At 43.2% G+C, this 254,138-nt stretch overlaps 5 protein-coding genes across 13 annotated transcripts; 1 reads left to right on the plus strand and 4 right to left on the minus strand.

Annotated features, from left to right (window-relative positions):
• Positions 1-5,642: 5,642 nt before the first annotated feature.
• Positions 5,643-45,587, minus strand: arhgef18b (rho/rac guanine nucleotide exchange factor (GEF) 18b). 3 transcript variants are annotated; one of them, XM_076726319.1, is made up of 31 exons: positions 45,477-45,587; positions 41,650-41,804; positions 40,813-41,432; positions 40,214-40,394; positions 38,788-38,914; positions 38,625-38,679; positions 37,442-37,516; positions 37,001-37,109; positions 36,502-36,673; positions 28,685-28,752; positions 27,975-28,020; positions 26,497-26,701; positions 25,736-25,842; positions 24,125-24,265; positions 23,320-23,570; positions 23,017-23,142; positions 22,780-22,897; positions 22,429-22,683; positions 22,253-22,329; positions 21,910-22,088; positions 21,669-21,742; positions 21,199-21,384; positions 20,903-21,043; positions 20,465-20,580; positions 19,696-19,764; positions 19,477-19,524; positions 19,011-19,274; positions 18,499-18,648; positions 10,935-11,286; positions 10,323-10,466; positions 5,643-9,812 (listed from the first exon to the last, which is right to left on the minus strand). In XM_076726319.1, exons 1-31 carry the CDS (start codon positions 45,550-45,552, stop codon positions 9,484-9,486), a joined length of 5,016 nt encoding a protein of 1,671 aa, XP_076582434.1. In that variant the 5' UTR covers positions 45,553-45,587; the 3' UTR covers positions 5,643-9,483. The 3 variants fall into 3 exon arrangements, with proteins under 3 accessions (XP_076582434.1, XP_076582433.1, XP_076582435.1); XM_076726318.1 differs by having other exon boundaries at positions 20,897-21,043; XM_076726320.1 differs by lacking the exons at positions 38,625-38,679; positions 38,788-38,914; positions 40,214-40,394; ... (1 more) ...; positions 41,650-41,804; positions 45,477-45,587 and adding an exon at positions 37,973-38,083 and having other exon boundaries at positions 20,897-21,043.
• A 10,148-nt stretch (positions 45,588-55,735) lies between these two features.
• On the minus strand, positions 55,736-132,658 carry insrb (insulin receptor b). Its single transcript, XM_076725935.1, has 23 exons — positions 131,255-132,658; positions 108,078-108,626; positions 73,231-73,439; positions 72,976-73,109; positions 66,822-66,961; positions 66,447-66,591; positions 66,142-66,356; positions 65,507-65,633; positions 64,644-64,894; positions 64,213-64,380; positions 63,924-64,122; positions 62,447-62,585; positions 61,741-61,894; positions 61,111-61,259; positions 59,853-60,009; positions 59,599-59,695; positions 59,305-59,372; positions 58,967-59,196; positions 57,742-57,852; positions 57,437-57,599; positions 57,190-57,319; positions 56,963-57,097; positions 55,736-56,426 (listed from the first exon to the last, which is right to left on the minus strand). The coding sequence occupies exons 1-23, from the start codon at positions 131,346-131,348 to the stop codon at positions 56,072-56,074; spliced, it is 4,119 nt and encodes a 1,372-aa protein (XP_076582050.1). The 5' UTR covers positions 131,349-132,658; the 3' UTR covers positions 55,736-56,071.
• A 17,717-nt stretch (positions 132,659-150,375) lies between these two features.
• On the minus strand, positions 150,376-155,399 carry use1 (unconventional SNARE in the ER 1 homolog (S. cerevisiae)). Its single transcript, XM_076727123.1, has 8 exons — positions 155,275-155,399; positions 154,547-154,596; positions 154,219-154,297; positions 153,813-153,965; positions 153,628-153,643; positions 153,122-153,152; positions 152,691-152,853; positions 150,376-152,056 (listed from the first exon to the last, which is right to left on the minus strand). Exons 1-8 carry the CDS (start codon positions 155,371-155,373, stop codon positions 151,874-151,876), a joined length of 774 nt encoding a protein of 257 aa, XP_076583238.1. The 5' UTR covers positions 155,374-155,399; the 3' UTR covers positions 150,376-151,873.
• A 1,255-nt stretch (positions 155,400-156,654) lies between these two features.
• Positions 156,655-213,194, minus strand: LOC143318042 (myosin IXB). 7 transcript variants are annotated; one of them, XM_076725943.1, is made up of 44 exons: positions 212,751-213,194; positions 193,936-194,156; positions 193,588-193,807; positions 192,624-193,133; positions 181,983-182,077; positions 179,020-179,082; positions 176,821-176,920; positions 176,381-176,481; positions 176,023-176,152; positions 175,844-175,933; positions 175,379-175,495; positions 175,102-175,236; positions 174,607-174,728; positions 174,318-174,459; positions 173,983-174,178; positions 173,424-173,499; positions 172,760-172,852; positions 171,083-171,196; positions 170,235-170,274; positions 169,940-170,062; positions 169,741-169,821; positions 169,491-169,601; positions 169,224-169,349; positions 168,941-169,090; positions 168,638-168,798; positions 167,368-168,516; positions 167,167-167,242; positions 166,911-167,029; positions 166,036-166,154; positions 165,336-165,529; positions 165,136-165,243; positions 163,516-163,686; positions 163,380-163,421; positions 163,153-163,264; positions 162,933-163,006; positions 162,121-162,313; positions 161,889-162,017; positions 161,570-161,675; positions 161,077-161,208; positions 160,789-160,912; positions 160,484-160,534; positions 159,607-159,722; positions 159,368-159,507; positions 156,655-158,868 (listed from the first exon to the last, which is right to left on the minus strand). In XM_076725943.1, exons 2-44 carry the CDS (start codon positions 194,091-194,093, stop codon positions 158,318-158,320), a joined length of 6,960 nt encoding a protein of 2,319 aa, XP_076582058.1. In that variant the 5' UTR covers positions 194,094-194,156; positions 212,751-213,194; the 3' UTR covers positions 156,655-158,317. The 7 variants fall into 7 exon arrangements, with proteins under 7 accessions (XP_076582058.1, XP_076582057.1, XP_076582052.1 ...); XM_076725942.1 differs by lacking the exon at positions 172,760-172,852 and adding an exon at positions 159,195-159,246 and having other exon boundaries at positions 156,656-158,868; XM_076725937.1 differs by lacking the exon at positions 172,760-172,852 and having other exon boundaries at positions 156,656-158,868.
• A 4,531-nt stretch (positions 213,195-217,725) lies between these two features.
• s1pr4 (sphingosine-1-phosphate receptor 4) lies at positions 217,726-220,504 on the plus strand. Its single transcript, XM_076726438.1, has 2 exons — positions 217,726-217,754; positions 218,656-220,504. The coding sequence occupies exon 2, from the start codon at positions 218,811-218,813 to the stop codon at positions 220,053-220,055; it is 1,245 nt and encodes a 414-aa protein (XP_076582553.1). The 5' UTR covers positions 217,726-217,754; positions 218,656-218,810; the 3' UTR covers positions 220,056-220,504.
• Positions 220,505-254,138: the final 33,634 nt, after the last annotated feature.

Raw genomic sequence — 254,138 nt, forward strand, 5'->3', positions numbered from 1 at the left:
AGGCTTTCGACTGTGAATAGAGCTGAGAGGTGAATCCGAGGCGGTCTGCATTCAGGGTTATCTGACAAGAGAGAAGCGTTTAAGTATGGTTTTGAATGCTTTTACATTCTTGTATTTCTTACTGCAGTAAAGCATCTGAATGGTAATTTCCCCACTGGCAACAAAATTACATTTAAAAGGAAAATATAACGATCCGTTGATCCATTTTTGGTCTAAGATATTTGAAAAGAAGGATGTGCATGCTGTGGTAAACTTCCCGTCTGGGTGGGCTAAGTTTCCCAAATGGACAATTAGAGAGACTCAGGTTGTGAGTTGTGGGCTGTGCTGGAGCCACAGATCCAGTCCAGGTCCTGCAGGGGATGGTGGTAACCTGACGGATAGTTTATCAAACATTGGACAGTGTGGAGATATTCAGATTTAAATGGGCTATGGGGGAGTTTTGTGTCTCTGAGTTGTGAGCTTTTTACATTTGTGTTGGGTTTTTGTCTCTGGTAATTCATATCGACATGTCTGTGTTTAATGGTTTTGCCTTTGAGTGCTTAAATAAAGCTGTTTTTCACTTCAAATTCTTTCTCTCTGCACACTGGCACACAAATCCACCCAGCTTTGTCTGATTCTGGTGTTTGGTGTTGCAGCAGTTAGTGGCCTTTTGGTCTTTTGGCAGCGTCTTCCCGTCTCCACTCCCCCTCCTTCCCCCATCAACAGCGGCCAGACAGCCATCCAACCCTGCCAGCTCTGGTGGGAGGCTGGCGACTGCTCTGTTCCAGCTCCTAAATCAGAGCGGCTGTGTTTAGATCCCCCCTGTAGCGCTGCACTTGTGATGAGCTCTGCTGCGCTCCACTCTCTCCAAGATGAAAGAGGGAAGTGCTGGAGAAGCTGTGTGCAGTTATTCTCACCCCCGTTTGTCCATTTAGAGTTAGTATCTTTGTGATTCTGCGGCCTGTCTGTCAGACTTCTCCGGAAAACATTCTTCTCTTTCTCCTTCATCAGCTAATATTACATTCAAGAAAAAGGGGACAAAGGGCGTTGTTGTGGTTCTGAGAGCAGAAGCACTCAAGGAAAATATGAAAGAGCACACAGAGACATAGAACACAAAGCCAAGCTATTTAGACAGAGAAAGCAACTTTCCTCTGCTTTGGTGATGTTGAAAGGGTCATACTGGAGTGAAGTGCACCACCTCGGGCTACATTCTTCGAAAGGGACAACAAATCCTCACAGAGTTCCTCAAGATAATACACGGAGGTTTAAGTGCACCATCAATAAAAGTGCATCTGCTTCACCTGATAAAGTGAGACCCTACAGCTCCCTTTTCTTCACTTTAGATTCACCTCACATCGCTATCTGGAGTTAAGGGCTTCCTGCAGGCGTTTTGTTCCTCTACTCCAGATATACATACATCTGAGTGACGATTTCTTTCCACTTCTTATTCCCATTTTCTTAAAAGCGTTGCACATATTCCCCAATGTTTGGCACAGACTTTCAGAAACAACTCTGATGATGGTAAGAAAGTTTTGCACAAAGCTCCTTTCGGGTCTTTCCAGGGGGAAACGCGGCTCCTTAAACTGCCCACATCTTCACATTCTGACATGGAGAGGATTTTCCACGTAAGCTGCCAGGAGGCTATTTGTCTTGGCACCAACGGCGTTTGACTTTAGGTATAAAAAATGTGTGTGAGTGTGCGTTTGTGTGTGCATGAGGGAAGTTCTTTCTACTTCTTTGAAAATGCCACAGAGACCTCCCACACTGCATCAGCCTCGAACAATACTGCATCCTGAAATACAGATGGAAAGTGCTTAAAGCTGTGGACAGCCCATGCACTGATTTAACAACACTAATTATTGTACAAATGGAGAATTACCGTACAAAGTGGTGAAAGTGGGCATTGTTGACGATCAAACAACTGCTACACAGGCTTTATATAAAAGGAATTTCCTGCAGTCATTAGCAGGAAATGATCACCATCAACCACCACCACCAACAGTTAGAATTAAACAGGTGTTCAGCAGCTTTGTTAAGAAACACCTCGGCAAATATACTTAGATTGATGCCACACTCATTTCTGTAAGGTAAATATGAAGTTACAGGCAGCAGGGAGTTAGCTTAGCTTAGCATAAAGACTGGAAACAGGGGGGAACAGCTAGCCTGGCACCCTGAACACTGCATCCCTTCAGAAAAAGGCTGATCCAGTCTAATCCCTGCAATTTCTTGGTTTTCCACTGTGTTTTTGTACAAGTAAACAAACAAGATAAAACAGCCATTTGTATGCTTCAAAGTGCTGGTGGGCAGATTTTTTTTTATTTTGTTTACCTTCAGACAGAGCCAGGCTAGTTGTTTCCACATTTCCAGTCTTAATGCTAAGCTAAGCTAACGGGCCTTACAAAGGCAGAGATGGAAGCTGTTTTCAGATTGGCCAGCAAACTGCACAACAGATAAAGAGATTGTAACATCTCCGTTTGATGACTTTTTATGAGCTAATTAGCATATCAATATAACAATATTGCATGAACTTTCCGAATGTTGGGGTCAAAAGCTGGGATGGCAGTTACTGATACTCTGCTAAGACAGTCAGTAGCAGGAGTTTCAATTAATTTCAATTAAGTTTAATTTTGACTTTGATGCTAGCTTTGGCGACTTAACCAGCTAGCTTTCACTTGATAAAGGGCCATAGATAAATAGTGTACACTTGTAGCTGAGCTGTCAAACTCGAGGTCTCTCTTTGACAAAGTGCAGCTACTGTGGATCAGCAAATTTTAAATGCTGTTATCAGGGAAATTAAACATTTCTGTAGCTTAATACTTTCTTGTATGGTAAAACAGACATCAAAAATCAGATTCCAGTCTTAACTCAGTTATGATCAAACATCCATTTACTGTGTTTTTTGCTTTGTAGCTACTCCAGCTTCAGATACCACAGTGATATCTGCCTTCTCATCTAACTCTTGAGAGGAAACAAATAAACATATTTCCCCAAACTCTTCCTCCGATCTTTGACAAAACATTGTTAAGTGATCAAGCAACAATTGTCTCCATGAAACTCAAAAGGACATGAATATAAGGTGTTTTCTCTTTTCTACAACAGGCTGATCTACCACAACGCCGGCATTCATCGCTTCCTGATGCCGTGTAATCAGCACACAGACACATGGGAATAAAACTGGAACGGCAGTCACCCGGCCACAGCTGACTGCAAAATGCAAATACTGCAAGCACAAAGGGCGAGTCAGCACAGAGCACACTTCCTTTATAATCCATCTCCCCCTTTCAATTCACCTGAGGCGTCTCCTCTGGCAGAACAATGGCCCTCCACCTGATCTGATTTCTACCTGGCATAACCTTTCAGCGAGGAGGTCTTTTCACCGTTGCCCCGACACAGGGACTTCCATTGTTGATACAAGATGGAAGATCAGTTGAGCAGGTTGGAGGAACAATGATTCTCATTCAGGCAAAGGAAAACTGGGAAGCAGAAGGCATGAAATCAGTCCAAGTTTACATATCACACTTTACAACCCATGAGAAATGGCTAGTGTCTGCCGAGACATACTGTAAATATGTAACTACAGACAGTTGTTGCAGGCCACAAAACACTTACTGTCCTGCTCTTTATCTATCATTGATAACAGCTACAACCTGAATATTTCAAAACACCTTATCTTGGACAAACTTCTCTTTTCAAGAAAATACAGCCTGCCAAGGAGGTTATGTAAGCAGAGTTTGAAGCAGCCTTGGCTGAGAGGCATGTTTTCCTGCCGGCTATCTTCCTGTAATCACCTTGGGTGTTAGCAAAGAGGACAGATAGAGTCAGCTTTGTGTCTTTTCAACAAGAGGATCTTTGTGTCAGCCAGGGGCGATGAAACAACACTCAGATAAGCAGCGTGAAGCACATTCCTTCATAACATCACTTGCAAAAACAGCAAGAACTTGAAGGAGGATGTAATCTGATTTAAAAGCATTGCAGATGTAGGTTACAGTGATTCCCAGGCTGGGGGTCAGGACCCCCACAAGGGGTTGAAAGATAAATGAGAGGGGTTGCAAATGACTGATGGCAAAGCAGAAAAAACCTACCTATTCATCTGTTCCAGATATTTGTCCAGTTTCGGTCTATGGCATCGTCAGTCAGTCAGTCCACCATTACAGTCCACCCTGAAATATCTCAACAACAACTGATGGATTGACATTAAATTGTTGAGAAGATGAAATCCCACTTACTTCTGTGATCCTCTGGTTTTTCTTCAAGTGAAGGTCTGCGGTTTTGAGTAAAATGTCAACTGTTGGATGGATTGTCATGAAATGTGGTTCACACATTCACATCCCTCTGAGGATGAACTGTAATAACACTGTGATCCTCTGACTTTTCAGCAGCTTAAACTTTCAATTTGTCCAATTCTTTGGTTCATGGCAAAAGCTAATTACATCCCAATCAGCCTCTACTGCACTTTGAGCGCTAATCTGCAAATGTTTGCATGCAAACACACTAAACTGAGATGGTGAAGATAGAAAACACTATTATATCTCATTATGCCTGCTTAACGTTGCCATTGTGAGCATGTTTAGCATTAAGCTAAGAGCACTGCAGTTCCAAAGCGTCACAGAGCAACAAGCTAGCTGTGGATTCTTAGTCTTGTGTCTTCTCTTACAGAGGTAAAACTATCACAACCAGACCTCTTACAATGACTCAAATGAGACAAAGGAAAGAAAACCTCATTTTCACCTGACCCGCTCACAGCCAAAAGGCAACTGCTTCATTTTGAAGGTTCACATAAAAACCAACCGCTGACACAGAGTCTATCAAACTAAGATTTGTGTCTTTGCTTTATGAGCCTCCAGGGAGGTTTGTCTGTCTCAGCGGAGCATCTATTTGTTTAACTTTGCGGTGAGAAGCGCCTCCGACACAGAATAACAACAGCCAAGACTGCTGACTTCCTGCAAACTGTGCTGCATAAAACGCCTCCGAACTGTGAGGCGGTTGAGTTGAAGAGCATGGGAGACACTGGATGAGAGGGGAAGAGACAGGGAGACGTGAAATGGGCAGAGCAGTGGAAGGAACGAGACAGAGACAAAGAGGGAGTAAAATGCAGCCTCCCTCCACGGGGGAAGCAGCCTGGAAAAATAATTGTCGAGAGGAGACAGAGGAAAGCCACTAATGACAGCAGACAATAAAAACTGGCCACTACTGTAGCGTCTTCCCAGCCAGAATGACAATAACGCAGGAACCAACAGCCCGGCTCTCAGCAAGGTCTGCAGAGGGATTGAACAGCGGCAACCACAGCACCTGAAAATAGAGCTTTGTCTGGGAATAGACTGTTATTAGGTCGTCTAAACACAGGGTCAATAACACCGGTACTGCACCTCCTAGACACTGAAGAATGGCGACGGTGCTGGCTAATTGGGTGGTCAGGATTATTTTGACAAGCAGTGAATAGAAATCTAAATAATGAGGCAGAATTATACGTTATACATGCATGTGGTAGTTGTTGAGGGGGCAAAAAAAAGAGAACAAATCCTCGTAAATACAAATTTACTCCAACAGGAAACATTCATTGCACGCTTGACTTTTGCCTAAACAGCAACGATCCAACTCCGCAGCAAACCAAACAATTAGTGTTTCTCGGCTGTCTGGAGAGAAATTAAACAGAGAGATAAAACTCATTTTAAGACTTTTATTACTGAACTCTCTCTAAGGCAGCAGTTTGTGTCCACAGGTCCTTCTAATGTCTCGCAGTGAATAAAATAAAATGGTACAAAAATCAGTTTTGCTGTGTGCTACAAATGTCATTAGACAGCTCTTGGTAAATAAAAGTTCACAGACAATAACATTAAGCATTATAAACATTCATTTTCCCCTTCAAGTATGCTACTATCCAAAGTGACTAGTGTAAGATTGGCCGAGGAAATAAAACACGATTCTTTACACATGACAGGTCCAAAGTGTGTGAGTGTGTGTGTGTGTGTGTGTGTGTGTGTGTGTGTGTGTTTATTTAAAAAAAAACAAAACAAAACAAAACACGTTGGTTAGAAATGTTTCGGCTGCGTTTTTGGTGGCGAGCGTACACACACACACACACACACACACACAGACACACAAAGACACACACAGAGTGATGTGACTGACTGGCTTCCACGTTTTACACAGAGCAAAAAGTTTAAGCGTTTCAGCAAAAGAACATTTAAGACTCGAGTTTAATCCAAACGGTGGCACCGACAGGCAGCATCCACCTCCATCTCTCCCTCAGAATTGTAGGAGACACTCGGAAAAACAGGACAATGGAAAGAGTGAAGCATCAAAGGTCGTTCTGGTCCTTTGACAAAAACAATCCCAACTCAAGCTCCACCATCCCCGACGCTTTCCACCGCATTACATAGTCTTCATCAGCAGAGAGAGTTCGTCATGACGTGCACGATCAGTAGCTGCCATGATGTCACCAATCGCACTTTCAGGACTTTTGGACTCATCAAGTTAAGCGTTGTCTTAACTATGCTGATGAAGACTGTGTGGCATGGTTGAAAGCTCTGGGGGGAAAAAGGCTTGTAAGTGAACCTTGAGTTTGAAAAAGTCTGGAAAAACATGTAAGTTTTCACCTACTTAAGAGTGTGTTCACGTGCACATTAATAATCCATTCTTATTGTTTAAGAGATGACGTCCATAAATCTGATTTGTCTGTCTGAACTAAGAGATTCAGACCTGAAGCAGGATATGAGCTGGACTACAATGTGCTGTGAACACACTTCTTGGGGACACTCCCTGGAGGATGTTTTCACAAGTAATGACACTTTGTGGACGACCACACAACCAGCACAGTGTCACTTCTCCTTCATAAGGCAGGAACCCCGTCAGCCCAGTGTGTCTTTGGTTTAACCAACCCAAACGAGCAGATGATTTAGTTTTCACGACTGCTACATAATCTTGGTGAAACAGCACTCAGGAATCGCAGGAGAGGGACGACAGACAGCGCACCTCGACTTCAACGCTACGACGTCAACGCACAGCGGGAGATTAAATATGCACACCTTCATTTTCAGCTCATTTAAACAACAGCGATGGATGATTGTGCTTTAACTGCCGCGAGACTACCCAAGCAAGGCGTACCGTATCGTACATACACACCCATGTGTGTATTTTAAGTGTATATACACATATGCACAAATAGTCTTTTGGCCGACTTTTGCATCTTGATTCATGTCTCCGTTCCTAATACAAGAATGCATGGGGCAGCCGGTGCAGAACATGTCACATTCAGTATGTACAACAATATACATAATATACATAAGAACACTCAGAAAACCTGCTCAAACTCCAGCTAGTGATCGACAGCTTCAGAGACAAGCTTATTTGGAGAAAGACAAAAAGCTCTTCTGACATTTTTCCCTCCGGAGACACTGAACACATTAACGTGTCAACGACTTCATGCTTTAAAAGGTTCTCGCGTATATACAGAGAAAGGAAACGTGACAGACGTGTCCATATTTCTTCTGTGAAGAAAAACAAGAGCTGACTGCTGTTTTGCTGCAGGACCACTGTCCCCATCACAGTACCGCTTTTCAGTCAGGCAGAATTAAAGACGCAGCTAATGAAACGTCATCAGCGATCAATAAGACCCATCGTCAATGAGGCCTCAATTGAAACTGACATCTTCATATATATCTCAAAGATATACCAGCTAAAATGAACCCATCCTGAAAAATGTACAGTCAAGTCAGCAAAATGAGGTGCAGAGACACAAGCTTTCTCAAAGACATGATCTGTCAGTCAAAGGGACTTTTCATTACCTGGCTTGAGAGGAAAATTTGGGCTGAAGTGTTGGACTGAAGCCAAGTCATTCTGTGAGACAGAAAGGTTTTAGCACTGCCCTCCTTGATGCACATTCATCTGTACAACCTTAACTGTTAAAGTTTGGGAGAAGCACAGAGAGACTTTTATTCTGCTGGATCAACAAGTGCAAAACCATAAAGTTCTATTTTCTGAGTGTGGATTGAAATATTTTCAGTGCATATCAACCCTGCTTACAGCTCTCATGCTGTGAGTCTTACTTTTCTTGTCAGCCTGTTACTTCTGATTTTCTCTTCCCTGCTGAAGCAGAGAAGGGTTCACTCAGCACACTGTGTACAGCACACTGTAGTAACATGTTTGTCACAGATGTGTCTCTTAAAGGGACAGAGTGAGACAAACTCAGCGAGGCCTTTCTGACGGCTACAGCGTGCCCATGCCGACCAGTGTTCAGCTCGTTTCCTGCATATCTATGTGGTCGACAGCGGCTCGGCTAAAAGTTTGCCTTTAAAGTCTGTAAGCTGAAGGCTGATTCAATTTAAATACATGTGGAAGTTCACATATTTCTTGGTTGCACATTTCTGGTTGACAGATGTGAACTTTTATCAATCAGCTAACCTACATGCTGTTAGAGCTCACAAATACAACTGTATGCCTGTGTGACATGGTGTTTAGAAGTATTATTAATGCAAGGATGAGGAGCACACAGTAAACGCCTGCTGAGAAATGCAAGAAAAACCGTACAGACACAATAAAGGCATTGCTGAGCTTGCCTCACTTTGCATGAGTTGGATAAAACAGTAGAATTTGCTACAAGCTGAACTCTCCCTTGACTGAAATGAAGCATTATTACACAACAGCCTGGGGGGAAAAAAAAACATGTTTGTTTCTAACCTGCTGACCAAAGTCAGTTTTCACAACCAGTGGCAGACCTAGAAATGTACTCCACGAGTTCAGCCTTCAAGAAGAACCTTCACAATTTTGACAACTGTACAACCAAAGAAAACACATTTAGTCCATAAAAGTTCACTCGTTAGTCTGGAATGGAGTATTTACACTGTGCAAATGAAACACCAAGCAGAGAGTGTTCATGTATTAAGAGCTGGATCATTTCCGAGTTCCTTGAATCTTTTCTTGTGGGTCCAGGTCCAGTAGAAGCAGGCGGTTAAGTCACTGCACCTTTCCCTTTTAACCAGCCTGATCAGAGTCTCCTGAAAATCACCAATTTGTTCATTCACATTGTTGCTTTCAGTCAAATCCCCTTCAGCTCTCACGGCTAATGTCTTTGGATTGGTATACCTCAGTTTAAACCTTTTCATTTACATTACAAGGAGCCTTCGTTTTGCCAGAGGTTTCCTCTTTATATGTGTCGTACACTTGAGTTAAGAAATGAAACAAAAAATTAAATAAAAAGAAACGGCGGCAGCTTAAAATCAAAGCTGGGGTAGCAGTGTTAAAATAGAACTGGCATCTTTCTTGAATAACATTTTTCTTTCTGCTGTAGTGCTGACAAAGGCTTCGCTCTCTGCTACGGACTGCTGCACCTTTGTACAGACACTTAAACTACATTTTTCAAACCTCAATAACACCGCGCCTGCTCACACTGAACATACCATCAACATCACATTATCGCGCGTACGAGGCTCCTTGGAATGGGACACACTGCTGATCTGGGACCAGCAACCGTCACATGAATCTTCAGCAGTCGATCTAAACTTGAGCTTAGAAGAAGATGACGTCCTCCTTGTTCAGGTCCTCTGTGTTGATCTTGTAGGGGGGCAGCATGCTGTGGCCGTGGCTCAGGCCGTGAACATTGACCTGGACGTGGGCCTGGGCGTTCGGACTGAGGCCCTGCGGCTGCAGATGGGCCTGGAGCTGGAGGGAGCCTGCGCTCTGCGAGTGGGGAGGGATGGCGGGAGGCTGCATGGAGGGCTGAGGATGGGACTGTGGAGGGGGCATGGGGGGTTTCTGAACACTTGGAGGGTGGGAGGTGCTGATTGAGGAGGTGGACTGGTTGTCTGGTCCAGCATTGTCTGGAGGACTGGGTTGATCTGTTAGAGGCACAAAAGAAAAGACATTAGAGAAGAAGGGATTACTCCAAAAATAGCACAAAAACTGCCGGCAGATTAGTCATTAGTATGTGTTTAATACAGCTGGGCTTATTCAGCCTAACTGCAATCCATCATATGAAATCCTGCCAGTGTTTTCTTTTGGCAGGCAGTAATTGTGAGGGCACGGGATTAAAGTGTTAAGATGTCTGTGTCAGCACTGCAACCTGCCATTAATCACAGTGAAGCATGTGAAACTGATAGGTGTTTACACAGGGTGCGGCTGGGCATGAAGGTAAGCCTTAGAGAGGCGCGTGATCGGGTGGGGTCCGGTGGGCAGGTGGAGAATGTGTGTCTCTCACGTGTGTGTCTGTGAGAACCAAGTTTAATAATGCAGCAGGCAAAGAAAGATGAGAAGAGATTGTGTTTGTCCTCACGGTGCAGAGGAGGAAGTGTGTGTGTGTGTGTGTGTGCGCTCTTCAACCGTTTGTGTGTGCATATAGAAAAGGGTACCGGTGTGGTGATGCAGGGGGTGAGGCTGAGGAGGGGCTGACAGCGGGAGCTGCTGGTGGGGGCTGATGGAGCGCTTGGCCTTGAGGGCGTTGTCATCTCGGGCGGACAGCTTCAGCGGCAGCATCTGCTTCATATCCACTGAGGCTGAGGGGGGGAGGAGGAGGGAGGAGGAGACCAGGGGAGGGAGAGGAAGCAAAGAAAACAAGAGACAAACAGAGACAGAAGGTGATTTAATTGTGGAATTAGATTTCACTGGTAAACTGGAGCAGCCTCGCCTCTTTCAGGCCACTGTTTCATATATTGGGGGGGGCGGGGGTGACCCAATTTAGACAGCTAATGTGATCCTAATGAGCTACTTAAATCAGCTGATCAGGTCAAACTCATGTCAGGCACAGATGGCTGTGAGTAAGAACAATCCATTTTACAACAGCAAATACTGCGCTGCTTCACATCACCTGCGAGAGCAAGAGAGAGGAGAAAACCTCAATGCAACAGGCAGAGACTCTACGAAAGAGTCACCGATGCAGCAATGAGGAGTCGACGAACGCCAAACATTTAATGGCTCCAGCTTCTCAAATGTGAGAATCCTCTGATTGTAAACTAAACCCTCACCGGTGCTGTCAGTGCGATGCGAGGCTTTGCCGATCTTGCCTCCTTTCCCTTTGCCGCTGCTGAAGGCGGCCAACTTGGTGGGAATCTGCTGCTGCACCCCCACCGTTTTGTGCAGCTGGTTGGTGGTGCTGAAGAGGTGAAGGGGCACCTCCGTCTTCAGCGGCAGGGTGGAGGAGCTCGTCTCTCGCCGCAACATCACTTCAGGGCGCTCTGCATAGTCGGCCGGTGCGACGGACAGGCTGCCGCGCACCAGGGGCTTCTGGGGCAGGGGCAGGTCGGAGGCACTGGTGGAGGTGGCGAGGCCAGAGGACATGAGGAGCTCCCCGTTCAGACTGCCGGACAGAGGTGCCACCTGCACGAGGAGAAGGCCGCACGTTATTTGCTGGGAGGCGACTGAAGTCTTCTTCAATTGTTGCAAGCATCAACATACAAGACATGAAAATCAGTATTCAAGTTCACAAAGGACGACTTCCCAACTCTGCACTGTAATTATCCATATTTGTGGTCGGATTCAGTTTGGAATCTGGGCTGTGGAACTTGTCATGTTTGCATGCTGTGTGTGTGTGTGTGTGTGTGTGTGTGTGTGTAAGCAGCCTACACTGTGAGTTATGTTTGAGTCTTTTTAGCGTCTTTTTGAAGAGAAAAAAAGAACCCAACGACTTAAAACAGCTTCTTAAGAGTACAGAAAACACACACGCACGCACAGATACAAACTATAAATCATCTGTGTGCCTCCGTGCCGCTACAGACACACAATCTGTGCAGGAGCAGGGTATTTATGGGCTGAAGAGGGAATCAGAAACACATGCAACTCTTTCTGCTGAGCACACAGTTTGGCAAGTTTGGTAACAAGCTTTTGATGTGTTCCAAGAGGCTCAAGGACAATGCGCGCACACACACACACACACACACACACACACAAAATGAGAAACATAAAACCCTTAATAGTCCCTGTGCACATAAAGGCGTGTCTAACAAAACAGGCAGGGCTGTTAGACAAGCAGAGGAAGAAGAAAATGGCTCTCATGACATCAGTGGATAAAAGACACTGACTGCATTGTCCACTTAATTACTAGACTGAAGGAAAAATGATCTACAGATCGAGTCAACATTATCATCCAATCGGCATTCAGTGAGACCAACCAGGAGGATTTCTGCAACAATGGAGCGGTGTAGTGTTTGTGTGCGTTAGTAATCCCACATGTGTTGCATTACATGGACTATAAAAAGCATTTCACAAAGCTTTTCGCTGCGCTGTAGTAAGACACACAGGCCAAGCTTCAGCCCTTCTGCAACACTGTGAGCCGACGTGTTGATGATTTTCATCACGCATTAAATGAAACAGTCAAAATGTAAAATAGAGCCAGTCATAAAGCTGTAGTTCAGAATCATTGTTTAAACATAAAGTTAACTTAAGAGTATTAACTACTTTTCCTTGGAGTGATTAGATCATTTTATATGGAGAGGTTTCACAACACTTCAAAAAGATGCTTGTTTCTTTGGATATGCAGCCTTGTGACAATAAAAGCACCCACAAACAAAAGGCATGAGGATGAATACTAACACACGTTCATTAATTCACTATAAGGAGGAAATAGATGTGGCTGTCACATTACAAGTAACTAAAGTAAAAGGTTTCCAATAAACAAGTAGTGGTTACTAATGGGACATGATGGCACTGACTGGTAAAACAACATTTAATCAATTAGTATTGATTGGTTAAACAACCTATGTAAGCAAGGCAACATGGTGCAACTGACCTACGTCCGATAGGCCAATACACTATCATACAGGATCACAGACAGATATCAGTCTAATGTCAGTTTTAACTGCAGCGTCTTTAACTTAAAGTCAGGCATCAGTGTGTAACTCTTCTGTTCGGTATGCAGTCAACATGCTGCATGATTGATGATGATGCAGAATACTTCCCGTGGAGATGAGGAACACATGATGACTGTGTTTTACAAGGCATGAAGGGCAAACTCATCTGACTATGACTGTGTGTGTGTGTGTGTGTGGAGACCGTAGCTTCCTCCAGTTGTAACAGCAGAGCATGACGGCGGGACCTGAGGCAGAAAGGGGCCCTGCAGTGGGGAGAGTCTCCACATCCCCCTTTTTCCTCTCCCTCCATCCTTTCTCCTCTTCCAGCGCTCACTCATTTTGGCACACAGATGTTCCATTGTTCCCACAACAAGGTGATTGGCCTTAAGCGGCATAAAGAGCAGGTTTCCAGGGCAGTAAAGCGTGCGGAAGGTACAGAGGCCTGGCTGACAGCACATAAACAATTAGCACTGGCTGCCATCCAGAGGCTTCTGTTAATGACAGGCTTGGACTAGCTAATTATACAGCCAGGTTCCTCTCATCCTGAAAACTGCCTGGATACTCCCATGTCATACATATCTCCACTAACGCTGCACACTGCCATGTATACAATGGACACCAGTAGATGCTGGTTGTTCATTCGTGCCTGCTCTAGATGATGTGTGGAACAATAAACATGTGAGAAATAATGCTTTGAGTTTCTAAACCTGTCTAATCCTGTCTAATCCAAAAATCAAACTGTCTCTAAGTAATCACGCAGAGTAAATACAGTTTTTTATTAAGGTTGGTGATGAGGAATGTCTCAGCTATTTATACCATGGCTCAGTGTCAAGTCTCCTGGGGCTCAGTATCACCTTAGAGCTGAAACGATCACTTGGTTCACAGAAAATTATTCAGCAAGTATTTGAATAATCTCTTAAGTCATTTATCAACCAAAACCTTCAAACATTCTCTGATTTCAGCATTAGCTGCATGTATCAGCTTCTGTTTCCTTGTCTGACATTATGGGTCACATACAACAGCACATCTGATGACATCAATGCTGGAAATTCTGGTCACTTCATATCAATCAATAATGAAAGTAATTGCAGCTTTGTATCATATTGTCCAAATCTCAGGCTGGAAACAAATAAGATGCACAGACAAGGGCAACTTAGCCTACATGTAACTACTTGTTTCTCTCACAGAGCAAACAATGAACTCCAACTATGAGCAATTTGACAATATTTTAGCTGAAAGAGGAGACAGAGCAGCACTGGACACAGTGTGCGGCAAACAGGTGGAATAGCTACAGTAGCAGATGGCGTAGAAAGAAAATATCTGCCCTCGAGCCTGGCGTTCTGTCTCAGCTCCGCAGAGCAACTGCTACTGGCTGACTGTAGAGGACGCGAGTCACAGGCATCTAGGTGTGTGTGTGTGCGTGCCCATGTATTACTCATGTTGTGGGGACATAAATCTGTAAATCTGACATAAACCATTAAATTCTAGGGTGAAGACTTGGGGTAAGGTTAGAGTTAGGCAAGTGGTGCTTATGATTATGGTTAGGTTAGGGTAAGTCTCCAAGAAATGAATGGAAGTCTACGAAATGTGCCCAAAAATGATGAAAACCGAGTGTGTGTGTGTGTGTGTGGCGAGGGTGTTAATGGGTAAAGAGTTACTCCTTGAGCTTTTTTCAGACCGCAGGAACACACTCAGACAACAGCATCGTAAATCAGCCTGGAGGACTGAGGCCGAAGAGGGGAAGAGATAACTCAGAGCAGACGACACAGATGCAGGTCACTGTTCTAACACAGACCTTTTAATGTTCCCCTTGAGTTTTGCCAATCGTCCTATGTTTAAGAAGTGTTCCCTGTCATGTAGTTACTCACACCAGGTAGCTTTCAGTTTTACAGTTTTCTGCTCTGGAGCAGGGGCAGCTGTTAACTGAGTGCTCTGCCTGAAGGCATCTCAAAGAAGTTATTGAAGGAAGAGTAATGTCTATTCATTGATTGCATTTCCACCTTAAGACTACCCGAGCAGGGCGGGGATTGAACCTTTGACCCTGCAGCCATAAGGCGAGTTTCTGCCCTTTACGTTTTCCACTGACTCTTGCTGTTTTGTGCAAGTCATTTCTCTTCTTGACTGTTCACTGTCAATCAAATCCCCCAAAGCTCCGGCTCTAACCTTGATTATGAACATGTTTTATGACTTGACATTCACGGGACTATTGAGCAATCACACCCGAGGCTCTGGCCAGGGGCAGAGCCAATAAAAAACGCTGGGCCCAGTGCGTTCCTCATCCAGGGACCAACTGTGATCAGATAACACATGAAAGAGAAGCTCCTGTAAAGTCAGGACATGCCGTAACTAGCACCGTTCAAGCTCAAACGCTCACATATGTTCCGAAACACACACACAAACACACAAGGAGGCATGTCTTTTTTTTTTTAATGAGGTCTAATCATAGCTCTACGGGTTTGCTGATGAGTCTTAATGTTGGGTGGTGGTGATTAAATGTCTGTTGATATCAGGCTGGCTTGGAGCCTGGAACAGATCCTGAGGTCAGAGCTGATGAAAAGACTGTTTGATGTGTTTGACGCAGACGGGGAACAAACCACTTCCAAATCTCCCATAACCACAGCCAAGAAAGTCCCATTGCCCGGCCAACTGTATGGAACTGCAACCCATACATCTGCATGTGTACAAAACACACAAACACATTAATTAGGCAGTCTAAAACAAATATTGTGGCCACGATTTAATGGGGTGCTGAGAGCTGATAGGGTCTACATCAGCTTTTCCTTCAGGTCTTATCTTGCAGTCCAACAAAGTAACCAACAAACTAACTGTGCAGTAATTCACCATCACTGTTTCAGTGAAGGCCTCTGTAATTACCAGGGCCCCCGCATTACTCATCACAACACATTAGGGCAATTCAGCCAGAGGCTCCTTTGCTTCACAAGAACAGAAGTTGTTTTCCAGGAGTCCCAGTCAAAGGCCTGCCTTCTGCAGCCAGTAATGAGATGATAAGTCATGTCAGCTGGTTGTGCTTGTGTACGACTTGAGGTAAGACTCCAGTTAGATGAAGACTGAGGCATGTCATGGAAAGGACTGGCTACCATGGGATCTTTGGATGGTAGATAAAAAGCCAGATGTCTGAGGATGTTATGAGAAAAGCTGCAGTAGATAAATAAGAATTAAAAAAAAGCTCTGTAGCTTTTTCTATGGGGGGGGGGGGGGGGGGGGGCAAGTCAGGACTTGAATGGAATTGTAAAATGTCATCCGTCAGTTACTCAGCTTGGTATGAAGGATGAAGAGACACTGGCCAATTACAGATAACTGTCAGGCGTCAACCAGATAGGAATGTCAGACAGCAGAGGGGGACTGATGACATCACTGGACACGGCCTCAATCAGAGAGACGCATCTCTGTGGACGCATGTGTGTCCGTGCAGCGCTGGCAGACAGCTCATCAGGTGATCAGTCCAACCTTTTGGAAAACAGCAATCCGGTTTGTGCACATACTGACAAACTTTCTTAAGCAGGAAGAAAAAGACACTGACTCATCTGGCTCTAGTTTTTCTTACACACGGAGCGTTAGTCAGAGCAAACAGCCCATCATTACGTGTGTTTTACATCCTCCTCGAGGTAGAATCACATGTGTGACTCAGGTAGTGGAGCTGACATTAAGGTTCAAGCTCGTCTCCCTGAGAAAAACCCAAACAGTGCTTGTTTTAAAATGTATTCAACAATTTAATCACAAATTTATTTCAAAAACTGCAAGATTAGTTACCAACAAACAGAAAAATCATAAGGAATATTCTAAAAATGATTTGACAACCCATCTGAGGGTACTGTTCACTCTGAAGATGAACACTGTGTGTTCTGGGGTCCGATGATGATTGAGATGGGCGATTTAATCACAATATTTCTGGGTAGTTTTGCTATATATTTATGACAATATAATAAAATCTAGAAATACTCATTCTTGTTTGTTGCCATAAACAAAGTCTGTTTGGTTGTCTCATTTCTAGCTTCTCTTTCTAACCAACTTGTGTTAATGTAGTGAAATGAGTTTGTTGTATTGTTTATACTGGACCTTCATGTTATTTTTCATCAATATAATGAAGTATTTTGTTTTGCCAGGTCTGTAATTTGCTGGATTAACCAAAAAACTGAAACTCCTGTCAGGTTTTACACAAGAACAACCTCTTCATTGATTTTCCAGATAATGATCTGTATCATGATATATCCCTCTTTTAGTATGGACAACACAAGTGCTACATGTCAGTCTGTATCCTCTCAGTTTGATGGGAAGATGAGGTCTGTTTCGAGATTGAACTTCCAATGCTACATTCACCCGTAGCTCTCCTCAGCTTGTCACAGTGAATGCTACTCAACAAAACTGAGACGCTGATTCAGACCTTTGAAAACACTAAAGGCTGATATTAAGTAGTTTTCCTGCAGCTCCTTGACAGATCTGTTAGCACCGGGCGTGAAATTTCAGTCTCAGTGTATCTTTCTCAAAGCTCCTCTCCCATGAAACTCACAAACAATGGCCCGCATTGTACTACAAGGAGAGAAAGAGGGATACAAGTGTGGAAACACAGGGAGGAGAGAGGAGAAAGACTGCTCCCTGCGTAGGTGGATTCCTCCGTTGAGTGATTAGAGATTCAGGCGTATGTGTTTATCATTATGCCCATCTATGACACAGGCTGTGGGAGCTGAAACCAAGTCCCTTCAGCGCGACTCTGCTGGATCTCAGTTACTGCTAATGTGTGCTGAAGTTATAGACGAATTAAGAATGATGAAGGGGAAAAAAAAAAGAGCCATGGTTGGGAAAGTCTTGGAGATTTGGAAAACAGTGAAAAGGGAAGACAGAGAGACGGAAAGTCCCTTCTTACTTTCTGTCCTCTGACTAATGACACAGCACCATTTTCTCCTAATTTCATACACAACTTTAAAAGGTGCAGTAACTCTTTTATGACCTTCAATTTACCATTTCATATTTTTCAAATGCTATTTTCTTTTCCTATTGAAGTCACCTTTAAATTATAATAACTGAAAATCTTTTGACCATCAATAATAAAACCTTGAAGTTCTGACTGTAGTGTACTATATGTAGTGAAGTGTATACGTATGCAATTAACGAGATGATTGTAAAATGTTGCACATCTGTTAGCTTCATAGACTGAGGCTCGGTGACAGGGGCTCTGGCTGTTGCCATCTCGGCAGCGCCTGACTCCACCAAGCTCCTGGCTAATCCAAAAATGGACAAAAAGGTGGAGCGTGGGTGGAACTGAGGCAAGCCGAACGAAGCCTGGTTGTTGAAACCTGGTGGCTAGCGGCCACTCAAAGCCTCCATGCCCATAATTATGCATAAGTCTTAATAAAATTCAAACAACTGAGCTGTATAAAAATTCACCCCCCATACAGTTGTCATGAAAGGGGAAAGTAGCTGTAGAGACCAAAACCTGTTTTTTTGTACCAGGCTGTAGACATGTTTATTTCTGCTGTGAAGTTGGCCGCTTTAATATGGGGGTCTATGGGGATTTACTCTCTCTTGGAGCCACCCTCAAGTGGCCATTCGAGGAACTGCAGTTTTTGGCACTTTTTGTTGCGTTTGCTTCATCTTTTCAGCTCCAGACTTTGCTGCTTAGTTAGCATAAGCTTCATTTTTCATTTTTGTGTCTGGCTGTGAGGGTCTGATCTGATAATGTGCTGACCTTATGTACCCGCCCTCAACACCACCACAGGTTCCCCACCTCAATAGTCTTCCTCTTGATCTTCTTCTGGTGTTCCAGGCGTTCCTTTTCTTTCTCCACAGTTCTGGTGGACTCTCTCAGCCTCTCCAGGTCCTCCTGGTACTTCTTCCTCTGACTCTCCAGCTCCTTCTTCTCTTCTGCCAGATGCTCCTGCACCAAAATGAGCAATGTTGCAAAATTTGTGTGGAATATTGATATTTCTAAAATACAGCCCTAAAACCTTTTTTTGTTTTATTGCTAGTGCGCACTGAACTGAGACATCAACTTGAACGGAAGTCCAAAAAGTTTCTAATGCAATTTGAGAAGCCATTTGTATTAAAGTCATACAAACCAGAACGAAACAGGAACAGTTTACTTGTTTTCATTACAAAGGGGAAAATCACTACTGGAACAATGGACCCATAAATATAAATGCAAAGCAGAGCAGGAAGTTCATGAAATTCAGCCTTTCACACATATCTTTTGCTATTAAAATCTGTTGCGCAGCCCTCAGGTTGGACAGAACACTTCACCTCCAGCCGTCTGCACTCCTCCTCCCTTTGTCGGAGCCTGGCCTCAGTGGCCTCCACCTGCTGCCGGTGCCTCTCCCTCTCCCTCTCCCAGCGCTGCTGCTCCTGCCGGTGCTGAGACTGCAGCTTGTGGAAGCTGGCCAGCTCCTCTCTCTGCAGGGCCAGAGTCCGCTGTTTCTCCTGCTCCAGGAGCACGTTCCCTCTGTGGCGGCCGGGCAGGGAGGCCCGCTGCAGCTCAATGTGACTGTCCCACTGTGATATGATGGCCTGAAGACAGAGACAGGAGAAAAATAACATAAGACAATTCAGGAACATATTTCAATATTGTACTAAGACAATGTTTATTCACTCTCACAGTCAGCAGAAAGAACATGAGTGAGTTAAACTGCAAATACAGACATCAAATAAATGACGCAACTAATCTGCAAACACACAATATACCACCTGTTTTAATCAGTGACAGAATTACCTGCAGACTGTAGAGCCTCTGGGAGAGCATTAGCACGCTGTCAAAGAACTAGAATGGAGACACGGGCAAGGTTATCATAATCAAATAAACACAAGCATCACCAAAACAACATTTCATTGGATTAGCAAGCCTCTCGTGGTTGCATCTTTTCAGTTCAGCAGGCATGGCTCTGAATATCAACTGCAGCAGCGTTGTGTTGCACAAGGTGACAGAGTTTACCTCAGCCTCAGGGAAGGAGTTGGACCAGATGCGGTTCCATCTGGCAGGAGAGCAGCAGCTCTCATCAACCTGAACAACAACAGTCAGACACACAGCGAGTCCTGAAATAACGTCTCAAACACACTGCGAGTACTGTTCAGCACTGCTTTACAATATAGGTGCTGGGAAAACATTTAGAACATCTGAAATGTACTAAAGCAATATGTAATGTCAAGCATTCATGTGTCCAAAAAGCTGACACCAGGCACGTGTCTTAATTTCTCTCCGTCCAACACCCTGAAATCCAAAAGCCATTCCTCTGACCTGCTGTCATTAGCCAGTGTTGGAAAAGGTAAAACTATTATTCTGCATGGAAAATAATGTTAAAACTCTAGTTTCTACAATCTTGATATGAGGATTGAGCAGCACAAGATATGAAATATTGATCAAATATTTGTCAGTAATTTAACATGGAGTACTTCCCTTTGAGCAACACAGGAACAGCATATTGTGTAAAGTCTGTATGAACCTCCTCATAGTACTTTAACTCAGATATCCTCAGTGCAAGTCATTAAATTTTCACTTACTGAAAGGTAAACCAATGAGTTTGTGTTATCAAGGCTTGTACCTACTTATAAGAAATGAAGTGACCTATGAGAGCAGGGTTACAGTAAACAACAGCAAACTTTCCAGATGATTGGTCTCGTTATTACTCTTTAAAAGGCAATAACATGTGACTCATCCCAAGATATACTGCGTGTGCGCGTGTGTGTGTGTGCTGAGCCCCTACCGTCTGCTCCAGGGTGTGGCTGCCGCAGAGGTCTTTGAGCTGAGGGTCAGAGCTGGCTCTCTGGCTTCTGTCTCTGTTTCTGGACTCACAAGAAAAGTTCTTCTTCACACTGCCATCTGGTACAGACACATCGACACCGAGGCGCACAGACGCAGGGACAAACACACACAAATAATTAAATACATACATAGAAGTACTGACAATCACAAACACTATACAGAAACAACACACACACATATACATTCACCCACAGCTGTCTTGAAATGCTTTTGTTTTAGTCAGTCAGAAAAACCATACACATAAACCAATCCAAGGAATCTTTTATTTATAATTATAATTCATACTTCATTAATGGATTAAAGGCCACTGAAATACAACTGAAAATCCATTAGATGGTAGGCCTCCTCAGGGCATAGATTGTGCTGGACTCACTCTTACTGAGGATAGTGGGGCTGCTGTCATAGCCACCAAAGGTATCCGCTCGCTTGGGCAGAACCCCTGAGCCGCCCCCTTCCTCCAGCCGCGAGGTTGGAGCCTCCTCCATCACCCTAGACTGCAGCAGGTTCTGGAGGTTCTCCACTGAAGTGAAAGAGAGAGCAAGTTAAGGTTGGAAGTTTGGACTGAGAGAGAGAGGTGCAACAAATACTACTACCTACTGATGTACTATAGAGCTGCAGTGAACATATAGTGTGTGAAATTCACACACATACACATATCATGCAGCATTGTCCTACCCTCGGTGATGGCTCCTTTGAGCAGGGCCTCCCCCTGCTGGAGGTCTGAGGCGTCTCCCCGGAGCAGAAGTCTGGTACGTGAAGCTGTGTCCTCTGTACCTGCCACAGACTCTGTCATGTCTGCAAACAGCTGCAGCTTCTCTGTGAGAGCCTGGGCGATCACTGCATCCTTCTGGCTCAGCCGTTCTGCAACGGAAAACAAGGCATAGACTTAATTTCTTAGACAACAGATAGGGATGCAGGTTTTGTCTCATGTTCACTTCTTGTGCATCTTTACAGGAACCCTTATCTTTTACCACACTGAAATATCATGATGTGGTTTTAACACTCTATGTCCTAAAACAGCTGATTTGATTTACTCAAATGATATTCACAGAAAAGGGAAGTAAATAACTAACAATTTAATATGATACATGAGCACCCCCTTGTGGCCAACTACATCTGTCGCTGCTGACTTGATCCGCACTTACCTTGAAATTCTTTGAACCTGAAAGCTCGCGCCTCTTCCTCCTCGCTGAACAGTCTCTCCTCTGTGTGAGGACAGCTAAGAGGCGACAGGACAGAAGCCAGTGAGAGAGGGAGACAGAAGAAGCAAACTGAGAAAGAGGTTTATAAACTTTTTAGAAATTTTTATTTCAAAACTCAAATAAATGAAATGTAAATAAAAGCACAGTATGTTTGTGTATTTCCTCTCGGTGTTCATGCAGCTACCTCTCAACAGCTTGTCGTATCTGTGCCATCCAGCTGTTCCGCTCCTCCTTAGAGGTGGTGTGAATCTCATACATCTCTGGCTCATTGGAGGAGGCACAGATAAGAAACATGGCTTTCTCCTCATGGGCCACTTCCCTGACAATCAGCTTCTGAAGGGAGATCACTGACGGCTTGTTATCCTGAGTGGTTAACAAGAAGAGAGAGGGAAGAGACACCAGGGCATGCTTTCTGATTACTTGTACTTAAAGTGGTAAACTTTGATGAATGACATTTACAGAGCTGTCACATAAAGTTTTCATTAGATAGTGTCATACTGACAGAAGAACTGCGTTTAGTCACTTACCACTGTGGCAAAAACATATCTCTGATCCTTCTCTTGTAGCAAGAGCAACACATCTGACAGGAGCACTGCAAGAATATCTGGAAGGACAAATAATCATGGATGGAGAAGTCAGACTTCAGCAAGCTGGAAAGAAGTTAGATGGGAAGAGAGAAGACACACATCATGCCACATCATACCTTTGAGCCTGCCAGAAGCAGCTTTCCAGTTGACCGTGCCCTCATGCAGCAGTCGTCTCCTTCCCTGTGCAAGGTCCTCCCGGCGAAACACTCGGCCATCTTTGATTTTTCCCAGTGCCTTTGGCTCCATCTTGTTGTGTATTTCTCGGAGTCGAGAGTTCTTCTCATAGAGATTAACCAGTGCGTCGACCTGAACGATGGTGTCTTTAATCAGACCAAGCGACCGAGTCAGATCCTCGTGCTCCTCTGTACCCGCTGGAGACAGAAGAACATTTCATACTTTATAGATGTTGCAAAACAAAGGTGATGGTGATTGTAATTTCTTTAGCAGTTTCACGTGAAGCGCTGGACCTTCAGTGTTCTGCAGAATGCGCTCCACTAGAACTGGGTACTTGGTGATGCGCTGTGTCACCAGCAGAATACACTCGGTCACTCCTAACCTCCGCACAATGGACAGGTTGTTGATTTTCTGAAGAAAGAGAGACATTAGTTCACTTTATATTTATCCGACTGCACGTGGATTCACATGCTGTACTATAAAGGCACTGTGCATTAAATCTGGTGACAAAGACTGCTAACACATCTTACCCGTATGATGTTCTGGAACTTCTTGTTGTTGTGCCACTGTTCTTTGTAGTAGCTGACAGCCTCAGTGTGGTGACTGCAGAAATCTCCATAGCTATCCTTCATCCTCTCACCTATTTCACCTGAGAACTGGAGAACGATAAAAACTGTCATCAGCAGTCTGTGTTGGTGTGCCTGTCCACACTGCACCATGGCACATATACTATGCTGTGTACATGAATTTGTGCACCATATTGTGCATCTGTAACTCCATTATGTATTCAAGAAATCAATGCCGGGCGTGAATGCATGTCCCTGTACGCCTACCTGTGTGATCAAAATGTCTGCCACTCTGCTGATGGTGTAGTTCCTGTCGTTGGGCGAGACGAGGCTTTCTCTCTGCCGCTCTTTGAGACGAGACAGGAAATGTGTGTGAAGTTCGAGGAGGTTTTCCAAACGGGGGAACAGACAGTCCAGCCTGCCTGAGTCCATCTGGAGGTTCTCCTTCAGCTCCCGGACGTACACGCGCAGCATTATCTTCAGCGTTCGCACATGGTGCATCTCAGTCTGCATCAACTCTGAAAAATGACGTGGAGTCAGATGTTTATGCTTTGCCATAATAAGCATGTACATGTATAATCTCAATGTTATGGACTGGTTCACAACGGGTGCTTCCTGGCTAAAGTGGTTTCTTAAAATAGCCGTGAAATTTAATGAGAACTTTGCTGAGTTTACATATCTCAGTCTGTTTACAGATCTTCAGGAGTACTACAGCATATGTGGAAAAAGTTGTGTATAGCCTTTTGTCTCTCAAGAGGGAGCTGAGGAGTTAGAAAGAAGGGAGCTTACTCTGCTCGAGGCTAAATTAGCCAATGCTAGTACAACAGGCTCAAACTTCCAACAGAACTAGATTTTTGAGAGTATTCATGGCCGATTCTGATTTTCTGAATTCTGCCAATTGTGATTTTGGTCAGTTCTTTTGAAGAACTACAATTGACAGCATGCACAAATATTATATATCTGGTCATTGGTCATGGTCCATCATGCTGAAAGCTACCAGTCAGTCCGTGGGGTGGATGGGTCCTTGACTAGACAGGTACAGGTGTGACCTGAGACCTGAAACCACACTTACCATATATCACATCCTGTCTCTTCACCGTTTCTTTAGAGTGCTTCTTAACATGCTGCTGGTCAACTGCCAAACTCCATGACTCTGCCTCCAGGTCCAGCGCATCAGATTCCAGATCAGCCCGTACTGCTGCATAGTGAGCATCTGAGGAGACAAGCAGAGGCCTCAAAAACTATGACACATTACAGTTTTATAATACAGAACAAAAAAAACATTTCAAGTTGACTCCTGATATGACAGGAAATTCATAAACATGGCAGCACATGTTTAGGTCAGTTTCTTCACAGGAAAGCCAGACGCAATGGTCAGCAGAGCAGTAACTGTGGGAGAAAACTGTCTGGCTTGTGCAGCTAAAGGTCATCTCATCATGACTAAGAAAACACTCAAACTCTTTCAAAATGATTGATGACGCAAAATGAGAACGTCTTCTTCCCTCTATAGGACTAACGGTAACTCAAGTCCTCAGATGACTTTAGCAGATTCATTCATGATGAACAACGAATGTCAAGTGATGATTCCCCTCATAAAGGTCACCGATTACTTATTGTGAACTTCAAGAATAGTTCATCGCTGACTTAACGTCTCGTCTTTTTGTGCTTTGGTGGGGCGGAAAATGATATATGCAGATAGTGACAAGGCAATATGAACTAATCAATCTTGACTCAACAACACAATTTGTCCATACTTTAATTGTTAAGTGCATAAATAAAGGAGATGAAGCTCAGAGTAGGCCTACAGGGCATGAGGAAAATCTGCGACGTATGTGTGCACGTATCTCAGGCTCCATCTGACAGGTCAAATGTTTGCATGCTGAGTGTGAACGGCACTTATATTCAATGTTATTTTTCTTATTCACTGCGTTTCAGGCAGTCTTTGGCAGTGTATATATCACACTGTGATGACAATGAAATATGATTTGAGCACATCTAAACCTGGGGTGCAACAAAATAGTGTGCTTTAGAGGGTGACACCCATCAATGTTGACCTACATCTGAAGAGGTGCTTGTCCGCAGCTGACCCTACACACTATATTTGTATTACATTAGTATTTATAAATAGGTTACACTTCTAATTGTAGGGGACTTCCTTAAGAGGGAGATTTTGTAACAATGCCATCAGCTTAGTGCCTAAAATGTTAAAAGTACGCACAAGATAGTAAACCAATGTTGTGTCCAGTTAGTTTTTCTGCACTTCCTTCAGCGATACAGTGTAAAGCCCCGGAGAGGGAAATCAAGCTGCTACTGACTGGCAAAGTGTGTGTCTGACAAAACAATTAACACTAAAACAGGTCAGCTGGGAGAAAAAGATGGTGCAGTAGCTCTTTGTATGTGGCAACCTAGTACCCAGTTAGCCTGTCACTGTCTCCCACACACTACAGCTTAATGAGAAAGGGTGAGGTCACCCCTGACTCCACATAACACTCTGCACACTCCCTCCTCCCTGGATTTGAAACTCCCTGAAGACAAACGATCACTCTGTACTCAAATACATAGATCTTAGAGCACTGGACAGGCTTAGAAAAGGTAGTTGCATTAGAAAAACAGCATCGCCACAATAACAATTTCAACCAAGAGTGGAGCGAAGTTCAATCCCCGGCTCGGTCAGTCACCTCACCTTCAACGATGATGGACTCGGTGGTGGAGGGAGCGAGGGAAATGGCGTCTTCGTTGCAGCGTTTGGAGCGGAGAGCATCTGTCTCATCCATCTCCCCAGGGAGGGATCTGAGGGACGACAACCACAAGTCCAAGGTGGCATACATGCTAACACTGAATCAGCTTATTCCCACTAGCTGCTGGCAGTCTAAACAAACTTGGCAGCCAACATGTGCCAACATTTACGGGTCCACAGTAACAACGACATAAAATGAGACAAAAGAGAGACTCAGGCAACTACATGTTTCTTTCCTACTTACTGTTGCCCATCTATGACTCACTGTCTTCTGCTCATGTCTTTGTCTCTCTCTCCCTCAACTACTTCTTTCCCATCTCCCGACACGCTTTTCGTTGCGATGCAGCGGTAGTCCACTTCTGAGAACCGTCTAGACTCACTTTCAAATGGCTGTTATATTAGAAAAGACAGCTTGCCTTGATATGTCAACTATAAATACACACCTTAGGATGGCATAGAGAAAATAGTACCTCTGCAGCAAAGAATCTAAAAATATCCAGCATTAACATACAGCAGATCCTGTAAACATCCACAGAATTATAGATTTGAGAGACAGATAGCTCATTTTTGTGGTGGTGTTTGAACTTCTCATCCCTGAATCTCGTCCTTCAGGAGCAATCTTTTTAAAAAGAAATGACTCACAAAGAAAAAGAAAAACTCCTCTGACAGGACTGAAAAAGTTTAACTTGCACAGCAGAGATACTCACCCTGAGCTGCTGTTGTGACAGAGGCTGTGGCCAAGGCTGGAGGCGGGGGCAGCGGTGGAGCTGGGGGTATGGGCGGCAGTTGGCTGAGTGCTAGGACCCCACGGACTAATGGTCATGCCTGGGGTGCTGAGAAAACCTGCGTGGCCATCCAGGGCCTGTGATGAGGCTGGGCCCAAATCCCGCTCTCTGTCCCGGTCTTTTAGTGCTGGGGACGAAAGACGAGAGGTGAGTGAACTGAGGAAATGTGAGGGTACAGAGGAGGAACGTGAAGAGAAAGGAGGTGAGGAGTGAGAGACAGAAGAAGATGACCACTGAGGAGGGGGAGAAGAAGAGGAGGATGGGGACGGAGAGGCAGGCGGGTGCTTGTTTGACTGCTGTCGAAATCGACAGCAGTAATTTTTCATCCAAGATCGAGGCAGGGATCGGAAGAATTGGCAGGTGATCAGGTCACGGTGCATCATCAATCTAACACCAACGCGTCCGGACAGACCCCGCGTCGAGGCAGAGGATGATGCTGAAGACGAGGAGGAGGATGCTTTAGCAATCCTTGAGCAACCTCTGGGGGCCCTTCGGGTAGTGCCTTTAGTCACAGCTAGCTCCATTGTAAAAGTCTACAATTTGTAGGAGCAGAATAATAATCTAAACTCCACAGCAAGGTTCAAAAGTCTTTGTTGTGGTATCAGTAGATGTTATTGAAAAAGTAAATGAGTGACGTTCCTTCAATGGTGTAAAGAAACAGGCAGAGGAGAGCACAAAGCCTGGCTTTATACACGGCCAGATTCTTCACGTCTGATCTCTTCGAGTAACTTCTGGAAAGACACACACCCTTAAATAGTTCTCGCACTTTCTGATTGCTCGCTGTTATCCTGACCCCCTTCGCAGGCTGCTGATTGGCCAGAGCAGGACGTGAGGAGGAATCAGGTGTGGCTGACAGGACTCCAGCTGTTCAGAGGAGAATAACAAGTGCTACAGGAGATTAATTTAAGCTGCTGCTGTTGCAGCCATTCGTGTCTCCTGTGGGTTCAATCACCGGCAGCAGGAGCTGCTGAATGTTACAATTAGCACTGACTGAAATTTCCCGGGACGGACCACATGATAATACTGAATGAAAGCACATTCATTCCCAGGCTGTTCAATTTAACAAGACAACTGACTTTCAATGTTCCTTAGAAAAAAAATTGTCAAAGCCTGTTGGAGGCCAATCTCCCTGTTTGCGCAGACACACACATACACCACAATGACCACCAACACACACACACACAACCCACACACACACAGACAATAACAGAAAGACAGATGATTCCACATATATCAGAGGGCTTCATCTTTTTAATCCCCTGAAAACCACCAGAGAGGCAACCATCTTTTTAATTTGACACAGTGGGACTAAACCATGACTAACCCCCCCCCCCCCCCCCGCTTCGATTGACACTGTGTTCCATAGGATTCACATCGGTACATCTGTGCATTCAGCTTACCAAGGTAAGGCGATCCTGATGAGCCGGTCCTCGGTAGAGAATCTCTCTGTGAGGAGAAAACAAATAAAGACAGCATTCTTCAAGGCCTTTCTCTCAAGTTTTTATCACCTAACTGACAGACTACAAGAAAATTGCACACACTCTTGCTGCACTATATCACAGGACCAGCCTGCTCACACAGTTTGCTTAACATATGATTCCCTGTTAAGGTGCTGCAGTAGCTGCATGTTGAGCCTTTGTTGCAGCATAGAGGATTCCCTTATGGTTAATATGCACCTCCTCAAAAATGTAACTACAGAGCATGAAGCATGGCTATGTAGAGAAGGCAATAACTGTGGTTGCAGGAGCATGAAGTGTCAATAGTGAAAACTGACACAACCACATCCCATTTCTTTCTATGTACAATTCATTAACAGCAGGGAATGAGACATGCATTTAACATCACAGTGGCGACACTAAATGCACAGTAAAATAAGAGTTGCCAATACAAAGAGGCATTAATGCATCTTAAGCCACTGGTACTTCCTTTGTTCTTACTTTCTTTAATTTGTTGTTTTCCCTCTGTGCTACTGATCCCGTGTCAGACCACGTACACGTGGACAGACCTCGTCCTCATATCCAAACAACAGAACGCAGTGAAAGTTTAGGTACTAGGGTGACTTCGCTGTAGCCTTAGTCCTTGTTTTTCTATGCTCCAGTGTAGTGTTTACCTTATTCTTGCTGCTGGTGCACTCGCCCAGCAGAGACTTGCAGCTCTTGTGAACGTTCACAGCACAATCTGAAAAACAGCAGGAAGGGAACACAGAGTCAGTGTTGCATTAGATACGGAGTACACAGCATACAGAGACAACAGTGGCGGCTTTGGACTGAATGTGGATGGGATCTATGATACAGTAAACCAAGTTTGAAATTTCAAAACCAATCCAAGAGCCGCTCGAGGCGGTGTTCAAAGCAAAAGGATGGGAGTTTTTTTTCAGCTGCTGCCATCAGCAATCACAATGTAAGGTGTTTGTTTTCAGACAAGTTTTCTCATCAAGTGAAAGACTGGTGCAGCAGTATCCCAGAGTTTGTTTACACGTATGAGTCGTGCTGTCGGCAGGTCAGGAGCTCCCTGTTTCTCAGTAATAAGTTTCTCTTTTTGTCTGCTTTTCTCCCTGTACGGAAAACAAAGCTACCGCTCAGGTTTAGATGTAACGACTGACTGCATCTCCACTGATTAGCACAGATACAAATCAAGAGTTGTTTTGGAAAAACATACTGCAGGCATTAATTTCTCCCCTCCACGTTCTACTCAATTACTGGAAAACAACAGCAAAAGAAAACAATTTAATCTTTCAGCCTAGCTTCATACTGTATGCGGCAAGCAACAGAAGCCTTTCCTGGGAGACTCAGCCGGCCAAACAAATGAAGTTATCACTATGCAAAGCCTGATCCCAACCAAGGAGCGCATGGCCGTCAATGCAAAACATATACACGTACACAAGTTCGGAAATGCATTTACACACTGAAATGAAAACAGAGAGTAGAAGCTAATCTGCCTGATTTAACAAAGCTATCGGTGAAAAGCAGACTTCAGCTGACTGCACCAAGTGGGTCACTCAATACTGGAAAATACCATGGTGAGGAAAAAAGGAACAAAAAGTCCGACATCAGAATCAGACCGTTGTTGCTTTGTATGTTAAAGTGCTCTGTTTTACGATAACAAGGATTGTAATGATATTTTCTACAACCTGTGCTTTGTCATGTAATATTTTCTTGACCAGTAATTTCTGTTTATAGCCAACAACAAACACTGCCCATTTACATTTACCATGGTACACAGGGGATGAGGCTGTATGGTGATTGTCTGAACTTGGTTGCATAGCTTGTTGACAAAGGTGGCCCTCCTGTGAACAACACAGTTAAAACATAACCCCCACCAGCAACTTCCACTAACTGCTGTACAGCCTAATGTAAAGGCCTCTATTGCTTATTCCCCTTCTGTGTGCTGCCTGCTACAATGGAAACAATGAGAAAAACCCTTCTTCCTGTGCAGTAAAGGCCTGAAACAGAGAGAGATAAAAATTTGTGTGAGGGTGAAGTGAGAAGGAATATATGTGCATATGCTGTGTGAGTTGTTTATCTTAGAGAGTGTAATCTAGTCCATCTTCTATTTTGCCCTGTCACACTTTAGACACAGCCTTAACCATTTTAACTCTATTATTTCATTTCATTTCATTCATAAGCTCTGACCTACCCCTTCTGTCTCCCTCTCTCTGGTAATAAATGAACAATTGCTGGCTGAGCAGAAGGAAAAGAAAACAGAAACTGGCTTCTGAATAATCTTCACCAGCAGTGCTGCTGTGTCCCTCTTTGAGTCGGATCCAGCAGTACTGAACTGCTACACTTCATTCTGGACCAGCGCGAGCCCACTGAATGCCCGTAAAGACACAGAGCAGTGCACAGTTCGCACAAACGCACAAAAGATCGAACACAAACAACTTTCAGAAATGATTGCTGCATATCGGATCACATCAGATCTCTGTAGAATGTGATTTTATTTACCTTCAGATGAGATAATGGGCACCGAGGTCAGTAAGCCAACAAACTCATCAGCAGTGAAGCAGCCAGACCCAAAGAAAATTTTCCACCTCGCTTCAACTAATATGTAAATTCCAGTCTTTCCCTGCCAGCCTTGCTCTTCCAGACAAAAGACAAAAAGCACAACAAGACTTGAACATCTAATGAAGTCTATCACACCTGTAGTACATCTTCAACAACATCCCAAACCTACTGACTGGGCAAGGCTGGGAAAAGTGTTGTGAAAAACAGGAAAAGATAAGAGGATCTGGTAAGGACACGGAATAAAAAGGCACATCACTGCAACATCACTTCAAGTCATCACTGAGAAACTCTAAAGTAAGCTATTTCATAGTAGAAGTGATTGTACTCAAACCGCATTCAAAAGATTTTTTGCTTAATGAAAGTCAAAAATTACCCAAAGATAAGCAAGAACACTGTGTTTTCTGTCTGCTGGTATCACAAAGCTTATCAGCAATGACTCGCTGCAGCTACAGTGCAGACCACCATGACGTTTGGCAGAAGCACAGTGTGGTGAAAATATACCAGCACTGCACCAGAAAATAAGTCACAACAGACAGATCAGAGTATACACAGCTTCGACATGAGCACAGTATACACTGTCATAGTGATTTATATTATCAGGTGGACATATAAGGTGAGTGTCGACCAGCACTGCTGCTCCTCAGTAATGTGATGAGTTCCAGTCGCTCGGTCATGTCAGCAGCACAGCGGTTTGCAGCAGATCCACGGGAAACTCATCCCCCATCAAAACTACCACCACACCCAGAATCTGCTGACTGGTAACTACAAGAAGCACACTTGTGGTGTGCAGTGCACAGTTCAGTGAGTCACTCAATGAACTAGAAATGCAAACGAAGCCTGGGTCACCCTTGCAATCAGCAGAGTGAGAGAAGAACAGGGTTTTCTTTGGCTTGGTCTGGTTGACGAAAAAGAAGCTAACCAACAAAGCAACACATAGGAGAAAATGAAATACCAAGACAAACTGAAAATCACCCGCACTACTACGCTTATTCTTAAGAATGTGTTGCCTTGTCTTATCTTATGGGACGAGACTGGAGTCAGCAGAGCTCCTGATAACGAAGGGTGGGTTCTTCCAAGGAAACATTAACTCAACAGGACACTCAAAAGTTGTTTCACCATATTCTGGCTGTGCAAACACTGTCAAATTCAAGACAGTGTGAGTGGAATTGTAGTTTTCAATTTGGTGCATGTTAAAACAGAAGAAACAGGAGGTCATTCTTTAAAGGTCTGCAAAAGCACCAATACTGCCTAAGCTTAAATTAAAGGTTTCAAATCACATGGGTTAGTCTTAACGTTCAGTGTTTTATATGGGCCACAGCATCTAATATAAGGTAAAGCAGTGGTCCACTTTTCACATATGCCAGCATTGTTCAGTTTAAGTGTATCAGTGTTAAACAGCATACTAATGTTGATGGTGCACCATCTGCAGTGGAAGTAACTTGGGGGAGTATTCATTATGTAAGTAAGCCAGATATATTTGCTGTGGTTTCCTTTCACTGTTCTTGGTAAGGAAAAAACCCATCAAACCATGTAGAGCACCCACTGTCACCCTACACAGTTCTTTGAAAAACCCTGCAACCACAAATAGTTGTGCAAACCAACTTCAAGGAAAAGAGGTCTTAACAGCTGTTGCGAGGGTATTACTTTCTTACACAGCAGCCAAAAACTGACATCACCTGCTTTCCTGTGCATGTGTGTGTGTGTGTGTGTGTAAGATAATTCCCTGGGACGATAGTGACAAAAACATCAACACTTGGGGCAAACTCTGAAGCAGCCAGCCATCCCATGACATCATCTGGTGAAACAGGAGGAACTGGGGCTCGGGGGCTGTTTGCTCAGTGAAGCGAAACATCTCCACCGGTCACATTTCTCGCCCAAAAAGGAGGGTCGTGATCACATTCAAAGACCAAACGCACAGACACTAAGAGGCGATGAGGCTCAGGGAAAGCCAAGGCAGAAGTAGATCTACAGAAATGCACAAGTGAAAGTCACACATAGTGTAATATCAATTATCTCACTCATTATGTCTCATGAATGTCCATCACCTGACAAATTAGGTCAATAGATGCCATGAAAAGCAGGCGATAAGAGCATTTAAGCGGTGAAAATGTACTGAGAGGAGACGAGGAGGCAGTCAGACCTTAAATCTCTTAAAAGGCAGACACCCAGAGAGCCAGGCACGCTGGAAGGCGAATCAGTGATGCGTGGAGAAGTGGTGTGCTAACGGGGTGAGATGGGTGAGACCCAGAGTCAGTAGAGTGGGCTGTTATGCACCGGCGGACCTGCCAAGCACAATTAGCACCATGTGACCCAGCCAGAGCGAAAGCTCGGTCAGAACAGAGGCAGAGGAGTAAGAAAAGCAAGGATGTGACACTCAGGAATAACATCATTTAACACATCGACGGTTATGGCGTTTTATAATACCGAGCCCGTTAGCTGCTTTAGTCGCTGGGCCAACTATACGGGGAGGGAGCACAAGATGAAATACAAGAGACAGTCATATCGTAATGGCAACTGGAGCTTCGACTTTACACGACAGATCCCTATAAATCTATAAATGTGAATACTGCTGCATGTACTAACATCCCTTCATATTTAGGGCAACATCTGAGCAGGCTGGTAAATTTACGTCCGACTTCGGGTAAACAGCAGAAGTTATCTTGGACGCTAACGCTAGCTAACAATCACCTGTTGAGCTTCAAAGTCTACAGCCAGCAGCAAAGAAAAAAAGGCACATAAAGTAAAACTGAAGGGAAGTTGTGCAACACAGAGACACAAAGACAAACAGTGCTGATGTAGCTGCTTGCTTGTTAAACCAAACTATCACTTTAAGCTAATTAGAGCTAACTGCTTACCCAACTAACCTTGTTTTTCAAATAGAAGCGGTTGCAGGCAGGCTAACGCGCTAGCGTTAAGTGGCTAACGGCGAGCTATACGTTGAGAGTAACTGGGATTTAATTTGGGCCACTTTGTGATAAATTGAATATCAAATAAACTTTAGACGGGGCCTCCCCTCGTTAACACACTGACTCAAACCAAACATAACACCGAGCCTTCAGGAGGAAAATGCAAGAACTGGTTGGTTGGCTATGATTAGCATTAGCTGCTTAGCTAGCGGTCAGGATGCCCGAAAAGTCCATTGAGCGAAACAACGGGAGTTATCCACCTGATCCCGCTTGAGACCATCGCTACAGCAGCTGCCTCTTACCGTTCCAACAAGACCCGGGTTAATCTCAATCAGCTGCATCCAGAAGTAAATGTGCTCTGCCAGTAAGCTAGATAAATCAGTTCGGCCATTGAGAACAATAGCCACAAGTATCCCACATTGTTGGTTTTGTCCAGTTTTGTGTCCTACTCTCACTGGGAACAATCTCTGGCACACAAGCGACGCATTCCACAGGCTGATTCTCGGCTGAATCCCCACAGGGCTCGGCTCAAATTAAAGGGCCACTCACTTGTTTTCTCACGGCTGCGTGTGTGTAACAGCACAAGTGTCAAAATGTAGGAATCATGACTCTATCACTCTCAGCAGCCACGTTTGGTGAATGGCGGATCGTCGAGGAAAGAAAGCGAGAGAGAGATAGATAGATGTGTTATTGGTTTGTGTGTATGAAGCAGCGCAGTCTGAATCACGCTGGGTGTGTGGTGCCCTGCGCCTTGTGATATATGCCAGAACAACTTTGTTTAATAAGCACACTATTAAAAACAGTCATACATTATATCCCCTCCTGTCAGACTGCAAAGCTCTGTACATATTATGGCCTTTGTCTCCCTCAGAACAGAAGGAGCAAGGAAACGTAAGAGGTTACAGCCATGAAATAATGGGGCGGAAGAGGATGACTAACTGCTCCTCTCCTTGCAAATGGTCCAGTTCAAAGAAAATGAAATAGTACTACTATTGAGGACAGATCTCTTCCCCTGCTCTTTGGTTGAAACTTAATTTGGTGATGTGAAATTGTCCAACAGATCACATGGTTTAGAAGAAGACAGCCTCTGATTTACCAGAATGTCCACAGATGTACGGACATTAGACTGGCTGTGTCATGAGGAAATACCCTGTGCACTCACACTTTGAGTTTATATAATAAAGGTAAAACACCCATTTTGTGAGCAAGCAGTGATGGAATATAATGAAGTACATTCACACTACTCAGGTTTCATTGTGATGTACTTTTCTGAAGTATTCCCATTTTATGCTACTGCTATATGCTTATGCTCACCTCATTTTGGAGGCAGCTATTGTGCTTTTTACTGCACTTGTCTACCAGCAGCAGTTTCTAGTTACTTTGCAGATAAAATCTCACAAATAAAACATATGATCCATTTGTAGAATATGATGCATTGTTATAGCGTAAACTATCTAATCTGACAGTATATGAAGCCATTCATTTGCTCTACATCTACAACTTTAAAAGGCTGCCAAATGTTAATGCATCTGTTATCACATTCAGCTTATATATATGATCTGATCTGATATGATATGATACATTTCACACCCAAAATAATGCATTTCTGCTTACTGAGTAGATTAACTTTTAATATTTTAAATATATTTTGCTGCTTTTTCATAAGTAAGATTTTAAAGTCACTTAAAGTTTTTTTGCCACATGCTTTATCATTTTTTTACTTGGTGCAGCAAGACAGCTATGGAGAAACTTAAGTGACATCCCGGCTAATACTGGATCTAAAAAGGCGCTGTTAAAGGGAATGGTAAAGGATGCTAAAATCCACACAAAAATCTTTCCATTTCATTTTTACATCACTGTATTTGCAAATCTCTAAAATCAAACTGCGCTTCACTACAGCCTCAGCGGCTGTGGTAAGAATTATATTACACATCAATCAATCTTGGTCAGGTTTTACCCCACCCATCTGATCAGCTTACTGCTGAAACTGACACCACTGATACTGAAAGTGGCTTTCATTTTCAAATATTTCTTATAAGAAAAAGGTATTCCTGTTCACCAGTTTGTCATCCAGTCTGATTTCTTGGATCAGTTTTTCCACTGAACTCTACTCATAAATAGTTTTACATGTTTTTCATTTGAGTATTGCAGGCTTATCAGCTGAGGAGGGGCAGAAAAAGAGAGCTGTGGGGTGTTGAAATGTCCCATACAGGTCTACTGTACGGCTGCGGTTGCCTCCAGGCAAAGTAGGGCCTCTAGTTTCTCATAGTAAGAACTCGTCCAACACACAAAAGACAGGAAACGTGAAGAATATGTCAAGGCAGAGGAACAGAGTGAAGGCGTGCTGTAGATTCACATAAACAATCGTCAGAGACTGATGCTAATAGATCTGATAACACATCTAAACAAGTGAGATGAGTTGTGCAAAACTAGGGCTCACAGTAAAGGTGCAGTGTGAAAAAAACGCAGCGCTCTGTGTGATTTTGTACGAAATGCATCAGAAGTTTGAATGCTGTGTGAGGAGGAACTGAAAGAAAGCACCATTTTGTTTTCGGTAAGGTGCGAAAGAAAAGCTGCTGGTGAAATGATCACTTTCCTCACTATGACATAGCTGTGAAGACAAAGTGAAAACCAGATTCTTACTACTGTAATCTGCCACATTACGACGACGTCAACAAGTGTATTAAAATAGCATAAAGTCAGAAATAGTCACAACTAAAAAGAGTATTTGAGGATTTTCTTGATAATTCAGAAATGTTTTCGGATTTATTACAGTTTCTGGTTGGGTGTGTGCGCTGGTGTGTGTGGGTGTGTGTGTGTGTGTGTGTGTGGGGGGGGGGGGGGGGGGGTGTTTGTTTGCCTGTGAGTTTGAGTTCTCCAGCAAGTGGGTGAGTGAGCATGCATGCAATAGCATGGGCATAAATAGATGTGTGTTTGTGTGTGAGTGGAGCACCTGTGCATGTGTGTGTCAGGCGGAGAACAAGCGTGGGTGTGTGTATGCCTGTGGCTGTACTCACTCATGCACTGCAGGCCATGCTTTTTCTGCAGGGTCTTGCTACACAGTGAGCAGGTGGCACAGCTGGAGAAAGAACCTGGCACCAGATAATGCCTGCTGCTGCCGCCGCTGCACACTTTCTCTCTGGCTTCCTTCCCCTTCTCTTTCTGCTGCTCTTTTTCTCGGTTCTTACCCTGCAGAGGAGCAAAAACAGCGAACACAGAGGGAGGTTTTTATGTGCAAATTTGAGTGTTCTCCTTCACTGTGGCACATGGTTGGGTGTGGCATCACATAACCATGTCAGAGGCAGGATATGAAACATGGTTTGTGCAGCTAGATTATTGACTGGTGTGCAGCAACATGCACATCTGTCAACCGTTTACACCTCAAGATTTGGTCTTAATACATTTTTTTTTAACTCTAATTAGGTCCTATATACCATTGCAGCTCAGGCAAAATGATAAATGACACTATGAGTTCAAAGTGGCATCATGCACCATGTGTCTCTGGCATGAATTTACCCTGTCTTTACTGAAGGAGCCAGTCATCCTGTTCCTCAGAGTGCTCAGAGTCCTCTTCACCTTGGTGCCTTTCTCCACCTTCTCTGTACGATCCTCCTCATCCTCATTTCTGGTCGAAGAAGCAGAGAGTGCAATACACAGCAAAAGAATAAAGGAAATTAAATATCCTCAGTCAAACTGTTTATCATCTTGAAACTCTTTCTATATCGTTTTAAAGTTTAAGTCAAGAATGGGCAGCGTTGGCAGGTGGTAGTCATATGACGGATCACGATTGGTAGGCTCGATCAAGATTGTCAGTGTGGAAATCAACACACATGAAAGTCATGGTGAAAAGGGTGATTGTGCTGAATAGCTACACTTTCATTGATGAGACATTTCATTGGATTGCTAGCGTTTCTGCAGCTTTAGTGATAAGGGAACAGCAATCAGGACAGTACTTACTCATTAGAGAGGAACTCATACCAAGTGACATTTCCTGACTCTTTGGTGTCCGATCGGTTGTTCCTCTGCTTCGCTCTGTGGAGGAACAATGATATGATTTCAATAAGCAGACAGACAGTTTCAGTGAAAATATTATTAACCACAAATAACCATAAGAGACTTTTATCACAGCACACGTGAATATTGTTGAGGCAAATCTGACAGTATATGATGGATTAGCCAGCAGTGCACTTTTAACAGATGTCAGAGTCAGGTGGGTTCAATGTCAACTAATGATTTTGGGACAAAAAAAAAAAAACCCCTGTTGTGGTCCATATCCCCTTTCTAGGGATAATGGTATTATATCTCAGTGCACAAACAGGCACATGCAAACACACGTGCATGCACATACATGTTCACACACACACACACACAGTCATAAAGTGCAGTGCTTCCCCCTGGTCACAATCTGGCTCTGCAGCTGTTCTGAAGACTGGGGTGGTGTTTGAGCAGTGGTAGGAGCAAGCAGACCTCCCTCTCCTGTTTACTTACCCATGGTACAGCTTAAGCTCCTGCAGAACTTTCTGTATCATCAGCCTAAGACAAACAAGACACTGAGGCTGAGTAGGAGAGGAGAGGAGAGGAGAGGAGAGGAGAGGAGAGGAGAGGAGAGGAGAGGGCGAGACTGCTGGGAGCTGGGTGTCAAACTGCGATTTAGAGGCGAATCCTCCCTTGTCTGCTGCATCCACACAATCACCAGAGCACACATATACTTTACACGCACACACACACACAGACTAATGGGCCATCTAAGGAGAGATAGGACTGTGGGAGGAGGAGGTTGTAGACATATGACATGGAGCAGAAATGTCAGGAGGGAATAGGGAAAGGCCCCCTGTTATGTGGGAGTTAGGCAGCCGTACCAGACTATAACAATTTACAACCACAGAACAGTATGTGAACTATTGTACTGAGCCATTCAAAAGCCGCAGGTACAATTTACGGGACACAAGTGATCAACAGTTGCCTCCTGTGAATCAAGCCAGCATCCTGTTTTTTTTCCTTAAAGTATCATTAATCCTGAGCTGCCAGTCAGACTGAAGAAGCTTCTGTAAAGGAAACAGATATTCCACTGCATGAAGTCATGAAGGGGTGTGTAACCTAACTCAGGCTGCAGACGTGACTGATGATGGTGTTGACTTACATATGGCTCTGTCCTTCAGTAGAATGTAGGTTTTCTTCAGGGTCAAACTCCTCTGCTGCAGAAGAGAAAGACGAAACGGTTAAATATGATGAAAGCAGCTTCCTGCTGAGCGCAGAACACACAAACTAACATGTCCTTCACATGTACGAACGCTCAGTCCCACCTCCTGCTGCCTGTGCGGCCTGTTTGGACGTCTGTACAACACGAGAAATGTGTGCAGCACGGGAACTGTCATCTGTGGCGAGGATGTCTGAGCGGGAGTACAGATGCCTGCCAGGCGCACTGCTGGCCTGAAAGCGTTGAAGAATAAACACACATGTACATCACGTGCACATCTCCACCCGAACATACAACTGAAATACTGATGAAAACTTACAGTGGACTTTGTTGTTGCGTTTGTCTGTTAGCTTTTTGTTGTTTGTTTGTTTCATTTGTCACACTTCTGCAAATGATGCACATTTAAAGACTCTGTTCTGTTATTTACCGTCAAATATCAAATTTGTGGCCAGGTACAATATGTAAGAATCGTAGACTGTAAAAGACATGGATGTAATCTCTGTGACATCATCCACAGGTGTCTGAAGAGCCCATGTGAAGCTCAGTGACAGTGACTCAACAATGGACAACCAAGTGAGGTGTGGGTGGAGCTGGGACAGGCCGAGTGGAGTCTGGCTGTGAAACCTCGTGGCTAGTTGTCACAAGGCGGCCATGCTTATAATTATGCCTAACTATGAGAGTTAAAATAAGTTCAATGAGCAGATTATTCAAATAATCACCTTCATTTATGTTGCTTGCTTGAGCAAATTTCCCCATACAGTTCCTCGTCATGGTCGAAGAAGCTAGCTACAGAGACCAAAACCATTTTTTGCACCAGGCTGTAAACATGTTTATCATGTTTACTTACTACACTAAAAAAGCTAAGGCCGCTTGTAAAACAGGAAACTTGCACACGTGTCCAAAACTACAGGGTACTATACGATCAGACGATCACCTCTTGAGGTATAGAGTGGTATTATCAGACAGGATAGCATGGCGCTAGCTAGTTAGCATGCTAACTTCAGTAGATGTATCTGCAACAAAATATATAGATGTCTTTGACATAACATCAGAACTGTTCCTTCTTCAAATTCTGGTGATAATGTTAGGTTATTTTTGAACATAAACTAAAATTCTGACCATATCTTACACATTGTACCTTTAAAGGATAAATCTGCTGATATTCTTATTGTAAACAAACCCCATGAAACCTCAAACAACAGCGATAATCTGAAAAATCGTAATTCATAAACCTCTGTGCTTAAGAGCTCCACTGTTGTCTGAAACCACATCCATTAAAATCAAATCAATGAGCCACACTGTTGTTTATTTCGAGTACCAAATGTGTATTAATCCACAGCTGAAAATAGTCCCCAACAGATGCACTCTGTCCTCCTGTTTGACTGACATTTGCTAAAAGCTACAATTCCCAGCTGTTTTAGAAAATAAGTGAGTCTCTTTTTTAAAAAAAATGAAAGTAAGGCCGTGGAGCTGAGTGTCACAGACAGGATAAGGAAGTCTCTTTGTTGAGGAACTGACTGTTGCTTTATTACCATGCTAGTGACCCTGGCTCTTGGACAGGGGACTCTCAGCATGGGACCATCTGTCTCGTCTCCAGGACATGCTGTGCAGCTGTGGGTCTGCTGCTGGGTGGACTGGAAGAGACTTTTCGGTCCCTCCTCCTCATCCTCCCTCTCTCCATCGCTGTCCATGGCCATGGTATCCAGACTCAGTCTGGCAGCACAGCACAGCAACAAACAAACACATACAGCCGGGGAGTGAACCAGGCAGTGAGATATATCTGTTAGGTAAACAAAACGTTTGAGCGAGGCGGTCTTTGACCTGTGTTTATTTTTGCATTGTTTTTAGGTTAGTTTTGCATGAAGTATTTTGGTGCACTGTACGTGTTCTCACCCCAAAGCAGCCTCGACTGCATTATTTAGAAACTGCAAAACCAACGAAACCACCGGAAACTCGGCTCAGTTAAACAACACATTTTCAGTTTGAGAGTGATGCTGAAGCAAAAAGTTAGATTTAACTAATCAGGTAGAAACAAAACTTTTGCTCTGGCTAATCAGAGTGCAGTTTGGGTGTAATTATTTTCATCCCTATGAGACTGCTCTCTTCAATTCTTTCCATCCATCCATCTTACCTCCTCCCCAGGTTAATGGGGGACACAGGGACACCCCAGCTGTGCCTCCGAGACGTTGACATGGATCTGACCAGAATAGGAAAGCTATCCAGGTCTGGCTCGCCGTCTAAATCCATAATGGGTTGCTCTTTTACTTCCTCTGGTTCTGTTACTCCTTTTGCTGTTTCCATTGTTCCCAATAGTCCATTTAGATTAATTGTCAAGCTAAGCCCAACTGCAGGGCCTGAGGAGTCACCACTGTCAATGATACAACCTGGCAATAGTTTTGGAGTAAGCTGAGTGACCACAAAGCTGTGATGAGGTTCCACTGCAGGATCTGTATCGAAGGGGGGAGGTGGTGCATTGACCTGAGGGGAGTGTGTGGTCAGAGAAGTCTGTGCAGGCTGGTTGATGGCAGGATTGTCTGCGTTTGGGCACACCTGCAGGCCAATAGTTGGGGTTTTGCTCTCTGGGACTGTGGTTACTGGAGATGCAGTAGACTGTGAAACCGGTATCCCTCCCTCCAGGTCTTTAAAGTACTCGGAGTCTCTGAGAGAAGAGCTGAGGCGCAGCAGATCCTCCACACTGTTGCTCACCTCTGCACAGGGGCAGTCGTAGTCGCTGACTACTGAACATGTATCCTGCAGCTCAGCAAGGGAGGCGAGGAAGCAGACAGCAGCAGAGAGAAAGAGAGAGGATAGAAAAGAGGAGACAACATCAGGTGCAATCCAAAATTCAAGTAACTCAAAACAAAGAGGCTATATCCATGGTACTGACTTAGTGAGGACTTTTTTGAGGTTAATGCTATAAACAAAATTCAAATAAAAATGATCCAAATCAAAAAATATAGAGCTTTACCTGGTCTTCATTGGTGCTACCAAAGAAGACGTCCTCAGCGACCGAGGCAGGGGACAGTGAGGAGGAGGATCCTGTCCCACTGGGAGCACGAGGCTGGACACTGAGCTGGGCACTGGGAGGTCCACAGGGCTGGCTACATGCCTTGCTGTCTGAAGCTGAAAGATAATGGATAAACATCAGAAACATTTCCTGAAAATGCAGTCACTTGACAAGAACCATAAGGAGAAGAAGACAAAGAAAGGTTGATTTCAACAGCTACACAACACCTATATAATCGATTTAAGCGATTTTGTAAGCGAGTTACAGCCCCTCCTGCAGCCCCTCACTCAAAGCTCCTTTACATTTCCACCGCATAAACAGATTCCTCGATTCACATGATGCTACAAACCACTGTCACCACTGCAAAATGCTGGGTGAGCCAACATTAGCCTGTGTGTCTGGAGATTATTCCCTCACTGAGCTCTCAGCAGCCTGACAAGCTGCAAATATGGAGTTTGGTAACGCATATTTGGGGTAAAAAGTGTGTAATTGTAACATTTCTTACATTTGACATGAATTAAAAACAAATGTGTCTGCATCTCGTGGTGTCTGAAAAGTCTGTCGAGGCGTCTGAGTGTGTCATGTTCACTGTTAGGGTTTCAACCACACCATGCCCATCTGAGGAGGGGAGAGCCGCAGCTACAACAGGTTACATAAGCCTCATTTCATAAGGGACGCCTCCTGTGAACCCGAGCCTTAGCCTAAGCCAGCCTGGCTCCACGCGGGCTGACTCAATTCTCCTTGAATAGATTTGCCCTGTTTCCGTTCCCCTGTGAAGGTGAATTTAGTGATTTAACATGAGCAGCGTAAACAGGCACTCTGCACTAATGCTGTCGTATCATATGTTATATGTTATATACGGGCAGCATGGTGAAACATAAGCTTTAAACACAACTTGGATACATCAGGAAGCTCAATATTCACTCCTCTTTCAGCTCCCGTTTGGTCACCACCAGCTCCTGAGGGAAATGTTTAGCTCTTTAGCAGCTGAATGCTCCACAGTGTGCACCAGCTAGTTGCTACCTCTGTCTGTGGGCTGTTTGGTGCAGGCCGGTGGTGTACAGTGCAAATATTACTTAGAGCAGCTTTAAAAGCAGAAAAAGAAATTACATAATTGGATTATGGACACATCGTGTTCATCGCTCGTGTTGCTGCTACTACTTTTAAACCAATGACAGCACGCTCACCACTGTGATGGTCATCGCTGACATCTCGAAGGCAGCATTGTTATCTAAATTGCTAATTCATTGAACATAGATCAAAACTCATATCTGTGACACCTGACATCACAGAACAGCTTCAAAAGATCCTGGTCCCAGAGCGTTCACTCCACTTCATGGCTTTTTCTTGCAGATAATTCTTATATGTGTTTTAATCAGAGCGTCTGTGTCTGAAGACTGTTCTGTGTGGCTCAATCTTCCTGTTGTGATCTTATTGTATATACAGTGTGGAGGAGACCTCAGGTAGTGCTGTATGGTGAGATGAAATGCAGACGGGCCACACTTCGAGTCCTGCACCATGTCCTGCTGTAAACCAGCAGCATCCATTCCCCTCTTCAGTGCGACAGCCAGAGATGCTCTCACATAAACACAAAGACAGACACACTGTAGATCTATTTTCTATATTACTAAATCACTGTCCGAGGCTGAGGGGATGGCAGTGTCCCCGCTGGAGGGAGAATTTGTTTGCGTCCAAATCCCACTCATGTAGAGTGTAAACTCAGTCACTGCAGCGGCCGCTTGATGCTGTCTTGTAGTGCCGCTGTAGCCTTTTATGGTTGGTCTCTCATATCTGCTAATACATCACACGGGGATGAAGCATCAGCGTGTGTGCCAGTGTGCGCTCAGGTGTGTGTGTGTGTGTGTGTGTGTGTGTGTGTCTCCATAATCATTTTGGCACCATCGTAGTCAGCTGTTTTCCCCACCGTTTGGCTCCACAGCAGAAATTGTTGTTTGACTGTTATTAATTCATACATCACCAAATTACACTAACACCATGCCTAAAACTCTTTGAACTATTAATATTTACTTAATATAATGCTGTATTTTTTTTATTTTCTCCACAGTGTCATTTCTCCTCTGTCTGCTCGGTACATGTTGCACACTGCACGCCTCTCCATCTTAGAGGAGGAATCCCTCTTTTGTTGTTCCTGCTGAGGTTGCTCACATTTTATTTCCCTGTTAAATCATTTTCTGGACTCTTTCCTCCCAAATCGAGGGTCTGAGGGCAGCAGGTGTCATACGTTGCACCAACTGAAGAGTCTGCTGGGACACAGTTCTGATTTTGGGGCTATGTAAATAAAACTGACTTGACTCGGCTTGACAAATGCTCTGTAATAAATGATTATAGCAAAACATTAAACTGAATTTATGTAACTCTAAATCTACGTCTGTGAGGATTGTTCTTGTGACAAAACTGTAAATAAATGCTCTAGTGGTGCACGATTTCATTATCTAAATGTAGTAAATGAAACTTAAATGACACTTCTGTGTGGCACCCTCTTTGTGGTTAGTGTTATGATAGACTTTATAAAAAAGGAAGACATTTAAGCCAATGTGACAAGAAGGAAACGAGGGCGACACGTTTTCGCCACAAAGCTTACTGACAATCACAAGAGGAACTCATGATACGGTCAGTTGATTATTTCCAATGTTCAAGAGGAGTTATTACAATGCACACAGAAGAGGTGTTTTCAACCGTGACTCAGACAGCAAACACCTTTCTAAGTGTCATCTGATGACACACACGCTGAGCTTATATGTTTCACAACTTGAAAAACCACAGATGACAAGACAAATGTCACACTTGTAACTCATCTTACATAAATATATTATTGACTACTTTGCTACTGGGACAGTGTTTGGATTAAGGTCACAGTGACCATTCAGTAGCTGGATGATTCCCAGACTGGCGTACAAGTGTGTGTGTGTCATCTGAGTGAGTGTGTGTGTGTGTGTGTGTGTGTGTGTGTGTGTAGGACAGATGTGTGCAGGTGGAAACAGAACACAGAGTCTTTCAGATCTGAGGTCGAAGCACACATCAAAACAACTGCCATCTCACAGATCCTCTTTGATCAGAAATTCGTCAGGCTGCTGTTTCAAAGCGCTGAGCTACAACAGACACTACGGCTGAAGCAAAATGGAAGCATCCTTTGCGGCTTTTTTATGTCTAAAAAGACGTCATACCCCTCTGAAGATAACAGCATGTCAGCAGAGAGCACGGAATAATTCAAGTTGTGTGTGTTATCGAGACAGATATATGAGTTGCTGAGTCTGGGGAGTGTATAAGGGTCCACTTGTCAGCTTTTGTCTCAGTTAACTCTGGTTTTCTTCATGGATTTAATTAGAAAAGTGAAATCACACCCATGCTACAGCAAACATCATCTAAAAAAACCCTCCTTGAGGCTGTTAACTCTGTAGGTTGCAGTGGCAGCACTATAGCCAGCACCGTCACACAATACGATCATCTTACAGTGAATAATCAGAGGTTTCTTTTCAAGTATACATGCATGGTGACATTTGTGCATCCACACACCTGAAACAATGAACCAGGGTTAGAAATGACTCACAGAACTTTGCACCAGACTCAACTGATGAACTGCAACGGTCACACACCACAAACCCCAAATCAGGTCAAAGTGGTAGACAACAGCCAACACATCCTGCTAAGGTCACATCCAGTCCACGACCTCTACTGGATGACAGCCCCTTAATCTCTTTTTCCAGTTTCACCCACGCTATTGTCACCCCGCACAAGTACAGTGAAATATAATCTAACTCCCACTGTACCTCTCTTGAAGGACCATCTCTTCATCCAGAGTTTGGAGAAGGAGGGCCAGGAGTGGTTAAGAGGAGAGTCCGCCATACCAGCAGCGCAGCGGGGAGGCCAGCTGGAACTGGAGCTCGCTCACACTGGAGCTCCTCTGGCACCCAGCGAGAGGAAGAGGGGGGAGAGAAAGAAAGAGAAGGCGGGGGGGAGAGGAGGGACGGAGGGAGAGAGAGAGAGAGAGAGAGAAAGAGAGAGAGAGAGAGAGAGAGAGAGAGAGAGAGAGAGAGAGTCTGAGGCAAGGATCGAGGAGCTGCTGGTTGGGGATTACCTCCTCAAAGACTCCGGTGGAGGGAGAAAGAGGTGACAGCTGGAAGAGAAGGTGGGACGAGAGAGGGAGGCGTGAAAGAGGAGGTGTTTTGCTTCTCCTAGTTTCTGTTAAAAAGTTAAGGCAGAAGAAAATCTTTACTGTTGACACTTGACTGGCAGAGGTGGAAAGTGTACATTTACCCAAGTACTTCACTTAAGTACAATTTTGAGAGACTTTACTGAAGTATGTAAGTTTTGTGTTACTTTATAATTCTACTCAACCACATTTCTGAGGGACATAATGTACGTTTACTCCATATTTATCTGACAGCTGTCGTGACTTCTTACTTTTCACATTAAGAATTTACATTAAACATGTGATAAGGTCAGAAAATACAATAGAAAACTCAGCAGGATCTACTCAGGGCTTCTTGTCACATGTTTCAGATGTCTATGAGTTTAAGCTGTTCCACCAAAAGGACACTTCCCCTTTAAACATCTCAGATCGTTTCATTTGAATAACACTTCAAAGTTAGATTATCCATTATTTCACCAAAAAGCCAAAATTTGACATAAAAATGAAAAGAAATTTGTGCAGCATCCGATTTTTTTTTCTTTCCTACCCCATTAATCATTTCACAACTCCCCAGGTTTATTTCGTGTTAATCTCAATTTTGAGTACTCCTTCCACCGCTGCTAATTGGATGGCAAGCTTAGTAAAAGAAGGTAAGGTGTATTTTAATTTTCAAACATCTTAAACACTCAGGATCGAGTCAAACACTTAAAAAAAACAACTTGTTTAACTATTCCAGACTGGTTTAAAGATGTGAAGGAAATGGGGCAGAAACAGAAAAAGAGAAGGAAGAACACGCAATGAAAGTATATGGCAATGATACATGGAGTTTTTTTTTTTTTTTCTGATTCTGAGTCACAGGGGCCACCACATCCTCTGTGAAGAAGCAAAGCAAGCAAAGTCTTCTAAAATGCAAACAGAAAGTGTGCAGGGGAACGATCACGGCACAGGAGAGAGTGTGTCCCTTAACCGCTGCAGCTTCAACACACAGAGCCCCACAGTTGTTGCAACCATTGTGCTTCTTAATTTGCACAAGTGTAACTACGGATGACTGTCAAGTTCAGCTCAGTGCACATCAAGTGGAAAAGTCTCATTACTTTCCCACAGACAGAGGGGGCAGAGCACCGGCTCAGAGGAGGCAAGCAGAAATGTCTCAAAGCCGAATCCTACTGCAGAAAAATACCTCACATTTCAAACAATGACGCGAGTAATGAATGGGGCCCGAGTGTGCAGATCGCTGTTTCAAACTCCAAACTCAGAGAAGCAACTTAAACTCTACTTACATTAGCTGAGAGGGAGCGAGATGTAAATCCTATCTGTTCACCAAAGTGAGGCGGAGAGGGGACAGAAGATGGTTTAAAGTCCCTCGGGTTCGACTGTGATCTGTGTGAACGTCGGGCTCGTCCTCACACTGACTGCACAGAGTCAGCCACAGGATCTCAACCTGCTTCCTCTTTTGTCTCATACTGTGCAGCTGAGAGCGACGTGCAGCAGAAGGGCCCACACACACGGTTTCACACACTGCAGCTGCTTTGAAACAAGCTGTGGCGGCTCACACGCCCGAGAAAATAAATATAACTGATAATACATACATACATAAAAATAGAGAGACAGATCTCTCTGTGTATACGGATTGTTAAAAAAAAAAAAAAAAAAAGAGTAACTGGCCCGTCCCCATCCAAAGTGCACTCCCAGCTGCAGAGTACCAAGGGAACAGGCGATACTGGGAGGATGTCTGGCCAGAACTCAACCCAGAACAAGAACCAGGCTTGAGGAGCTGGATGGCACCAGGCCCTGCTGACTAAAGATGGTCACAGCTCTGCATGGTGACACAGATGAACCAGCTGCTGACCTCTGGGTCTCACCCTGTCTGGCTGACACAGAGGAAAACATTGGGAACAACAGCAGAGGGTTACAGCATCAACTACTGGTTGAAAGAGTTGCCCAAAACTCCTCAGACCTACCCGATCACAGCAGGGATTGATTACAAGAAAGCCTGCAATTCAATACCCCACATGTTTACTGGAGCTTGTATTATTATTAGACGCATTAACATGGAAGCACAGTATAATATTGTGCTTGTGGTATATACGATATAACCAGTAGCTGCAGCTGTGCCTCAAAACCTCAAAACTGTACTCAGGTAAAGTACTTGATGATCTACTTTATTTTCCTCCACAGGTGACAAAAACTCTTGACTCAAATTCCACTAATCAGCACTTATTCAGAGCTTTCAGCTGCATCTCAGTCTTCATCAAACCCAACCGGCCTCGGCCCATCATTAAGGAGTACGAGAAGACACATATTCTCCAATAATTTTATTCATAATTTTAATATAAACAGTTAATTGTTGAATAATTTACACACAGCAAGATTTTTATTTTCATATCATTGCAACATTTTCTGTACATGTCACTACTTGGCTCTCCTTTGAAACATAGAAAAAATAAATTGTCAAGCGTTCATTTAGTCATGGCACATTTTTGATCCTGTACAATATGCATGTATTTCTGTGTGTGTATGTGTGTGTGTATGTGTATGTGTATGTGTCTGTGTTCAACATGTTGATATTTATGTGATACATAAAGATAATGGCACATTTGGATCCAGTGTGAGGGATGAAGCGATCTCCGTGGGTTGCGGTTTTGGGGTTTGAACTGTACATACACACATATACACCTGCTGTCTGCATATGCACCGATGTCTCAACATAATGTATACACAACATATCCCAAAAATTAATACATCAGCATATTCATCGGCAATATATGACATTAATAAAAGAGGTATCCTGCAAGACTACACACAGCATTCGGGGGACCACCTATGTGCACTGAGGAGAGAGACTTGAAGTACGCAGAGAGGAGGAGGAAGAGGAGCAGCGATCAGAGACAAAGAAAGCTGTGGTAAAGACTTCAACCGAGGACGACACAGACACAACTCCATTAATTTAAACAATGTACAGCACAGGGAACAGACAGAGATAAATAGAAGGTATTGGTGTGTAAACTGGAGCAGACCACTGGACCGACAGACGACAGTCAGATCTGTCGTCTCACAAACAGGGTCACCACACCTGCAACACCCCCACTGTCTATCTGAAACAATGGCGTATCTCTCCCTAATCAATAACACAAATATGAACAGTTCATCGTCACACTACTGACAGACAGTACTTAATGCTTTTACGGCTGAAGGTGTTTCACCTTTATGCTGAGCCTCCTTTAAAGGAATAGTTTGACATTTGGGGAAACACGCTGAGGATAAAGCTGGAGGTTGAGGCTACAGCTGGTTAGCTCTGAAGTAATTCACATGTTGTTTCTTATTTGTTTAAGTTGAACAAAGTTTTTTTTTTTAAGCCGGACCACTTCTAGGCCAGAACCCGTTGCCAGGCAAACACTGGGAACACCAGGAAGTTACTGCTCTTAGTCAAGAACTGATCGTACAAATAACCCCCGTTAAATGGAAAACTGTCATTTTTACACAGCAGTTTGCACAAAGATTAAAATATTGGTGAGATTTGGAGGTGCTGGTGGGCAGACTCTGTTCCTGCTGGACGGTCAGGCTAGCCATTTCTATAATTTCTGCTAATCTGAAGACAACCGGATGCAGTCTCACGTTGCCATCGTCTCATCTAGCTCTCTGCAACGAAGGGAACAAGCGTATTTCCCAAAGTGTCAAACAGCTCCGATCACACCTCCAGCGTTACAGTCTAAACTTAAAGATGTCTGGTTGTTAGAACCATCAGTAAAGTTTTCGTTTTGTTTTAGCTTATTCAGGATTTTATCACTCGTGTTTCCCCTTCTTCAAAAGGATGTGCAGTGGTCTTTTCCAGTTTTTCACATTAAAAAAAAAAAAAAAAAACACATTTGCAAAATAAACACACGTCTCTTGTCGGAAACAATTTCATACAACAACATCTGTGACAGGTGACACGTTCGTGACAAAAGAAAGGCTTTACGGGTGACATGCGGCAGTGACTGGGCGGGGTGGCTGAGATGCATGACGTGTTGTCGGCCAACATTCGGAACATGCATCAGATTAAGAGCGGGGTTCGGTGTGAAACGGTTCAGGCCACGTGCTGTTCATGTCTTGTTACACAGGGTTAAGCCCTCAGACTGGAGTTGTGCTGCTCCTGTTAAATACATTGACAGACTCGACTCTGCTCTTTTCTGTGTAGTGGGTTGTGTCATGAAAAGCAAAAAAAAAAAAAAAAAAATCTATCTTTTTAAATTTAGAAAAAAGTTATATACACATTGATAACAATGTTGAATTCATAATGTACAAGAGTAGTAAAAGTTTACAGTCAGAAAAAGTAATTGTATTTGCCCTCCATACTTTGGCTAAAAAAAATAGAAATCAACATCTCTAAAATGTAATACTTTTTTCTTTCTTTAAAACAAAACAATAATACATACAATGCTTTGTTCTCACCCTGCGCTGTGTTACGAGCATGCTCTGTCCAACTGCTTTTTAGGTCATCAGAGTTCAACAAAACAAACCTAAACTTCCCTAAAGTCAAGTGCTTTCATTTTCAGGGGCTAAGGGGGATCTCCTGCTATTTACAGTTAAGAGCTTATCAATCAGTTCATTTCTTGTAAATCACGGAACCACCTGTAATGCGATCACTCGTTGCTAATCGTGGGTTTTTGCGTGTGCTTTGGGGCGTCGCTGTCAAAACAGACGGATGAGAGGCAAAAATCAGTAAGCATCAAATTATCAAGCTATCTGCTGGTATAGATAAATCATTTTCCATGCACAAAGCAAGCCAGAGCTTAGCAGAGCAGAGACACAAGTTCAACTTTTCTTTTCTTCTCAGGTAAAAATCATATCATCCAAATTACAGTTTTTTTTCCCACCAAGCAGTCAGAATGAAACTAAAGAACACAGAATGCACACAAACATAGTTCCTGTGTTTTCATGTCACGTTTGGAGGTGGAAAATCCTCTTTAGTGATTGGTGGAGACGGGCCAGTCAGTGGCAGGTCTGCTCTGAGGGGGTGTGGACTGGGTGGGAGGGGTCAGGTGGGCCGTTAGTCTGAGCAAGGCACTATGGGTCGGGGGGCCCTGTTTGCTTTGCCACCCCTGACCTGCAGCGCTCCCATCCAACCGCTAGAGGGCAGTCCAGACCACGCCACGTCACGTCAGAGGGGGAGAGGAGGATTCCTGATTATCTTCAAAGGGGCAGATTTTTTTGAAAAAGGGTGTTTGGGTTTTTGTTGCTGAAAACGTGTCCTTGGGCTTATCGCCTCCATTTTGCTTTTTGCAAGGATGCTGAGAACTTGCGCTTCAGTCAGAGTAGATAAAAGGTAGGTAGGTCGCTCTTCTTCCTCCTCATCCTCTTTATCCTCCAACCACAAAGCATCAGGCCGCCTCCCTGAGACGAAAAGTTACAATCTAGATTTCATGTCTGTTAATAGTTATTATGGCACACAGGATTGTCCCAGTCCAGCTATTTTTTTCCTTTGCAGAGGAAAGGGGGGGGGGGTCCTCCTCTTTAAAACTTTTTAACCAGCCCAGACGTCAGTGTCCTGATCAGCCAAAACAGACCCAATCAATGGCATTGACAGAAAATAAATGTTATCTCTTGATATTCACAGTAGAAAAAATACACATGCAAAACAAAAACCAGAACAGAGAAACAGACAAACAAACGGACGACGACGACGACGACGACTGGAGGAGACACGAAGAGACAGACTGACAGACTGAAGAAGAGGAGTAGGGCTTCCTGCCAGGCGGAAGGTTTAGCCTAGATGTGATTTAAAACAGCGTGAGGGTCCAGGGCTGAGCTCGGTTAGCCTTGGCTGGAGATGATCACAGATATGCACAGAGTTTTATTTTTGACTCACGCTAGCGTCACATCCCTCGAAACCAGCAGAGCCGCTACTACATACAGTCCAGAGGATTGGTGAATATGGAAAAGGGGACTACACACAATAAAGCTACGCTGCTTCTTCGGCACCTGGGGGAAGCCTCCTGTGACTCCATTTAAAAAACTGTAGTAACAATGAAGAAAATACTGTCCAGAAAGCTGATCTGCTGCCTGATGCTGGGGGGTGAAAAAGCAGTGAGACAGTACTTGAAAAAGCTAAACCAACGATGGGAAATGAGCTCAGACAAACGGAAACAGAACAGAAAGGGGCCAAAATCTGACAGGCTGTGCTCCAAACAATATTGGTTGATGGCAGCTTCCCCCAGGGACAGAAGAAGAAGAGAAAAGAAGAGAGGCAGAGGGGCTTAACACACCACAGGGGAAAGGAATTCATCAGCAGTGTTGGTAATGTATGATAAAGAGATAATATTTGAAATGATGGGATACTGAGTGACTGACAGGGGATGATTTAGGCTCTTTAGACTGATTCCTCCATATGCACTGAGGTAGACTCTGGCCAAACACAAAGACGACGACAATTACTTACTGACTAACTAACTAACTAACTAACTAACTAACTAACTAACTAACTAACTAGCACTCCTGCTGCTCACCACCAGCTACTCCACCTGTACAATAACAAACTAGGCTTTTACACCGCTCCGCTCTCAAACACCTTAGAAATGCTCGACTAAAAAGCTAACTGTGTTCTTCTCATACAATGACAATGATCATAATAAAATAAATATCTGGTATTTCAAAGATATGGGCACCATCTTAATTAAAAATTGCATATGCGTGTGAACACCACCACAAGATAAGCAACCTAAGTCCTGGTGGAGAGAAGAGCGATGTCCCACTTCCAGATTACACACTAACTCTGACTGGATGTTTACTGTGTTTATACTGGAAAATGAAGTACACTCAAAGTACAAATATGTACTAACTGCCAAAGCAGTATTCTATTAAGATATGACTGTTGTATTAGTATATAGTGTGGAACTGCGACACAGCTGACGTCCACCATTTTTCTGTCACGTACGCAAAACTGACGGGCATCAGATTTTTTTTTTTAATATATCTTTTTTTTCTGCTTTTATTTTCCAAACTATGTCACAGATTATTTACAACGTACAAAAGCCCAAGATTGTAACTCCTCCGAATAATTAGCTATCATCTACATCATAACCTCAGGCGCTTCTGAGACTCTGGCCAATCCACAGTGTCACCGCTAAAGCACGAGGTGAACATTAGTGTTCAAACCTTAACGCTGGCAACGAGCTGAAATGGAAAAAAAAACCAACACAAACAAAACAAAACATAAAAAAAAAAAAAAAAAACCTGCCCCGAGGAATTCTACTTCTTCTCTTCCAGCGAAGACCAAACCCTACAAACACAAATGTAGATGCAGCTTCGATTTCGGTGCCTCTCCCGCCTCGTGAGAAAGACCAGAGAGAGAGCACAGAGGCCTGTGAGCGTGTGTGTGTGTGTGTGTGTGTGTGTGTGTGTGTGTGTGTGTGTGTGTGTGTGTGTGTGTTACTAGCCAATATAACTAGCCTGGACGTGGCTCTGGGTTTGAGAAGGCACTGGTAAAATATGGAGGCAGCTTCTCTGCTTTCTCTGACTCTGATTCTGTGGGTTCTCATCGTTGACAGAAAGCTGCCAACACTTTGGCTATACTATAAGTGCTGAATGCTGCTCGGCTAGATTGGCAACCACACTGGTCTGTGTGTCCAGAACAAAAAAAAACAAAAAACTGCTCCACTGCTGACTGTCACTTCCCATGTCATCGACTGCTGTGGTTAGAGAGTGCGAGAAGAGTGTGAAACTCTGATGGCCTTGAGGCTCTGAGTGAAGGTCTTAGCGAATGTTAGGAGAACTAACTTTTCAGTAGCTTCGTACGGGAACAGTCGACAGGAATGTTTTTGATTCCCGGCAGGAGGGACAAACTTCAGATGTTCGATTATTAAGAAGGGGAAAACAAGAAAGTCTTTCATGTGTGTGTGTTTTCTGGATCTGATGGGGTGTGGTGATGGTATCAGCATTGCCAGCAGGCAGGCAAAACGGGGGTGGGGGGGTATGAGGGAACGAGCAGTTCCAACTAAATCCTGGAATGTCAGACCTGAGTGAAATAGCTGCTGCACACTGTGTCCTGACTGCCTAACTGCATGTGATAGCAGAGAGAATAATAGGATTAACAATCACTCACACACTGCCTCTCTCTCGCTCGCTCTCTCTCTCTCTCTCTCTCTCTCTCTCTCTCAGACACACTGAAAGATAGAGAGGCTGCCTCTCTCTCCACTACCTGCTGTGGACTCTGAATACAGTTGGAACTTTCCATATTTCTCTCCAGCCCTCCACCACAAAACGTGGAAATTTCCAACAGCCTGATTTTGAGCAGTGAGTTCAGCAGCCAATGGGAAGCCTCAGGAAGGCTGAGGAGGGAGAGCGTGCAGGAGGTGCGTGCGGTGCGGAGCAGACCTAACAGTACGAGAGGGGAGCGTAATGTGGGATTTTAATAAAACCTTCCATCAAGCACTGAGGGTCCTGAACTGTGCCAGATCTCAGGTCAGATGAGAAGGGAATGCTACACTGATTTAAGCTATGAGGGCTTTCACAGCTTAAGACAAAAAGATTTCTTTTCAAAAACTGCCTCATCGCCTGCTTTGCCTGTGTTAAGCTGAGAGCTGGTGTTAATTTCCCCCGCCCTGCCTGCCTCATCCAAGCAGCACCAACACCAGTGAAAAGCCATCGCTAACATAAGGAAGTACAATCACCAGGCACCAGGACAAGCTCCCGACATTCTCTAAGCTCACCGATAGCAAACGACGACTCGGACAACCAGCACCAATCACGTGAACGACACAATAAACCTGTGCTCACAAGCACATGAAGACCTCAGCTCCAGCGTGATCTGACCAGAGAGAGACAGCAGACACAGAGACAAACACACATCAGGTGCACTTCCACCGAGAAAGACCTCATTCCCCTTTTATAAAGCTTTTTTTTTTTTGGTTACTCTTTTTTTTTTTGTTTTTTTTTTCCCCTGTTGCAGTAAAAGTGCCTCCAAATATTGACAGCTCTCAGTGGGAACGAGGTTCATAAAACAAACAGACAAAAAAGATGCAGTGAGTTGACAATATTTCGGGGCTTTCTCCCTTCCCATCCAGACGGAGAAGAGCACTCAAAGGGGGGACTGGAGGCCTAAGACACAGAGAGCACTGATGGTAGATTAGTGTGATTTCTGGGGCTATAAAAATAAGAAAATTAAAAATCCAGAAAGAAAAAACCTGGCAAAACAAAATGCTAGCAAAGCTTCTGATGAAAAATATTACAAATATGAACTATTTACAAAAACATCAATATGCCATATATTATATATAAAATATTGGTACATAAATACCAATATTCCATATATACTATATATATTATATATTTCTCTCTATATATTTCTATACCCACTAAAATATATCAAAGCAGCAGCTATTGGTCAGTCTGAGGAACTCTTTTGTCCAATTCTTAACTGTTTAAATATCCTTCAGCCATATAGTGAGGACACAGAAATAAAACTGAGAAAGAAGAGAAAATAACAATAAGAGCAAATAAATTAAAACTATTCACCAAACACCCGATGAATTTGTGTGTAGTTTGGAATTCTGCAGAACCAAAAAAAAAAAAACAAACAGAAAAAAAACAAACAAAACAAAAAGAAAAACATTCCTCTAGGAATAGATGTTTGTTCTAGGATCAAGTCTTTGCAAGTCATCCCACCGTTCCAAACTGATTAAGTCATTGTTCAAAAGGAAATTAGTGTAAGCGCTGATAGACACTTCTCTTTGTTTATAGGCCACATACAAAAAGGCCACTATCTGAGTAACAAGATTTCACTTGGAGAAAAAACAAAGCACAGAAATGTGGAAATGCAGATTGGTGGGGAGAAGAGGAGGGACGAGTCCCGAGGAGGTTGAGCATAAGCAGCCTTCTTGGTTGTCTAAGGTTTGTTGTGTTCACAGTTTTTTTTTTTTTCTCTGTTTCCATCGCATGGAGTCCTGGAAACGTGGCGATAGTGAAAAACAATAGATAGGTAATATGGTAATAGAAAGTCCGATGTGTGTGTGGAGGAAGTTAAAAAAAGTGTTACACCATGTTTGCATCCCTTGCTTGCCTGTGTTTGGCAGCCATGAGGAAGAAAATAAAAAGTCCTGAGATCTGTGGGGTGTTTTTCTGAAGGGCTTCTCCGAGAATAAGAAAATCATTACAAAACGATGAAGGATACAGAAAAAAAATGGACTGGAAGAGAGAGAAGGATGGGAAGGGGAGAGGGGGACAGGTTAAACAAGTTCTTTAAGGAAACAGGAAATGTTAGGAAGGGCTGGATCTGGGCAACGATAAGATTCGTCCGTTTTTCTTGCCACCGTTCATGTGTGTGTAGGGGACATGCTCCTCATAGTTCCCCCTGAGGGCCACAGAGGGCCCGCTGTCCCTGCCTAAGCTCTCCTCTCTCTGCGAGTACGACGACGGGTCCAGGGGGATGCTCTCCATGTTGTCCAGGTCCAGGTCAAACTCCTCTGTCTCCGGGACTTTGTTCTCCTCGCTGTAGAAGAAGGAGACCTCCTGGAAAGACGGGTGCAGGTCCTCCCGCAGCATCTCGATGATCTCGTGGAACATCGGCCGCATCTTGGGGTTGTACTGCCAGCACATCTGCATTAGGCTGTGCCTGGGAAACGAGATGAAGACAAAAAGTTTTAGCCTTCAAATACAGACTATAAACTGCCTATGCTATATTTCACTCATCTCATTCGATTAAGCACTCAGCCCCTGGTATTCCTCCAACTATTAATTATTGCAAAATGAGACCACAACTATGTTGAAATGACCACAAGCACGTGATATGATTTGTAGAGAAGTTAGGGGGGTAGCAAGCTTCCAGATTGAATACTTGACACTTTAATATAGATTTCAGTAATCTGATGCAAGAGGTTTATAATGTTTATCATGTAAAATGTCAATCAGTGGAAGAAGCTAGCTTAAAAAGTTCATAGAGATCAACTTTCCTCCAGTATCAATGTGCCTGAATGCTTAACAGATCATTTTTTCCATAATATGAGCAATCAGGAATCTAATGGCATCCCAGACAAAAATAAATAAATGAAAGTCATCGACAGGAAACCTTCAATCTGAGATATTAAGTCACATTATCAACAAGATCAAGGCAGCAAAGGTGCTCCAAGTTACTTTTGAATATTCACTCACATTCTCTCGGGGCAGTTGTCTGGCCGGTCCAGGTATCCTCCATCCATGACAAACTTAAGAACCTGTTCATTGGATAAACCCTGGTAAGGCTGCTCTGCTAGCGTACTGATCTCCCACAGCACGACGCCAAATGACCTGCAGACACGCAAACAAACATGTCATCAAATGCACCAGGAATGCGATCAGGATCGCAAAGACTGCCCCACAGCTGTCGAGGTGCGACTCACCAGCAGTCAGAGTGGGCAGTGAAGACTCCGTCCTTCAGAGACTCTGGAGCCATCCACCTGACAGGAAGCAGGCCTTTCCCTCCTTTACGGTAGTAGTCGGTCTCGTAAATGTCTCGAGTCATACCAAAGTCTGCATGAAAGATAAAGACACTCTGTGAGGACAGATTCAATTCAGTCATATCACAGAGCTGACTGAGACGAACTGTAATGGAAATATGAACAAAGAAAGCAAAACAAGCTTCAATACCTCCAATCTTGACGGTGAAGTCCTCTGCCACCATGCAGTTCCTGGCTGCCAGGTCTCTGTGGACAAACTTCTTGGCGTTGAGGTAGGCCATGCCGTCTGCAATTTCTGCAGCCATCTGGATCATCTCCTTCAGCGTAGGCGGGGGACGGCCTGATGGGTTGTTCTACAAAAACACACACGCACAAAAAGACAGTTATAAGGTCAGTGAGCGATGTGTGGAAATATCAGAACTGAGCCTCCTTTAGTAGGTGTGATTAGCTCCACTCGGATAGTTGTTTTTTGTTTAATGTGGAGACGACACATACCTCAGAGTCCGGTCTGAGACTACGCAGGTAGCTCTTCAGGTCACCATGGGTCATCAGCTCCATCACTACCAGAGTGGGCTGACCTTTGGACACCACACCTAACAGACGTACCTACACAGAAGAAAAAAAAAACAATGCTGACCCTCACTAGAAACACAAGCAAACACTTGTTGGGAGGTAAAGATATGAAAGATTCTTGAAATTTCTAATTATGACTCAATTAAAGCTGAAATGTGTGAATTTTATATATAAACAAATGTCCATTAAATTCAAGCCTTGGCCAACTGAGTTCACACACTGCTATGGAGCCTATAAATCTCTCTGTATACTGGAGTTTTTAAACCTGGAGTCTGTGGCGACAGTCCCACACTGCATTCAACATTAGCCAGTAATGATTGGTTTGCCAGAGCAGAAGGCGAGCAACGACTAAGTAGTTTACAGCAACTACGAGCATGGCAGAGCCTGTGGTGTCGTAAGCTCTTCAGCATTGTTTGTGTCATTACTCTCACTGCCAGAGGGGGGAGACAAAAGTTCCACAGTGCAGGTTTAAGGTTTATACTAAACTCTAATGGTTTTGGTCACATAAATATGGGGGAGTACCTACAAAAAGAACTACAATTCCCACACTGTTCATCACCAAATATGCATGTTAACATCCTACAATTATTGAGGTGAACTGTGCAAATACTGCTCTATACATGGTGTATAATGCTGTACATCTTATTCTTAAGTTAACTACAGTAATCTTGTATTCAAAAGTATATATGATTTCAGTATTTCCTTCAGTGTGGGTAAGGTTTCCTCAGTTCTTTCACCTTTAAGAGGAGCATTCTTGCTGTTAGCCTGGCAGACAAGATGGCACATTTCTAAACTCTTCATCTGTGGGTAAATAATAAAATTTTCCTCACATGTCGACATGGGTTTTACGGCTGACAGCACAACATATGGCGATTTAATTGATGCTTAGTAGGCTGTTTAACAAAACGGTAATGGTAAGCACAATTGCTTACTAAGCGTGATTTGTTTTTGGAGTCAAACTGTGTGTCAATATGGCAGCGTAAACACAACAAGCGAGTCATGATTCTCTGAGTCATACATGTTCCTGCTGGTTTCAACAAAACGATGCAAAGCTGTGATGTACTGCAATTCACAAGTGTATGGAAAGCTGCTCCAGTAATGAAGCTGTGAGAGGAAACAGTTTGAAAACCGCCCTGCAGTGCCGTACCACATGGTGACAGCTGAAAGCCTTCATGACGGAGGCTTCATTGAGGAACTCGATCCTCTCGCGCAGGCTGGCCGATTCATTGACCGTCTTGACGGCTACGCGTGTGTCCGGGTCTCCTTTGACGATGTCCTTGGCGATTCCCTCGTACACCATGCCGAAGGAGCCCTGACCCAGCTCTCTGAGCACCGTGATCTTCTCCCGGGGCACCTCCCACTCGTCAGGAACATACACTACACAAGACAGACAGCACTTTGATGAAATCAAACAGCAACAAGTCATCACAGCATAATGTGTGTTACTTTCTGAGCTTAGCAGTTTTATTACGATGCCCTTCTTACCATCATTGGCACTGAGGTACTCTGGGTTTGAGGAGGCAATAAGAGGTCCCGTCGGGCCTTCTGTTTGCCTGTAACACAACCACAGAAAGCATCTGAGACACTGAAAGCTGTGATAAGATGTCATCTTTCTACAGTATGTCCAGACCTTCTTGCAGAAGTTGCCTTGTTTCTTTGTCCTGTCACATACTCCTGATTGCTACTGAACTCAAAGTATGAACACCCTCTAACTCAAATCCCACGACAGGTTTCTCAGCAAAACAATCACCATTCACACATGTCAGTCAAAGGTCTTACCTCTTCTTGAAGATCACAAAGACTCCGCCTCCCACGAAGAGCAGCAGGATGAAGCAGATGACTGGACCAATCACAATCCAGATTAAACCTGGATCAGCTGTAATAAACACAGAAGTCATTGGTCAGATCACTTGAGTATGACAGACACATCTGTATTAAAGAATAATAATGTGTAAAACAATGTGCATGTTAATGATGCATGACTGTCACACATGCGGGTTCAGTTAAGTCAGACACAGAGGCTCCGGCCTTACGGTTGGGCATGAAGAAGTAGGTGGTTTCTGTAAAGGAGCCATTTCCAGCCAAGGAGGTGGCGCGGACCCTCACGCTGTAGTTTCCAGGTTGCAAAAGCGAAAGCTTTGTGCCACCTGACTTGAGGTAGGCCGGCCGTGACACACAAGCTGTGTGAACCTGGGAAAAAAAAAAAAAAAAAAAACTCAACATGGGAGATCAAGCAAGCGTTATTAATGGTTACAAACTATTTTCTACCAAAGAGAAGTGTTTCACAATAATACTGTCCCTTAAAGTTGGAAGTTATTATAGTGCCTGAACAACTGCACTGTTTTTTTACTTCTCTAATAGTGAACACAATTTTGAGTTGAAACATTTTAGGTGGCAGATATCAAAGAAGAAAACACGCAAAACTGTGTTAAAATATTCACAACTTTTAGCCTGCACGACAATTAACAGTCAGTCAGTCAGAGGTCTGCATAAAAAAACAAGTGTTTGCCATATGCCACCACTGTGCAATAGACCAAACAATTAATGTGACCCCGTGACATACTCTAAACATCATATTAAATAAATTCAGATCAGTGTGTTTCAGCTGCAGGGTGTGTTGGTGAGCAGTGTGTTTTCAGTGCAGTGCAGTGCACTGGAGATGTCGTCTGAGATGCCAGTCCATCCCTGCCACTGCATTCTAGTCTTCCTTCCTGCCTCTGTCACTATGGTTACAGAGCTGCTACTGGCTCCTTGGGTCAGGCAGTGCAGCGATGAATAGCAATGAGAGATGAATTCACACATTTACAGCAAGCAAACAATAACACACAGGCTTACACACTCACACCGCCACAGAGGGACAAGCACTTACGCGCACAAACACACAGAAATACCAATATGCAAACACACGCAGCAGAAAACTTCAACACACACAGAGTGGCAGCATTGGGAGTTTGTAAACAAATATTTCCTTTGTTTGTCTCTCTGTATAAGGAACGGCGAGAATTTGAATGTATACAGCGAACCTTTTCTTTCCCACCTGCCTCCACTCCCCACAGTCGACCCAGATCACTCCTTGTTCTCTCTGCATTTCTTCTTGCCATGTTTCCTTGTGCACCTATCCTGCCCCTCAAGCCCTGAGTTTCTCCTTCCTCCAGAGTGTATTAAGATCATTTCCCTCACTCACCTCTGTGTCCTTCAGTTTATGGGAAAAAAAAGACTCACAATTCCTCCTTCCTCTGACTTTTTCCTGTGTCCTTACTTTCTGAAAGGTCAGAAATGGCTCATACTGACCTCTGTGTCTCCGACCTTCCTGTAGAAGACCTCATACAAGATGATGAGTCCATTTGGGGATCGAGGGGCGTTCCATCTAATCATAACGTAGGGAGGCTCGGCTGTGACTATCTCATGGGTCACAGGGCCTGGGATGTCGTCTGCTTTCTCTGTAGGTACCAGACATAGAGAAAAACATTGAACACACATGCAGCAAGAAGCACTGCATTTCAACATTGTTCTTAGTTGGCCACTAGCTGGGTCTCTATCTAAATGGATGGTAAATTTAGAGAAAATTGGCAAAGGGAAATGTGAATGATTGCTTGTTTCCATCCACTACTGCTACGTTGTTATTAGGAGTTGGTTCATCGAGATAAGTAGTGGGTGACACTAATTCTCTTGTTGGAAAAACATTATACCATTGCAGAAGAAGGAGGCGCAGGAAGAGGGCGCAATTAAAAGAGTACAAGTCAAAACTCAAGTGGTGAAAACAAACAAACTGTACAAAATACAAATCAAAACTGAGCATTAGTACCTTCAAAAGCAGGATTTATTACAACTGTTGTGTTACACTGCATTCATCTTAGCTACTAGCTAGGTGTGCCTTGTAACATGGTAACTGGGGGTGTGTTTTTTTTTGTTTGTTCTTACCCTCTGGCATAGTTCGAGCACTGACGTAAGTAGCCATGCTGCAGCGTTTGAGGTCTGTCGGGTGGTTGCATGCCATGATCTCTATTTTGTAACTGGTAAAATGGTGCAGATTGGAGATGACTGTTGACTCCTTTGAGAACACCTTCAGTTCCACCTGAGCAGACGAGACGAGAGATCTCATTACTCCAACAAGCATCAGTGATTCAGGGTAACATTGAAATCATCTCATACAAAAAAAAATATTTCTAACAATTTATCTTTTTAGTTTTTTCTTTTTTTTATCTAAGACCAATTTTCGCCAAACCACAGCCATGTGGAAAAAAAATATAACTAAACAAACAAGCACAGCATGAGCAATGTCTTGAGAACAGCATGTTCCTTTGCCACTTTGAGGCTGAACTGAACAGGAATATATATATATAAAAAATATGTCATGTACTTTAAATGATACAGTATGCTTATTTGTGGCTAACATATTTAACTGCAAACTGATAAACCAGTGTTAAAAGAAATTTGCAGATGTGGGAATATGTTATTCTACAGAGGACAGGTAAGCTGGATCAGTGTGCATTTTCTTATTTCATGTGTCTTTATACTAACTGGAGATCTAGGATGGTGAACAGCAAACGATCAACACATAGTGAATGGGAATGATACACTAAAAAAAATGATCTGTATGATAAACAGCATATAAAAGGTTTGAGACCTTGGATCCCTCCTCGTCCTCGTCTTCGTCTTCAGGGGTGGCTGTGGTGGAGCCGAATGGCAGACTTGGGGCTGTGGTGAGGTGGAGAGAGGTTTGGGTGGCGTTTGCTACTCCCACTGAGCGTCTCCGGCGAGATGGTCTGAAGAAACAGAGCAATGGGTGAAGTATTTAGCAGAAGTTAGGTCAAATGTCACTGAAAACCTGGAGGAAGAAGACAGCACTCACTCCTCTGACATGAATGACTCTCACGTAAGCCCGTAAAAAATGATCAAAACTTAAGTCTGATGCAATCCATGAGAATCAGACTGCCAGATGACAGAAGGAACAGTAGTGTGGAGATGGCCAGTGAGGACCTTTGCCCACACTAACCTTTACAGTGTGTGGCAAGTCTCACTGCATGACATTTATCCACAAATACCACCTACTGCCCTGCTGGAAGAGCTACCAGCCCTCACCACTGGATGGTGCCAATGAGAGAGTCCACTTGACTCTCAGGTTAGAAGTGTAAACCCACTACAAAGACTTCACTGAACTTAAACCAAGACACAAGGGATGTGCAGTGCACCTCTGTGTGAGGACAGATAGAATCACTGTCTATGAATTAGAAAACTATTCCTTCATTCCAAAACGACCACCATTGAGTGTCCTTGAGTGACTTTATCCCGAGCTGCTGCAGCGAAGCCTCTCTCTGCTACAGGAAGTGTAAGACTCAGTTAATGTTGAACCAACACCAGGAACCTGAGGTTAAGGAAGGAGAAAAATACAAGGCTTCCTGCGGCCCTTTGCGTGATGGAAAAAGGGAGCATGAGGAGTTCTTGGTGCACTTCGGTGTGTGGAGCTGACCTTGGCCAACAGCATGGGTTCAAAATGCAGCTGAGGTGTGTGTGTGTTTGTGTGTGTCCAAATGGCAGTCTGCATGACTGCACCCCTGACTGGCATGAATGATAATGGGCACAGTAATCACTCCCCTAGGGAAGCTGAGGGAGAGACTGTGGGTGTTTGTGTGTGTCAGGGGAGAGGGTAGGGGCACCGGGGCCCAGACAATCAGCACCTCCCACCCTAAGCCCCCCACATTAGTGCCCCGAACAAAAACAAGGGTCTACATAAATGACACACATACACACACACACGCGGATGAACGAGACAGAGTTGGCACGAAGCCGTTCTGAGACCGACATCATGGTGGCTTGGACAAAGAAGGAGTGATAAAGGGGCTCCAGTGTTGCTGCTGCACTGCCACAAACAGCAGCTAACGAAGCAAGAAGCTCCTCTCAGTGCTACGCTTGGTGTAACACTAAATGAACTGGCATCTTAAAGTGCCCAAGCTTTTATCACAAGCATAAAATTCAAGAAAGGTTGAGACCAAACCGACTCTACTGTAGCCACTGTGACAAGAGAGAAGTATAGTAAGTAAGTAAGTATCAGCATTCTGGTGTCCAGATGTGATGGTCATTTAATCACGATCTGGGACGTGTACCTGCTCGCAAAGACTTCATTGTGGAGGTAGTTCTCGAAGGTCTTGCGGTACTCTATCTCCTCCTGCTCCTTCTTCAGCTCGCTGTCTGTCTTTGGGCAGGCGCAGCACCTTCCCCCTGACGTGGGCTCATCCGTGTGGTTCCACTTCTGCTCATCCTCACTGTCCAGGTGGGTCGGGGTACGAGACGGCAGCTTCATTCCTGTGCCGGAGAAATAGGTGTGAGGGCAGCTGATTTGTTTGTAAACGGTCGTGTGGGCAGACTCGAATGTTGCAATCTGAGGATACTAACCTTGCAGGCAGTAATCAAACTTGTAGAGGTCGCTGTCCTCGGGCTGCTTACGACAGATGACCCGGTAGTGGGTGATGTTACCATTAGGACTGGTGGGAGGCTTCCACTTCAGGATAATCTGAGAGGAGGAGTTGGAGGAGGAGATGGGGTCCAGAGGCACAGAGGGCTCTGAGGGTGATGGAGGAAGACAGGGAGACAATTGTCAGGACTGCATTGGTATTGTATGACCTTGGCAGCTTAAATGACTTTAACAGCCAGAAAGACTAAATTGAAAAATTACTGTTTGTTTACATGAAAACTCCACAGGCTACCTTTAAGGCGAGAGAGTCAAAAGTCCAGTCTCCATGAAATTTCCCACATCCAAAACCAACAAAGTCTCTAAAAACATATTTTCCTAATGTGTGTGGGCTTTTTCAAGTAGTGTAACTCACTGGAGGCACTGGTGCGGACGTAGATGATCTCGCTCTTGGCTCCATGAACCTGGTGCTCGTCAGATGCAGACAGTTGAGTTTTGATCATAATGGCGTACTGGGTCCAGGGTTTCAACGGTCGGATCAGGTGGCCCGGGTTCTCTGCCTTCTTGCTTTCCGTGGAACGGGATGGAGGTTCAACATCAGCAATCACCCAGCTGTTAGAGCCACATGCGTCCTGTCCATCAAACTCCGTCACATTTTTATATGGCCTGGAGCAGGTGGAAAGAAAGAAACAGATCAACAGATGCAATTGAAGTGGCTAGTGGCATGAGATTATGATATATAAAATATACTAGGACACCAAAGAAATTAAGTGCTTTTAAGAGTATATGCAGAATTTTGAGGGTGAGAGCCGATGAAGTGATTTAACTACTGGAGTAATGTGTTGGTTTTTGTGTGGGGACTCTGCCTGTTGCGTTCTGGAGCTTTCTGGAGCCTTCCTACTGTTTGTTTTGGTAATGCAGCAAAGAGAGCATTAAAGTAATCGACCCTGGTTGAGATGAATGCATGAACCAGCCTGTCAGAGTCAACTTGAAATATAAACCCTCTAACTTTTGACATGTTTTCCAAAGGATTAAAAGACGTCCTGGTTAAGTTACTGACATGACTTTCAAAGCTGAGTATGAAATAGCTAAACATAACGGAGGACAGCTGCGTGTCATCTGCAATGATGATAAGATATGCACCAATTGTGTACCACTGAGAAACGTAAGATGTCCTATCACTGAAGTAAGATTTTTATCATTTTATTTTGTTATAAACTCTTGTATGTTTTGTGCCATGGTATGAAAAAAAACACATGATTTTTGTCAGGTACTTACGCCTCTTTGTAGAGAACCATAAATCCCAGCAGGTCTCTAAAGTCTAAGGGCCAGAAGGGCTCCCACTTTAACATGATCATATTTGATGTGGTCTTGATCACGGTGAATTTCAGCAGCTTGGTCTCACCTATGGGATAAAGCAGAAAATGCTCAGCACATGCCTTTGGGTAAAGAGCAAATGGACAGCAGAACATCAAACCCCATATTGAAAAAAAACACACACCACACAGAGCACATCACATAGAATAAGGATGTCCTGAGGAGTTTTGTTCCTCCTTGATCTGATATGAGTCCTTTATTAGTGCCTGCGTAATGTGGACTCTTGGAAGATTAGCCAACAAGCTAAAAGTGCATTTTTAGTGTGCTCCAGTGTTACCATATAGAATAGAGCACGATTATACATTCAGCAAATATAGAATGTGATGCATGTTCTCTCATGCCCCAAAAGCTAAAAAGAAGAAATCATAAGGTTGACAAAAACAACAACAACAAACAAAGTAAGAGGACAATCTTTTTCTATTAGATTGAAAAAAATACTAATTACGGTAATTACTGGACTGCTAGCACAAAAAATCTTGAGCAGATGTAGAACAATGTAGAGCATTTTAAATCCAACGTAATTGTGATTCTCTTACAGGAGGCTTGGTCCCCGTTGGTGCGTACAGCGATGTCATTTTTTTGGTTGCGCTCCTTGGTTCCCGTTACCTCCTCCATCTTTCTGATTTCAGACATGCAAAGTTTGGAGTTGTAGTGGAAGAATGTACGACCACGCAGGATGGTCAGGTTGTGCTTGGACCAATCCCACAGCTCACGCAGGTTCTGGTTGTCCAGCGCATAGAAGGCGTGGACACTGAGAGGTAGAGGAAGACGGATAAAGACATGAAATACAATGCAGGATGCACCGTTTATCTAAATTCATATACTTGGAGAGAGGACTTACTCTCCCTCAAGATGCTCCCCCCTAATGATGCGTAGTTTACGGAGGAAGGAGAGGGACACCAGGGCGTAAGCTCTGCGAACTGTCAGGTAGCCTGTGATCTCCTCAATCTGGCCCAAACTGGCCTCCAACTCAGCTGCAATGTTATCTGCAAGAAAAGAGACATTTGGTTATACTGATAGCCACTAGGTGATGGCAGAAAACAGCCATATGGTTTGAATGTACAAGAGGAGAGACAGAGTGTTTGGTGAGAAGTCCTGGTAAAGAGAGAAACAGACTGAGAAACCTGAGCAATGGAGGGAGAAGGAGGCAGACATAGTGCGAGAACCAGAGCCTCTACAGGAGGCCCAGCAGGAGGTGAGGTGTAATAGTACTCACTCCCTCCTCGAATCTTGATGATCAGGTTGCCATGGAGAACAGTGCAGCCTCTCAAAGCCTGGGCTGAAGTTACAGAGTCAATCGTCTTATTTCCCACACACAGTTTTGGACACAGGCCTGCACATGGCGAACAGGTCAGCCTACACAGAGAGGGACAAGCACACAGATTAGGACCATGAACACAACATAAACATCTCAACGGATGAGGTGCTGGGGTGTGTGCCTTGCAAAAACCACAATTTGTGCGTCCATGTGTCATTTAATGCTGTCATTACTGGCTGATATGCTGAGCAGAAAACCTTATTGATGCAGATCAATACAGACGAGCAAAGACATTATGTGTGTTTAATCAAAATGGGATTATTGTGCTTAGTATGTGGCTTTAGTATATGCCTTATGTGGAGGCAAACAACAAACTCTTTTTTTGTTTTGGCAAACAGGAGAAGAAAAAATGCCATGAATGTCTCTGTGTGCAGATATCAGAAGTGGAATGAAGCAGGATTGAATGGTATGAGGCAGGAATGCTCAGTGACATACTGGCGTGGCGTGGGTTGGGACCGGGGATGACATGGCATTTTCAAACAACAAGGCTGAATCTGTTCAGTGGAATTCAACTGATATACATTTCTTCTAGCCTCCAGACTCGATGCTGATTTTTATATGCAGGCACCATATTTGAGCTTGCGCTCATTCTTGTTTTTTGCCTCTTGCTTTGTTCTGTTATCTACCTTCTTTACAAAGCAAATGTAATAAAAATTCTTATCAAAAGCACACCCTTTGTTTAACTTAACTAAATATCTAATCAATATTTTCTAATAACCAAAGTAGTAGCAGGATGTATGAAATTTATGCTAAAACAAGTAAATTTAGAGTGGCAAAACTGCTTAAACATCAACAATAGTGAATGTAGACTTTCTCAAACTGATCAGCTCAAATGAGAGACAGTCAAACCAACAATGAATGAATGAGCTGATGTAATCAGAGGTAATTTTGTATTATTCTGTCAATTAATCTGATACTTCCTATAATGAATCCATAGGCTTTTAGGAGTGGAATTAGATTAGGCAATCTCTCATCCACATCTGAGCCTCCGTCATTTTTATTAGCACTGGGGGATAGAGGAGAGAGCCGTCTTATCCTTTGCTTCAATTACTTCTGTCACACGTACAGCACACACACACACACACACACACACACACACACACGCACCAATGCATGCACAGAACATAATCACAGACAACAAAAACAACACGACTGAAACACCAGCTGCAGTTGCCAATAGACATTCCTCTGTTTCTCCTTCTCCGTCAGCTCTACGAGAGGCGTCCTCTCCCTGCAAACATGTGCTCAGGCACGTAATCACATATACACACGTACACTGAGCAGCGAGGCCTTGATAGTGCTGCCTTTCAGGAAATTCATTCACAAAAGGCAGGCCTTGTGTAGCGAGCGACCGGGTACATGGCACACAGAGAAAGGGGACCCGACGCTTCATTCACAAATGAGGACCTTTTTTTTTTGAAGCACTCTCAAAAGAACATAATCCCACTCTTTAATTCCACTTCCAGTCTTGACATCGCTAACCACAAAGGTAAAGGTTTAGTTTTCTCCTTTTTTTCTTTTTGATTGGTCAGCTACCTCACCCTCAACTTACTGTTCCTAACACCATTGACATAGAGCTTGGGGTGGCCGTGCAAAAAAGTTCAAAAATGTTTAGTTTTCTTGAAAAAAATTTTAAAAATCCACAGATCAGAGGAGGCCAGAGGATGACACCAGCTCACTAGGATGGATTTTGAAGCGGTCCAATCACGGTGTCAAAACTTAAAGTAGAGGAGACAATGACATCAAACAGCAGCCTTAACAGGCACCTTTTTAAAGCAGCCCCTGTGCCCGGGGAACAGCTAACAAAGGATGCTGTTGTTCACTGCAGGGACCATGCAAGCTCTGCATGAACTGCCATTTGTAAGCTCAGCCTGATTTAATTCTATGTTTATGCAACTCTTATTATAATCCCCCTCTCCAGGAAGCGCACACACACACACACACACACACACACACACACACACACACACACACACACACACACACACACACACACACAGACACACACAGACACAGACACACAGTCTTACCCAAATCATGCCCCTTCTTTCCCCCCAGGCAGCCAGGCCGTGCTATAGACGCCATTCACCATAGTGACATGAAACACTGAGTCCCAGGGGTGCTGTTTTGTCCATGTCTGGCTTTTCCTACTCACCCTGAGAGAGCCAAATGACCCATTACACACCTGGCTTCTCCTAGTTTCCATCTTATCAAGCTCTTAATAATTTACATCAATCAGAGGCCAAATCATTGTTTCCCCTCTACGACTTGTGAGTGAGTGGAAACACACTGTAATGATCTCTGCAAAATAACAGTGAGAAGAACAGCTCAAGGATATTTTGTGTGTCTCTCGCTCTTTCTCCCACATGGAAAATCGTATATTCATCTCCTCAAAAGTAATGCTCTAGTTGCAGTGTAGAAAGAGAGAATGTTTTGGGTCGTTGTACTGAAAAACACAGACACACAGGCAGACAGGCTGGGTCCAATGGCAGCTCTTAAAGGGACAGTGTTTATCTGTCCGGCTGAACTCTGTGACTCCGGCTCCAGGGTCTGCTAGATCCATCGAGAAGAGAGGCCGCAGCTGATGCTCGGGTTTGGTTCCGGGCCCAGGCCTGGCGGAACCAAACCAAGTGCACTCACACACAAACACACACTGCTGTACTACTGTGCTGTTACAGCATCCAGGAAAGATGAGCAAACTCTTTTCAGTGAATGTTAGTGATGGCTAAACGTCAAGAGAGTACAGCTACCTGTCTGTAGACACAGAAGAAGACACAGAGAAAACATGCTGACATTGATTTTTGTAAATATCTGCTTATCCTGAATTTGATGCAGAAACATGTTTTGAACAAGTTGGGACAGGAGCAATTAAAGACTGAGAAAGTTGTTGAATGCTCCAAAAACACCTGTTTGGAACTTTCCACAGGTAAACAGGTTGCATACTGGGCTGTATTCTGTTTTTATTTACATTTCACACAGCAGCCCAATCTTTCTGGAATTGGGGATGTATGTGCAAAAACATGTTTCATCATGAAGTGTTTCTGTGTCAGGATTAGGAGACAGTTTTGATCTTATTGTGTGTCTCTTTTGTTGTTGTGCACGCACTAATTACCTTACATACTAAATACTGAGACTAACATTATAGATGCAATGATTTGCATAATACTATTCAAGGACGCCACAGGGAGGTAGAATTTTACTAACCAACAGTTTATTGGCATCGCAGTAAAACCATGATGCAAACTTTTGGATCTTCTTTTCCCCTACTCTGGAACATCCATAGTTCTTGTCAGTCCTAAATGGTGTGTGTGTGTGTGTGTGTGTGTACGCAAATGCACAATGTGTGTCGTCTGTCTGACTGTCTGGGCGTGTGTGCGTGTCTGTCTGGGTGTAGCTTCTGCCAGGCTAAGCCACTGTGATGACGCTTGTTCTTGCTAGAACCAAACCATGGAAGCAAAACAAACGCACAGAGGCCCTGATGTTGCAACAGAATCCCAATGAAAAAGCCTTTTTCACATAATGTGTGCGCACATACACCTATATGCAAGCGCACACATAAACACTCGGACACACATGCGAAGGTTGCCATTCTGCCGTATGCCTCAGGGTGCATGACTGAGACTTAAAGCAATGTTCTTTTCTGTCTAAGCACCTGATAATCCCTGCAGGCTGGCAGCATGCAAGGGAAAGTCAATCTCTCTCTTAAACACACACATACACATGCACACACACACACACACACACACACACACAAGATGCATTGGGAGAAAGTCATGTAGGGTTGAAATGTCCTTACCATTTCTACTGTGTATGCTGAAGCTCTGTTTACCTAATAAACATATCTATATATACATAAACACGTCTTTCTATCTGGACATAGTGGACATTTCTCCCAGCCTGCACCTGGAAAAAGTAACCCGACCAAACACTTTACTGGGAACGGGCTAATGTAGTCACAAACACGTTCTGCACACACAAGCACTCAAATGCATGTACGGACACACACATACACATATATACATGCACACGCAAGTACGCAGGTATACCAGAAACACACAAACACCATTAATCATCCAGCCACCTGTGGCTTCAAGCGATGCAGACATCTCCAGCACACAATCTGCCTAACAAACTCAGAGAAATACACCTCTCTGTGTTTCCTTTTCACTCACCGTCCATCTTTCTTCCTTCTCTGCACCCCATTTATGTTTTTATGTCTTTACACCAACAAAAGCGGTCTCAGTTAAAACCTTCTGTCATAGCTTAAATACACAAGACGACTACTTCTTGGTATGTGACTTGGCATTTGATAGTGTTTTTAAATGAACTGGTGGCTCCCTCTGCCTAGCCACAAACAGACAACAGGAGCATTACATCCATCGCGTTTCTACTGGAAAATGTTTTATCCTCATTGCCTCAACCCATGTATGTGTTTTGAAAGCATGCAAACAGCAATGGTTTCAAAACACATACTTGGCCTCAAAACAAATAAGTGTCCTCCTCATTTAGCAACAGCTACTGATGCTAAACAAGGAAGCCGGTGATGTTCTTCTGACCCCGTTCATTACAAGTAAGAATGCTGAATGAGGTCGTGCCCTTGCTTGTCGCACATGCAGACAAAGCTGTGTGCTGAACAGGACCAGGTGACGTCCACACAGTCCTCTGGTTGTTTTTACATTCTAGGCACCCACTGACACTTTTATCGGGGGCAAATTGCAATAAGATAACAGGTTCAGTATGCTTGAGGACAAATGTCTTTTGCAGGGATTTGGACCTTTGATCTTTCACCTGTGTGACGTACTAATCTTAAATACCAAGCTATACAGCTACAGCAGAGGGCCTACATGTCCAAAGCATTCTTCATGCAGCCATAAATGTCAGTGTCCCGGTCAGTGCACATGTTTGTTACCCTAACTGGGTTTAAAGACACTGAATCTTCACTATCAATCAACAATTCTAATTTGCAATTATTTCACACGAGATAATCTCATGTGAACCAATCAACCAGACTAAGCAAACAGGTCCCAGACAGATTGTAAACTTGAACCAACTGAATAATCCTTTCAATTGGAAAATAAGTGGACATAAAGGGTGCATAAAGATGCAGGCACATTATTTCACTCCAGTGCACCTTTGTACACCGTTTCCAAAATAACCAACCCTTTAGCATCATAAGAAACGTTGCTCCATGCTGATAAAAAGTGATTTTTGTTTGCAACACCAACTCCATCTTAAGTAACATTTATGCAGTTAATCTCCACGTGAAAATGTTGAAACTGCTGTGGACGATTATTTGTTCCTTTATGTCAGTTTGGTGAGGCTTTGACTCGATGCAGCTGTGTAATCACTGGGAACAGAATGTGACGGAGGCTGTGAAAACACCAGGGACTCATTTACGGCAAATGAGATTAGAGGACTTATTTGCATATGAAATTATGTAGTCTCATGTCTGTATGGCAACTTTGTATTTGATGCTACTGAGTAAGTTAGCATACCAATATTAAGTGTCAGAGTTATCAACATTTGTTTGCCTACAGCTAAAGCTGAAATGAGAGTACTACTTGAGTTATATATATGTCTTAAGAGACGATTCTCTCGCTCTCCGATGCCGTCATCTAGATCTGTTCTAAGTTTTGCATACTTACATATTTACTTTTCTGAAAACTTGACAGTCAAGATTAACAGAAAGTATAACCAACCTTATATCAACATATATCCCTGCTTACATTTGACAACGAGGCAAACAAAGAAGCAGGTGATGTTTTGCCTTTAACAGTGTCTTTACATCATTTGTCCCGAGTAGTCCAGCTGCTTCTCCACAGACGAGAGACTTTCCATAGTGGAGAAAAGACTCTTGCCTTTTTGTTTGATCAACTTCCAAACATCATCATCTGTTGTGTGGAAATGTTATTGAGTGTGTTGAGTGACCACAATCCACCTGGACCGCTGCAGTCACAGAGGGATGTGATCATGTAATGATGGCCACCATCAATAACACAGCAGTGTTTATGGTGGCATTAAAGGTGTGGGTGTGTGAGAGTGGCAGACGTACGTAGTGGAGTTGATAGTGGTGTATCCAGAAGGACACTCTGGAATACAGGCACCGTTATGAATGACGTATTCGTAGCAGCCCGACTCCCGGTCCTGGTTCATCTTCTTAGTCTGCTTACACTGGTTGTGGAGTTCCTGTGTTTAAAAACAAGAAAAACACATATAAAACACATTTGTTTACACCGGTGTATGAAAGTTTCAACATTTTTGCTGAATATTAAGTGCCTTGACCTTAAGAATTCCAGTTATTACCAACCTGGCAGAAAGAGAAGCTGACGCAGCGCCAGCCCCTGAAGACGTAGTATCCAGGAGGACATTTCTCCACACAGGTATTCCCATGCTGCAGGTTCCTGCAGGCCACACAGCTACTTGCATTACCTGGCTCAGAACAGCCGCCCAGGCACTGGTCATGGCAGCACTGGCCCTGACGGCTACACGCACCATGCTTACAGTTGTCCAGGCACACTGAAGAAAGGCAGAGAAGAAAAGGGAAAGAAGGGGTTAATATCAGGTTTGATACACATGGACTCTGTCATGTTTTCTTTTGGCCCCCACTAGAACCACCATTATGACTGTGTTTATGACCACTGCTTTTTAAATGGGATTTGGAGATGAGTGGGAGAGCAAAGGGACTTATCCAAAGTTCACAAAAACACACAAACACCCCGCAGAAGCAAAGTAAAACAAAAAAACAAAAACACCAAATATACCCAGCACAGGGCTGCATGTAGGCAGGGATATTTCTCTGTCTCAGTCCCTCTGTCTAGCATTTAAAGGCTCACAAAACATTAAAACAAGAAGGAGCGGAGAGTGCAAAACCCTGTGGTCAAAATGGCCACCAAGTGGTGGTTTGCTCTGATCTGAGCGCAGAGAGGGAACCACATGCATGTTTGGTGTGTAAGTACACACACATGAACATGGCTGCATGAACTATAAACAGGTGTTCTCAGCTAGGCCTTGTGGTTCTTTGTTGCCTTTTTAATGAGCGGTTACTGTGGTCACTAAAAGAGAAAATGGGAACGATGTACTGCCATCAGAAGGAATACAAACCTGCTGAAAACTGAAACCTTTGACCCTCACAAAAAGATAAAATGTAAAAAATAATAAAGCACAGAAACATGGTGCTGACATCACTAACTTTGATTCCTACCAAAGATCCCAAATCATGTCCCCCCATTAATATACACACTTGTCTGAGCCCCTGTAGGTTAGCAGAGCATGAAGCTATCCAGTCAAACATGCTGTACTGGTAAAGCAAAGCTCTATCAACAAGTTGAACACCGGTTACAGTTGCATGACCTCTACGCTGTTGTTATGTCATCCTAAAATATCACTGCTGACCAAAGAGGTTGGCTGAACATGTCAACTTAATTTGCACAAAAGCACACAATTAGACAAACACTAATTAGCATTCAAGAACACAATCAGACAAGCTCCAGCTGTAATTTGCATGCAAACATGCAATTGGACAACCACTGATTGCCCACCTAGCATCCAGGGAGTGAGTGTCCACAATTTATGCCTGATGGCCAACAGCGGCGGTCTGCAGCACCATGGAAACAACCTTAATTGCTAATAGGCTGAACATTATATGTCATTGGCTCATGTCAAGTTTCATTTGACCTATTGGCAAACAGCATTTGGGGATAGAGCCTGAGTGTCGATTGTGATTGGATTATCAGTCAGGTTTGACCTGTGCCCTGTAATGATCTAATAAACTAACTGTTACTGCCTTGTCTGAGGGCCAGTAGAGACTCATTAGGTCTCACCTCATACCAGGCACTGAACGTTTTACCAGCTGCACACACAGACTGGGTGCAAACAGGTTAAGGAATCACCTTAGCTATAAATTCATTCCATTCTAGCATCCATCCTGGCAGGTAAACAACATCAGCCAGCTGTCTCAATTGAAATACTAGTGCAGTGCCATCAGTGAACACAGTCAAAAACAATGTTTCAAACATCTGATTCTTTCATTTACTTTAGAATTAACTCGAGAAAACAGAAGAATATCCAGGCCGCAACTGATCTCCAACTGGGTTTCCTGTCCGTAACCCTGCGTGTTAATCACCATCTCTCACCATGTTTCTCACTATACTGTCAGCTTTGATATCATGTGCTAAATGAACCAAGAGAGCACTGGGGCAAGAAGCAGATCTGGGTCAAATAACAAGCTACAAGCATTTCATGAGATTATATGAACCTGTTTTGGGTGAAAATACAACATCAAGAAAAGGAGATTCTGCATTAGAGAGTATTTTGATGATCTATTCCAGTTATCTTTACTAAAAACGAAGCTAAAATCACAAAGATGGACTGCTGTCATGGTTCCCCAGCAGCTACGAAATTGGAAGAAAGAATGTTTAGAGCAGTGCAACCCACTGTTAGCTTAAAAGTGCACTGGGGGCACTGTATGCCAGCCTCCGTGGGATGCCACCTCTGTGAGGACATCACATGAGCTCCCACTGCCAAGGATACAGCTAGGACCCCCCCTGCACGGGAGGGCTGCCCATTGTGCTGCCTGAGTAAAGGCAGAGGACAGACGGGGTTGTGGCAGGGGGAGAGGAGGGGTGGAATAATAAGGTTAAAGGAAAGAACAATGACGAAAGGGACAGTGGGTCAAAACTGTGGAGATGGAGAATGAGTAATGTAGAAAAAACATAATCTCCGACCTTCTGGGGTAGTTCATGCAGGGGTCGCTCCATTACATTTTCTTTACTATGAGCCAGTAAACCCACCAAAGCACACTGTCGTCTCTGACCCAGAGAGAAAAATGCATAGCTCTTCTCCAGCCCTCCCCCCTCTCGTCTGTCTGCTGTGTGTGTACATGCTGTGACCACGGCATCACATAACAGAGCAGGGAGGGCTGAGGCAGCTCGCAGATCCGGCTCCAGCCTCAGATCCATGCCAGAGTGTCGCTCCAGCCTCAGATCCACCCTCAGCTTCAGCCAATGTGTTTGCTGACTGGGGGAGGCAGCCATTCAATGGCCTCTTCCATGTCGGGGAGGAGAGACGCCCAGGGTTAACCCTGGCCTTGCTGGGGCAGACAGGGGGCAGACGCAGCCAAGTAACCGGCATGCCAGGGAAGACAAATTTACTGCTGCTGCTTTGGGTGAATTAGGACGAGCTTAAGACTGGAGATGAGCCAACAGACATTGGTGGAACTCAATGCACTACCCAGGCTTTTTACTTTTTATCTTTCTGTTATTTTCAGTATTGATCTGAGGTATATTTACCCTTTTCCTGTCTTGATCCCAGTACAGTGGTCTCAGCAGGGAGTAGCATAACACCACTACTGCAGCAGAATTATTCCACATTCTGCTCATGCTAGCACGGGGCTGCACAAGCTAGCTGCTATGCCAAACATGCTCCAGTCAGTTCACTCATTCATTCATCCCCTCCTCCTCCGCTGTCCTATTGCCTATTCCCCTCCTATTCGACACAGCCTCACCCTGCCCTGCACCACTATCTATCTCTGTATCTGCCTGCCTTTCTAGGCCATTCGGCCCCTCCCACTTTCATTCATACAACGCCTTGTTTTGTTTTCATGCTGGCTGCATTGGGGGGGGGGGACGGAGGCATGGATGGAGGGATGATTTCACTCATGCTTCAACAACAAGAGGAGGACGAGGAGGAGGAGGAGGAGGAGGAGGAGGAGGAGGAGGAGGAGGAGGAGGAGGAGGAGCAGGCAGTTGCATCCTGGAGAGCTTATCTCTCATTAAGCTGAACACACAGACGTAAACCTCACTGTGTCATTCAGTAATTTGCTAGCCGCTTCCCTACATACACACACACACACACACACAGAGTTCCAGTAAGGGTTTTAAATGCAAAGCCTGATCAAAGGTGTGTTGTGTTTACCTTTCATTTGGCCACAGCAGTAAAGAGCCCTGGCTGCTCAGTCCCCAGGGAAGGAACATGGGAGAAGCTGGGCAGCCAATGGCGTGCAGCCACACACGGCAACACTTCCTGCTCTTAACACATAAAACCTCCCCTTTAATTGGCAGTGTTGTCTACAGGCGAAGTGCTGGGAACAATAACAAACACGTTTTTACCCCAGAGCCATTTACTCAGGAGAACACATGCACGCACTCTCTCTCTCTCTCTCTCTCTCTCTCTCACACACACACACAAACACACACACACACACACACACACAGTCGCTGGATTCACGTTTACTATATTTGGCCACGGTGGGAGTCCTAAGCTTCAAAAGCTTTGCTATAAATGCTTCGAGTGATCTGATGTAAGACATTCGCCCTGAGACAGTGAAGGGGGGGGGGGTGTAAACAAAAACACACTGTTTGCTAGGAGGGAGAGAGTGATACTGTCATCTGAAGTGTCAATATACATGCACGCAAGCACACACGTAGACAAATACAAACACACACTAAAGTAAGGCAAAGGTCTGTTTGTGTTCACTGTGATGGTCAAAAGGAGAGTAACAGAGGAGTTGGGGTGGGGGGCAGGCAAGTGAAACAGAGTAAGGTAAAAGGTGATGAGAGATGGAAAGGGGTAACCAATTTTCTACACGTATTTGCAAAAGGTTGACTTAAATCAAGCACATAATCCTCACAGGAGGTTAAAAGATATGTTCTACCATTAACTATCTGTATTCAAAGCCCCTTCCCATTATTATAAGCCCCACTCATCCCATGACTTTAGTGGCCAAAGTCAGAACTGCAGGATGTGTGTAATGTCCTCATCATACTCCAGAAGACCATTGGCCATACGAAGGTATTTAAAATCCACCAAGAGCCAAATAAAACTAGAGAATGCAATTTCTGAAGAAATTTGCGGGGGGATTAGCGGCTGCTGAAATGCAGACACAGAGCTGCATTGCTGGGTGGACAGCCGGGAGCTAAAACCTGCATTGCTCGAAAAGCTGGACTGTATTGCTTCACATATAGCTGGGAGATGAACAGCACTGCTTGACAAATGGCTGGGAGCTAAACTGCATTGCAGGCTTAACTTTGTATCACAGGGCAGCTGAGGGACTATGAAGAGTTGGAATAATAGGGGGGGAAATACAGTAGAGTGTGCTTTGGTGTATTAATATCTGGTAAAATTAATAGCAAGTAGTGAGATGAATCCTTTTTATTGTGCCACAGCAAGAATTATTAGCCTCAGTGGTAAATCTGTAGTTCACAGTCTTCTTTAGTTTTATCGTTTCATCTCCTGCTATTTTACATACATATTTAATGTCATATCTTTTACTTTTTTTTAATGGATGGGAACATTTTTGACAGTATACTTTGGGGCTAGCTGGCAGCATTTGGAAAGAATGACTATGATTTTATGAGTTATTTTTATGAGTTATTACACTAGACTTTTATTGCAGTACAAGTAACAGTAATTTTTTAATATAGATTTGTGTGCAACTTTTTTTTCCAACCTGTACTGAAGGATGAAAGGATAAGTACACAGTAATGCTCCTCCTTTGCCTCCGCTACAGCCACTCCCTCTCTGGGTTATTGACACACAGATAAAAAGCTGCCATTATGTAAGCAACTTGTTAAACACAGGAACCTGAGAGGTCTCTATGAGTTTACTCATGCGTACTTGCAAATATATCAAGATATTCGCTGTGGTTACAAAGCTGTGGGGGCAAGGGGCAGCTGATCTGATGAGAAAGGGAAGTTGACAAATATCGTAAAGCCAAAGGCTTCTAGATGTCACCTTTAGTGCAAACACAGCAGACACACATGAGCCCTGAAGGTACATGTAGTAAGTTAAAAATGACCAAATTTGATTCACTCTTGTTTACATTGTGTATGGATGTGTATCGGCTGTTAGATGGCTATCAGAGGTCTTTTGCTGAGATCGGCTTCACACATCCAGTCAGGCTTGAGAGCATCCCAATGGCAACGTAAACGCAACAATTCAGCCTGTGATTCCTGGGAACCAGATCGTGCCTTGTGATGACGGACATAAAAGTTCATGGGAATTGCTGGCCATCACTCCTTCCTCAGAAGTGGCTCTGTGTATCAATAATAATAAATCAAGCAAATACAGAGATAACAGTCCGGAATAACAGCATAACCACATTTCCTCCCATTCTACCAGCTCTATTTATATAATCCTGCGGAGCTGTCACCAAGACAATGACAACCATGACACTCTGTGGTGTCTCTTTACAGAGTGTGTGTGACTCACACGCTGAAGCTTGAATCCAAGACGGTAAATGTTTGGACAAGACATTTATGCATGTCCACAAGGTCTTATGCAGACCAGCTTTGTGCGGGGACTCATCTCAACACACTCATCACTCAGTAATGAGACTGGGTGGTTTACAATGCCAAGATGTTTATTGCTCTGTTTCACGTCAGTGGGCCACAATGGCTTTATCGACCACATCGTATATTGCAGGTGGCCAAACACAGTCACACGCAGACCGCTGATGTCGAACAGTGTACGCTGTATCTCGAAACAGTATGTTGCTTGGTTCAGGATGGATGTAGTTAAAGCATCAATTTCACAACAACCTCCAGTACCAAATATAAATTCTTCCTTAAAAATGAAGTTACGTCCGGGGGGGAAGGCTCCAATTTTTCAAAGTATCTGTGTGTGTGTCCTATTGACTAAATGACCCAGACTAAATTGAGATGGAATTGTTGGTTTTTGTTGTTTTTTTTGTTTTGTTATTTTTACAGGTTTTACATGCCACAAATTGCATTAGAACTCATAAACATATATCACACATGAGACTTTTTTCTCTGCCACCCATATGCACACCATCACACCCCTTCCACATATCTACCAACCTGCCTCAACATGTCTAGTTGTTCACTTACATAAACAGTACTCTGTCAATCCTATTCAAAAGGCTCTAAAATATACACAATCTAAAATGAAATATTCTTTATCACTGTCAACAGTCATTAAAATGACAAGACTTCCATCACTTTGTCGTGCTACACTTAAAAATAGACCAATGCCACAACGAGCCAAAACATTTTTTTCACTTTGGGAAGCCAAACTTACTGACTTTAGCATTCAGCATTTGGATCAACTTTCTCTGATCTCTTGCCTGCTGCTGCCCTGTTCAGTCAACTCTGTCTGTACAAGAGCAGAAAAACATCTTTTATGTGCAAGGTTAGCTCTTTGCTCCAGCAATGAATAGTGTCAATGTGGGGTCAACAGGCAACACACAGACATGTGGACAAACAAAATGAAAGGGTGAATCTGGCTTAATGAGCATGGTTTTGCTCCCTCCTTTGTCTGTCTGTTCATTGATTTCCTTGTCTGTGTCTTCCTGTGTGCTGGCCAGCCTTGCTGGCCCATCTTGTTACCATGGAGATGAGTCCAGACATAGACTGTCTGCAGTAATTAGCTGCGTGCTCCCAACAGGCATTTTCTTAGATTCCCCTCTAGTCATCATTTGTGTCTTGTCTTTTCATCGTAAAAGCCACACTCTCTCTGGCCCTTTAAGCTCTGCACTCTCCTCTCCTCTCCCTGACTTATTCCCCTCTCTTGTCTCCTCATCTTCTCCTCTTGACCCACCTCTGCCCGTTTCCCTTCTCCCCCTGTCCTGCCCAGCCGTGGTGTCTAGCCCCAGGTGACAAATCTGCTCCTCCAGAAAGCCACAGCCACTAGATCTCATTACAGACGCTCAGGATGCAGCTACAATCAATCGTCCCACCGATGGTCCTCCTAGCCACTCCTCTACTCTTCTCCAAAAGATCCATCGTTACAACCCTCCCCACTCACCCATCCTTATCCTTCCCTCCTATCCCCTCTACAGTTACATCCCTCCTCGCCTCTTCTTCTTCTTCCCTCCTCTGTGCCACATCTTTAATTTTGTCATACTGCCACCAGCCGCAGCATTTGCTGCTGGCTGCACTTTTTCTGACATCTAGACAAAAACATGAAATACACATGCACAAACAAAGATGGGTTGGACCACATACACACACACATTTATACATACACTGCTGCAGCCAACACAAATTCTCTCTCTCTCCCACACAGACACACACACACACACAGAGCCAGAAGAAGACAAAAACAGTCATAGACATAACTGAGACCAACATATAGTCTCTCTTTCTCATACACAAACGCACACACATGCACACACATGTACACACATGTGCACACATACGCACACACATGCACACATACCCGTGCGCACACACACACACACACACACACACACACACACACACACACACACACACACACACACACACACTGAGAGAGGTCCATCAGGTTTTGCTGACTGGACAGTTTGGTGACAGTGGGAAGGTGATGGAGAGAGGCAGCGGGTGAACATCCATCTAGAGAGCAAGACACCTGCATCACCGGCCTCATGATTTTCCTTCACATCACCACCAATAGGAATCACTCATATACACACACACACCCACATATGCACCCACACATACCACAACAGAGCAGGCAGGAGGCTTTTCATAACAAAACACCAAGTCAACAAAAGGCCAGTACCACGCTCAGGCTGCTGTCAGATCCAGTGGTCACTCTTTCTGGTCTACTCTAAAGACTTTGTTCACTGAGCCTGTGGCTTTCCCTGAGAGACACATGCATCAAACAATGCGGATCAGATTGGGATACACAACCAGTATCAACCATTTCAGTGCAGTTGCAAGCTGACTCAAATGGTGTTTGATGGAAAACTGTGATTTCTGCTGCGGCTTACCCATTCAGTCCCTCGCATTCGACCGATAAACATCTTCTGTGTCTCTTAAAGTCAGTCAAACTATAACCAGTAAACACACTGGACAACATCTGCCTACTTTTCTCCCAGAGCAGTCGGCCAAAGCGAAAATAATTCAAGCAAAAAGGTCTGATGACTCAAAACTATCCTGCAGTTCCAACTTCTTCCAGAGGAAATGAAATGCCATAATAAATTAAATAACACTAAACACTATTTTCTATGTCTGCAGCATTCACATGAGAAACACACACGCGTAACCACAAAGAGCTGCAGACAGTGATTTGACATCTTTAACTGGGCACTCCTAAGTGCAGTTTTATGGATTGTAGTTGTGCGTAGATAAATACCCCTTCATCTGGGTAATTTAATCAGTGGCACTGAGTGGCGGTCCAGTCATGACTAAGGTGTTTTTAAGCCTTCCTTTTCTGCCTCAATAGCCCATTATCTCCTCGTATTAGCCACAGAAAGAGAGAGAGAGAAAAGCAAAGAAAACACTCAAGTTGCTTTCTCTCTCTCCCTCTCTGTGTCCTCAGTTGGCACTGAGAAAATGTTTATCAAAGGGCTGATTGTAATAGATTTCTTCTCTTTCTCCTCTCCTCTTTCCTTACTCCATCTTTCTCCCACTCCTCTCCTCCTACCTCTACCTGTGGTTTTCTCCCTTGTCCCTGGCTCTCTCATGTTTCAGGGGCTTTGAGTTCAGCTAGCCCCTATGACTGGGATGCTTTTTTTTCCCCTAGGATGGCGATGGCATGCCTTGCCCTGCTCTGCTTCTGACTGGCTAGTTCTCATTACCTTCATTGGCTGGGTTGGTTAGGTTCAGGCACAAGGACAGATGATTGGTTGTGGTTAGGGTAAGAATATCAGAGCAAGCCAATCAGAGGCAGAGGAAAAATAATAAGGAGATTAACTGATAAGGAAAAGAAAACGGGTTTTTGGAATTTGTAGTAGGTTACACTTGAACAAGACTGTGAGGGCTGGGCTATATGACCACATATACTGTGCAACAGTAGAAAAGGGTCCACCCGTAGAGATTTGGCAATACTGCTTCCACTGTAGGAGTTCTCCCTTCATGTCTCTACTATAAATTGATTTGGGCAGTAGGACAGCTCAACATGTTCTCATGTCATGTGAGAGCCACAGTCAATGTTGGTAATGCACCTCTAAGTTGGTTCAACAGCTGCAGAAGAAGAGAGTAACAAGAAAGCATGGATGGGGAGAGCGACATTGTACAGAGCAGGAGGCATCCAAACCAAGCCTAGATGAACTTTTTACTAAAAGGGGTGCATCTTCTGTCACGTGGACATGGTTTGGATTTAGAAAATCTGACACAGTATGGCTATTCAAACCATTTCATAGATGAATTTACAGAACAATTACTGTATTGTGACATATGCCGTTACTGTGACATAAAATTACATACAGTATACAGAGACAGAAGGTTTTGGCCATATCACCCATCCCTACTGTTGCAGAGATGAAAGAGAGGCTGACGATACAGATGTACAGGGATAGAAAAAGACAACAGCATGCATGCACAGATAGAAGAAATCAATCTTGTACAGGTAAACACAGAGTCTCTCCGAAACCAAATTCAGGAGATGAACACACACACACACACACACACACACACACAGACACACAGACACACACACACACACACACACACACACAGTTACATGCTCCTGTGTTTCTGCAGGCTGGCCAGCTGCACTGAGCATGAGGCACAGTGTGGGGGCCAGGGAGGGATGGCTGCAGTGCAGATGCTAGCTGCCCTATTTCATATTCTCAGCATAGCACTAAGCAAAGCTATGGTACACAGGCAGGCACACACAAACACGAATATACGCACACACATGCATTCATGCACACAGAGCAGAGCGACTGATGGTGAGAGAATAAAAAAACAATACCATGTTGCTACAGATGTCAGAAGTTTCAGAACAGATGATAAAGCTTCCAAATGTTGGAACATTGTGAGGAGAACCAGATGGCACAAACTAATTTTCTACAGAGAAAAATAAACAGGTGCCAAAAAAATTAAATCAGAGATATCTAATTTGAAGCCCTGCACCTTATTTTGAGTGAGTCACCGAGTTAAGAACACAAGGCTTTTCAAACTGTGGCCAGATGTCATTTTAAGTACCCTCACTGCTCTTTGAATCAGACGAATCTGAGCACTCCCATCCCGCCTGTCTCCTCCCTCCTTTCATATCTAACAAGGCCTCAGGAAGGCTATTTGTTGTGAGGGGAAGGAGGGAAACTCTCCATCATTACCAGCAGAAACAGGCTTGTCACAAGGGTCACATGCAAACATTCCCTCATCGTATGTGCAAAACACACCAAAAATACAGTACACAGGTCACATGTTTCAGACACGTGAAGCACTAGTTATCTTTCTTTGTTCTAAGACAGGCGACCCTCCCTTCCTGCTCCTCGACCCCTGACCCCAAGGCTGGAGAACAACATTACAGCTGTCAGCCCGGAATCAAACTGTATTCATGAATCATTATTACCAGCTTGAATTAATAACACTTATATGGACATTTTATCTTATTTTCTTACTGTTACTGTCTCTCCTTTGACTTGAATTTTTCCAACACAGCTAAATAAACATCTGCTACTTCAAGATGCTGTTTGCAAAACTATTCAACATAAATCTGGTACCAACTATTCATATGTTACAAGGGTTAAATGTCAACTACACAGTGCCCTTGAGGAGCTGAAATCCCCCACAGACATTGATGAAAATGGTTGCATTGTCTAACACATTGGCATGGGTGTCAAGGGCCAGTGATCATGAAACATACGGTGGTTATGTAACCTAAAAATCTGGTGATCATAATATCTTCACCCACAAAAATAGAGTCATGGAACTGTGGTTATCAATTCAAAGTCATCCCTCACAACTTCGCTTCAAGTTGTTGAAGCCTCGGTTTGACCTCACTGAGAGCCATCTTTCCATCAGTCGAGCGAGCGGCCAAGGAAAACAGCCGAGAAGACCGGCCCAGGGGTCTCCTGGGCCGCCGTGCAGGGACTGATTATGGAGAGTGTTAGTCATAAGCAAAACAGTGTAAACTCAGATTCAGGCTCAAATGCGTCAAAGGAATTTGGGGGAAATTGGGAGATCTCTTGCTTCTGTTTGCTCTACTTTTCGGTCGTCCATCTATCTGATCAAATCCCCTGTTCATTTCGTCCTGGACTGGAAATGTGAATGTGTGACGCTGGTGGGAAAAACTGAGGGCTGGAACCGACAATGGGTTCTGCTGGCTTTGAGGAGAACAGGTCTACAACTGTATGGATCAAAAAAACATGTAAAATGTTGAAAAACAGCTCGGAAAAATAGGTTGCTGAGCCTCTTCGTTCATTTATTTACTGAATCTGCTCATGCAAAGAGCCAATAATGAATGGGAGAAAATGCAGCTCAATAAATTATTAGTAAAAATACCCATTTACGATTCCCAAGTCGCTATTCTTATTCTACGGTCATTTTTCAACACAAAAGGAGAGACCATCTTAAATAGGTTGCTTGACTCACGTGGAGCTATCAGGTCTCTCCACAGACAAACATCAATCATGGAATCATGTGAAAACCACATGGACCAATCCTGATTAGACAAAAACAGCATACAGACATGAACCTTTCCCAGTTGACTCCCAGTTGCAAACCCATTTGACCCATGATTCAATCAATCACCCCAAGACCTCACATAGACAACGGAAGAATTTCTGGCAATAAGGTGATCAGCTGTTTAAAAAAATGGCTACTATAATGTCTCAAAGTATTATTATTATTTTCCACTACACCTGAAAGGGAAATGAGACTCCCCAAACTCTAAATGCTAAAAATAATCTCATATAAAACAACTAAAATTTCACTGCCCCATCTAGATGTTGCAGAAAAAGTATACATGTCATACAGTTTACATTGCCTTTTCTGTTCTTTATTTGGCAGGACTGATATGGATGATGGCTCACTGTCTGTCTGGCAGTCCACCCCTCAAACATGCCCCTGTTGTAATGCTAATGCAGCGTGCGCCACACTAAAACCTCCCCTAATTAAAATCTTAGTTCCAATAACTGCCAGACTAAAGAGATTTGCCATAAGCACACACTATTAACTGCCGAGCAGAGAATGAAGGGAGATAATGTGCCCGTGTCCCTGTGTGTGCACTCTCATGCCAGTGACAAGCATTATATATGGGATGCTTGGACTATTGCAAGTCACAACAAACTACAGCAATCTAGCATGCAAGCAGACAGATTTTAGGCATCCATGTAACTACGTCCATAGTGAGCTGGACGGGCTGTAAACAGATGCCCTGGACACATGCTGTGCTCTGACATGCCTACAGTGAAGATGGGAGCAATGGCGGCTGGGGCCGACGCAGTACGTGAGAACAGAGCATGAAATCTATCTGAACCATCGATATAGACACACCAGCGAAGTGAGTGGTGGATGCAGGAAAGGGGCCAGACAGAAGGGTGAAGCTTACGGGGAGAGAAGGAGCTGAAAGGGAGTGCCAGAGAAAAGCCTTGTCGCAAGGGATGATATAGAAAGGACCAAGACACAGCTGAGGGTGCAGCCACGTGGCCACTGCAACGTAAACAATTAGCAAAATAACACAACCAAACATCATGATTCAACAGTCCGGGGTAAAGAACTCCGTTTCTGTCCTCCTATCCCTCACTCAGTCTGATCAGTTCGCTCTGACAAACACCCCTCCCCCAGGCTTGTTTTTCTCTCCTGGTACAGGAATTCGTGGGGCGTCTCCTCAAAACCAGATTAAACGGTGGACACATCAGTTACCTAAGGAGGGCCATTAGGGATAAGAGCTACGCTACAGTTACAATTCACATCTTTAATGTTTCACAGTATATTTTTAACAGCTACCTTTAAATACAAAGTGTGATGGTAGTAATAATCAACCTTATTTAAATTTTCACAAGGATGGATGACTGAAAAACTGTGAAACACTATCTTCTTATGACATACATATTAAATCATTTCCCGGATTCAGTGACCACATGAGCAAATCACTGTGCTCTCACCCATATTACATACAATACACACAAACATTCCTTCATTACACATCAGCATTTTGAAATTGATCCCCAATAGTAATCTACAGACGACACTGCATGAATTGAAAAGATCGACCATTCGCGCTTAAAAAGAATATGACAATAACTTAGAGAGTTTAACTAGACATTAGTGCCAACCTCCGTTTCTCACTTCTCTGTCTTTCACTGCAAGTTTCTGTCTGCAAAGGCGCCAAGTGTGAGACTGTGAGTAAGAAGGAGGAGCTGCATTTGCACTGTAAGGCCCAGAGGAGAGAAGAAAGAGAGGTTTCGCACATGCTTAACATTTTATTCTATTGTATCTTGGATTTCATAAGAAGCAAAGCAAGTAAGGCTCTTCACACACTCAAAGTAAAGCACTGCAGTGATGGGACTGACATGCAGGTGCATCTGGCTCGACACCATCCAGAGGTAGTTAGGCAGAAAGAGATAAAACAGTTACACTTGCATAGTCTGTTCTGATCATTAAGAAATACATAGGCTGTAATATAACACTTTGCAGCCACAGTGCCTCTCTTTGTCGATACTTTCCTTATGATATATATGCATTCAGAGGTTTCTGCTGATTCTAGTTCCTAAAGGACAACATGCACTTTTCAGATCATGAGATGATGAAATCTGCAGCTCCACTCAAAACATGTTTGCCTCTTACAAACCAGACGACAGTGCACATGGTGTACAAGCTACTTCCAAGAATTCAGATAGATCAAAAATGCAAACCACAAAATGTCTTCCGCTGGGACATAATGACACAGTGCTGCCTGCTATACTGAACTCTGACCTGTAGCAAAGAGATGCTCCTCTGGGTGTTTTGTTGCAACAACTGATCTGATCCTTTACTGTCGTGTATAAAAATTTGATAATAACATATAAAGCAAATAAACTACCAAAAAAAAATGATCAATATTGTAATAAGTTTGGAAGTGCACAGGCTGGTGTTTGATACCCACTTATACTCATTACGCCTCTGGCAGTGGGCACTGTGGTCTTTTTTCTGAAAACATTCAGAAGCTATTACGCTGCAGCTTGGGCATAATATGGACATTTGAGGTAGAAAGCAGAGAAGAGCTGAGTCCTCAGCCAGCCTCAGATACACGCCAGGCTCAGGCACACGGCGTCCCTTTAGGGGCCTGACTGAAAAACAAACCCCGGCAGAGGGATTTACACAGCGGGGTGACTGCTAGGGCCAACCACAAAGAGTACCCGTTTGTAGCATGTGGCTACATGTGTGCATGTGTGAGTATGCATGTATGCACATACATAATACATGTACAATGGGGTACGGGACAAAAGAATAAGGAACACAACACATACATTAGGAATGGGAAAAGGGTGTCAGGGGACCGAAGAGGCCCTGCTTATCCTTGGGGACGCAGGTGTTGTCAACAGAGGCCCCTCTAGCAGGCAGGCAGCCCGGGTGAGTGGGTGGGTGGCACACAAAGAGAAAAGCCTTTCACTGAAACACAGCAGCTGGAGGTAAACACAGAGAAAGACAAACCGACAGACACTACCTGTGCCTCATGCAAAGCTTTACCTCTGCTGCTGCTAATAAAACAGGAATAAATAACAAAGACGGCTTGAACAAAATCTAATTTTCTTAAGATTCGCCGCTGCAGTTTCGTTATGTTGATTTTCTGTCTCTGGAAGAAAGACTGGCCAGTGTGCCCTGAGGTAACCATCTTTTTAACTCTGTGATGTTCACCAAGGCTACATTCAATATCACATCAACAAAACAACGCAGGAGGAACCCGTGTTCACTGGGCTCGATAAAGACTATCCACCACCTTGTTCATAACCACAATTTTACATAGCACCAAAGCTCCTGTGAGCGTTCAGCCTTAGTGTATACTGGCTGCTTTTTTATTGCAAAATCCCTTAAAGGGCGAATCATTGTGTGTCCTCCCCTCTTGTGTTGCTAAATGCTAGGTAATGTGCTGTTGTGGTTTTGGGGACTCTAGTATGAGAATCCTACACGTTACGATTGTCAACAGTATTGATACTGTTTAAATACCATGTGTTTAAATCGATACCATTTCCATTAATTATACATTCGAGAGTATTGACAGTATTGAAGAAAAAGATCTACAATCAGATTGTCGACCCGAGGCTGCACTAAAACACTGAAAGAGATGAAACAGTGGGGAAGAAAATAATCTGGTCCTCAACTATTAACATTATTACAAATGTGTTGATGTGTTTTCAGTGACTTTTTCTGTACCAGCCCTGTGTGCAGGTTGTTAATAAAAAAGAAAAATCTACCTTGACTCTGTCTGTTTATTTATTTATTTAATTATTTATTTACACCAGTATCAAAAGAGGTATCAAGCATCATTATTTTCTGATTGTACTGTATTTAAGTTTAAAATTCTAGAATCATGACAACATTACTACATGTATATATGACCTGGCCACCTCTTTTGATCCATTTAACTAGTTTGAGCGTCTTTAATGTATCTCGGCTAATATGTTGGCGTGGGGGTGAGAAGGCGTTATGGTTGAATGAAGGTTGTCAGGGTTACAATGCTGAATCACCTCAAACCACCGATATAGCAAACTTGTGGCAATTCTGTCAGACTGAGCTGTACTGTGAACTGAACCGAATCCCTGAGCCAACACAGCACTGTTTACGAGTACGCTGTGTACCGCACAGCCAACATTGTAAACGCCAACTTACACTTAATCTGTTTGCCTGGTTTAGTAGGTATGGTACATGCAAGTGTAACATCATACACATTAAAGTTACTGACCAAGGGGAACACAAACACAAATACGCCCAGAGCTGATTTACACACATCCAGCAAACAATAAAAGACAAGAGCAAGAATTTTATCTCTGGAAGCTGCCAAAGTAAACATAATGAAAGCAGCTCAGAAAAGAAGATGCCGCCTGCAGCTCAGCTGGCTACCGGACAGCTGTTATTCTAAGAAGTGCTGCTGTGGTGCAGATCTGTGTGTGTGTGTGTGTGTGTGTGTGTGTGTGTGTGTGTGTGTGTGTGTGTGAGAGAGAGAGAGAGTAAGGGGGAAAAAACACTCACATGTGATGAGTAGGAAGCACTTTGTGGAACAGTACCGTTTACACACTTGCATGGTCACACAGTAACAGGTGGGGTTCCTATATATCTCACATTAGCGATGAGATTAATGAGCGAAGCTGATGAAGTCCAGATGTGAAACATATTGATCCTTCTATTGTTTTTACTTGCACAAATCGCTCAATAACAAACAAGCCAGAACAAACTGCTCAATGAGTTTTTAGAGTGCAGCAAACCCAAGTTTCTGTGGTCGGATTCTAAATATGATTCGTGCTTTAACACCACAACACCACTGCACAACAGATGTGATTCTCTGCCACAGAACATTGTACAGGCAGAGGTAAACAGCGGTATCAGAGTGTGTGTGTGTGTGTGTGTGTGTGTGTGTGTGTGTGTGTGCGCGCGCACATGCGCATGTGTGCTTGTAATAAGATTTTTAAGAAGTAGAACGAGGGCTAAATTAAATCAGTGCAGAGGGGAGAGTCTGGGCGGTCAGGGGGAGAGCAGTTAACAGGAGACAGTAAACAGGTATTGGTGATTGATGCTATCAGCAGCCACAGCCAGCTCTGAGAACAAGGAAGTATTCACTGAAGCACCTGTTGACAGAGGTGTGTGCAGAGCAAATATTACGATTCACAAAGGAGGAAATCATTCAACTACTTTGTTTCAATCAGGTCACTTGCACATGCGATCAGATATTTTCACTCTATTTGGTCATGGACATGAATAAAAGAGGACATTGCCAGGAGCTGGGATGACTTAAATTAATCACCTGCACTGCAGCTTTCTTGTTAGTGATCAATACCCAGCATAAGTCCAACGCCTGAAGAAGCTAACGTGTAGGAAATTGCTGACATTGAGATGGATAAATCATGTACCAGCTGTAGTATATTCAGGATTAATCATTGATAACTCATCTCTATCTGATTAAGTTCAGTGTATGAAGGCAGCTGAAGAGTCAGAAAGAAAAAAAAATGTAAAAGTTAAGCAAATGAGTTCTTATTTTTCATTCTACATGAAAATTTAATAAGAGGATAACCTCCTTGAGATGCACCATTTCATTTTCAAGGGAGTCCTTGGGCACAAGTTAAAAAACAATTTAAAAATGTAAAGTAATAAATACATAGATAACACAAATGAAAATAAATTGAACAATTCAGTGACACAAAACAATCAACATAGTAATGTCAACAAGGACATACACACAAAGGCTCTTCCACCTATACAACAAATTAATGAGAAATAAAATAAATGAACAGACCAAATACAAATAACATTATGTCAAAATACTTCTTATAGTCTTTTTATGAGCTAAGAATTAAGAACAACAACAGGAAGATTTAAGATAAATAAGCAAAGAAGTCTAGAAGTCATGAAAAGAAGAGGAAATCAATCTTCTCTCCGGTGTGGCAAATGCTATGTTAAAAATTAATGTGCCCATTAATATGACCATGTTTCACAAAAACCACTGCCAGCAATCACAGCACAAGATCTAACAAACTTGGCCAATAAGCAACGAGGGGTGGTTGTGGTCATCCAATCGGCTAGCGCAGGCGAAGAGTGCCATGCATCACCACAGCTATTTTTCTACAGTCCAGAGAAGCACTATTGGCACATTTATCTCTGTCAGTGGCACACATGAGATGGAGAGACCGGAGCATCTGTCTCAATCTACACATGCACATACTGTCCACAGTATGGAGTTATGGAGCGCCAGACAGTCCCTCCTACAGACATACGTCCCGTCAAAGAGAACTGGGAGCCGAGTTTGTCATCCAAGCTGTTCTCTGCATCCATTCCTCCATCACTGCTATGCACCCCTCAGAGGGGTCACACATATGCAAAGGCAATCATGGACACACACGCGCATACACATACACAGACTTTGAACTGCATTAAGAGGGCCATTAAGGACAGGCCGAGTTGTTCAGGAGTGCATTATTGGACGCCGATGCTTTGATTCACACGTCCACTCCCACACTCAATTGCAGATCAATTCATTCACACATCAATTCATTGATTCAGCAAAATATTCAAATCTGTGATCATTTACTCTGCCAGAATGAGGGTGTTAAAACATTTTTTTCTGGAAACACTTTTCAATATAATCAGCAAACACTGGTAAAAATGAAATATGACAAACTTCAGAAAAGGTTTTCGGATGCATCAGAATTAGCTTTCTGTCACACTTTGAGGTTCTTTGCATTTCCTAGATGTTATCTGATTTTTTTTGTTCTCCGATCCTTTTCTGTCTTGAATGCTAAACCTCTCTGATTCAACAAGTCACAGAAGCTGTTAGAATCTTTGAATAGTTTTAACTGTTATCAACAACTAATATCTACAGCAACGTTTTTTGTTGTGGTCTTACTAATGCCATTGTTCTCTCCCCCTTAGTGCTGACCTCTCTAACTTGGACCCCCCTCCCTCGCTGATGTTAAACCCTCCAGCAAGGGTCGCACTTCCACTAATAGGAGCCCAGCCCAGTTCCTCCCTTGGTGTTCCCATTCCCGTTCTGGGAGGAACTGAGGAATAAACACACAAACTTACTAAATAGGACCCAACTCTGGCCTACCTCCACGCACACATGTCTGTGGAAGCTCACACACACACATTCACCTCTGCTCCCAGGCTCCCTTCTACCCACAAGCCCTTGCAACCAATTAGTTTAGCTGAATTGGCCAGAGAGGCGCCCCTCTTCTTGCACACTCTGCCTGGATTGGTTGAGGCAGGCGGCAGGAAGAGAGATGGTGGGCGATAAGGGGGACATACACCAGCATTCCTCCTGGGGGCTCACATTTTATGTGGGTGACAAGCAAAGCCATTTGTTATCAGATGTGTCAGAAAAATCAAGTGTAAAAAGTAAATCTTGCGACTAGAGAAGGATTCACTTGGGAGTGTTTTTTTCCTTGGTTTCTTATTTCAGAGGCAGCCACACTGAGAGGAAAAGGCAGTTCCAAAATGGTGGTTTGTGTACTGGGTTAGTTGGCTGGAGGCCTGTGGATGGACTGGTGTTGTTGTCGTGTGTCTGCTAATGTCGACCGCTCCTCCCTTGTGATTGATGTGAATTACGCTCGGTCACATGCTCACTGTCCACACACCAGAAGTATATTGGGTCCAGTTTATCTCATTAACCTAAATTCTGAGTTGTGTTCGTCAGATGTTGGTACAGTGCATACAGTCACACTTAAAAAAAGGAAAACCGACAGCACATGACAGCAAAATTCCTCAGGAGGAAAAAAAACCTCATTCCACTCCATCTCTGTCAAGATAGGAATCGCACAAGGAGCAGTCATATGATATATGGGCATACACATAGCACACACGCGAACACAGGTGCACCACAGTTCATCCAAAACACCAGCAACACATCGCCGAGAGAGTCATCCATGCCATGTGTATGTGAGAGTGTGTAGACCAGACAGCAGAGTGCAGTATGTCTGGCTGACAGGCTGCGAGCGAAGCACCGGAGCAGAACCTTATTTAGTTGCAACAATGCCATCACAAGGCCCAGAGCAAGAGACACTGGAGAGAGGAGGCAACAGCCAAGGCATGCTAAATATTAGCTGGGTCGGACGTCATCCTGCCTGGTGATACAAACACGTGCGTTGTAAGAGACAAGCTCACGAGCTCATCGTCTATATTAAGAACAAGCTATGGGTGCTACTCAGTGTCATCTTCAATATATGTTAGGAGGTGCAAATAATAGAAGTTGACGTTTTGATTCGAGTGCAGCTTCCTCAAATTGGCAGGGCCTGCAGTCCCATAGGGAAAACCAAAACTCTCTTTGTCTGCCTATTTCATTACATGCCAACTTATTTAATGATACTCTGCTGCACTCTATGATGAGATTTCTACATGGGCCTTGTCAGCCCATCATTTTACATGTATTTTAAGTTTACTTAATCTTTTTTAGTCTGTATTTTAAACTTTACACGCTGAAATGTGTGTGGGCGTGTATTGGCTGGTGAACCTGACATCAGTTAGGTTTCGAAAATGTGGACAAGAAAATTTTCATATAAAATTGATTAAATATATATAAAAATATTACCTACTTCCTGCTTCTTAATCGCGAGCATTTGTTGCATTTCTTTGTCTTGTGTGATAGTAAATGGAGTATCTTTTGAGTTTGAACTGTTAGATGGATAGAAAGGACTTTAGACTTTAGGAAACCGGAGCAAATCAATGGGCATATTCACCCAAATTTTTATTTTTTTTAATTGCAGCTGGACGCTGAGCCACTGTTTTCATCTTGAGCTGTAGCCACCTTCTCTTATTTACATTTTACCTAAGCTGGGTGAAGAGTTGCTCCAAGCGACACACCCCTCATTCACACTCACTAAGAAGACACAAACACAGCAGCATGCAATAACACATACGTCTCTGAAGCCAAAACCGTGCATGAGAAAAAACAGAAGAAAGGAAGAGTTATAGTCACTAAGCAGGCACAAATTACAGATGAAAACTGCATCTTATACAAACAAAAAACTGACATTCACACTTCTGCCAAAAAACATAAGAACTGTGGACAAACATGTTATGACCAATCGCACGGGGAGTAACTCAGACGTGCACCAATCACAGACACACACACTGCCAGGGCGGCCATCTTTAGTAACAGGAGCCAGGGCTGACAAGTTTGGTCTATCATTTTGAGGCCCAGAAATTCCTGCATGTCTGCATACCACAGTGTGCAAGGGGAAGGAAGAGGGGGAGAGAGAGAGAGAGAGAGAGAGAGAGAGAGAGAGAGAGAGAGAGAGAGAGAGCACAAAGCAAAGGAACAGAGGGACAGAAAGGAAAAAAGGAGAAGGGAGGGAGTGCAGAGGGAGGATCTTTCACATAAGGTGGAGCAACAGAAGCAGGGAAAAGACATGGAGAGAGAAAAAGAAAGAGAGAGGGAAAGACTATTTCATCATGCTGTTTTAGCAGAGTCTGGTGTTTTTTTTCCAGGCTTGACTTGATGACTAGACACTCCAAACGTGTTGGTAAAATTATTAACTGCATTCATTCCTCATGTGGGCAGCAGGGCCGTCAAAGTGTAGTGAGGAGAGGAGGAGAGATGGTGAAGTGCAGGGAGCGCATACTATGAGATACTGCGATTGTCTGTGCAGCGAAGATAGCGTACTGACAGATAGACATGACCGTGGACCAGCAGCAGCCATTTTTACTGCGCTCTTACGCCACTCTGCTATCATCAAGGGATGTATTTAGGCAAAGAAAGGAAGATTATCAGAGCATCTTTATACCCGTCTTGCAAATATATATTGCCACTCAAGCTATCAGGAGGAGTGGAGATGGCACAGGCAGCCAAGGGCCTAATGTTTTAACAACATCACTTTTATACGACAGGACCGTTCTGGCATGATCAGGACAGTCGGCGGAGGGGCTGAATAAAAAATGACTAAAGTGTTTCGAGACAGCAGCAGGAGGGAGGCCGTGAATATTCAGTAAAGGAAGTAATCATTTGTTTTAAGGATGATCAAACACGAGCTGCAGCTTTAATATGAGTCTCGCTTTATGGAGCCTCAGTCTGAGAGGAAACTTAAAGCTGTCAGTTACAACATTAACAATCCTGGGACATCCACCCCGCTCTTGTCCTCTATCTAAACCAGGGTTCATATCTTCATATCCTGTGTATCAGTGCATGACACATAAACATAAACACACTGTTGGCACCAAACTTTATCTGGTTACTTGAACGTCACGCATTTTTTCGCCTCTGCGTAAATGTTTCTCAACACATTTTTCTCCCAACAGATCTCTTCTTCTCGTAATGCTACAAGTCTCAATACAAATGCTGCAACAAGCAGCACAAGGCACAGGTCACAGGAAAAGTACCTGTTTTGCAAATTGGCGCTATGCCAGTCTGTGTACTGGTGCCAACAGTGAAGGGGTGACACAGCCACTGAGCCACTCAGCAGAACAGAAAGAGTCAGACGGAGTTGGCTTCTGCAATAAGAAAATGCCTCATGACACCATTTCCTTCCTAGAGGAGATACTACATTTCTTTATGAGACATCTTACTACAACATTTAATGGCAAAGCTTGCTCCAGGTGCTCCAGCTGGGGAGACATCAAAGAGAAAAAAAATGTCGACAGTCATGAAAACTTCATTACAGACAACTGAGCAGCCAGCCAGACACTTTATCGGGGGAAGCAAGTTTTAAATGTGCTCCACAGCTGGCAGAGACTTAAAGCAGCTAATTAATACTGCTTCATAAACATTATCCTGGACAAATGTGATTTTGAGTCTAAATGTTAGCAGCAGAGCAGGTCAATAGGGTTACAAAGAGGAGGAAGAAGAAACATTATTTCTCCATGTGTGTCCCTGCTGCTAGGCAAAAACACTATGAACACACACACCTGTCCATGTTCCACACTGGCATCTTTGTCAGCCCTCCTGGAATGTGTGTGTGTGTGTGTGTGTGTGTGTGTGTGTGTGTGCGCGCGCACATGTGTATGCATGTATGTGTCCATGTCCCACCCTGCAGTTGGACTGGACTGATAGCTGACCACTGACCCCTGCCCCCCGCCAAGCCTCTACTTGCTCTCTCTGACCTGGGTGGGTCAGCCTGGGGTCACATTCTCCCAATAATGCACCCCTGCATCTGTCCATCTCAACCCCTCCTCTCACCCCCCACCCCCACCCTGAGCTGAGAGTCACAAGTATCACCTTAAATAGACAGAGGTTCTCTGAACTGCACCATTAATGCCTGCGCAGGAGTGCTGGTCACCATCAAGGTGCTGGTTTACTGAGAATTATGCTTCACTCCCAGACACTTAACACATTCTGGGTTGGGTCAGGCTCCCTGGAGAGTACTGTGTTTTGCTTTGTTTTGCACTAAGAGAAACCTGTTAAATGGTTCAAGGAAAAGATCCATTTCTTGAAAGCCAAGGACGTGACATTCAGTGAAGAGAGCTGGGCCTGGACAGAACAACGTGGAAAGAGTTGGGTTTGGAAGCGACTTCAAGGATGAGGAGGTCATATGAGGATAAACAAGTTTAATTCAGGAAAAGCAAGTTTAGAAACACAAAGATGATTTCCAGCACTGACTTTGAGGGCTTCCCTCAGTACACGCATGTTTTTGAAATCTAACAACTGTTTGGACTGTTCTTGCTCAACCAAATCGGGGTGTGCACACGGTCAAAACAGCATTGCAAAGCAGAAAAATAATTCTTAAGGTATGAGCACAAACTCAACACACACTGCCACGAATACAATCTCAACCTGTGGGAAACACTGCGTTCCCAAGAAGGTGATGTAACAACAAAATTCTTGAGAATTTCAAAGGTCCAAATATCCCTCCTAACCCCTTCGGCCGAGCCGATGTACCACCTCAAAGCCCCCCGTGAAATTCCAAGTATTTGACAGAGTTTAAGCATCACATATTCCAAATACAGTATATACTAGTAGCAGTGGTTACAGACTATGTTAAGCTCTAACACGCGGGCCTGGGATCATGTATGCATGAACATACAGAGAGCTTCCTTGCGCCGCTGAAGCAGCAGCAGTGTTTGCTTTTCAGCGAGTTAATGATGTACACGTAGAGACTGTATCTGCTTTGACTAGGTTACAAAACGTTGCTTCATTTTGGGCGGATGTGTTTAAAGAAGGACTGTTATAATAAACACTATAATAAACACTTCGTTTTATTATTTCCTTTACTCATAAAAGCCTGAAAAAACTGTTTATTGTAGTTTTCAGATTTCATACATCATGTGTATTCTGCGAAAAGAGCCATAAGGCTGTGTAAAGTTTCACAACATACTGTGTATAAAAATTGTGTGTTCCTCCAAGAAGTGCTGTATGACCTGTATGAGTGAGACTGATTACTGTGACAGTGTTAAAATATTCACTTTATTATTGGGAGATCTTGTGTCTGGTTTTGGCCATTGCAAAGTAGCAGACTTTAGGATCCAAAGATCTGGAGAAGCTGTTTGACAGTGTGGCCAGCATTATGGGTAACTATGTATTGTTATCTGCGCAGAAATGTAAAATATGTAACATTTCCACATTAAATGCTTAAAAACAAACAAACAAAACTATGTATTGTGATTTTGTACTGCCAAGCACAACTGAAAAATAAGGACATTTCACTCGGTATCAATTGTCAGGTATTCCTGACTGCGAGCACTTCTGGTTCACCATGTTAGGAGTGCCTGTATCTGTCAGTTGACATGTCAGCCCTGGACTGTATTACAATACCAGGACATGGGGCTACTGTTGATCAGACTGTGTCTTCACTACCAAGCGGAGGGTTGATGTTAGAACTGGAAGCAGGCCGTCATCTGATCTGGCCAAACACCTGAAAACAATCCCCTTCCCCCATCCAGAGGGAAGGGGATTGTTTATGCAATCCTTACCGCTCGCCTCGCCTCTCCTCTCAGCTGCCTGTATTCTAATTTCTGACAAACTGACTCACAACCTGGGGGTTTGCCTTTGCTGGAGGTTTGCAAGACGATTAATGAACTAAACATTTGCAGCACCGTCAGAGCTTGGCAGTTCTGATAAAGGGCTGCAGATCTGCAATCCATTCATCTAACTTTTCTTTCCTTTCATTTTCTCTCACATGTAAATACTACCCCCATCCCCACCCCACCCTCTTCGCCCACCAGCCTTCCCCCTGGGCCCAGTTGTACAGCTCGGCAGTAGGAAGTGCTTCGGACAAAGGCAGGAAGTAATGAGGAAGTCCTTTCAGACAGCTCAGGCTGTAACAACCACTCGCCTGCCAACATGCTTTCCTCCACAGCTCACACACCATTTCTCAGAGAAAAACACACATCAAACCACTCGAGCACAGAGAGACTCAAATGTTTACCCTCGCTGGGAAGGTATATCAGTCTCCTTCTCAACATCCCCCTATCCTAATTTAACAAAAGTAAAATCCATATTCTTAAAAATGCAAAAGAAGAAAGCAGTAAGGGGAACAGTAATGGCTTTCTCCTTCTTGACGCTTAAAAAAACAAAAACAAAAAAAAACAACAGTGCGGCACAAGCAGTCATACATCTTGTTGCAGCATGCTGGTATCCTCAGAAGCCCCCATCCTCTCCACACTATAGGCTACTTACACCTCTACTAACAGCCAATCGCCTGTTAGAATAGTGGGCAGCAGTGTCAGCGTGCTCCACTTAGCCTTGTGTGTACGTTTGTGCTCCACTTGGCTCTCTGTGCAAGTGTGTATTTGTTGTGCATGTGTCTATCTGGATGTGTACTGTTACTCTTGCGTGTACGCATGTGCACTTTGTGTGTGTGTGTGTGTGTGTGTGTGTGTGTGTGTGTGCGTGTGTAGAGCAGGATGTGGGAGTGCCCGTCCATTGATGAGCTGGATGAGAGAGGAGAGAGAGTTTTCCAGATCCCCTGGGGCGCTCGGCTAGCACTGCCTGCCTGCTACTGCACTCACTGCACGAATAGAGCGGGTAGAGGGAAATACACACACACAAACACGTATACATGCACACAGATAACTGATGCCAGCTTATCAAAGTTAATTTGGATTTGTTAACAAGGATGCAAGCTGCCAGGAAGGAAAAAAGAGCACGATTACTGACTCTCCCTCTCCATCTGTCTGTTTCTATCCTTCCTCCCCTCTTCTCTTCTCTTCCCCTCTCTTTCAGTTTTTGTACTCTTCCTCTCACTCCTTGTTCCTTATAAGATATTCATGGTAATTCAAACACCACTGAGTGTGTGTGTGTGTGTGTGTGTGTGTGTGTGTGTGTGTGTGTGTGTGTGTGTGTGCCCGCGCACTGGTGTAATGCAAGCCACCACGGAAAAGCTTTAACTATCACAAATGGACAGCATCAAAGAGGAGCTTGCATGTGTCTATAGCAATAAATGAGAGCGTGATGAGAACAAATGTACGCTGCTCTCTGTGTGTAAGAGTGTATCACTGTCAGGATCGCATCGCTCGCAACTCACTTTACTCAGAAGCAGGAATTGAGAAGGAAATCGGAAACAATTCAAATGCTATCTTTCAAGTGATGGCCCTCTACTCTTTCCTGTTGAGCTGGAGGAAGAGAACCAGTTTCCTGATAAATGCTGCAAAATCATTATATAGCCCTAACCTCGATGCTGGTGTGAACGAAGATGGCACATGTTCGACAAATGTCCACACCATGTAATCCCACATGTACAGTACTTTGTGTTTCTATTTGTGTACAGGTTATTTAGTTATGTTTAACATAAGCTCCCACTTCCAGGCAGCCAACTTAATTCCAGTGAGGAAGAAGAAGCAAAGGATAGCGTTTCTAGCTCGTGTCCCCTCTCACTGGAGAAGCATGTGGATCAAAGTTGAAGTAGCCTCGAGGCTTTGCACTGCGATTATTTGAGTCTCATTTTCCAACAATTTTTAGACGCGGTGAGACAAATGTGCAAATATGTCCCCCGGATATTTACTGCATGTATTTTCTGCTCGTCTACATGGTATACGCATCGCATCTGTTGATCAGCAGAGGGAAAGAGAATTAGAGTGTGAGACAGGTGATTGGCATGTGACAGGCATACAGGAAAAACAACAAGCCTTCTCCTCCAGATGGAGGCTCAGGAGTTGAGAGCAGTGACTCAATATATGTGCAAAGGTTGTTGCTTCATACATCAAATTTAATGAAGCACTTGAATGTGCACAATACCAATCCTAACTCTTGTGACAGTTTTATCTCACTGCACATGTGGACATTTATAGCTTACAACATGTAGACTATACTTGGTAGATTTTACAGGCCAGCACTTCATCTGCTCTTTCTCTCTGATGCAGATAGAACTGGTTTGGTGTTATCCATTTGTTTGTAATTATGGCAGAATGGTAAAACTACGGCTGAGTATTAAACTTCAATACTTTTTTGGTACTGACTGAAATTTGTCTATAGCAACTGCAAGTGCCAAAAAGTTTAATAAACTAGTCGACTATTTGCGCACATCTCTGCTTAATACAGTTATTAGAGAAATGTGATTCTTTTTGTTTGTTTTCTTTCCCTCTAAAGTAATGCAAAATTAGCAATGTGTTATCATTGATTATAAATGAGTCATTAATATTGCATATGGTAGTCCCTAACATGAACAAGAATCCTTGGACTCACACAAACATGCAGAAATTATGCAGTGTTAACACTCCTGCACTATGAGGCAGCCTGTCCCTCTGAGTTTCTGTTCTTGTGTTCCCTGTGTCACTGAGCACTAAACAGCTAATTAAGAACAGCAGCTCGAGGAAAACTCTTTCATTTACTTTTCATTAGAAACAACTGTAGAAACTCAACTAAAGAAAGTGAGAAGACATGATTGAGAGAGAAGCGAGTCTGGAAGCAGCCCGAGTGGAGACACTTTTACACCCCAATTAAGAGGCTCGGCTAGCTGAGTGTTTGTGTTTGGCTGTGGGCTCAGGCCAACAGCACGCACCATTGAGCACCTCCATCCTTAATGCTGTCATTTTGTTGGTGTGTGTGTGTGTGTGTGTGTGTGTGTGTGTGTGTGTGTGTGTTTCTAACATCAGCTACTATCTGGGACAAATTTCAGACTAAAGACTGGTTAATTGGGAATTGCTTGGGCAAACTGGGGACAAAAGCCTTGTCCCCCAATTGGTAAACAGCTTATTTTTTGGGTCAGTGGTCAGGGTTAGAGTTTGGCAAGCAGTACTTACAGTTAAGGTAACCCTCCAAGAAATGTAAGTCTATGTAATGTCCCCAAAAGTAACTGAAGTCAATGTGTGTGTGCGTGTGTGTGTGTCTGTGTGTGTACCTGGGAGCTACACTTGAAACGCCCCGCCATGTTTGTTTTGCTCTGTTTATTTTGCTTTGCCCTACCCCTTCTCTTCCCCTACTGCTCATCTGGCCCTCATCTTATCCACACACACACTGTCCAGTTTCATTTGATAGCATGAGAAAGACGACACTGACGGAAATGTCATTAAAGACATATTATGGAAAACCAAAGAAATATTATGGAAAACCATAATATAATGTGTACAAACATCAAAGTGTAGACTAAAGTCTTTATAAAATTTCAATACAAAATTGCCTCTTTGGGTTAGCAAGGGAACACTAGCAAGCATTGTTTTCAGACAGACTTGAAAAAAATCCAAAAACTGTCAGTTAATAACCCTTCCATAATGTCTTCAGGACGTGCATTTGACCAAGCTGCTTTTTCATCCTCTCATAGACTGAACACTGCTCACAGAGACAGGTGCTTGTACCCGCAGCTCCATGGAAATGAAGTTCCAGTTCCTGAGAGTTCCAAAGAATCGCATAGATTTCATGCTGTTAAGCACCACAAAGTTTCATTTTCAATTCTTCTCACGTGCTCTCTGTTTTTGCAAAAGCCTAGAAGGTAGTTAAAGGTCTGTTAAACATCCATATATCAAAATGAAATCCCCATCCCCCCGTTCAAAGCTGGGCAGTGTTCGACCCGCGTTCAACTCTGGTCAGCGGGAGGGTCAGAAAGCCACGTTGAATGACGCACGTTGACCCATTTAGATCGACCACCAGCGCATGTTTAACCTGTGTTACTGTGACAGTCTGAGAGTGGTACGTGTAATGGAGAGAGGGCATTTTCCCTTTTGTGGCTTTTGTCTTTGGGGAGGTGAAGCTGTGACTCTGTACGGTGTTGTGCGTGTGTGTGTGTGTGTGTGTGTGCCTGCAAACAATCGCAGCAAACAACAAAGCACGTAGGCGCAGGCGAAGTGAACTTTGACCTGAAAAGCTTTCTCTCCTCCAGCTTGTGTGTGTGTGTTTTTGTGTGCGTGAGTTGTGCAAGCACAGCGCTGGCTGGTGTCTGCGAGGCTGAACACAGTGTGCCAGCCCTCAGCAACAGATAGAGCCTTATCTAAACAGGAGATCGACTGTTTGCTCCCATTCCCTCTTTCTCTCATCTGTGAATATTACCCTTACTTCCTCTCTCTCTGTACTTTTCTCTCTCTTCACCTCTCATTTGTAAACCCACTCCTCGGTCTTGTGGGCTTGCTTTCTGACCAGCAATCTGCCTTTGTGTGCGTCTACTATCCATCTGTCTCTCATCTATACAGCAGTGTCTTGTCAAGATATTAAACTTTCTTGATTACATTTAATTTAGTTTATTATTTTTTTAATTCAGCCAACACTCTTTGGCAATATGTCGCATTTTAACAACCACTTAAATGTCTCACTGACAAAAAAAATCCTCCACTCACATTAAAATGTAATTTATTGTTCAGAGTTACAAGTTTGTTATAAATGGGAATAAATTAGACCAGAGGTGAACGGCTACGTTCATCTCAGGTCAAAACTGACCAGTCGAAAGACAGCAAAGACAGAAAGCAACTGCTTTCCATCACTTTCATTTAGGAGTTCTCCAATTTCTTGCACCAACAAAGCCAGTATTTTCAAAGCATGTTTTTTTTTTTTTTGTAGTTTAAATCATCCTGAGGGCATCATGTGCAAAGATGTGATGGCAAAGGTTGTATCCACATGCCTACATATCCTGTCTGTCTCATTTACAGCAGGTGCCAGTGACCCACTGACATCAGACCTGACAACCTTCCCTTTCTCCTCCAGAAGTGTGTTTTTAGCTCTGTTCTTTTTCTTGCCAATCTGGAATTTCAACACCAGTATCAAACATCTTTTTTACTGATGATCTTTGACTGAGAAATGATTCCTTTCTTTTTCTGTTTTCCATAGGGACATCCATGTCCAGGGTCAGCTGCAGATTGGCCCGTGTAGGACGGGTAGGAATTCACTGCTCAAAAACCAATCTTATGATGGAAGAATTCCATCGCATTAAAGGCCCAGTGTGTAGGATTTAGGGGGATCTAAAGGCAGAAATAAAATACAATATTCAGAATTATGTGATCATTTGCGTATAATCACCTGAATGTAAGAATCGTTATTTTCGTTACTTCAGAATGAGCTATTTATATCTACAGAGGTAGCGGTCCACCATGTTTCGACAGTAGCCCAGAACGGACAAACCAAACACTGGCTCAAAGAGGGCTCCTCGCATTTTTAGCAGCCACCGCAGGGAGGGGTGAAGCTAACTCCTAAATCTTTAAGACTTAATCCTACACACTGGGTCCTTTAAGGCTTTTGGAAGATTTGATGCCTTGAAGAAATGCATTTGTGTCGACGCCCTGCTCTGCAGCGCAACACAGTGTGCGTAAAGCACACTGCCGCTGTCGAAATATGCTGTTGCACTACTACTAAAGCAAGCAACCGCCAACATTCAATCAGTCGACAAAGCTACAGCCACATGAAATTGACTGTTATGATACCATGTACCTTTGCTTGCCTGTGGTATTTAATTGTACCATATTAGTATTATTTAAGACATATTTTGAATTCTACCATATAAGTGTTATTTAAAAAATATTAAATGGGCTGTATTGGTGTTATTAAAATATATTGAATTCTGTTGCATCAATGTTAAAACAAATTGACTCTACTGTATTTGTATTATTAAAAAAACTGAATATTTTGTGAAACTATAATAAAGCATTTGATCAACCAAAAAACCCTTCTGTTGTCTGTAGTTGATAACAATGACAATACTACTACTACTAATACTAATAATGATAGTACTACTACTACTACTAATAAGAATAAGAATAATAACAATAACAATAATAGTGTCATGCCATACAACATGAAACCATGATATTTTCTCAGATGGTTATCATACTGTGAAAATCTCATACCGTTGCAACCCTAGCATATACACACCACATACATATGTTTGCCAGACACACACACACACACACACACACACACACACACACACACACACACACACACACACACACACAAAATGGAGAAAATAGCACTAGGCAATGAATGTCAGATCTCATACACTCTCCAGGCGGTCTGGATTGCCAACAAGTTACTTAAGGACCCTGCACAGTTAAACATGACATGTCCTGGTTCTCACACACGCACACACACACACAAAGTGGTTTTCCTGCTTGTAAGGAGCATGTGTAAGATCAGAGGAATGCAGGCTCTCCCTTGGCTCTTACCTAAGGCAACTGGAACCCTGTAAAAACACAACAAAAACAACCCCACAGTTTCCACTCACACATAAACTTTAATGCCCCATCTAATGTTCCTCCGCCCTACACCCGTGTCTTTGCTGCACACTCACGCATGTGTGTATGTGTGTATCTAAGTTTGTAAACTGTGAGTTTTCATTCACAGAAGCCTTAATTAAAGATCCTACAGTTTCCTCACGTCACCACCCAGCATGTGTTTCACTGTACAGTATATCACTGCACAAGCACCACAGGGGAACAACACATTTCTCTCTCCTCAGGTTGACATCTCACATCAGTTTATCTCATCTAGGTTGACCCCTGGGGCAGAAACATGCCATGGATACTGCTACACCTGCATAGCAACAAGTTCCATAAAAGCAGTATTCAATTCAAAACTCACTGCTAATATTACTATTAATGATGCTGCTCTTGTTGTCATCATTGCTGTTACACAACATATACTTTTTATGTTATATATATATTATTCAAATCTAAAACAGCACTGATTTGAGAAAAGCACTAGCTTAAAGTCTTAGAGTTTGGCTGTTGCAGTTTAAAAACATGTGCAACTACAGCTCTTGCCTCTAGTGTGGAAAGGCACGTAAGTACACGTATATCAAACACACACACACACACACACACACACACAAACATTTCCAGTAAGTGTACACGTATCTTCCTTATATGTAGCCCACACACACATTCACAGCCATTGCATCATGTTCTAGAAATGGCTCCTGCTTTGACACACAGCCTTTGACTAAAGTGGTGCCTGTCACATGACACAGCAGAGCGCAGCGTCATCCCCGCTCCCCTGGCCTGTCCGAGCCAAAGGAGACATGAACGCACATGTACACAGGTTGTTTGACGTACTGTGCACCCTCTTTCGTTTATCAGTGGACGTTCTTCAGTTAAAAGGTCAGGGCGTTTGTCTCTGAAATCAAGTCCAGGGTCCGTATTCATCAAACTTCTCTAGACTACGTTTACAAATAATCAACTTGGGAGTAAAAAAGTTCTCTGAGGAGAATTTACTACCACATTAAAAAGTACAGACAGCGAATATGCATGGAAAGTGGGGAAAAAGGAAAAGGAAAAAGTGGTGTAACATCCTATCAAATGCTCAACCAATATAAATGATAGGCTAAAATTATCACCACTTCTGAATTATACATATTGCTTCACTTAATGTATAATTCATCATGGCCAATGATATTTTGTACAAATGCTCCAAAACATGTTCTAGGAGTTGCTCACCTTTGTCCATGTACCGCGATCATCTAAGAACTGCCTTGCTATTAACCAACTTAAAAGACCTTTGTAATATTTCATATGAGGGTTTGTTAAACAGACAACTGTTTCCAAGTGGTATTACTATTGGTGTCACTGTCGCTAAGACAGCTTTCTGATTTGCTCAGAGCCCAGCAAGTAGCAAAAACACAGTTTCTAAATGAAGTGAAGAAACAATGAACACCACTCTGCAAATAAGAAAGAAGAAAGAAGCGTGTTTGCTGAAAACGTAAAGAGTTATCATAAGGCGTCAGGGTGGAGTAGAGGAAAACATTAGGAGAAAAAGCATGACTTCATTCATTCAATTACTCTATAATGGAGACATGAAAGAAGACAGAAACGGTGCCAGCCTGACTAGATCACCAGACAGCCTTCATTTTCCTGGGAGATCATACCTGGTGGCAGACAGAATTGCGTTGTGAAAGCGAGGCTGACAGGGAACCAATCTAAATGCCAATGGTGTCATCGCTCTAAAGCCATTACATTGTGCAATCAACATTTACTTCATAATGATAAGTTAAAGCAAAAAACAACTGCCTATCGTCAGTTGAAGTTTGTGAGTGAGAGTAAAGGTGAACGAGGTACTTAAGTCAAAATTTTCCCTTTTCTTTGACAGATACAGGCCTACAGTCTACACAAATACCAATGTTTTCCAACAGTTCAATCTTAAGATACAAATTGTCATTTTAATCTAACCATTAAAACAAGTTGAGTGCTGTGCACCTTGTCTAAATCAAAACTCTAAGGCAGTGTGTGTGTGTGTGTGTGTGTGTGCAGAGACGGAGACTGAGACACAAAGAAAGCCATTTCCTGTTTTACTTTCCCGACAGTGAGACCTGGCAGAAAATCGAGGAGCCAACATTATATGCGGGCTGCAACAGTCGATGTTAAAGTATAAACATGGCCGAGGTCGTTATGCTTTGAACGCTAGCCTTTTCTGTCAGACACAGAGACAGAAGAGAAAAAACAACACAAGCTATAATCGCCTTCAAAAAATAATAAGCATTCTCTCTGTGTGTCTTACAATAGAAGCCATTCTCTGTGTTTATGGTAGGAGAGGAAAGACTGACTGACTGACTGGCCGACACACTGGCAGCTGGCTGCAGCATCAAGTAAACCCACAGCTCGTTTTTACTAAAAGGAGAGAAAATCTGTACAATTTCTAACAAACAAGTGCACTATGCTGTTTATCCTTGCCCATCAACTCGCTCACACTAACCCACTTTCTTTCATTGGATTTTTTCCCATAATGCCTACCTTTGATTATACAGGTCCCTGACTCAACAATGCAGTTGAGTCATTTCACACATCAAGCAGATCCCGAGCCTGTAATTACAGATCACTTGCCCACAATGCACCAGTCAATGAATGCTAATCAGAGGCAGTCCGCGACCCCTGGCTGCTGATATTAGGAGCACCCCTCCACATCATAGAAATCATTACATAAACCATTTGGAATGAAAACATCAGTCGTCTCGATTGATTTCTGGGAAGAAAAAAAAATCTCCAATGCATATTCTCATTGCGTGTCTCAACGGACCACTTTGCAACAAGCAGTGTGATGGATTCTGGAAAGGTGCTACACTATCATGTCTGCACATAACAGCCAGTCAATATGGAGATTTTTCCACTGCTCCATACCGTGGCAATCTTTTGTTAATTTGATGAGTATCAGGCTGGTTTAAACGCCTGACTGTGAGTGATTCTCTAATGGGTAGCAGGGGGGTTTCCAAGTGTCACACTGTGAGCCCCCCCTTAAGAAAAGTCAACTGCTGGAGATGTAAACAAGTAGTAGAATGTTGTCATGGAGTCAGATAAATGTGGGCTACAACCTGAGCCCGGTTTCTTCGCCTAAGCTTGTTTACAAATTGGTCCCATTAATAGTACACAGAATTAGCTATTAGCAGCTCCTGTTTGCAACGCACGCATGGATATACAGGCAGCTCTCATTGGACGGCTTTGATACTGAAGAAAACTTAAAAACCTGCTGATTCTCAGGCAACTTCTGGAGGTATAAGGCACATTAACATAAAGACAGACTTACTTCTCTGGCAGTGGTTCTGTGACCAGCACCGTCCCCTGAAGTGCCCGTTGATGGTGTTCTGTGGGCAGATGGTCTGACCTTGAGCCGTGCCGGGACACACATCTCCGCACTCCCTATCATTCTTATTGGCCACGATGAAGTTGTCTTCCACAGAGTCCAGGATTTTGGACCAGTCCAGGGTGGCCAGGTAGCACAGGTCTGGATTCTTCTCGATCCTCACGGCACCCCGGGTGATATTCATGAGACTGTGGAGGCCCACCTCCTTCAGCTGCAGCATCTCATAAATCACAAGCGCATAGTTGAAGAAGAGATTGTTTCCACGGATCACTGTCAGGTTGGGGAAGAGATCGCTGAGGGTCTCGAGGCCGTAGACCCTGAACAGCAGCACATAGTCGGTCACCACTCGCAGCTTCGGGTAGGTGAGACCCCGGAAGTCTTCGGTCTTGGTCTTAAACATGAGCAGAATCTTCAGGTGGCCCTCGATGATGGTGCAGTTCTCCAGCGACTGGAGGTTGGTCACATTGTTCCGGATGTCCTTGCTCTGGCAGACTGGAGCGATAGAGAGAGAGGGAGACGTGAGAAACAATAAGACATAAAACACAAGCTCTTTTTTTAAATAACTGTTTCAGAATTTAATTAATGATTCATATTTTGTTGAGGTGCCTTTTGAGTATTACCTTGGCTCTCATTTATTCATTTAAAAATAATTCACACCAGTGTGCTGCCCAGTAAAACCTAGCTCTGCTAGAACACTTTTACATTAGACACCTTGTTGTAGAGTACATCAGCATTCATTGCTGATTTAATCAATTAATAATTTAGCCAACAAAATGCTAGAAAACAGTCAAAAGGTCCATCACAGTTTTCATCAAATTGTTTAGTTTTTAAGGTATGTTTGGTATTTGTCCTTAAAAATTAACTAAAAAATAACTTGTTGATGAATGAAAAGTTTTGAAATGGTTTATAGTGTCTATTTATTGAATAACTGATTAATCAACTTATGGTCTCAGCATATTTAGTCTATCGTCGCTGTTAAAATGTCTTTAATTACTTCAGAAAATAATGAAAAGAGCACACATACAGCACACAGTATAAATGCGGAAACATGTCATTCCTTGCAATTAGCATGACTGTGGCTTACAGCAATGGGCCAAGCAGGCAAAAGAAGTCATCTGCGATTTGCAACAGTACTAAAAAACCGGATATGAACATCAACAGATGCTTCTTTTTCCCAGTTAAGCCACGAAACCACTAGTGATCTGCATTAAGTAGAGCAGAGCCATTCATGAAGCAGCCTCAGTCAAGTCTCCTTTACAATCTGACTAGCGCAAGCACTCTCTCTCTCTCTCTCTCTCTCTCTCTCTCTCTCTCTCTCACACACACACACACACACACTCTCACACACTCTCACACACACACTCTATCTTCTCAATGGCTCCACCATTTCTCCAGAGAGCAAATTATTGTATGGCACTGTCTGAGCTGAATGAAGCAGACATGAAGGGGTTAACAAAAATGAAGCCTGGAAGTAAAATGCTTATCCATGCTCATTCATACTCTTTAGCTGCTACTCAGTGGCGCGCATGCACACATACATGCACAAATCCACATTTGGACTGGCAAATGCATTGCGCGCGCGCACACACACACACACACACACACACACACACACACACACACACACACACACACACACACACACACACACATCAGAGGAGTGGAGAATTCATTAGGGCACAGTTACTTAAGAAGATGTACAGAGAGAAAAGGCATGCTGCTGTTGCTTGCTGCTTAATGTATTCCTCTGCAGTTAAAGGAAAATTACTACGTGGGAGGGGAGAATTCCTTATAGTTTAAATTCTAAACACTTTTTAAAAAAACAGGTTTACAAAGTTACCTAGCGATATCGCCCACACGTGATCTCTTGTCAAAGCAGTCCATCAACCATAATTGACACACACGTTTAGCGAAAGTGTTCATAAGAAGGTCATGAGGCATGTTGTTCTCTAAACTAAACTGAACTAAAACTAAACAACACAGAAACAAATAAGAAGACATCTCCTAAACACAGTCCAGATTCATCACCGCAGCCCTTTTCCTCCAAACTCCCTCTTTCTTAGAAAGAGAGGTGGGATGTTTCTCTACCAGTATCAGCCAACATGGACAGGCTTGTCCTTCATTACCTCGTCAAAGCAAGTGTCAGCTTATGTGAACAGGTTTGCCGTTTTAAAGCGGTTTGACACAGTGACACTCCGGAGGCTGTTTGAATATGGTGTTAAAGTGAGAGGTACATTTGCATAAATGCACACACAAGTTCTGCTGCGTCAACCCAGCCATTCGCATTCATTGAACATACTCATTAAAAACAGTAGAAGTGGGGAGACACATAATACTAATTTGTTCACATGACTTAAAGTGCATGCACTGTATCAAAAACATTAACATTAACAGATGGTTATATGAAGAAAGAAGCCAACATTAGGCTACGTGTCAGGCATTTAAGTCATGTCATTGAGTCATATTCAAAAGAATGCTTTGTAATTTTAAAAGGCTGAATGAAATGCAAAAAAATCAACACAAACTGTTCCTCACAAATATATGACAAACGATCACCAATTAGTAGGAAACTTATCATATTCAAAGCTGAAAAACTGCCTGAGCCTGTGCATGGAGGGGAAAATGTGTCCTTTATCGCAAAAGTGATCTAATGGTTTCCACCTAGTCTGCTGCTTCTCGATCGATGATGCACACATACACCTGCTAATCACACTCTGTATCACTCTAAGAGTCTTCCATCCCTCTTAACGGTGTGAACCCCATCTGCTTGCCACCTTTTGCAGTTTTCCATTTATTACGCTCAATACCCCACTATCACTTTGCACACATGGTAAAAAATGAGAATTCCACTAGAACATGTATCTTAAAACAGAGCAAAGTCAGAGCTAAGTGCGGTGGACTGCTCCATTCTATTGAGCTGTTATTGGCCCTTGTCATTTCCCAGGTGTAAGCTACCTTTTAACTTTCCATTCTGTTAATGGTTAGCGAGACAAACATGTCAACAATCCAGGTACAAACTCTGACCAGCAGCACATCAATGGAACAGTTTAAGTGACTTCTTGTAATGGATATGAGCCAATAAAGCCCGTTATCACCACACTGCCAAATAAAACCATGTTGTTTATTACAACAGCATGTTGGCAGTAGGACTGGGTTATTAAGACGTGTAAAAAGTCAAAGATATCAAATGGTCAAAATGAATTTTCCTAAATGCCAGCTGGAAGCCTCTGGAAGGAAGATTACTTTAGAAAAAACATATCTGGACTAGGTCAGAGCAAGAAAACAACAAAAAAACAAAACCAAATTGAAATTGAAATGCCCATGATCAGTATTTCACATAATTATCTGCATGTATATGTCAACATAACCTTCTGATTTCGTTCTCTGTGAATGTGACTGATAAAAAAAATAGCTTCAAAATGCACTATTCTATTTATCCAAACAACATCTTAGCTGAAAAGAAATACGCACAAGATACTGAGACTAAATGTCAAAAACTTGTTCTTTGCCTCTGACAGCTGACAAAGGAGTGATGAAACATAGGCAGGTATGTTGATAACTGTTATCTTATTGGACAGGGTGACAAGATTTTCAGGAGACAGGGAACTGTCCAGGTGAAATATTAAACAGTAGTTCCCAACAGGACTCCTCTGGACATGATAGAAAGCCTACCAGTGCAGCCATCCTGTTAATTATTCAAGTAAACTAGTCAGCCAGTAGCTGACTGGATATCATTCTCATCATATCATGAGGAAGGTCACACTGCACTGCACTCCCTCAACTGGACACACATAAAAGGGCGACAGCTGTCCATACCTACGCAATCTTCACAAGGAGAAGCGGAACAAGATTTTCAAAACTGAATTAAAGTTTACAGATTATTTACAACAACAATGAAATTGTTCCAGATGCAAAGAGTGATGCAAGACTTAACCTGACACAGAGCCTAACACTGACTGACAAAGTTTTATCTTCACTCAAACGCAGCAGAGCTTGGACTCCGATGAAGCCATCAACTTCCTGGGAGTTTAAAGTAGTAGAAGTGTTTGTCAAAGCTTAGAAAATTATCAGAAAACACTAATTTGCATAGAAATTATTTCAATGGAGTATTCAAATGTATCCACGTCAGTGTGGACGTGGCCAAAGGCCACTCAACTTTGCACACTTCCGCTTGCAGCCGGCCTCGCCAGCAGCCAAAAACAACTCATACAATAAGACGATAAATCTATTCCAGCATCTCATCAGATAGAGCAGAGTTTCAAACAACAACAGTAACTCATTCACACAAGCTAGCCATGTATGCCTTGGCCACACCCTCTTTATTAGAGACATACTGTATCAGAAACCAAAACACACTTCTTTCACCACTATGTGGCAGTTGGTGTTATTCCCAGTGATAACAGCAACCTTACACCTCTCTGCCCTTCCTGCCTTATCTCCTTGACACATCAAACAGGCCTACAGGCCACCCACTCGCTGTCAGCCTGCAGTACTAACCGGATACCTATTGTGCAACACAACAACATAACAAACTACATTACACAACACCAGCAGGGCCACGGTGCAACTCACCTCGGCCCAGAATGATCTCCAAGACACACCAACGGGACACAAACATGACCTTTCACATGAATGTATTTTTCCCACCACAATTAAGAAGTGTGCCACTGGAAATGAGGTCTTTCTCCACACACAGCAAGCTAACAGGCTAACACATATATCACGTCTCCTGTTGGGGAATCTTTATTGACACAAAGAAATGTTAGTGGGCCATGAGGGGGAGCAGTAGACGGTGCTGCTGGGAGCTCCCTCCGCAAAATGGAGTCTTGTTTTTCGACTGACTGGAACGAGAGAGAGGGGGAAGGAGTGGGGGGGTGGGTGTGGGTCATCAGGGGGCAGATGGAGAAGAGGGGAGGAGAAGGAGGGAGAGTAAAGGAGTGGAGGGTTGTTATGGAATCGGGGGTTGGCTGCGAGAACCACTGTGTCTTTAAAATAATGAGCCATCTCCTCCCTCTCTCCTCCCAGGTTTAGGAGCAGGGGGGACACAGGAGAGGCAGAGAGCGCGAATAGGGAGACAGAGAGAGATTGAGTCAGAGGGGAAACAGGTCGCGGGCAAAAGAGGGGAAGAAGAAAAAGGGGAGGGGGGCAGAGAAATGATGGGAGGGGAGTGAGTGGGGTGAAAGTGTAACCTGAGCTCAGGCAGGAACGCGGAGTGACGTAAGGGACCTACAGGACGGTTGGTGATCACATGCATGAATGGAGGGCCGCTATGGACCACTGTTACATGACAAGCAACAAGCACACACACATAGAGGCTCAGAGGGGGAGGGAGGGCATGTACTGGCCAAAAACACAACTATATTCAATGTTCACCTAATATACAAAAACAAAAATGTGCCCATGACTGGATATATGAGGGGACAACATGGGACAAAACCTGTTGAACCATTTTTTGTTGGTCGTGTAAAGAAAGAAAATTAATCCAAAAACAAAACCATGAATTGCTGTTTTAATTCACTACATTTTGACTTACATAAACAGACACCATAAAAAAACTGGTAGACACTGTGTGGGTGGGGGCGTTCAATGGACAATGACCGTGACCCCTCTATAGCCCACCCTCCCACTGAGGACCACCCATTAGCAGACAGCTTGGTGCTCTCACTGGCTGTACAGGAGCTCTTAATTACAATAACAACCCAATCAGGCGCTAATGAGGCCGGGGGGAAAAGGGGGCGAGGTTTGTATCGGAGCAGAGCAGAGAAAGGAATAACAGAGCACAGACTGGAACGTACTGTACCATACAGCAGACCTCTATAGGAGAAATGTGGGCCATCCACCCGCCTTCCCTGTCTGTTTGACACTTAATTTGGCAGTAGGAATGAGAAAAGGAGGAGGACGAGGAGGAGGAGGGACGTATATAGGGGTGTCAGACAAACAGAAACAGCAGAGGAAAAAGCTTAGATAGAGTGAGGTGAATGAGTTTCAGTCTTCAATAGGAGATTAACAAATTAACGGTTCCTTTTTGAAATTTGATAAAGAGATTTTCAGGAACTTCATCCTCAGAAATGTCAGTTCTCTTGATAAGAAAAACATGAAAAAAGATTTCACTATGCGCGCTGCCTGAATAGCTACAAGGTCTTTTCACACAAGTGTGTTAACAGAAAAATTTGTCCAAACTGTTCCGACGAAGGCCTGCAGCTTCTGTTGTCCAGACAAACAATGCCTGAATGTTATTTTACACAAGGTACGCTTTAATGCTAATTTAATATGATGTGACCATTCATACGCCACCACTAATGCTGCTTCTACTATTTCCTCTGCTGGTCCAGCCTCCAGTCACATACAACAGGGCATAATGCAATATGCCAGGATGGGATAGAGCCTAACGATATTGTGGAAAAAAACACTATAATTCGTATTTTTCTGCAGAATTGATAGTGATATTTAAAAAAAAAACATGGAGGTTTTAACATACGTAATTCAAAGCAGAAAGAAACAATATCTATTTTTGCCCTACCAAAATACTTCAAATATATGATGAAAGATTTTTTTTCTCCAAAAAAAAATTCTTTTTCGGCATATTTCTTTCATTGTTGTCACACGTTTATACACTAGATGCTGAATTCTACATAAGACCTTTAGTCTGCTCGGAGAGGTACTGTAATTGCTCTTGTGTGCAGGAGGGCCATGCATGTGAATCTAGCAAGCAAACCATAATTAAATGAGGCTAAATTACGTTATTTATCAGAGGGACTGGCTGTTTACTTTTAGGATTAGTCATGAAAAGGGAATATTGATAGTTTTCATTTTCCACCAAGCAGTAAAATGATTCCTTGAAATTATTACAATGCTGGGTCTAGCGTGCCTTATTAAACTGCATCCTTAGCAATGTGCCTACATTGCAGTGTTGATGCTGAAACAATATATTTATCAGCCCTAAAATGAAACTTCAGCGGTAATGCTAACACAGCTTATGTAGCTCAATTTCTGTAATGGACATCAACCACATTGTGGCATAAGCTCCTTGTTCACACACAACCATTTAAGAGCAAAATAGAGTTAAGCAGTAACTATATAGGCTGCATGTGAGAAAACACCTATTAAATACTGAGCCTTTAAAGTGTGGGTAATGTATAGCGATGTAGTAAATATATAACTTATGTAGCACTTCTGTTCTCTGTGACGCACAAGTAAGTAATTTGAAACTGAGATGTCAAAATGTCTCTGCACCAACAATGTCTCAAGAAATTCCAGTACTTTTAATCTACTTGGCCAGAGAGAACAGATTTTGATTATAAAGAGGTGCCATTCTAAAAAACAGATAAACTTAATACTGGTATCAGTTTCAGTTTTTCAGGCCAGAATTAGACGTGTCCAGGCTCACCTTCCCACAGAAAACCATAATGCTTTGGACACAATTCAGGCACAGTGTGAAGGAGCTATATGGTAGCAACGGAGAAAGAAAATACATTTTACCACTTAGCAAATCAAGGCTCTGTGAAATGGAAGACTGTGGGTTATGCAGTGTGCTTGCCACAGTATGATCCGAAGAAGAAAACATCTAACCTCTCTTTTACTTCTTTTCCTTGCAGATATTTCTTAGATCGTAGGAACATTGGCTGTTTGTTATGAGTGTGACGAAAAAAAAAGCAAACTTTTCTTCAATTTGCACTTATTCCATGTTACTTTAATGACTTCTGCTAAATGGAAGAAGCCCCTGCCGTTCTACTCGCTCTCCTTGTCAAATACGAAGTAGAATTAGCTCATAGAATAAGCTCACCATAATTACAGCTCAGAAATTACTTGAGCATGACCGGTGCAACGAGGTCATGCCAATGTAACGGCTATCTCTGACAGAAAGTGCCATCTCCACTATTCAGTAAGCACCCACAGCTGCAGCCTTCGTTATAGTGAAGCTACAATTTCAGACAGATTCTTCTCTTATTTTTAGAGTTGTGCTCCCTGCAGAGAATTTAATATGCATCAACTAACAGTAGCTGGCTGGCAGTGAGAAAGTGGATCACAGTGGTAGTTTTAGAAGGCGAGAGTGGAGCCCTCTGTGGCCTGGGGACAAGCCTGCCTCTGCCTTCCACTGTAGCGCAGGGCACTGTAGCACGTTAGCTTAGCATGAAACCAGACCTGACTAGCATGAAACCAGGTGGCAGCTAACTCTGGACTGTGAGAACTTTCCTCTCTCTGTCAGCTTAGGCACACGTTGCCCCCGATGAGGTGATCTGCTGATTATAGATTTGTCAACAGCTCAGTTGCTGAACAAACCCCAGGAGAGAGAATATGCAGCCACGGTGCCAAGTGGACTGCCAGCGGAAAAATGCATTTGTTTGTTAATATAGCTGTGGAAAGTCCTGAGAAGTAAAGCCAGCTCCCTGTGCGCCCACTGCCAAGCTGTGGCTTCAACAGTGAAAAATGATGCTGAGAAATTGCATGAGAGGCATTTTGATTAACATGTACCAACTTGTACCTCCAAAACAAAGAGAGTTGAGGGCCAAAATAACAGTACATGAGCCAGGGAAAGACAGAAAGGGGGGCAGTTCGAAGTGTGGAAATAAGCGCAGAGTGCCATTAAATTCAACCACACAGGAAATATTTTTTAAAATCTTGTGTTAACAGTGAGAGGGGACAATGACAAGAGATACAACGAGCGAGCGCAGCTGACATGTGCACCTTGATTGACCTGTACTTCCACATTTGAGGACATCAGATAAAGATGGGGGGGCTTGGGAATGGGAGACGGAGCAGAAAGAGACAGAGAGAGAGAGAGAGAGAGAGAGAGAGAGAGAGAGAGAGAGAGAGAGAGAGGGAGTGTGTGTGGGTTGGAGCACCTGTTCCTCCATTGCCTCAGCCTCCCATTGAGGAGCATGGCAAGGGGAGCTGACCTAGCCTATTTATACACAACGCTGGGTCCCGTTACAGCTGTGGCACAGGGCCAGGCTGTGGCAGATTGAAGCGGGGTAGAAAAGAGCAACATGCAGGGCCTGCACTGTCAGATGGCTGGCCAAGGGAAGAGAGAGGCCTAAATCAGATCACACTGGTGACTTTGGCTCACCTCCTTCCCTCTACCTTCCAGCACTGGCAAAGGAGAGAGGAAGGCATGGATGGAAGGAGAAGGACGGGTACAGACAGAGGGAGACAAAGAGACAGAATATAAAAAGACACAAAGAATGAGGAAGAGAAAAAGAAGTGGGGGGGGGGCATGCGAGGTGCCAGGTCACCATCACTTGTTTTTAAAAACAATGACTCACTATTTTCTAGCTCCACCGAGCTTGGTTTGACCTTGGACTCAAGGTTGGTGAGGGGGAAGAGAGGGAAAGAGGGTAGAAGAAACAAGAGCAGAATGTGTATTGAACTGCCCTGTCTGACATTTTTGTTCGAGTGACAGGGTACCTGATAGGAACTGATCCCTCGAGTCCATGTCCACCAACCCAAACACCAAAATAACCAGCGTGGAGAGATGTGTAGTCTGACAGTGAAACATGTCTCATGTCCATCTTATGATATGAGACAACTGAGGCTCTAAAGTCTTTCAGTACCCCCCCTTTCACACACTTAAAAAAAAGAACAAGGGGTTCAAACAAGGGCTTCAACTTGCCCACAATTTGCAAGGGAATTCAAATGAATTTTATCTAGTAACTCTGCAGACTGCTAGCCCGTCTCTATATCTCCAGCATACTGCTGCACCCCTGTCCTGACTCCATACTCAAAAACAGCAAACAGGCCAAGAATTTAAAATCCTCTGTCCATACGTAAAGCAGATAAGACGGTCATTGTCTTTGTATCTGAGGTTTTTTCTTACTGCCCAGTTCCTCATTCCTTCCTCAGCCCTTTCTCTTTCTCCCCCCCTCTGCCTCATATGCTTCTGCAGCACAGTGTGGCAAAATCTAAGCTTTAGAAAAGAAAAGTCCCACAAAAGAATTTTAAAAAGCAGACCACTGACACAAAACTGCAACAGGCTATTTCAAACAAATGCACACAACCACACAGATCTATTCGATCTTTCCGCTTAATTCCATGACCAACTGCAACCGACATGTTCCCGGTCTAGAAAATAATTGGACAGCTGGAAATACACAAACCAAAAAAAAAAAAAAAAAAAACTGAAAAAGTTCTGGCCACGCCTTACAAAACAGCTAAACCAGGTGTCGCTCCAAACAAATAAAAAGCATGTTGGGGGGAGCAGCATTCCTAGCATAGTCGAAGCATTTGGGAACAGACAGAGGACTATGAAACAACAGCAGGTAATCAACTGCAGGATGGACTGTGCCAAAGATACAGTGCAAGACAGACAGACAACACACACACACACACACACACACACACACACACTGACACACACACCAGACACACACAGAGTGAGTAATACAAAAAACATCTGATGTTCCTTTTCATCTTCCCACGTTAGCGAGGGGAGCGCAGCGCAGCGTCTTGGTGTGGTGAGCCTTGGCCTGAGAGGGAGGCAGCCGGGGCTCAGTTCCCCTGCTTGACTTGCAGCCACACGGCAGCAGCTGCAGGGCCCAACCCCACCAACACTCTGAGCCACAAACCAGATCTACACATGAGGCTGGATGAGCTACGCCTGCCTGATGGCTCTGCCAAATCGGCTTCTTCGATGCTGTGCGGCTGTCCTTCTTCTTCCAAATCTGCCTGTCTTCCGGTTTAAGACCTCTATGGTTGAGTATGTGACACTAAATTTTGCATCCTAACCGTCTTCCTGTAGTGCTGCTTTATGTGCTTTAGTAACTCAGCAACAGGACTGAAACAGAAAAATCAAGACTAGGAGGAAAGGGAGAGCATGAGAGTTGTGATGGGACGGCTGCCCAGGCTGTAGCTAAACATGCTAACACTTTCTTTTGACACTCAGTAGTTTTAACCTGCAGCAAAAACAGTTTAGGGTTTTAGCAGAGGTATTCCCTATGTGATGAATGGACGAGCGAGCTCATCCCAAGCATGGCAAATCCTATTGATTTGACTGGATTGCTGCAAGGCTGCCAACTACAGCTGAATCCAAAATTTGGTGCAAACAAAGAAAAAAAACAAGTGAGGAGGAAATAATTTGATTCTAACTGCCTTGAAATGAGACTCTGATTGTTTGTGCGTGTATATATATATATGAATGTGCCTGTGTGTGTGTTTGTGTGTGTGTGTGTGTGTGTGTGTGTGTGTGTGTGTGTGTGTGTGCGTGCAGAGAAACTATAAAGAGGAGTGAGGAGAGAGGTTAACAAGCAGAGGAGATGGGAAAGGAAGACTGAGTGAAAGAAAACAGGGCAGAATTTGAGCGATGGAGAAAGCAAACCGGTACAGGAGCAAACAGAGAGACTGGGGGGTGGAGGGGGGGTTACATTGGGAGAGTTGACAAACCAAGACGGAAAAGAGGGAGAAGCTGAGGGGAGGCTGGAGGGATGGAGAGCAGAGGGGCCAGGTCAGTTTAATGGCCTGTTTGTCTGCGCTGTTAGACCACCAGCTCTCACTGGCTGCTGCAGGAAAACCTCTCACAGTCTCTCTCTCTCTCTCTCTCTCTCACACACACACACACACACACACACACACACACACACACACACACACACACACACACACACACACACATCCTGCCTCCCTGCTTCCTTCTTTCCATATCTCTCCCTCCCTCTACCTTTTCCATTGCTCAGGCCTGTACCCACAGCTTCAGTGCCTCCTTCCATTTAAAGTCTAACTGCAATTAAAACGCATTTTGTCTGCTACAGCATACATATCTGCTCTCTAAATCACTTGTCTTACGGTCTCATTTAAGAAAAAAAAAAAAATCACAAAGCAAAAGGGAGAGATTTACATTTCATATTTTTTGGTTTCCTGATGGCGCCCCCTAGTTTTGCATTAATTCAAAGGAATTCTGTCAGGTATCTGTCTGCATAGAGGGAGACCCTTTATACAGAAACACAGCCAATCACATCTTGCATTAAGTACTAACATCACCATTCTCTCAGAGGAAGAGCACGCGGTCACACTGACCCAGACGGCAGCTTTACAACAGAAGAGCAACACACATTAACTTTCCTCCCAGTGTTCTCCTTCTCGAACTTAGAAACATCAACACACGTCTTGCTCTCCATCTTAGCTTAAGGGAAGGAAAAGTATGCAGACTTTGTCTCTCATTCCTCACAGGTGAACCTGTGATATTACATTCATGACAATGGGATGGATGGATGGATGGATGGACTACCCGCAAACCATAATGCTTCCGGCCACAGAGGCATAAACACATAACACCACTTTCTTATTGACTTGATACCATGAAGCAGCAAAGCACTTTAACTATTTAGTTGTGGGTTTTTCATTATGGACAAATATCCCGACTCTCAAAAAAAACCTCTTCACAGACTCCCAAAGATTCTCAATCATTGCCCCCCTTTTCTGTACAGGATCTCCACGAGCATGCTGGTTATGGCATGGATGAAATACTGACGTCATGTTAATGCTGAAAGGACCCCCCGGCCAACAAATCACTTGCTGTTCACAAGCCTCTGACAGACGGGTCCCTGGAGTGGACGGTCTGTGGCCACAGCGGTATTGTAAAATGACTTCCATTCATTACACTGTCATTTAACAGCAAGGCATGATTCAATATGCGCCCCCTTTAACTGTAAGTGAATTAGGAATGCTTGATCCAGGCTCATAAACTAGCTCTTCATCTCTCTGTCCCTTTTCACTCCGTCTTGGCACGAGTCCCTCAAGTGTTTGCTCCCAGATGGAGGCTATAGTATCAGCTCTGCCACACTGGGACACTCCTTTCACTCCAGTCTGTCCTTAAGTGTCTGTTTTCTTCACTTTCTTCAACAGCATGACGCTTAATGACCAGTTAAACATTGTCACAGAAGCAAAAGGCACGTGATGCACACACAGGCCGACACACACGTGTCAACAGCTATCCAATGACATTAAAAAAAAAAAGGTCTGACCTGAATGCTTCAAAGCTTAATGTTTTGCCATAACAGATGCTTACGTCTCTACTCGAATGCTCTGTTGTTTTTTCCCAGAATATACGCAGACAGACAGACACACACACACACACACACACACACACACACACACACACACACAGGGGAAAGGTAGACATCACAGCACTGCTCTTATTCAACAGAAAACTTTGAAAGTGTATTTAAGGTCAAGAGCTCTACATTCAGAGTCCATATTTTAGTGATTCAGGTTCCAAAATCATATCGGTATCTGAAACAATGATTTCCGCTGCAGGACTTAAAGATTTTCAAAAGCAGAACTTGAATTTTATTGCAGCTGTTTTAGAAAAATACAGTCAGTTTTTGTTTCTTATCTATCAAAAATCAATGAATACGTTTTGGGAAACTGCGTACACTTATGGGTGGGCGGTATACTGTTTTGTCGCCATCACTGGTGTCACGTTCTGTCACAATTTTGCAATACTGTCATCACTGCGATAATATGCGAGTAGTGGGGCTACATGTACACCCACTAATACCTCTCCTACCACGCGGCAGTTACACGCATCACTTCAAGCGATTAAAAACAGGCCACTGTTCAATAGACAAAACTCTATTCCAACCAGTTAATAAAAACTGCTAGCCATATTAATAAAATAAACCCTTATTAAATCATACAAGCATATATTCTGTAATTAAAAGACCACATTTACTGCTTGGCCGGTGGTTTTGTGAGGCATGGCCAGATTCTCCCCCGCCCAGTTTCATGACAGCAGTGGGTGAAATAGTGCAGAGCTGGACAGAGCAGTACAGCGGGCACCAAGAAGGAATTGAGAAGGAAGGTGGTTTGTATGCCCTTCTTTCTGTTGATTTCCCTCTCCATCTGCCATAATGTTGGTGAGGATGCAGAGAAGAGTGCATATACTCCATGCTGTGAAAGTAGAGGAGGTCTGTGGAGTGCGTACTGCAGTTTGCCAGGACTGGAGCAAGACTTCATGCATTTATTACGAGTAACATTATGGATCAATTAAAACACCTCTTAAACTGTGTTATTTCACTAAGTCTGGGAGAGAAGTCAGTAGTAGAACTGGACTCTGATGAGTTATTGACGGACTCTAATATGTGGGAGTAACTCATTGAATCTCAGAAGAGACATGCTGATTGGTGAGAGGCTCTGACATGATTACAGGTGTTGAGAGTGACCAAAAATCAGGATAGATAATCATGCGTTTACAGTAGTCACCCCTCTGGGGGTCCAAAGAGGGAAAAATCAACCGCTGGCAACATACGAAAATCACAACAGCATCGGGATAATATGTTACTACAAACTATATTATGACAACTATGCCAGAAATGATTATCTACCTTCCATGAGCCCACATTAAAAATGCATAAATGAGTTAAACGTGAGTTAAATGCAGTGAGGCTAGAAGTGTATTTAGACAGAGGGGGCGGGGGGAGCACTGAAGCCTACTGCAAGCACAGCTAGTGCTGTCACCATAGTAACCCATCTCAGGCTAGTTCATCAGGACAAAAACAGAGCCCCCCCTCAACACACACACACACACACACACACACACACACCAGTACTGAACACATTACACATACAAGCATGAGAGCTCATAAAAGGACACACACAGACACAGCGCAGCAAACACAACATAATCAGACAGGTCCATGTGACTGAGTGCTGTTGTTCACAACGTGCAGGTGTACACATTAAGCATCACTTAGGCCCAACTGGGTGCAAGCAGGCCTAATAAGAGAGGAGAAAACAAAAAACAAAGAGGGGGAGAGAGAGAGAGAGAGAGAGAGGTGTCAAATGGATGGTGTTCACACCTTTAAGAGGTTTGAAAGAGGTGGCTTTCCTACCTCATACAGAGCAGGATTAGCAGGTGTGTGTGTGTGTGTGTGTGTGTGTGTGTGTGTGTGTGTAAGACAGGTCTGCAGGCTGTGCACATCTGCAGTGTGAAAGAAAAACAAATCAGTGGATGAGAGTGAACCCTCTTACCCCTGAACGTAAAAGCAAACGAGGGGAGGGAGGGAGAATGAGATAGGTATGGGAGGAGAGAGAGCCCCAGCATAAAGGCAGAGAGACACACACACACACAAGCACACACACTCTGAAACAGTACAGACATGGGAGGGAAAGAGAAGCCAGAAGTTGTTGTGGTGCAAACAACTTCTACTGATTCAATTTTCAGATTTCACTGATCACATTTTCCTGCATGCTTCTCACCCAGAATGCAGGAGAAACGGCTGTTTGGTGAGACTCGTAGATGAATCACAGACGGTGGCTGATGAAGGATGGAAGCTTGAAAGTTAAAGATTATTGATGCCTTGTATTATGTATTTCAAGCTGGCAGGCTGAGGTGTTGTTTGGAGTAGTTTATACAGGAAACAGATTACAACCCCAATTCCCAAAAAGTTGGGACACTGTGAAAAATAAATAAAAACAGATTGCAATCGTTTGCAAACAAACTGTGTTTACTGACAACAGTTTTACAAAGTGTCCCTGAGCTCATGTCGTAATATCCTTTATACAATCATGTGTTCACAAAGTGGTGAACCTCTCTCCATCCTCGCTTGTGAACGACTGAGCCTTTCCAGGATGCCTCTTTCATACCCAATCATGATACTATCACCTGTTACCAATGAACCTGTTTACCTGTGGGATGATCCAAACAGGTGTTTTTTACTTTCCCAGTCTTTTGTTGCTCCTGACCCAACTTGTTATCGAAGTCAGAATAAGCATATAATTACAAAAATCAATGAAGCTGATGAGGTGAAACATTACATTTATTGTCTTTGTACTGATTTCAACGGAGCATATGTCAAAAAAAAAAAAGCATATTATTGCATTCAGTTTTATTTATGTTTTACACAGTGTCCCAGCGTTTTTGGAAACAGGGTTGTAGTAAGTGTTAATTTTTCTAATTTGCCCAGAAAAAATGTCCAGAATGAAACAACTGCAAGTTGCAATAACGCAACAACACATGGACTGACTGAATTTGTGTGACTGTGATCACAAATGTCAACAGATGCCCAGGACTGTAAAATCATGACATGCAAATGAATCTGACATTTACTATCTGTTAATGTCCATGATTAATTTCAATATGTCAAATTTATAACATGCTTTTATTTTATAGCTTGACTCTATCCATTCCTCTGTGTGTGTGTGTGTGTGTGTGTGTGTGTGTGGTTGTAATTAACTGCTTAGAGACTCACTGGGCTGTGTGTCAAATAGCCACTTCTCAGTCATATGACAGTCCTCAAAATAAATTTAACCCGTCAGGTTCAGTTACACAGCCACTCTAGCCCAACAGACTCACATACACAAAAGACACACACATGCACAATCATGCATCTCAGGGCATTTAGACACTCAGATACATGATAGAGATATAAAGCTGTGTATTGTACGCAGCTTCTCCACAGCCCTGTTAAACTGTAAACAAGGTGTTCCTACACATTTCCTTGGAGGACACACGCTAACATGCATGTAAGCTTTCGTCTGCGAGGTCAGATAGCAGAGGTAGCCAGAAAGTCGACCCTGAGACAGTTCGAAGAAGAGTGTCCAACAGAGATGGACACGTTGACTGCTGAAAGTGTGACCTTCAAATTGCGTGATCATTTTCTAAACTGTAACCACCGGAGCTCAGATATATATTCCCATCATATTCCATTCAGCCTTGCTCTCTCATGCTTATATAGATTAATCTGGAAACACTTTAAAAAGTTTTCTGTCTGCACAATTGCTTACATAAAAAGTCTTCAGCCCACTGAATGCCAAAACAATAGAAAAACACTTATATCTCTTGTACTGGGCAGGCGCCGGCCACTTGAGCCAGAAGCTTTACATCATTTCCACTTAGAACATTTCTTCTGTTTTTGAACCGTCTACTAAGCTGGGAGTCATTCTGGACGTACAGCTAAAGCCTGGATCACATGACATTATACACTTCAGTGTTCTCAAAAAGTTGAGATTTTTCTCATCACAATCAAATCAAGTCTGCAACCTTCAAGCTTCAGGCAGCAACTTTGGAAAAAGATGGTCAAAAACTCCACACAGATTGATGTATTTTCCAATATACTCCCATCAGGACATGGACATGGCCTCAGACAGTGTCTGCAAAAGGCCCCCAAAAGACCCTTTTGCTGATCCCCGCATTACAGGGCCAGCTCAACTTGGATTTTACTGTGTGAAGTCACCAACAGTTAAAATAGGGCAGATCCAAACAGCAACAAGGACTATCAAATCAGATTGTTGCAGCATGGCGTAACGGCGCTCTCTGTGTGTTTGTCTGCATGTGTGTGTGTGTGTGTGTGTGTGTGTGTGTGTGTGTGTGTGATCCCCGCACCCCATCCATCCCCTCCCAACTCGACCACATTTCTGTGCAGTGAGCAGAGGTTTACATAAACAGCCACAGTTCTCTATCTAGGAATGGGAGTCAGAGAGGAGGGCATCAGCTAAGCTCCGTATTAAAAAAACACCCCTGCTTATCAAAGAAGTGTAAAGACTGCACATATTTCAGCCAGACGTGATGCTGTGTTGGGTCGGAAGAACTCCTTTGATCACACTTTTCTCAAAGAGGGGCATCTCAGGGCTAATTGCCGATCTAGTGACAAATCAGATGGTTAAAGACTGCAATCGTAATGTAAGATTGTGTGATTGATGAGATTAGAGCATGCACCTGTTGGCAGCTTAGTTTCTCTGTTTGTCACTTGTACTATAAGCAGGTATTTTTGCAAGATAACACCAATATTGTTCGGAGAGTATACAAATTTGGCTTGAATTAAGAGGGCAGCTCCAGCTGTCTGGACCACATTTTTCTGACATCTTGCATTTAATCACCTCAGACCAAACTCTCAGGAAAGCTGCTAGGCAGGCTGAGCTCTCCCAAAGCAATATGATCGACTATTGCCTTCAAAAATACAATGAACATAACAACGTATTCCTTTGTGATTGTCAAAAACGCTTTTCTTTCTCTTTCTCCATATATCCAACTTAAATTCATTTGCTAGCTTAATTGTTGAGTCAACGCGCTTACCATGTTTACTTGAGATTTAAGTCATTTGCATTGATTAAGTGGCTGAAAAGTCTTTTGCTGCAACACTAACTGTAAGAATGTGGCAGGACAGAAATACACTGAGGATAATGAATCAATTCATTTTCTGATTCTGGATTAACTGAGCAACAATAAAGTTTTCAGAATATGAATGAATACACATGACAATAGACACTGAGGCTTTGGGTCATGTAGTATTTATAGACTCATTCAATGCACAGAACTGATGGGGGGGGGGGGGGGTCAAATAAAATAATCTGTTGAAACTGATGACCACAGATGTAAAAAAAAAAAAAAAAAAGAGGTAATATGTGGACCAGAACTAATTAAAAGTTTTCAAAGACAGACTTAATTGTCCAACCTTCAGCTAGCCTACATATTATGCCTTACAATTAGACTTCAGATCTCACAGAGATTCTAACAGTCTGTGTGTTAGTAAGCATCAAAAACCTTCAGAGGGGGCGTGCTCTTGTACCTGGCTGGGTATATTTCTCTATTAGTTGGCTATTCAAAGCTGGTTGAGGCCAATCCTTTCAGCCTTTTCAATTAATTATAAAATGAAAACCCTGTTTAGCATAGTTCTGAAGTGTCGGTCGAAAGAAGACGAAACTCTACACACATGTAAACACTCTACAGGAATGTATTTGCTTCTCGGCCGATAAAACTGTGAATTGTGGGAGTCAAAAGGTCAGGTTGGTTTTTTTCATCCTCCGCTTGTACTGCTGTTGGAAAAACTGCCAGGAAAACACACACACACGCACGCACACAGGCATGCACACATGCGCACACAAGTGCAAACAAGATGAAAAAAGCATTGGCAAGTTAGGAGAAGTTGAAAGGGATACTTGGAAAGATAAGTGCAGAGGAGGAAGCACTTAGGAAAGGCACCCCAACAGTTAATTTCCTTTAGCAGTGCATATTGCCTTCCTGGCCAACACTCGAAACGCAGCACACAGCTGGTGGAGCCTCAGTTCATGACCCCCATTGTCTACAGGCTCTGTGAACATGGACTACCCAAACACACAATGGCAATCTGTAATCAGCGGTATGGCTGCCCTGTGGAAGCCACGATTCTGCATGTAGCCCATTAAACATACAGCAGAGGCTGTTCTAATAGCGCACCACGAGAACAGCAGATAAAACAGCTGTTATTTATGCAAACATATAACAGTGAAAGTATTAAAATTCTGTATCAAACCCTGATCATCTCCCATTGTTTTCTACCATTCCAAGTAAGTTTGAGAAATGTTTAAGTCAGCTATTGTTCTGTTTGTGATTGGCTCTCAGGTGTCCTTTAATCTTATGCATCAGGACAATTCAAACATAGTCCCTGAGGATTTGCTTTTCTGCTTTTGTCTTATGTTATAGTAAACTGTTTATCTTTGGGTTTTGGACAGTTGATGGGACAGAATACCAAACAATTCACTGATCTCTGGGAAATTGTGAGACATATTTAATTTTTTCTGACATTTTAAACACCAAATGATTCATCACTTATTTGAGAAAATAACATGATTTCTTAGTTTTCATTTTTCACTTTCTCCATCGCGTAGTTTGCACATACCTTGATCACAGTTGTTAAAAAACTAATATAACAGATACTTAAGAAAAATAGGTGTTTTTGTTCTGTGTATATGTCAGATAATGAATATCAGCCCATCTACTGTGATCTGATTTACTGATCTCTCAAATGTTGATATTGGCCTCAAAGCTCCAGTATTGGTTGGGCTACAAAATTACAACTAAGCTAACTTAACTGTGGGTTAAACTAGGATTAACTTAACTTTTAGACTCTTTTCTTCTGTGTTCACTGACCACCATACAGGCACCTCAAGGTGTCCTGAAATGAAGTTATGGATTCAGCAGAGGAGGAGTGTCCACTCTGCTTTACATTGTGACATTCTTCACCTCCACCTCAGTCATTCTCTTATGTATCAGACCTGTTGTCATACATTAAAGCTTGCTAAATTCATAATACACATCATGCAGTTTATCCATTTAATTAATTGGATGTGTGGTGGGTCAAGGGGCCACTCAGGGCGCAAGGGCTAGCACTAACAGGCAGCCCACTCTTGAGCCTGCCGCTCTAGGACACACTGTTCTCATGCATGACCACCTCCTCCGGACACAAGTGCGTGTGTGCGCACGCACGCACACACACACACACACACACACACACACACACACACACACACACACACACACACAGAGCATACATTGCCCGAAAGTGGGCAGGTCAGGAGCTGAGAGATGAGACCCTGCAGACAGCACAGGGTGGCTGGGGTGCATAGTGATAAACGTGTACACACAACACACACACAGAGAGACACATGCACAGGCACCTACATGGTGGGCCACTTCAAACACATTCCACAGCATGCACAGCATTGTTGGAAAATGCCACTGTGCGTTTCAGTGAAGAGTGCCTGAGTATCCAAATGGGCTACAGACAAACACACAGAAATAGAGGGCATCTCTCTACGCACCCTAATTTTACAAATCAACATGCTACAATATCAGACAGGTTGAAAAAATAAATACTCAACGGTTCAAAGGAAACCCCTTTGGACATTTAATTCAGACTGCCAGAATGGGAGATTCTTTCGTCTTTACAGACTGTGTCACACACTTGTTTGGGTGTGGGTTTAAGAAGCACAGAGTGTGGAAAGCATACATAACAACACATGCATACTACCCTTTCCAACAGGGCTGTGCTTACAAGCCTGAGAGGAATGAGAAGGGGGCAAGGCTCCCAGTTGCACAACTTGTTTTTTTGCGAGTTAGACCAGGAGACAGCTCAGCGGTTACTTCAGAAAAGCGTTAGCTGATAACTATGACAAACAGTTCCGTCAAATTCGATGAACAGCAGCCTGTAAAAACAGTTTTATCACATTCTCTAAAGTGCAGTCAGCAGATCACAGCTGCAACGTGGTTTATATATCAATACTGTTTCCCCTTTCCCATAACTGAGGTGGAGATGTCAAGCAGCATGTGGATTCAGAATGAAATATTCTAAGTATTTTGGTTGTTGCCCCCCCTCCCCCCAGGCATAAACATCTCAAGAGTGCCAAATATGGTCACTTCCCAGAGAATTGAGTGCATCAGGAACCAGAACAGCCAATGACATGTACCCCACTCCCTGAGAGAGAGACAGAGAGAGAAGAAAGAGGAGGAAGGAGGGGTACCAGCAGCCCTGTCTCATAAGACCCCCTTTCAGAGGCCTCTGTTCTGTCTGCATACATGACCTGTGTAAAGTAGCCAGAACATTTCCTTTGAACCTGGCCACCGGGAGCCACACTTAAGTAATACAATTCAAAGTTTGAGGATCCACAACCTTACAAAACTACAGACAGGGAACAGCAAACAACATTTTATTATTGGTTTCATTAAGGTGACTTGTTTCTTACTTTTAAAGTGATGTAATTGGACACTTGCTCTATCCACGTGCCCTAGATTTGCATACTTTGTAGACTTGTGCAACATATCATCTGAAATGCTGAACACAAATCTGAGAAGTATGAATGCAGGCCAAAGGTTAAAGCACTGATGAACAAGTAAAATGAGCATTACTTAATCTCGGTGTTTGTATTGCAGCCATTCTTGATGTACAGTGAATGTTTTCCATTGAGATGTTCATTCATTCAAACCACGTTGGTTATCACATGGTCAAATGTCTCATCTACCTTAAGTAACGAGGTTTTTCTCCTCTCATTTGATTCCCTCCCATTGTCAATAATTACAGGAGGTAAAGATTTAGCTTTATTTGTTTATTTATTTGAACATGCATCAATCTGATGTGTCTTACTTTAAAGCTAAGCACCAAATTTATCCCCTGAACATGTTTCACAGTGAGACTGTGGATGAACTTTTCTGCCAATATTAAAATGCTTAATTTTAAAGTGGTGTTTTCCGCTCAAACGCAACAGCATCCGACAACAATCGAACCCACTAAAAACAAAATTCCCTGCTGCAAATTATCCGCCGGTATCTTTTTTTAAGGCGAGGTCATTAGGCGGTTTACAGCGGGATCATTATCTGCAGCCCTCTCTGGCAAAGCATCACGGTACTGTTTAGATTACACGCTGTTTTCTTATTATAACCAAAACCCCAGCTCATTGATAAAAACCACCGCCACACGGGGAATCGATCCTCCGGTGAGGAAGACGCCCATGGTCCGATCAGGAGCTAAAGAGCAATGTCGGCTAATCCGCCACCTATAAAGAGACTTCTTAGCGTCGGCGGCTAATTTGTTTACGTTGAGGCTGCAGCAGCGCCGTGTGTGTATATGTGTGTGTTGTTTTTTGGTGTGTGTCTGTCGCCATGAGAGGCCTAGCTGCGCTCACAGGGCCAATCCTGCTACTCCCAGTTTAGACTCGCTGCAGCAGACCACACTCGTCCAGTTACAGCGCCTAATCTGGCCCTGGGGCTGGCGCATCCGACACAGGCCGCTAAAATATGTACCTTTAAGAGACGGCGCGAGGGGGCGGGGATATTACCCAATAACTTCACGGAGGAGTATCAATTATTAGCGCGCGGCCACGCATCCCCAACAACTGAAATTACTGGCCCCTTAATTAGACCCAGTATGAATCTTTACGCATGCGCCGGAAGCAAGGCGAGGGTCTCGTGACTAAAATGACAATTTAATGGAAAAAAATAAAAGACAATAACAATAATAATTCTATTTAATGAGAACCATTATCTCCACGATATTCCATTATGTCAGAGGTACGACAAACGTACCTAAATTTATCTTACAGTAAGTATTTTACACAATAATACTCCTGTTGTAACTACCAGTGTCTCCATGGACCTCTATGGTATGTTTATGGTGTCTTTATCATACTTTATGGGAGTTCATCCCGCTGTAACGATGCAATAATGTTAAACAAATTTACACTGATAATAGTTAATGTATTGTGGTTTTCATGCAACGTAAACATACCACTAAAATCGATCTTTCCTCTGCATGTGCAAACTAACAATTTTGTTCTTATTAAATATACAGTGTGCTGGGTGGCGCTGTGTGCAGCTGGAAACAGAAATAAAAATATGTGCCATGATAAACATACAACAAAATGAAAAAAGCAACACTTACTTTCTCCGTTTATCAGTCCACACTGGCATATGATGCAGGTGCCGATGATGAAAAACACCATTTGTGCTCGCAGCTTTATCGTCCACCGTCTCATTTTGACTTGAGGGTTAAGTTGTGCTCTCCTCTTGAAGCTTCTCAAAAAAAAACTTGAGGGAGAAATGTTTATTTAAAAACAAAGGCGTTGGAATATCAAAAGTAGGAAACAAATTCTTAAAAATTAAGGTCCAATATAGCCGATTGATTGAAGGTTGCCCCCCGTAAGCCGGGGGGGTTGGGTAATAAATTTATGAGTATCTTCCCAGCCAAGTTTGTGATGTATGTGAGCCCTGGAAAAAACGCAGACCACTAAATAACGTGATCTTGGGTTCTGGCAACACATGTGCGAGTGAAGATCTTCATTTTCCATAAGTGGAGGCGACAGTCCGCGTTCATCTGTTTAATTTTGGTGCTCCACTGAATCAAGAGAGAATTAACAGTATTACTATTAATATCCCACACGCGGAGGGCTAGTTTGGAGGTCCCCGAAGGAGGTCCACCGGCCCCGGGCTCATTTCTCTGTGATGCACTGCTCCAATGAGAGAAAACCCACTTCAAAAAAAAAAAATTGCTAAGAAGTATTTTTCCTTTGAACAACGTGAAAAAACAGCCTCCTCGTCTGTTCTTCCAGCAGACAAGGGCTCAAGTTATGGATATCGCCAAATACAGAGCCGAGCACGGGAGTTGGCCGGGTTTGCGCTCTCTCTTTTCAAGTCCACAGGTCTTTATATTACCAGTTTGTTGGTATCTTCCCAGAAGCTCATCCTTTTTAAGACAGATGGGAGCACATCCCAGGAAACTCCTCCGAGCAGCTACGTGCAGGAAAAACGTGCAGCTTTCCCCACTACGACCTTCCTCTGAACTCCTTCACCCCCGCTGACCACCACGCCGCAAACGAATGAATACCCATAAAACGACAAAACGGGATAAAGAAAACAAAGACGGAAAACTTGGGAGCTAAACGTGACTTCTTTCCCATCGGCTGCGAGGGGAGAAAAACGACAAAAACAACAGCTCTGCTCGGCACACACGTTGCTTTGAAGTGAGAAAACTCTCCACCACGCCGCCCGTTTCTTTTTCTCAGATTAACGTTAGCTGATGGGGGAAAACAGCTAACGCTAGCTAGCTAATCCAAAACAAACGAGGTTTCAGTGTCGGCGATAGAGTTCAAAATAAAAAATAAAAAACCCACACAGACACACACAAAGTCAGTATCCCGTCTCCGATAGTGAAAAAACGATGAGGTAAACAAACATAACACGACTTAAAAAGACGGGTCAAGTGTAAAAACTTGGATTCCCGTTCCGTTTAGCGATAGCTCTCCCTCAGGTTCCCCCTCTTTCCGTCTCTCTCTTCTGTGAGTCTCTCCACCAGTAAACAACTCCTGCCAGTCACCTCAGCTGGGCCACACGTGGTCGGCGGGAAAACCCGGAGCGGACCACCAGGCGCTAACCGGCCGGCTCCGGATCCGGACTGTCTGAAGCGGCGCGGCCGTTGGTGTCGGAACACCGGTGCTCTTTGTCAGGGGGGGAGGCGAATACACATCAACACCTTTTAAAAAACTGGAATGGAGGAAAAATAAGAGCGGATTGATGCGTGAATGAGAATAAATATGTCGAGCGGAAGGTCCTCTCTCTGTTATCGATAGCCTGGGTGGAATGGCGTGTGTGTTCAAATGGAAAATCACCTGTCTAGTTGTCTAGTTAATATTCACCACAGTGGACTGTTTGGTAAAGGGAAGTTTCAACTGGAAATGTTTCCTTTTAAGAGATTGTGGACAAAATAACAGAAACACAGTAGTCCTGCTGTACATAATAAACGCTTGCATTGTGATTAATCTGCTAATTATTTTCTTAATCTTTCTGTCTATAAAAATGGTGATATTTTTAAGATTAGAGGCCATCATCCAGTTTTTCCATTTGGTACATGTGCTTTTATACTGTTGTTTCTCAACCACATTCAAAGTCACTTCATGTTTATTATCACTTGAAGCCTAACCTTGATTTAAGTGGCCACACTTACTGCATGTACAATCAAGTATTGTGTGTTTGTTTGTGTTTATACATGTGGAATTACTGACAAGATTTGTGTCACACGTTCATTCATATTCCCTCTCTTCTCTGCCTTGACCTTTATAAGAGGAGATGGCAGCGCCTCAGCTGAAATATGAAGGTTTTTCTTCTAAAATGAGATCTGTACAGAGCTGGATGGTTTAAAAAGGGTGAAACTGTAAAGTTTGTGGCGGCAACACAGTTTCTAAACGTATTTTAAGCATCTGTGTTCTGCGATTTCTTGTTCATTTATCAGCTAATATGTGTCAGTTTGTGATAAGAGAATATCAGCTGGCCTATTTATCATTCAGGCAAATCATGAGACATTAACATAGAAAATCGGGGGTGGAGGGCTGAAGACAGACTGTTTTTTAACTTTTTTTTGCGGACCCTTTTGGAATCAAACCTCAAACAGCGTGAAAAGGCTGCATGAATTAAAGCCAAAGGTGAGGAGAAGATGACACAATCCTTTGTTTTCACTCACAAGATCCCACCTTGCATTCACGCTGAACCGAGCAGCACGTAAGAGCTGATCCCTTGAGGTGGGCCAGCACTTGCTAAAACATTGTGCAACAGAATAACATGCAGCTATGTCTCAATGATTTTATATTCGCCAGATTTTCTTTCTTACATTGTCGTAGGTATGGGACATTTGTGGGCAAAACAAAGTTGTTCTGTGTCACAGAGCAGTGTAAACATTACACACTGCCTTGGACCTGCAGACGGGAAGTACAATACCTGCCTCCAGTAAGGAAGGTAAACATAGCTCTCTCAGATTTGCATAGCAAATACTTGTATAATAAGAACCCGTCCTATTGATGGAACTCAACTGCACAAAATACCTCGAAGTCCTTCCCACTCACACTTACAGGATGTCTGCATCTGGCCACTGCTCTCACCTCAACAACTGACTTTGAATAGATAAGAATAGAGTAGAACATTTGCTTCTTGTTTATCGCATAGGAGAGCAGTTTGTGTGCTCGGATGGGTACACGCTGGTCCACTCTGCTAAGAGCTTGTGGAGCAGGCTTGTTGTTAATCTAAGGAATGTTGTTACCCAGTGAACAGAGTAAATGAGGTCTTAGTGAGATTAAATGTCACAGGTCTGAAGGACTAAGGGTTGTGGAATCTAGTCAAAACAGATCTCTTTGTGGCAGTCTGACGCCAACTGCAGTCTCTCTTCTCTCATTCTCTTCACACCCTTGTCCCACTTCCTCTCAGGTACTATACATAACACCGATTTCTTTCCTTTTCAGAGGAATTTAAGTGAATGGCTTTTTATCCCACTAACCTACCTAGAGTACTGTTATGTGAGTCTTCACATGCAGCACTTGTGCAGCACTACAGCCGAGCTCCTGCTCCATTGTACTACGACTTCATTTCAGTAGGTGGCACTAAAAATAACTCCAGCCAATTCACTTACTCCAAATGTCAAACAGGGACAAAGGGATACAACGATGGGAATAAACAGGATTAAATCTGACCGGAGAGGCAAGCGTGGGGAGCGTTGGGCTATGTCAGATAAACATAATGTGATTCTGTCAGCATGTCTGCATTATTGTGAGGTTGTAGGAAGTCTTTGGTAACGGTTGCTTGAAATAATTGCTGCAAATGAAAAATTTTAGATCAAATAGAGGCTTTTTATACATTCCTAAACATCCTCTTTTCCTCCGTCACTCACTAAGGCCATTTTCTCCACTGGGAACATGAAGATGACGACATCTTTATAAATTAGAGAAATAAACAATATAAAAAATGAGTGGATGAACATGATGAATGGAGGTGCTTCCATATAGGCCATAAGGGGTCACCCACTGATTTGAAGAGGGATCCACCTTTTCTCTTGTGATACTGATGGCACTTAAGGCTGCATCAGCGGTGACTGGATGAATGTCACTGACAGTCTAAACACTGAATAAGGTCAGTATGTGCACCAAAACCAATGTGGCGTACTGGATAAATGCATCCCAAGGTTTGCTGTGTATGAATGCTGTGACTCATATGGTTTGTCCTTTAAAATCACCTGATCGTAGCCCAGGTGAATACCTGTCGGAGAGATCTTTAAGAGGCTGCCATCAAAAAACCAAATAAGGGAATATCTTTTGCAGGAAAGGTGTTCATTCCTCCAGATGAGTTTACAGACTTGGAGAAGCTATGGCAAGAAGCTGTTTTAGGGGCTCATGTTATCCCCACACCTTCCTAAGTGTCACACGTCTCTCTGCCGTATCTTAAACTTCAGTCTTGTGCGAGTCTCAACTCTTGGTTGGGTCCAAATAAAATCTTGATTTGGCCTCAGCCTCATCAACCAAGCAGGTGACTTTTAACAACTCTGTGGAGAGAGGCGGCATTTGCTGATAAATGAATCACACATGCATGCATTTCCACCTCCATGCCTCACAAAATAAACTTCTGCAACATTAACTCCTGCTACATTTTATCTGTTTCTCTCTCTCTCACACACACACACACACACCCACACCCACACAGATGCAGAGGGCAAAACAAACTCCCACTCGTTCTCTCTGCAGTCGCCTCTGCTGCAGCCTGTAAATGGAGGGATTAATATGTTTGAATGGAGAGAGTCTCTTTCCTTTGTTGGTGTGGAAGGCTCAGTAATTAGCTGCCTGGGGAGCCAGGAAGCAGGAGCCTCCGTTCAGCCTGTGAGTGTGTGTGTGTATGTACAAGGGCATCCGTGTGTGAGTTTGTGTGTGAGATGTCCACCAAGGAGAGGGTCATGATCTTAAACAGACAAAGCGTTCCTGGATTATCCTCCTCAAACGGCTCTCTGTTAGTGATTTACACTTTTAGCTCTTGCTGTTCCTGCACTTCAGGCCCCGTCGCCTGCAGCTGAGACAACAACTGCCTCTCTCTCTCTCACCGTCTGATTCCCTTCTCGTCTCTCAATCACAGTCACAGCGCAGTCACATGTGTGGTCACCCAAGCGAGAGGGCCCACACCTACTCCTCTCATGTGGAGGAAACTGCACGTTGCTCTGTCTTATATGATAAAGCTGCTGGCACACATGTGACATTAGAACAGGGAGTTTCCAAAAATATACACAACAGGATACACAGGCGATACAGCGCAATCACATTGCCTGTGACAGAAGGAAGTTATGTATTTTGGCACATCTGCAGAAAATATCTGCAGAGAATCGATGGATTTCCTCAGTGTCTTTCTTAAGTCAGCGAGGTTCAGATGTGTCCTACATGCAAAACACTGTACTGCGTCATTACACTCGTACTGTAGCGGGTCTGCGATGTGGAACACGATCGGCTCGTCTTCCTGCACAGGTGCAGTGGGTGTGGAGGCGTGTGACACTGGCACTGGTATTTGGTGGCTCCTTCTCAAAATCTGTTTAGACTTCATCATCATCATCATGCCCAAAATAAGACCTAGTAGGTATTAAATGACAGTCGATGAAAGCTACAAAGCTGTCGACTGAAGTGCAGTCATTAGTAATATCATTCATTCATCTTCTATACCGACTATCCCTTTCGGGGCTGCGGGGGGGCGGGGGGGGGGGGGGCTGGGGCCTATCCCAGCTGTCAACGGGCGAGAGGCAGGGTACACCCTGAACTGGTCGCCAGTCGATTGCAGGGCTCATTAGTAATATTTTATGTTTTTTTCTATTAGCCATGCTAGCAGCTAATATCTTTCCAATTCCCTCTGTACCTGCTAAACATCACCATGACAGCATTGTCATTGTGCCCTTTAGCCTGCTGTCGTCAGCGTAGAGTCCAGCCTCAAAGAGTCACTAGCTTATCTTACGTACACATAGTATATTTATAGTGTGTATATATTTGATTTACTATGTCTATTTAACATCTGGGTAACCAACTTTCCATCAGGCTGAATGACGTTCCCTCGTGCGTTCACTTTGTGAATTGGATGAGGTGAAGTGGACTTTAGTGTTCCCTGATGACCCAGGCGAAGTGGAGGAACAGACCCGCTGACTGTGTGTGAAAAGGCTTGTCTGAAACAGGAACATGAAGGAGAGGAGGGAAGCTGCAGACTATAACGGTTGATATCAGACTAAGCCACCGATGAGGAAGACTAAAGCTTTTGGAAAGAACACCGTGGTCGGCTCAACGGCATGATTATGTGCCCAACGATGCATTCGGTGATCCAATAAATCTCACACACAGACCACACAACTCATGTTGATAATCCATGCTGATAACAGCTGCCTGTCAGGTCGTCAGATTGATCCATGGAGCTTCAGTTTGTCTGCACTCTCTGTCTCTCTTAGTCTGTCTCTGTCTGATCAATCACCTCTGCCACTAATGAAATTGTAACCAAGGGCGCGGTGTGCCATCTATAAAGGCTTGATATGCATTAGCAGAGATTTATGAATCACAGAGTACATGTTGTATACGTCAATCAGCCTCTCAGGCTGCTCCCTGAGTCTCAGCGTCAGATTCATACACACGCCATGCATGCACATATTTAAAGCACACTCCATCTGCTATTCTCCTTTCACATTCATTCCCCTCAAGGCTTAAGATTCAGTGATTTATGACCGCGTTAGGAAGAGCTGACAAAACTGCAAAAACATAGAAAAAAACATATGTAGACAGATACATTTAATCCTGGGATTACACATACATACATATGGATTGCACAAACTATCCAAGTGCCTGGTCATATCATTAGCCTGGAAAGCTGTCATTTGATAATCTCAGATGCTGTTTTACACAAGTTAGACATTCACTACTGACTCATTTTCATTCTGTAGTTTTATATTTATATGTGCCAGTTGCCAAAAGTGTCTGTAGTATTATCCAGTGCAAAGCAAAAAACAACATTTCTATGTACAAAACATATTATGAATTCATATTTAGTTGATTATCTTTTATTTCAGCCGATTGACAGAATGAAAATGCAACAATTTTATAATTGATTTGAGCACAAATGCCCCAAATTTTCTGGTTCCAGCTTCTTACGTGTGAACATTTGCTGATTGAATACAAGTAGTAAAGAATCATAAGCTGCAGCTTGTTTAACAGTTTTTGTATCGAACAAGAGGCTGCTGCCGATGCTATGAGGCTTTCAGACATAACTGTCTGTGTTTGGAGGTGAAGTAGTTCCAGCAAACGTGACAAAAGCCACTTTGTGAACACATAACCTTGTTCCTGACATCTAACTTCCTTCGGTTCGTGCTGACCAAGTGGATTCTCCGACCGCTGTAAAGATAAAGTGAGACTTCTAGCAGCTTTTTTTTCTGAAGGAAAGGTTTGACTTCCTCTTTCGGACAGCTCTATCTCTGTCACCATGTCCTGAACTTCAGGACCCTTCAGTAAACCCAGCCTCTGCCCCGTTACACACCGGCTCCATCATGTGTGTTCACCCCTGGTCTGTGTGCAAGACACTTAACCCTGGTCTCACATCCCAGAGAGCCTTGTTTTCCAACACATGGACCACAACACACTTATCTATCAACTGATTAGCCTGTCAAGGTCACCTCTGCTGCCCACTGCTCTCTTCCCATGTACAACCTCTTGTCAAAATTTTCTTCAAATCTGAATGTACTGTCTCCATTGTTTCTTCTTCGTCCCCTCTTCTTCGTCTTTCATGAACACACTCGCCTTCTTCTCATTTCCTCTCCTTCTTCCACCTCCGTATTTTTTCTGTTTTTCCCGTGTTCCTCCCCTCCCCTCTATTTGTTCTTTTTCTCACACTGATGGGTGGTTCAGGGGGCCATGAGGCCATGTGCAGGACTAAAGGATTAGCTCTATCATTGATAAGGAACTGGGGAGGAGCGTCGCATGGTGAGCTTGAACCTGAACGCCCTTCCTGAGAGGATGTGTCAGTGACAGCTTTATCCACATACTGTCTGATTGACGGCTAAAGCAGCATATCCAGACACAGAGGCGCAGTAAATACATTGGACAGTCAAGGTCAGGTCAATGTCACAGCCCCCCGAGCAGCGAGGGCTCGGGGGAAAAGGGGTGTCAGCTCCAGGAAGATAGTATGTGCAGCACAACATCAAAGTATGGCTCTCACACTTCCCCTCACACTGGGAATACGGGGACACCGTTGTTTTGTTGCTTCCTTTCACACGTAAAGGCGTGCACGTGCAGGCACACATGCGGGGATAGCGAACATGCAAACCGCTCAGTTCTTGGAAACATTTCCGCTGGAGAAAGTAGAGAGAGAAGCGGCTGAACTCTGCTACAGTAACAAAGGTTTCATTTGCTTATAGAGGCTTCTGCTGGTGCAGATTTGTCTTAGAATATGGAAAGTAAACCTGAGCAGCACAACATCCATGAAACTGTAAACTGTAATGCTTGACTTTGTTTTTTTAGTTCTAACAGGAGGCATTTGTTATCACTGACTCTGGACAGCAGGACCAGGAGGATTGAGGATTTTCAGCACACTGGAAAAAATGCTGATCTCACTGACCTCATGTAGGGTTTAGGACTGAAAATCAGAACGAAAAACTAAAAATTAAAAGCAAACTTTCAGACTTTAGATCTTCATCAGTGCAAAAGTAAATAAATAAAAAGTAGGAAGGCTGAAAGTTTTACCTTTTAAATGAAACACTTGAATTGGACCTCCATGTGCAGAGCTTTTTGGTCTTCCTCTGGCATCGCAGCGCTGTGTCGTGAGGGTGGCGATGTTCTAAAAGAAATAAAATAAATGAAAACAAACAGGAACAAACACCTCTGCCAGCAGAATTTCTCTGCGCCTTCCCTTGTTTTAGAAACTTTCAAGAAATGAGTGAAACAAGTCAGAATAAGGCAGGCGACAACATTAGTTTCACTGCTGCATCACCTGATTCAACAAAACTGAGTTATTAAAAACATCAAATTTTGTGCAATGATTTTACCCTGCTGCTTTTTTTTCATTTGTTTTAATAAAATATAATCATTGGTTCAATGAAGACTTTTTTGCAGTGTTCTGGGGGCCTCTTTTCTTTGCATCCATTGAGATGGATGTCCTTGGCTGTAGATGCAGTCGTGTCATTCTGTAAAATGTGTTGTTAGTAGTTTTTCTTTAACCACACGTGAAATCGTCCACACTGTGACCACTTGTGAGTGCAGATCAGAGCGGGGATAAAAATTCCCAGGATTCCAGTGACACAGGGACCTGACAATGACCCTCTGTGTCCTCCCTAAATGGATATACCCAACGCTCTGAGGGGTTAAATATCTATTAAAGTTTGCAAATCATTTAATGAATGAAAAGAAAAGAGTATCTGTTCTTTATGTAAAAATTCGTTTTGCCATGAATTTCATGTGCCAAGATTTTATTTGATTAAATTAGAAATGAATGGCGGTTCAAAGAGGGCAAATTTCTCATAACAGAACTGATGTTGCTGGGTGTAGATATGTGGGTGGATGTTGAATGCACATTGTTGGATATGCAAATCAAATTTCTGTTTCCCACTCCTCCTCTGGATCGTTTTCAGCTCATCGACCATTTCACATTTAACGGTGCACAATTTCGGCCTGCTTTTCATGTCATAACGTGAGTGTTACGGAGTGGCAGCGGTTTACAAGCACTCCGACATGGCTGTAAACATTTACTGGACACATATAGCACATTAACAATACACCAGCAATTTAATAACTGCTTGTGCTTTCCTGACCTCTGACCTGGATGGGAAATTATTTGAAAAAAACTGTGGATTAAACCTAGTGTCTTATAAATGTACACACATGCTGAAATGCATTTGCTCTCGAGTAAATAACAAAGATGCTTTCCTTTAAAATGTCTGCACAAAAATAAACCTGAGAGTCTCATGCAGGTCAGAGTGCAACGTATTTTCTCTCTGACACACACAGATCGACTGAGACCAAATAAGAGAATGGGGAAACACTTAATTACTTCCTGAGAGCGAGGCGCAGTTGTGGGATAAATGCAGCAGCATTGTACTAGTGTTTACAGAGGAAACAGACCCAGCCGCACACCACCCATCCTGGGTGGTGCAAACACCACATCCAAGGTGAGAACTACTTCTTCTGAGAAGATCAAAGACAGAGTGAAAGCGTTCATGACACCACAGGGGAACAAGAGACTAACTGCTGCTCTTCAGCAACCTGGCCCAACGTCTGCAGAGCTACTTCCCGCCTGCAAACCGTCTCTTCCCCAAGCTAAATTAGCAGCAACATGGTCGCCAAACAAACTGTCAAAATCCTTGATTAGTTTCCTCTTCCGTCTGCCTTTCACTATTGTTATTGACCCTGTGGAATGAGGCACTGGCCCCAGGCCCTTGTCAGTTGTTTGACAGAGAGGTTTAGGTGTGTGTGTGTGTGTGTGTGTGTGTAGCTCGTTCTTTTCCATCCCAGAGGAGCAGAGGTGGGGACGCCAGACATCAAGGCTTTAACTATTCCCTCTTCCCAAGTCCTATTTGCAGCCACAGCCCTGAGGCATGCTACTTTAACATCCTGTGACTCAGGCCCGAGTGACCACAGCGCTGCTCCGTGACCCCGGGGGCCAGCGCTCTGCGAGCTGAGGATGGGAGGAACCGGGGGGGCCGTGTTGTGTCTTGAAACTTCCCACAATAATAAAAACAGTGTTTGTTTATGTTCTCACAAGGAGAGGGATGGGGAAGTTGGGGATCAGGGAAGCTGGATGAGTGTAAAAGTTCAGCGAGGGGTCTGGGAGTCAACAAACAAACTGTGGTTTTAGACTTACGCAAGCTGGAACTATTGCTATGTAATGTCGTTTACTTGACAGAGTGCAAGTGTGTGTGTGATGATTGCATGCCTGAACGAGGCTGCCTGTGTGAGAGTACAGTGTGTCTAGTCACTATAAATAACCCCAGTTTGAAAACATGAGAGGAAAATAGCCCAAATTAGGACATAAATATTCAAGAATGTGTACAGAAATAACCAATCCCATCAAGTATGCAGGCTAAGATTAGACAGGTGATGCTTCGGAACATGCTGTAACTGTATCAGCAGCACATGTCCCTGCATTTAGCAAATGTTGATGTGTCCACTTGGTTTCATTGTTTTTGTCGGGGTTGGTCAAAGGTTTACATACACTTACAATTTACAGTGCCATATACTGTGAACGCTGGCGCCATAGACAGTTTTCTGTGCCTGTGTGAATAGAGATGCATGATTTAGACTGAGCCACAAACATCACAGTGAAAGTCCAAACAGCTCAGTATAGCTGTGTGAAAGTGCTTAACAGATTTAGATTTGTCAGGAAGGCCCAAAGATGAACAATGCAAACAAGTGTTTGTAAGTACAAAGCTCTGGGAGCAATGGTCTCTTTGCCAAGGTCTGACAGGAAACTGTCTCACTTTACTGAGAGACAGCTGGTCAGATGTAATGCAAGACTCACCAAAAACATGTCTGCAATGATGTAGAAGCCTCTGGAAGACAGTCCTCAGTCAAGTGAGTTCAGCCAGCACCTTGAGGCGCTTGTTGCTGATCACACGGACAGACAGGACACAGCAGCAGTCAGCGGTGCCTTGAGCTAAATGCTAACCTCAACATGCTAAGGACAGTGATAGCATGCTGAGGTATCATGTTTACCACGTTCACCACCTTGGTTTAGCATGTTAGCATGCTAGCATTTGCAACACAGCCCTCAACACAAAGTCCAGCTGAGGCTGCTGGAACTTCATTACTTTTGCCTGATGACAGAAATTCACCAAAGTTATTAGAATTCATTCTGAGGGTGACATAAATTAAAATCTTTACAAAATGTCATGGTGAGCCATCCACTAAAAACCACAAATGTCAAACTCACAGTGGAGGAAGAGGAAAAGCCACGAGATCATTAGAAAACATCGTCTGAGTTACTTGGTCAGGATGACTGGAGGTATGTTTGGAGGAGAAGGGGTGAGGCATTCAAGAGCATGGCGTCTCCTGTCAGACTTGATGGTGGTGGAGGTATCATGCTCTGAGCCTGTTTTTCTGCCAGTGGAGCTGCTGCATTGCAGAAAGTGGACACAGTAATGAGGAAGGAAGATTACCTCAGAATTCTGGTTTTGGGATGTCTGAATGAAGCCAACATTAAGATTTTGAAGTGGTCCTGACCTCAACCCGACTGAAAATATGTGGACTGCCATGAAGAGATGAATCCATGCAGGAAACCAACGCATTTGCTTGAACTCCACCAACACCAAAAGTTACTGAGCGAGGGCTGAAAGACATGCAACCAAATGTGATTCTGTGACATCTTCAAAAAGCTGCAGAAGTAATCACCATCTCAAAACACTGACATAACAAACATGTCCCTTATGAGTACATGTAAATGTGTGATTGCAGTGTTTTTTCGTGTTGAGCCATGAGGATTTTCTGTGTGTTTGGAGCTGTCCAGTTGATAAGGATCGCTGGTGTATTTGAGCATCCCTGAACCATGAACCAGCTCTTCCACATCCAATCACCTGCCTGGAGCTCAGACAACAGGAAGATCAGAGCTTTAGAGAGAAGACAATGAGAAGAGGCTCAAAATCAAATGTTTCCTTTAGCAACAGCACAGTTAGCATTTATCTCCTAAATTACCCACCGACTTGAAGCAGTCATGGACGGGGTTTAACCACAAGAGCTCTGAGCTACCATATAAAGAAACACTGAGTTTAAGCATTATGACTGCAGGTCAAGGCTTCTCACCTTCTCCCTGGGCTTGTGATGTTTTATTCAGTGGTAACATTTCTCTTGTTGAGCTGCGGTGTGAGATGGATCGGGGGGAGAAACAGGGGAGAGTGATGGGGCATAGGGAGAGGTGAAGAGGTAAAAGTGGGAAAGAAGCCGGCGTTGCAGGTAAATAACTGAAAAGTTGAGGAGACGTGGTCGGAAAGATGAGAGAGAATACAGCATCAGCGGCTGTTACTGCAGCAGCGGTCGAGGCCAGCGTGACATTCACTGAGAAGCACAATTTAAACAGCGGCTGAGCAGAAAAACCCCAAAAGACACCGCAGAGCATCTTCACCATCTCACTTGGACTGACTCTGCTTTGACACCTGACCAGCTGAGCGGCCAATGGTAATAGCAGAAAATGTAGCATTTTTATTTCAAGCATTTTATTCAGCAGCGATAGTAGAGAGAGGATAGAACAATGAGGAGAGGCAGGAGGGAAGACGTGCAGCAAAGTTTACGAGCTGCATGTGAACCGCAGGCATTTTCTGCACTCTTTTGATTTGTTTATATGTATAACCGGTCAATAAATTATGATGTATTATTATTATATATATATATATATAAGCTTTCAGTTCCTGTTTTACAGAGATAAATAATTGTGCGTCATTTGTACGAGGTGATATGTCGCCAAGCTATTGTACGAACATATATTATTCACTCAGTTTTTTAACAATTGTATCAGTAATTCTGTTATACTTCAGTTGTTTCCAATAGTATGACAGCATTTCTCCAGACAAAACGTGACATATTTGACATTGTACAGTGCAGCAAAAGCACACATTCAACAGAAACCACAGTGCAGGGACTTAACAACAGCAGAGGATCCTGTAAGTCAAACGTCCTCACCCTGCAGGAGGAGTGAGGCCATTCATTCATTCATTCATTCATTCATGAATGGCTTTGCATTGCACTAAAGCACAATGCTGTGAGCACAGGATTGAGCCTGTTGCACAGAAACCATCCACTCCACATCCCCCTGATCGAACGCTGTATTGCTGGTCTCCAGTGGCCCACGAGCTCTTTCACAAGCAGGAGAAGAGCTTGTCTATCAGTGAAGATGCTCACTCTTGTAAGCATCGTCTTCCTCGTCTTCCCCTCTGAGACATCCAGTCATTTAACAAGGCAGAAGAAACAGAGAAAAAAATCAATAGCCGAGCACAAAGAGCTGAAGTCAGTCTGACAAGCAAACAAGCAGCATCGCTATTGATCTGGATTGGTTGGAATATGATGGATCGAAGTGGATCGCAACGTCTACTCTGCTTTTGTGTAGGCAGGATTAGAGCACACACAAAACTGATATGAAAACTGAAAATATGACCGAACACAAGATGTTAAATTCACAAAGTAGAGTCCACTGCAAGCGAGCATTTTGAAAAAAGGAGGATCTCCGTGATTTAAATTGTACCGTTTACTGTTTGGGCTGCGCTGACAAAGTAACATGTTGCTGAAAACCTTGGAGAACAATTTTGCCAAAATGTTGCACTTTCGTATTTGCAATTAATCACAGACCATCTGGCGGGCCTTGACATACCAACTCAGCGGACAAAACGTGATAAATGACGTTGAAACTAACCTTGAAAGAAACCTTGGTCTCAAACATCCTCACAAATAACAGCACAGCCAAGGATTCATCCCTTTTATCAACACCACAGGACACGAATTGGAGTATCTTCATATTGAACTCAAAAGCAGTTTCACTTGTTTGGGGTAAATTTTGAAACTAGAGAGAAACCTGGTAGCAAAAACAGAAAGATTATCCACACACACACACACACACACACACACACACACACACACACATGCACACACATACACATGCATACACGTCTCTAATCTGCTTCCCTGAGGAGCCTCCCTTGTTCCAGGAGGGGCCCTGCACCTGCTGTGGCAGCTCGGGGCCTCCTGGGTAGAATGCTGTGGGGGTCTGGAGAGGTCCTATGCACCACCCTCCCCCCCACCCCCCCGAGTCTTGCCTCAGCTGGAGGGCCCCGCTCCTGCTTCATACTGTCTGCAGCACCTTCACGTCCTTGACAGTTTTACCCTTGAGGCCTCCTCCTCATGTGAGCAGTGATTCTCAGCCAAAGGTTCAGTCTACTCACAGAAAACTGCTGCATCCAACCCACCTACGCCCTCTCACCTCCATCCTGACTCTGGTTTTAAACACCAGCTTAAAGGAATGGCTCGACATCCTGGGAGATGCACTTATTAGTTTTCTTCTCGAGATTTACACGAGAGGATCGATACCACCGTCAAGTCAATATGAAGGTAAAGCCAGTAGCCGGCAAGCTTAGCTTTGCATGAAGATTGGAAACAGGGGGAAAAGGCTAGCCTGGCTCTTAAAGCAGGGCTGCATTTAATGATTATTTTCTTTATTGATTAATATTGTCATGGGCGGCATGGTGGTGCAGCAGGTAGTGCACGTACCTCACAGAAAGAAGGTCGCCGGTTCGATCCCTGGGTCGGGCAGGACCTTTCTGTGTGAAGTTTGCATGTTCTTCCCGTGCATGCGTGGCTTCTCTCCGGGCACTCCGGCTTCCTCCCACAGACCAAAAATATGCTCATTAGGTTAATTGGTGACTCTAAATTGTCCTTAGGTGTGAGTGTGAACATGAATGGTTGTCTGTCTCTATATGTCGGCCTGCAATCGACTGGCGACCAGTTCAGGGTGTACCCTGCCTCTGGCCCGTTGACAGCTGGGATAGGAACCAGCCCCCCCTGCAACCCGAAAGGGATAGTTGGTATAGAAAATGGATGGATGGATGGATTAATATTATCATTTCTTTTAATTAATTAATTGTTAATCTATAATGGCTCAGAAAAAAAGTGAAAAATGTGACTCACATGTTCCTGGAGACCAAGGTGACGCCTTTAGATTAGTCATTTCATCAGACTAACTATCAAAACCCAAGAGCCAGGCTAACTGTTTCCCCCTATTTCCAGTCTTTATGCTAAGCTAAGCTAACGGGCTCCAGCTACATATTTACCTCACAGACATGAGAGCGTCATCACTCTTCTCATTTAACTCTCTGCAAGAAAGCAAATGTGCATATTCCCCAAAATGTCCAACTATTGCTTTAAGTCTGCTGCTCTTCTGGCCAAATAAGAGGCAGACAAGCTCGTCTTCACAGCATCAGGCCAAAAAGCCTCCTGTAGTACCAGCAGCAGCTGCGACCTTCAGTCCTGCCCACTGGGAGATCCTGAATCACGGAAAGGTGAGGGGGCAAAGAACCAAGAAATTAAGCCTCTCAGCAGCAGCACTACCTGGGCTCCATACATCAAAGGCTGAGCAGAAGCCAGCAGGGAGGTTTTTTCTTCCACTGGGACTCTTTCAGCGCCGCGCAGACTGACAAATATGCTGAAAGGTTCAGTGCATTAACCCACATGTTGACACTAGGCTGCAAATACAGAGTGATAGAGGGGCAATAGGGGGCTGCAGGGAATGACATACGGCTCAGGTCTTTGGGGTTCAATAAACACACAGTACATGCACCGGCGAAAACACACAGCGGCATGTACAGGCACAGCAATCATATAGCAGTGGAAGTGCTGTTACGGCTGGTTGGTTTATCTGTTATTTACTTCTTGGAGGATAATTCTCTGAAATCACACTGGATCCTCAGCTGTCACACACACTGTAAGAGAGGTGAAAGTGGTCCTTCTGGGTGCTTCAGCTACTTCAACCGTTCAGTCAGAGAGCTGCCACAACACAGCTGTACGTGTGTGTGTGTGAGCTTTGAGAGGAACCCTCATTAGACTGTTCAGACTGAGGAAGAGCCACAGACACAACATAACCACACAGACAGACAGAGATACAGACACACACACACGGGAGGGGGCTCCTGTTGAGGGAAACAGTAACGGCAAAATGAAAACAGAGAAACTTCCACAGCACCTGTGCCGACATGAGAGAAGAAGAGATTGAGATCAGCGGCGGTGCAGCTCGGATCAGCAGCTCGAAGCATCAATAGTGGTCTGTGAATAAAGGTTCGCTGCACCAGAATTGGTTTACTGCTAACGTTAATAACATGCAATCCATGTGTTTTTGTGGAGGACAGAGTGATAAAAACTTCTATTTAGATCCATGACTGATCAAAGAAAAAGAAAAACTGGAGACTGAGAAAACTAAAAACTGGAAAATGAAACCATAAAAACAACCAGTCAATAAAAAGATCAGTGAGTTTATTGGCTCATGGAGATTTAAGTGTAAAATGTATGAATTCGGAGCCATTGCAAACCGTGCCTCAGTGACTGAGAGCAAAGACAGAAGCAGATCAGTTCTGTTTTCCATGAATGGGAGTATGTGTGTGCAAGGGTTAGTACAGTGACTCACATTATAAGCTTAATAAGTGCAGCCTTTTACGCTCCCATTAGGTCATTAACATTACAGCACCTTCAAAACTTTGGCAGGAAGAACAAAAAAAAAAAGAAAAGCCCTCTTTACCCTTTTGCTCCCTCAAGGAAGTACATGGAAAAAAGAAAAAAGAAAATGAAAGAAAAATCTCCTTCATCTCTGTAGGCAACCCAAATCCTCCTGTAGCTGCAGCCAAAAACTAAATTAAAAAGACTGGAGAGTTGTGGTGTTTAACAGGCGCAGCGCAGCGCTGAGAGGGGATGGATGTTCTCTCATGCTTAACAATTTGTTCCTCTGCTCTCTGCTGTTTAGAAGGATCAAACCAATTAAAACCCAAACTACCACACACACGCACATTAGTTCACTATCTAATAACTCAACTACACCTGTAAGAGTGTGTGTTACTGGCAGCAGCAAAAAGCTGCTTGTTGTCTGGAAGAACCCGCATCCAGCATGTATCTCAAAGATGTTGATTACTTTCATGTTGGAAATGATGAAGCACATGTTCCAAAAAAGCTGGGACGCTTTGTGAAACATAGATAAAACCGAATGTCATCACTTCCTAACCCTTTCTGACATAAACTCAACTGAAAACAGCACAAAGACGATATATACTTAATGTCTGACCTCATCAGCTTCATTGATTTTTATAAATATCTGCTTATTCTGAATTTAATGCAGCAACACATTTCAAACAAGTTTGGACAGGAGCAGCTAAAGACTGGAAAAGTTGTGGAATGCTCCAAAAACACGATTGAATAATGGTTGTTACTACATGGGCTCAGGAACACTTTGTAAAACTGTTGTCAGTAAACACAGTTTGTTTGCAGATGATTGCGTTCAGTTTTGATTTATTCATGGAGTCCCAACTTTTTTGGAATCAGGGTTGTACATGTTCACGCAGGTGTGTGCACTATTTGTCTTGATGTAAATTCTGTTTATTTCTCTTGTTGCATGTTAAGGTGTTGACTAAATATGTGTGTCTGGAGAGTCTGAAGACCATAAGTTATAACTAATGTAGTTATCTTCTGTAGTTGTATTAGATTAGAATAGATGCATTACTGTGTTGGTAGTTTTAACTATGTTTGGTAGTTTGGATACTTCAATCTATTTATGTGCAACATCATCATCAGTGAGTGACTACATGTAACTATAAGTGTTGAATAAATGTAGAGTAAAAAAATTAAAATGATTTAAGTGGAAATATTCAAGTAAAGTACAACTGTGCCTCAAAACTGCAGTTAAACACAGTATTTGAGTAAAAGTCCTTAATTGTCTTCTTTGGTTACAGCTGATGAGCCCTTCATACCACACAATGAAATTTTTTGGTGCAGAGCGTCAAACTCTATTTTCAGAGCGTCCCTGTGGGAAACGAGCGCAGGAAGGAATTCATTCAGGTTTCCTGGGTCAGAGGTCAAAAGTGCCATGAATGAGCGCCACACATCTTGAGGCATTTGCTGAATCTGGGAACGTAACACATGCCAGACTCTGGAGTCTGTGCAGGAAACTAAAAGGACACGGTCTCTTTCGGCTGATGGGATAATACGACCATAATGAACACGGGAAACCACACCGGCGTTGAAGTCATGAACTGTAGCATCAGTTCAAAAGCAGAGCTGCAGCCTCAGAGATCACGCAGGCCTGAGAATGGAGGCGCAAACAGCTGTGATTAAACTGAGGGATGACGATCCTCTGCAGTGACACAACCTCATTTGGTCTCCTGGTGGCCCGCATACCTCGGCTTCCAGCAGGCCAAATACCCCCCAGGGATCCTAAAATACACGGTAGGCCAGGTCTCGGCCCAGCCAGCCAGCCAGCCATGAGGTGGGGCAGCAGCCAGGCAGAGGGGGAGAGAGGAAGGGCCAGGGGGCAGAGCTGCAAGCCTGGGCAAGCCAGCCAGCTCCACGGGCCTCAGATGACAGTCAGACCGACAACACAGCAGGAATGTTAACCTGTTAAAAGCTTTTCTCAGCGTGTCCTCTCGCATCGAAAGTACAGTTTCGGAGCAGCGATTGCCAAATGTCATCGAGCTAAATGAGGCTGGAACAAAAGCGGACAAACGCACAGAGTCACATATGGTCGCTGTGTGCTTTTTCTGTGGCCAACTGCCTTTATTTAGCCGTACTTTAATGCTCAGATCACTTCTAAATGAGTGGTGGGGTTAATTTAGGCTTCATGGCTTGATCAGGCCATCGGGGTCATGGAGGTCATTCTACGCTCATATTCAGAGGATATGAGTGCCACACACTGGCCACGTGAAGTCACTGCATCAGTCATGCTCTAAACAACAGAGGGCGCAGTTTGGCATTTTAGTGAACGAGGAGGAGGTCACACACAGCTCCCACAACACACATACAGCACTCACAACTATTAAGCCAAAACAATTAAAGAAGATGGCCGTGATTCAGCTTCTTCATACTTTCTGGAATTGATTACTCGTGATCCTAAACACACGCAGCTGCTGCCGCCGTCAATGATGTGAGCGGCTCTGTGGGGTTACAGTCGTGACAGTGATGAAAAACAAACTCTTACTTCATCAGCAGCCTCATCACCAGCATGACAAATATCATCCACTGAATCATCTGCCAAAACATACAGACTCATCACAAATAAACAGAACTGAAGATATTGGACATATGAGGACCGAAAAAAGACATGTGGCAGCATGAAGCTGGGCGAGTCTGCAAACACTGATGTTTGAAATCTGGTTTGTAATCTGTCATAATGTTTCATTTTAGTTTCAATTGGTAGCACTTCACTTTAACCCCTTTATTTAGCATCTATGAGCCCTAGAGAAACATTTAATAAATAACAACACACTTTAAAGTAGTCGGAAACTGACATCAGACGATTGCCGATGGGCTCCTAGACTGCATTTCGGCTTGTGTGTTCAGCCTCTTTTGATCTCTACATGCACTGTTTACCTTCATGTCTTCACAGTAGCAGTTACAGAAAATACTGCTCACTTAATCATGTCATTATAGTGCGTTATAAACCATCTATTAAACATGTGTATAGTGCTTATAAATGCTAAAGAGGGGCAGTTAAAGTAAAGGTTTGAGTATTTGTACGTCCAGCCAAATCATAAGCCAGATTTTTTATATTCAGCATTCAATTAATTCAATATAGTGTTGAAATTGTGGCAAATAAAATAATTGGAGATGGAGGACGGTTCATGAGCTCTTTCAGATGTGGAAAAGAAAAAAAAATTCTACAAACGATGACTTTGGTCACACTAAATGACAAAGCACATACATGTAGTGAACGGCTGCTCGCCGACCTGATGAGGGATTCAAATAATTAAGGCTCAGTCCCTGCCGTCTGGGCGTTAAGACAAGAAGCTCCTCGTCTCCTTTCATGTTCTGCTCTGTTTAAAAAAAGGAATACTGATGCTTCAAACCATATTTTTTTAAACGGTCAGCTTCAAAAGTGCAAGTGTTTCGGTCCATCGAACGGAGGCGCTCTGCTTCTGACCACTGTGATCTGTGTCACTCACACAGACATGCTGTATAGATCTATGAGGCCTGTGTAAACACAGGAGGATGGAGGACTAAGAGTTCAGGACTGTGGGCGCTCATCATCGGAGTCTGGGGAAGATTCTGATGAAGAGGATCATGCTGATGAAGGTGAAGGAGACCAGGATGAGCATCAGCCACAGCAGCCAGTTGACGGACTTCTTGGTGTGCTGCTCCAACCGCTCCGACTCCGTCTTCAGCTTCTCAAAGTTCAGGTCTGCCTGACGCATCGACTGGCTCAGAGTCTGCGAGGGACAGGAACAGGCAGCTGATGACGTACACGTGGAGATACACAGACTGGTTTTCATGCAGAGGGTTTGCGGGTTGGCTGTGAATATTATTTGTCTAATGCTTCCCACCTGTGGACAGAATTAGCTCAGACGTGGCACCACGAGGAGGAAAATGTTTAAAGAGACAGGAACAGAAAATAAAGATCTGAAACCTAAAAACCTGTTTGGTCTGTTAATGGTAGAGTCTGACATGCAGGTGAGGAATGAAAGAAATGATCCATCGACAGACCCACCACCCAGTCGCATGCTTCCACCTCACCTGGCCTTCATCATTAACAGTCACCTGGAACTTTTTAACAAAACATCCTCTTTGATGTGATGATAATAAGAACAACAGTGGCTCATCACACAGCAGAAGCTTGTAAACATCTGTTCCTCTGCCTGGACGATGGATTAACCATTAGTTCCCATAAACAAGCTTATTTACCGTCTTATCTCATCTATTCTCTTCTCTGTTGAACTTGGGGTCTATAAATGAAACGGTGCTGAAGACAGACAGGGTGTCCTTACTCTGGCTGGTGACATTTATTCTTTGCGGGTAAACGTTTCACATTTCAACCCTGATGCTGTAAAGTGTCTATCCAGCTACCTGGTTGTCCTGTTTGATGATGTTCTGTGCCGCCAGGGTGTTGTTCTTCAAATTTCTGGCCAGGTTCAGCATGTCCTCCGCCAGCTTCTCCTGCAGGTTGTGGTGGTGCTGCAGGACGGCCTCCAGCTCTGCAGCAGACTGACGCTCATCCAGAGGAAGACCTCTGCACAGAAAGTCTGATTAACATTTTTATCTTACTGCAGGCACCGAGCCGAGGCTCTTATCCACTGCCATTAAAAAAAAGGGAGAAATGTTCCTGGGGTGGTCGCCTTTTTAAAGCATTTAGCAGTGATCATGATGTAATGACACACAGACACAGATGAAGACGGTGAAGCCTGATGTTTACAGAAGCCATCACTGGTTGTTACAGTCTTATATCTAGATAAATGCAGTGTAATGGACAAGAAACCAGAAAAACTGGACAGCTTTACCTTCTGTTCCGCAAGTCTGTTTCCGATGTGCCTATAGAGAGGAAAGGAGAACACCACCGTCCTAAAATATCACTCTCAATCAGAGGACTAGCATGTTTAAACGCACAATATGTAACATTTCCATGATAAAATGTCTAAAAACAACTAGATCTGTGTTATATATGTTGTTGGGTTGTGTACTTGCATCATCTCAAATGTTTCCAACAATGTTCAAACCCAGAGAAATACATTTTATTCAAGTGTGTTTCATTTGGTCGCCCCACGAAACACCAGATTATATGTCAGAGAGGCAAATGTGACCAAACATAACATGAATAAAACTGTAATACATGACCTCGTCTGTGAACGTTACTTCACGACGCCATCAAACTACCTTTTGTTTCCATCGTGTTGACTGACAGACCACTAGAGGCAAAAATGACATACTGTGCATTCATCGTGAAAATAGCATTTTTTAATCCAGATACTGAGTTTAAGATGCCTCTGAATTCCAAAATATCTCTTACCTTTCCCTGACAACCCCTGTAAAACACAAAAGAAGAAAATGTTTTCAGTCTCAGACTCAGTAGTGCAACTGTGAGCAAACCAATGCAGATGTTCTTCATCAGCTTTCATTTCTACGGCGTGGTGACGATCAGGAGTGAACTGTCTACGTTTCATCTTGACTAGTCTGTGTTTGAGCTCATCCTACCCTGCCAAGCAGCTCGTCCCTCATCTCTCCGGTACACCGGGCCTTCGTCTGCATGTGGACAGTTTTAGTGGCAGGCATCCTCTCATTGGCTATTGTGGGTGTTCGCCCGGGGGCAAGGAACTGATTGGCTAAAGCTTTTTCTGTTGGTGACGACTGTGAACGAGAATAAGGGAGACATGAGACCAGAAAACTGAACAGGAGAAACACTCAAAAGACCAGTCAAAGAAAGTCTGGTTGTTTCATGTTTTTAGGACGTCACAGTTCAGATACTAACAACTAAAAAACACAGAGAATAAACTACTATTTTAAATCCTGATATAAATACTAAAGTGACATTAAACACATCCAATGCGCGACATGGAAAATGATGTTGAAAGTGATGAATTTGTCAAATATTGTCTCTGACCAGTTTCTCTGCCTCTAGAAGTCCTTTCAGAAAATCGACTTTTCTTGTGTATTCAGTCAGCACTTCTGGTGTGGGTTTGCTGAAAAAGACAAAAATCGTTATTAAACAGAATGATCAACAATGCTGCGGTGAACAACGAGACAGACGCTATGTTCAAGAACATCTGAAAGAAACGGGGCGTTTGTGAAATCCCGCATCAGAAGGTCGAGCGGTTTGCTAGTGTTTAAAGGATTTCACAGCATGTGTAAACATGTGCGTACGGCCACTTGTCTGTTACAAATAATAAAAACTATTAAAGCATCAAGATGAGAGTTGAGAGCGATGTTACCTCTGACTTTTCCTCAGAGCCACCAGCATCTCCTCCAGGGCAGCAACATACTAGGAGAGAGAAAACACAAACCTCTGACTATGATATGAAACACAAGAATGAATGAAATGCCCAGCTTTAGTGGAAACTGCTTTGGAGAGGTGCTGAATCACCTCTGTGGTCAATCTGGAGGCTGTAGTTTGAGTGATTCTCATATTTAGTCCACTGGACAAGAGAAACACTAGCGTAAGATAATACAGTTCAATAACAACGCAAACTACAGCCCCCAAAATGACCATGAATGCCTCTCTAAAACGGTTTCACTGCATTAGACTATACTATTGTAAGACAGGTGTACATAATAAACTGGAAACTGAGTTTACATGAAATTGTAGCTGTGGTCTTTTAAACAGTGATTTTAAAGCGGTTTGCAGTTCAAACACACTGCGTAACGTTTAGTATTAACGTTGGTTGAGGAGTAACGGTAACACTTACTTATATCTGCCTACAGTAAGCTAATTTAGCATAGTTGTCAACTGCACACTGGTTAAGTGCTTTAATGTGTCGCAGAGGAAAATATCACTGACCGGGACCAGCTGAGAAAATCCTGTCACTGCTTTCAGTGACGACGTGGCTAACAGACCGAGCTGCAGCTAACAACAACAACAGTCATGCTAACTTGAGCTGATGAAGGTCAGAGAAAAACGGCGCTGAGCGTTAAAAAACACTCCATATTGGTTTCGTCTCACCTTTTCTAATCTCCATTCAGTTTCTCCTCGTTTCTCCGACGCTATAGATTCACAGCGAGACAATAACCGGATAAAATTGATTTCTAATCTGGAAGCCATGTTTGAAGTCAGACACGCCGTCGAGGCATAATGACGTCATCGAGACGTCAGTTTATTCGACGCGGAAGTGGGCGGAGCGTCACGGTAGGCTGGCTAACTAATATTAGCATAAATCTTCAACGAATTAATATTAATCTAAAGATTTTAGCCTATATGTATACATTAATGAGGTTCATAGCGTTGTTGTATACATGTAAATGAAAATTGCCCCGGTAACACATAATTAATTCTCCGTTTTATTGAAAGAAAACTTTTTAAAGTTAACGTAAACAACTAAACTATGACTGTAATGCTCAATGACTGACCCGAGCTCATGTTTTTCTGCTTTTATTCACCACCACATTGAAAGTTAGATTATTTAATGATATATCAATGATATGTTATGTTAAATTTCAGTTATGTATTGCGTGTACGCGTAGGTGAAGCATTTTTTTTTAATTATTTCTTTTGGAAGTACTATTGTACCAATAACTACCTTCCCTGCACACAAGCGATTTCAATCATTTGTCCTTATTAGGCCTCTAATCTGGACTTGTTTTGACTGACAGTTCTCTCATGACACCTCTACCTTTATTGCTGTTATCAGTGAATGAAGTCCAGTGAATCTGAGTAGAGGTTTAATCAGCCTGAGTCATTTAAAACGCGTATGTAAGTATTAAAGATACCTGGGTGTGAAATGAAGAACACACATACCCGACCTGACATTTTGTTAAGCCATTTCCTGCTGGGTATGACCTCATTTCATTATATCAATTAGAAAATGTTTACTTTGGATGGAGTGGGGAAAAAAAAAAGTTGGTGGTGAGTCAGTATGACAAAATGTAAACTGATCACTTATTTTTCTATAAGAGCAGACCTCAGTCCTGAAGAGAGGAATTACCCATGTAGAAATGAAGTTTTTGTGTGTGTGTGTGTGTGTGTGTGTGTGTGTGTGTGTGTGTGTGTGTGTGTGTCCTGTTAAAACACAGCTCTTTACTTACCTTTGAGACAGCCTCAGGTTTATCGAGTCATTGCTGCAACTTCACAGGCGACAGTGAAATTTTTCATTTCAACAACCAAAACTTTAGTTTAGGCCAGAGTTAATATCACAATATCCTTTTTATAAAGAAACACTGTGATGTAAGCTGTCACGATCTGTCACATGAGAAACTTCTGACCACAGACTGAATGTCGAACAGGGAGGACTTTCATCCTGTGGTTATTTCTTTTGATTCAAAGCAACTGTTTGACTTACCAACACTTTCAATAACACCATTTATTCGACTATTAAGGATTTCCTGTGGGACAGAGAAACTTATCCAACTTTCCTCACATGAAACGGAGATGCAGCTGTTTGAAGCTTAAGTAACATTCAGGGGCTGCTCTTCTGGCTAAATCTAAAAATTTAAACACATGCATTCATTTTTCATTAATTTGTAGAAATATTATTGTCTAAATTCATATTTCTTGTCAAAATGTTTGTGTCGATTGGCTGAGTGTGTCTAATTTACGGAGAATTTACGGTGAACTCTTGTAGTTCATAGTTTAGATGAAAACAGTACACAGTCTTTATATTCCTCCCTTAACTTAAAAAAAGAAAATCGCATTTTCTTCATCGTCTGCTTTTACAGTTTTGTCATGCAACACTGAGAAACTTTTTGACCGAGCCTGATGAAAACACACAGCAGCACACTTTACAAGCATCACGTTCTGTATTGTCATGTTAATACTAATAACCATTACAGTTCACGTCATTCAGTCCCAACCATACACTCTCTGTTACACATTACACAACAGAACATCGTCCTCATAATACAGACAAACTAACAGACATCATTCAACAGCAGTCAAAGAGAAACATTAGTATTACATTTCATACAAAGTTGGCCAAATATGTGCTTCAGCAGAACCTGCTCATTGTGTTTACTTTGAATGGCAGGCACGGTACAGCTGAGTGAAGCCAAGTCATTTTTAGGAAAGGGTAAGGTGAGTTCAAGGACTTGAGGGCTTTAAAGACATCGTGGCACGGCTGTTGCATCAAGGCTGGGTTTGTGTTTTTGTTGTTTCAAAAGGAAAAAAGTGGCGTGTGCTGCTCCCATTTCCCTTTACTATGTGAGGAAATGACTTCCTATCTGGGGTTTGCTGTGCAGTAGATAGAGGGTAAAGGTGGAAAGACGGCGTTGTCCATCGCAGCTGATGTGACGAGGCTCCTGTACAACGGTCAGAATATGCATGTTGATGGTAGGTCCTTGTTTCAAACATGTCTCGTGTCGGTTCAGTAAAATTAACACAAAAGTCTCGGACAAAGGTACCCTCTTTTTATCCCAAATAACCATCCCTCCCACCCTCTGCAACACTGTCCATAACATAACATGAGCAATGAAATGAAAGGAATTTCTCAACTCACTGTACATTACCAAGGCACTAGCTAACATTTCTGTGAGCGTGTTTCGCTCATTAGGAGAACTAAGAAATGAAAAGTGCGGCTGGAACCTGCAATATTTCCTTGAATTAGCACAAATGTTTAAAAAAAAAAAACAGGAGAAAGAAAACCTGCTGGTTCATTGTTACGAGGCTGGAGGAAAATGCCTCTGTCCCAACCTAGTCATCAACAGTCACCACAATATATATATTAAAATGATAGAAAAGGTGCTTAGCAACATCCTGTCTGGTTATTTTGACTGTCAGAGGACAACAAGACTTTAGCCACATTTGTAGTTCCTTGATTGGTTCTCACTGATGACAGCAACTCAAACAGCCTCCATTTGTGTCACTCGTTTGTACATCCACTGTTTTCATTCACATGTTCAGGTCATGTTCCTCTGATGTGATTCTTGATTCTTGGCTTTTTTCCATCCATCACTGCCATTTGTGGCAACTGTCTGTCATTTTTATTCATTTCCTGTCGTCTACTCTGAGGTTGCTGTCCATAATCTGCTTCACCATCTTTTCCGTTCTGTCCTGGTCAGACGTCATCATCCATATAAGGTATGTCTGGATCAGAAAAACGTCTCTGGCCTGTCTGTGCTTGCGTATCGTGGTGCTGGTGCTGGGGAGAGGGCGTTACCATGGAGATGGAGGTGGAGGAGGAGGAAGTGGAGGGAGGGCAGGAGGAGAAATGCATCAAGAGGTCACCCTCTGGGCTGTCGATGTAGAGGGACTGGGTGCTGTCTTTACGCCGGCCGGGCTGCTCTCTTCTCCTGACGTAGTTTATCGCTGGATTTCCAGGAGGGGTGTGAGTCTCCGCCGAGCTGGACGCTGCAGACTGGGACAGGACGCCTGGGGGGAGTTTAACTGTGTGTGGGATGACGGGATTGCGACGTTGCAGTGGATGCCTGAAGGAGACGTTGGAGGATTCAGAGGTCGAGGAGGCGCAGCTGAACACAGAGGAGGTGGAGCTAGCAGGGGTGAGGTTGGGCAGCGAGACACGTCCGCCAGGGACCACTCGCTGGGCCAGGTCTGGTGGTTTGGGTGGACAAACTGGCTTGCATCTCCTCAGCTGGGCGCCACCTCGTCCTGGAAGAGATGGAGGTAACAGAAGAGTTGAGGAAGTAGAAGATACACATTTTGCTAAAAGCTACTTTACACGACAATCCTGAAAGGATGAAAACCAATGGAAGATCATGCAACCATGTTATCTACGAAAATGTATGTTCAGTGAGGCACAATTAGGCAAGCATTTGATTGGACACGTGCCAAATGTTCAATTAATTAATTTGGATTATGTTTGAGCATGCTTCTGTGCCGCACATGCATTTACATGCATACATGGGTGTGCAGACGTATGCACACAAACACACACACACACAAAAACACACAAACACGGTTGCTGTTCCTCCAACCTGCTTTGTTACAGAGCAGACGTCACCGCCCATCACCATCACTGGTCCAGACCTGCACCACAAAAGACAGGAAGGGCCCAACCCAGCGGCCCCGTGGTCTGGTCAGAAACCCACAGGGTAGTGAGAGAAACAGGTGGAAGGAAGGAAAGACCGGACTGTCCGTCAATACTGACCTTCAGGCTCTGAGCCGTGAACAGAAGAGCGCTGCTGCTCATCCAGAAGACTCTCGGAGCTCAGAGAGGCTTCAGAGTCCAGGTTCTCCTGGTCCGAACCAGGCTGCTCCATCTCTGGCAGTCGGCAGGCCAGATCCTCTCTATGGAGAAACAGATGACAAGGACATCAAAGGAATGAGCGACTGGAGAGGGATGCTACGCTAAGCTGGACACAGAAGTAACACAGGAAGCATCCTTACTTCTCCTGTTTGATGGACTTGATGCGCTCCACCAAGTTCTTCTCAGCCTCTGTGTCTGAGTCCAGAGGCTCGTTCTCAGGGACCACACTGAGATCAGAACTGACCTTCTCGTGCACCTGCAGAAGAGGCATCACACAATGATACTTCGACCAAATCCACTTAAAAATGTCCGTCATGTAATTACTATATAAATTGAATTATTCATATAATAATTACACAATGAACATAAATGGCCACAAAATACACACTGCACACCCCAAACTGAAACTGACTCCAGATCTTGTTAGTGAGGAAAAGACAAGAGGCCAGATGGTTCATGCATCCGCACATCATCTGTGAAACAGAACTTATCGGTGGGAAAAAATAAATGCTGTGATACAAAAGAAGCGAGTAAACATATTAACATCCACCCTTTCAAACAGTACTGTTGAAAGGGGTTTCCATACGCAAACAGCCAGGACACCACAATCCAGAAACATCCAAAATATAAGTTGACTGTCACAGTTTTGTGGTCCTTTTTCAAAGAAAAATGGAATAACAGAAGAACACACAGAAAAAAAATGCATGATAAACATTAAACTCTGCAAGTCACACTATTGCCTTCAATGTGACACCATCCCAGAACCATCTTGTCCTCTCATGAAGAGAACAAGAATAAAGAATAATGGCAAACAGCGACATGCAAACTACTACCAGTTAGTACGGAAGAGTAAAGGAGAAAAAGGATTAAAAAAAAAAACAAACAAACAAAAAAAAACCAAACTCAAAACAGCCAGAGCGTCACCCACATCTAACATGCCATGCACAGGCACATGGCACCCTACTACACACTACAAATACTAGATCTACTGTACCAGGAGAACTCAGTGATACATACCACCACTCCTTTGTAAGGAGCTGAGAACCTGAGAGGTAAATGCCAGTAGTGCTAAAGAGAGACAAGGAACATCGGCCATGTTACCCATGTGACCTAAGAACAGCATCGTCTGACTCTGGGCTACAATGCTGTAAATGTTACCGACTCGTAAAGCTTTATTGAGTGTGTGATATAATAAGACATAAAAGATCACATTTCTTTCCTTTACGTCCAGGCGTGAAGCTGAACAACAGTCTAAAACTTGACGTTCTTTCCATGGTAATGAGACCTCACTAAATCGAACGCAGGTGATCCAGTGTTCTCACCGTGTTCTGTCTCTTCAGTTTGAGCTGGTTGACAGCCAGAGCCTCGGCGTACTCCAGCTGCTCGATCTCCTCCATCTTCTCGTTGTAGCGCCGGATCTGCTCGTTGATGAGCATCTCCACACACCTACAGGGGGAGGCGGGAACGACAAGCACCGTGCGTGCAGATTTACAGCTTACTCGCGTGTTATGTATGTGATATTAACTATGAACTACAGAATAATGAGGTCACTTATATCATGGAAAAGCAAAAAGTAGATTTTGCTGTGTTTGCTTTGATGACAGTCTTACATGGTGGTCTTGGCGACATCCTTCATGCTGAGCAGCGGGTCAGCGCTGTCCGGGCAGCGCAGGACACACGGGGCAAAGACTATGGCCAACGAGTTGGGAGACATACGGTTGTGAGCCTCCACTTTGCACACCCTGAAAGAGAATACTTGGAGATTAGCATGTAGTTTGCAATCCCGATTCAAAGATGGGACGCTGTGTAAAACATAAACAGATTGCAATCATCGCTCCATCCTTGCTTGTGAATGACTGAGCCTTTCCGGGATGCCCCTTTCATACCCAATCATGACGCTATCACCTGTTCTTGCTTGAAACGTGTTGCTGTTCGGTTTTATTTATGTTTTACACAGCGTCTCGACTGTTTTGGATTCAGGGTTGTAGTTGCCTGTACAATATCCAAATTGTAAAATAACCGCTAAGGTTTATTTGTATGTTTGAAACAAGTCAGGTGACAAAACGGCCACCAAAGAAAGCCACAATGAGGGAAAATCTCTACCTGACGAGGTGGAAGACGAGTCTCTCCAATGTGTTGAAGTTTGCTGTAGGAAGCTCTTCCAGCACTTTGTATATAGCATGAAGCTGCTCCTGCTTCTCTGGCAGTTCTACCAAGAGAAGAAAACACATCATTAATGAGAACCCCATGAATGCTAATAGTCCAATATATATTAAAAGCCTCTATTTCATTTCAATCAAGACTGATCAATGTTTTCACCTTACATGTCTAATTTTAGTTTCAGCAGTAGCAGATAAGGAAAAGACCAGCACACACTGTGTACTGTCCAATGCTGCCCCCTGGTGGGGAATGTCATCCTCACCTACTGCATGCAGGAAATCATTGTAATGTGTGAAGGTCATGAGTGGATCTGGGAGCTCCCTCAACCACTGTTTCACCAGGCCTGTCACTGTGTGGATGGGATAGTCTTCGAGGCAGACCAGGTGGGGATCTAAACACATCAACAGAAAAAAAATAAAAATCAATAAAGGAGCCATGGCAGGTTTTATGTATGTTTAACTGCACAGCTCCGCAGTTCTTCATAAATGTCTCACCGGTTTCGAGTCGCTGGTGCAGCTCTTTCATGCGGTTGGCAGAGCCAGACTTGCGGTAGATGCCCTCCGTGTAGAGGCCGTGCATCTCCACATGCTCCAGCATCATCTCCAGCACCATGGGTACTGGGTTCTTATCACTAATCAGGTGACACACTCGCACCCCAAAGTGCTGACCACCAGACTCCTCATCACTCTGTGAATTCAGAGAGACAGCAGCCGTCAGCCACAAGTCACCACAACAGATCACACGTTCCTTATTGCAATAAAATTCACCGTCTGATTTGAAATATAGCTCCTTATAACCTGCTCTGTATTCGAATTTGTATGATGAGAATTTCATGACGAAACTCCCCAGAGCTTATACTAAATTAAACATAAGACTTCAACATATTAATGCAATATAATATAAAGAGCCACGGTCCTGCTCCACTTCTCCCTTAGCTACTGTTCCACTGGCTTTCTTTGCTCAGTATTACTGTCACAAAGGATAATTTACAATAGTCTTTTTGAATTTTGTCGTTATCATTCATTATCACAGCTCCCGCTAGGCTTTGGTAGTGCTTCTCTAGCTAGTTAAAATGAGGTGCTTAAATCTGATGAGCCAGTGCTGTAATGGTCATTTATCTTTGAATACAGGCAGAAAACACACATAAAGTGCCAGGTTTCAGACCTACTGAGAAAATAAGGTTGAATCTAGTGAAGCAGAGGCTATCTTAAAGAAGGACATCTCTATACTAAACTGTGTAAGCTTAGCATCACTCCAAAAGCACATCATTAATCCAGGCCTGTCATTTCTATAAATAAAAACGTACCTTTTTGGCACAGAAGGTGGTGCAGTCAGTGACTATTCTGCAGAGGCACTTCTTGTGGCACACCATTTTACAATCTGTACGACAAGATAAAAAATCAATTGTGAATGAGCACAGGAACTAATATCTTTATGTTATACTGTAAGATTTATTTTTAATATGTGAACACAAATACAATCAATGTAGACACAACACAAACAGTTTTGTTGTGGTGTTAACTCACAGCTGCACATATAGGCCTTCTCCATGCCCCAGATGAAAGAAGAACACTGGTCACATGACTGCATAATGTTGACCTGATAGTTGACGAAACTATGATCCAGGGGGCTTTCCATCTAACAAGACAGTCAGTCACAAAATTAGAAATCATGATCTAACTTAAATTACAAATCATTATTGAAATACAATGAACATAGATTCAAGGAAAAAGCTGAAGCTTTGCATACTCACACTTTTATCTTTTTTCCTCCTCTTCTTCCGAGCCTTTGCAGGCTGAAAAACACACAGAGAGCATAAGCATGGATACACCGTATTCTTTTATATCTGGACTTATTAGACTGAATGATAATGACTCTCAGTGTTTCACCTTTGCAGGCTCAGCCTCCTCCTTCTTCATCTCTCCTCTGATGAAGCCATCCAGCACCGACTGGAAGAGGTTGACCACAAGCTGGACTTCTCCTTTCTGCTTGTCGCCTGCCAGGTGGATGACTTTGTTCTGGTAGCCTGTCATCAGACCTTTGTAGCCAATGGTGGGTTTCTGGTAAAGTTCAGAGGACAGGAGAGAAAGTGAGGAGGAGAAGAGGTTGGTGAGGAAGACCTTTGATCAGTGTGTATTATGTGTGTGCTACAGTGGCTTGCTTAAGTATTCATACCCCTTGAACTTTTCCACATTTTGTCATGTTTCGGCCACAAACATTAATATATTTTATTGGAATTTTATGCGAAAGACCAACACAAAGTGGCACACCATTGTGAAGTACAAAGAAAATTACACATGATTTAAATATTTTTTTTTAAATAAAAAACTGAGAAGTGTTTGGTGTGCAAATGTAATCAGCCACCTTTTCTCTGAGTGCAACCAATTGCCTTCAGAAGTTGCCTGATGATTGCTGAATGATCAAACGTTGACCTAAATACCTGTCCACCTGTGTGTAATCTTATCTCAGTACAAACACACTGTTCTGTGACGGCCTCAGAGGTTTGTTAAGAGAAGATTGGGGAGCAAACGGCATCACAAAGTCTAAGGAACACACCAGACAGGTCAAGGATAAAGTTGTGGAGAAGTTTAAAGCAGGGTTAGGCTATAAAAAGATTTCCCCAGAGATGCAGCCAAGAGGCCCATGGTGACTCTGGACGAACTGCAGAGATCCACAGCTCAGGTAGGGGAATCTGTTCACAGGACAACTATTGGGCATGCACAAATCTGGCCTTTATGGAAGAGTGGCAAGAAGAAAGCCACTGTTAAAACCATAAGAAGATCTGTTTGCAGTTTGCCAGAGGCCACGTGGGGGACACAGCAAACATGTGGAAGAAGGTGCTCTGGTCAGATGAGACTAAAATTGAACTTTTTGGCCTAAATTCAAAACACTATGCGTGGTGGCAAACAAACACTGCACATCACTCTGAAGACAGCATCATGCTCTGGGGGTGCTTCTTTTCAGCAGGGACAGGGAAGATGGTCAGAGTTGATAGGAAGATGGATGGAGCCAAATACAGGGCAATCTTGGAAGAAAACCTGTTGGAGTCTGCAAAAGACTTGAGACGGGGGCGGAGGTTCACCTTCCAGCAGGACAACAACCCAAAACATAAAGCCAGGGCTACAATGGAAAGGTTTAAAACAAAACATATTCATGTGTTAAGAATGGCCCAGTCAAAGTCCAGACCTAAATCCAATCAAGAATCTGTGGCAAGATCTGAAAACTGCTGTTCACAAACGCTCTCCATCTAATCTGACTGAGCTTGAGCTGTTCTGCGAAGAAGAATGGGCAAAAATTTCAGTCTCTAGATGTGCAAAGCTGGTAGAGACATACCCCAAAAGACTTGCTGCTGTAATTGCAGCAAAAGGCATTTCCACAAAGTAAAAAATTAAAATAAAATTCCAATAAAATATATTTATGTTTGTGGCTGTAACGTGACAAAATGTGGAAAAGTTCACGGGGTATGAATACTTTTGCAAGCCGCTGTATGTGCCTGCAGACAGACTCACTGGCAGAGAATACATGGCCTTGATGGTCTCTCTGAACTGCATTGTGGCTGTAACAAAGATAGCCTCTGTGGCTGACAGCGACTTCCCCCTGGAGCGGAAATCATTGACCTGTAAGAGAACACAAACCAAAAATATCTTAGTGGTTCAATAAGATAAAATGATTTCCTTTAACATCTAACATCTGGTTGCTGTTCATTCACCTGGTTGCCCAGAAACTCATCGAGGTGTCGCAGCTCATTGGCATTGGTGATTTCCCGATCCAGCGAGGCGTTCCACTGCTCAGACACCCGTGTGGCACGACTGATCTTTATGGTGGGGTTGCGGCCTAAACCTTTACCAGCACGGTCCCCATGAGGCTGGGAAAGGGGCCGAGACGGATGTCCAGACGATGGGGCTGGAGGGAGGGAGAATGTTTTAATACTTATCATCACAGAGTGTAGGAGGAAAAGATGAGCGAATGATACGTAGACCACTTCTCTGCCTTCTTTCTTAACTCAAACCTCTACGGCAGAATGTACAGTAGGCATAAGTACCACAGAGGAAAGTTATTCTGTTAGTACTGAGCATGATCCAGCACGGGCCACTATTTTCTCAGAAAGCAAACAGCAGGATTGGTTCAGGCCTGAGAATAATAGTGATAACACACCTGTGTTTTCTTTGCATTTCTCATTTCATGAGGTGTGATCAAAGTGGACTGCAGCACTTTAGCAGCTGTAGGGCAGTTTGTGTTTGGCAATAAAAAGACACTGATCTCAATATCTACTCTTAAAGTTTAAATATAATCAGTTTAGCCATTTCAAATTAAAGGAATTAAGTTAATCTCTGTGCTCTATTAAGTCCTGTCATTGTCCCGAAGCTTGACAAGGACACACTGAATGGTACCAAGCTTGTATCATTTACCTTCCCCTCCTGTTGGCCTGTCATTGAGAAACTGAGTGAGTGGCAGCTCTCCGTTGTCTGGAGTCTGGGCCTCTTTGTGCGGTCGTTTTTTCAAAATCTTGCTGAAGAAACCACCTGGCCTGCAGGGCACAGAAACACACGGAGAATACTCACAAACCTAATGAAACCAAAATGCTGAGTAGCTCTAAAATAACTCATAGTGATAGACTGATGCTGGAAACAGGGACGGGAGTTTTCAGTGTGGCTTCACAATGTCACATCTCACAACTCATTCATTTCTAACAGCAGAGTGAGGTTTGTCTTGTGTTCTTAATTACATGCCTGTTTGTAACTCTTTGTTTCTTGGCAACAGGGAAAACAGATCGTTTAAGTACATAACTAACATGTCCACTTTTTAAAAATACCATAAAAACTGATTTATCCTGAAAGAGTCTATTTTAAAAGGGCCACATACTTAAGCTCTGCTCCAGCAGTGTCACCATAGCAACAATACAAATTAAAAACAAAGCAGTCCACCCGATGCGGGCCAGGCGACTGAGCCGTAAGCGTACATTTTTGGCATATAAACCCTTTTATCTGAAATGTAGTTATCAGGTATTTCCGGCTGGGGAAGTGGAACACCACACAAGGAGCTGAGGATAGTTTCATTATACAAGGCGAAGGGTTTTCCCATGAACAGTCTGACTCAAACAGATGTTGTAAGATGAAACTGTGGCTGATTTACTGAGAAGGAAGTGCATGTATCTTTTAGCCTACTGGTCACATAGTCCTGTGCTTCATACATCTCAATCATCTCCTTTTCAAACTAAATGCATGGGCCAAAAAGCTTTTTCCTGCATCCCACCACTCATCTATAGGCCAGTCCAGTGCAGTACCTGTCTGGTGTGGACGGGATGGAGTGTGCAGAGTCTGGGTGAGCAGAACCATCTTGGTGTTTCCTTCTAATGGAGCTTCCCTTTGAGCCATCACCATAGCTTTCTGAGGGGGAAATAACCTACAGAACAGAATCAAAAGTGATGAAGTATGCACAGAATAACTGGATCCGAAACTGTTTTTTACAATGTAAAATGTTTATATTTGAACATCTAAAACAAGCAATTTTCCACTATAGCAGATGGAAATTTATAATACCTCTCTGGCAGAAATTGCACCAGCCCCTTCAGAACTTGGAGACAAACTGTCAATGGATGAGGAGGCTGTTTCACTCCTGCAGATCAACAGATGAAAAAATGTCAAATGATGTCAAATAGAACAAACAATGTTGAAAGAAAGCTGCCATTTGTTAGACAAAAAACATGATCTGATCTGAGAATATGGCCAGAAAAGACGTACAGCGGTTTCCTCTTTCTCCATTCCTCCCTGTTGTGGGGAGGGCTGGTGCCCTCACAGGCTTCTCCATCACTCCTCCTCCCCCTCCACTTCTCCGGCTTCTCCTTAATTGCCCCAGGACGGCGGTGCAGGTGTACTGCTCCGACACCCTCACCTAGACCGTTTCTCTCAGACAAAGGGTCAGCGAGCTGCAGGGATAACGTAGACGGACGAACAGGACCGGTGGAAGGAGGAGACGATTTAGTGTCCTTCTTCCCTCCTTTATCTTCCTTCATTTTCCAGGCCACAAATGTGTACTGGTCCAGCTCCTTGCTGTCTGCCCGCTCTTTCAGCTTATGGGTCTCCTGGCTTTTGCTCTTCGGAGGGGACGTTTCATCCTTGCTAACGGCTGAGGAGGAGGCCCGCTCTGTCTCTCTCTGGTTGTGCTCCAGCCCTCTTCGTCTCCTCTGCTCTCTCTTCTCCTGGCTCCTGGATGACGGGCCCTTGTTTACAGCTGGGGCTCGTGCTCTCTTTAGTTCAGCACCAGAAGGAGGGGAGGTATCTCTGGAAGCTTGTTCACCCAACTCTTCACCTGGAGATGTGGGTGTAAGTGCATTGGAGGGAAGAGCAGGTTTTGAAGCTGACTCTTCTAGTGTTTGGTTCTCCAAGTCCTCGTCCTCTTCTTTCTCATCCAGCTGGGGTCCAGCCTCAGTCTGGGTACCATTGGTCGTCAAATCTACTTCTCCATCCTCCAGCTCTTCGTCCTTGGCCTGTTCCTCCTCTGTATGTGAGCTTGTATTAACCTCTTTGTCCTCCTCTCCTCTCTCCTCCTCCGTCTCCTGGACAGGGAGGTTGTCGTCCAGCATCTCCTCTGTGACCAGCTCTATATCCGGATCCTCTCTTGTTTGAGGCTCGCTTGCCTTTCTTGTCTCTGCTTCCAGCTCCTTCTTGACTGCCTCTTCTTCCTCCGCTCTCCTCTTTGCTTCCTCCTCTTCTGCTTTTCTCCTTGCTTCTTCTTCTTCCATCCTCCTCCTTTTTTCTTCCTCCTCCTCTGCTCTTCTCCTGGCCTCCTCCTCTTCTTCCCTCCTCCTCCTTTCCTCTTCTTCTGCCCTCTTCCGAGCTTCTTTTTCCTCCTCCTCCCTTTGCCGTTTCTCCTCACGCATGGAACGGCACCTGTAATATAGAAAACATAAATATGGTGGCCCACATACGTTCTTAAAAATTTTACAGAGCACTGCATGCCCCCCTGTAGACTTATTGTATTCAGTACTTTTTAGTGTCTCTGTGTTATTACCTTTTACGTGCTGAGTGTCCTCTGACCAGGGCTTGTATCTTGGTAGCGCCCCGTCTTTGGCGGCGGTTCTCTGATCTCTGTCTGTGGCCTCTCCACACAGCCTGGATCAGAGTGGCTGCTCGTCGCCTTTGCTCCTCCTTGCAGTACCTGCGCCATGAATGCTAAGCAGGCGGACAGCGAATAGAACAGGGGATGTCAGTGTTATACTTCAATTCTCTGCTAAATATTAGAATGGGAACATAACAAACAAAATCAATATACTGACATGACAGCCTCAAACATAAGTGTTGCGTTGGTGTTTACCTGAATTAAGATGGCTGCCTGTCTCATGTCCAGAAACTCTTTCCTCTGCAGGCGAGCTCTGAACCAGCGCTGAAGGAAGATGATCTTACGCATTACATCCTTGTGCAGCGTGTCCTGCAGCTTCTGTCGCTCAAGCTCCTTCAAGAACACCTGAACAAGAAGAACACACCAGAATGCACATGCACAGAAGGGAAACAGGATCAAATGCATGCATGAAATGGGATTTATAAGGTGCAATGAAAGAATAAAACTCAGAAGCAATGGCAAGAGTTTAGTGGTGTACCTTAGTTTTGCCTATCTGGTATGTGGTGGAGTCCAGGCCCATCTTCTTCTCAAGCAGCGCTGAGATGTCCTCTTTTAAGGCGGTGGTGTTCTTTGGCAGCAAAACCCTGAACTGCTCTAAGAACTCCTGCAGGCACAGGGCAATAAAGATAATAAAAATAAGAAATGAACAGACTGTTCAAGAGAGGACTTGTGTGGTAGACATGAATGGTCAAAACCTAATGCCCAATATTTAACTGTAGGATTAAGTGGAGTAATGTTATAGTACCTGGAATGTGTACTTGGCTCCGTAGCCTGACCTCCTGATGCGAACAGTTTCCAGCATTCCTGTGTATCGCAGCTGCTGAACCACCAAGGCCTCATCCAGATACATCTCCTTCTGCTCATATAAAGGCACACAAGAAACACACCGAGTTATTCTCTTACCATTTAAAACCTCTAATTAACCAATTAAACAATCAGCAAAATTTGATAGTTGTGTTCAAGACATTCTAACAGACTAACAATGGCAGTCTCACCTTTTCAGCATTGGAGCGGATACAGCGAATGAAGAAGGGCTCTGCTCTGTTTAGAGTCTCCAAGAGTTTGGTCAGAGAGGTCTGCAGAAAATGAGGGAAGGGGTTTGCTGAATGGGATTGATGGAGGAGAATCCTGCTGGAGGGTGTGTGAGGCTTGTATGTGTGTGTGTGATGTGCAAACTGTTGTGGGAGATGTCACCTGGAACTGGGCACTGATGCTGGGAGGCTTCTTTTTCTTGTGCAGGTGGAGCAGAGACTTGGTAGTGCGATCATGCAGCGTCAGGCCCACGATGAACTTCAGAGACCGAGAATCCAGCAAACTCTGCACAGCAGAAGCACAGTCAATTAATCTCCCACTTGCACTCAATCATTATGATTCCACTGAAATGATGGCAAACTAATAAAATCCCATCACCTGAGTTGTCTTATATTACTCAAACCGTACTTATATTCTCTTTATCTGCCCCTAAATTGGGGTCTTTCATCAGGTTTACCTTGGGGATGACCTGCCTCTGTTTGGTGCTCTTCTGTTTCCTGTGGGAGAAAGAAGATGCAGGGTAAGTTAGGACTGAAGTGTTAAAGGCCTGTGGCAGGAGGATGGAAGAAGTTGTGGATGGAGTGTGTGAAGCCAGGTTAGTACGGACGGGTGACTTCTTCATGCGCTGTCAATCAGTGATGAAATCAAGCGTTGCACCTGGAAGATGGGATGAATGACGGGCAGACAAGGCATGAATGAGTGAGAGAGTAAGGGTGACAGAGAGGAGGAGAAGGAAGTTTGCTGCAGATGATGGGATGTTACTCTAAACAATCAGCCCAGCAGTAACTCACCATACGCAGACAGACATGCTCTCTTGTGGTCATCACAACATAAAAGGGCCCTAAATGTATATTCAGGCTCTCTGACTGCAGAACCTGCTGTATATTCCAACATGCTGCGAGGCCACTGTGACATATTTTCACAAGATGCTCCGAAAAAACCTCACATTCCAGCACAGTCTTGTCATGCGGCAGTTAACGAAGGTATTCAAGGAATTTCAGTTTTAGCCTTCAAGAAAACTAGACAGTATCTATAAACTGGGATAATAATATAATGTCTGCTGTGAAGCAGGAGTGTGTTTGATGTTTGTATTAGATTAAATCACATGAGATGCTAATGGTGCATTGAGAAAAGTGGCTATAAATGTAAAGCTACTATAACTACCTATGACTGAACATAGCTGGTCAAAATGTGTTGAGGATCATTGATATTATTCTTGGCTTTAATAAGAGCATGTTCTGCCTGAGCCAATGAGACTGGACTACTCTGGAGAAGAGCTGGTGCCAGGTCTGTCTGCAGACTCACTGGAGGACGTGTCGAGGGAAGCGGAGGCGACCCCAGGACTGCAGCAGCTTGCGAGGGTCCTCACCATCCAACTGCAAGTTCTTAATAGAACTGATGATCTCTGCATGCATGTCTCTAATCAGACCAAACACACACCCAGTGTGGAAAGGGAAGGGCGGGGTGGGGTGGGGTGGGGGGGGTACGGGGAACAGAAGGGAGGGAAAATAACGACAAAAGGAGAAAGGAAAGGGAAAAAAAAAAAAAACGTAAAGTGGGGCGCGATAGAACGCAACTGTTATGCCACCTTAAAAGAAAACACACCACCACGGTTTCCCAAGACAAGAACACACACAGCAAGATGGCTGGGGGTCTGATATCAAGAGGAACTTCATGCTCTGCTCATCCATGAAGAATAAGCCACAAAATGTATTCTTACACTGTTTGAGATTATGCACATGAAAACCACAAGACACACTCGACCACCCAACCATGTTGCCATATCCCTTTTATAGACAGAAACACACACACGCAAACACACACGCGCGCACACACACACACACACACACAAACAAAGAGAGACTGGGGCACGCAGGGGGATGTATTCACACCCACATCCCTGCCACTGTGGTAGTTAACATGCAGAGCTGAGCTGACGTTCAGCGTGGTCGGCCGCCTGTTTCCATGCTGGGGTTGTTACAGGCTGTGTGGCTGTAAGTTGTTACTGGTGAGGCTGTTGGATTCATGGTCCTCTCACTGGGACTGGTGTTACATTGGACACTGGATCTGGTGAGGTTAATATGGGGACTTTTCTGTGTCCCAGAGCTAGTCCATGCAGAACTGTTCTATACTTACCATGACTGACCATGAAAACAGAGGTCAGGCAGTGAAGGAATGGGTAACATATACAGTGAAATGAGTCACAGTGAATCTGACCTCTACACCTAAGTGCTTGCAGATCTGCTAGGGGCTGGATGATTTAATAATGGTAACAATGTGCTTGGGGGTTCAACTTAGTTCAGGTACTGGTCCATAAAAAACAAAACAGTAATTTTAGATCTGAAAGCAGGAGGTATAAGGTCAAGACTCAAAGGGCCCAACAATGCAAAGGTATTCTTCATGGTTTGGTTTCATTCTGAGAAAGCTCTCTCTCTCTCTTTTTTTTTCATCAATCTGACTTGGGCCCTCTGTGTGTGTATGAATACATGTGTGCTTCCAACAGCTCCTCAGTTGATGGAAGTAATCCGGGTGGCTAATCAGAGTAGGCCAGTACAAACACTTTCCTGTGCTCTATAGCAAGAATAATAAACGTGAGGAAGGAGAGAGATTATCACAGCTACAGAAAACGATGGGGATTACTGTGAGGGGAGAAAGGGAATGCAAGGTAAAGGGCAACTTGTACTGTTAGTGTTCTGTACTTCCTCTGCTACATTCATATTTAAAGAAACAGACATCGAAACATTTGATAAGCCGGGCCTACTCGAAACAGTGGTTTGGATTCAACTAAATTAAATAGCTTATATATATGTGTGTGTGTGTGTGTGTGTGTGTGTGTGTGTGTGTGTGTCACTTTTATTTATTTAGATGTGAGCAGACTCACATGAAACACAAACCAGTATCCATTACCCAAAACAAAACACATTTCCTTCCTGCTTGGCCTCATGTCTTCATTCCTTTCTCCTGTCCACCAAATTCACTTACTTCTTAGTCTCATAGCTAGCAAAGATGTCTTCAAAGGCCTCTAGAGGGCGCTCCTCTGAGTGATCAAAGTAGAAATCGAGCATAGACGCTCGTCTGTGGAGGGGAGAGGAGAAAACCGCACACACTGAGGTCACCAAAAGGTGGAGAGGATAGGGCCGGCTGAGATGAGGTGAAGGAGGATTAATCTGTCAGGGTGACGTCAAAAGCTGTGGTTTTGTCAAAATTTATGGATTCAGTTCAGATATGTTAGAGTAACTCAGCTGAACAGGATTTGGGTGTCTGACATTGTCCTTCCTCATCTCATCCAGGATTAATATGGAGGTCCACAGTTCACCAACCAATTTAACATTTCCTTCACCTTCAACAAGGAGCTTCAAACAGGAAATATGTCGCTGTGTAGTTTTTAAGAGGAGCAAAGGTTGCAGCTTCGCGAGGGCTGTGTACTATAGAGATCCTATTCAAAATAATCAGTCTGTTTCATGAAAGAAAAGTTATTGACCACAAAGTAAACAGGGCTGACAGTCTGTCTGCCACAGCACATGTGGATGTGCAGGCAGAATCCTCCACAGGAAATAGACCAAAAGCTAGAAAACCAGTCCAAACATAACAAAGAGCAAGTGAGACATGTTTCATGGTTTCATGAACAATTATGTAAATCACTTACTTATACATTCTGTCTATTGGAGCATTGGATTGCTTAAGTTCTCCTAAAGGAGTCCTGGAGGTTGGACGGACAACACCTAAAGCAGAAGAAACATGACCACACAATTAATAGGCATTACTAACAAGTAAAATAATGTACTTATCATAAATAGGCTTTTATGTAGAATAGAGGTTGATCAAAGTCACGTGACTTCAGCAGTTTTTGTTGTTTTGGTTTCTGTCTTAACTTTATCTAATCTCTTTAATCCACATAAAAAGGCTGTTACGTCAATGGGCTACATCTGAGAGCACAAAAATAGGCTGTAGGATTGAGAATTGCACGGAAAATGGCAAAATCTAAATCCTCATGTTTCTCCATATTCCTCTAAGTGCTGACCTGAAGGACAAATTACAGAGTAGAGAAACTGCAGAAACTCTGAAGTTGTGGTACAAACTGCACAAGTAAAGGCAGATACTTTTTGTAACTTCAGCATTAGCACAATTCAGATAGTGTCAGCAAGCTATAACCTACAAAAACATGTGCTACCAAGTACTCTGGCACAGTTACACTGATACTGTACCTGAAGTTTTGGTGGCCCAGGAGCGGCCAGCTTCATTAAAAGCAGCAATGCCTCTGATGGTGGCGCGCAGGATGCCCCATCGAAACATGGCCACCGGGTCCATCCCGATGAGCTGCCGAACATATGCACGGTCGCTACTCCGCAACAACGCTACGATGTCTGGACGCATGTGGTCTGTGTTCTTCTCCCGGAAATCCTAGTGAGGTTGAAGAACCAAGAACATTACAGGTAGCAGCATCAGGTCATATTCAAGTGTAATGCAGAAAATTCAAAATCTTCTGCTTATGTCACTTGATGTGTTCTCTGCATCTGTTTCTCCTCCTGTCTACCCTTACCTTGATTTGATATTTGACTTTGCCAGCAAAGTGTCGAATGACGAAGGCAGGCTCCATGACCGCTGTGGGGACAAAGTATTTGTTCCCCTGGTGCTGCTGCTTGAATTTGGCTAATAATGTCTCATCTGTGGCGTGGGGAAAGCTGAAGTACAATTGCAGAGAGGAGGAAAGGGGGAAGAAGGGTGAAAAGAAAGAGGAGAGAAGATTAATGGGAAGCTTTGAACTTAATCCCTACCTGCGGCCACAAAACATGAATAAAACCGTGTGAATTGTTTCTCGCTTTTCTTACTTGCTCTCCTCATCCAGCAGGTAGAGTAGGCCAGTGGGTTTCTTGCTGATGAGGTGGATACAGCCCACATTGTCTGTGTAGTCAATGTTGTGCCAGGTGATTCCCTCTGCTTGGTACTCCTCCTGAATGAGGCAAGACATAACATTTTGGTGAATAAGCTCTTTGGTGAACTCAAGTCCTGCAATTTCACTGTTTATCTTTTGTGTACGCTAAAAAATACCTCAAGATTTTAACAATAAATCTAACTTTGATTCATCACCCACAACTCTGAAGGACAAGATAAACTTGCATAAACTAGAACGAAACTTGTTCTCCCTTTAGACATGAGGAAATGCTTCGATGAGTCACCATTTAAGCAGTCATTATTATAAACACAGAGCAGAGAAGAGAGTCGTACGTTTGAATCACAGGGGAGCAAATCTTTTGATGATGTGTTGTACAGTGTGTCATGTAAAAACATTTGGGGCATGGGAGGGACGACACAGGACCACTCACCTGCTCCAGGTTGAAGATGTGGTGGTTGAAATAATACTGCAGTTGCTCATTTGCATAGTTGATGCAGAACTGCTCGAAGCTGTTGGTCTCAAAGTCCTCGAAGCCAAAAATGTCCAGGACGCCAATGGACAAGCACTGGAAAAATAAGAGCATGAACACCAAGTGCACACCAATGAGGAACAGGAAGGGGAATGTAAAACAATCAGCATCCTAAAAAATAAAACTAAGCCGATAGCATTTAATGATGTGGAGAGTTGCGTGTGTGTTTGTTTCTCACTGGGATAGATTCCTCCATATCTTTCTTGTTAAGCAGTGCGTGATTGATGCGTAGGACAATCCAGTCAAACAAGGCGCTGTACAGAGATTTGGCCATGGAGTCTCTGGCTGTGATAGCCTGGTGGGAGAAAGACGGGGTGATGCATATTGTGAGGACAACTTCATGAAATGTAACAGAAGAAAAAAAAATGCCATTTCATTGTGTGTTTTGGAACCAGAATATAATACAACAAAAGTCTGACGGAAGGAAAAGTAAATGAGGGTTTAACAGGTAAAAAGACAGAAGGGTGTGGAGCATTTAACAGGGGGACTGACAGGAAGAAGAGATCTACTGTAGGTGTGGTATCAATAAAGGAGCAGAAAGGCACAAAGAAGAAGCAGACACACAAAGCCACCAATTAGTGTGCAGCTGGACACTATTACAGTAATGACAGGTTGCAGAGATGTCTTCATCGCGGGTGCGTACCTCAGAGTGGCTGTAGGGGAGGATCAGCTTGTCGTTGACTGTCACGGTTTTCCTCTTCGTCAGCGCCTCAACCAGCAGCTCCTCTTTGACCTGAGAGGGAACCCACACACGTCAATGCCAGTCACAACAGTCACAGACACAGTGAGGTATGGAGCCACACAGACGTAAAGACACACTACCTTTAGCAGGTCAGAGAGCGTAGCCAGGACCTCTGGTGGTCCCACATCCAAGCCCTCATCTCGGCCTGTCGACTTTCTCCTGTAGGTCACGTTGCCCAGATACAAGATGGCGGAAAGCACAGAAAAGATCCTGCAGCACAGTCACAGAAAACGTGTAAACTGAAAACAACAGCAGCTCTTTGTTGTAATTCATTTTTTTGGCAATATGACTCAGTGCTCAGACCAAAATAACATCCATTTCCACGACTGAGTGGAAAAATGCTTCTGGATCTGATTTTCAACACAGTCCCTTTAACATGTCTGGAAGAACATTATCAAATTACATTACACTCACTACACCGAACACTAATTCACTTACTGTTTCTTGGTAGCAGGAAGGAAGCCAACCATCTCCATTGCCTGCTGCAGCCTTTCAAAGTCATGACGCAGGTCTTCCTCATCTTCTACCTTAAAGTTTTGCTAGAAGGAAAGACAGACAGTAGGGATGTATGAAAATGAGAAAAAGACAGCGAAAGCACAAAATGGACACACAAACAGGTGATGAACGGCAGTGAATGAAAAGGAGGGTGAGAAAAGAAAGTGAGGGAGAGAACAAAGGCTGCTCCATTAATATGCAGGACACATGTGCGCAGTAAGCTGGGAGTGTATACAGCAGCTTATTCAGAAGCTGGACAGTCTTCATGAATGCAGGGTCCACTCACAGTGAGTTACAGAGCTACCTTAAAGGTCAAATCACACACAATGGGCTGTTTATATCAAATGGATAGGCTGTAAACTGCCGGATGTGCAGTACCATACCTGCTTGAGGTAGAAGTATTCTTCAGGTGGCAGCAACTTGAACTCCTTCCTCTCCTCCTCTGAAGCTCCCAACAGCAGGTAGTAAAACACGTGGTAGTTCCTGTAAAAAACAACACACATTGCTCTTCAAGACTGTACTACACACCAACTTAATATTGCAGCAACACTTTCTTTAAACTGCTCTCCAAAAACAATGAATCACACATCCATGATTTGTTTGTTTCATCACCTGGTGAACAGTTATCAGTGGACATCTCCTTCATGCTTATGGTAACAAATTAGATTTTTGGTGACAAAGAGTCAACACATTGTAAAAAGCTAATAGAAAGAAGACAACATCTGGAGCTCAGTGATGTTGATATCAGTTTTCCACTCGTGCTATCAGTGGGCAGGTAGGTAGACAGGCAGCAGAGCTTTGTTGTAAAAGCTCATGGGAGTCATGAGTTTCCACACAAATCACAAACAATGACATCATACAGTAGTCACTCTCTGATTAGACAGGCAAGATACACTGTCAACAGCAACTGTAGGCTGGGTGATTAACAGGATACTGCACAGGCCGCTAACCACTTGAGGGTTACAGAGGCGGGCTTTACAACTGAAGGTGTCTACATTTTCAGAAACTAGCTGGGAAAATCTGAAACGGAAATGTGTAAGAGTAATGCTCTTCCCACTCAGAATAGCCAAAGTATGTTTATAGACAAAGCATCAAGTGTCTCAGTTGAGCTGCTCAGCGGCAGACTGTGGTTTTACAGACAAATCCCCATGAGTATTGATGTGCATCTTTATCTGCACATATCTAAAAATGGAAAGCATAAAACATGACTTGTGTAGGTAGAAAACATCAGTTAAATCATTACCATGTCATGGCTAGTCTAACATAAGCAGACCTATCTCCACAGTGCTATGGCAGCATTGGATAAAGGTCCGGCTGCACCCACTATCATTCTGGTGTAGGGGGACAAACGGCTCTGGCTTGTTTGTATTTCTTCAAACCAATCACAATCGTCTTGGGCCGTGCAAAGCCCAGCATGAAGAGAAAGTGCCTTTGCAAAATAGTGTTGGGGGAACATGTTTCAGTAGAACACATGCGCGTGGGGAGGTGAGTCCTGTTATTACACTGGGTAAATCCCAGCAAAAGAGAAGTTAACAGGTGCTAGTTTGTTTATGCTAATACTGTTAGCGACCTAATTTGAGTAACTTGACATTTTCAGCATGATCATTGTATAGGTTGCTAGCTCAGAGGTTGTTGTGGTTTCCTGTAATGACAGGGATTTTGAAAACAGTCACACGCAGGTAGTGGAAGTGCCTGCCATTGGCCGCCTTCATAAATGGTCAAGTGGAAGTCATACACCCACAGCCCACATCCGGTGAGTCAGACAACTTGATGGCTAAAGCTTTTATACAATCCACAGGGAAACTATTCACATTAAAGTTTTTTTTTTTTTTCATTTGCTCACTGATGTAACATTTTAAACTGGGGGCAACCGAAATGTGTTTGTCTCTTCTTTTGGCTCATTCATCAGTAACATAGTGTATATCACTGCAAATCAAATATCAGTGGAGGATTTGCTCACTCCTCACTCTGACTGGGTTTTTCAATTGCCAAATATTTGTTGGCATATTAGTCACACAAGCAGCAACAGACCAGCAGTCTAGTCTGCAGTGAATGTCACAGTGAGTAACACGCGCTTGCATAATGTGAATGAAGGGCGAGCGACGGCATGGTAAGTGACGATGTCTCTCTCCGGAAAGTTTCTTTCGCATGTGTTGGCATAGCAGCAGTTAATTCTTAGCTCACACAAACAGGAGTCACTGGCGGTCACATGGAAATTTGGCAAAACCAAACTACATTGAAATGAGCTTCTACATTCAAAGTGTAAGTCATACCATGTGTCCACACTGTACAGTATAGGCCACTTTGATGTCAGTGAGTAGCATCATTCAGTTCACTGTGGACATTAAGCTAATGCTAGTAATAACATGTACAAAATGAAGAATTTGGGTGGCAGATATGTGAATTTATAGTACATGTATGTGGGTGTGTAACTGCTTAGGCAGATGCAAAGGCAAAAACTAGAGACTGAAGCCTTCAGCTGAACTTCATATCTAAACATCAGAGGCTCCCCATGTTTGTACAGAGGGCCCCATGAAGGTCAGTGGAGGTGACGGGTCAAGACTCCTCCTGTCCCTCCTCACCTCTCGTTCTTCTCTCTGGAGACCAGACGAGACTTCTCCAGGAGATACTTCTCCACCACAGCTCTAGAAGACAGAGAGACAGAGTCAGAGGGGTGGAAAGGGACAAGAAAAAATGGGAAGTAGAAAGACAATGAGGATGAGTCATTAAACTGAAGGTCACTCAGCTCTGTCTATGTGTGAGTGTGTGTGTGTGTTTTCAGGTCAAATGTGAAAGTGGGCTGCTAATAAAAAATGAGGGGAGGAGCAGGAGGGGAAGTGAGGGCAGATGGTCAGAACAATCAGTGAACAAAACTTTCAGAAATGGTCGGATGGATTGTAGCACATCACAAACACCACATAGCAACACGCACAAGACAATAACCAGGGAAATTTGGCACTGATTTATTTTATTGTATTGTATAGTATAGCCGAACAGAGGAAGACTGGAAGACTACTGCAGGGGTAGAGGTATGCTTTTCAGACCACTGCAGTCATGAGATATGCAATTGTAAAAGCAGTGCTATTTACGCACTACACCAGGCCAAGGCCATAAAGTTGTCTAAATCAGATTTTATAAGTCAGAGTTGTTTTTTCTATAGCCAGGCAAAAACAACACTGACGCCAGTCCTCATGGCACACTAAAAATAGAGCTACGCTGTGAGAAACATAGCTGTGTCAATCTGCTGAAATTGCAGCCACAACTATATACAGATTAACTGAGATGAAGTTCATACATCTACTGTAAAGATCCGCTGGTCAGAGTTCCCTTTTCCCTTTCTCTTTTTCTCAGAATACTCTGCACCGCAACTTCTACTTCAAAATTCACTTTTATTAGCATTGTAAAAGGTGTCATGGCCACAGATACACCCACACTTCGTATTTAATCTTAATTTACAAGGGGCAAAGGTTCATTTTTAAGAAGTTTATGATATACATGCAATAAGATGTATGAGATATTCTTCACAGGACGGGCCTTGTGATGTGCCGTGGTAACTGACAGAAATTCAGAAAAAGGAAAAGTCCTTTGAACAAGTTCCCACCAGGTACCACTTACTTTTGAAGCATCTGTGAATAAATATATATATATATATATATATATACACACACACACAGAAATACAGAGGCCGTGTCTGCTTTTACTGCTTAATCCTGCTTCTTGAAAACTTGAAAAGCAGAAGTCCTCCAAAATAGTCATCTGAACTCCTTGTGAAAGTGTCCAGTATCTCAAAAGTTTTTTTTTTTTTTTTTTTTTTTCCACAAGTGGAGGCAAATGAACCTGTTTCATACCTGAACGCATTCAAGGATCAGTTCCAGGAAATGGTGCAGTTGTACACTGGCTCTCATATTTACTTCATGATTACACATGTTGTGTTTGTAAATGTATTTCCGTATATTCTGAGCATTAACACCAGATGTGGAATGAATCCAAAGGGCCACCACAGGAGACAATATGTGTATGTGACAGCTCCCTAAAAATTAGAATGCATTCCTGTCTGTCAATATAAGCTGATCTAATGGAGATCCGCACACATCTGCAGGAATGTTGACAGGAGCCTCTTTCAAGAAAAGCACAGAGGAGCCAACTAACTGTATACAGTATATCTGTCAGCACATGCCAGAGGGATAAGAGTCTTATAACACATACATACAGAGACATACATCCAGAACATGTTCATGCTCATTCAAATTTTCGCTCATAACCCACGTCCTTTTTACACCTCCTCTAAAGTATGTGTTCCTTTTCATCGTTCTACACCGTCTTTGTCAGAGTCAAGTGATGGATATTAGCCAGACAGAGACCCATACCAGGAGAAAGAGAGCGTAAAAATAACCCGTCTGTCAGTTAGTCAGTCTGCTCAGAAAGCAGAGCAGAGTGGAACAGCAGCCTTCCCTTTGTTAATCTCGTCTATTGACTGTCTGAATGGCTGCCACTGGAGATGGAGAGATAGACAGGCAGCCTTTGTTAGGTTTACAGAGCAGAGCTGTGGTGGTTCTCTGAGTGCAACACTTTTCTGATGTGAGGCATAAGGCTACACTAGCACATAAACATGTTTTAATTTGACTACAGTTTTAGTTTTGGGAATTTCTTTGTCTAAGTGGGTTCACTATGTGGCACAAAGCGCCAGCCAGTTAAAATCAACTGTCCTGATTGGATTAGAGACTCTTCTCAGGGTAAACAATTCAACAGAGCACGATGAGACCTGATACCATTAGGAGATAATCAGGTTGGGGAAGCCCATTTACTGTGGAGCTGAGCAGCTGTCGCCACAGGCATTTACATGTTTCAAATCAAATTTTATTTCTACTCCAAAACCTTTGCATATGCACCGGTGTTAGAAATCTCATCGTGTTAGCCTTCAGTCTGAACATTGTACCGAATATCCTCTGCAGCCATTCAGGTTTTGACTCCTCCACAATTATAACATAACATGTTTGGGGTTTTTTTTAGACACTGTACTGAGCAGCTGTTCTCCTCTCCTGATGAGGAAATGAAGAAGTGACACGACTGAAAAGAATTTGATGCAGCTCTAACTGGAGTCTGACTACTGAGAAAAAGGAAGGACATGCTGGTGGTTGAAAGTTTCAGTCTATACACTCAATGAACAGAAGAGGATCCACATGACCAGTCATAAAAAGAACAAAGAGGAAGATATCAGGCCACAGCAGGGGTCCACAACATTTGTTCCAGGGCCAGAATTTCTCTAAGCTGACACTATGGGAGTTGGACATTCAGATCAAAAAATAAAACCATGAATTCATTTAGGCCTAATATTTTCACTTTGTGAAATTGCTACTTTGCTACTTTTATCAGCGTATATCAGTGCGATCAGACTTCCTATCTGCCCCTGCAACCACAGCTCTAGACTGGGCTAAAGCACACATACACGTGCGCGCGCGCGCGCGCGCACACACACACACACACACACACACACACACACACACACACACACACACACACACACACACTGCTGTTAATTACTCACCCTCTGACCACTCCGCTCTCTAGGTAATTAACCTGGATGAATTTACCGAAGCGGCTGGAGTTGTTGTTGTGGGCTGTCTTGGCATTCCCAAAGGCCTGACAAAGACAACAGGAGAGGACAGAAACACAGGGTAAGTTCAAGGGTATAGAGTCAAAAGCATACAGTGCATTACCAAATCAACTAACAGCTTCTCAAGATTAATGCATATCCATGTTCATTAATCTTTTCTTCAAATAAATGAATGACAACAACATTTCAAACACTGAGAGCATGAATGGAGGGAATGAAAGTTTGACTGTTTGGAATTTAGGATCAGAAGCTCACATCTGGGAGAGACCAGGCCTGATTTTAAGATTTTGTTGTAGCACTCACTAGTACCCACAAAATTTTAAAACCTCTTCCTGCTCATTGTTGATGTTTTGAAACTCAGCAGTGTTTCAACCCTTATATGGAGGTGCTATCGGGTGCAACACAATCTGGGAGTGCACCTTCAAGCCAGCTCATCTATCGGCACCCTCACTGAAGTCAACAGCAACAACAAATCACCAGGAGAACAAAGAAACTAGAGAGTCAAGGGGTTAAATCTGGTTTTTAAACAGCAGCTGAGACCGCAGAAGGGGGTGGGACTGTCGGTGTGTGTGCGCTTGTGTGTTTGTATATGTTGGAGGTCTTAAGAGTGGGCGAGCATCTGCAGCTCATTGTCCTCTCTTGCCCTCCTCTCACTCTCTCCCCATCCATCTCTTTCTTCTCTTTCCTTTCTTTCCTCCCATTAAGAGTCTTTCCCTCATTTACTTGTGAGAGAGAGAGCGAGCGAGCGAGAGCAAGCAAGAGCGCAAGAGAGAGAGACACAGAGAGAGAGAGAGAGAGAGAGAGAGAGAGAGAGAGAGAAAGAGAGAGAGAGGTCAGTGATGATAAATGAGGTTGGGACAGCCAGTCTGTATACCAGCCTCAAACCAGAAACAGAGACAGAGAGGACCAGGGAGGGTTTCTCTCCTCTCTCCAGGCCTCTGGCTGATGCTAAAGCAGGCAAGGGCACACTGAGCGCAGCCGCCACGGCTCGCTAAGGGGCCCTGTTTATTGCATTGATACGGTAACAGAATAGCACTCTTTTTTTCTTCCTGATGCACATGCTCACATGGTTACAGATCACTCAACAAAAGGCCACCGCAGGGGAAGTTGATTCAGTGCAAGCTAAATAGGAGCCACATTGTATCTTTCAAAGCAGTTGCAGGGTGAATTTGATACAGTGGTCTTGGGGCTGATCAGACTTAGGGGGAGAGATTCCTTAGGAGGATCCGTTGACCTATTTTCATTTCTGACGCTCACGCTGACCTGCCAGTCTTGCATTGGCTCTTCATTTGTCTATTTAAGGCTTTTCTTCTTTTGCAACAATATAATTTTTGCACCAACTTTCAGTTTTTCAGTGCACTGAAACCATCAAACCAAAATGTGATTCTGAAGCATTTTTTGAGACCCGAGGGAAGTATGAGGCAAGAGCTGTTGCTTGTTGATGGATGATGAAAGAGATGCAGTTGTCAGTTGTCTCTTATCCATGACCAGAATTATCTTCCATCTAACTTGGACTTGCTCAGACAAGGCTCCTACCCACTCACTCACTGGGCCTTCTCTCTCTCTCTCTCGCTCTGCTTGTACATGTGTGTACCACACACTTGCAATATTTTCAGAATTTAATTTTAATTTTAATATTATTCTGCGTATGTTAAGTATGCCCAAATATAATGTGCAAAAATGTATTTATTCAGGTGTTGCCTGTGTACAATGCCATCTTTGCTGTTCCAGGTTTGAGGGTCAGTGAGTGTATTTTGGAATGAAACTCCGAACTGTCTCAATGCTCAATGCTGCCCACTGTGCCTAGGACTGTTCTGATCACCCCCACTCTACAAACCCTGCAGCCAAGAGTACAAAACCCTGGGAATTCTCCGCAAAGCCCAGGCCGCTGCACCATGGAGGGAATGCTAAACATGTCACAGCATCTTTCGTATTCAACCTTGCCCATGAGCAGACCATCTGATTGGCTGGAAGGCTCAGCCGGTATGGGGAAGTGGATCGACAGCTTGTCAAAGTGTGTACATGCAAAGATGTGGTCGTATCTGCACTCTTACGAAACGGGTTGCTCTCAAGGAGTTTATAAAAAGAAAACAAGAAAAGGAGAGTGAGAAATAAAGACAGAAAGAGAGAGACACACACAGAAAGCAGGACCACCTGCAGTGTGTATGTCTGTAAGCTGTGGGTATGCATATCCAGTGATCGTTTCATGATGTATAGCACTGTCTTAACTGATTCCTCTCTGTGGTGAGCAGACTTCTCTGGAAGCTTGCTCCTCTGTACATTTCCACTTCAGCATGGCCATACCTACATGACTGAAGTCTCACATCCCCATTTAGCCCCTCTCACACACGCACACACACACACACACACACACACACACACACACACACACACACACACACACACACACACACACACCTTTCCTTACAAACCAAATGAGGGGAGTGTCTGTAAAATGGTGCAGTTTATGAGTTGTTTGTCTCAACAAGTGGGGCAGAGATGAGAAAGTATAAATTATATACTTTAAAAAGGCATTAAATGTTAGGACTAGTATAAACTTGCACAAACGAGTGCAATCTGTATAAGGACATAGTCTGATGTCGTGTACAAGATTAGACGTTCACTGAAACAACCTATTTAACTTTGCTGTTGACTCACTATCTGTACTCTGAGAGTCATCATACTTCCGCCAAGCTTTGTGTAGTAGCTCACCTCTGTGACGAGCTGAGAGCATTACAGTTTCTAGTATTTTTAGCGACATGCCAGCTGAGACCAAAACTGAAAGAGAGGAGACAAACTCCTTTGTAATCACTAAAAACTTAGAGCTGGTGCTTGGGTTCTAGGCCTGATTGCTATGACACTGAGGCATGCTGCATGCTTCAAAGTCTAACTGCTCAAAAGAGCTTCAGTTAAACGTTTCCACAGGCGCTGCCAAGGCCCTGACACTGACACCTCACTACAGCATGGATACACTCACAAAAGGACTCTAAATAGTCCAACCGCCACAAAGACAGTTGCCACATTCTCCGAGCGCAACGGCAGGCGTTGATGCAAAAATTCATCAGACCTCTAGATGGACGTGCTCACTCATTCAGCGACACCCACAACTACATCAGTCAAGTCCTTTCAGCCCAAATCAAGTTTATACTCCTCAATTACAGGTTGAACTGGAGACCCAGGCAGCGAGGTAATGAACTATATAATCACTGGTACGTGCAGTGTTACGGCAAAACATCAACTGTTACTTAGTGAGAAAATAATCACTGTTTGTTGTGTATGAATGCAAAAAATGCTTTGGTGAGATCGCATGATGTTGGCAGTGACTGAATGCAACCACATCTCTACACAGTTCCTCCTCTATGCTTGGCCTTGCTTCAAGCCGCCACTCTATCCCACCAACTACACTTAAACCCCTTGAGCTTAACTCAACTGAATTGTTAACAAAGAATTGATTCTTTGAGGTACAATAATGGCGTCAATAGCACCCAGAGGGGCTGCTGCTTCGATTCAATAACAGGGAACGTTGCAATGAATGCGGTTATACTGAACCACTTCATGAATTTACTGCATGAAGGTCACAAACAAATAATATTTCTAAACATGTCTTCTCTTGAACAGAATAACATGGCAGTACTCTTTGTTATAGGGCAAATTATTTGCAGTTCACTAACATAACTCAGATGTGCTAGATGACACTTTCACATTGCAGATGATTTACATACAGGGAATTTAGTGCTTAAAGGATTAAGAGATTAAACAATTAGTCCACTGATGGAAAATCAAATGATAATTGATTACTTAAGTAATATATGAGTCAAAAATGCCAAATATTAGATAATATTGGTGCTGGTTGGGAGAAAAAGAAATAGCTTGCCTTCAGTATGCAATGGTTGATTGTGATGGATGATCGTTATTATTAGCAAAGGCTGGGAAGCAGATCAGACACTTCTATGAGCCAAATTTAAGGGAAATGCTACGCTTTGCCCAACTGTACAGGGGATCAACAGAATAATGTAAAGGCCTCGTGGAAAACACATCACAATCCGTGTTGAGCCCATAAGGAAAATGGAACACACAGCTTTTTCTTTATTACTCATTACTGTAGTGTAAGAACTGCAGTAATGCTCATCTTTAAGGTGTGTATGGTCTGAATATGTGACACAGGCAATTTAACATCCAGAGTAAACATAGTGTCACAACTGATAACTGACTCAACTGCTGCACATAAGGCTGTAGTTCCCAATGGCAACATAAACTGTGCACCAATATAAAATTATTAAAATTATAACTTTTCTGCAGCGTTAAAATTTTGGGCAACTGACAAGGTTCATCTTTCCCTGGAAAAGGTGGAGCTGCTAACAAACTCTTACAGGGAGTCCCCATACCCTAAAATCTGTTCAGCAGTTTGGACTAATTGAGAAACTAAACCTGTCATTTCCTGTATCACATACTATTTATCCAATTGTCTTTCTTGTAAAATTATAGCTATTTGTACAGTGTATATGGATTTTGATGGTTATCGCTGAAGGAACAAGTTGGTCTGTATTTGACATACTGTTTGTCATTACATTTCCAAATTCACAGTATAATTAGCCCCATTTGCGACCTTGGCACTCCGTATGTTAATCTGTAACTCTGTCACAAAGGCCTCTCAGTGCAAACCTTGGGGACGGAAATAAAAACATACATTTTTTGCCTGTTGTCCAGTAGCAGTTTGCATCCTCAAAAGTATTTTCCTGATCTTACAGGTGTTTGCTGTCTGTGTGGGATGAGAACATCATCGTTCAAGGGAAAAACATTTAAATGCAGCATATATACAGACAGTGCACAGCTTTTCAGCAGCTTCACCCGCTGTTATTGTCTTCACTGTATGTCACAAACACACTTCAAGCCTGGATTTAACGTTAGTTTTGTTCCAGATTCTCAAAAATACCTTTGAAGTTGCAAACCTTTGCCAGACAAAGTGTAAAAAAAAGAAAAAAGAAAAAACGAAGCCCTCAAAACACACATTTAAAATTCAAAATGCTACCTCTCACCATTTACAGCCTAGTTTAGCTGCCCCCTGTGACAGGGCAGAGTTGGTAAAACTGATTTAGACATTTCAGTGTTTTCAAGAAATCTTAAAGTTAATTATCTGGTCTACCGCCTGCATGCGTACATAACACAGGGTCAAGTAATGAAGATGTAAGAGGCACAAAGTTGGAATAGTTAGAATAAAGTTTTCAAGCACCAGCTTTGCTCCTCTTGTGGTCTGGTGTTTTACCAGATTGGAGGCATTTCAAGCAGCTCCACCCATGTCTAGATGGGTACCACATCAAACCTAGTTTGTGGTGTGGTCAGAGTGCCATGAATAGACCCTAAAGTGGCCTGCAGCATGCTGCTACATGTAAGATGTATTTGGCCTGTGAGGAACAGCATATTCCAGTCTTCAATATGATTCTGAATGGTATGATTACAGTAAGACCTTTGTGTACTGTATATGAGTGTGTGTGTGTGTGTGTGTGTGTGTGTGTGTGTGTGATGAATGACACGTGTGCATGACGCAGTGACTTAAACTCAGTAATGCCAGCTTTTCCCAGACTCATGCACAATGCCACCCAGCTTGACCAAATATAGCTGAGGAATAAAGAGGTGCAACCCATAACTAAGAGATAAACAATGGCTCAGCAAGCAGAATGGCCAGCTACTCCTCTGCACTTCCTGAATAACAATACAATACTTTGGTGTATCCCCACCCCTCAAGGCCCTGAGCTAACGGCAGAGAGAACTACTGCCGTTGCTTCCTGTGTCGTAGCTACTTCCTGTTAAAAAGGGTTCCGGATGATAGGAACTTCCTGTCTGAAGTGGTGAGCAGAGTGGCATGGAGGAGGCTGGGGACATGGAGGGACTTTGATTCAAAGACTAGGTGGTTAAGATTTAGTTAAAAGGCTATATATTATCTAAATGACTTGTCTGGAGATAATCTTCTCCTCAGTAACTAAATCAGTAACATAACTGACTGGATGGGAGAGTAAAGTAAGTCATGACTTACATCAAACTTTGTACCAGAAGTTTTTTTGTATTTACACAATCAAGAAGCCCTGGTGTCATCAGAAGACTATCCATTTATATCTTTGAGGACACTCAAAGTTTGCATCAAGCATTTATCCCAAACAATCTGACTGATAACACACTGCTATGTGATGATGAAATGAATACTATTCAGAATGCAGCAAAGACTAGAGTGGCATTGCTCAACCTATTCAGACTTTTAACCCCTTCATTAGGCCCTAAGATTTTCTCAACCTTAGCAATTACAGAGTTGTCAACTTGCCATACTTTATTAGTTAGAACATGAATGAAGCTCCGTGTGGATTATTAAATCCAGTCTATTTCAAACCTGTTTTAAGGAAACATTAGTTTAACAGTCTTATGATAAATACATCGCGACAAGAAGAATTTAATTGGTGCTTCCCTAGGATTAAAATATAACTCCAATAAATTGCAGGCCTTGCGTCAGCCAACTACAAAAGAGGAGGGCTCTGTCATCATGAAGAATAAACAGGATTCAAAGCCTTGCAAAAGAAAACAGAGACACCAAAAGGACCACGTAACAGAGGATCAACCAGTCGGACCAGTTCACCTGTGAAATACTCACTGAGAGCTGTTCTGCAAGTAGAAGCCTTATATATAAGAGCACAAAGTAGTGAGGACAGTCTCTCCTTTATCTGCATTATTGTCAAGACAAAAGAAGGAAATTTAAAGAATAGAATATAGAATAGAAAGAAGAGGTACAATGAATGAAAGTAGGACAGCAGCTTTTCCCCACATGGCTTCAGGTTGGGGCCATTCAATCTGCCAACAACACAGCACACAGCGCAGCTCAGCGCCACAAACAATGATCTCATCTCCTCAAAATGTGTGACCCGGGCCTGAAGACCTCCCCTATAGCCTGATACATGCACACTGATGTGTACAGAGAGCACACGCACACATGTTCCACCAATGTAACCCAATTGCAGGAGGAAAAAAATCTCAAAAATGAAATAAAATCTTTTTGTTTAAGTACAAATTCCTCCATTTTGGTTCACATGTCTAAAAATAGCAATCTACACTCCATATATGCCCTGACTGGAACTGGCCAGGAAGGAACCACAAGAGGTAGACTGAAGAGAAACTGCAGGGAACATAATTTTGGAGGAGTTATTGCTTCCTCTGTAAAGTGACTTTTGTTTCATGTCGGCCATCTTATGAGTGTGCTGCAAAAGCTGGCGGGTGTTGTCAAAACAGAATCGTTTCACATAAACTAACTTGGGAGGGTCTCTTAGCTCATAATAGTGTGGAAAATGTTAAAAGCAACAGCACTCGCTTATGGCTGAATGTTTCTGGGTAAAATGCTGCCAGGGGGAAATGTACAGCTGTTCAATAGCCAGGATGATTGACGGACTGGTCATAGATGGAATTCAACTTCCACTTCCTCCACTGACTGGGCCAACAAAGACTGAACCCGGCTCCCTGTCTGCCCCTGCAACCACAGCTCTGCACTGGGCTAAAGCGTGCACACACACACATCCACACACAGCATTCTGGGAGTGAACAGCAGAGTGGCAGTGTGTCTGCCAAAGGGACCAGAACTCTGCTGATGGAGGGGAAAATCTCTCCATCCCCCCAGCCTTCCCCCTTGCCTCAATCAGCCGTCCGGAACCAAAGACTCTGACAGACTGACACACATCAAGGGACCAATGCTGCACTTATTCAAATGCATCTGAGAGCAGCAGCAGTTCTTTGAGTGAAGGCTCCAGTACTGAGTCAGAGAGTCTGGAGACGACAGAGACATGACAGATGATGGATGAATACACCGTGCCTGCAAATTGTTGTGGCAGCTCACCCTGTATTCTTGCCATTAACGGTCCAGCCAATAGCTTGTTGTCAGTTCCCTCTTGTTTAATTTTGTTCTATTCCATCGTATTGTGAGTTCCAATGAACGGACTTTCACAGATCAGGAGGTTCTCATTTTTCAGCACAGTTTTGTACTTTGAATAAACCACATTCCACGTACAGCTTTTCTGACTTAAGGTCTATTTTTAGCCCCACTACTTGGGGAAGAAAATTTAGAGTTTTACTTCCAGATCAGGACTGAGAGTAATTACTAGTTCTCAACACCAAGGAGAGCTATTAAACTGAGACTGAAGCACTGGGATTTCTGCTTTTTACCTACATGGTATTCAGGTGAGTGTGCAGAGATACGGAGCTTCTCAGCCTGATATATATCCTCAGACAGAACTTCATTCTATCTTTTTTCATCTCTAGTCTTCATTATAACTGAAATCGCTAACATACATCCAGATAAGATCGCTGACAGGAAGCACTCTAAAACTCAATGTGACCTGAGGTCACAGACTTTCACGTCACCTAGTACACCACACACACCAACTCACATACACACATTATAGTTAATTTAGCCGAGCTACAGCTGCAGGGTAGTCTAACAATCCAGTGTTTAAAATATATAATATAAGCAAAGATCAACGTCTCACGATGGAGGTCTACACTGTAGAATAGAATGTGAGACGGCACTCACAATGAACCACTGCTTATAACAGAGCATTAGAGTGGGAGTTATGTGAATGCTGAAAATGACTTCACAATAATAACCTTGCTTGAGGTCTGACCAGAGGTAAATTCTTCCATATGTGAAAGTGGAGGAGACCCCGTTTCTCATTACAGGGATGAAAAATAAACAAAATGAAGTCAACTCTCTTTGCCACGTAGCTCAGGGATTAAACACAAGAAAAAGCAATGCTGTGTGATAACTTACCATTCATGATGCAACCAATTTCTTTGCTAAACAATGTAAAAGCTAACAGATGTCTTCTTGTCTGCATGTATTTGTAAGTGCCTTTTTTGTCACCAAACACAGAGAGCTGTAGTTTGGAATGAGTCTCGGCTATTTAACTGACTGCAGCATAAAGATACCCTGAGCTGCCTCACAGACAGAAGCCTTCACTCACTGTGACACCCCATACAGTATCTGTGTCTAAATGCCTAGCTTACAAAGTTATTTTTACAGTTGAATTTAAAAAAAACCCACATTCATACATGACAGGACAGGGCAAATAAAAATGAGAAAATGCTGAAAGCATGAGCAAGGAAAGATGTGTATTGTGCTGGTGTGTTTCATCTGATGACCACTGCCCTTTCCTGTACATCAGTGAGGCAGCTGTTCACCATAGTTAATCAGACAACTGAGTAATGAAGATGCTCTATGTCTGTTCAGAGTCCATATGACTCATGTTGGTCAGTCTGTCTGTCCAGAGTCAGGCCTGAACACTCTGCACCATTATCATCACCCACCTAAATTTACTTAAATATTCAAAGGCAGATATTCTGACAGTACCTATCAAAATCAGTAACTTAGATAAAGCTGTCTGCATCAGTCTGGCTGTAGTTTCAGTTCATTCTGTGCAATCAGCGGTTACAAAGAGCAAGTCAGTACAAGCATCTAATTTCTCAGAGAGCAGAAAGCAGGAAGAGAAGCACAGTCACCTGACTGAAACAGCAACAAAGAAATACCAGCATCTGGCGCCAGATGAAATTCACATTGTTCATATTGTTAAGGGTCAAAAACAGAACCCATGATGTTTCATACTCAGAGACCAAATTAGCGCTTGCATTTCAAACATAATCAGAAACATCAGTGTTTGCTCATAAGGAGTAGAAATAGAAAACCAACAAACAGCACTGACTCTAGGTTCCCACACCATTTTCATAAGCAAGGGGCCTCATGGAGGTTTAATAAAGCAACTTCCCATCCTCTTTTTCGTTTCTTCTTTCTGGGGAGGCTATAGTCGTCATGTTTCAGTCTTTTGCACTGCACACACATACACACTAACATATGCCCCACTGGCTGAGCCCACACATAACAGTACAATAGATTTGCAGTCTGATAATACATTTGTTCACTGCTGCATGGGATCTGATATATGAGATGTTTTATCACTCACAACCACTGAACCAGAGATAATCATTGCCCCACAAAAAGTTTCATAATTAACATAACTCAGTTTTGTTTTTTTGCGTCTTCGGTAACATGGTAAGTCACTTTTGACGAAGCACCGCCATTGTTGGATATGACTTCATCAAAAAAGCCATGCATTTCACACCTAACTGAAGCCAGTGCAGAAAGAAGGTGTGAAGTGCTATACAGGATCATTTGTAATATTAAGTGACTTCAGTGTGATTGATGAGAAAGACAGACGAGAAGAACAGACTCTATTGTTTTACTAACACAATGAAAAGCGTATTTCATTCCCTCTTTTGTTTTGCTCTTATAAGAGGCAGACACTGGCTTGTAAATCACATACTTCATCCATCCCATCTCCTAATAGACATGAACTCTCTGCTTCAACCAAAGTAAGTCACTAAACCTCGTCTAAGAGCAACAGTGGTTTACACTAGTTTACCAGTTACCAACATTTTTTAGAATGAAACAACTCTGACAACGCAGCTGATTGTCAGCCAAAGTGACTAGTGGAGTAGACAAAGATAAAAAAAACACATCCAATCCTGCTGTCATACATGTCAACATCTTACCTCGAGGACTGGTCCAGCTCCCAGTATAGTCCTCTCCACCCCACTTGCATAGCCCTTCTGGCTGAGCGCAGTCAGACAGTGGATCAGGAAGTTGGTACTCTGGGTCTTGCCTGAGCCACTTTCCCCAGAGATGACGATGCACTGGTTGACCCTCTTCCTGAGCATAGCATAGTAGGCCACATCTGCGATTGCAAAAATATGAGGCTCCAGTTTGCCCAGCTGGTGGTTCTCGTACATCTTCACGTACTTGGGGTTGTAGATGGGCAGAAACTTGAAGGGGTTGATGGCGATGAGGATACTGCCTGCATAGGTGTAGATCTTTTTCTTGTGAAAGCGTGTGCGCAGGTTGTTTAATATGCTGTCCTCATTGAGGACGGGGAGGTTGCAGAGGTCTGCAAAGTCATCCTGTGGAGGGGGAAGGAAGCCCCTGGCGGCTAGCCGCTGTGACTCCTGCTCCTTAGTCACAGACGGGAGGTGAACATAATGGATAGTGCCGTCATGGTTCCTCTCCTGGATCAGGGAAAGGCAATGAAAAAAGTGAATTTAGATTAGCTTTTTACTGCTGAAACTGACACACTATCTATTTGAGACAGTTAAAGATATTCTAGATTGTTTTCATTTTTTCTAAACTAGTAAAAAAGAATAAAAGGCAGGCGCAAACCCCTGTTACATATTTTGATAAGAGGGGTGAAATGATATTAAGAAACATTTTGAATGTGGCTATTTGCCTTGCTTTTTTTGTTATATTTTTTCCATTAGTGCATAATTTATTGTCTAGGTTGACCACTTGTTTTTGTTTCGAATGAAAAATGAAAAATGAAAAATGAGAAAAATGAGAAAAATGAGACAAGGAATGAAAAAGCAGTAGGAAGCACAATACAATAGTCAGACAGTTGGAGGACTTTTCTCAGTGCTTCACATCTACTGAGTCTGACTGCAAAATGAACTGTGTGCTCAACTCTACCTGTAGTAAGAAGTAAAAGCCGAGGCTCTGAGGGTGCTGCTCCTGCGCTTTCCGAGGCCACAGCAGAAACCTTTGTGCTGGCAGGTCTCCAGCCTCTAGCACCCACTCTTCCCCACCACATTCCTTCACCTCTGCCAGCACATACATGCGGCTAGGGTCCAGCCCCAGTACAGTGGCAGCGTCCGAAATGACTGAGGCTGCTGTTGCATCCTTCTGCACTCTGAAGAGTGGATAAAAGGAATTACTGAGTTTGTCTAATGCTAGATTACAGTAGTACTTCAACAACATCACAACTCAGCATTAACTGTTGATGCTACTTTTTTAGCTGTGCTACTGTGGCACACTTACCTAAGGTTGCAGCATGTGGTGGACTGGGCCGCCAACCGTGGGTAGATCTGGAGCAGGTATGAGCGGCCATCGTGATCGTTAGGGCTAGCAGGCCCACCTCCCCCTCCTCCTCCACCTGCGTTCGTTGCCGTGGTGGCAGCGCCATCTCTGACACTCATCCTGAGCCAGGGGGAGTGGCCTCAGCATGCCGCATCCACTGCTTCCCTCTCACCACGAAGCACCTGAAAATTAATAGATCAGTGACAATTCTTTTTATTTTATACATCCACAGTGACAATGATTATTTTCCATATTGACCCTGGGCCACGATAGCAGGAGGCTTTCCAAGGTCACAGCAGAGACCTGTGTAGTTGCAACATTCGGGATGAAGGAGAGAGGACTGACTCGCACGCCAACAACTGGCTGTCCTATTCCGATAAACACTCAGCACTAATGTAATGCCAGTAGAAACAGAGTAAGAAAGCCCTGATAGTGAATGATTTCCAGTATAAAGCATTGCAGCTTTCTAAAAGCCTAATTAATGCATCATTGCAGCTATGAGCAAGCTTTTTAAAATGCTAACAAAATAGTTCATTTTCAAACAAAATCTCAATCCACAAGGGGAGCTCATCCTTGGTATCAAAATTTTACATTCTGGATACAATGCAGCTCTGCTGCAGTGGTGTGTCTTAGATTAACCCAGAAAAGAGGCTCATACAAGTAAATGTAACAGTTTGATAGGACACAGGCCTTACAAATGAACAACAGATCATTTTTGAGGCCTGTGTCGTATCAAGTTATTTTCATGCCCAGAAATCTTTCTTTGTAATCAGTGGTTCATCATAAAAAGATGTTAAAACTCTGTAGACTGTAGTTATCAAAGTATCCCAGGAAGAATACTATTCCTTTATGAAAATCACCACTGAAATTTGAGAAAACACTGTAAACCAATAAACGACAGACTTCAAGATATTTTCACTCCATGATATATGACTGAGAGAAAGCTAAAAGGTAAATGATGACAGTGTAACTAGTTAGCATTTTTTCTTGCATCTTAAAATACATGTGTCAGTCAAACAAACTTAAGCTGTACTTCCATTACAGCATAATAAAGAGATGAATATTCCTATTGCTCTGGAGAGCACATGAGCCTGGGGACAGGGATCATCAGTGGCGGAGATGGCTCAAATTTAATAACACTGCAGTGCATTGTTATCACATCACATGTAAATAGCTTTTCCACTGAAACTTCACCATACGTTGCAGCTGCAGATGCTGCACAGAAATTGAACCCTTCCGCTCAATGACAGCAACCAAGACACAAATACAGAGAACAGTTTGGGTAAACCACAAATGGTGTAATGACTACACATTATACACTCTCACAGACAAGGCACCTACAGTGATGTATGACGTAGAACTTGGTGGCAGGATATAGTCTTTAGCAACTTTTTACCACAATCTCTCCATCCACGGATAACTCAATTTTCTCTGCCTGGCAAGGTCCCAACACCAAAGGTCTTACACCATCACTGAGCTCTGAGAAGACGATTAACTGAGAACAAAGTAGAGGTTTGTTCAGTCCTTACCACGGATATTACTGATTTCCTGACTGAGGTGAAGCTGCCTTGAAGATGTACAGCCCCGATCAAAAGGTGCATAGAACATTAAAAAACACAGTGTGAGAACTTTCTAATCCTCTTTGACATATAATCAACTGAAAACATTGCAAAGACAATATTTTCAATGTTTTACCGCAATAACTTGATTGATTTTTGTAAATATTTGCTTATTATTAACTGGATGCAGGCAACACGTTTCAAACGAGTTGGGACAGGGGCAACAAAAGACCTGGAAAGCTGTGGAATGCTCCAAACACACTCGTTCACCACTTTGTGAACACGTGATTGTATAAGGATATTACTACATGGACTCAGGAACACTTTGTAAAACTCTTTTCGGTAAACACAGTTCCTTTGCAAATAATTGCATTCTGTTTTTAATTTATGTTTTATACAGCATCAGGGTGGTACGAATGACCTTTTATGAACTAAGCTACAATAAGGGGGAAGACAAATTTCTTACTGATATATCACATGACTGGCATCCATGCCACAAACCTCAGTGGAGTCAAAGAGCACTAATTATTTGAGAACTCTTTCATGCAACAGCAACACTGTTTGAAGTGTTTGTAAAGAGACTGGAATCAGAGGGCCATGAATGGCCAATTCTTACATGCATATGTACGTACATCCCTCCACAGCATGACTAGTGACTAGTTCTACTGTAATTTATGAACAGCCACAACCCCCATTAGAAAGGTTTCAATGCCCAAAAGAATAGATTCAACCACAATGTTTACATGTTGTTAGAAGTTGCTGTAGAAGTACAGCAAGAGTTCACATCATTCGGAAATTCAGTTGACATCACACATGTATGCTAAACGGTCTCATGTTCTTGTTTTAAAGAAAGCTAAACTTTAAATACCAATGTATAACTTTTTCATGAACACATGGCATTCTGCAACCTGCACGTAGAAGACAGAGAACCGTGTATGAGGGGCAGTCTTCCACACCACACGCTACTGTACAGTAGTTAGCGTCAGTAGAAATCATGTATGGCTGACACTACTCTGTAATTAGCACTCGAATCATTGTGCAGTCATACTTGGTTGTACAATTGCAAGTTCACTTCACCATCCACCCAAATTACTGACAGTTGCTGTACTTAGTTTGCCAGGCTGACATGATGACAGCTTTACATCACCAGTTTTGAACATTAAACGTGGTCAACGTTACTGATTAATTTAAAGGACTAGTCTGTAGGATTGACTGTTATCTAGCTGTGAGGTTTCAGATTGCAACCAAACAAACGACCCTTGCCTCACACTCCCCTTCAGAAGCTGCTCCAAACAAGAAAAACATGAAAAGCCCTCTACTGAGCCAGTGTTTGGTTTGTTCATTCTGGGCTACTGTAGAAACATGGCAGACTCTGTGGAAGAGGACCCACTCCCTCCATAGATATATAAAGCTCTTTTATAAGGCAGCAAAAAACACAATTCTTATTTTCAGGTGATTCTACACAAATGAAAACATAAATATGGATACTGTATCCCATTTCTGCCACTCGATTCCCCTAAATCTTACACACTGGACCTTCAAAGGCAACTTTTGAAGCACTGCTGAGGTATTTCAGGGATGATTCAGTGTAACATTCAAATGGATCACAGCCAAAGGAATATGATCCAGGTTAAGACTGTCTGTAACTAAAATTAATGTAGAATAGTGATCTATAGCTGAGTGTGAATCACACAGACAGCAGCTGGGTAAAGATTGGTCTAATGATAGATCATGTAGCGTGGCTTTGCATCAGTAATGCATGCTGTGTAAACAATAATGTTCCCTTTGGGGAAACAGGAACCTGGTTTAAATCATTGTATGGCAGGCAGACTGCACTGCTTTGGTAACCTGATCTTGGGTCGAGATCTGTAAGCACTGAGTCCTACAGTTCATCACTTTTATCATTCAAGCAGAGACAGTTTATTTTCTCAACCTGAAAAATAAGAAATGTTATAGCCTGAAATACAGTCAAAGAAGCAGGCCGAGGGAAACGTGGTTCTCATAGACAGCAGTATGTATTATGAAATCAAGTTCTCTATTCCTCCATTATAAGGTTTGTTTTCACTGAAACTTTCCACTGACAGATAAAAACCACTTGTGCTCATGTCTTCTGTGAGGTTATCGTGAATAATACACACTGACATACTAAGCAGCCATTTTACAAATTAGCCATTTAGCTCAGATAAGAAGATAGCTCATTTCAATCATGTGCAATAGTGCACAATTGTGGCAAAGACAAGGCTTTGTCTCTTCCTCTGCTGTTTAAGCAAGGAAATGTTTGATGATTAAAGAATAATCACAGTCTCACTCAACAGCTTGTATCTTTAGAAGTAATTAATACCAAACCAAACCACACTATGCTGCTGGTAACTGTTTGGGTGTATTTACCCAGTATATCTTTGCTGTCTTATCCTTCTGCATTATTCAAAACTGTTTTCAGAGATTGTTTTCTTTTTTGCCTCTACGATGCATTAAGTTCTGTTTATACATACTCATAAAAAGGAATCTTTTTAACACATGCTAAAAAGGACAACTGCAACAACAGAGATTTCAACAAAGCCTACTCTGGAATCATTTAGGTCACAGTAGAGAATTAGAGGAAAAATAGAGCAACTCGAGACTCATGAGCTTGTGCATTTGCCAGGCTAGCTGACCACAGTCCCAAAAACATGCGAGCCTGTAAAATGCCAAGGCATGCAAAACTGCACAGACCACAAAAGACAGCATCATCATTATCCTCCATCATTGGGTCCTGTCTGGTTTAAATCTGTCACTTTAACTCCTGAGCTGCTCAACTAGTTTCAAAAGAGAAAACCTAAAGCTACAGTATCTGTGTGTAAGATGGAAATAATTTCTCAGTGTGAATGGAGAGGAAAAAGGTAGTGACAGAGAGGAAACCGAACAAAGAAAAAGAGAAGAAGGCAGAAGGAGGCGGAGAGATGGAAAGGTAAACATCTAAAAGTGAGACAGAAAAGAGAGAAGTCCCAGGGGACAATCAAAGGAGACGAAGGCTTTGAGATAATGCAGCTTCCTCCCTGCAGAGGAGATCCTCTGCAAGGATGCCCAGCATTCCACAGATAAGACCGGGGTTGTCTGCTTTGCGTAGGCTTAGCCTGGCACTTTAGCTGCTTACTACGGGTTGATAGGAAGACACTTAGAGCACAGGACTACAGCTGAGGGTTGAAAGGGGCTCATTAGCTGCTTACTGTGGGTAGGAGGAGCATTAACAACTAACAAGCTCCTAAAACCAGACATTTTTGTAAAGGCAGTAACATTTATCAACGCTGGTCCCACTAAACTCATTCTTCATAACCCCTCACTATCCAGTCAAGGAGAATATGCTTGCAGTAAATTCCACTGTGCATTCATCAGCAAGATGAATAAAGACTGGCCTACACACAGAAATGTTACTTAGCTGACTTATTTTCTGACTGAGCTCCTCTTTGATTTACTTTTCTTAGACCACACATGTTCATGTCTGGACAGCTGCACTGATTTCCAATCCTCTGTCACACAGGAACTATTCGAGACGGTTGTCTGGGGTTCAATATTTCACTGAGTTGTGTTGTTAACACTGAAAGTTATGGTCCATTTTATATGCTATAATTCAGACAAGCACAACTTTAAAAAGAGCAATAGTGTACACAATCAGGAAGCCTGCAGGAAGAATGAAGAACAGTACCCCTCTGCCAAGTTTGAAAGAGAGAAAAAAAAGTTGCGTAAAACAAGCGCTCCTCTTCTTCTTTCTCCTCTTCTAACTTCATTATAACTAGAGCTGGAGATGACAATAAGAGCGAGAGTTGTTTGACAGTCACTGGCAGAAGGGAAATAAGCCTACCAGGTCTTACTCATGATCTCCCACCTCCTACTCTGTCTTTTTCACCCACCTTTAAAGAACAGCTCCACCCAGAGAGGAAGAAGGAAGAGGAGGAGCAGTAGTAAGTCTGAGTGCCAATTAGTGGAGAGAGAAAAGAAATATTTTGCCTTTATATGGCCAGTTGTTGTAGTGTTTATGATCTCACTTAGACATGTGTGAAAGCCTTGAGTGTTCTGCTCTTAGTCTGAGCTACAGACTGTAAATTTTCTTACTAATGGACATCCCTAAGCTGGCATACACACACTCATATATACGTATATGTTGACTGTATAAATACAGCAGCCAGTCAGTGCTGAGACACCACCAGCTGACTCTATGATCTGGCAGGAAGTGAGTAACCCAGTGACACATACAAGGTTGATGAACTTCAGCTGGAATACTCTGTTTTCTCTAAGTAAACCCTCTGTCTCACACCTCTGGTCTCCCTCTCGCTGTCCACCTCATACTCTAATACACACATGTACACAAAGAGGTGAACCAAAGATATGGTGACTACCAGCATTCCTTTGCAGCGCCACTGAAGGACGTCTAATAAATCTCATGAGTCAGGACTACAAGGAGCTCCTATCATGGACATAACTAGTCACAACATGCCAATGACAGCAGTTAGGTCAATCACTGAAAAGCTAATGAGAACTTTAAATGCTTCCATAGTTTGTTTATAATTCAACATTGATGTATCCCATCTTTAGATCTTATTCTATTTGAAGAATTGAATACATTAAATTGAATACTTGACAAATAACCAAAAATGATTAGATGACGATGAAACATTACAATATCTAGCCAGTTGTAAAATTATTCGTAGCGGGCATTTTTCAATACTCTGACATTTTTTAGACCAAGTGATGAATTGACTACCTGACTAAATAATCATTAGATTCAGCCTTATACACTACTGGCATGTATACTATATACTTGCATGGAAACTGGAAAATGCATTTCCTTTCTAATTTTGCGGTCATTTTCTTTTAGAAGTGGGTGTTCAGCATCTTGCTTGAGGACAAGGAGTCAGAGGAGGATAAAAAAAAAGGCAAGGGGATAAAGAACGGTCACTCAGGCATCAGGAACCAAACAACACTGACAAGAGCTATTTTAACAGCAGCAGTACTTCAAATTTAATTGAAAATATTACCATGACAGGCAAAAAAGAAGCAACAGGAATCCCAGCTTTGTACTGACAAGACTAATGAGTAACTGCAAAGCTACACTCCCCATCATGAGTGCTGTAAAGAAGACATTTCAGGATCTGACTCACAAAGGATGAGCAAAGTTAGGTGTAATTGTAGAGACGAGTGATTGCAACTATGCAGTAACAAGGGATGCTTCAGGGAAAATCACACTTTCACACAAAAAACTACATGCCTGCCTGTCTTGTGGGGGAACCAAGATGCTGGATGGGCAGAAAAGACACTAACCACCGCAATGCTAATGTTAGCAAAATTCCTTCCACTCAAGTAGTTTCAATGTGAGATACATTTTTCCATACTTTTGGACAATATTGCAATGATAGTATGTCCCACACAGCTTGACACAAGGCTTTGCTGAAGCTACTTCTGATATCTTTGGAAATCTCAAGACCTTGCCTAGAATTTAAATAAAGCTCTGTGGGTTTATACAGTGCTTGTTCCAACAACATGTGCTTGTAATGATGAACCCGCCGAAGGCTCTGTGGAGTTGAGGAGGTTAACCATTTAAACATCTGTGCTGAAGTTAAATGTAATCATTTTGTTTTACACTGAATTTCAAACATTTCAAACCCCCCCCCCCCCAGGTTTACCTAGACCCCTTCAACGAAGCATCTGTGAGCCTGGTTGCTGTAGCCCAAGCTCCTTTCCTCTCCCCAGGGAGAGCAGAGCTGGAGTCACTTAAGTATCCATCACCACTACAACTCTCTCTGCATGAGCTAATGGAGATGAGAGGACCTGGCTCTTTGCCAGAGCAGGCAGCATTGTCCTCTGGGCACAATGAGAGACAGAAGCAAGAGAAGTACAGATTCACTCTGTGTGTCTGTGTGTCTGTCTGTGTGTGTGCACCCTGTGGCTTTCAGCCCCTGTGTGTTTGTGTGTGTACTTGTGAGTGTGCATGCGCGTGTGCATGCGTGTTCTCTTACAGATTCATAAATTCACTCAGGACTTGTGTGATAAACATTTGCTCCTGTTGCTGCTGAGTGGTGGTAAATCAGCCTCACAGTTGAGGCTCTATAGGAAGTGCAGATGCACCCAAAATGGCCGTGAATGGATGAGAGCCCTCCCACTTTAGCCATGTGGTCTATTCAAAGATGCAGCCTTTTGTTTAAAAGGGACCAAAACCTCAATCAGGGAATTAACTCATCCAGCAGACACCAACTGGGCTTAATAAGACAAGCACAGATAGAGAGAGAGCTATGAAGGGAGAGTGAAGGAAAAGGGAGAAAAGGGGCACTAAAAGCTCATCTCCTCCCCCCTGTCTTTAAGTCAGCTCCCAGGCTGGCCGGCCATGAACAATAAAACTAGAGCTGAGGAGCATCTGCTGCCTCCGTCTAAAGAAGAGGATAAAGGAGAGAGGAGCCACAGGGATCCAGTCTTTGACTTGTTGATATTACCCTATTCATTCACTATGGAGCCCAAGCTCATGGTCAAAATCCTCTTCGCTGTGAGTATGGAGTACAGAGAAAGATATCACAGATTATACATTTAAGCCAAACTCTCAAAAGTCTTTGGGAATGATAAACAACACCATTTGGTATATCTCTCATGACAATGACCATACGGTTTTCAAAACCATAATAAAACTCATGCGAGTCAGCTGTCTGTCACAACAAATTACCTTAACTGCGATGGACAATGCTAATCAATTACAACATGGTCGTCTGAGTGCACTCCATTGATCTGCCACTCCCAATATCATGTGTCTGAGTCATGTATTGACGAACTGAAACAGGCCGTTGTTCATTTGACATCCCTCGGAGGTAGATATGACCCTGTTATCGCACGCAGATCATAGCAAGTCAAGCGAGAGGGGTAAACATCAACAGCTGGGACTGTCTGCAAACACACTGGACAGCCTACTTTAAAACAACCTGAAACAACAGTTGCGTTACACCCCCGAGGCCTCCACATGCCAGCTTGTTCTGCTGTTGCTTGAGGCGATCCAACATTAGTTTTAGCCACAGCTTTATGAACTCCTGCTTTATGTACATTTCACAGCAGGTCAGTAATCCAAGAGGCCCAGGTACAGCCTTACACCACTCCCCCGTGTATCGCCACCCATCTGCCTCAGCTCTACCGCTGTGTTTTCAACTGCTTCCTTAAACTGTGCCTCTTTCCCTCCATCTCTCCTGTCATGCCACCGTCTTTCACAGAATCTCCCCCCAATACCTCCCCTTCAACCCCCTGCTGGTCACCCCCTTCTGGTCCCCACCGCCTAACATTTGGCACTGCTGCCTTAACTCAGTCCAGATGCCAAGCCACACAGAGTAGAGGACAGCGGAGAAGCTCAGTGTTGGGAACTCTGCTTATTATAAAAAGTCATGTCCTGGTGTTGTGGATTTTACTTAATGCTCCTTACAGCTCTGTCACTCAGTCAACCACACCCCACCGACCCGAGTAGAAAGGCCAGCAAAACAGATTTGAATGAAACGCAAAATATTAAACTTGCTTTGTATTTCACTGAATCACTCGAAACACACGAGTGCTGTGACAGAGCACAGTGAAGCTCACCATTCATGCAAATTCGCCCCAGCCTTGAATGCCTGCCTTTCACAAATGTCTGACTCAAATCTCAGAGCTCTTTCATCCTTGAGGTTAATACTGGGGTGAGACGATGTATAGCAACCAAGATGGTGCAGAGACATTTATGTTTTCAATCAGTCTGATGAACTGAAACTCTAGATCCAAAGCAGCAGCGTCCACATGAAATATACCAGACGAGTTAGGCCATGTCTGACTTAATGCAACCCAGAAGGCTCTGCTAAATCTGATTGGCTGTTTTGGGATTCCACGCTGGTTGGTGGTGACAGGGGATTCCGGAGAGTTTTCCGGTCGAGTCATCTCAGCCATGTTGGACTAATATACTGGGCACTATATACCAGCACTGGGCAAAATACAGTACAATGATATGAAGGACATTGGTACAGTCTTCCTTAGTATTATTCACAGGGTGGTCAAAATAATATGAACACAATTAGGATGTAATGTAATCCTCCAATAAATTCCATTTCTGAAACTCTTTAATGTTTGAGCAGGCTGTGTCAGAGCGCTGTTCATTTCACTCCAGTGTCAATGTTGGTTGCATAAATCTAGTCTTCAGCAATTCCCGTAGTCTCTGCAAATAGTCAGGAACCTGAATGTAATTAGGGAACTTTGTTGCCCCAAATAAAGAGCTGAAACTATTGTCAATTGATCAATTAATTGATCAGGCACAATTTTCACAATTAATTAATCGTTTATGTCACAGGAAGAAAATGCTGAAGCTCCACTGGTTCCACGTTCTCAAATGTGAATATTTTCTGCTATCTTTAGTTTTCTGAGATAGTAAAACTAAATACCTTTGGGGTATGGAGTGTTAAACAAATAAGCAGACTGAACACATCAGCTTGGATACTAAAATGTGCATTTTTCACAATTTCTTGACATTTTATAGACCAAATGAATGAAAAGCATCATTATTTGCTGCCCTTTCTGTTTTTTGTCTTAACCTGTGCTCATAATACTGGTATCGCCAATAGATCAATCTAAATAAATCCAAATATTTGCACAACAATGTGTTTATTTAATTTAGGTGCATTTGATATTAGGGAAACAGTGGCTGCTCGGGATGGTCTCCAGTTACGGAAACACTTCCTTCCCATTCAGCATGATGAACCACATGCACAAACACAAACAAACATACAGTATGTCATCTGGAGATGTGGGGCAGCTGCAGGCAGAAACCAGGAAGAGGAGAAAAGGAAGTGAGGGGAAGAAGGCAGACAGAGGGGATTATTGTACACGCTCACTCATGTGGGCTACCCTGCTCTAAAAACACTTGCCAAACACATGACTCCATTGTAACACCAGAATAGTCACTGCACTGCACCAAGTTCATTCTCATTTAAAATCCCTTACCCCAGCTGCCAGATACACATGCACACACACACCAGCACAAGCACACTTTTCTTCATTCCTTAGGGAAATAAAATGTTCAGACAGCAGAGTACAAAGCCAAAATCTTGATCTCTGAACTGCTTCTGTTTGTACGCATACATCGCAGGTAGCAGAAAGAAACTTTAGACCTAGCTGACTCAAACTAAAGCCTCTGAGCTCTATAATATGGCAACGCATTTTAGGGTGGGAGGCTGAATGCAGAGTCAAAACCATGTTCTACCAACTGGAAAACACCACGGTGTTGGTGATATTACTCATACATTTTGTACATGCCTTGATCTACGTGTGTACTTAATGCTGAAACAAAAAAGCAGCAGGAGGGATACAAAAAGAGTTCGTATTGAAGAGGAGAAACAAAGGAGAAAATAAACATAATCTCGGACATTTTTTATATACAATAGATTATATGCAGTGCAGCTAGTGTAATCTATTTAAAACATCTTCCCTGTGGTGTGTCCTGATGATGTTTGGGTGGCCTGGCAGATTCACACACCAACTTGTGGATGATAAGCATCTTAGGAAGGATAATGTCGTAGTAACATCCAGGCCTTGTTCTAAATCTACCCATCTATCCATCTTCTGTTTTAGAAAAAGTGGACTGTACGGAAACAGACAAGATGATGCCATGTGATGTCAGGCCAGTAAAAACACACCACTAAAGCTATTTTCCAAAAGGCCCTACACTTTCTCATACTGTCCCTTTCTTTTCTTCTATACGGATCTCATCATGTCTCTAAACTCTCTCCCACCTGGACCAGACATGCTGAATGATTTCTGTCAGATGAAATGTAACTTACATATGGAGCCATTCATCAGAGACCAGAGTCAGACTGCAGAGTAAAAATAGAGCAAAAACAAACAGAACAGAGCAGGGCCCAGCCAATATAGAGCACATAGCCAAGGTCGACTGTTCCTGCTCCATCTCCCTCTCCTTCTACCCTCAGCTTGTCTCTTTATTTCCATCTCTTTCCCCCATCTGTGCCTCCCTCGTCCGTACTCTTCCATGCTTTGCTTTTTCTCTTTCACTTCTCTTGTCACTCTCCACAGCTCTTAAGGCATCCAGTGGTAAGATTTAGCTGCAGTTAGCAGACTGGGACAGAGTTCAACCCTTATCCTGAACACAAAGTGCTATACAGTACATGCCAAAAACACATGGCTTGGACTAATATATTTGGGCTCGAAATGTACGTCAAAGACTAACACACGACAATGACAGCAACAAAAAAAATGTGAATGTGATTCTATTCACCATCACAGTAACTGTATGTGATGTACTCCAACTTTACTCTCCAGTCTGAAACTTACAGCGTCTTAGAGACACACCTAGAACTAATCACAACTACAAACTCCATGTGCTTCAAGTGGCACTACTTATGTGGACCTTATCCAACGCTGTGCCACCTCCACCATTGTTCTCTGTAATACACTGGCTTGTTTCTGCCCTGGCACATAAAATGGGAATAGTTTGTCACCTCTACCGCCTTGCCTGGGTGCATTTATTCATTTTTTCCTCAATTCATTTCAGAAGGAGTGAGTAAGGAATGACGTTGGAGTCTATTTCTTCAGACCAGTCCCTAACTCTTAAACCAAATGCACAGTCCAACCCAATTTGTGCCACTATACTTATGCCTTTAAAAGAGGATTTTGGAATAAGTGTTGTATTAAATACTGTTTCACTTCCTTTATAGGGTCTTGGGACTTCAGGTTCATTCTTAAAGCCCTCTCCTCCTCTGTGTTTGCATCTCCACAATATGTGTGGAAAATGTGAATGCATAGTGTTTTAATAAATAAAGACAAAAAATAAACCTTCAATTTCCTTCGTCATGACAGAGACATCATGCAACGCGCATATTTATCTGCATCATACAGGCCATATTTCATGTTTTTCAGAATGTACAAAATTAGGCGGATAAAACGGACTGCAAAACGCTCTTGTAGCTAGTTTCTGTCTGTTTCCCACAACTGTAGGAAGAAGTGACTGCAATGACATTATGATAGACATTTAGAGTAATGATAGATACACTCAAGACAGCATATCTGCCTGATCCTTGTTAGCAATGATCTTATGTTGACCCTCTGGACTATGCTGCAAAGTAACAGCAAACAGAGCCTCAGGGTGTGCCCTCTCTCTGCCCATAATCCAGAGCCATGGGACAGGATCAGTGACCGCAGAGAGGATGGAGGGGGAGGCTGTAGCACTCACCACAGTCATAAACAAGTCAGTCAATCTGTATCCACACACACACACACACACACACACACACACACACACACAGTCCCCTTCCTGAGGGTGACCGCAGCAGCTGAGGGGGCAGGGGTCAAGTGACAGAAAGGCTTCAACTCAATACGTCAGACCTGAAATGCTGCATGAAGGCATTTGTATAATTGTCCCTTCAACATGAACAAATGACGAGTCAGAAAGCTCGTTTTGAAAATCAGAGCGGCAAGTAGTATCACTCATAAAACTGGGTTACTGTTGGTATCCCTCAATTTACAATCCATACATTTGAATGTGATGAAAGCCAGCTAATGTAAATACTGTGGAGGGTTACTACCCAAAAGAGAGCAACAATAAAGTTGTCACATGTAGATCTGAACCTAAGTGCCATATGAAATCAGTGTGCTCAAGCCAGTTGAAAGTGGTTAAAATATATCTTCCATGACTTTAACAGACCACTTGTCACTTCACTGTGGAAAATGCTTAAGTTGGATATTTTGGTTAAAACTTTTGCTTGGCTTATAGCTGTGCCTATAATCACAATATAAACAGGCAGATCTGGTATAATCATAATCATCACCATCAAGCTTTGATCCCAATTGTCTTGACTAGATGTGTTTGGACCCTGCAATGATGGCTGAGTGAAGGCTAAGGCACAACAAACAAATGCACTGCAAGTAGGCCATCCCTAAACAGTCGGCCTGCCTTTTCCTCACTTATACCCTATCATTACTGCTGGATCTATTTATAGAGCCCATAAATTCAGCTTGCCACATTGAGAGAGCAAAGTTACCAAGGAGTTTGTGGAATTGATGACTTAAAAACCTCGCCACTCTCCCTCTCTCTACCTCTTCTTGTCTACTCACACAGACTTTCTTTTGCTTGCACTCTCCATCTGGTCCAGTCTATACAGGTCAATGCAAATCCATACTTCCGAGCTCGGTTCAGAGCTTTCTGTAGGGCACAAGGCTATTTATTCCTCTCACCACAGAATGGCAGACCCCGAAGCATTCCTGTCACGTTACTGCACTAAGTGCTGACACACTGTATGTGCACAAAAGCACACACACATAAGCACACATACTGGTGTCCCATTCATATTTTCTGATGGCTCCCTTGTTCCATTCATCTCTTCCTCTGTCTTCATACACCTACCCAGCTCACTTAACTGACTGAACAGGTAACTCAGATGGGAATTATACGGTATTTTACCCATGGAAGCCTATTCAAACTAGCAGTCAACATTTGTGATAAAAAGATATGGAGACTAACCCTTTTCAACGGATGAGTGACATAAGATCTTAGATTATGCTCTCCTGAAGCTATAGTACCAGCTCCTGAACCAGCCCACAGGTTTACAAAAGGCAGAAAGACACCTAACACAGCCCATTGTAATGTTTTTGAGCAGCGGTGTAAGTAACAGAGTGATACAGACATCTTCCTGATGAGCACACAGGTAATTGAAACACAAGCCTCTGCATGTTTGAATTTCTTGCCAAGCCCTTTGCAATCACCCCTCCACTATACTTCATGTAGTAGCAAACAAATTGACACTTTGTCCACTCTCATTTCTCAACATTTACATTTACAAAAATATAAATATACAATGACAAAACGTACAAAATCATCTAGTGTTTAATCATGCCATTTATATTCATTCCATCTCGCTTGCTTTCTGTGTTGAATATGCCTAAAGTTAGTTTGCTGGTCTGTCCAACCTAACAAAGCTGCTCTGCAGGGCCATGGGACTGCAGGTGTGCGCATCATTCCACAGGTAGCCTACATCACCTTGGCCCAGCACATCAACTGCACACAAAGACAATGCACATGCTGCTAAGGGACTCTGCTGCCGCAGCACACCAAGGCTCAAGCCGTTCTTCTGTCCTTGTTCTGTCAGAGACCTAAATTAGTCAAATTCTGAAGCAAAACATAAAAAGAGGAACACAGTAACTTAAGGACAGCTTGAGACTGAACCCACACGAACAGGGTTACAATACAGTACACAACCTCCACATCTTTGCTTTGAACTAGGCAAACGGACGAAATACAACAAGGCAACAATCTGCACGTTAGTAGGCTGAAACCAGAACAAAATGCTAGTGTGGTCATGATATGGCTGACAAATTGCACATAGACAACCACTAGTTTGGCATAATTTCCCACTATCACCATGATTCATCAAACAGTTGTGAGAAAAAAATGACTCTAAAAACCCCCAACACATTTGTGATAGACAATAGATGTGTTGACTGATCCACTGCAGTCAGCCTTCACACCTTTGGAGTTATCTTGAAATAAATCGCTTACATGTAGCTTACCACAAGACACCAAAGACCATGAAATTTCTAATGACGTCAATGTAAAAATAATCCAATGTCATTCCATTTCCGTTCTTTACCCACCACTTCTTTATTGTTGACTTTTAAATTTTTCTAAACTGTCTCGCTGACTGTGGTTGTGGTGTCACGGCAGCAAACAGCTTGCCTGATAAGTGTCACGTTGGGAAACAACTTAACTTCCTCTACTGTGGTTCAGGTTGATGATCCAAAACAGCAACAGACCTACATTTATTAAAAACACTGGCATACTACAATAAGCAGGACACTGCCTCTACAGATAACACCAACATCTCTGTGGACTGTTAAAACACACAAAGCCTAGCCTGGATAAGACTGATTTATAGTGTTATCTGTGAGAAAATCAATGTTTAATAATGCACACTGTAAGATTTAGTGGTTGAAAATAAATGTAATAAAGCTGAATATGAAAGCTGAGGCTGAGGAAACCCTTGAATCGCTCCTCAGAGAAATGTTGGCACAGCCATGATTGAAGCAATTATCTTTTCATCCGCAGCTTCACACAATTGCATCCACCAGGATGTGTAGACCAATTACAACTCCAGGCTGAGCTGGAGATGTAATTGGTCTTCCTTCCCCCACCCACTTCTTGTCCTCAACCACTGTCAGCCCTGCAGCAGGGTTTGCAGAGTACCAACCATTAGCAGACGGCCATATGGCCCTTTTCTTTCAAAGATGGCAGAGAGCTGCTCTGAGGGCTGCCTGAGTGTTTAGAGGTACTTTAAGGAGGTATGGGATAAAACTGGCTGCACTGCAACATTATTTGGGGAGATGGCTTCTGTTTGCAATCATTTGAAGATATTGGGACAGGTCTGACAATTAAAAAAAAAAACACCACACATTTTGCATAATATTTAAGTCCCAGTTGAGGTCCAATTCATACATATTTAGAGTAGACAGCATTATTTGCTCATATCAGAATAATGTCTGTACTCAATTACATCTCATCTCTTCCCTCCTAAATTTCTAAATAGCTACTATCCCTGAAACTGTGAGACAGGAAGCATTTTAATAAATGGAGATGTGACTCTTAAGCTTTCTCTGAGGGATTTGGGATGCAATTAGATTTTGAATATGACAGATGGGGACCTTGATTGGATTGAATATGCTGATGCTTGGTCCACAGCACAGTGCAGCTGGCAAGGCTTACACCATCAGTAGGCTTACAGATGCTGCACACCCACCCACCACACCTTCACACGCCTCCTGTGTCACTCTAGCCACTACAACTGAAGAAGATGGTCAGTTTTTCTGTTAAATCCCCTTTACTGTCATTGATCACGCTGCATGTTCAAACAGAATTATTCTATAATGCTAATAAAGGTTACATTCAATAACTCTATTAATGACTGCAACATCTATGCATTAATGTCAATAATAAAAATACACAATCAAATATGTTGTATACATTAAACGTAATCTACATTAGGTTCAATGCCACTCACTGAGTTTGGTCTTGAAGATTTCATTTAAAGGCTGTCTGGCAGCGCTTTTCTTTTTAATGAGATGTCATTTGTATTTATGCTCCATGCAGACGCTTCGCAGTTTGGTGATAAACTGTGGTGAGCTTTTCTGAATCCAAAAACATTTGGTAAAAACTGGTCGCTGACGGGGTTTTTTTATGGTTATTTGTATAATTATTTCTCTATTTTAATGTTCTACTGTAAGGATTCTTATAGATTGTTTATCTAGCTGCTATGTTTAATCAATTAGTGTCAACTGCTTAATTAACTGGCAATTATTCTGACAATCGATTAACAGGTTTGAGTAGTTTTTTAAGCAAAAAAAGAGTCAAAATTCTCTGATTCTTAAACGTAGACTGTTGCAGCTCTAGATTGTTACCAGCAATCAAATTTTTAAAATATAAATATTGAAAATATACTTTAAAACAGTAATTTGCTCAGAAAACTACACTCAAACAAAACTTTAAATGAAATAGGACAGTTAATTCCACCCTCTACAGGTCGATGCCCCACCTACTCATTTTGCTTAACATCCCTAAATTCTCCAGCAGATTAATATTTATCATTTACCACTCTTTAGTCTGAAATCTTACTTCATGCCATTCATGAAAGCCTGTGCCACATGTGGCACTCAGCTGCCAGGGTGACAGAGGGAAGTGTAAATACATTATTTCACCATAAGGAAATAACTTGCTAATTAGGTCACTGAAAGAGTACAGCAGTGTTCAGACCAAAGTAAATCAGAGAAATGGAAAGAGGGAAACAGAGAGGGTAAGAAACTTCCAAGTGAAGTGCATATGTGCGTAATTCTAGGGCTCCTATGCATGATTACTTTTTTCCACCACCCAGATGTTAGTCATGTAGAGAGAGCTTGGGCCTGCAGCTTGTGCACACGATTTTGTTATGGTTTGGCCAACAGCCTGCTGTATGGAAGAAACAGCTACAAAATGATGCCACTGGTGTGTTTATTTTCTGTGCAATTCTGAATGCATTTGCCACATGTAATATTAATCAACATTTAAGCCGTCATCATGACTTTAGAACAAAAGCCCCAGACAATACCTGCCCCATATGATGACAACTAGAGCTGCAACGATTGCCCGATTAATCTATTAGTTGTCAAGTATTAATCACCAACTATGTCGACAATCAACTAATTCATCTGAGTATTTTTTTAAGAAAGAAAGGCTAAATGCTCTGATTCCAAAACAAGACATCTGAGGACATTATGCTGGGCTTTGAGAAACACCAATCAATGTTTTGTTTTGTTTTTCTGTTTGTTTGTTTGTTTTTTGCTTACCATTTTGTCACATTTTCTAGACCAAACAACTGATTGAGAAAATAATCAGCAGATTAATCGACAGTGAAAATAATTGTTAGTTGCAGCCCAACTGATGACAATACGGTGTAAATATATCTCCCAGCTCTTAATAAACATTGTTGCTTCATTGTTGCTGTATTATACTACTTCACCTATCACTGGCGATCAAGGCTGTACTCAGCCATAAATTGTGCTCCATGGTGGGCACATAATAACAGTTATGGTACACTGGTAATTTGGATAAGTTGTAGTTACCCTCTTCTAGACAATATCTAGTTAGGTTTATGTCGAGGACTCAAGAGTCTGAAAAAAAAAAACCCCACTGTGGAGTTTTTCTGAAATCTAAGTGAGCCTTGTTGACTCGAACAAAACACCAACCGGCTGACATGTAGCGTTAGGTTAGTCACATTATCAATCAGGCCTGGGGACATTGCACTGCAACAAGTCAGCCTACATTCTCAGCTCATTCACACACTGGATGCAGCTATGTTACTGCGACACCGACCGAACATGCTCTCAAACACTATCACTACAGTGAGCCAGGACGGCTGTAAGCTAGCGCGTACAGCTAGCTCCAGTCTTAAAATGGGACGTTTAAAACTACTTTCAACAGAGGACGGTTAAAAAAATAGGTGAAACGATACGAGGCGCAAATATTAACTGAGCTACTTCATTATAACTTCCTCGACGAGCTCTGACAATGCATCGCCCGGTAGCAATAAAACTGAAACACATATCCAACAATAAACCGAAATATTTCGATAAATTCAATACTTTGCCATAAACACTTCTGCTGTAAAGAACAAGCTCGTACGAAGCCCATTGGAGAGGCGGACAGCATTGAACATAACTTACCTTTCCCGGCTGGTTTTCTCATTGTCTTGCTGTAATCCTTGACTGCATTCCTCGCGGTTTAACCAACTGATGAAAAAATAAATGATAACCGAGTCGCAGCTTTTCGGCTGTGGTGTTTTTTCTCTTTGGTGAAATTAACACTGAGTTGTACCAACCAAGCTAACAACGGTGGAGTCCCAGACAGACAAAGCTCCCGGTAGAGTCAGTTCGAGGGTTTGAAACTGCGGTAGGGAGAAAATAAAACGAACCGACAAAAACTGTAGTCTACGAACACGCTTGTATTAAATAGAGAAGAGCAGTCTCTGAGATTAAAAAAAAAGGCTCCCGGGTCAACTATTTCCTGACAGACTGCGGTTTTAGACCGGCTAACCTGCTAGCCTGTCGCTACTTCCTTTCTCTTTGCCTAAATAACAGAAGCAGTCTGAGCGGTGAAAAAAAAAAGTTGAGGAAAAAGGCACAAGCCAGATTCTATACAATGAAGGCACCCTGTTGCTCCGGGACATTTATGAAAGAACAGCGCCCTCTGCGGGAACACAGCGGTGGCACAAAGCCTCTGATTTCATACGCTACCAGCTCAAGTAATGCACACAGAGGTGCGTTTTTGTTTTTTAAAGTAGACAAAAAAAACAAAACAAAACAAAACAAAACAAAAAAAACCCCATTAAGCAGTAAAGTTAGACTCAAATGACAGATAGGTTTTATTTTGAAATGTCTTTAATGAGCTGTATCCTGCCACCAGCAGTTAGTTTCAGTTGGACATTCTGTTGCTAAGGCTACTAGCACAGTAGCACATAGCAGTTTAACTGACACTCCTGCGTCCACCATTTAGTCACATCAGTGACAAAGCAAATATTGAAAAGCATAATTTATCTTCTCCCATAATGCCCATATTGCAGCATTATATGTTTGGTTTTTAAGTATAGAAAACCTTGTTGAAATTGTTGAAAAGGATTACATTCATTTTACATTAAGAAACTGAGATTCTCAAACCTGGTGTGTTAAATCCAAAACTAACAGAGGTGAAATTGGGATTTACAATTCAATTTACAAAGAACTGTAAACTGCTTTATTCCAGTGTATGTTACATTAAGTCCATATTTAACATATTAACAATTCTCAAAAGTCAAAACATATGTTGTGATGTTTCATCATTTCAGTGAGCTTTTAGCATCCTCCAGCAGTCTTACAATGATGCTGCGTATTGACCTCTTGACAGGAGACTGTAATACTGCTTTAAGGCCACCAGATGTTGACAGCTCAACACTGCATGTCAGTATCCATACCTCATCGAGTAGAGCGGAGACTCGAGCAACCACACTTGCTAGAAATAGATTGTTTCGTAAATTGTACCAACTGGCCAGATGGTGTCACCATAATAAAAAGCTCTGTATTGTGACCACTAACCTCTAAACCATGAGATTAGAATTACCATTTTATTTCTTTCAGGATCTTTTGGTCTACTACCACCATCAAGCAATTTCTCTAACAAATTGTCCATAATTGCCTTCAGATTTTTTTCACAACAGCTTTTAGCTATCTCCATCGTCCTTGTAACACAGCGTTTTGATGTTTGCTGTTGTTTGACCACAACACACAATGGAAGTTGATGTCAAAGACTCACAACAGGAAGGGAGGTGGTTTCCCTAAATGTCTGTGCCTCTAATGTTTAAATCACCACCCCTCCCAAACCCTTCTGTAGCTCTAACCCTGTATATTTAACGGCGTGCTGAAGAATTGATAGAAGCTTTGGTTGCAGTGAAAATCTACAGACTGCTGGCTCTCTGTGCAACATCTTTGCCCACCCCTGGACTTACACGGTGGGACTCTGTGTCTGTCAGCATGTTGTGCAGTTCATATGCACCAAAGTGGTGAAAAAAAAAAAAGTAAATGTAGCTATAAATGATTTAACAACCTTGAATTCCAAACAGCAGGATCACGCTGCATGGGCTGAAACTTAAATGTTACATATCAAAGTCTGTTTATCGGTCTTGGAGAGTACTACTGCGTATGAGAAAAAGTGTGCAGCCACAAAAGTGCCTTTTGTGGCTCCAGAGGGTGCTGCATGAAATCTAATAAATCAAGTGATGTCACTTGAGTCAGCATCAGTTGATGCTGAAGACTACAAGAAAAAAAAAATCTGGGGGTGTGTTTGGAGAGAAGTGAGTTCACTAGACCTTTGTAGCCCACTCCTCATCTCTGCTTGAGCTAGCAGCTTGAGGCTAAATTAACTGCCAGTAGCATAGCACACTGGAATCTCCAACCAGACAGTCAGCAGTCGAGTTGCATCACATTTGCATTTGGCCATGTTGAATATCAACTTAACAACATTTTGAAATGGCAAAAAAACATTCAACTATGTGATAAAAACTGTGTCATAATGACGCATCAAGCCTATTTTACTGCAGCTCTCTTTCAGGTCAGGTCCTCCATGTGCTGGGAGCTCAGCAACAACTGAAAAGCTGAACGCAGAGATAAACATGGAAGTGCCTAAAGATGAAATACTCACTAAAGCTGACACTGAGAAAACTCTGGGCTGTTACTCACCCCTGAAAACTCTGACACTTCTACATGTGTGCATGTGCGCACATTTCCTGCAGCTATTAGGCCTACGACACTCACAGTTCTCAGTATTCCAATGTTAAAAACAGGGGAAGTCTGAAAGCATTAAACAACAACAGGGAGTGTGTGTGTTTGTGTGCATAACACAGTATATATGATGCACACATTGTCTCATTCTTTATTTAGGCAAGAACACATTGACTCATCAGTTATACTAAAAATGAGTAACAAACGCTCAGTTTCATTAAATTGCACACAACCCACTCTCCATTAAGCTTTCAAAACCTCCCTCTGCATTCATGCATTTTCACGGTTGACGGTTCAAATCCCACCCAGTCGGCTGGGGCTTTTCTGCGTAGAGTTTGCATGTTGGTATAGGTTTCCTCCCACAGTCCATGCAGACATGCAGTGCAGGTGAATTAGAAACCTGTCTGCATGCTCCCCAACCCAGTGCATACCGGGATAGGCTTCCGCTCCCTGCAACGCTGAGCAGCATAAACAAATACATAAGGTGGGAATAGTTTGGTGGATATCATTAGATGAACAAAAATATTGGAATATGGACCGATGTGAGGGCACAAGCACAATCTTGTTTACAGCCTCTACAGTACAAGTCTACAGGGCTTGTTGTGCTTATCTGTTAAGACACACACAGAAAGAGAAAGAGAGAACGAGTTGCGGTTGAGAATACGTACTCTGTGGTTACAGTGCTGTTTGAAGTTATATTTTCAGTGTAAGGGCGTTTTCAACTGTTGTCGTGGGTGTTGTTAGCACCTTTGCAGTAACTTGTTGTGTGTTTTTCTTTTTCCTCATTTTATTTACACGTGCGGGCCTGTCACGTTATCATTAGATTCAAATAGAGGAGCAGCCCTCTTACATTTAAATGTTTATTATACAGCACGGCTCCTTGATGCATGTCTGTTTTTTTGTTTTTTTTTAGCATCTCAAGACTAAAAAGGAGAAGTTGTTTTAGAAATTAGCTCCTTTGATTTCATGGGGGAGGCCCATGAATTTCATGCCTCAGTACTGCACATGTGCTACACACAATGTAGGTCAAGTCTCTCTCTTATACACTCTTTCTGTCTTTGCATGTGTTCTTAAATGGAGAAGCGAGGCAAACTGGAAAACTGATGGGTAAAACCATGCAAACGTATTTTAAAGGACAGACAGAAGATGACAGATAAGACCCACTTGCAATTTTTCTTTTTACTAGATTAATATCATTTTCTATCAGCATAAAAAACAATGTTTTCTTAGAGAAACATTAAGAGACTGGCATGATTATAGTCCTATTTTCTCAAAGGTTTCATTTGACCTTTTTTAGCATGTTTTTGAAGCATTTGATAAACGATAATTATAGTGCACTGATACAATTAGAGCCTACTTTGTTGAAAGCTTGAAATATATAATCATAGCTCTTTGAAAAGTCTGAGGGGCAAATGTGTGCAGCCACGAGTTCTGGTTTTACTCATATTTGAAAAGTGGTTTTTTGATTTTGGGGTCTGGCATCACTTTCTTGGTGTTTGCAAGATGCCTCATATGCTGGGTCTCAGTATATATTATGATTTATGGTTGACTTGAAAGTGGTCATGGTCTCAATGCCACTGCCTGTCTTATGGCATGTGGTTAGGGTCTGCTAGTGCATGGTTAGAGGTCTGTCAAGTGTGCCATGCATGGTGACAATAACAGCATGAAGTGAGCAGTGTGACGGTGGCCTGTCTACCCAAACTAACAACCACAGCTGTGCGATGAGACGTATGAAACCTATCTGCAGGGAGTGGCCCATTTCCATCTGATTGGGAGTTCCTGTTTTTCTCTTGCACTTTCTGAGAAATATTGAGAAAAATGAATTAGAATTTGAGGCTTTTGTAATAACACCTTGGTGCCAGGGTCTCATAAGTGTAAGTGACATTCTTGCCACATGTCCTTAAAAACATTGAGTCACGTTACTTTACAAAACATTTACAACTGGCTTAGTGTGGAGCATGTTTTGAAAGACCCTTTCCTGTAAGTTATTGTAGCCCGTCTTGAGCAACAGGATTGGATGTGCTGTTGTAGTAAAAATCAGTGCAATTTCTCAAGAAAACATGTGCACCACAAAAGTGGGTGAAAATTGTTAAGTATCACTTGGAATAAAATTGATTTTGTCAAATGATCAGAAGATACCCATCAAACAATTTTGACTTCTTCAACTGTGAAATTTTTCCGTTGTAGGCAACTGTGAATTTCTCACAGTTGCTTCGGCTGTTTACAAGGTGATGGAACAAAAGTGACTGCAATCTCTCTGTTGCATATCAAATGTGTGTGTGTGTGTGTGTGTGTGTGTGTGTGTGTGTGTGTGTTTTGGGTGTGACTGCCTAACCTTATTTGGCTTACTTCCCCATCAAAACGTACTGCAAAAATCCGTATCTTCTCACAAACTCATCATCACCCCCAGCAGCCAGAGTAAGTAGTTTCCTCTGTACAGCATTCACTTCAGTCTACAGCTGTAGTAATTACCTCTAATGGATTTTGTCAGCATATAACAGGCTAGCATTCAAATGCAATGTAGAATATTTTCATTTTAAGAAATTTGAACTTAACTCTTGGTGCAGCATGCAGTGCTTGATGTGGAAAAACTGCATTTTTTTTTGCTTAAGATTTTATGTAAAATGATATGCATATTTAAAATGATATGCACCTTGGAAAAAAGCTTCTACTTCTCATGTCATTTTTGATTAATTAATTTTGATTGATCTCACTGAAGAGAGTTTTGGGGAAAAAAAGAAAAAATATGTATAAATGCATTTATTTATTTCTTTGCCCATTTTGCATATCTTTTCCATTACAGTGTGCTAATTTAGTCAGCATTATTTAAGCGATATTAATATATATTTAAGAGATTTTAAGACAGAATTTTCCAGCATTCTTGAATAAGCGACGTGCGTATTTCCTTCATGTGGTGATTTAAATGCCCTCTGCAGCTGCTCACTCATCCTGTGTTAACCACAGCTAGGTGGAGCATTGAGGAACACGAGGGAGACATTTAAATGATGCCTTTTAAATTGATCGAAGCACCACGATGAGAAAGCACAAAGTACAGCTGTGACAGCAAGGGGACTTCACCTTTCAGCAGCACGGTGGATCAGTCTAGCACAGCTAGAAGGTTCAGGGTTCGATTCCGGGCTGGGGCAGGGCCTTTCTGTGAGGAGTTTGCGTGTTCTCCCTGTGCTTGAGTGGGCAACCCCACCATAAAAAATGAATATTAGTTTGAGTCTCCTCTTGGTGCCCTTGTATCGGTCTGTATGATTGTATGTGTCAGTAAAACCTGATTTTATTTCATCGTATTCCTTTTTTGTCTTCTAAGGTGCGTGCTGTGTGCAGGCAGAGCTCCAGTGGTTAGAGTGTGACGATAGCCTGTTTGAACACAGGAGTTTCACACTAATTCCAGTGCAGCTCGTACCAGCTCGGTTCAGCCTGTTCCCACCCACGGCCTTGATCTTTCCCTGCCCAGCCGTCACTATGGATGTCTTCTCCTCCCTCACTTCCCCCTCCTCGTGCCCCGACATGTACCACTTACCCAGTCACCCCAGCAACACCACCATATCAGACGTCACCACTGCAGCCACTGGGATCAACCATGTGATCCTGCGGCATTACAACCACACGGGCCGCCTGCAGAACAGGACCATCTCAAACACCCAGAACCACATCAGTGCCTCCATGGCCGTCTTCCTCTTCTTCAGTATTTTCATCATCCTGGAGAATCTCCTGGTGCTGGTGGCTGTCATCTCCCGCATCCGCCACAGCCGGCGTTGGGTTTACGTCTGCATTGCCAACATCACTCTCAGTGACCTTCTCACTGGCGCTGCCTACGTGGTCAACATCTGTTTGTCTGGCAGCCAGACGTTTCGCCTCACCCCTGCTCTGTGGCTCTTCAGGGAAGGGATGCTGTTTGTGGCCCTGGCAGCATCCATATTCAGTCTGTTGCTGATTGCCGTGGAGCGTTACACCGCCATGATGAAGCCACTGCCCCAGAAGTCAGCCAGGAAGAGTTACTATAGGATCTTTGCCTTGGTGGCACTCTGCTGGTGTTTTGCACTGGTGATTGGCTTCCTCCCATTGCTGGGCTGGAACTGTGTGTGCAGCCTGGATGGATGCTCCACCCTCCTTCCTCTCTACTCCAAGACCTACATCTTCTTCTCGCTCATCATCTTCTGTGTCATCCTCCTGGCTATTGGTGTGCTCTACGGTGCCATCTACTGCCACGTACACAGGAGCACACAGCTGGGCCCCCAGCGCAGTCGCAAGCGCTCCTTGGCTCTGCTAAAAACTGTCATCACCATTGTTGGGGTCTTTATGCTCTGCTGGGGGCCACTGTTCCTGCTGCTATTGGTGGATTTCTTCTGTGTCTCCCGCCAGTGTGCACTGCTGTTCAGCGCCGACTTTTGCATCTCCCTGGCAGTCCTCAACTCCGGCCTGAACCCCATCATCTACGCCCTGGGCAGCAGTGAGATGAGGAAGGCTATTGCTGAGCTGCTTTGCTGCTGCTGCCTGAGGTCCGGCTTCTGTCACCCAGACACATTCACATCCAAGGAGACCAGCAGCACCTCCGAGAGCAGGAGGGACAGTCTGAGGAACAGTTTTAGCAAGGTCAGAAATCTGAGCGTGGCCTCCCCGCCATCAACCCCTAGCAAGCCTCGCAGGGCACCCAAAAAATATAGGCTGAGCTCCACCACCAGCTGCCTGTCAGTTTCAAGTGGTTAAACCACAATTTGCTCCCCTCCCAAGCAAACACGACCTGTGTGCACTGATACACATCTAACCGTTTCCTCCAAGTTTTGGTTTGAATGTTCAATGCTTTGCCAGCAGGTACTTGCGCTGACGATTGCACACTGTCAGAAAACCCGCTGAAATATGAATTTATCCTGAAGTTTGCAATAATATTACACGCGAGGAAGCAGTTTTTTTTCTTTTTTTTGCATTAGCAGACATTCTTTTTCCTCAATGCATTTTACACAGTTGTTGGATTGAACTGTTGTTGCACTGTAGCCTACTTTTTATTACTACCCAGTCAAAATAAAAATAATGCTTTACGTACATTAAGGCAGATTGTTTACAAGAAGTATTACCTACAACATGGAAATGTATGACGTGCAGAATGGGAAAATATGTATATATGTTTATTGCATTGTACTGTAACATGTTTGAGTAAGCCTGATGTTTTACTGTATATGAACAACAGATGAAAATATAAATAAAGTTTATTTTGCTCTATATATGAGTGTGTGTTGTTCCGTAAGTACCTCTACTACCTTTGCTTTCCTCTGGAGGGAGACACATCATCAAAGCCTTGACTGGCTCCTGCAGATGGATCAGATGATTCAGAAGTGCTTCAGATTTTCCCAAACTGAAAACACGCACCACAGAAACCTAAACACAAATACTTAATAGATTTAGAAGTTTATTATATCTAAATTTTACATATTTCACCACGTTAACTTGATCGTATTTTAATCTCCGTCCAAAACAAGATCTTTGTTCCCTCATCAGACTAATGCAGGCTTTGCAGAACACTCACTGCTTGTGAGAGAAAATATTCTTCACTCTACTTTTAAAGGTTCGTCTTCTTTGTTAAATTGAACAGACTCCTCGAAAGGTCTTTTCCAAACTGCTCTCCCCTCCCTGCTTTTCTGACAGAATGACTGATTGAAGTTCAGCGCGGAGAAGGTGAGGGCTGGGACTGCAGCCCCAAGGGCACACGCAGCCAGGGCTAATTGATAAATTCATTTTGACAGTCTGGCAGGGGTAGATACATACGCTCCGGCAGACAGTATGCACCTGTAAGTTAAACAGTCTTTGGAACTGCACCTCTGCAGCTGCATACTGGAGCAACTGGTTTTGTCTTGATGTGAGACTGTCTGTTATTCTCACAAAACAGAAACGAGCAGTCTGGTACTCCACAAAGGCAGAGTATGCAAAGTGTAATCATGGACAGTTTCACTCTAATTTGTCATGAAATAGTCACTGCAACAGATCAGTAAAAGTAGGTGCATTGTGCTGGGTGTGAAAAGTCAATGCCATGTGCTATTTAAAGGTTGAAGATTTGAAAGTTCACACTTTCAGTTTAATGTGTCTACTTTACTCTCTGAAGTATCTATTTTCACACTTGGGCAGCAGCCCGTTTCTCACATCAGTCTTAAAGGAATGATCATGCACATCCACAAAGCCCTCTTTCTCTCTACAGCGTTAAACATTAATGAGTAATGAAGCAGCAAGAAAAAAATACCCAGTCATTAAGCCTGTAATACCCTCAGCTACTTTGTTGCAGGGTGGTGCAGTGTGATCAGACCTGACTGACAGTGGCCTGGAGACATCAGCAGACAACCAACTGCCATTCGATTCTGATTCAAATGTTGCTTAATGCTGATTGGTGCTTAGAGGTTAGTGTCATCACCTTTTTCCAGCTAAGCCCCACCCACTTCCAACCAGTGAGAAGATTACAGGCTAAAACAGAAAAACAGAAATCTCACATGGAAAATATCTGGACTTGTGCTGAAAATAGTACATACGTGAGGCACCAAACTGCTCAGAGTCGCTGATTAAAAAAATATGCTTTAAGGCCCTTTAACCGTGAGGATCTCTGGAAACTAGTTCAGAGCATGTTAAAGAAAAATATATTTTGTCCCATCAGTCTGTTTGTTTTTACACAAGTGACAAATCCAAACCCTACATGTTTTCTGTATGTGTTATGTGTAAAACATGATGCATCACGCTGTAATTACAGAAATCATTGATTACTACAAAAATGTACTTCAATCTGCTGATAAGAGTCTGTGTGGTTTGTGTGTGTATGAGAGAGAGAGAGCGAGAGAGAGAGAGAGAGAGAGAGAGAGAGAGTGTGTGTGTGTGTATGTGTGTGTGTGTGTGTGTGTGTGTGTGAGTGAGTCATGTTTGCCACCCCATGCTGACGATAAAAGAGATTAAGCAAAATGGCAAGATGGTGAAAATGTCCTTAATCCTTCTTTTCTCTGCCAGACTTTGCTGAATATTGTTCTAAAGCGTCCCTGCAGACTGCGCTGCTGAAGGCCCATTTTCTCTTCAAGTTAGCCACTGTTCCATTAGTCTCCCCAGGAAGTGCATTTTCTCATAAAGGATTTTTTTTTTTAAGCAAACATGATACTGAGGCTTTCTGTCCATTTTCTAATGAGTGCTTATTTACAACTGTTCTAGCTGGTTTAGTGTAATTTTCAGTGGTTTGTCCCAGATGCAAAGATATCAACAACTAAGGTAGAAAGCAAAAGCCAACCTAACTTATAAACAATTCATATGCTTATCCATAATGACGTCTGAGATGTTCCGCCATCCTGTCAGCCCGCCACACAGGCATACCTGCTTGTGACGTGTGTGAGCTGCACGGGCCCGTCACAGATGGCTGGAAGAAGGAAATGAGGCGTTGAGGTGAGAAAGGAAGAACTTCTCTTTCACCCATTCACCTGAAAGCCACCCACGTAGCGGCTGAGGTGATTGTGCTGTACCATAACTGCAGGAAAGCATATAGAGACTCAAACGTATCTATTATTCATTATGTGCATATGACAATGGAGCAGCTTGAGCACATATAAATATATGCTTTCCTGCAAATGTACATGCATAATCAGCAGGCCCACGCAGACATTCTGTAGATGCATGCGCACACACTCTCATGGACAAATATGCCCCATAAACACACATACTCCAAATCCGGTCTCTGCAGTCGTTTATGAGGTTTCTCAAAAGTAAGGATTTATGGGGCCGGCTCTCCTCAAAATCTTTTCCTGTTTTTAGTGGCTGGGGAAGCAAACAAGTCGTTGCTGGTTGTGTGTGTGTGTGTATTTGTGTGAGTTCCCCTCTCATGAATTCCTGCACCTTTACGGTTAAGAGTAGGGGATAATCCTCCCTCATCCCCGGCCTTGGCACAGCTCCAGGTCCGGTGCCTGATGAAAAAGCAACGGCAAATTCCAGGCTTTATTAGCTCTAGGCTCAGAGACATTTGTTGTATCATATTTGACATGTCAGGGGCTGATCACCAATCCACGCTGCTCTCTCTCTCCTTCTCCCCTTACAACAACAAGGCCTTTTCTCTGCTCTAAATGAGGTACGATGGGTTAATGATGGTTGTGTGCAGACGTGGCTATGCCCTCAATAATTACCTCGCTGGCTTTGCCTCCAGGTGTTCAGCAGACAGCTAATGATGTACTGTCTGAGGAGAGGGGAGGGCAGCGGGTGAGGCACAGAGACGCTCCACGGTGGAGAGCGTGATATGTTTCCATCTTCGACAACTCGATGGCACGTGTGCTGCACAAAAACTGAATGTAAGAGCAAAACATCTGGGCAAAGGACTGCAGTTGAAAATGAGCCAGCTGGCTCACATCTGCACATTTACACAAATGTTGATTTAAGTTTGTTGTCCTGAAGAATGAATAAATGAAAATAAAATAAATGAAATGGGAAACAAAAAACTCTAATTGTCATAATAAGTAATGACTGTAATAATTTATCAAAGGGAAATTACACCATTTTATATCCAGGGTCTTATTTTTAATACAAGTTTTAAATCAATAAGACTTAACTTGCTGAATTGCCAGCAAACGGGGCTGGCAGCTTTACAAAAGACTCCACTTGGCATTGCTGACAGACACAGCAGTTCATTTAGAGGTGCAATATCTAAGAACTGACTTTCGACCAGAGTAACCACTAACTGCTGCTCTGTCCACTCTTTGCTGTAGCTGTCTATGGGTGTAGCTACTCATTTACAGTGGCTCCATCCAGGATTCTGACTCCAGGGATGACGAAGACACGGCAGGCTGCGAAAGGAGAGGTGTGAAGCGGGAGAGGAACAAGAGGAAGGTCGGGAATCAGTCATATCTGATCTGGTGAATTAAGGGTTTATTTTGATCAAACAAAGTTGGTGATTGCTGGACCAGCGGAAAGATAAACCAAAATGGTTTTATTTTGTTTCTGTCGAGTTTGGCTGAATTGGTATTTTATGATGAATTGACGAGACAGTTGGTAATTGGTTAAAGAGAGAAACTAGAATTCAGAAGGTGTACGGTTGTGTTTTCTGTTAATCAAGGGTAATATATGTAAGGTTATTTCCTTTCTTCATATTTTGTGAATTTATTTTGAGTTAGACTAAAAAAGCTAAGAACGGCCTTTTGAGATGCAAAATAATTAAGAGACAGGACAAGCTAGCTATTTAGCATGCTAACTTGAGTAGATATCTCTGCAACACAACACATGGCCGCCTCGGAAGCAACATCAGACCTGTTCTTCTTTCCATTCTGTTGATAATGGGGAGCATGTTTTGAACGTCTTAAAGTAAAACTCTGTCAGTTTCCTACACATTACAAAAGGGACACTACATCCAAACCTCTTCTGAGTAACCAACACAACCCGTGAACGCTTGAAGGTGTGGTTGGCAGCTTTTTTCACAGCTCTTTCAGGGCGGATGTCACTGTGTTTTTATAGCAGTTATAAAGTGACCCAGTTTCTTTGTGGAAAAAATACAGACCAGAATGTCAATAATAACTTCTCTCAAACCACTCCTGCTGCAGTCTACTTATCTGTGATGCAGCCATGTACTCACTTTTCCCCTCATATACTTTCACCCAATATGGCCACAAGCAAATGCCCTGGTTTCAATACTCACACGCATCTCAAGTGTGTGTGTTGGTTTGAACGCTTTAGAGTGGTTGCCAGATGCGACACGAGACAAAACTGGCTTTGACATCACGCATTTTTTGAATTTGTGGCATAGTCAGGGCCCTTTTTGCCCATCTCTGGGCCCCAGAAATCATTTAAACCACCTTTACTTCATCTGTGCTTCCATTACAGTGTCTCACACAACACAAGTGAACTACTGCTACTGAACAAGCAGCTATGCAGGATGTTAAACCACCCAAAGACAAAATTCTCCCACCTCTCATTACAAATTTCCCGTGCGTCACCTCTTGGAAGAGTCTACTGAGTTTGTTTGGGGATTTACAACCTGATGATGCATTCATAAAAATGAAAGAAGTGATCACATGATCATGAGTTTCACCCCAGCTCAGATTAAAGAATGCATTAAATTATGGACTAGGTACAGTTTTGCTTAAAGAAAAGTCTGTCAGCTAAGAGCCTGGCTTACTCACTGTGAAATCAACTACACACGCATTTTCTGATGAAAAACAACTCAGGTATTTTGTTCGGAAACAAATGTTTCCAGTATTGTGTGTATGCCTATTAAGTCCCTGTGGAAAGAGTGATCGCGAACCATGAGAAAATTTTATGAGAAAAACCTTGCAGTAACAGCATGCGTCCACGAGCCAGAATTGCAAGGACACTGTTTGTCTCGTCATTCCAGACGGCAGTCGAAGAGAAGGTATGAACACAGTGAATAAGCACTGCAACTGTGAGTGACACCACATCAATCGGAAACCAGAGCGCAGACACACACTGCCAGAAAACATATGGGCTGAGGTAAAGAAAAAACACTCCCACAGTAATGTCTGAGATTACAGGAATGTATTGACTCACACGTTAGACGACACATTATCATTCCTCTCTCGCTGACATGTTGTCACGCATGCAGGTCACATGGAATGGAAAAAGAGAGGCCTTGTGTCTTGTTCTGTTTTCTTCTGGACCAATAGCTCACAGAAATATGGAGGAACTTTTCAGGAGGAAGGTTTGATTGTTTACATGAAAACATTTGCCTCAGAATGTATAAGTAGCTGAAAAATAAAGTCTGACATGTATAAAGTCCTAGAACGATTAAATGGATAATATAGTGTTGCAAATGTCATCTGTTTGCATACCGTGTTGTACATGTTTTTATGGTTTCATAGAAATTACTTGCACTACCTGCACCTACCTCATACTGTTTATACTGTTTATACTCCATGCCACTTGCACTATTTACATGTATTTATATTTTTGAATATTATGACTATTTGCACTTCTGCTTAGATGCTAAACTGCATTTCGTTGTCTCTGTGTGGCACTCTGACAATGACAATAAGGTTGAGTCTAGTCTAATCTAAACATTACAACTTTCTGCAAAAATGACTGCACAACAATGGATTAAATGTGAAGAAAATACATTTTATTTAAATCCTGGACACCATGTTTCTTTCATGATCATTCATTTATCATAATTTGGAGCATAGCAGCTGATTTAGCACAGAGAACACACAATAGAGCCTTGTTTGAGTGTGTTGAAGCAAACTTGTGTGCACAGTGCAGGTGTTTGTGTTATATGTGTGTATACCTAAGCACATGTCAGTGTATGCACCTATGTGTGCATGAGTTGTGCATGTTTATACGCATGCATCTTCAGTACATGTGTTTCCTGCATTGATATGAAGCAGACAGTAACCGCCAGGTGTCCGTTGGGTCAGGCCGTCGTTATCTGGTTTTTCTCATCGACAAACAGGACAGTTTCATAAATTGGCTGGAAACTTTCTCCTCATTTAACCCAGTGGACTCACTCCCTGAGAAAAAAACCCCACATATCCAGCTCATTTGGCTACCTTACCGCCTCCCATTCCAGACATCAATAATGTCTGTGCAAATATCCAGTTTTGTGGTTACAATTATACCCAATCAATCAATGTGTGTGCCACTCCTTTGGGCAGCTGACATCGAGCTTTTGCAACAAGGAGAACAAAAGGACTGGAAGGGCGTACTCGCTGCATGTCCATACGAACAAATCAAACATTTGCACAAGCCCTTTTTCTTCTTTACGCGTCTGCTTCTGTCGACTGCACCTGGCCGAGAAATCTTGTCTGAGGACACTGGGGAATGACACCCTCTTCTTCTCTGGTGAATCTGATTTAGGATCTCTGTGCTTTTTATTCATATTCAAGTTATGCACGTCTCCATAGTTGTGCATAAGAAACTGAAGATACACAGTAGGAAGAGAAGAGCTCAAGAGGAACAAGGACGGATGAGAGAATAGGGCAAGACGAATTCTGCTCAGTTTTTTCTTAATTAAAGGGGCATGCACTGCCACGTCGTCTTCGCTCGGCATTTTTCCTCTGTATCTTAACGGAAGAACAGCTCAGAGGTACACAGAAGAGTCTGTTCTGGAAAGATTTACTCTGATGCCAGTGTGGGTACATGTGGAGGAGGAAGGGCTCTTAAAATCTACACCATCTCTGGGTGCAGCTGTTTCCTCTTTATCAGATTCTAGATAGCGGGACAGCGGATACAAAGGAGAACAGGCCAGAAGTTATGAGATGCGAAATGATGGAGGCCGACACACTGTCAACCCAAGTTCTGTTTATAACTGTTTTCTTTTAAATCTAAAATAAATGAATAACATGTTCCAACACAATGAAAAATCGCCACAAGCACAAAAAAGTGCTTTTTCATTCCCCTTTCATTGTGAGTGTGGAAGACAATTACCAAAGACAACACAAGTTTTCTCTTGAGGGCTGGATGTCAGCCATCTGCAGTGACTTTGCTCTCAACCTTGGGAATATATGTGAGCATGTTTTCTCTCTTCTCTTAATCCCCTCTCTTTCTTGCTGTGCTTTGGCTGAGCACCATGACCACTTAACTAATTGTGTTGTGAAAGATGTTCCAAGGGTGATGATTCGGCTTCAGTTTCCAAAGGTTTCCAAAGTGGAGATGCAGGGTTTCTTAACGAGGGGCTCTGCGGGGGACTCGACTGCATGGTCACAGTGTCTCTGCGAGGTCATCCAATAGTGAGATATTTCAATGTGGACCGACAGACCGTCACTGCCATCCTCAGAGTCCTGCTGCTAGCGTGACCAAAATTCATAGTTTTGTCTTTATTTTTACTTGTTATTATGTTGAAGATTAGAAATGGATCCCCAATGCAGAAGTTCAGGTTTTGTTTGCCCACCTCAACAGCAAGCTCACTTACAGAATAAGGTGTAAACCGCATACAGGCGTCTCCTTTCCTGGCAACGTCACGGTAAAGATGAGGCTTCAGGTGCATGTAGCTCCTTGGAAAAGCATGACCGTTTTTCCATTGTACAGATTAAACTAACAAGATGTAACATGTTATTTAATGAACTTTACCAATCACTGGACAAAGCCACGCTAGCTGACTCCCTTTGTCTCCAGTCTTTGTGCTAAGCTAAGCTAATGGCTTGGTCTGATTGAATAGATATGAAAGTGCTAACTTTTTTCTCACCTGACTTTGGCAAGAATGCAAATGAGCGTGTTTCTCAAAATGTCGAACCACTCCTTTAAATGATGTGACTTGAAGGTTTATGTTTATGTATCACCAGTTGTTGAAAACAAATACAATCCAGTGTTTTTGGAAACTGGCTCCAGGCAGTATTTCATAAATCTCATCTTGATGTGGATTTGGACACAGCCACAAAAATGATGTGCATTCCTTATGGCTGCGATCCCATGTCTCTGACTAAATAATACTAATAACACTGAAACACTGAAAATATTATTGTCACAACTGTAGATACTCTGTATTCACATAATAAATCTATTCTGTGTGAGTCACCAGACTGAATGAAACACTTTGTCTCGAAGCTTGAAACCTCCTACTGTACATATGAAATCAATAAAGAATATTCTTAATCATTGTCAGTCCAGCTATAAATCTCACATGCACCATGAACCTTGTATTTCAAAGGCCTGTCTTTCTTCTTCTCTCAGTCCTGAGATTACTCTTGAGAGGGTCTGGACTCGAGGTTGTCACTTGCAGGTTTGGAGGTCCTGTGTTGGTTTTTTTCCATGAGGCCCGAGGAGCTGAAGCTTTGTAGAACAGATGTTCCCGCTCAGCTCTAAACCAAATTACGCAGCCAAGCTCACAGCCATGGGCCAGAACCGCACGGACGCTGATTGAATGGTGGAGGGGGCAACCAAAGCAGATCAGGCTCAATAAAGCAGCCACATCATGAAATCTGGTCGGCCTTTGAGGCCTGAAGATAAAAGGGATATTGATATTGCTATGGAGACTAAAGGAGAGCTGGCTGCAGGCTTTGGTCTGGGTACTCGCCTCTGCTGTTGTGGATGTGTGTCCATTTTTACTGAGAACTCAACAATGCGTAGTGTAGAGTGCACTGTCATGCTTTTGATTTTGATGTATGAAACACGCTACCTGTCACTGGGCGTAACGAGTGCGAAAAGAAAAGTCAAATAGAAAGTTGAACTTTTCACCTTTTGCGTTTACTGGAAATCATCCGATACAACACTGACAATATGCAAACCCCCCTCGCCTGAGATGACTCAGTCCAAGGCCCTCATCCCCTAGAACATTTTGAGCAGATAGCATCGTGTAGTCTCATTTTGTTCGATTATTTGTGTTTAAAAATGTATTTCCCAACATGAGGGTCACTGTCCCGTGAAATCATGAGTCACCAAAATATCTAACTGCAAGTTAGAAAGAAATGAGTTTACTGCTCCTCTGTAGCTCACTCCTCATCATCGCTGAGGCTAGAGGCTCAGGCCTGCAGGGGCCACTGCATGTATAACACACCTGAATCCCCTACTGAACTGTCGGCAGTCCAGTTCTGTTGTGGGTGATCTGGTTTTGACAAGGAAGAAGAGTGTGTGGAATGAGAAAGATGATTAAATTGGCCAGTGTAAGTCTGACAATGTTATCAGAGGTTTACCCTAAAATATCAAAATCACCAAATTTGGAGATTCATGGTTTTTACTGGACATTGACAGAAAAAACTTCCGATGGAGAAGTAGTGAATCCTTTATTTAATTTGCCTAAAAATTGAATTGAGGGGCGGCACGGTGGCGCAGCAGGTAGTGCGCGTGCCTCACAGCAAGAAGGTTGCTGGTTCGAACCCTGGGTTGGGCAGGGCCTTTCTGTGTGAAGTTTGCATGTTCTTCCCGTGCATGCGTGGGTTCTCTCCGGGCACTCCGGCTTCCTCCCACAGACCAAAAACATGCTCATTAGGTTAATTGGTCTGTAAATTGTCCATAGGTGTGAGTGTGAGTGTGTGAGTTGTCTGTCTGTGTGTATGTGTATGTAGCCCTGCGATCGGCTGGCGACCGGTTCAGGGTGTACCCCGCCTCTCGCCCATTGCTAGCTGGGATAGGCTCCAGCCCCCCGCAACCCCGAAATGGGATGCGCGGGTAAAAGAAGATGAATGAATGAATGAATGAATTGAATTGAGTCTTAAAATGCACCGGAAAAATCCTGTAAAATATCTACCAATGACAAATATAAAGTCCCCTCAGGTTCCTAAAACCCCCAAACTGACCTCATGACCTCCACTTCCTCAAGCTTTGACTCTGACTGGCACTGAAAACATGACAACCCCATCATTTCTCAGCACCACAGAGATAATCTCACATTATCTTTTTAACCTTTTGGTACGTCATGCCTCTTTAATTACCTTTTCATGCTTTGTCTCCACCTTTGTTCTTTCCTGCTGCAACATGTTTCCCTCCTATGGATAAATGATGTTATCTTGAATAAAAGAAATGCTAGAATTCCTTATTTGGGCTCATTTAAACTTTATTACATGCATAATCATCGTTAGATAAGTAATGAAATGAAACATTGGCTGTACCTGTAACAGCAAAATAAACCACGCTTCAAATGGTTGAAAGTAATTAGAAACTGACATTTAGAATAATGCACTTCATGCACCGTTGTCTTCCACATTCAGTTAGATTAAATGCTGACACAAATCACTGCTTACTTGTCAGTGGTGGCACTTGGCAGAAACAATGCCCTGAAGTCAATATCACACCGCTGACGCAATCAAAGAACAACTCTCTAACCTTTCTTTTTTTATTTATGGGAGAAATTCAAAGTATAATATTATGGTAGCGACCAAGATCGTTGGAGTTGCTGGATGAAGGCAGATTCATTGTCCATCTTAATGAGCTTCCCATTGTCACGTGGGTATGAAATCTTCACGATGAGGAACTTTTCCTATGGTTGAGTTAAATGGAGAGTGGGGAGGAAGCAGCATTGCACACATTCCCAAACACTGATAATGGGGACTGCTGGTTGACATCAATTATAAAGGCACAGCAGACATTTCAGTGGGATTACCTGACAATGAACTCCAGTCTCAGTCTGGCCTTTGACAGCACAGAAAGACAGAAAAGTCAGAGAGAGGAAGAGAGAGAGAGAGAGAGAGAGAGAGACATAGGCGACGAGTCAGAGGTGTATTTGCAGCCTTTTCAAGGGAAGAATGCTGAAATAAACATGAAGGCTGAGCAGAACAACAGGATCGACTTTATCAGTATGTAACAGTATTCACACAGCGGCTCAGGACGCCAGGGCCTACCTATCAAGCAAAAAATGGTAAATCTGCTTATGAAACATTCATATTTTAGCAAGAAAGGGACAGGGACGTCTAACTGCAGCTGCATACGCTTCAGGGTTCAGCGCCGTCGTCTGACAGGTTGGAGGGCTTGGGTTTGATTTTCATCAGGGACAATGACTCGAGGCTAACGGCACACACCGCTCTGTGGTGGGTGTGATCAGCTAAACATGAGAGCTCTGCAAAACAAATGTTGAATCTGGGCTGGGCTGCCGCATGATCAGTGGAAGTTGATGAGGCAACAAAGAACATACCTGTAGATCCTGCTAGTTAGTGGGCTCCACTCCTGTTCCTGCTGAACTGAGCCAGTTTTCAGGTAAAACACTGATACCAGTTCAGTAGGCACGGGAGGGCACAGCCCAGACATCGGTCCATCTGATAATGCCATGTGAAATCTGCATGCTAATACGGAAGCTGTTAAAATCTAAGAAAAGGGCTGCCATGATATGCAACATGCACTGTAAAAACAGGTGAGTTTAAGGTGTGCTTAGCCTAGTAGCTGCTCTGGCTGTCAGGCGTTCCCTTCACACATGTCATATATGCTGCTTAGTTGTTTGTTTTAGTTATTCGTAATATCTCTGTGATAAGGACAAAGGTAATTGTTATTTTGCTCTGACATATTTGTTTGCATTACCTGCAACCCCACAGACTTAATGATGTGTTCCTTGGCTTTGGAAGATGGTAGTCAGTGAGTTAGCCAGACATACTAACAACTAATCAGAGCAGATAAATGTGCCGTTTAATCTACACCTTACACTTTTGCTCATGTGTTTTTGATTTTAAAGAAGCTGAAAAGAGACAGAAATCTCCAAACTCTTTAAAGTGGGAGTATCTCTTTTACCCATGAACACCACTTTAGCTCGTGGAGCTTGAAAGAGCTGCCATGCCTAGTTGCTAAGCTATGATTAGGCAATCATTGTATAGGAGGGGGTTATCAAACGGCCAGCTAGGTATACGCAGGTTTCTCCTCCAACACATAAGTCCACGCTGCCATGTGGCACCAAAATACTGGCACACTAGTCCTGAACAAACTCAGTTGGACATGAACTTGGCATGCCCAGGCAGGTCTGACATTTAGCATCACATTCCTAAAATCGCAATACAACCTGTGGCGTTTTTAAGTCCATATTAAACCTGGGTCAAACTGTCTCACTGAAGCACTTTGATATATACAGTATTTGGTATGCATGATGATTCTTGCCAGATGTATAAGGTAAGATAAGACAGTTGTTGCTTCAGGCAAACACAATAAATAAAAAAAAAGGTACACCTTGTCTCATGTCTGGACCGTATTGCGCAATCAAAACCAGCATTTTTTTTTTAACACATTGAACCCGACATAGCTCCTACATGGGACCTTTAGTCTTCCCACTTCCCTCCCTCCTTCCCTCTCCACCTAATCTCTCATCACTCCTCTCCTCCTCCCTCCTCCTTTCTTCATATCTGAGATCATCAAGTTCTTTCCATTCACCGGAACAAATCCCCTTCGTCGAATCAACTATTTCACCTCAGGCACTGAACTTAGCCACTGTGAACAACACATAGCAGGGATCAATGCTCACCAATTAGCTAAGCTCTGTGCCTTTAGCAAGTGGGTGGCTGGCTTTTGGGGGGAGCAGAGACTCACGCAGACCTTTACGTGACTGTTCAGTGGTAAAGTTTGGCGGGTTTCAAAGCCTTACCAATGCTTATGATGTTGTAGTTCGCTTCGACTTCAACGTGGCTCATTCGTATCGTGTTCCAGGGCGTGCTGCCAGTGGAGGATCCTTCAACATCAAAACCGCGTCCTTCTTAAATCTAAGTTCCACGAGCCGAAACGTGATCTGCCTCCAAGAGGTTGTTCTATCATGTAGAGCCGTGTGGCTCTAATACGCATTTACATCAACTTCCTGGCTGATTTGAAAGGGGAGAATAGTGAAGACAGTCTAAATTTTAGACAGCTGAGCGTTTAACTGCAGCCTTAAATGCATTTAGGCAATATTCAAAGGAGACACATGTTCTTTCGCAGTGCTCTGTCTCAGAAACTGATTCCACAAGTAAACCTTTTGAAGTCCATTGAGAGACTGGATCTGTCTAACCTCTCCAATATTTATTCCTTTGACTCCATAGCAACATTCAGAGTCAGATCACAGCTGAAAAACAGAACAGCCAAGACAAAACAAAAGCATCCCACTGTGGAAATCTAACGCGTTCACCTGCTGAGCTGTGAAAGAGTGGAAATCCCTGGCAATGTGATTTTTGTTTCTCTTTGTGCATCAAATCACGGTGCCAGGAACCCTCCCCACCACAGCCGAGGGCAGAAGCTGGATCCACCCCGCACCTCACTGCTCTTCTATGCCCTCTGAATCTTCTCCAACATCCTCCTGGGCTCCACATGTCTTCGCCCAAAGCAGCTGTTGAGCACCTGTGACCTGAAAGAAAGAGGTAAAGAGAGATGGAGAGCACATAACTCATCAGAGAGTCTAAACAAAGCCTTTACATTAGACCTTGAACTGATCTGATGATAATCTACGATGCACTTCAAACCACTTGTGTAACTGTTGGATGAAAGATGATACAACTCATCCCTGTAGCAAAAAAAAGATCTTAAATTTGCGAGACGTGAGGAATGACTGCAGACTCCTCCGTTGCACAGATCAGCAGGATGCAGCAGATGTGGAGTGTAGCAGGAACATGCAGAGCCAGCTGCCTGGTCAGTGTGTTTAAAGCAACCCAGGAGCAAAAAGAAAGCACTGCTTGTCTGAAATGCAAACTGTCTGGTGCTCCTAGATATCAAAACCATGAGCCGATCCATGTCTTTATGAAATAACAAGCAAACTGTGACAAGTGGACATGGTTCTCTTTTATCTTTGCTTCCCAAGTAATTCCCAAATAATAATAATAATAATAATAATAATAATAATTTCCCAAATTGGGATCAATAAAGAAGTAGTCTAAGTCTAAGTGTTTTCAAGTCAGGGAGGGGCTGCTTGATTTGTTCTCCATGATGTTGATGACATGATGTTGCCGGGTGGGTCCTTAAGGGGAGATGCAGAAAAAAACAAGCTCAAGCTCTTTTTACAACTTCCTTCTTGAAAAACTGGAACATCAACGTGTATTATTATCTTTTGTTGTTGTTGTTTATGCTGCTTTGCAGGGAAAATTCCCGGCCCACCCTGGTGGGGAAGGAATAATGACAGGATTGTTGAGCGGTGAGGAGGAGGTTAGGGCTGAGTCTCAACAGTCTCTCTTTGATGGCTTTTCATACACCGTCAGCATCTCCTCACACTCTATTTCAGAGTGAGAAGGATCGGAGAGCCACATCTTGAGGTTCTGCTGTCACGAGAGGGAAATCCAGATCTCTTTTTTTTTTTTTTCTGAGTAAAAACGGAAGTATTTATCCATTTGAAGATTTTGAAAACAGTTGTTCTCATGCCACTTGTAATTAGTTTGTTTGATTTTTAAAAGCAGCCTCCTCTGGTTGACTGGTAACTGCAGTGAAAATGTAAAAAAAGTAACAAAAAACATGTCCAAGCCAGGCTGGTCTTTGGGCTAAGTGAAGCTAACTGGCTGCTGGATGTAACCTTACTGCATCGATCTTTTCATCTCTCGACCAGAAAGCGCATGTAATGTATTTCCCAAAAGGATTAACATATGCCTCTCTCACATTGGACAAAAAAATCCACTAAGACCCACCAACATCTTGCTTTTGTCTTCAGCGGGAAAGGGTACAATTGACGGCAGTAATGGAAACATGACACCCGGGTGGAGACACCCCTTTTGATGATGTGCGTTGAAGTTCTGGACATTGGTGCATAAATATCACCTGATCTCAGACAGAACTGTCAACTCGTTACACTCTGTTTCCATCTCAACATCAACATAAAATAAAATAAAAGCTATAAAAAGTAATCACTGTAGCATTGTCCCTGGCGTCCTTGCTGCTTTCTACTGTTCTCTGTTTTCCCCTGGCGGTGTAATGGTGCTTTTTGTCTAGTTTTATTATAGAGTACAGTATATGCCAGTGATTAACAAGCAGATTACACTAACAATTTGTGTGCCAACTCCAATGAGATTCATGAATGAAGGACCGACTTAAGAGATCTGTCTATGATAAACGCTGCAGAGTACAGATCGCATCTGAAAGCACCGTCATCAGTGCATTTTAGGAACTACACCTATCTTACCGACCTATCTTTAGAGGTCAAAGCCCTACTCTTGTCAACACCTGCAAGTAGCCTACATAAAAACATCACAATGTCCGCTGACAGGCTCTCAATGGCATCTGTGCATCATTTCATAAAGGAGCTGTGTGTCTTCTACAGCCCTCCTGTTATGTGCAGAGCCACAGTACAAGTTGTACAACCTAACAAAGGCGTGAAGAATCCTCCCAGACAGGGAAATATGTCTGTCCTGTCAACCAGCGTTAACAGTCGGCCCCTCCCTGCACAGGAATCATGAATAAATATGTTTGTCTAGATTGTGAGATGTGGAATGTAAAGTTGCGCTTCAGTGAACAGTCGTAGGAAAGTGGAATGAGGGATTGCCTGTGTGTGCGCGCCCATGCTCGCGCGTGTGTTGTTCGTTTGCATGCGTGAGTTGAAGTGTGAAAGCAAAGAGCGAAAAGGTGACAGTGTGAGTGAATCAAAGGGAGTGGTGTGTGCGTCAGAGTTTGTTTGCAGGGTGTGAAAGCTGGATATGAGACATAATTGATCGGTGACATTGCTGTCAGGTTTAAATGAATGGTGCTATGATCTGACAGTTTTGGCGAGTGGCGTGAATCACAGGTTGGCATACAGAGGTTGGATCATAGGTGGTAATGATGAAAATAAAATGTCATTCAAAAAAATACAATAACACACATTCAGTAGATTAGGATTGGTCTCTCATTTAATCATTCTTTCAATACATTGATTTGTTATTTTGCCAAAGAAAAGCAGCAAATCCTCACATTGGAGATGCTGGAACAAGTGATTAATCAGTAATTGCAGATTTGTTTTCTGTCAATGGACTAATTATTTCAGCTCTACAGTAGTTAAATAATCCAGTGCAGAATGAAGAATAATGTAAAAATGATCAGGACAAGACTGACCATCTCTGCAACTGTAAGTGTTACGGTTGACATTATTTCCATACGTCCATGGAAACTAAACTTGACTCTCCCTGTCATTTGTTTGTGGTTTGTGAAATAATAATGTCACGTCCCCGGTTTGTGTGAGTCCAGATGCACAGAGTTTACAGCCTGATGGAACTTACTATCGTACACAAGGCTGAAGGTGCGAACAAGTCACCACATTTAGAAAGTGCAATGTTTGCACTCTCAGCCGAACAAAATGACCTCATTCACGCAGCCCGCATGAACTGCTGCTTGGGCAAAAGGCCAAAGGAGAGTGGAAATAATACCAAGCTCATGTGGCATTTGGTAACCTAAAAATGTGAAGGGCCAACATTTACCTACACATAAATTATCTACACATATCTGACTTTCTTAGTGTTGCAATGACTCCCTCCACTTTCTTTCAGAGGTGATAATGCCACACCATTTGCTGAAAAGCAGTTTCTCATTCTGCTCCTGGCAGCTGGCAGCGTGTTTACGCAGGAGATGTTGTGATATATGTGGTGGTGACCGCGGGCGTAAGATTCACATCTGAACGCAGCCGTCCAGCACTGACGTCACCCTGCATCTCACACATCGGTGCCGCTGTGATTTGGCACACTGCTCACACAAAACACAGGCAAAGTGTTGAGAGCCAGAAGGAGAAACAAGAGACGGAGAGAAATATAAATATGTGAGAACGTGTGCATGTGAGAGAGAGAAAGAGCAATATCAAGTCTAATTGCATTAGAAAAGCCTTGCCTTTATGGATGCCATACTGTCTGGCCTATAAAGCGTGCAAAGCTCTTTTGAAATATGAGGCTGTTTTAGAGATGCAGCCTCATGGAGGGAGCGGGTTCGAATGGTGAACCCTTAAAAGCAGACTGTAAAGGAGTCGGTAAGCTTCAGATGAAGTGCTTTCAGGATCATGGAAAAGTGTCTGAAAACCCCTCCTCACAGCTGCGTCCGATAATTTCTGTAACTTTCTGTACCTTAAGCATTGCCGGACAAGTGTGTTATTCTTAGACTTCAATTGTCCAACTACCGCTTCATATAGTAATATAATACATAGTGAATGTTCAGGTGCAAAGGCAGCTGAATTTAAACTTCTCTCTATCGTGTGTTCACTTCAGAACATGAAATGAATTTCAGAACATGAAGTGAACGGCAACTAAAGTTAATGGAAAGACACAAATGGATGAAAATTCGCCCTTGGTGGCACAAATTGATGCAAAGACAGAACCATGTGAGTTGCGAATGTTTCAACTTCAGTGAATAATTTGCTCTTTTCCTCGGGCTTAATGAGTCTGCTGCAGAGACACAGTTTTCCTGAGTTCAGTCAGAGGCTGAGCTGAATACAGACACACACAAACAGAGCTGGTGCATCTGTTGGTAGCTTAGGACTAATATCTGTACAATGTCTTACACTTGCTGTTTAGGGCAATCCCACAAGGACAGCAAAACATGACGTAGGGCAAAGAATGGCTTTGCTTTCTGACAACTTTAAGCTCCTTTCTATTCTCCACACAACCACCTCAGTCACCTAAATTACTGCACCATGAATGCATGAAGAGTGCAGAGATTGATTCAGAGTGTGTGTCCGTTGAGAACAGCTAAACACGTTTGCCTTCAGATGTGGTTTGAGACACATCGTCAGGACCTGTTTGTTTTGAATGTACCGTCTGATCAGGAAGAAGCAGTGCTGAGATATTATATAAGCGCACATAGTACATCAGACAGTGAACTGATCGGAGAGATAACATGAGGCCACACTCACACTTCTGCTACTGAAAAGCCCATGAGCATTAAAAAGTCGTTACCAGTGCTTGTTGGGTCTGAGCTTCATTATTTAGCTCATTAGATCACTCGGTCTCGATAAACCAGCCCTCGCATGTGACTGAAGAAGGGAGCAGGCATCAAGCAGGAGCTTTTTCTCATGTCCCATTAACAATAATCCATTTTGCATAGCGTTAATGCAATTTGGTGGGGATGTAATTTCATGCAAAATCCATCATTACCAAGCTTTTCTTAGAAACGAAACAGAATAGGACATATGAGACTAAACAGATTTGGGAGTTTTATGTCAAAAAGTACTTGATGTTAAATCATTTGAGTGCTATCTTTATAGAGGCACTGACTCACCTCTGATAGGAACAATGGAGAAATGAAAAAATGATCCGGCCCTTTGAGCTGACAGGAACATAATCCATTACAATGCATGGGGGGAAATGGCACAGCTGCATTAAAGCCTGGCATGGCCTATCTCTGAATCTGATATTAGTAGCCATCTCAGCTATTAGCTAATAGCCGTGGCTGTGCTGATAACATTTTGACTAGAAGGGGAAGAACCTCAGGATAAAGGGAGGTGTAGTACAGGGTGAGATGAACAGGGAGAGGCGCAGTACTGTACATACGGTACTACACATGCGATATTTGTGTGGAGAACACGTTCAAGTGACGTAGCTGTGGAGGAAATAAACTCGGACACAACAACGTTGGACTACCAGGTTCACCTGAGGGCACTAGGATGTATCAGTGCTGCTATTAAAGCTAACGCTTACGAAGTCTAATACCAGACTCAACTAAACCAACCACTTTTTTATTTGTGGCACACCCTGAACACAGTGTTCTTGTGGTTTCAGACACCACCTAAGAGAACAAAAGCTCACTAGGAGTCCTTTCCATCTTGCTTTTATTTATTCTGCATTATTCCGAAAGTCCTGCCTCAAACGTCGTAAACTAAAAATTTAAAAATAGCAGCTGAGCGATGCAGCAGAACCTGCAGCTCTCAGAGCTCTGTAACCTGGTCATATTTAATTCTGACAAAGGTAAGGAGGGGAGTGGAGGAGGTTTGGGAGGGATTCCTGACTGACTATTGAGATGCATCCGTCAGCATGGCGTGTGAGAAGGCCAAGAGGAGTTGGCGTGTTCGGATTGTGACCTCTGTAACCGGCAGGCTCCCTCCCACTCCAAGCATGCAATCTCTCCACAAACTGAGGCCTGTTTTTCCACCACACATGGCTTCAATTGGAGGCTACTGCTGCTGCTGCTGCTGCTGCTGTGTCTGCAGCTCAGACGAAAGAAAAAAAAAAAAAAAACAACAGCCAAGCATAGCTCGACAAACCTGATTATGAAATCAGTGGCTGGCAAACAAATCGAGCTGGCAGTGTCGCTTAGTCGTGGATATTTCTGTGGGGTATTGGCAGAAGAAGAGATGGCTGTGTACCTTTCTGTTGATTCCTTGAGAAGTCTTTGTCAGTTTGTGCGTGTGTGTGTTTAGGTATATGTTTGTGTGTGTGTGAACAGGCCTGTATTTAAAGTGTCGCTCCAGCGCCAACAAGGCAAGCTGTTTACTACTTGGTTGGTCGTAAAAAGTAAATACGCATCAGTCGGGGCCTATCAAAGGCTCCTTCATTTGGTTCCTGACTAAGATGGCTTTGGATGTGTGCTGTAATTGCCTCGGCTCAGACAGAAATTCTCTGTGGTAGACGCATGGCTGGGCTGAAAGAGCCGAGGGAAACCATGCTGTCCTGTGCACTTAAAAAACTCTGCAGTTGATCTGAGAGGAACCAGGGAACACACAAAGTGCAGGGGAAACCGAGGAGAAGGAGAGAGGAAGGCCATGTGGCTGCACACAGGACACCGACACACACGCAGACACACACACAACAAACTCCTGCAGAGTCATACAGGTGCACCTCTTGCAAGAGGACACACACCACACGGAGACATGTGCTCACACTCGCATTAACTCTTATCGGTGACAGCAAAATTAGCAGCCAAACCCAAATAGCAAACATCTGTTCATTGTTCTGGAGACAACGCCCATTTCAACATCTGCCACAGATAGTGAGTATGCAGTGTTCGGCCAATTCTGAAGAAGAGTTTGGATTTAAAGCTGAATTAACTGATATTTGACCAATAGGGGGCAGGAAAACTCCCAAAAAACTACCAGATATACTGCATCAATAAAACATCCGTTTATCAAGTTGTCATGAACTTGTTTGCATTAATTACCTACACAGGACAAGATGGGCATCCCATTGCGTTTTAATTCTGCCCACCTGACACATGTAAGTCCAGTATGCATAGCTGTGGTTTGGTTGACCAGCTCTGGGTCGTGAGCTTGAGAGATGTTTAAATTTCTTCCACAGCCACTTCAGCTCTTTACCATCTTGTGTTTGGTGTGTGGTATCCACCAGTCTAAGCTGGCTTGACTCAACCATACACAGCAGCTCACATGTGAGCAGGGAAAAACAAAAAAAAGAGCAAAAAGCAGCTCAAAGATGCACATAACTGCAGAGTTTGGTGTCAGTTGTCAGTTTCTTTAGCATTACGAGTAACTGCTACATTTAACAGGTATCTATCACTCACACTTCATACCAAAATATTACTAAATGCAGCTCTAAGCAGGCATATAGATCATTTTATGTTCATAATTTTCTCATTTATACTGCCGCACATAAAATACACTGTACATCCAGAAGCAGTAAACTTTTCCAAAAGCATTAACGTTGCCCTTGTGTCACATGTCTCTTACACATGGGAACAACTCCAGTGATTTAGCAGACCCAGATAAAGCCTTGGAGCAGGCTCAAATATTTGAACTATTTGTCCAAAAATGTTCTGTGCACTTGACTGTAGGGTTAGTTTATCACATCAAACTCCTTTTCCAAACAGTGGTGAGATTATGGCGCTCTACAAAACCCCCCACAGTCATGAGTTTGCAGAGAAAAAGTGCTGGTACAGCAGCCAAAAGTCATGCAGGTGTGTGTGTGTGTGTGTGTGTGTGTGTGTGTGTGTGTGTGTGTGTGTGTGTGTGTGTGTGTGTGTGTGAAATATTATCTGTTTTTCTTTTCACAGAGATCAAAATCAAATACAGGTTTATTAAACTTTTACAAGATTTTTATTGATTTGGCATAACAAATTCCACTACGTTACGCTCTAAAGTAGCCTTGAGTAAATAAAGATTTTATTTTTCATTCGACCGTCGAACAACAAGATTTAACCGCCCATTTGAAATACCTTTGGTGAGCCAGAGCTGGATGTAAAAGCAACAACTTGTTTGTCATACAAAGTGATGCACTGTCTTCCCAAGTGCAATCACCAAAGGATCAAAGCTAGACCATGACAACTGAATAAATTCCATAGCGTCAGACCGAAGCTTTGATCATATCTCTTGTCTCATGTTGTGTTTGTGACAAGCCAGCTGCCAAAGGAGCAAAGGGTGAAGACATACAGAGAGGCGCACAGCAGAGCAAAACTAATAAAACTTGGAAATAGAACGCTACACCCACAGAAGGAAAGGAGTCAAAGGAAAGAAATGTGTGTGAAAAAGCATGTGAGAGACAGAGAGGGGAGTTTGCCACTCACCATGCCCACAGGTCCGTTTGGTTACTCGGTAAGTCTGAGTCACCTCAGAGTTCAGATGAGGATATGCACAAAGTAGCAGAGTTGACCCTATGGGGAGGACCCCACTGACCAATTTACTGTCTGACTAACTAAACATCGTGACTGACTAATGACTGACTAGACAACTGCGTGGCCGCCTGACTGACAGCGTGACTGTGCCAACTGTGCCATTTCAGATCCAAGAGTCAGTCGGCAGTGCAATCCTCAGAGCCCAGGTCTCCCGCTGAGGTCTCGCTGCCAAAGCTGTCCTGTCTCGTCATGTCCTGCTCTGTCCAGGGCCGCTTCCCGGAGCTCAACAGCCCAGCCAGAAGCAGAGAGAGAGCGAGAGAGAGGGGCGAAACAAAGATCTGTCCCCCTTGTTCCCACAGTCTGCCAGGAGGGGAGGAGAGGAGTGGAGGCTGCTGTGTTCCCATAGAGGTCAGATGTGGAGTTAACACACCCAGCCAGCAGGCTGGTAACTACTGCCTGCCCTGCTACCGGAGTTGTCTCCCCCTCTCTCCCTCTGTCTCCTCCCTGCAAACCTGATAAATCACTCTGGAGACACAGCAGAGCACCAACCCACTCAGCCACTCACACACAGCCAGGAGTAACAGTAGAGACAGAGAGAGACTTTCAACCAGTTGTCCCAAGAGATCCACTGTCCATATGAGAGTCTGGAGGCAGAGTTGCCAGTTCTCCTTCTTCCTTCCCTCCTCCCTATCCCTCCCTCCATTCTTCCCTCCCTCCCTCCCTGCCTCTCCTCTTTCATTCCCCTCTCTAGTTTATTTTACAGCCTCCGCTGAGACACTCTTATTGTGGCAATTGCATTAGCCTTTAGCGAACGAGGAATGGCTCTTAGAGCCTAATGCAATGCTGTGTCTCTCTGTCTTTGTCTCTCTTTCTCCTTATCTCTCTTTCCCCCTCTCTCTCTCTCTTCCTCTGTCTCTCCCCCAAGTGTCTATCAGTTTGACATGTACACGTACACATACACACCTCCTCTCCTTCCTACTTTGCAGCTTTTCTTCTTCCTCTGCGAGTTATCCCTTAAAGGGACACTGTCTCTCCTTCTGCTCTTTCACAGAGGTGCTGAGGTACTTTGAAGGAGTCCAGGTGCGGGATCATATTTCTGGAGGCTGAGAGGCATTGATTGTGTTTCTCTGTTTGCCATGTGACTGTCTCAGATGTTTACCTGCTATGCTATTAAGGAACTAATGGTCCATGGCCACTGCAGGAGATATGTATGTAGAATCATTGAAACAACTGGCAGAAAACACACAACCATAGTAACATAGTCAGAAGCATACTATCACAATATGTAATGATGGAAACTGGCCACCCTTGCTTGGCACATGTGCAGTTTACAGTAATAACAGTGACAGATGAACCACTTGAAAGTCTTAGTTATTTGTGAAACAGCTGGTCAATGATTTAAGATAGAGGCAGACAAAAACAGGCTTCCAACATCAGCTTTGGCAGGTGAAATGACAGCTGTAGATGGTAGATTGTATCGGCTGCAGTTAGCTAGCTAATTGAGCTACAGTTAGCTCATTTTAAAAGGGGACTCTGCATGAAGGGTCGTAAATGTGCACTTGAAAATGTAATAAAAAGACAGAGGCTAAAGCTTTCAGGTCCCAGACAAAAAAAAATCACCATTCTCACTAATCGATGTTCCATGCAGGCTAGAAGACATGGAAATAAGGATGTAAAATGTCAGATCAGATCATCATTATGTTCTGATATAACCCTGTTTAAATGCTTAGCATTCCTACTTGTTCATATTTTCAGGAAGTCTGCTTTCGTTTTTAGTATTGAGAAAGACACAAGAGAGGCTTATTGAGTGAGGACTAATGTGACAGCAATGCAATCTCTGTAACGCTGACTGGCCTTGATGGAGTGTAAGCTTACTTAAATCCAATAAAAAGTTGGACTAAACTGCAACTGTTATTCTACACTTGAATATACCTGCCAGTCCTCGTGAGAAAAATGGTCATATACAGACTGTGCAAGCAGGTTGTTACGCCCACATTTATGTTTACTGTTAGGCTGCAACCTCTAGTGGCTGTAGTTATTATGACAGGAGGACGTCAGGTGGTGTATAAAGAGCAAGAAAGTCTACGTATGGAGGAAGGTGGGGTGGACGGATGGGTCAAACAAACACAGGGCTTTCACAGTTCTTCGTGTCCACATGAAACGGAAAGTCTGAGATGACATATTTTAAGTTACACTTACATTATGTCAAGTACGTAACAATAACATGCTTATTTTAGCACATGATCTTTTGCTGAACCATGTAGCTTTGGTGAATAAACCCAACTGCAGCCGTTTCACAACATAAACAATGTGAGTACATTGATACTGTCTAATGGTGATATGACAGTTTGGCAGTCACTGGCATTGTGCTGGATATATGTAATAGCATCCAGATGGCCCTCACATAGTGGGGAATTGCTACAAGGTTTTTGACGTAACCTGTGACCCCACAACAAATCAAAGCTTGACAGGCCTAATTAGAGTTGCTGAGCTTATGATTGGACAATCTGTCTTCATCTGAGGTGGTCTAGTGTTTTAGTAAACAGTCAATTTTAAAGCAGAGTCTGCGTCTGTCATATCGCAGTGGGTCGAAAGTATTTTGCAGCAGTAACCGTTGAAAAAAGTACATTTTAAGAGGTTGCAAAGTCACATCCGCTCATGTCTCTAAAGCCCAGGCATCAATATGTTCAACCCAGTAAATCACTCTGTCAACAAAGACAGTAGAGGGCTGACAATGTTTCATCTGCAGGCACGATGCAGCAGTTTTGGACTTGGCCTTTAAGTCTGACACTGGAGAGTGACAGGAGGCCCAGCGGAGACAGCGTCTTGTAAGTAGAAAGTCAATTTTATCCCAGTGTGTCCAGCACAGCTTTCCTGTCCCCCTGAAGTGTCTTTAAAAACTATTCTGAGCCCTGCACAAAAGTTAAAAGTAGAATTTAATATAATTAATGCACCACAGAATAAGTGGACAACAAAGTTAAAAAACAAAACAAAAAAAACAGTTCGAGTACAATGGCAGGGACATCCTAATGATCTGGCTCTGAGGTAGAGACACGGCCGCGGGTGGCTCCAACTGCTGCTCCCTGCTGTAAATCTAAAATGATTAGAGGGCAGCAGCTAAGATTAGACTGTATTTCAAAGAGTATTACATGTCCAGACATAACATTCATTAATTAAACTCTTGTGTTCTCTTTGAAGTTAGATAATATCTTACAAAAGCAGTTTGGGGGACGAGAACTGCAGCCCCTGCAATGTTCTTGGAGCCGTCTGTCCGTCTCATAACTCACAGCTACTTTATCAGAGCAATCTATCATCGCACTGCACAAAATTAGACTTCAGTGTCTTTTTCCAGGATGAGGTTTCTACTTTTCTGGGCGAACAGTAAAGTAGGCTACTGATGCATCGAGTTTCTCCCGAACAAACGACCCGTGATAGGCACCCCACATTGCAAAAAGACATACAATATTTTCCCACTTACCTCTAACGGGACCGAGCCGTGCAGATAGAGTGCGTTTGATTTGCACGGGTTTAAAATATCCGTCTGTGAGATTTCTGCCGCCACCACCGTGCAGCGGAGGTGAATGGAATTTGGTTTGTGTTGCTTCAAGCTGCGTTAATTTTATTGTATATGAACATGATACGACAAAGACAGAACAGAATGTATATTTGCAAGATTAATGTCTTGCGGACTAGAAGGACTGAAACTGATACGGAATTGAGGTGAAGCTTGCTGAACATCAGCGGTGTTGTCTTTGCTTGTCTTTTTCTGTTACTCTTGGAAAAAGTAACACATGAGCTGTGTTTCGTTTCCCCTGGTGAAACGTCTGTTCAGTTCTCCTCTGCGGTTGTGTTCCACTAACACAAAAATGACAAAAACAAAGTAAAAAAAAAAAAAAAAGCTGCATTAATGATTATTTTTGTATTACAGTAACAATGGATCAAATGACTCTCAGAGAGTTATGAGGCGATTCAGCAGCTCCAGACTTTCAGATCATTGTTGTCATTTTACAAACTGCTTTGGTTCACTCTCGCTGCTCTTATCAAGCCTCTTTCCAACAGCAGTTGTTTTCAGCGGTGGACACGATCACACCTCCAGATGAACGTTAATGTTCTTCACTAAACGCTTTAATGTGAATTGAGGATTGAGAATAAAGTGCATTTACTACAATGTATACAACAATGTCAGTCTCTTTGGAGGCAGTGTCTCTGCTGCCATTTTTCTGCCTCTGGCACAGGGAGATGATGTCCACATTCTTAATCCCGCCTACAAATCTCTTACTGGCTCAGTGGTTTTTCCAACCAGGGCAACAGCCTTCAATGCGCACAACACCAGACCCATTTAAATTGCTGAACAATCTCACAGATGGATATCTCAAACCCTGGGCAAATAGAACCTGCCTGCCAGGAATTACTGCCCACTCTGAAAACTACACAAAATTAATCAGCACTTATGAGAGAAAAGCTTCACAAGATGAGAACAGACGTGGCACGACAACATTAATCGTAGATCATGTAGGCGCTGCCGTCTCAGCACAAAACAAGTCATCTTTCAGGGCAGCGATCGGTGCTCATTTCTCAAGCCAAGGTGCTGATGTTTGCCTGTATTTCTCATATTTTCCCTCTGGGCTTATTTGTTTGTTTAAACTAGTCTGCAGCATTCAGACTTTCCAGCACACTGAGCCAGGATAAAGTCACAGAAGCAGAGTGACCGACTGGGATCATACCTTCATTTTCAGTGACTAAAACCTTCACTCAAACAGCAAGCCGAGCGTTTTCACTGAACTGCACGATTAATCCTGTTTTTAACACATTGCTTTGTTATAGCATAGAAACAATGTCACAGGTTGTTTGTGTGAGGTGGCCTTGCTTGCAGAAAGAAAAGGCTTCTGTATCAATATTTTCAATTTAGACCATAAGCCAATATTACTGTATATCAGGACACTATAGATGTTGCACCAAGCAATTTAATTTCCTTGTTCCCAGTCTGATTTCAGTTTCGTGGTATCATCTTCATTGTGAAGTGATCTGCCCTTTTATAGGTAATAGTCACGTAGTTTAGCCTTGTTATAGATTTGCTGGATTTGAGCATTTTTCTTTCAAAGATGTGTTGATAGTGTTTTTTACACACAGTAGATGAGATAAACACCTTTTCTTTCACGTGAGTCCCCGTCTCAAGTCTACAAAGTGAGTATTTTTTGCCAGTCACTGCTGAACGGATGCATTTGCTGAAAGATATTTGATGGGTAGTAGGCAGGGTAAATATTTTTGCAGCGTCGTGCTCCTGTCCTGACCGTCTTCATGTTTTGATATTGAACCACACACTGCCAGAGCGGAAAGATCGAGAGGTGAGGCTGATGACAGACTGAAGGAGACAGACAGCCTGGCTGCCTGTCTTTGACTTTTCCAGGGTGGGCTGAAGACAGTGCCAGCGGGGATGCCATGCATGGTGCTGTGCCGGGAAAAGAAGCCTACGCAAGAGATGGGGGAGGGAACAAGCCCATGCACAGACACACATTTATACACACACAAACTCACACACACACTTGTTATATACAAGCATTCTCTAAACAGGGGGCATGAACCCAACATTTGCAAGTATATGCACGCACAAACTGACAATGGACAACTACGCAGACACACATGCACACAAGGATTTCATTGGACACCCGGCTACAAACCAAACACTTGAACAAACACACACACACACACACACACACACACACACATACATAACCTATGCAAATGAGCTCCAGAGGCTCCATGGCATGTGGCAGATGCCCAGTTCCCCTGCCCACATCCTGTTTCCAGACTGAACCAGAGCTCGCCCCTTCACACAGGGCAGCAGCATGGCTGCAGATGAAAAATTAGACTGAAGAAACAGAGTTTTTTTGAATGTCGATCATCTATGTTTTTCTTTCTCCCGACATAATTTAGACTTCTCTCAATTGTCTGTAATCTGTGCATCAGCCTCCGCGTGGAAGAGGTTGTACAGGCTTTAAGGTATTTCTCTGAAATGTTTTTTATTTCACCTCTCCCTATCCAGCAGAGGTGAGAGTATTTGATTCAGTTTGTGGCTCGAGGGCAATTCAAGCATGGCAGAGGCTTGCTGAGACATAGCTTGAACTCAGATCATATAGCTGTAGGCAGTGTCTCCTGCTGTAGACTCATATTATACAGTCGGTCCATTTTTTTTGTAGCAGCGGCAGCACTGTACCTTTTTGTAGCATCAGTAACTTCAGTGACCGTTCAAACACCCCCTCTGCAGCTGCCCTCAATTGTTAGCCAGATATAGTGAGAAAAAGTAACTCTAACACAAGCCAACACACATATACACACTCACACAGGCATGCTGAATGGCTCTTTTGAGTGAAAATAGACACATATGTTCCCTAAAGCTCAGGGACTTTTTGCTGTAAGCTGTTAAAGAGAGGGATTGCGTGTGATGCATGCTGCCTGCAGGGCTCTCTGTTAGAGTTCTCACTCTGTTCTTTCCCATACTTCTCAAGCATGAGGCCAACGTTTGCTCTGCTTATAACAAAACTGCGCAGCCACATGTGTGTTCATTTTCAATACACTAACTTCTCATCTGCATCTAATGTGAAGGATTGCACACCTTTTTCATATTTTACAAAACCATTTTCTGAATAATTGAATCATCTTTTTTCCACAGCGGACATTTTGATTTGTCATAGCACGAGAAACGCAGGTGTAACTAATAACATTAACAACGGTGCTTTTACACGTCGGCGTCTCAGTGAGTCATAACAGTGAGGTTGCATGCAGAATAGCAGGGTATTATGAATGCTTTTGATCACACCTGTGCTTTTTCTGCATGGAAAGGAGCTATTGACAAATGGCAGAATGACCACATAAGCATATACAATTTAACTTCACATCAGGACACAAAGAAAGAAAGAGACAGAGACAGTGAAGCAAATCAAATTAACCACAAGAAAGAATTTCATCATGTCAAAGGTTCAACTATCCTTAATCCAGCACAGCTGATCTTAATGTGATAACTATGTCCAGCTGAGGACGTTGAAAATCAGCCACAGTTGGGAATTCAAGAGGACGAAGGCCAAAGGCAGAAGAAGAAGGAAGAAACAGCAGCAGGTAAAATGAAGGAGAAGCAGAAAGGGGGAAGTTCAGCCTCAGAGGAGGGAGGCATGCGACAATGGAGAGAAGGGTGAGGACAGGCAGGCAAGAAAACACACACACATGTCAGCTGTATCGCTCTTCCCAGTGGCCCCTCTTGTGCGAGGGGCTCAGGGGGAAAATCTCCAGGGACTAAGTGAACTCTTCGCTCCTCTGCCGCCACATCTGGATGACACACCACCGCCCAGCATCAAAGGACGGGAGGCAGTGGACATCCAGACAGGTGGCAGGGCAGTACGACTGGGACACACACATGCAGTATATATGTATACCTACACAGACAAGATGTAAAACACATGCACAGATGCGTTCAGATATGTACATGTACACACAAAAGAAAAACATGGCTCTGGAAATGGCAATGATGGTGTGTTTGACAGTCAGACATTCGGTCCAATTTTTTTCCATTTTGGTCCAAACTGAAACAACTCAACAACCCTTTGATGGATTTCCACGAAATTTTGAAGACATTTAAATCTCACCATCTCCTGACATTTCCCTCTAGCGCTACCTAACAAGTGTTGGATGGTCTACCTGAGGACAAATTGTAATAACTTTGGTAATCCCTTAATGTTTCATCAAGGGTAAGGGTTAAAGTCAGGTTTAATCAATACATTGTTTCATGAACAAAAACCAACATCCCCATGAGCCTCAGGTGTATTTGTGTTAATTAGCAAATATTAGCAAGCTAACATGCCAAACTAAGATGGTGAACCTGGTAAATATTTGTTAAGCATGTTAGCACTGTCATTGTGAGCATGTTAGCATGCTGACATTAGCATTTAGCTCAAAGTCTCACATACCCTCAAAAATCAGCTAGTTCACTCTTTGTATTGGTTCCACTTTCATGCCAAAAGTTAAAATGAACCTTTAAGTTTTATCCTACACCAGGTGAAATAGCACTTAAAAGCAATATTTATACAAGTACTCAAACGTAATATTTACAGAAGACGTTTTCTAAGGGTGTGACCGACGGAGCGGGTGAAGAGAGCGACCTGTGAGAACAGCTAATTCTAGGAAACTCCGGCAAAGCGTAGCCACAACTGGAAATCATTCTTCAAAGTACAAAGTAGGCTACAAAAGTACGCTGATGAATAATCTCCAAAGATGACCACATGACCAAGCAATATTAAATAACACTCATTGTCCTCTTCCGACATGTCAAACATCTTTTCTCCTCATCCCGTTAGATCAAAAGTTAGTCAAGTTAGATAATGAAAACTCAGACTGAAATTGAATCACACACCAGTAAACTCAGCTCTTATAAAATCTAACTGTATGATTCATTTCTCACACCCTGGATTCAGATTGCACCGGATCTTTCCGCTGGTGTGATGACATTAATAGATATCCTGTAACCCCTGCCTATGCTCTGTTTTTCTTAATCTATCACTTCAACATTTGGACATTGCACAGGCTGAACTCATCATTGCACTGCACTGCGGGAAGCTCCCCGAAGCGCATGTTGGGCCGAGCATCCTGCGGGGCAGTTGGAGCAGAGTGCTCCCCATACGCTCCTGGGCTGTCACCCAGCCCAACGCTGCTCCTCTGCCTGCCGCTGGTGATGGATGATCCGTGAGGGATGATGAATCGGCTCCTGTCAGGTCCTCAACACATCCTCATCTGGGATTCAGCCATAAGGAGAGAGGAGCATCACCATCGCCTCGCATTGTACTTTAAAATACAGCCCGTAGACCCTGAGACGAGATGATCCCTAACACAAAGTATGATTTGTATGAGATTACACAGCGTCTGCTGTCATATTATCATGTGTATGTGAGAATAATGTGATTAATGTGATTATTGTTCTTTGTGATGATGGTAGATGGGTACTATTTTTACTGTACATTTGAATGGAAACTGAAGGAATGCACTGCTCTCTTTATGATGAGGATAATTGAAATTTGAAAACCAACAGAAAACACAAACACACATTAAAATGCATCATAATTAAGCTATAAATACATTTTTATCAGGTTCCTCAAACTAGATAAACATTTCAGACACTGTTGAAAATAAGGCATTAGGCTTGGTGGAGAAAGCTGCTGTCATACAGCTGTGTCTGGCCTGGAAAAAATAAACCGTATCCACTGTTCTAATGCTTCTAATGCTTTCTTCTAAAAAACAAGTCTACGAGAAACAGCAGCCGCTCTCCACACAGTTCTTCGTTGCTCTTGAGTGGTGCGGGCAGGAGCTCTTTATTTCATGGCTGTGTTGAACAGAGCCTGTAGCAAACGCTTTGAGAAACACGTGCCATGATGATTGTCTAGTGGAGCTAAAAGTGTGCACTGTTAATTTCTTTATATTTGATGTTCTTGCAACTTAAGACAGTGAGGTTGTGAGTTGATTTCACCAAACTCGTCTGAATAGAAAACATCTTCAGTTCTGTTAAGGTAGTGTTAACACTTAAGAAAATCTTATATTGTACATGTTTGGGTTACAAAATAAGACATCACTCATTTACACACTGCATCACCGGTTTCACTGTTTGAACTTCACACTCTGCTTTCCTCACTCATTTCATCACATTTTCTTCATTTCCTGTGTGCAGCAAGCAGATGGATCTGAGTTTGGGTTAAGGCCTGAGCGTTATCTGTGCTGAGTGAGAGAACAGCTTCCTGGTAGCTTCAAAGCCAGCAGATTTTGAGCTTCTTCAGACCAAAGACCAGCCTCTCTGCTATTGTGAATACAGTTTCGCACTGAGGTGGTGGGTTGGCTTTATGAGAGTCAGCAGCACAGATGTTTTGTGTTTGCGTGGAGAGATCGGGTTAACGCCCCGTGCTGATATCGTGTATGCAGCTAGATCGATAAGCTCTGGGTCAGTACTGTGATATCCACACAGTGAGAGAGAGAGAAAGCGTGTGAGCCATGTGGCGAGAAAGTCTCATTTCACACAAATCTCAGCGCGAGTGCAAACAGAAGCAGACGGAAACCATTCCCTCTCTCCTGCGTGCCCTGGTCCAGATTACTTCCTGAAGGTTCACTAGAATTTCAATCATGTTCCCCCTCCTCCTTTCTCCCACACTCTTGTGCATCTGGCAAACGCCAGCCGATATTTATATTCATAACAAACAATGAATCCATGAGGAAAAGAGAGAATGATATAGAATAACTCAGGCAGTGTGGCCCAGGAGGCAGATACCACGCTGTAACAACCACGCTGTGATGGGCTGCTGGAAGAGATTGGACTTTCCTCATAAAACCTCGTCAAGCAGGCTGAATGGAAGACAGCCTCCAACAGTCCTCTCGGCCCTCTGCATCATCCTTACAGCAGCACAGCCAATTACAAACCAGATGTGGCAAAAGCCCAGGGATCAGGCCTCCCTGATTGGAGCAGATCCACATCTCACGTTTGATTCTGGCTCTCGATTTGAGTTCCTCCACAGAGGGGTATCTGAGGCCCTTCAATAAGGGGTAACTTTGTCTTTCTTTCCTAAGTTTGTGCTCTGTGAGTACAAAACATGTTACAATTTATTCTTAATAAATTTATTGTTTCTTATTTATTTTATTTATCTATCAATATGAAGCTGGAGCTAGGAACTGTTAGCACACAGTGAAAAGAGGGGAAACAGCTACACTGACTCTCACAAAATCCACCGAACTGCAACTCTGAAGCTGACTAATTAGCACATTTATCTCCACAAAACCCTCCATGAAATGGTACTGCTACTGAGTGGATTTTGTTACCTTTGAACAGAGACACACTATCATTTTCGCCCTGTTTCCAGTCGGTTCATGCTAAGTTAGGCTAACCAGCTGCTGACCCAGCTTATTATTAATCAATATGAAGAATAACGCAATGAAGCAAATGAGCGTATTTTCCAAAATGTCAAACTAGTCCCTGAAGTGCGAACATTAGGATGAAAAACGCAGATATCACTGGTTTGCAAAAAAAAAAAAACGTGAACATTTCCTGTCCTACATGGTTATGATACATTCAGCTGTGTGTTTTCTAATCAGGTTGAGACGGCGAGAAGGACAGTAATGGAAGCAGCACGGTAATGTATTTTTCTTTCAACAGATGGAAGAAGGCTGTTCACATGACATTTAGTCTGTTTGCTCAGAGAAACAACAGCCGACTGTAATAAAAACATCTGATGAGATATTGAGCTCTAAATACGTGAACACACACAACACTGATCCCCGTCTTCATCCCTGTTTCTCTCTCGCCATCTGAGCGACTTAAACCTGGCTGGCAATCAGTCAGCAATCAGGCCAATCAGGGCGGCAAACAACCAAAACAAACAGCAGGAGGGTGAGCGATGGTCGGACAGTGCTCCTGTAGGCCCGAGCTGACCCCCGAACGAGGCGGCCTCATGACTAATTGGTGTTTAAGCTCAATCACAGTCAGCACACTTCCTACTCCTGTGGGCCTGCTAAATGGCTCTATTCTCTCTGTCAAGCCCCCATTTTTCTCTCCCTCTCTCTTTTAACTCCTTTCTCTCTCTCCCTTCAGGGTCTCTAACACCCCCCCTTCAGTCTGTCTGTCTAGGCCAGAGGGAGGCACCGTGGGAGTTTAATTGCCTCGTATTTCCATGAAGCCAAGTTCATTACATTAACAGCTCCGGCCCACGCTGCATACTTCTAACCTGCCGCAATTTGTTTCTGTATTTATTAGGCTGGCAGAAAGGCAGCTTCCCGCTCAGCTGGGGGAGAGAGAGAGAGAGAGACAGAGAGAGAGCAGCTGGGTGAGGGAGAAGGTCAGAGGGAGCTCGGCAGGCACAGGCATCCATTGTGATGCACCAGCCGGGCGGATGAAAACATGACAGGGAGGTACAGGCGAGGAACACAAGGCCTACTTGGTCTAGGAGAAATCAGGGTCGCTTTGGTGGGGATGCAAAGACATGAGGCAGCGAAGGGATGATGAGGGGAAGGTCAGAGGAAGCA

Source organism: Chaetodon auriga, chromosome 3 (assembly GCF_051107435.1).
Source record: "Chaetodon auriga isolate fChaAug3 chromosome 3, fChaAug3.hap1, whole genome shotgun sequence".
Taxonomy (NCBI): Eukaryota; Metazoa; Chordata; class Actinopteri; order Chaetodontiformes; family Chaetodontidae; genus Chaetodon; species Chaetodon auriga.

Coding starts and splice junctions, on each gene's coding strand:
- arhgef18b (XM_076726318.1), bottom strand. CDS start 45,552: ATGGCGGACTCTCCTCTTAACCACTCCTGGCCCTCCTTCTCCAAACTC. Junction 22,330..22,428: donor TGCTTCTGGCAGGCTCAAAG/GTATGATGTGGC, acceptor TTGTCCTTCCAG/ATATTCTTGCAGTGCTCCTG. Junction 19,275..19,476: donor AGAGGCTCTACAGTCTGCAG/GTAATTCTGTCA, acceptor CTCTGTCTTCAG/GCCATCATATCACAGTGGGA.
- insrb (XM_076725935.1), bottom strand. CDS start 131,348: ATGAGACGGTGGACGATAAAGCTGCGAGCACAAATGGTGTTTTTCATC. Junction 108,627..131,254: donor TGGACTGATAAACGGAGAAA/GTAAGTGTTGCT, acceptor CTATCGCTCCAG/TCTGCCAGAGCAAGGACATC. Junction 57,320..57,436: donor CTTCACCGTCAAGATTGGAG/GTATTGAAGCTT, acceptor TCTTTCATGCAG/ACTTTGGTATGACTCGAGAC.
- use1 (XM_076727123.1), bottom strand. CDS start 155,373: ATGGCTTCCAGATTAGAAATCAATTTTATCCGGTTATTGTCTCGCTGT. Junction 154,298..154,546: donor GCTCTGAGGAAAAGTCAGAG/GTAACATCGCTC, acceptor TGTCTTTTTCAG/CAAACCCACACCAGAAGTGC. Junction 152,057..152,690: donor TCATCAAACAGGACAACCAG/GTAGCTGGATAG, acceptor TGTCCCTCGCAG/ACTCTGAGCCAGTCGATGCG.
- LOC143318042 (XM_076725943.1), bottom strand. CDS start 194,093: ATGAGTGTCAGAGATGGCGCTGCCACCACGGCAACGAACGCAGGTGGA. Junction 176,921..179,019: donor TCCAGAGAGAAGAACGAGAG/GTGAGGAGGGAC, acceptor TGTTTTTTACAG/GAACTACCACGTGTTTTACT. Junction 174,729..175,101: donor ACATCTTCAACCTGGAGCAG/GTGAGTGGTCCT, acceptor TGCCTCATTCAG/GAGGAGTACCAAGCAGAGGG.
- s1pr4 (XM_076726438.1), top strand. CDS start 218,811: ATGGATGTCTTCTCCTCCCTCACTTCCCCCTCCTCGTGCCCCGACATG.